This window comes from Thamnophis elegans, chromosome 1 (assembly GCF_009769535.1).
Source record: "Thamnophis elegans isolate rThaEle1 chromosome 1, rThaEle1.pri, whole genome shotgun sequence".
In the NCBI taxonomy this organism is placed as follows: domain Eukaryota; kingdom Metazoa; phylum Chordata; class Lepidosauria; order Squamata; family Colubridae; genus Thamnophis; species Thamnophis elegans.
This window is the reverse complement of record NC_045541.1, coordinates 116,455,322-116,732,288: the sequence shown is the minus strand read 5'-3', so window position 1 is coordinate 116,732,288 and position 276,967 is coordinate 116,455,322. Positions and strand designations below refer to the sequence as shown.

The 276,967-nt window shown below is 39.2% G+C and overlaps 3 protein-coding genes across 3 annotated transcripts; all 3 read right to left on the bottom strand.

The window, feature by feature from the left end:
- Nucleotides 1-137,889: 137,889 nt before the first annotated feature.
- Nucleotides 137,890-160,944, bottom strand: EHD4 (EH domain containing 4). The gene is made up of 6 exons (XM_032235633.1): nucleotides 160,612-160,944; nucleotides 151,484-151,660; nucleotides 148,239-148,336; nucleotides 145,697-146,109; nucleotides 143,243-143,407; nucleotides 137,890-140,715 (listed from the first exon to the last, which is right to left on the bottom strand). Exons 1-6 carry the CDS (start codon nucleotides 160,842-160,844, stop codon nucleotides 140,176-140,178), a joined length of 1,626 nt encoding a protein of 541 aa, XP_032091524.1. The 5' UTR covers nucleotides 160,845-160,944; the 3' UTR covers nucleotides 137,890-140,175.
- A 5,835-nt stretch (nucleotides 160,945-166,779) lies between these two features.
- On the bottom strand, nucleotides 166,780-225,297 carry LOC116505955 (cytosolic phospholipase A2 epsilon-like). Its single transcript, XM_032213468.1, has 22 exons — nucleotides 225,277-225,297; nucleotides 224,946-225,023; nucleotides 220,362-220,434; nucleotides 208,901-209,037; nucleotides 202,946-203,074; nucleotides 199,951-199,991; nucleotides 198,416-198,458; nucleotides 196,639-196,711; nucleotides 194,952-195,121; nucleotides 194,733-194,828; nucleotides 189,366-189,403; nucleotides 188,023-188,158; nucleotides 186,410-186,546; nucleotides 184,959-185,184; nucleotides 179,486-179,600; nucleotides 178,521-178,658; nucleotides 176,506-176,613; nucleotides 174,949-175,134; nucleotides 174,493-174,659; nucleotides 168,087-168,273; nucleotides 167,283-167,513; nucleotides 166,780-166,871 (listed from the first exon to the last, which is right to left on the bottom strand). The coding sequence occupies exons 1-22, from the start codon at nucleotides 225,295-225,297 to the stop codon at nucleotides 166,780-166,782; spliced, it is 2,622 nt and encodes an 873-aa protein (XP_032069359.1).
- An 11,520-nt stretch (nucleotides 225,298-236,817) lies between these two features.
- On the bottom strand, nucleotides 236,818-270,821 carry LOC116512719 (cytosolic phospholipase A2 epsilon-like). The gene is made up of 10 exons (XM_032223346.1): nucleotides 270,693-270,821; nucleotides 264,147-264,283; nucleotides 263,046-263,268; nucleotides 260,240-260,354; nucleotides 258,569-258,706; nucleotides 257,972-258,079; nucleotides 248,558-248,749; nucleotides 242,721-242,890; nucleotides 238,299-238,482; nucleotides 236,818-237,020 (listed from the first exon to the last, which is right to left on the bottom strand). The coding sequence occupies exons 2-10, from the start codon at nucleotides 264,263-264,265 to the stop codon at nucleotides 236,818-236,820; spliced, it is 1,452 nt and encodes a 483-aa protein (XP_032079237.1). The 5' UTR covers nucleotides 264,266-264,283; nucleotides 270,693-270,821.
- Nucleotides 270,822-276,967: the final 6,146 nt, after the last annotated feature.

Below are 276,967 nucleotides of genomic sequence, written 5' to 3'. Positions count from 1 at the left end.
ACAATTATGTTTCTTTATAACATTGTAAGACAACTTATCCTCAATCACTGTATTGGACATGATGAGATGTGGTTGAATATTAACACTTGCAGAAAAATGTGAACTGACTTCACTTTGTTCAGTAAGTTAATTGCAATATATAAAAAAGGGTCAATATTTACTTTGTAAAATGAGAATTATTCTTTGTTATGACTGACACATTTCACATGTAAATGATAGCAGTTCAAAATGAGAAGTATTTTATTATTTAAGTGGAAATTTATCTGGAAATAAGTTCAGTAAATTTCACATGACTTATTTTTGAATTAAAACTCAGAAGTTTAAAACATAAGAGGCAATTTAAGGATTAACAACTGGCATTAATTTGTTTGAAATTCTAAAACCAACAGATAGTGAATCAAATTCTGATTATATGCTTTCAAACATGAGCCTATAGCTTAATTTATTATCATAATTTATTGAAATTATCTGTGCTTTGAGACATTCATTTAATGTATTTCTGTACTGTATTCCATATAATTGCTCCTTGAAGATGTCTATTCTTTTAATTTCTAATGACAGTGCTGAAACTTCAAATATTATCTCACATGTGGAATAATGATAAATGAAGGACAATCTTTTTTATCATGAAGATCTGATTAAAACTCAACTGTGGAAGTTTAACTCTTGGTAGCTGTTGCCGGACAGCTATTGGTTTGCTATTTTTTGTGATTTAATTTATTGAACCCTCTCCCATGACACGTTAACCGTTTTTTTTAAAAAAAAGATTTACTCATTTATCCACCTTAGAATGGAAAACATGGGGAGGAACCGAAGTCGCGTTGACACGACGTGCAATCTCAATGTTCTGAGATCGCAGTCGATACTTTTGTCTCTGGGTGGTCTAAACGGACCTAAACTGTCCCGCAGGGATGGTGAACAGGAAGAATACATCTTGCTGATTACAGGGACATTGCAAACTGATTGATCCAACAGACCCTCTTCAAGCCAATGACAAAAAAATCCAGCTAAATGGCTGATGAAGTTGGGGCGGCTCCAAAATGGAAGGATATGGAAAGAGAAAGTATTTTCAGCTGGTGAGGAATTTTTACTGTTTTAAAAGTGATTGCCTATAAAAAAACTTAAAATTTATTTAAATTGGAGAACAGAAGAGAGTCCATACAAAGTTGATTAAGGAGATGATTAGAGGACTGATGCCACAAATGGCAGAAGATATGACACTGTTTTGTTACTGGAAAGATACATGTTGATAGATGGAAGAGTATAATTTAAAACTAGCTAAACATAGCAAAATTTAGTGATAATAGATATAGTTAAATAAATAATTGATAATGATAATAATGTATACAATGTGTAGTGTTATGATAAGTAATAACTGGATATGAATATTGAATGGTACCCATGAAAGGAAGATTAGAAACCCTTTTGGGTTATACATAAAGGTTAATAATAATAATAAAAAAGAATTAAGTTAGATTCAGTTAAGTCTTGATTCCTAGGGGGGGAAATGATATGATGCAAGATATAGTTAAATAAAGGAGGGATAATGAATATATATATATATATATATATATATATATATATATATATATATATATATATATATATATATATATATATATAATGTTGCATTTGTGCTGATAAATAAAGGGAGACTAGTATAGATCTATTTCAAGCTATTTAGTTCTCATCAGCTAGCCATACCCTTACTGGGATTCGAACCTGTGCTGTATTACATCTTAGGCAGATGTCTTAACCATTGAGCCACAGGTCCTCCTCCTTATCAGCTTAAGTCAGGGAGGTAGGTATATATTTAGTGTCACAACCCCTGGTATGCCCCAATTATGGGAGGAAGCTAACTGCTTCCATATATATATATATATGTGTGTTTGTGTGTGTGTGTGTGTGTGTGTGTACACAACATAAGGAAATGATGTAAATTGTAAACAGTGATTTGGAAAGAAGGATAGAAAACTTTGTTATTAAATATTATGGATGTTTAGCTAGAATGTGAATTTAGTGTCATTGGAGGGTTTTAGACATAGTAAATGAAATGCCAGTATGTGGTTATGTATTAAATCTTGTTATATTTTATGATGAAGGACATTTAAACAACTATAGTCAAATGAAAATGGAGGTATGATGGTAACATGTATCAATATCTGAGTTAAAATACTTGAGTTAATATGAATTATGCTTGATGACTGTGGAAGAGATGCACAAAAGTCTTTTGTAACCAACTGATACACTTTCCACAGTATGTAAAAAAGGAAGATTTTATGTGTTGTGTTTGTTTTGAAAATTAAAAATAAAAAAACTTAAAAAAGAATGAAAAACATAAATCTTTTGAGATTAATCTGAGAAAAAGCTACTATTCTTCAAAAATTCTCCTCACCAGAGACTTCTCTTCCCTATTACTGTAGAAAAAACCCCTAAAAATGTATGTAGCAGTATACAGTGCTACATACACTATTTCATAATAAAACAAATACTTTAAACTTGTGTGTTACTGGATTTATATGAGAAATGTAGAAGCATGTTTATTAATTTAAGAAAAGACCTGAATAAAATCTGGTTTCTATACTATAATTTTTCTTTAGAAAACAATTTTCAAACTTTGAGAATATATACTAATTTATTTCTTGTACTAGTGTAGAGGTGTCAAAACTCATGTTGTCACAGTGACGTCACGTGACTTTTTGGGAGTTTCCCCCCCTTCACTGAACCGGGCGTGGGCATGGCCAGTGCATGATGCGACTGGCCCACAGACTGGGAGTTTGACAGCCCTGTGTTAGTGTGTCACTGACTTCAATTTTCAAAATATTGTTTTTTAAAGTGTAGACAAAATGAGAGGCAGAATTGGTTTTATTACTTGCTATAGATTTAATTAACTTTACCTAATGATGATTGGATATATCCAATGCTAGAAACTGGCCTGGCAAAGTTATGACCCTTCTCTAGTCCTCATATCCACACAGAGAAAGTATTTGCTGAGAGATATCTGCAGTGCAGTTTTTTTTCCTTCATACAACCAAGGTTTTCATTAAATTGAAATCCTACTTCTCACTTTTTCCTCTTCTGTGGACATTAAGGAGGGTGATATGGCTAATATTTGACCCAGAAGTTCTTGTGTTCAGGGAGACCACTTCAGTGGTGGGTTCTTACTGGTTCAGACCTATTCGGCTGAACTGGTAGTAGCTTGGTGGCCTGGGCCACTGAACTGGCAGCCACCCAGGCCTGCCACGACCCCAAACCAGTTCTCCCAATAGCGCGATAGGTGCTGCCATCTTGTTTTTTGCTTCTGTGTATGTGCAGAGCAATTTTTATTGCTCTGTGCATGCAGCATGAATTAAGTGCCCACACAGGTGGCGCGTCTACGAGCGGACCGGCAGTAGTGACTGCCGGAAGCCACCCCTAGACCACTTCATATCTTTAATGGGCAAATAGGGCAACAGGATAAATCTTTCCCTCCTCATGTTCATGCTAAATAATGATGATGATGATAGCATTGATATACTCATGGTTGTCCAATATTAACACCAAACTTTCATGGCTTTCAAATATATGCAATTATAAATTTCTGATGCCAGACAATTTAAGTAATAATTGTTTATAATTTCTGGCAGAAATATTGGAGAGATATAAATTTTATATTTTGTACGATGCCTGTTCAATAGATAGTGTGCAGATTTCTCTTTCAGTTGTACCTCTTAAATTAATCATAAAGGCAATAGGATGAAAAGAACTGAAGAACCTAGCATCTTTAGGAAATTCCAGCAAACTGTATTGCTTCTATTTCTTCCTGAAAAGATATTTAAAGATCCCCTTCTGTTTCTTGAGATCTGTCTCTATTCTAGATCTCTTTGCAGCATCAAGATTGTCTACACACTTTGTGGTGTTCATCATGGGCTCAGTTCTGCTGCCTGAAAAAAAAATGATTAGCATTGAATGAGAAAGACTGTATAGAAACAGAAGACAATAGAAATTGTATAAAAAAATAAAAGAGATATTTTACAACACCTGTATGGCAAACCATTCAATTAAAAACTGCTGCCAATTGAATTCTACCCATTCATGACTTTTCTGCTGAGTGACATGTCTGTAGCTCAGTGATAAATAATATATTTTGCATCAATGGATTGTAACCCTTAATTTATTGTAAGCTACCCAAAGTTATTTTTAAGATGGGCAACTATATAAATGGAAAGAAAGAAAGAAAAGAAAGAGAGATAAAAGGAAAAAAGAAAGCCAGTATATTCACTTTTTCTTAACAACTTTAAAGAAACTGCTTTATATCAAGTGTAAGCACTTTATCTAGCTCAAAATTGTCAATTTATAGGTCTGCTGTTTTCATTTATTTATTACATTTTAATGCACTCACCTCCCCTATAAGGTGACTCTGGGCAGCATAAAAACCCTAGTGAGCAGAAATGTTTCTGAATTTGTACTGTTCTCTTAAAGTTACAAATCAAGAATGAAGTATTTGAATTAAATAATGCTGTTGCCATGAAAGCAAGGTAAGTGAAGCCTAAAGAATTGTTCTACTATCGTATCATCATTTTGTTGTTATTTGAAAATGCAAAATTAAGATGATCATCAAACATTTAGCCAGCCATACAGCTGGTCTGACTTGCATTTACATGATTGAACACTAGTTATGATGGCCTGATCTAGAGTATGTTATAGTTTTAATAACAATAGCAATAGTACTTCGGGATTGGGCGGCCTATAAATGTTATTAATAAATAAATAAATAAATAAATAAACTTATATACTGCTTCACAGTGCTTTGCAGCCTTATCTAAGCAGCTTCCAGAGTCAACATATTGTCCCCAACAATCTAGGTCCTCATTTTACTGACCTCGGAAGGATGGAAGGCTGAGTCAACCTTCAGCCTGGTGAGATTCGTTCTGCCAAATTGCAGGCAGCTGGCAGTCAGCAGAAGTAGCCTGCAGTACTGCACTCTAATCACTGCACCACCATGGCTCATTGATTAATTAATTGATAAAATTTGACTATTTCTTTTACTATCACATATACTGCATAGCTAAATCCCATAATGGATTAACATCTATCACTCCTCATTTTCATTAAATATTTTATAATAGGGCAAATTATGGGAATGAAGATAAGAAGCCAATTTTTTTAACCTTTTAAGCAATCCATAAATGACCTGTTCTGATCTCAAACTCAAAACTATGCATGCACGACAGAGAAAATTATGAGCTTCCATTCTAAACTGATATAAATGCCCTCTATGTTATAATAATCAGTGACAAAAGATAACTGAATTGCCATCAAATGATTGTAGTAATTAAAAAAAAACCCCTAAACATAGCATGATGTTGTTTTGGTTTTATATGAAACTTTGAGCACCTCTATATGACATTCTGTATTATTTTATGAAATATATCTTAAGAAAAGAAGAAAAAAACAGTGATGTGCTATTACCAGGATCTTCTGAATTTGGAGCAGGAGTTTTGTAATTTTGTGTCAATGTTTCTGCAGAACTTGCAGCAAGCCTTTTTTCTCGATTAGCTTTGAAGGAAGGAGTTCTCCTGTTACCAAGCAAGATTAAGATAATTAATTCATTAAATAAAATTGATTGATATGGCCACCCATCTCACAAATGCAAGTCTGGGCAGCATTTAGTTTTTCTTTCCTGAATCTGTAGAGAAGGGTTTACATTTAAAATACATAAATACAGTATTATTTATTTTATCTTTAGTTATAAATATTTTCATGGTAGCTATCATTAAGAAATAAAAATGTGCTCAACCACTTAGCAAAACCATAAAGAAATAAAAATATGCAGCTTTTCGTCTTTTCTTGTTTATTCCTTTCTTAAACTGAAACCTCTACTTTGTCTATTCAACAAAGAAGAACTAGATGGAAAAATTTGTATTCATTTAGGGCTGTAAACATAAATCCTGTTCTCAAAGTTAAAGACTCTCTATGATGCTTAGTATTCTAATATTGTTGAGCACTTTGAAAAAACTAGCAATAATTAACAATGAATATATTGAATCAAATATAATAAGGTGAACAGAAACCCATGCCTACCTCAGAAGGAAACTTTTGCTAGTCTGTTTCTGAGTAGAAGTTCCAGCTGCCGAAATCCAAGGTTTTATCTGAGGTTTCACCACATTTTCATTGATTGAAACTTCCTTCTGATTGCTGTTATAATCTTCAGGAATCCATATAAGAAATCAAAGGAATAAAACACAAAAACATGGTTATGAAGAATCTGAAAATTTAGCATTAATTATCCTCTTTTGCCCAATATTCTGTCTCTGTTCTTCTTTCGTAAGGATTCCCTGGGCAAGCTGAGATACTCCTGACTCCTTAGATCTCATCAATTTACCTAAGTTACTCCATAATGCATACATCCAATCCTCCATTAACTTCTGAGACGATGCTGCAAGGTAGTATTCTTCTCCTCCACTTGTTCTGTAAACCATGTATTGAAGATGGAATTAATTGATTTATTCTATATATTAATTGATATATCTTCACAAGATAATACATACAGAAACAAACCCATCCAAAGTCCCATTCTTTTTCTTACACAAAATAAACACAAGTGGTAATTTTTGTATTTCAGCAAAGCCCAAGAAATCTTCTCATGTACTGATTTCAGATAAATTCTGTCCTGTAATTCCTAAATGAAATTGATAACTTATTTCAGACCCAAGACTCTCTCCATTTTGTTAAATGCAGTAATGGTTCAGTTGAGTTCTAGTCTAGTGAACTGAACTAATAGAGAAATTTATGCTTCAGGATCATTAATGATGGTAGCTCAACCTTTGTAAACCGATGAAAGTCCTTTTGCCCTTGAATGACATTTTTTAAACTCCTCTGATCTTGACATGTGACATTGCTCATATTCTGTGGGTACTTTTATTTGCACTTTAATTCTTATGGTGCAAGAATGGCAGCATCTAATTCTACAAAATCATTCTAAGCTAAGCAGTATTTAGCTTACCCAAATGAGAGAACTGCATTTGATTCTAATTAACAGGGATACATTTTACCTTAAGCTGAAAGCATATTTTTTCCTGGGATAGTTCGTTAGCCTCTCACACCTGGCTCCAGCTATGCTCAGTGATAAATCTGGAGGTATTTTCTAAAAAAGGAGAAAGACAAGACATAAGCAGAGACTTTCTATCCCATGTTTTTGATTCCATATCCTTTAGAGCAGTGATTTTCAAACTGTAAAATGCCATCAATGCTTCTCAAATAAAAATGGGTAGTGGGAAATAGGCATTTTGTAGGCAGGGCCTGTCCATTATAATCTAACAACATTTGTGATGTATATTGGCAAGATAATGTCTATTCATTGTAGGGGATCTTGTTACTAGGTGAATTATTTAAGGAAATAACAGTGCCGTCTGAAATATGTCATGTAAACTTTGTAGCCTAAATATTTTTCTCAAAATGTAAATTTCTAAATCATTGTTCTAAAAAATATGACAATATCATAGTTTGCTGCATTGTTCCATAAAAATTGCCAAGGATCATGGTAACAATCAACCGATCAATCAATCTATAGATGTATTTTAAATTTAATCCAGAAATATATTAAACAAGGATTTTGCTGATGATACGAGTCAGCAGTTTTTATTTTTGCTGGAATTTCAATAGATGGTATTAGAAATGTTAGAAAACATAGTCCTTTATCAAACTGCATGTCTTAACTAGCTAAAAAAGGCTGAAGGAGGATTTTCAGTGAGACTGCAATAGATTTTTAAGATTTAAATGATTATAAAATAAAGTACCTGAATTATTTCCTTCTCATCATTATAGAAGTCAAGTTTATGTCTTTGAAGTTGAACATAAAAAGTGTTCCAAGCTCTTGCCTTTGGCTGAAATAATATAAAATAAAATCAACTATTTCCATACTATGCATGAATCTTATCATTATTTAAAATTATTCATCCATTAGTAGCTTGCAGTGGTGGGTTCTGGATCCTGTCTGGAACGGGGCCGGCGCCCTCCACATGAACGTGCACAGCATGCAGCATGCACATGCGTCTTACCAGCCAGCGACACCTCCGCGATGCTCCAGCTGCTCAGCAGAGCGTCGCACAGGCACTGTACATGCCATGTGCATGCGCAGAAGTGCCGAAGACTTTAAAGACAGGTAAGGAGCGCAAAGAAGAAAATAAAGAACATATAAAAGCGCTTTCACATAAAAGGGAAATAAATATAACAAAAGAGAAAATGATATATTTCACTACAATAAACATTTACACACACACACACACACACACAATGTTATTCAAACATGTATATATTCCTATGGTAAAATATACCATATTTCATTATAAGAATAAACATTTACAATGTTATGTATACTTGCCTAATGTAATATTATCCAAACATATTTCTAGTCCTGTACATATTATATTATAACATTAAACATTTACAATTCTATATATTCATCTAATGCAAATATTATTTAAATATGTGTAGATTTTGAATACATTTATACAACCATTTTTTTAACCTACTATATTTTGTATAAATGAGCCCCATGTTTCATTATACATGTCTATACAAAGTCTGCAAAATCAAAGACTTATAAGCATAAGTAGGTATCTGCTCATAAGTGGCAAGTGCACTTGGGTCTTCTATCGATTGAATAAATGGTTCATAGATTTATTTTTACAACGTATCAATTTGTTAGCCATACTAAGGGCATGGATGCCACATCTTAACTTTTCATCCACATCATTATACTTACATTTACCTCTTTCCTTCTTGAACAGACTTGGTCTCTTTTTTCTAGAAAACCTGCCATAATGTATTGATTTGCAGAAATCTGAAATGCATAAGACTCTTACAGATATTTTAATCTGTTATGGTGAAAGCTTGAATACAATAATTCATTTACTCATTTCTATAATAATATGATAGAAAAATGCCATGCACACAATCTAGGTAGAGGTAGAGTGGGAGAAGAGGGAAATAAGTAAGGATTTTATTTAGAGAATACAAAATCATAGATAATTAAGTCTCCAGTCTTAGAAATATTAATCTTTATGTATTTGAATAATGAAGTCTGAATTACTGACGCAATCTGACACACCAGAGGCCTCGGACTGGGCTACTGCTCTCACTAATGATTTATAAACTTTCATTGGATCATCCAACTAGTCTAACCATTCTTCTGCCAAAGGGAGACTAATGGTGATAGGTTATATTTTGCCTTATTGCTGGCCGGCTGATGTTAGAAGATGCCATAAATCAGAAGAAAAAAACATGGCAGATTTTTTTAGCATGAAGAACTGTGTGTTTAAAGAGGAAGTGTGCTTTCTGTTATGAAAAATAAATGATAGTTGTTGTCTTATTCTATCATACACTGTAGTGACAAGTTGATTTTGGTCTCATTTATCCTGATCTTTTGAGTGTGTATATACTGTATGCATGAGTTTGTCTGTCTGGTGCAGGCGTGCCCATGTTTATAAATATGCTGTTCAGCATTGGAGTTGAATGGAAAAAACCTTCAGAGCCTCAAGCAACATCTATAGTTCTTTAAAGAAGCTACACTTCTTGGCAAGAAAAATATGTCCTTGGTTTGAAAAGTTGCATCTATATGCTATATACATGTCTCTGTGCACAATTTTGTACAGTTATTCTAATAAACAATGTTGCTTAAAAATAAGGATTTTAGAATGCTTCTGGTGGATTTTTGAGGATTATTGTCTTTTATATGCAATTTGGAGTAACTGTTTTCTTTAATATTCAGCAAATATAAAATTACTATGAGTAAATTTCAGACAACTAGCCACATTCTGCAAACAGGATACCCCAGGCTATTCGTTTCCCATGACCACTACAAAGTAAAATACAGTAAATTGAATGCATCTGATTTCCTATCGTAGTTGTCTTTTTGCTGCATGACTTTTTATTCAGACTGGATGTTTTATCATTACACTGGAAAATGGATAGTAGGGCAAATCAGATGTACTGACAATAGGTACACAGACTGCCTTAGGCCAATCATCAGAGCCAATGAAACTACTTATGCAACATTAATTAGTGATCCCAAGAAAGTTTTCCATATGTGGCAAAATCTCATGCAGTCACAGAAAAATGGAAGCGGCACAAAAGGGCAAAGAAACAATCTATGTTGTCTAAGATTTGAATCAAATATAAATAAATATTGGGTTTTAAATATTGAGAGATCAACCATTATCTGTGCAGTCCTAGGTGAAACTAAAACTTGCAGTTCTAAGAATGCCTACAAGGAATTCTAAAATAACCTTGTAGAAAGTTAAGCAGGTTATTTCAGCTTGAGCCTTTTTCTCTTCTCTTAATATAAAGCAACATTTTTATGGCAATGACTAATATTTTCATTATCCCTCAACCCATTTTTGATGGCTGAAGGCTATATACAGTATGATACTTACCAAATTACATTATTGAGGTGTTAAGATCAGAATTTTTGCCTTGGGTGTTTTTCCCTTCAATTTCAGTGTGGGTGGGGATAGGTATCAATCTACCTGTTTTTTTTGAGGGGGTTTCTGCTAAAAATTGGCAGGAATTTCTGCTTAATTACTAGATTGCAGCTGAATTTCAGTGCTATAATTCTGGAGGACATTGACCCATAAAAATGAAAAAAAAATGAGACTGGAAAATTTTGCTCACAATTGGCAATACCTTTGGCTGTTCTGAAGAAAGACATCACCCGATTATGAATTTTGGAATGTTTCTTATGAATCAACATTATTTTATATAAAAATAAGTAATGATGTCATTGTTCAGTCAACAAAAGGGTAACACAAAAGGGAATAACTTACTTGGGGAGTAGTTTCTGATCCTTCTGGTGATAAATCTGAGTGCAGAAAACCTTGGCAGTCATCAGGGGATCCTTTACCATCCAGAGTTTTCATTTCACTAGTTTCTAACTCAGAGGTAGAAGTTTCACAACTGTTTATCACATCTGATGGATTGAAATCACTATGGTGTGACTCCAAAAATCCAACATCAGATTGCTGGTTATTCAAGTCTGAGGTCAATGAAGGACACAAAGAATTTTCAGTTTCTGGCATGGAGTTTTCTAAGCCATTCACTCTTGGTTCAGGAGAATCATTGATCAACCTCAAGTCTTCTTCAGAACTGATTTGATGCAAACTCTCTTTGGAGTTTTGGGTAGGAGAGACATTGAAGGGATCTCTTAAATTGGGAATTGAGGACATAAGTGGTAATTGCTGAGTTTTCTTTGGTTCAAGCATTGTGCTTCTTCTATCTGAATGTCGCCTTCTTAGTGAGGGGACTTTGATCAATGTGGTCATTTGCTCATTTTCTTCTATAGTCATTTGTTTCAGTAGCTTCAATTCTCTCTGGAAAAAAAATCATTTGGAATCAGTGGGAGGACACACAAAAGACTGTTCCTGCTTTCTATTGAAAATATATCATTAGTATATGAAATTTGCAAGTTTCTGACCACTTTATCAAATGATATCTAGGCTTCTGCACGTAGAATTATTCATTCCTTGAATACATATGCATATGAGCAGAAGAAGGAAACTTTTGGAAAATTGGCAAAGAAATTTGATGTTTTTATAGGTGACCTTCCATGATAGCTATTTCACAGAAGGAGTAAAAACCAGTAAGATTTCATCTCTGTATGACAGTTTGTTACAAATGCCTCACATAGTTTCTATACCACTAGGAAACCACAATGGAGTATGAATGTTGAATTTTCATGCCTATCCTCCCTCCAATGGTGTAAGAAAACACACAACTGGGTAACAGCTCCACTGATTCACTATTTAGTCTCACTACTACTACTACTACTACTACTACTACTACTACTACTACTACTACTCTACCATTACTATTTTGTCTGTATTGCTATTTTTTGGCTGTAATGTACACCAATAGTCACTGGCAATTTTCACTGACACTTTCAGAGTGGCTTATGCAAAATGAAACTAAGAGTGAAGAATAGTGGATAAAAGAAACAAAAAGTGTGAAATAAGAGAAAAAGAATTTTAATTAAACAACTGTTTATAGCAAACCCATTTAATATCTTTGGGTCCTTGCAAACCATCCTTATTTCCACTACAACAAAGTAATGAATCATGTATTGTCTTTTATTTTTAAATTACTCATTTGTCTCTAACTGAAAATCTCATCAATTCTTTCCAGACATGACATTTTCATCTTCTCCTTCCTCTTGCTCTTTCCTCAAATATTTACTTTGCAATTTGATCTTCATTCATTCTTTCTGTATTAGCAATGTGATTTCATGCTCATCACTCTCCCTTGTATTTAATCTATGCTCACTTTTTATCCATTGATTCTTGATCTTATGTCTTCTTTCCCTACTCACAGCTCTTAAGTAATACTTTGCCATTGCATTCAATTTACTTAAATATTTTTTTTCTGATTTCAATTATATATAAAAAATGTAGGCAGAAAAACAGTCTTATTTGCTTCTTTTGTTAAAAACTCATTTCTAACAGATTGCACAGTGCTGGCCAAATATTGAGAAGTAGAAGTCATGGAGGTTACAGAGAGAATAAGATTAGCCACACTACTCTACTATTTTGTAAAAATAACACAGTTTAAAAAGAAACCCAAAGAAATTTAAAACATTTTCAGAATGATGTAAAAAAACATTAATCTTTTCCCAGAAGAAGGAAACTTTTGGAAAATTGGCAAAGAAATTTGATGTTTTTATAGGTGACCTTCCATGATAGCTATTTCACAGAAGGAGCAAAAACCAGTAAGAATGTTGAAAGATGGGATTTAAGGGAAGAAAATATCATGGCAGGATGAGGTCAATCCATTCCTTAACTGCCATTGTCTTAAACTGGTTCTCTCCCCGCCCCCGCAAGATCACATCTATGGAACAATAGATATCTTCATATATCCATTAAGTAGCACTTCTGGCTCTGGCTGTCACAGCCACATGACAGCCATAACCTGTAAAGAAAAGTCTGCAGAACCTGACAGTCTACTTACAGAGACACTTCCTTATAGATACCCATTGGAAATGAAAAGTGTGGATGATGTAATGCTCTGTAATTTTCATACTGCTCTATAAAGGAAGAACAGAGGGCACATGTGCAAGACCACTGAGGGGGGAAAACCAACTAAAGATGCTCCCCCATCATTCCTGTATTTTAAATCTCTGTGGTTAAAAGGCTGCCTTTTGTTTCTTAAAACCATTGGGCTATTGTTGCACAAAGTAATCCATACATAGCCATAAGAAGATCAAGCATAATATAAAAACCAAGTTTGAGTGAATTGTCACCTTATTATTACACTTAAGTATAAAACCACATGGATTTTGGAAAGATTATGAAAGGTATTTATATATAGCCTGTCTCCCCACATGTCTTCCTTGGGTTTAACCAAGGTTCTTAACCTGGTATTCAGCAGGTTCTGACCAGTTCTGGAGAATCAGTAGTGGAAATTTTGAGTAGTTCGGAGAACCAGTAAATACCACCTCTAACTGGCCCCGTCCCCATCTATCCTCTGCCTCCCGAGTCCCACCTGAATAACCTTCCCCTGGAGTGGGGACGGAATGGAGATTTTACAGTATACCCTGCCACACCCACCAAGCCATGTCATGCCCACCAAGCCACACCCACAGAACTGGTAGTAAAAAATGTTGAATCCCATTACTAGGTTTAACCCAGTACCTTTGTCTTTCTATTCAACTGTGAAAACTTCTCTTCTTGGGCTTCTAGCATTTTTTCAAAGTCTTGATGCTTCTTCAACAGATGTTTAACATCAGAGACAGAATTCTATGGAAAGAAGTCAAGAAATGCAATTATTCAATATAGAAAGGCCATTTGGGGAGGGGGGGAGAGGAAAGAGCAGAATAGGGAGAGAGAAACATCTAAGTTGGTTGTGAGGAATGGCTATGAAGCTTTCCAGCTAATGAAGCACAGATGGCTCTTTCCATTTCTTCATTAACAAGGTTATATTTGGAATATGAATGTTGGAAGGCAACAAGATTTGTGTCTTTACTTGTCTTTATATGACAATAGCATTCAATTTTGAAGGAATTTTGTTTAGGGGAAGGGCGGGGTGGCAATAGTTATTGGCTCAGCTGCATGTGGTGATTGCAGCAATTTCACTAGAAATTCCCACCCAGCTGGCATTGGTATCAGTGGGAGTTTTCCCTCTGATGGCAACATTCCTCAGGCTTTGCTGTCACTGTGGCTGGGGATGGAATTCTTTCAGTATTATACAATTAAGCCATAACTCTGAGTCTCATGGGTTTGTTTTTAGAAGACTCATTGGCTGAATTTGAGCTGTTCATTCTGCCTCAGCACTAATCTTACAGAGTGGTTGAGGGCAAAATGACGGGGGCTTATGTGAGTTCCTGCAGCAAAAGGCAAGCTATAAATCAGACACAAACTTCTCTACCCATTGGCAAAATGGCAGCTGGGAAAAATAGAGTGATAGAAAAATGTTTAATATCCTTCCTTATTTCGTGCAATAAGAGAAATTCAAAAGAAATTTCCCAGTGTTCTGGGGAAAAGTAAAAAATAAAAGTAGGTAATTAAAAGTTACAGAAGAGATACAGTTGTTTTGGGATAGGTTTGAATTTGGCATTTTTCACTATGCTATGTTTACTTACCCCATAATTTGAATCTGAAAGAAAATTCTCCTTTGCTGTCAACCAGGTTTCAGCAAAGTCCAGCTGCCTTTTTAATAGCTGGATCTCCCAGTTTTCCTCATACAAATCCTTCTTCAGATCCCAGATTTCCCTCACTTTTTGCATTAACTCCAATAATTCAGAGAGCTTCTCTTCAATCTAGAGAAACAAATTCCCATATGGAAATTGAAGGAGGGGAACAAAAATACAAAAAACTCCGATCATTTCATTTCTTATTTATTATGTAAGCTGAGTTTGTAATGTCTTTCCAGGAAACCTCTTGAGCTATTTTGTTTGGGGGGAATTCAGTCCCAAATTAATGTACAGTAGTGAAATGGTCTCTCCCCCCCCCCCAAACAAGAATTTCAAAATAATTTCAAAGTGATATACAATACTCACTAAATTCCAACAACCAATAAGCAACAAAGAGTATTCTTTAGTCTTTAATAACATATTTTAAGTAACTGAGAGAATAACAACAAATGGCTATAGTAACATATCGATAGGGAAACAACATGTTTCAGCTGAACCCTAACAGGACTGAGTGGTGCTGGTTTTGGGGCCTTCTGGATCAGATCTTCATGATCTGGCACAGAAAAACTCTGTGTGTAATCGGAGTGTCCTTCTAAATTGATGATTCCTACTTGAGGAGCAGGTGACAGACATGGATAGGAGGACCTTTGCATAACTTTGAGTTGTACATCAGTTGTGCATTTTCCTGACCTACATGCCCTGTTTACCTCTAGAGTGGGTTATAACATGGCCTTACATGGAGCCGCTTTTGAAGAATTCTGGAAGCTTTAGCTGGTGCTAAATGCAGTTGCATTTAGTTTTTCTGCCATGGCAGAAAGAAAGAAAGAAAGAAGGAAGGAAGGAAAGAAAGAAAGAAAGAAAGAAAGAAAGAAAGAAAGAAAGAAAGAAAGAAAGAAAAAGAAAGAAGATGGACAAAGAGAAGAGTGAACATAAGGTTTGACTTTAAATGCCAAAAATGAGACAGATCAATTGTACAATATAATCCTTGTCTGGAAGTCCTGCAGATCCAAGATATTGTAGCAAGCTGAATATTTTGAGGACTTGACCAATTTGTTTTTGGAGATTACAATAACTTTTAACTTTTTATCCTGAAAAATGCTAATAGAATAGTTTCCCAAAAATGCCCAGCAAAATTCATATTTAGTAATAGGACTTAACAATTTTTACCTCCCCCCTGCATCATTTTCAGATCTTTTTACAAATCATAAGGCAAGCTGAGTAGAATTATAAAAATCAACATGGTTACTAAGATATCATGACCATAAGGAAGTTTTCAAACAAATTCTGTTCTTTTCTTCCCTCTTTCTTCATATAGTCTGAAGGATCATATGTTGTGTCAAGGTTTCTGGAAACCTTGAGCCTGACTTTGGTTGTCTCATATCAAGTTACCATCTTATTCTCTCCCTACGCTGTTTGTACTTTTTTTAGATCACAAGATCAATTTATTTGTTTTGAAACTTTAGCTAGATGTCTTCTGCCATACCTATTTTAATCCTCTCAATCACTCTGAAAAGAGGGTAAGGCAAGTGACCCTTGCAGTTCAAAAGAAAATTAAACTAAAGTCTCCTGAATCATTTCTATATCCATACTACAAATGCAAGTGAATAATTAGGTAATGTTTGTTGAAGTCAATTTAGACACAAGATTTAGAGTAATTTTTAAAGAAGTGAAACAAATTAAATTAACCACTTTAGCATTTTCCAACCTGGCATCCTTTTGATGTGTTGGAATTGCAGTTTCCAGAGTTTCCAGATAATATTGTTGGAATTGCACTCTCAACAGATCTGGACACTGTCAGATTAGGGAAAGCTGGCCTTCCCTAATTTAAAGTAATTTTCCTCATAGAAAAAAAAGATACAAAATTTTCATGCATGTACATCTCCAAGAATCATTGCTTATGATGTGTAGAACTAAGGTTCATTGTAGTGTGACTTAAACCCAATTAAAACAATTGCTTAATATCCTAGTTTGTTGAACTGTTTCCCATACTTTTCCAATTTAAATGATCTGAGAATCTTGGCAGGTAGGCAGGGCTGCATTTGCATCAACACCGCCCCCCCCATTCATATGTCAGTTTATAAAAGATAAAGTAAGCATGGGCATATAGTTTCTAAAAGTTTGGCATAAGGGAAGCTTGGTTTTTGCTCTCTTTTGGTGGTGTGGCATAGTATGAAGTCTTCAGTTTTAAAACTTTTAAAAGCTTTTGGTTTTTTTTTCAGATTGCACTATAAAAATGTCACATAATCAAGTCTCAAATATTCTGCAGCCTATTTGAAATGATAGATAGTCTCTCTCCTGACAAGCCCTATAAGAAAATGATAAAATACCAGCTTCAGCTAGAAAGTGAGGAAACTGCAAACTTTTTAGTAAATGCAGAGGAATTGCAACTTTTTAGCATCTTCTCAAGAAGCAAGCTCAGTGTAAAAGGGATTGAAAACCTACTTTTTCAAGAAGATAGGTAGCCATTAACATACAAATTAATGCTTACTCTAGTCTAGCACATTCTAAGAGGAATGTGATATCTCACTGACTAGTAACCTACTCCATTAGTTTCATTTGGGTTCAGCATGGATCTTGATGTCACACTCCTAATTTTTTCTTGTTCTTACCATTTCCCCCAAAATAAGACAGAATCTTGTTTTCTTTTGACTCCTGAAATAAGCACTTGGTCTAATTTTCAGGGAGGTCTTATAATTTTTGAGGTGCAGGAGGGTCACCTCATTGCTGTTGCTATGTTGCAATATTTTCAGGGAGGGCATATTTGGGAGGAGGGCTTATTTTAGCGCATGTGAGCAAAAGCCTGATTTGGCTTATTATCCAGGTCTTATTTTGGGGAAAACAGGGTACAGCTACTTCCTGTACCCAGCTAGGAAGGTTGGTATGTTTGTAAATTAAGTATAGAAACCAAACAGGCAATCTCTTCTGTTTTGATGAAAGAAGAACCTTAGATTTGATCACAAGCCTGTCTTCATCTTGCTCCTTTTCCTATAGCCCTCCCATAGTGTACAGGTGTATGCAGTAATAATAATTTATGATATCCTATTTACTGATGCAAACACTTGGTTGCAAGAAGGCAGTTCATAGTTCACTCGCTCAAGGGCTTTAATGCCAGTAAGTGTATTCATTATTTCAATTCATTTAAAGCATTTAAAGTACATTATCTTGCAGTTCTAAGCCTCTCACAACAATGGTGAAAATGCAGAAATATAAAATAACAAGAAGCAATCAGATTAACCATATTGTTTGTATACTCTAAAGTTTCACAACATGCTATAATTGCTATTTCAATTTATTGCTTTCTTTAATCAGTAGCTTACTTCCAGGCACATAAAATGTCCTTTCTTCACCAGATTATATCCAATTTGCTCCAGATCTTCATATTCCAACCATTGTCTGTCTATGTCAAGCTTGTATTCCTTGTGGCGTTTAATAAGCAATTCAGTTCCCAGAAGATCATTTGCTACCTTCTCTGAAACAATCAGGGAATGCATCTTCCTTGCCCAGGCTCTGCAAAAACCCCAGTTAAAAAGTAGATTAATTACCTGATGAGATACATTGGGTACATGGCAAATAAATAATCCATGCATAACTCAAAATGTGAAATCCAGTTTCCACTGTATTATATTCAAAAGCATTGAAGGTAGGTATAAGTATAATACACGTGTATCCAAATGTTTTAAAAATTTGCTGTATCAAGATTTCATCTGCACCCCCCACCCCTTTAATATTACAAAAGGAAGATCTATCAGGCTAATTCATACATACACCAACTCTCTGCAGTCATTGAAGTAGATTTGGACTTGTTCAGCCTGCTGCAATTTCAGCTTTCTTTCCACACACTTCTTGTCTAGTTTCTCCCAGCACTCGTCCACTTCAGAAAGTCTGTTCATCATGTTCTCCCTGGGCAGAGGGTAGAGGCGGCCCAGGCGCCAGGCCTCTCCTCTTACCCTTTCCAACTCTTTTGCAATGGCTGCCAATTCCCTCTGAAATGCACAAAGGAAAACTAACTAGCTTGGAATATTCAAGCCACCCTTTTTTGCTTCTTTCCCATAGGGCAGTGATGGCAAACCTTTTTGGCATGGAGTGTCGAAAAGGTTGCGCAGAAACATCACGCTCGCACACACGTTCGTCAGGGCTGCTGAACTTCCAGGTTCCAGCACGCATGCATGCATGCCCAACAATCAGCTGGCCAATGCACATGCACAAGCTGGTTTTCGGCACTGCTGCACGCATGAAGGGATTGTGCTCTGGAAAAGCCAAACGTTTGGATTCTGGCACGCATGCGCACCCAACAATCAGCTGGCCGGGGCACATGCACCCACCGATTTTCAGCACTGCTGCACACACGAAGAACAGTTGATTGTTGTGTGTGTAAGTGCACCAGAAACTCAGAAGACAAACAGGCAAGGGCGCACATGCCGGGTAACATGGCTTTGTGTGCTAATTTGGGCATACATGCCATAGGTTCACCATCATGGCCATAGGGCTTCATATCATTTTATTAGGTAGAGTGAGATGGATCTGAATCACCTGTCGTTAATACAATCTCAAACAATGTGAAGAAGGAAACAATCTGAGAAAAAGAGCAAGTCAGAACAGAGAAAGAACAGTGAAAGAACTGATGTGAGATGGCATCCATGGATTGCCTAATAGAGAGGAAGGAGGTTCTGGGTAATGTAAAAGTCCCATCGCAAGCTTGGTCAATACATATCTACTCCCCTACTTACATTAGAAAAGCAAATGACACATATTTTTCTTGCCAGGAGGAAATCTACCAATTGGTTTCTTTAACTCATCCCAAAGTAAACATTTTAGGATAACTGCACTTTCACTGAAGATGGAAGAGATAATCTGTCAGGGCAAAGCAAACTGCCCACTCGGGGACTTGAAGTCCTAACTCTTTTTGATATTTTCATGTTAATATACATTTACACTCTGTTTTACTTTGTTTTTCTTATGTTGTTTATTATCCTTACTCTTGTTCTATTTTAGAATGATTGTATCATTTTCTTAAAAAAATCAAAAATCAAATATTTTATCATTTTCTTAAAAAAACAAATATCTCTCACAAGCAGCAATATGAAATACAATAATAAATAAATAAATAAATAATAAATAAATAATAAATAAATAAATAAATGGCTAAGCTAAACCTGAGTAGATAAGCAAGAGAGAATAAGAGTAAGTGACTTATAGTAAGAGAGCAGCCAATTTTTTTAAGGCTGTGAACAAATAATCCCATCATTGGAAATTCTGCAGACTGAAATGTCCGATCTTTTGAAACAAACACACACACACACACACACACACACACACACACACACACAGAGTCTGTTTTTTTCAAAGTGACTGTTTCTGCTTACCTCCACTCCTTCATGTTGGCTAAGGAGGGTCTGAACTCCAAGTAGGTCATAACCATAATCACCCCTGGTCACAACAGCCTCTTTCTCCTGCATCCAGCCTTTTAGGTCATCCACATCACGATCATATTGATGAACTTGATGAGCTGCTCTGAGATTCTGATAAAGGAAAAAATGTTTCAGTAAGACTTGTCCTCAACACACCAGTTAAAAAGTGCTCATGAAGTAAAGCAGGTAGACGTGAAGGACACTGACTCACATTGCTGCTGCATCATGCTTTAGTGTATTATAAATTATGTTGTAAATATCTGATAAGTTTCAGTTACATCTGCTCCATTTTTTAAGGAAAATGCTGGGGTTGTTTGACACAGTCACTACCAGTCAACAAATCTTATTCTAATGGTACTTTATCAGTGGCACTTGTAATAGCTTTATATGATCAAGAACAGTAAAACCACACCATACTTTTCATCTTGTTATCCTGTATTCAGGGGTTCAATTCACGTGGATCAGCTTGTCCATAATTTTTGATTATATAAGCAGGGGTGTCAAACTCAATTTCACTGAGGGCCACATCAGGGTTGTGTTTGACCTCAGGGGGCTGGGGTGGGCATGGCCAAGGTGGGCATGGCCATTCGTGTTGGGGTTGCCTGTATGGCCCAAGCACTCTGCCAGTGAAAATGGGTTCCTGAGCTCCATTTTTGGCTGCGACAGCATCCTGCATCCTTCTACCAGTGAAAATGGAGCTTGGGAGGTCTGCATAAAGCCCTTGCAAGGTCCATTTTACTGGCAAAGGCATCACGGGCTGGTTCTTTGCTGTTTCCAGGACGGCCCGCAGGCCGGATCCAGTCTCTGTGCCTTGAGTTTGACACCCCTGATATATAGTAACTCAAAACGTATAATCAACAATTTTCAATCATGACAACACTGCCATAATGCAAAAGTGGGCCATTTTGTGGGCATCCAAAGCTACATTTTAACAAGTTTGTTCTTTGAAAGGGCAGAGCAATAATCTGTTAACTGGAGAGTCAGGGCTAAACTTTTTCATATTCAGAGGTTGAAAGGTAGAAAGATAAAAAAAGATATATACAGCCTATTACAAACTTTATTATTTACTTAATATAACTGAATAATAGGGAAGCTCAGAATCATTGTCAGTCTTGGGTGATCTAATTTTTTAAGAACTACAATAGAGGACTGGGATGGTAGGTGACACATGACCTATACATTGCTCATTCATGTCCTGAGGAGCACATCTGGATACCAGGAAGCTCACCTCTGCTCTTGTTTGGACAGCTTGCTGCAGTTTCTCCCATCTGTCATGGATATCCTCTGTCTTTTTCTGGATGTGGCTTATTTGATTGTGACACACACTTCTAAGATGAGATGCTAGATTGTTTATCAGCAGAACTTTGGTATAGCCTAGAGTTTCTATCTCTTTCGTAAAATCTTCAAATTTTTTCTCTAGAACCTATAGCATTAACAAAGAAGTAGCAGAGAGTTATTCAAAATCTTCCTCCTATTTCTTGATATTAGTTTTGAAATAATATAAAAAAGTGGTGAACAGGGCTTGGAAAGTCACTTAGCATTTTTTTTTATTCTTAACAACTAATAACAAGCATATGTGAACCACATATCAATCTCATGTAACTTTTAATAATCAAGGAACATCAGGAACTATAGAATCTAAAAGTACAGCTGAGGTATTCCAATGACAACATCTGCTTTACCTCCACGGTCTCTAAATCCTGACCATAATTATCTGATTCAGCCATATTCTGTTTGCTCAACAGCCAAGCATCCACCAGTTGGGTTTCCTTCTCAAATTGATGAAGTTGTGATTGTTCCTGCAAAGCTTTTATTTGTTTCTCTGCTCTATCCTGGAGAGACTGGTATTGTTCTAAAACAGACTGGAGTTTAGACAGGATAGTTGAACTATGAAGAGAGATAGAGAGACACAGACAGAGAAGAGAGTTTAGAAAATAGGCATTACTCATTTATATCACTATCCCTGTTCACAGTTCATATACAGCTCATGTCTAACTCAAACTAAAAATATATATATTTATTATATATTTGTCTTTGTACATATTAGTAGTGGTCTGAAAGGTGAATATATATATACACTGTATATAATATACAACAATCAAATGAAACCTTTATTGTCAATGCACAACATGTATTGTCAATGCACAACATGTGTACAATGAAATTGAATGAGCCTCCCTTGGTGCAGCCCCCCCCCCCCAAAATCACAATACATCTCAACAACTCAATAAAAAAATAAAAAAGAAATCCATAAACCCAAATAAGTAATAACTAGCATACATTCCCCTATACATATATGTATATAACATTATATTACACCGGTATAACCATCTTGCATGTTATGTTGGCCGTGCAAGTCTATCATACTAATTCTGATTCTGGTGTTATGCTGCATTTAGAAGTCTGTCAACCCAAGGATAAAAGCTATTTTTCAGTCTATTTGTTCGACTGGAAATGCTTCTATATCTCCTGCCTGATGATAGGAGAGTAAAGAAGTGCTGACCAGGATTTGAATCATCCCTGAGGATTTTCCTCACTCTGCTAAGGCACCGGATCCTGGCGATTTCATCCAGTGGGGTCAGGAGGGCAGCCCATGATATTTTGGTGATGTGCTCATCACCATTTCTGTCCATGGCTGTCAAGCCAGCATACCATACTGTAACACCATATGTGAGAACGGTTTCTATCATACACTGGTAAAAGGAAGTCATCAGTCATTGTTCCATCTGATTTTTCTGCAAGATCCTAAAGAATTGGAGTCTCTGTTGAGTCTTTCTGACCATTGGAATGTGCTATTTTTCCAGATGAGATCTTGGCTAAGGTGCACTCCTGGGAATTTAAAGAGGAAACCCTCTCCACATAGCCCCCCTTGATGTAGAGTGGGGAAGGTTCCTCTCTCTGCTTCTGGAAGTCCAGCACCATCTCCTTTGTCTTGCTGGTGTTTAGATGCAAGTTGTTTTTTGAGCACCATGTAGATAACTTCTGGACTTTTCCCCTGTATGCTTATTTGTCTCCTCCTGTAATAAGACCCAGTACGGTGGTATCATCTGCAAACTTTATTATCCTATTGGATAGTTCAAAAAATTTGCAGTCATGTCTGTACAAGCACAAGGTCCTAAGGAGAGCCAGTGCTGAGCTTCAGGGAGGAGGATGTGAAAGACCAAACCCTCACTGTTTGTGGATGGTCCATCAGGAAATCTTTAATCGAATCACAGGTGAGAGGGGAAATTCAAGTCAGTCAACTTTTCCATGAGGATGCTCGGCAAAATTGTGTTGAAGGCTGAGCTGTAGTTTATGAAAAACATTCTGATGTACTGTAGTTCCCAGGTTTTTCTATGTGTCTCAATATAGAATGTAGGGCAGTAGCAATGGCATTGCCTGTCGACCTATTTCTTCTGTAGGTGAACTGATTTGGTCGAAATTTGTTGGAAGGCATGACCTGAGGTGTTGAAGAACCAATCTCTCGAAGCACTTCATAACTACAGATGTCAGTGCAATTATTCAGGCTTTTTATTGCTGTCTTCTTCAGGACTGGAATGATAATGGCTGCTTTCAGACATGATGATGGAACCCTGGCCGTTTGCAGGGAAACAATGGGAATAGGTTGCTCTGGAATCAAATGGTATTTATGCACATCTCATATGTGCACAAATACAATTTGATTGCAGAGCAACCCATTGTTTGCAATATTAGTATAGTATCTTTATTAATTCCAGATGTAATCCAAGCCATGCTTAAATCTAAGCAGGATAACCACTTTTTAAATATCCTGATGGTATTCTATTCATCGAGAAAAGGACCTTTACCTTGGCTTTTCTCCCAAGCATAGTGAAAGCTTGACTTGGTACTAGGTTTTTGTTTTTAATATGCTTGGTTTTTATAACTTCAATATGGCTTTTATGTTGTTTTGATTTTTGTTTGTGAGCTTCCCAGAGTTTGTTAAAGAAGGGCATATACATACATATTTTAAGTAAATAAATAAATAACATATTCCTGATAAATCAGAAGGGGTATTTGTAATTTCTACCTAACTTCCTATATATAGAATTTCAAATTTTGATTATCAAAGGTAAAATGATAAAACAACATGCAGTTTTCATACAGAAGACAAATAGACTTAAATAATAACATGGATTCTGAACTAGAAATTATCAGTCAAGAAGCCTGAATGCGTAATAAAGCTGTTTCTTTTGTTATGGTTGATTCTGCATTTTGTTGAGTCTGCAAGCATCAGAAATATTGTATGAATAAATACACCACAAAGCTGATGTTTTGCATTCATAAATCTGAACTAGAGTAAAATGTATATAATTTTTTAAATTCTTGAAATGTGTAAGAATTAAAAGTAAAGAAATGAAATTGCTTTCATAGAATTTATGCCGTCCAGGAAAAACAGAATACATTGATATGGAAATCCTAACATGCCTTGTTATTCCCAGCTGTTTATGTATGAATACATATGCTTCATTATACAAAAATTCCAATTACACCCAGTTTACTGAAGATGACTTAATTAAGTATGAAAATATGAAAATAAAATTGTTAAGGGATAAACAGCCCCATAGTTCTAACTTCTACACCTCTCTCCAGCCTCTTGATCTGTTTTCCCATGCCTTGTAACATTTGCCCTATTTATGTTAATTATTGTGTCTACAGCTTCTTAATGCTCGTATCCTCTGGAGCCAACCTGATTTTAATAGCACTTCTGGGATTTTCTATTAAGAAGTGATTGCTAGCCATCAGAAACTGTCTGCAACTAGCTAAGCTATAATTTCCTTTGTCTGTTTTCTTCTTTGCCTTTTGACCATCTCCCCTCTGATACAACCAACAGCTGCCATAGGTAAGAGGATCTGCATTTGTATCTCTACCTACATGCCAGTGTAGGCATGCTGATCTTCTTGAAAATGCAATAAACCTTATTGTGAAAATTAAGAAAACGTGTTAAGATTTCATAGTTGATAAGGTCACATTTGAAATTTATCAACTCAATTTTACAACTCATAAAAAAGCAAAAAAGCAAATAGCACAAATGTTTGCATGCAGAAGGAGCTTTATGAAATAATGCCAGAAGAAGTTTTGAAAATAATAGAAAATGTTTTACTAATTGATTCTTCTCTAGAAGGTTTATTATGGACACCTACCTTTCTGGGTTATTACTGTTCAAGAAATAGTCTCCTGTTTCCTTCAGCTTCTCAATTCGGGATTTAAATCCCTCCAGATCAAGCTTTGTAGCTTCCATTTTACGTAACAGTGCTTGAGTTGATTCTTCATTTCTCCCATAATCTGGAGTTTCTAGCAGAAGTCCTTTTTCTGCCATCCAGGATTCTACTTCCAAAAGCTAAAAGAAAAGCAGGGCTGATGGGATTTGCACATGAAACAGATTGTTGTAATCTGCTGAAACAGAACTATATTCAATAGAGACAAAACAAATTAGGCATGTTCTCAACTAAATATGTGGATCAATGTAAATCCTATCCATGCCAGTATAGCATATATACATATATTAGTCCCTTCTGTCAAGTATTCAACACATTATTTTTATGCAAAAACTTATGCAATGTTGTTGTTAGTTGCAAAGTCATCTCTGACTCATCACGATCCCATGGACAACATTCCTCCAGGCCTTCCTGTCCTCTACCATCCTCTGGAGTCCATTTATGCTCACACTGACTGCTTCAGTGACTCCATCTAGCATCTCATTCTCTGTTGTCCCCTTCTTCTTTTGCCCTCAATCTTTCCCAGCATTAGGCTCTTCTCCAGTGAGTCCTTCCTTCTCATTAGGTGGCCAAAGTATTTGAGTTTCATCTTCAGGATCTGGCCTTCTAAAGAGCAGTCAGGGCTGATCTTCTCTAGGACTGACCAGTTTGATCACCTTGCAGTCCAAGGGACTCACAAGAGTCTTCTTCAGCACCAGAGTTCAAAGGTACAAAGGAACATGTTGACTCAATGCTGACAGGATTCCTCATAAAATTCTAAGGAAGAGGAATGGTAACTGCAGGAAAGAAAGCCCTACAGCATTCTGCTTCAGATGAGGAAAAGGAACAAAATTGAAAAAAAAAACCCAGTATAATACTTTGACTTTTGTGGAGTCAGATTTTTCCAAAAAGAGGAAACATTATATTTCTTTTCATTCATTTAACACTTAATTTAATAAAAACTAGGGAGTGGCTCGGTGGCTAAAATGCTGCCAATAAGAAAGATTGGCAGTTGGTGGTTTGAATCCCTAGCACCACATAACAGAGTGAGCTCCCGTTACTTGCCCCAGCTTCTGCCAATTTAGCAGTTCTAAAGCATGTACAAAATGCTAATAGAAAAATAGGGACCACCTTTGTTAGAAGGTAACAGCATTCCGTGTGCCTTTGGTGTTTAGTCATGCTGACCACATGGACACAGAGAGCTCTGGCTCTTCAGCTTTGAAAAGGAGATGAGCACTGCCCCCTAGAGTCAGAAACAACTAGCACATATATGCAAGGGGAATTTTTACCTTTACATAGGCAGTAATATCCATTCAGACTCTAATAATGTATTTGCTAAATTAATGGAAAATATCTCACTCTCCACATATCTGAAGACAGAGACAAGCAAATAACATGTCTAGTCACACCAAATGGCTTCCCTGATTTTGCTTGTTTATATCTCATCAACCCATGGAAAGATGCTCATGAATTGCAAAAACTCCTTGTAATAACATAGTTGAAACAGAAATGGATTAGAAGAGAAGGATTGCATCAGGGTAAAGAAATTTGGTCAGTTCTGCTGAATTGGTTTGAAAAAGAAGTGATGCCCTCTTGGCAAAACAGTTATAATTTGATGGATCTAAATGGTAGAAATCGAAAATGGCTTTCCATCGCTACTTTACCTCACTGAAAAAATGCTGGGCTTTATGAGATTCTACAAGCCTCCATCTTCTTTCCTGAGCTTCATCTTTCAGATTTTCAAAGGAAATGATCAGTTCCTTTATTTGTTCCAAGATTGTCTGGGAAGCAACATCTTTTTCCTGCATCAGCTTTTGCCCAGAACTGATAACTCTTTTAATCAAGGCATCATGGCTGTTAATCTCATTCTCTAAATTCTGGAAAATACAAGATAAGAGATACATGTATTTTAAAAATGTAAGGATTTTCTCCATATATTCATCAGTGTGTCTGTTTTTAGGTTGTCAAGCTGCGGCACACCTCTTTTAGATTATGTTAACAATTTTAAATATCCATGCAGAGTTTTGCATCTATAGGAAAATTGCCAACATTAGCAAGTGTCTACTCACATGAGTGTAATAAAAGTCTCCACTTTGGTGGATTCTCTTTAACAGCTGAATTGTCCTATACCAATAGTTAAAGAAGGTCAGCACATCCTAATTTGTTTCTCTAGCTATCAACTTAAAAAGGTTAGGAGAAAGTCGTACCTTATTAATAAATAGAAGGACACCTTTTAAAAAATGCAAAACTGCTCTGGAGATTTTAGATGGAGATTTAGATACTTTTCTTGTCACCATCACAGAAACTACCCAATTAATATTATATGCTTCTTTTTTAGAATACAAACAAGCCTATTTTGCTAATTACAAGAAAACAGTAATAATTTAAGTATGAATGAAATATGACCCTGATGTATGTTTTATAGTTACACTATTTTTGCTGTTAATCTGTACACCACAATGTTGACTGAGGTGGCTTAAACTGATTAAACAAAAATAGATAAAATTGTCATTGTTTTAAATTATGGATCCAAGAGGTTAGCATGATTTTTATTTCTGTACTACTGCCTTTAACTTTTTTCAATAAATAATAGCAGATGCGAGACAGAGAATGTAATATTTGTTTGTATTCAGATAAGAGGTGTAGACCTATTTCTTCATAGTTTGAATAATAGCAGAAATAAGGGGCAGTGGTGTTTCATGTTGCAGAGGCTTACTCTTCCTCTAGAAAAGTGTTTCTCAGTCTGAGCAACTTTAAGACATCTGGACTTCAACTCCCAGAATTCCCCAGCAACACGCCTTAAAATGGCTGAACTTGGGAAAAACTGCTCTAGAAAAAGATATTATTCATTTAATTCACTTCCCCATGATGTGGAAGTGTGAAAACATGCAACTTTCTGAAGAACAGAAAGTGAGCTTGTAGGCCTTGTGGTAAGCTAGCTAAAATAAATAAAAATAAAATTTAAAAAGCAATAGAAGATCTGACAAAGAATTTCTCTCTGCTCCAGTATTTCCTGCTTTGTCACTCCAACTGTTTTACCTGGTGCTTTTCCTGTAAGCTTTGAACAGCTGCCAATGACTGACCATAGTCTCTGGAAGATGCCAGAGGGTGTTTCTCGTGAATCCAGGTAAACTCTTCATTGACATCCTGGAGGAACTGGTACAGCAATCTGTTGGCTTCCAAATGCTGCTGTCTTTCCTGGAGTGTCTCCCTAAAACTGTTGTATCTGGAGATTCAAAATGGAACCATGGGTTTGATTGTTTTTTTAAACCTAATCTTGCATAGCTTCTTCTCTGGTAATATTGAACTGCAAACTAGGGCATATAAAACCTTTGCTAGACCTATTCTCTAATACAGCTCATCTGTCTGGAACCCGCACTGCATATCAGACATTAATACAATTAAGCGAGTCCAGAGATATTTCATGAGAAGAGTCCTTCACTCTTCTGCTCACAACAGAATACCTTATACCACAGCTTCAAATTTTGGGCTTAGACTGCTTAGAACTACCCCGCCTTTGGTCTGACCTGAGCGTACTACACAAAACCATCTGCCACAATGTCCTACTTCTCAATGACTACTTCAGCTTCAACCACAACAATACACGAGCACACCATAGATACAAACTTAGGGTAAACCGCTCCAAACTTGATTGCAGAAAATATGAGTGGTCAATGCCTGGAATGCACTACTTGATTCTGTGGTTTCTTCCCCCAAACCCCCATAACGTTAACCTTAAACTGTCTACTGTTGACCTCACCCCATTCCTAAGAGGTCTGTAAAGGGTGTGCATAAGCGCACCAACATGCCTACCATCCCTGGCCTACTGTCCCCACTTATTCATATCTATTTCCTGTTTTCATAACCATGTTTATACTTCTATCTGTTATCTTACACATGCTTGACAAAATAAATAAAATCAAAATAAAAAAGAAAGATTATGAACTAGCATGCATTGACTGTTAAAATTAAAGACTCCAGGCTGATAAACTGAAGAATGATAATAATAAACGTGAAAATTAGAATATTTAGAAGGGAGAGCAGAGCAGGGAGAAACTGCAGAACCGTTCAAGCACCTGTTTACCACCTGGTCCACTCTTATCTCTATCTCATCTGCCAGAAAATGTTTCTCCTCCTGGAATTCTTGCACTCTGTTGATCAGACTTTGGAAATGGTCCCCGTGGGCGTTAAAGTTGGCTTCCAATTCTTCCTGTTTCTTTAGGAGAGCATTCAAAATCAGTAGATTATCACTGCTCTTTGGCACTTTCATCTTGCTGTCTAGATCTTCCAACCATTTATCAGTCTCATCCACAATATGTAGAAATTGCAGAGCCTGAAGCCAGAGGGGGGAAAAATCCATATAAAGAATGGCATTTAAACACTGTAGCTACTACTAGTATCATTTGTGGATTGATCAGTTCTGTCTCTATAACAGCCTCTCAGAAGCGTACACATAAACACAATGCATTTATTTTAGTATTTTAGTTTGTTGCTAACTGAAAGTTAGTTAACTAGTTAGTTAATTGGGGAATTTCCAGAATGACTAAGTTACCACTAAAGCCTTGAGTTCTTTCCTGTTGTGTTTTACCTTGTAAGCATCCAGAATTTTTCTTTTCTTTTCCTCACAGTTTTCCAGCAACTCATCCCAAAGCTCATCTATTTCTTGGAGTCTTGACTGGAGGACATCAAAAGCATAATGCCTTTCATGGAGCATTTTTTCTCCTTCCTGCAAAAAAGATACTCCAAGTCATCTCTTGTGGCTTAGCTATGATGTCTTTAAGCAGCTACATCTCCCACCAATCTTATCATTATAATAAAATTTAAGTTATTTTTTTATTTTTGCCTAAGATAAGACTGTAAATTATTTAACTAAGATATCTCCAGAAACACCATTTCAGTAAGTCTCATTCTTTGAAATGTACTGAAACTGACCAGGCTTTAAAAATTATTCAAAATGTATAGGAACAAGGGCATAGCATCTCTTTAAAAAAGATGTATCTTTTGTCAGATTTCTGCATAAGCCTGAATGAGAAGATAGCTAGTTTTAAAAAGCAGTTAATTAAAGCAACTGTATGTCTAATGAAACTCCTTAAAGGAGCCGTTTTTTTTTTGTATACAGAAGACATAGCTGTTTTAAGAATTAGAATTAAAATAACATATTTGGAAGGAACCTTGGAGGTCTTCTACTCCAATCCCCTGCTCAGGCAGGAAACCCTATAACAGTGATGGCAAACCTTTTTTGCCTTGGATGCCAAAAGCATGCACGCGCTATTGCGTGCACCTGCGTGCCCACCCCCATAATTTAATGCCCTCCACATGCCATGCCCCCTGCACATGCACGTGTGACACACCCTCTGCTACTTTGCACATGGCTTTCTTGGAGCCTGGGGAAGGTGAAAATGGCCTCCCTCGCCCCCGAAGGCTCTCCAGAGGTCAGAAACGGCCCATTTTCTGACTTCCAGTAGGCCCAGAAGGTCCATTTTTCACCCACCCCAGGCTCCAGAGGTTTTCTAGGAAAATGGCTCAACATGCAAACCAGAGGTTTGGGAACGGACTTTCAGGTTGCCCGTTGGGCCATTTTTTAATCCTCCAGAGGCTTCAGGAGGCTTCCCTGAAGCCTCCGGAGGGCAAAAAACAGCCAATAAATGGCTAAAAAATCAAGGCCAAAAACCAGCTGGCCAGCGTGCACATGTACTCTAGAGCTAACAGGGCAATACCTTGCATGCCCTCAGCAATGGCTCCGTGTGCCATCTGTGGCACATGTGCCATAGGTTCTCCACCACGGCCCTATACAATTTCAGACAAATGGTTGTCCAATCTCTTCTTAACACTCCCAGTTTTGGAGCATTCACAACTTCTGGAGGCAAGTTGTTCCACTGGTTAATTGTTCAAACTATCAGGAAATTTCTCCTTAGTTTTCTGTTACTTCTCTCCTTGATTAGTTTTCACCCATTGCTTCTTGTCCTGCCTTCAGGGGCTTTGGAGAATAGCTTGACTCCCTCTTCTTTGTGGAAGTAATATTGGAACACTGCTATCATGTCTATCAGACTAGAAATACCCAATTCCAGCAACTGTTCTTTATATGTTTTAGCATCCAGTCCCCTAATAAGGTGGCAATGTTCTCATAGTCACAGGTGTACTAAACTACCTCTTCTGAATTATTTTTGAATAATTATAATACATAACATAACAAAACATAAAACATAAACTAAAACAGAACATAACGTAACATAACATAATGTGGTATTTACTTACTGCTTTGATTCTGTTGAGATGATTTTTGTTAGCCACAATCTCTGCCTGGAAAGTCTGGTGTTTTTGTAGTTTAGCTTGAAGATTGCTGGGATCTCTCCAGCTCTCATCAAGGGCAATACTGTTTTTTTCACTCATCCAGGAAGCTATCTTTGGAGAGAAAAACACAGTTATTAATACAATACAATAGCAGAGTTGGAAGGGACCTTGGTGGTCTTCTAGTCCAACCCCCTGCTTAGACAGGACACCCTATACCGTTTCAGATAAATGGCTATCCAACATCTTCTGAAAGACTTCCAGTGTTGGGCATTCACAACTTCTGGAGGCAAGCTGTTCTACTGATTAATTGTTCTAACTGTCAGGAAATTTCTCCTCAGTTCTAAGTTACTTCTCTCCTTGATTAGTTTCCACCCATTGCTTCTTGTTCTACTCTCAGGTGCCTTGGAGAATAGTTTGACTCCCTCTTCTTTGTGGCAGTCCCTGAGATATTGGAACACTGCTATCATGTCTCCCCTAGTCCTTCTTTCTATTAAACTAGACATACCAAATTCCTGCAATCGTTCTTCATATGTTTTAGTCTCCAGTCCCCTAATCATCTTTGTTGCTCTTCTCTGCACTCTTTCTAGAGTCCCAACATCTTTTCTACATCGTGGTGACCAAAACTGAATGCAATATTCCAAGCGTGGTCTTACCAAGGCAGATTCCACTGATTAGATTAAATTCCCAACAGTTTCCCAAAACCCTGAAAGTCTACCAAGAATCAGGATCAAGCAATTTGGCCTCTCCCTATATTCTTTGGATTATACTACTGTACCATATTTGGTTCTTATTGGTTATGTTGGCTAGGATTCATGACATTTGTTGTGCATTGGAAGTTTTCAAATATATTTTTTCTGGTACAGAAATACTCATACATGTATGTATGTATGTAATCACAGGAAATTAAATGAACACATTATACCTCAAAAGAATTGTGCAGAAATTTTTGTAATAGCCAGGACTCCTTCAGCAGACGCCTGCGCATTAAAGCAATTTCCAGAAGTTTTTCTTTTCTAGGAAGGATAAATAATACTGATGATGTAAGTTAAGGCAGCTTGTTAAACTGATTTTCATTTCAGAAGTGATTATAAATGCAAGATTAATTTTTGCCAGGGCAATGGAAGGAAAACTAAAAAAGAACAGCATGAGGAAATGAAACAGGAAATGCCACAGCAGAGTTGTTCCTCAAACGGGCACATTATAAAAATCTTATCTGATTTCCAGAAGGATGAGATGGGTGGATAATCACTGAATTTTTCTAGGGTTTTATTTGAAGCACACAATAATGTAGTTAATGAGTGGCAAGTAATAAAAAAACCCATTAAGAGAGAGGATGCCAATTTCATTGTACACATGATTTACAATTACAATAAAGGAGAGGGGTGGGGTGGTTAAACCATATAGGATATAGAGATGAAATGGGAGAAAAAACCTGAATGGTACCTTCTCAACACAGCCTGGCACTTAGTCATTATATTCTCTGAATCATAATGCCGACTGTCCTTCAGCTTTTGGGCAAAGACAGCTATATTATCAACCTCCATCAGATGGGTGTTCAAGTCTTTTTCAAATTGCATATGCTTTTGCTGCAGACTTTCCACACTGGATATTGAATCCTGTATCAATTAGAACAAGTTAATGTAATATGGAATGGCAATTGATAAGAATTCGGGGAGTTGGTTGGAAATTGAAAAACGCCCTGGTTGGGAAGAGGTGATCTAATGCCATATGATTAATCCAACTTATTCTCCATTAGAAAAGTTATGTTTATAAAGAGTTGTGTTTATAAACTGACTAAATGTGTATAAATCATGCATGAACAGAACAAGAGAAGGCTTTGGGGATCCTAAACAGGATTCAAATTATTTCTATGAATCTTCCTTTTTACTATGAAATCTAAGAATATTGGGTTCTTCTCAAAGCAACCTTTGTTTACTTTCAGGTCTATAGAACTCAGATATAATAAGCTGTCCAGAGCCATTTTATCGGTAAGATGAGTAGAATATAAATTTAATAAATAAATTAACTTTAGAGCACTGCAGTTTTTCAAAAATTCTCATTCTGCATGTACTTCTGCTTCTATTGAGTATATGGCAGCAAAACTGGGTTGGAGAATGATGCCACAGACCAGAAAATCTAATAATCTTGCTAAGCATGACAAAAGGTACATGATAGAATGAGAAATTCAGTGGGACTGTGGTAGAAAAAACCCTGATAGTAAGTATTCAAAAATGTTTTGTTTTGCACTTTTATTCTATGCCTACATTTTCCACTTTTGAGTGAGAATAGTGAGAATAGAGAGTATTTCACTTACCCCCAAGTCTTTGTTTGCTAGGAAGGCCTCTTTGCTGCTTAGCCAACTTTCACTCTCTTCCACATAACCAAAGAATATCTGTTTAGGAGAGAAAAAAAGCTCTGTCACTTCCCAATATAATTACCGTACATTTAAAAGTTCAATGGAGCTTAGTTGGAAATAAGAGTGCTTAGAATTGAACACATTGATGAACACTATAGTATATAAAAACTGTCCATTGAGCCATTGCAGTATTAACAAAGGAGAAATTTGTAGGTTCAGAATAGTGGTAGATAAGTAACCCCTTTGGGCAGTTTTGCCTTTTTTGAATTTGCAAGATTGCATAAGTATTGTAAATAGATTTTATCCACCAAGACTGGTAACTATCATTGTTCTATTAATTTGATCTACAGCCATCTACTAGTAATTATCCATATTTGTACAGGGCAGATATGATAGTCACCAAAAGTCGTGATTAAATCAGTTCTCGCTAGTCTAAAAGAATTAGCTCAGGGATATAACCCAGCATTTTAACTTTTAACTGGGAGCATTAGGGACTGAATCACGAATTTCTGCATGTGTTATGTGGTCCTTCAGTATACCGCAGTTGTTCCCTGATTCATACACCATTTCAAAGAAAATGGGATCCTTAAACACCCCCATTCTTTCAAGATTTTCCCATATAGGGAGAGTAGACCAAAAGTTCCAATACCTTTTACATTTAAAATTGAAACCATGCCATGATTCATTTAAGGAGAATTATCCCACTAATTCAAAATTACCAAAAAAAAAAGGTTGAGGCTGAGCTCAAGATCTGTTTCAGGATGAAAAAAAAAGAAAAGAAAAGAAAAAAAAAAAGAAATGGAAACATACTTCTTCTCTTTGGAGAAGTCTATGTTTAAAGAATATTCACCAGCAATCACTGCTTCTTTGCTTCCATTTGCCATGCCGTAACTATCAATCAAAACCTTCCTTACAGCATTTACTCTTCTTCTTATGGGCTACTCCAGAATTATTATTTTTTTTAACTACCTGTAAGTCTCTGGCTTGATGTAATTTTAGACTTTGCTCTTCATAGGCCTGGATCATTTCATTTAATGCTTGTTGTAACTTGATGAGGGAATGATGGATCTCAGGAGCCGCATAATGGCCAGAATTGCCAAGTTTCTGACCGTAGTTGCTAAGAGCACCAAATCTTTCCCCTCGAGCTTCAATCTCTGCCTAAAAGATGTCAGACAGATTGATGGTAAATGCTTAAACAGATCAACATTCAGGTTTTCTGGAAAACAATAGTAAACTTTATTCAGCAATCTTCCACCATTTATATTTATGTGGAAAGTTAAGGGAACATGGTTTGGGAAAGAAGCAAGGTTTCAGAATTTGAAAAAAATATATATAAAGAACCAGTTATCCTCTCTTTCACCTTAGCAAAGACTAATTTTTACCTTAGTTAAATCTGGAAACTTTTAGCTATAAATGAAACATGTTTTTAATTGCACATTATTAAGACAAACAGTGTCACCCACAAAAGAAGTAAACTATATCCCCAAAATTTCAATTATCTTCCAGCAGGTTTCAGCAAGTTTTCAGCAGGTTTCAGTACATGAAGCACTTTGATGATTGTATTCTTGATGTTAATATTAATAACATCAAATGTGTTTATTTAATGGATATCTTCTATCATTTCAAATTTGTGAAAGAAGTGAAATCAGTGATTCTTAAACTATTTGACCCATCATCCCTTTTCCTGGTCTTGAATGTCATTATCCCCACAAAACAAAAAAGACAAAACCAGCCTCTGTTATTTTACAGAAGCATCTTAGTGACAGCTGTACCAAACTGGATGCATAGTTCACAAATAAGCAATTATAAATTGCTCCATCATCTCCAGAATACACTCCATTTACCCCTCGTGTAAGAACCTCTAAGTTAAGCACTGGATACTATGAAGCATTCCAGAAAAGCTTTTTTTAGTCTGCCAGTAAATTATGTGACTCACTAGCCATTTTAAAGGTGTGGATGATCCTCCTGCCCCCACCTTTTCATCAAAAGATAAACATTTCCCCTCATCTTTATTTCTCTGAACAAATGAACTTCTGCACCTTATATCATTTCCGAGCAGAAATAGAAGACCGTCAGGATATATAATTACTCTTTTCTCCCTTCTTTCCTCCTGAGAATTTGCATCTTGTTCGTGGAGCTTTCAGTGTCTCATGTGTTAATACTATCAACCAGGGGTGAAATTCAGCAGTCTCTGACAGGTTCTGGAGAACCGGTAGCGGAAATTTTGAGTAGTTCAGTGAATCGGCAAATATCAACTCTGGCTGGCCCCATGGAGACTTTGCAATATCCTCCCGCCAGGAGTGGGGAGGGAATGGGGAATTTGTAGTATCCTTCCCCTGTCACGCCCACCAAGACACGCCTTCAGAACCGGTAGTTAAAAAAATTTGAATTTCACCACTGCTATCAACCCCTGATGTTTCTTCTTTTTTCTTTTTCTTTTCTGTGGTTCTCTGTAGTATAAATGCAAGCTTAACACGATACCTCCAAATGTGTATATTCCAAGGGAGCCCCTCTATAACTTGTCTTGACCTCAATAGACTTAATAGCATCCACCCTGAGCAGGATATTTATTAGCTTCTTTTTTTTTTCAACAATTACTTGAGCATTTGGACATTTGTAGGTTTCTTCAGTAGCAAAATTATTCAAACCAATAAGTACTTACAATAAGTACTCCAAATTGCCTGTAGCTCAGTTGATATTCCATGTAAGTTCTAGACTTGCAAAAATGGGCTCATGTTTACACTGCTATGAATTTTAGCAGAGTTCAAAGAAAACTCAGGTTTACAGAAAAAAACAGATCTCATTTGAGCTTAGCAAAGAATGATCCAGCTCAAAAAGTAAGCACAGAAATAAGTAATGGAAATGCAATTACCTGGTATTGCTACAATCAACGTTATTTCAGTTGTCAAGTATTGAAATTGCTCGTTAGGAACTTTTTAAAGTAATGGAAACTATTACAAAGTTGGCAATGCTATGCTGATATAATTCATACTTGCCTTTATTTCTTGATGCTGCTCTATCAGGCTTTCTGCTTCAGCTAGACTTTTTGGAAGATCCCCAATTTTGATTTGAATTTTGATTTCCTGAATCCAATCTAGTAATTCCTTCAGTTCAGAGTTAAACTTCTGTAACTGGTAAGAAGATCTCAGCTTCTCACCCCTATTGTACACAAAACAACATGAATGTAATTCTATAATATAATGGCTACTTCAGCTTCAATCTCAATAATACACGGGCAAACAATCAATACAAACTCAAAGTAAACTGCTCCTAACCTGATTGCAGAAAATACAATTTCAGCAACAGAGTGGTCAAGACCTGGAATGCTCTACCTGACTCCGTTGTTACATCCCCTAACCCCCACATCTTCAACCTTAAATTGTTTACTGTGGACTTCACCCCATTCCTAAGAGGACCATAAAGGGGGCGTGCATAAGCGCACCAGCATGCCTACCGTCCCTGTCCTACTATCCCCCTTTATTTGGACTAATTTCCTTTGTTCATGTCCATGTTTATACTTATACCTGTTATCTTGTACATGTTCGACAAACTAACTAAATAAAAATAAATAAATAAATAAAATAATTGAAACTCTTACTAAATATAATCTGCTGTAATAAAATTGAGTTTAATGAAAACAGAAAGCTTCTTAATTGTTGTTTACTTATTTCAAGGGAGATGTAAGAATGCATACTTAGACATGGTGGGCTTTTCACATTTCTAGTTTTCAAATCATATGTTTTCCTTTAACAACATTAAAGTCCCTAGAGAGAAGAACTCTATTATTGTACATGCCAATCGGATTCTGCTGCCAGAGTTTGCCTAGATTCACTTTTTCCCCCTATCCCCCAATCTATTTACTCCCTTTTATCCCCCAAATTGGAACCAAACTAAATGATCCAAAATAAGTAAAACTCTGAAGGCTATCAGATCCCAAAGGAGAAGAAATGTACCTTTGTAGGATGGAATATCAATGCCAGGACTCCTAGCTGTGTACCTTTGCATAAACCTAACATTGAACTCTAACAGAAGATGGAGGAAGTTTCTTCTTCACAAAAATTTCAGTCCTTTTCACAACCAGCAATAGCATTTAGTGATCATCTGATGGATAATGCATACTAAGAGCATTTATTAATCACCTAATGGCTGTATGATTGCCACATGAAGTTCTCTGGCACCAGAGTTCTTAAAATAAAGAATGGATCACCTGTTAAGATGTCATCTGTATCCTGCACTTAGCAGGGACTTGGATTAGTGGACTTATAAGGTTCCTCTCAACTTTCTGATTAAACACACCTATTAATACATATTGTAGAATGTGTTTGTGGATTCTAAATGTTGGAAGTCTATTTTAAATTTCCACTAAATAATGGCACAAAACAGGACAAACTAAAGCACAGTATGTGAAATCTACAGATTGAAGATGTAATCAGACATACACTATATTGCCAAAAGTATCCGCTCACCTGCCTTTACTCGCATATGAATGTATTGTAAGTGACATTCCATTCCTAATCCATAGGGTTCAATATGACGTCGGTCCACCCTTTGCAGCTATAACAGCTTCAACTCTTCTGGGAAGGCTGTCCACAAGGTTCAGGAGTGTGTTTGTGGGAATTTTTGACCATTCTTCCAGAAACGCATTGTGAGGTCACATTCTGATGTTGGACAGGTTTACGTGGCCTACCACTTCGTGGCTGAGTTGCTGTCATTTCCAAACACTTCTACATTCTTATAATGACAGCTGACAGTTGATTGTGGAATATTTAGGAGCGAGGAAATTTCACGACTGGATTTGTTGCACAGGTGGCATCCTATCACAGTTCCACACTGGAATTCACTGAGCTCCTGAGAGCGACCCATTCTTTCACAAATGCTTGTAAAAACAGTTTGCATGCCTAGGTACTTTATTTTATGCAACTGTGGCCATGGAAGTGATTGGAACACCTGATTCTGATTATTTGGATGGGTGAGCAAATACTTTTGGCAATATAGTGTAGGTCTGATAAATAAAATCTGAGTCAATAGGGCAGGGGCTGCAGTGGAAAAGACCCCTTTCCATGGACCCATAAGATGGCAATGTTTAAAGGAAGGGACATGGAGCTTGCCTATCCTATCTGCTCTAATGGGACATACAGATGTCCTCATACAGAGACGGTTCCCCCAGGTCACCTGATCTTATGCCATGTAGCATTTTAAAGGTAATATCCAACACCTTGAATTGCACCTTGAATTTACCTTTGTTTAGTCTGATTCTGCAGTTGTAACCAATGGTTTCTCATTTCCTTTTGTTTTGTAGTCAGTGTGTTACTTATAGTAGATGGATTCCTTTTAATTTGACATAGTTCTGGTTCCAGTGACTAAAAGAAAAATAGGCACTCTGTCTAGTTAACATGCTTTTCCTTCTGAAGCTACTCTTAGTTTAAAAATCTATTCTGTGTCAGGCTTTTATTTTGATGACACTTCAAAAAGCTTATCAGAATGAAAAGAGAGAGAGAGAGAGTCATTTAGTTTGCCACACAATCTTTGTAACCAAATCAGAGCAAGTACATATACCATTCAATTCACCTGGCCAAACATGTAGCTTGATATTTATGTATTTATTAAACATCAGCCACTTATAAAAACAAATATTCAGGACAAAAAGCAGGCAAAGGTAGGGAGAAAGTAGAAGAAAGATATGATAGAAGACCAAAAGGGCAGAGGAACTTTAGCAATAATCAACGTATCTCAACCTATAGATTAAAAAATCACAGACATTTCCAGAATTAATGAAAAGTATATAGAGGATTATTAGCATGGACAATCTCATAGGGCAGGGGTATCAAACTCAAGGCCTGCGGACCATATCTGGCCCATGAGGTGCTTAGATCTGGCCCATGGGGCCACTCTGGAAACAGCAAAACACTCATCCGTGGTGCCTCTGCCAGTGAAAATGGAACTCAGGAGGGCTGAATGCAGCTCTCTTGAGCTCCATTTTCAGCTGCGACTAACTCCTGCAGCCTTGTGCCAGCATAAATGGAGATCAAGCGGGCCCTCCTGAGCTCCATTTTGGCTGGCAGAGCACTCAGGTCACCACAGGTGCCCCCGACATGAGTGATGCTGAACTGGCCATGCCCCCCCTGGCCACCCCCCCCCAAAGGTCAAACACAACCCTGATGCGGCCCTCAATGAAATTGAATTTGACATCCCTATTTTAGGGAATAGCTTTTCATTATTCTTGATTTAACTCTTATCTACATCACAGCAGCAGGACAGAGATGGGATAAAAAGGCTGCAGGTTATCCCTTCCCTATTTTGTACCATTAAAAGATAAAAATCATTTTATGGACTGGGATGTATACAATACAGATAGATTTTGGTTGACTGGTTACAGGTGTGGAGCATCAGATTAGACAACTTGACAGGAAATTAAACTTGCTGTTCAAGACACCTGCCTACACTTGCCTAGCCCTGCCCCAGAACAAGTTAAAAAGAACAATTGGTGGTTTTTTTCCTACTGTTAGGTAGCACTTGATGGAATGGGAAAGGAAGCCATCAATAAGTTTCTTTAATTTATCCTTCATTAAAACTGTATGGGCAATATTGCTCACCAGCCTCATTATTGTGACAAAATAAGGCTTGGCTGACATGCTTTCTCAGCAAATCATTGGTAGATTGCCAGTTTCCCATGGCTGGCTGGCTTTGCCTTGGAGCTTTAAGCTTAGCTGAGGTATGGGTGGGATAACAGGGGTCTTCCTGCTTGAATGTGCTGTTCTTGCTGCTCTTAAGAAATCCATTATTAATTCTGCAACTGGTTTTGGTGCAGTAGGAAAGCATGGGTCACACAGTAACATTTAGAGTTCTCTGATGGGACCCAGTTTTGGAATAAGTATAAACATGAGGATAATTAAACATCTTTGAGACACTCCCCAAAGCGAAATGTAAATGTAAATGACCTGCTTCAGCTATCCCCCCAGGAAAGCATGACTCTTGAAATAAGTAGTTGTCAAAAGGAATTTTTACTGAGAGAAAGTGATTGCAGAGAAGTCAGGCAGAATCCGAAGTTCCCGCACAAAGCATTAAGCTATTCTTCCCCTTTGAAAACTCCTTCTCTTCACTAGTCCATCAGTAGCCAATAGAAGTCTGAAAAGGTGTTTTGAGAACTCTGAAATGTTAGCTTGATAACAGTTCATCCCCAGAACACAGTGACCTTGGTATTAGGTAGAACTGGCTGGGAGGAAGTTCATCATGTCTTCAAGATAGTCTCCTTCCCTAAATCCCACATGGTTACAGAAAAAGAAAAAGCATGCAAGCAATGCAACTCTGATAGTCTCCTCTCCCGCTCCATTGGAATGGCAGTGTCTCAGAGAGGACCTGGTAGTAAAATTTGAATGATGGGGACACCTTGATTTACCAAGTTACCGAAACCTTTATGTTGAAAACACAGGCACAATAAAACTGGCATTCTTTGAACTCAGTGTAAAAATATTCTGGTCATTCAAAAAAGAAACTAATCACACTCGTCCCTGAAAGTGAACAACTGTATTAGGCTGCAATTTAATTTGTTATTTAAAGAAAATTTTCATTCCACTACTCTATTCTTAAGGTTTCAAATGTAGAATTGTCATGCCCCCATTGGAGCTTGAATGTGTGGAGGAAAATGAGTTGAAGCTGGAGTCGATGGAGATCAAGGGGTGGTTTCATTGGCTTTGGAGGAATGTGGAGAGGAGCAGGCCAAGTCAAGCCAGGGCCTTTCAGGATTGAGATGGCTTGTAGGCAGGGAGGAACGGGGGCAGGATGACTAAGAGAGGCTAAGCAGTGAACATGAGGAGCGACAGAGTTCAGGTGATGAGCAAGGACCACCCCCTCCTAATCCCCGAGCACTGAGAGTGGAGAGAAGGTGAGAACAGCACAGGCTGACCTGACGACTTAGGAGAAGAGCACCTCACCCCGCTTCACAAGGCACACCTGGGGACTAAGATTGAAGGAGATGCTTGGGGAGGGGCATTTGTTGGGAAAAAAGGCTGAATTCATGGAACGTTGTGTGCCATTGCTGATGATTGGAGTTGGTTTTTTTCTTGCTTCCTGAAACCATTGCCTGTTCCTTTGCTTCCTGGACTCATTGATTTATTCCCTTGCCACTCTGGATTTCTTGCTTTGCAGCTGTTGTGCTCACAGCATTGTGCTGGACTACATGCAGCCAGAGGATGCTGGAGGTTTGTGTGTGACTTTGCTCTGGGACTTGCCAGAAACGTGGGAATGTTTTGGGGTAAATTGGAGCAATAAACAGGCAGTTTGAACTATCAGCCGACTATGTTGCCTGTGTGCCTTGCCCCGAGTCATCCCAAGAATCTAGATGTGGTATGCTTGTATTCATATTCTTCTGATTCCCTACCAAAAACTTCAGAATAAATGAAATTTCTGAAAAGAACCACGTTTTGGGATTGAGATTACAGAAATGAGATTTCTACACAATTCTAGGTAGTATATATGCAGGGCAAATTTCCAAAATCTATGTTAGTATTAATTGCAATTATATTTCAAATATCAATTATATGTTTTACCTCCATCTTGGATTGAATGATGCCAATTTCTCTCTCCATTTCATCATGCTTTCGAAGTAGATTTTCTACACTTTCAACATCTTTTCCATAATCCAATGCTTGTATCAGTGAACTCTGAGGATACAAAAAATGAAGAAAAGATGATAACTTGATTCTTTGCAAAATTACATCTTTGAATATTTTCAACCTTTTGATATTTCTATCAAACTTTACATCTGTATATAATATGAGGATTTATGAGAGACCTATAGAAAAAACTTTTTAAGCACTGAGTATCACGTTGAAATAAAATATAATAGTACATCCACAGTATAGAGTATATCTCTAGATGGATTGGGGCATCATTGGGATTTGGTGGCATATAACTTTGATGGATGGATGGATGGATGGATGGATGGATGGATGGATGGATGGATAGATAGATAGATAGATAGATAGATAGATAGATAGATAGATAGATAGATAGATAGATAGATAGATAGAGATTTAAGAAGAGACAGGGAGCAAGAACTGTTTGATATGATAATGTTTGGGAATATTCTTCTGAATCTCTCTTTTCTTTGTACCTCTGACTGTCAAAATTCCCTCTTGATATTTTATTACTATTTGGTTTTCTGAAATTGTATCCACTTTGGAGAACTTGTCAAGGTAAAAAAGCACCTTTACAAATAATAAAATAAATCACCTTTTCACCAATTCTCTCCGTGATGTCATTAATTTCTCTAATCAAGGCATGGATTTGCAGGGCTTCTTCCAACTTCCTCTTATACGTTTTAAGATCACCATGGAAACTGTTCCACCTGTCAGCAAAACATTTAATTTTATTTGAGAAATTCGAATATGGATTAGATCAAATATGGGATTAGAGAAATAAAACAGTTATATGTTTGGGTTTATTATTCTCACCAGCCCAACTTTATTTATCTATGTAATTAAGCAAGCACAAACAAAATGACATCAAAAGTGATTAATGTATAAGACTGGATCTGATTGGGTAACAATAAAAGGGCTTGGGGGGATCACTGCCCCAACCCCCCAATAGTACTGACTTCCATTCTGCTGACCCATGTTTTCTGTCACCAGAAGAATTTTAATCAGACAATACCCAGTTAATTGAAATCGTACTTATTTCACAATTATATTTTTTAAATGGTTTGAATGGTTGAGGTTATATTGACACTTATTCCTAACTAGAAGATTGCCATAGCAATTTATATTTCAGTGATGTTTATAATAAAACTTTTTAACTAGTGTTGGGAATGAAATTCAAACAGTCACTCCCTTTTTACTCTTACACACCCATTATGACAATTCATTTTTACTTGAAAATGATATATGAAAGAAGAAGATCAGCCTTCTCCATGTAAACATCAATATGGGAATGTCAGCGTTTCTCTCTGTCTCTAGTCACATTTGATTGAACATTTTCCTCTTTGTTTGGATCAGCAGAATTTATCCACACACCTTTCATTGAGCTGTTCTCGGCGTTGGTATATTATTTTCATCTCTTCCTTATTCTGCCTCTTCAATTGCAGAGCAAGAGCATTGATGCCTTTGATGTAGGCATCATCCACTGTGATCCCCTATAAGATGAAAGTCAAAGAAAAAACAGATAGTAAAGCAAAGTCTTAATTCTCTCCTCCCTCTTCTCCTTCCTTCTAGGAGTCTAAGTCTTACCTCTATGTCTATGTTAAACCTAACTGTGAGTTCCTATTGAGTATCTGCATTTCTCAACATTTACTATCTCTCTGGATTAATAGAAGGAACATCTTTCAAATTGGCAATTTAAACTGCCGTGTCACTGTGTGTGTGTGTGTGCATGCGTGCGTGTGTGCGTATGTGTGTGTGTGTTTATTTGCTATGAAAAAGGGTAGAAATGGAAATAAAAATGTGAAAGAGTTTCCTTCAATGTATAAAATTCAGGTAATCCTCAAAACTCACAAAACTTTGCATCTTGACAGCGTGAGTCCTATAACTCCATTTCATTCAGCTGTTTACTGTTAAGTACCGGTAGTCCTCGACTTACAACAGTTCATTTAGTGACTGTTCAAAGTTACAACAGCATCCAAAAAGTGACTTACGACCATTTTTCAAACTTTCGACTGTTGCTGCATCTGCATGGTGACATGATCAAAATTCAAACACTTGGCAACTGACTCATATTTATGACGGTTGCAGTGTTACCAGGTCATGTGATCACCTTTTGAGACCTCCTGACAAGGAAGGTCAAAGAGGGAGTCAAATTCAGTGAATAACCATGTTACTAACTTAACAACTGTTGTGATTCACATAACAACTGTAGCAAAAATGTTGAAACATGGGGCAAAACTCACTTAACAAATGTCTCACTTAGCCACAGAAATGTTGGACTCCATTGTGATTGTAAATCAAGGACTACCTGTAATGGCGCTACAGCTTCTACAAACAAAATGAAACTTAGCTTTTTCAAATAGATCACGTTTGCTCTAGAAATAAATCAATTCTAACCTTCCTGGAACATAAAGATCCATGTCAGTTTTCTAAAGGTAAAGGTAAAGGTTCCCCTTGCGCATATGTGCTAGTCATTCCCAACTCTAGGGGACGGTGCTCATATCCGTTTCAAAGCCAAAGAGCCAGCGCTGTCCAAAGACTCTGGGGTCATGGGGCCGGCATGACTAAATGCTGAAGGTGCACAGAATGCTGTTATCTTCCCATCAAAGGTGGTCCCTATTTTACTACTTGCATTTTTACATGCTTTTGAACTGCTAGGTTGGCAGAAGCTGGGACAAGTAATGGGAGCTCACTCCATTACGTGGTGCTAGGGATTCGAACTGCCGAACTTCCGACCTTTCTAATCGACAAGCTCAGCACCTTAGCCACTGAGCCGCCATGTCCCATTAGGGTTTTCTAATCAGTCCCAAATCCTCTCAGCCACATAACTCTACACCAACTATAGTCTCCAAACCAAACATATCTCAGAGGATTATTATAAGCCGAGGTGGCACAGTGGTTAAATGTAGCACTGCAGGCTACTTCAGCTGACTGCAGTTCTGCAGTTTGGCTGTTCAAATCTCATCGGCTCAGGGTTGACTCAGCCTTCCATCCTTCCGAGGTGGGTAAAATGAGGACCCGGATTGTTGTTGGGGGCAATATGCTGACTTTGTAAACTGCTTAGAGAGGGCTGAAAGCCCTATGAAGCGGTATATAAGTCTAACTGCTATTGCTATTGCTATTGCTAAGGATAAAATATGAGAAAAAAAGCTGTGCATACCATTTTGAAGTCTATTCTTGGTATAATGTAATTCAGGGAAATAATTAACTCTCGCATTCACATGGTAAATTAGAAGGCCAACAATTTACAGGATTTAAAAACCCAACAATTCTGATGTCACACTAACTTTCATCAATCAAATTATCCTAAAATGCCAATGTCCTGAAATGTTATTTATTTTAGCTAATGGAAACAATATCACTTACCTCTGACATTCCTCGGAATTCATTTAATTTTTTCAAAAGCTGAAGGCAGTGTTCATAGTCATTCCCTACATCACCAATATTAACCATGACGACCTGGTGAGCAACACCAATATGATTAGGAGTCGATTAAAACAAAATGCAATTTTCAATGTTTAGCTACTCTTCTTGCTCACTGGAATTCAAGTTTATTTTTGAAGTGGCAATCTGCCTTCTTGAAAGCAAATCAATAACATATTAAATAAAACCCTCCTGCATTATGAATTGTTTTGATAACAGTACTTGTTACTTGTTTGAAAACAAGTAAAACAGTACTTGTTACTTTAATGCAAATTGATTCATTGGATCTTTTTTTAAAAAAAACTGTACTCCTAGAAGTAAAAAAAATCAGAAATCAGTGCAGAAGCTTGAAGGAATAAATGCAACATTTTAGTGAATAGATTTAGTAGTTCTTTTCTGACACCAATTAATTAGGATTTAATCCTTAACTTTGATTCAAATCACACATCTAATTCTTAAAATCTTAAAATCCTGCAACCAGTGGCAGACAAAATGAGTGCAAAAACTGCTTCATTAAGAAAAATGGTTGTTGATAACATTAAGATTTCTCTTGAATTTTGGGGAATATTAAATATTTTCAGTTGGCCCTACAATGATGTAACATTAGAGTCCAATAAATCCCCACTTGCAGTTCATAAAATTATGTAACAGTTTTCTTTGTGCAAAATAAAACTTTCTAAAATACCCAGAATAAAATGAATAAAAATACTTAAAGTGTCTTAATACATTTTGGAATAAGAAATCCCCCTCCCCTTGATGATCACCAAGTTAATGGTCAGAAGAGGTACATTTTGTACTCTTTCGAATATTGCTCACTTTTTTTAGAATAAATTTCTAGTGCATAACAAGCTCATATCCTAGAAGATTAGTCATGCATATAGAACAAAGTAGCAGCCTCTGTGGGCTTGATTTATATCCACATATTTGAAAACAGGAAAATGCTTCGGGCATTTTTCAAAATGAAACAAAAGTGTACATTTCCTGCTACAATTACCATTTTACATTACAACGTTCCAGCTACAAATGTGTTTTCTAAACAGAAACAGTGGCCTGCAAATTCACTAACCTTGTCTCTGATCCAAGCCTCTGCATGGTCGACTTTTTGTAGAAATTCAAGAAAATCCCTACTCTCCTCAAGCATCTTTCCATGAGCAGCAACAGCCTGATTCAACATTTCCCACCTTTCTTGGAGCAAGTACATCTTTTGGCGGATGTCTTCCAATTGGGGAATATTGTGGTGTAGTAGAGCTTCTCCTCTCTTTAAATAGTTAAGAGGGAATAATTAATAAGAAGATTGCAATATTTCTGTGCTATTTCTAACACAATTCAGTTCTAAAAGATCAGAAGGCCAGTGACAAAGGTTAAACACATAGTGTACATAAGTCTGGTTCCAGGGTATCTGATCCAGATTTGTATCCAGCAGAGGTAGAGGGATTGTCTGTGTCAGGCCTGGAAGCCATCTTTTACATTTGGGCCTTCAGGCCTGCCACATTTTCTACTGTGGGAAAATGGGAGGTGGGAATTATATGGAGTATGGGAGATATATAGTCAAAATAACATTCTTTCTCATAAAGTCAAGGCCACTTTGCTTGGCAGCAGCGATGAGTTGACTGGGAGGAATCTGTAGTTGGAATAGTGCCTGACTGGACCATGTGATGGACATGTGGGTGCTGGGCAGGGACTTGAACTTTTACTTGGGTGGGGAAAACCTGGAAACTTTCAGATTCAGGTTTTCCCAGATGTGCCAGTATGACATCTCTAATAAAGTGGAACTTTGAGGAAACTCAAGTCTCGGAGTCTTCTTTTGTTGGGGGTGTTACTTGGAACCCTGACAGACTGATCTGACATGTAAATTATTCAAGTTATGAGAGAGAAGTAGAATGATTACATCTGTCTAATGTTGTCTACCTGGCAGAGGGCAGCCAAGATGATGTGAGACATCAATATATTTAAGGCTATATACTCCTGGTTCTTACTGAGATTTTCTAACAATTGCAATACAGATTGATCTGACTGTTTAATGAAGCTAAGCTGGAAAACATTTGACCCATCATTTATCTTACTTTTGTATGTATTTTATCTATCCATGGCTTGACCTCATGCTACAACAGAATCTCACAGGAACCAAAGACCACAAAATGTAAGCTACCAATACTTGCCATTTTAACAGTGGCAATTATATCCTTATGAGCCAGAATCTCAGCTTCAAAGGCTTGATGCTTCTGAAGAAGCTTCATTTTGTCACATGACTTGCTGAAGTTTTGAAAAGAAGGAATCTTCATCTTCTGCATGCGTTCATCAATCCAACCCTCTGCCTGTCACCAAAAGAGCAACATGATTATCACTGCATGTAAGGCTAAGAGTAGTATATGCAAATCTAATAAGATCAGATTTGTTTTTCAGTTTAAAAGTGCTATTCAGCCCAATGTGTGACCTGAATTGTAGCTTTGCTAAAGATGTGTGTCTCTTGCAAAAGTATTGAATCTGTAAGTCAGTTTGCCATTTGAAATATGTGATGTAATGTAACTCAAGGGTATCAAACTGGTGGCCTGTGGGCTGGATGTGTCACGCACAGATTACGCCCACCTCAGCTCCATGAAGGGGAAAAACATCGTGAAACATCATGTGACAGTAACATGATACCGCAAATTAGATACCCATGATATAACTGAACTAGCTTTGAAATAAAGCTGCACACAAAAGCTTTGCTCAGCCCCTTAACTCTCTACATGACAAGTGATCAGACTTGAATTAATGCAGTATAACTTAATGTTGTTAAGTTAATGGTTGCAACATTCCTTCAGGTTTTACTATAGTTGGCTCTCCTGAAGAACTGACTCAGGCCAAGAAATACTGATAAAATGAAGGCTATCAGCTAGTTGATAAAGAAATACCTTGGATTTCTTCCAACTGTAGAGGAATGAGATATAATAGAAACTCTCTAGTACTCATATGTCCTTTCCCAGCCCTTTGCTCTCCAGGTGGATTTTATTGCTGTAATTCATAGACCATATACCTAGCCACACTGGCTACAAATGTTGGTTTAGAGACTAATTTAAGTACAACTAGAAGGCACTAGGGAAAGCTGCTGTAGCATTTAAATGTTGCATTATATTGTTTATGTTTAAATATATATAAGAATACATGGAATGTGAAAACCATGTTCCAAAGCACAGAGCCTCAGAATTATAACAATAAAACAATGATAACAACCACGATAGCTCTTTTGAGCTTTCTTTTTTAAAAAGATGTGAGAAAAATAAAATAAAAAACTCAAAAAGTGGGAAAACACAAGAGGGTCAGAAGAGGGCCAGGGGACCACAGATGTCTTGGTGGGGTGGGCAAGGGAGGGGTAAGACTGAAAAAAGCAGTGTGGTAATGCTGCAGGCATGGTCCAAAAGGCTGGAGTTTGTGGCGTGATGTCACAATATCGCTTTTGTCGTTCTGATGCAAGCAGCAAGAGCCTATGGATGTCACTGCAGATGACTGTGTCTGATCTTCTTTAGAATGATCTCTTCTGGAAATGAGGTGATTGCTTCCAGATGATACTTCAATTATTCTGCCTCAATTATTTCCTTAGCAGAAAATTTATTTTGATTACTATGTTGAAGCAGGCCCTTTTTTTATATCCACACACACACTACAACAATTAACCATTAAAGGCAGTCTTAATTTTCTGGCTGCTCATTCAGCGACCATTCAAAGTCAGGACAACACTGAAAAAGAAGATTTATCATGGTTTCTCAAACTTGGGCTATCTCAGCATCCCATGGCCATCTGATTAACCATTTGCAACCTTCTCAGCCAGCTTCTAACAAGCAATGTCAATGGGTAAACAGCAGGAAATCACAGATTTAATCTTAATCACCAAGATCATTTTTTTTTACTACCAGTTCTGCGGGAGTGGCTTGGTGGGCATGGCAGGGGAAGGATACTGCAAAATCTCAATTCCCACCCCAGTGTGGAGCCAGCCAGGAGTGGTATTTGCCGGTTCTCCGAACTACTCAAAATTTCTGCTACCAGTTCTCCAAAACCTGTCAGAACCTGCTGAAATTCACCCCTGGTCTGAATGGAGAGTGAGACAGCAAGCTTCACTGTCCGCATAGAGAATGAACGTTTCTATTTCCCAGACAATGCTTCACTAATACACAACTTATTCTCACCTCAGTTAGACTCTGGTAGAATAGAGCTAGCAGGAGCTCTACTTGCAATTTTTCTTGCCTACTTTGAGAAAGATCTCTGATACGTCTTCTTTTCTTTAACACCACACTCAGCCTCTGTTGAATCTTTGTTACTTCCAACTCACTACCTGGCTGCAATTTTTCCATTTGCTCCTGAAGAGAGTGTTCCTGAAAGACCAACACTTAAAATCACAACTACAATTAACTGATCACAGGCTGTATACATAAAATATTTTTTTCTACTGGAAGTTCAAAATTGCCCATAACCAAACACCAGTAATAAAAAATACATAGATGTGCATTTGTGTGATATGAATGAGTAAAGCTTTCCGAGAACCTCTTCTTACCTTGTTGATATTATCTGAAATATTATTTGGGAAATTTTATTTAAGGGTAAATCGTTAAATTCACTGTATATTTTATTTTCTGTGATATTTAGTGCCAAATGAAGATATTCTTTCTCCCCAGGTAAAATTTCCCAGATACTTTCCCTGAAAAACTCCCATATTTCTTGAAAATCAGCACTTCAAAATGGTCTTATAAAGCAGCTTCTATAAAACAATGTTATAACTATTGTCTGAACTGCTTTTGCACAGTACTTTTTCCAGTCCTCCGACATGAGACATAAACATCAGGTTTTACCTGGCTATTTGCCCATGTCTTTCTTTATACATTATATATAAAGATTTTACCTTTTCTTCCTGAGAGGCTAGAATCTTCTCGAAAGCCTCCTGTTTCTTGATCTGCTGTATCACTTCATCCACACTGCTTCCAAAATCACAGCTTTTCAAATACATCTGTGAAAAATTGGAATCAGTTCTGGCAATATAGTTTTTAAAAAAATACATGGAATTATCATGGGTCCAAATCTTTTGCTTTTTGGAATGAAACTCAAGAAACATCAGATGATCAAATGATTTTAAGAGATTTACAAGATGTGTTTCTTACACAGCTCTGGTTTCTTCTTAGTTCAGATATTTGGATTAATCAAGAGAAGTGGCATATAGTGTAGCCTGTTTGGAGGTTGGTGTTTTTTTTTTGGTAAATATTATTTTCAAGAATTCCAAATAGAAACCCATGTTCTATGGATAATATAAAGACTTTTTAAAATTGATTAACTTTATATGCCACCCATCCCTGAAAGAATATAGCTTGAAAATTAGGCACAGGAATAAATTAGCTATATACATTCCAAACAGTATATACTCCCAACCTGAGTCCTCTAAATTATCATTTATGTCCTAGTCACCTTGGGTGTAGATTTTTGCAATGAACACTTCACTGGGCTGCCCCTGAAATTTATGTAGTTGGCCAAATGTAGAACAGAACAGAATAGAACAGAACAGAATAACAGAGCTGGAAGGAAGGTCTTCTAATCCAACCCCCTGCTTAGGCAGGAAACCCTACATCACTTCAGACAAATGGTTATCCAACATCTTCTTAAAAGCTTCCAGTATTGGAGCATTCACAAATTCTGGAGGCAAGCTGTTCCACTGATTAATTGTTCTAACTGTCGGGAAATTTCTCCTCAGTTCTGAGTTGCTTCTCTACTTGATTAGTTTCCATCCATTGCTTCTTGTCCTGCCCTCAGGTGCTTTGGCGAATAGCTTGACTCCCTCTTCTTATAAAGGGATATTAACGCTTCATGTGATCTTGATTCTATTCCTCTGTTCATGCAGCCTAGAACTCTGTTGGCTTTTTCGGCAGCTGCAGCACACTGCTAGTGATGAGAGCACTAGGATATATCCATATAACATTGCTGCTTAGCAAGCTGCACTGTTGGCAATTAGCTTCTGATAATGTTCAAGATGCTGGTCACCACCTCTAAAGATCCTGGCTATTTGAGGACTGTTTATCTCCCATAGTTTCTGCCTGTCTTAACAGGTCCCTTTGATTAAACAATGTCATCCGATAGGATGCAGGAAGTAAGCCTCCTCTGTCATGCCCTCTGAACAGAATTCCACAAAGCCCCCAGTCTGACTATTTTTAAAAAGTATTTAAAAATCTGGCTTTTTTCCAGGCCTTGGGTTAGGATGAGTAGGAAGCCTCTTCTGGAACTGCGTATGTTACTTGAATGTTTTCTTCTAAGATGGACATTCTGTTTTTTATTATTTTGATTTCTATTTTTTTTTAATATTGTATGCTTGTGGACTCTGGCACCATTCCCAAACACCGATTGCTATACCCATTTTCCTCTTATACCCATAAATAAAATAGGTAAATAAACACATTTTGAAGTGGAACACAGATAAGAACACAATGCCCCCTTGTACAAGTAAGTGTTTCACACTGCTACCTTCTCTTTAAAAATTACCATCTTTAATATATGAAAATTATAGTAACTGTTCCTTTATGTGAATCGTTTTATATTACATAGCAAGTGCTCATGAAGCAAATAGCTACAAAACATTTATAACACAGGAAGTTGAATACTCTTAAGTAAAATGCACAATAAATATGAAGATGTGTGTCACAAGAGATTCCATCCAGAGGGCTATTTACATAACAGACCCTCCCCTGGTTTTCTCTCCACACCCACTCTAAACTGAATCTGCTCAGATTGTCATGGTCTCATCTGAGGATGATATCTGAGAAGACAAGAGGTCAAGCAGTTCCAAAGAGATTTCTTCACATATTGAGTTACACCCTAATGCAGACTGGAGCCAGGACCTCCTGTCTAGAACTTTTTTCTAGATTCAACGGTGTTGCCATTCACCTACCCCTTTGAAGGGTATCAATGCAAGGGTGACTATTGGAAAGGGGAATTTTTTTGGTTCAATCCCATCTTAAAATTTACATCTCAAACTGTAGCTGCCATTAATTATCCATGACAATTTGCAGATTCAGAGAGTACAATTGCACCACTATGTAAATACCGCAGTGCATTTGAGCAGCTCACTAATGAAAGCAATACTCAAGAGTGGCGTTTCATATTTAACATTATGGCTCCTGAGGTCATTGCTTCAAGTGTGCGTCAGCTTATCACAGGCTGAAGAATGGTATGCCCGATGTCCTGTCACAATAATACACAAGGTTTTATCATAATTTTTAAAAAAGGAATAGAATAGAATCTTTATACTGATAGGAAATCAGGATTCTGCATTCTAACTAAACAATATTTATTTTTGAAATATTCTCCACAAAGTGTGACACATGAACCAATATCAGGATTTATCATCTTATTTATATAACAGTGAAATACAGATCATGATTAAGGTTACATTTTACTGTTTATCTTTTTCAATTAAATTGTATCAAGAAACAATAACATTTAAGAGAAATCAAGAGATCTTTTAAACGACAATCTTAAAGTGAGCAAAAATGCATATATAGAATAATAACAACTAGAAATGTATTTTTCAAATCAGACTGAATTCTCTGTTGAAACATTATTTAAGAAATGGCAACTTTTCTTCTTTCATAGAAATTGTTTAATCTTCCACTAACCTGCTGTCAAAATGTTTTTCTTATAAAAGACCTTCATTTTTGTATACCGCATAATATACAAGTGGATTTTTAAAATTTGTTCCTCATTTTCCTTCAGCTAAAACTAATGTTAAAAATTGGAGGGCTCTAATACCTTATCCCAAAACCAGATACATTTTCAAATCTATTGTTTCCTGGTGTAAACTGACAAACTAATAAGGCATTTCTAGAAAAAAAGATTTAATATATTTTTCATTTGAAAATATATATGTATGTGTATCTATGCACACAGTCTTTCTCTCTCAATATATTCATAGTTCTTACTACTAATGACTGTTTATTGAGAGTATATACATACCTACATACAAACACACCCCACTGGGAAATTCAACAAATGTGAACAGCATTTGCTGTGTGTGTGCATTTGCATGCGTGTGTGTGTGTGTGTACTTGCATGCACGCACGCACATGCACATGCGCGCGCGCACACACACACAGAAATCTATTTCACTAAAGCCTAATATTTAGAGCCACTGAAGGCATAACTTGTTTTACTCCAAGTGAAAGCTTGAAACAGCATAAGTTAAGCAACAAATAGTAAACAGACTTCCAAGGTCAACAAGAAACAAACCCACCTCTACAGTCTTACAGTTTCTAATCATCCTACTTTAAGAAAACAAAAGTACTCTTGAAGCTTTACCATTCCTAGAAACATTTGCAACAAATTAACCTAAAAATTGATAATACTGTCAGTTACAACTAATCCCAGAACAAATTACAGTTGAGGGTACATTTCTCTAAAATGGAATGGAAATCTTCACCACCTTTCTCCCAGTTCCAAAGGAAGCAATTTTTACCGAGATAGATGGACACCATGTATTCTCACCATGTCCATAAGATGATGCCCGCGTATTTGTTAAGAAGGCAGTTTGACTTGCATTCGTTGCAGCATTTGGATCCTGAAGATGCTTTTGTGAAGGTTGGTATTCAGGACAATAAACAGGATTTATGGACAATAAGATGCTGGAGCTTTTGCAATCTGACTGTATAGTAGAACCACCCATATCTGAACATGAAGCTTTGATCAAGACTGAAGGAGCTGGCTGTTTTCTGAACTCTCTTACTACTTTAATAGGAAAGGATGTCCAAGGGCTGGCAAGTATTAAAGATATCTTGAAAATCTTGTGATGAGCAGGAATTATTCCAATACTAGAAGTCTTCCGAAATTCTTTGCTAGCTGAGGGATGGTTCTGAAAGATGAGCGTATCAGGATTTAATGTTGAATGTGTAACTTTTCTTTTGCCAAGAAGGGCATCTGCTTTAGCTAATGTAGATGGTGTCAACCATATTTCTTTGAAGACTGTCTGTGGAAGAAGAATGGGACACTTAGTGGGGTTGGTGACATGAAGTTGTTTCACCTGGTGATCTGCAGAGTTTCCAGAAGGGATAACTTGATGACTCTTCTGGGTTCCTCTTGTAAGTCCAGGAGATGTAGCTGAGATCTTTTTCAGATGAGGTAATAGAACACTGGAATAAGCAGTTCTAATTGGTTTGATAGCAACACTGCAAGTTGAAATATAGAGTTTTACTGAAGCATGGAGATTTGAAAACTGAGAATTGCACCGATGATAGTTCTGCTCTGTCGACTTGGAGCTGCGTGGTGCAAGAATTTGATTCAGATTTTTATTCTGAGATGATGAAGCATCTGGAATGGCACACAGAGAAACATCTAGACGTGATGTCCAGCATGGTAGAGCTCTTGAAGCAGCCGAATGGAAAGCTGCTGCAGAAGATTGACAAGCATCCCAGTCATTTCCTTTCCAATCACTTGCACCACTGCAGGAGACAAGCAATGATTGAGCATCAATGCTGTTGTGTCCTTTGCATTGAGTATCTCTCAAAAGTGTGGGACAGGCAGACTTGACGGTGGAGGAATTAATACAGCTGTTATCTTTCTCTAAACCATTCCTCTTTTTCGAATGTGCCAACACTATATCTAGCCTTGAACGGTGAACCTTTGAAGATAGGCAGGGAGAAGGCAAGATGTCACTTATTGATAAGGTCTCTGCAGATGATGAATGAGCTGGAAAATACCAGGCTGATACACTTTCTGCTGGTGGCATCCTTTGGAAAGAAGCATCATAAACAGCAGCTCTGGAGATTGGTGATGGAACCACTATGGCAGAAGACAACATAACTTCCACTGTGGAAATATAGATGGGTGTGCCTGAAGTCTTGTTAGGAAGATATTTGCATGACATCCTGCAGTTTTTAATCCTAAAGTTTGAAAAGCTAAAGCAATCTCTGCTTCTGAGCTGTTGCTTAAAACAAACGTTTCATCCTTTTTAGCTTGGCAGTAGAGATTTCCATTCTTCCTCTGGTGTGAATAAGTGAACTGTAAAGAAGTATTTCTATAATGAAGGCATCTGTATTTGATTAAGAACGAGACGTAGTAGAATTGGCATGACTGCTCAATCAGTCTGCAAAATAATAGGAGCATGCAGCAAACTGAAAAAACGATCAGAATGATGAGGCAAAAGCCAGAAATGTAATCCAAGACCTAATTAACAGTTCTTAGATTTAAAAAAAGTTATTAACTCACCAATGGTTCTATAGCCTTGAAAGACAAGATTAAGTTCCACTGGTGCTAAAAGCTGAAGAACTGCACTCTATCCCTCTCTCAATCTGCACAAGGAATAGCAGCTTCTCTGTTTAACAAGTCTTAGAAAAATTTCCTACAACTCTTCCAAGTAACGGCATACCCAGAGTCAGTAATAAAAAGACAGATATATACTTGCTTAATTTCCTCCATATGTGCTGCTATTTACTTTAGGACAGAGAAATCCCAGACTAAACCTTGCTGAAATCTTCTGAAGCCTTAAGTAATTTGGATGTAACCTAAGCTGCTGGCATAAAATCAAGGCCAGACACACTGGCACAGGGAATGAATGGGAAAGCACTCTACTTCGGAACATGACCCCATGCTTTTTTCTTTCTTCCTACGCCACTGCTGGGATAGCCTTTATATAAATTTAGAGATACAGTTCAGTTAAATCAAGATCCATTGCGTTAAATGACAAATATTCACACACAGTTAACACCACCCATACACTCCCTTTTCCAAATGCAGACGAAAAGTTAATGGCGCATTGTCCTCTCAGTTCTAAATGCTTGCTTTCTGCTAGTATCATGCAACTTAAGAAGGGTTAACCTGGTTGCGATAAAGCCACTTGAAAGCTCCATCTGAAACTTTGGTAATATGGGACAGGAAAATGTAAGAATTTAGATGAAGAACTTTTGCTCTCCTTTCCAAACAAAATAACAAAAAAACAACAACCCCCTATTAAATAAGAATTTGTCCTCTTCATATATAGAATGAGCTTCCATTATAAACCAGGTGGAAATGAGTTCAAGATTTTCTGACCTGTATCATGGATTCAAGAAAAACTTTCTACACCATAATCATACAAGCAGAAACTGCTATTTTAACCAGGGATTAATGGAGCTGACACTGTCAGCAGTTTACAGTTTCTTCACTTCTGGGACACATAGCAGCTACCAGGGCAGTAATTTTTAATTGAACCATGTTATGTAGAAAAGGAATAATCTCTTCCTTCTCGTCTGCTACAATAGCTAACCCCTGATGCTTTCCTTTGCAGCTGCTAACTTAAGCAAATATTTAATGCCATTACATCAACCAAACTCAGTATCAGGTTGTAATGCCTGAGGCTGTGCTATTTTCCAAAGCACCAGAAGGCAAGACAAGAAGCAATGGATGAAAACTAATCAAGGGGAAAAAAACACAACAATCTAGAACTAAAAAGAAATTTCCTGACAGTGAGTACAACAAACCAATGGAAGGGCTTGCTTTGTGGGTGCTCCATCTCCAGTGAAAGAGACTGGACAACCATTTAACTGAAATGGTACAGGGGCTTCTGCTTGAGCAGGAGGTTGGACTAGAAGACCTCTGAGGTTCCTTCCTACTTTGTCATTCTATTGTTTTGTCATTCTGTGATAGTTTTTTTTTCAGAATCAAAGGATTAATTTCACATCATATACTGTATCCTTGCACAGGTGTATTATTGACCACGCTACTAAGAAGTCAGAAACCAAATCTCCTTTTAGGACTAACGATAAGGGTGATCGAAAGCAAATGTTTTCTTACTAATATGATACGTTTTCTATACATGTAAGATATGTGTAAAATAGAAGGAATAGGTGGAGCATAGGACAAAAAGAAGATGTTAAGAATTTAATAGATTAAAATGCACCTTATAATGCATCAAAACACCAATAAAGCATGTGCTAGCACTACCTCTTGGGAGTTTGAGATGTTGTCCAGGTATTCACAGTCTCGGTAAAATATCTGCAAAAGATGGGTCTTCTCCAGCCATTCCTTCTTTTGTGCCCATACCAGGTACACTATGTGTTTTGCTTCTATCAGAGTTTCTAATACACTTTGGATCTGAAAAGAAGAAGCCAACTGCTATAAAACGTCAGTAATAATCCCTGAAGGGGCAGTGGTTGATATATAATTTATATTGCTGTAACAGAAATATGCTACGGCTCAATTTCCAATTATAATTACAGCAATTGTCTGTTTATACATAAGGGAGCAGGTGGGTGTGTTTTAATAAAACTCATTTTTCCTTTGAAAAGTACCATATCTTGCTTGGTTTTTATCTCATGAAATCTCTGGATTAAAAAACTTATTCATAACAGGCTAATTTTGTGGAAATATTGGTGGTCTGAGCTCTGTGCAAAGTTACAAAATTGTATCATGTGTATATATACTTCTCCTATTGCCGTTTTCTGTTCCAGTGCAAGCTCTTGTCCCAGCTGTGATACCCGCTCATAAATCTCATCTCGAGACTCAATCTCTGACAATAGCTGCTGATGCTGATTAATCTTCAGACCACTGGTAGATACATCACGAATGGTCTCCTCAGCTGTCATTTCTCTGCTCATCTCAGATGCCCAGGAAGAATAGTCCCGTACCTTAAAATTGAGGACAGGAAATTTAAGATGTGGGGTAAGATTTATAATCTTAAATGATAATATACAGTAGGTAACAGATGACACTTTCTGTGGGTCAGTTCACACATAGCACTAAAATGTGGTTGGTTACACATTGTGTTTTGCCTCAAACAAACAAAAAACAGACAAGGTTATCTATTTATCAAGTATAGAATATATTGTATGTCCTTGGGCGTCAAGGCTCAGCTATGTGGATTTATTGCAGCAAAACTGTAAAGCAATTACAAAGAAATCCACGTAACTGCTGTGCATACATCAAATGCAAGTTCTATTTATAACAATTCATGTTCAAATTTCAAATTTCCTGTGCCTCTTTCTTCTTCTTGCTTTGCATAAAGCTCTGGAGGTAAATCTCTCTTGGGCAGGAAGTATCATTTCTATTTGACTCTGGTTCTGTGATATTAAATGTAATATCAAGCTGTTTTCTTTTCATAATGACATAATGACTTTTTATGATAAGTGAATCCAGTCAATGTCAGCATTCTCAATAATTGGTATTGGATCTACGTGCTGTGAGAGAGGGATTTTTCTCAGCTCCATTTTAATATGACAGATACATAATAATTAATAATAAAGTATGGATCTAATGCAGACACATAGCCCTTCTCCTAAAATGTAATAATGCAATATTATTCTAATTCATATTGAGCAGAAGAACAATATTGTAGTAGAATAGCAACAGAAGTACAAGAGTTTACAGGATTATAAAACCAATATGAACCAAAATTATAACATAATACTATTACAAAATAATGTTAAACCCTAAATATTAAAAATGTATTATTTTCCATTTTGTAGAATACTATCTTACTGGTTTGGATGCTGATGGCACTTGCACAGTACTTTGAAATGGTTTTGTTTGGCCTCCAATCTTGACTTTTGACCTTACTAGCTTCAAGCTACATACCTGCAGTATCTCAAATACACACCGATAAGCATCTTCCAGTTTTTCACAGAGTAACTAAATTGCTTAAGCCAGTGTACTACAATAGAGTACTTGAATTGTTGAGCTAATGGCTGACTCAAAATTCTGCTGAGCTTTGAAATTCTTGGGGGAAATCCCTCTATTTTACATGATTGTACTGAAGGTAATGCATGACTCTGAACTCCAGAAGGAAAAGGTATGATTCTAATGTCACAAATAGGAAATAAAGGTAGACTTGGGAAAAAACCCAGAAGGAACAGGATTAGGTGGAGCTATTTCCTTATTTAAATGTTCAGAAAAGTCCTTCTATATGCTGGGGATCTGTGTCTACCAAAGGACTAGAAAGATTCAGAGACAATATTTCCCCAGTTTGACCTTCTCTTTGATGGTTAATTGTGTGTCATTCATTATTATGCTTGTCTTACTAGATTGCAATTGTGGGAAGGGATTCAAATGAGAGAAAAAGAAAAAATCATGTGGTGAGTGTTGACAATAGATGTTTGGGGTCTACTGCTGAGCTCCAAGACAACGACAGGATCCATTGCTTTGGAATTCCATGAAATAAAAATCCTGATGGATCCTCACTAACATTTTGAACCTTTCTGTGCATAGCTCAGCTTATTTTTCTCCAGTGAGCCCAGTGGAAAATACAAATGGTGCCAGATTTGCTTGCCTGGGTGTGTTTGTATAACTTCTAATCGAAGTGCCTTCTGGTTGGTTGAGAACCATAGCCAACAAAGGCCACTTTGATTACACTTTCCATCACAATGATCCCTGGTGACGCAGTGCTTAGAATGCAATATTGCAGGCTAACTCTGACCAGATCTTGGAGTTTGATCCTGACAGGCTCAAGGTTGACTCAGACTTCCAGCCTTTCCATGGTAAAATGAGGACCCAGATTGTTGGGGGCAATATATTGATAATGTAAACTGCCCAGAGAGTGCTGTAAAGCACTATTAAGCAGTATATAAGTCTAAATGCTATTGCTATAATAAAAACACTCTTCTTATAGATTTCATGGCCTTTAGCAGAAAGGGTGGTGACGAAAATAGAAGCCCCCCCCCCCAGATTTAAGTTGGTTTAGGAAAATAGGGGAGGAGTGAAAAAACAAGTAATGTTATCAGAAGAAACCATATAGGAAGACTATATGAGTAAACAAAAGTGAGACAAATAAAGGAAAGAATTGAGAAAAGCCAAGTTGAACGCTACAAGTTCAGGAAAATCTCAGACAATACAATAAACAGAACAGCCTGGATTTCAAATATTTTGAATAACTACCCTAGAAATTTATTAGATAAAAGAACTTTACAAAGATTGCTTTTGACACAGATTCTTTTATGTTTTTCAGGATACGTATGCTGGCAATATTATATTAATAGATCCATATGAAAGATGGATGTCAACCTTTAGCTTCATAGAAGATCCTGCCTGCAAAGGCCTTTTGTTTTCCATAAGACCTAATCAGGATCATGCACCTTTAGAATGTATACTATAAATGAACACGTTAATACAGGTACATGATATGACATTCTGCAGTTAAATGTGTGCAATTGTATGGATCAGTTGCAGAACATTGGTTGACCATTCTGGATAATACTGGCCAATACAATTGGAGAGCTGAATAATATAGGATTTTTTTTAAAAATAGAAAAGAACACTGAAATCCTCACGTAGGTTTGGAAGCGGTATAATCTGCAAGCTTGCTCCAGCTGCTCCCTGTTTTGTTCCACTTTGCACCGCAAGACTTCCCAATTCTCTACTAAGGCCTGTTGCTTTGCCTTGATCTCGGCTGCTTGCGTCTCAGAGCACAGGCAGAGCACGCCATCTGCAGTATCAATCAAAACATGCAGCTGCAAAACAGGAAGAAGCCCGAAGTGAATCATTTAACTTTTAAAATAAAAAATTAAGAACCCATCCATCAATGACATCTCTCCGAAACGATGGGTATCTCCACTCCACTCTATACAGAGCTTCATAAGCAGCCAGAGTCTTGAATTCCAGTTCGCAGAGATAAGCAGGCCTCAGAAAATTAAACTATTGAAATGGACTGTCTCTAGTCTATTTACACTAAGTGGGGATTTGAAACTGGCACAATATCTGCAGCTGGCTGTACTAAGTAGCCCAGGAGGACAATCTGTCATGTCTATATGAGAAATAGTCTGATAGCACTGGCAGGAATATAGAGGAGCAGCTGCCGCCGAATCGTTTTTGTTTCTGCCTCTCATTCGTCCATCAGCAAATCTGTCAGGCCAAGTGCTGCTTTTGCTCTTCTTCAACTCAATATGTTCATCGTCTTTCTCTCTCTTCCTCCATAAGGAGGTGGAGGAAGAATTGCTGAAGCTAGCAGCTCACAAGGTAGCAAAAACAATGCCGGAAAAATACTGGGAAGGTGAAAGTAAGGGCAAGGGTGGGTGGACTGGGATTGCAGCTATGGAGCTTCCTCTTCTTTCCCAAAAGTCTCAGCCTGGTAATCCATATAATTTCTCCTCCTGGGTGGTAAAGAGGTAAAAGAGTTATAGGTGGGGTACCCCCATTTCAAGGCAAGGAAGGGCTCTACCACCTCATCCATAGCATTTGAAAGAACCCTCTGAGAAAGTCCTAGTTCAAGGCTTTCTTCTTTGGTTCATTTACTAAACTTATGTATCATATTTCATTCGAGTAGTGGGGTGGCCTAGAGGTGGAGTTCTCGCCTCACAATCAGGAGGCTGTGAGTTCAATCCTAGGTAGAGGCAGATACTTCTCTCTATGGGCACATGAGAATATATCTGTTGAACAAAACTCTGCATTGGCAACAGGAAGGGCATCTGGCCAGTAAACAACTCCATTCAGTTTCCTAGACACCACACCACAAGGAATTATGGGATCATTAAAAGATGACGATGTCTCATATTTCATTCATGAATTCAAGGTGCCACTTGCATCCCTAGTTTTCCCTGGAACAACACCTTATATTGAAGCAGGGTGGCTGGCTTAGTGTTACCCAATGAATTTCCATGTCTGAAGGTAAACTATAACTTGACTTTTTCTGCTCCTAGTCCAATGCATTAACTATTTTTTGATGGCACCTTGCTGATGATTAGTTTAAGTTCAAATTCATATTTAAAGCATATTCATATTTAGAAGACAAGGACCACAGGCAAATTTAAGACTATTATATCTGTAAGAATTTCTGTGAGTTGGGCAGCCATAAAATTTTCTTAATACATTTTTTTAGGAATGCAGTATATCTTACCTGCTGCTTATTCCCAAATAATTCATACTCAAGAGTTGCTTGCTTACGTAGCTGTGACTGCACCCCATTCAGATCTTTAGCAATGGAATCTGGGATGGTCTTCAATTTGTCCTAAAGACCAAACACATTTTCTGTTAATCATTCTGGTTTGATTTTGTTCTAAGTTAGGCATAGGGAAGTATCTAAAACTCTTTTCATTTGCATATGCGGGAGTCTATTGGTAAATGAAAATAATCATACCCATAAAGTGATCTAAATCCCTCCCCTTCCACTGTATAAAATATTTGCTCTACAACCCAACTTTGATACTGGAAAAAAAGAGGCTGAAGAAAATAGTATTTCATGCAGTGGGGTACAATTTAATCCCATTAGCAGTGGTATATTAACCATTAAGCAGACTAAGCATGTGCTTAGACACCAGGACCAAAGGGAGCACCACAAAGTTGAGAAAGAAAAAAAAACCCAATGAAGGTTTGTACAGTATATACAAAGGAGGGGCAGTGGTGGGATTCAAATAATTTAACAACTGGTTCTCTGCCTTAATGATTTCTTCCAACAACCAGTTCATCAAACTGCTCAGAAAGTTAACAATTGGTTCTCCCGAAGTGGTGCAAACCAGCTGAATCCCACCACTGGGAGGGGCACCAAGATTTGTCAATGCTTAGGGCACCAGTGAGCCTTAATCTGCCACTGCCCATTATTCATTTAAGCCACATTTCCACATTTTGAATTGTACATATGAGAGAAATATGGGAATAAAACACTGGACAACTCCTTTTCTTTCTTTTTTTTTATATTTTCCTGATTTAAAAATATTATGGACAAATGTAAACTTTCACAATACTATAATTTTACATTTATTGTTAGCCATCAAGATTGCTTAATGCACTGCAGCAAGAACAGTGTTTGCACAACAATGGAAAAGTGAAGAGATCCCAACAGATGATGATGTAATTAGAAAAATATTAGAATGTGCAGAAATGAATAAGCTAACACTCACAATTAAGGAAAAGAAAAAAACAACCCTGAATACTTTTTGACCTGGTATTCATTTTATCAATGGCTAGATGATAAGAATGGGAGCCAGAAACAGGGAAATATAAGGAAGGACTAGTGATATAAGAAATATATGTTAACATGGTTAAATAAATATTAAGATTGTTGTTATTAGTATTAAGATTACTATAATTGTTATTAATGTAAGGAATATTGTTGTGAACATTATGATTATTACTTCCCAGAATGGATGTACCCAAACAATACACTGTTCAATTGAAATGGGATTTTTTGTATGTAATAAAATAAAATAAAAACTTATTTTTTAAAAAAAAAATGCTTAGTGTGGAAAGGCTAGGTAAACAATAGAAATGAATGGTTGTTGTTTCCTATCTAATATGAACCTCAGAAAGACACATATTCGGGCAGAAAACTGCTTTCTGACACAATTTTTACCTCAATGTGGTTCAGAGCTTCCATCAAGTCCTGCAGGCACTTGTAAATTGCTTCAGCATCTAGCAACTTTTTGCCTTTGTAATTTGTCATCTCCAGCAACTCCTGCCAGTTGTTGCTAAAGCGGGAAAAAAGTCAGACGTATGAAGCAGTATCCAGAAGCAAGTCAGAAGTGGACAGTCATGAAAGAATGTGTCAGTCAGCAATGAGCTACCTATCAATCAACTATGCAAATTTCTGATGGTGTTTTTCTGGAATGGAAGTTAAAAAATACACCGTGGGGTCATACTATAAATCTATCAACCTTCCTCTTACAAGAAATCTATCAGGATTTCTTGAGTTAAGATTTAAAACAAATTAAGAAATGTGTGCATGTGTACAGCTTTATTCTCCTGAATTAATTAACAAAGTATGCATGTATGCATATAAGACTAGAGATGATGATGATGATGATGATGATGATGATGATGATGATGATGATGATGATGATGGAAAAGATTCTGTAAATAGCCAACCATTCTATTATCTATCTATCTATCTATCTATCTATCTATCTATCTATCTATCTATCTATCTATCTATCTATCCATCCATCCATCCATCCATCCATCCATCCATCCATCCATCCATCCATCTATCAATCTATCAATCTATCAATCTACCTATCTACCTGAGAGGTTTTTATACAGATAAAATTATATAAACAAACCAATACCATACTTTAAACTAATAAAAATATACGATCATATAAAAATAATCAAAATGTGTGTGTGTATACATACACATACACACATTTTGATTATTTTTATATGATTATATATTATATGTATTATCTATATCTATCTATCTATCATCTATCTATCTATCATCTATCATCTATCTTATCTATCTTATCTCTATCTATCTATCATCTATCTATCTATCTATCTATCTATCTATCTATCTATCTATCTATCTATCTATCTATCTATCTATCTATCTATCTATCTATCATCTATCATCTCTGAGAAATTTGTATACAGATAAAATTATATGAACAAACCAATACCATACTTTAAACTAATAAAAATATACGACCATATAAAAATAATCAAAATGTATGTGAGTGTATACACACACATACACACACATACATACATTTTGATTATTTTTATATGATTATATATCTATATCTATATCTATATCTATGTCTATATGTCTATGTCTATGTCTATGTCTATGTCTACGTCTACGTCTACGTCTACGTCTACATCTACATCTACATCTACATCTACATCTACATCTACATCTACATCTACATCTACATCTATATCCATCCATCCATCCATCCATCCATCCATCCATCCATCCATCCATCCATCCATCCATCTATCTATCTATCTATCTATCTATCTATCTATCTATAATATTGCTTGATTGAAAGTCTGCTCCCTTTCCTCTTAGTTGAGAACAAGTAATGAATTTAAATATTGATGTAACAATCCATTGTTGCAAATCAAATCTACATTTCTCCTTCCACTTCTGCAAAATTCTGAATAGTTTAAGAAAGATCTTAGATCTTGCAGCAAAGTAGACATGCCACCCAAATGTTCTTCTTCATGGAATATATTTCCCCCCATATGGCTCTTTTACAGCTTCCTGATCCTTGTCTTCTGAAAGAAAAGGTCAGACTGAAAAAATAATGGAAAAATATAAGAATGCTTTCTTACCTCAACTGTTTCTGCTTCTTTCGAATCTCCCTGGATTCAACATGGCCATGATCCAACATTTTCTGCGCTAACTGATGACATGCAGCAATTCTCTGGGCAGCAATTTCCATCTGATGCTGGGATTTTTCATATTTGACATAAAGAAGCTTTTGAAGAAAATGAATAGAAGGAAAATTGAAGTGATGAATAGTTTTGAATAACTTTTCCAACTTAGCCCATCTGATTTTTCCTGTGTGATTCCAGTATGAAACTTTATTTCAAAGTACAGTGTCTAATAAAGTCTGAAATTCCAAACATCTTTGTTCCATATTTTGCTTTAGAAGGATAATTCTAGAGCAATTTGAAAAGCTTTACCATCTTTCCTGCAGTTTTATGTCTGCTCAAACAATTATAAATATTACACAAGGAGTCTATTCACGGCATTGACTTTATTTCACAAGAACTAAAATTTTGCTCAACTTTTATAGAGGACCTCTTATCTCCACATGTCTGTCGAAATGCCAAAGTCTCCAATGGAAACCAAATAAGGTGAGATGATTGGTGATGCATTTATTAGATTGATGTGCTTGATTTTTATGCCATTTTATGACATTAGAAGATCTTCTTTGCATTGGTTTTGAATTTTGTCAACTGACTTTTATAATCTATACATTACTATACAATAGCAGAGTTGGAAGGGACCTTGGAGGTCTTCCAGTCCAACCACCTGTCTAGGCAGGAAACCCTATACCGTTTCAGACAAATGGCTATCCAACAACTTCTTAAAGACTTCCAGTGTTGGGGCATTCACAACTTCTGGAGGCAAGCCACTGATTAATTGTTCTAACTGTCAGGAAATTCTTCCTCAGTTCTAAGTTTCTTCTCTCCTTGATTAGTTTCCACCCATTGCTTCTTGTTCTACCCTCAGGTGCCTTGGAGAATAGTTTGACTACCTCTTCTTTGTGACAACCCCTGAGAAATTGGAACACTGCTATCTTGTCTCCCCTAGCCCTTCTTTTCATTAAACTAGACATACCCAGTTCCTGCAACCATTCATCATATGTTTTAGTCTCCAGTCCCCTAATCATCTTTGTTGCTCTTCTCTGCATTCTTTCTAGAGTCTCCATATCTTTTCTACATCTTGGCGACCAAAACTGTAAGCAGTATTCCAAGTGTGGCTTTACCAAGGCATTATAAAATGGTATTAACACTTCACGTGATCTTGATTCTAACCCTCTGTTTATATAGCTTAGAACTGTGTTGGGTTTTTTGGCAGCTGCTGCACACTGCTGACTCATATTTAAATGGTTGTCCACTAGACTCCAAGATCCCTCTCACAATTACTACTATTGAGCAAGATACCACCTATAATATACCTGCGTATTTTCTTGCCTAAATGTAGAACCTTACTCTTTTCACCACTGAATTTTATTTTATTAGATGGTACCCAATGTTCAAGTTTGTCAAGATCCTTCTGTATCTTGAGCCTATCTTCTGGAGTGTTGGCTATTCCTGCCAGCTTGGTGTCATCTGCAAATTTGATGAGTTCCCCATTTATTCCATCATCCAAATCATTGATGAAGATGTTGAAGAGTACTGGGCCTAAAACAGAGCCTTGGGGTACTCCACTGCATACTTCCCTCCATGTAGATGCAGTTCCATTGAGGACTACGCATTGAGTGTATTTGGTCAGCCAGTGATGAATCCATCTGGTGGTGATGCAGTATAACCCACATTCTTCTACTTTATCTAGTAGTAGGTTATGGTCTACCTTATCAAATGCCTTACTGAAGTCCAAGTAAACTATATCGACAGCATTCCTCTGGTCCACTAATTTTGTCACTTTGTCAAAGAATGCAATAAGATTAGTCTGGTAGTAGTACAATACTTTTACTGGAGTAGTGTCTTGGCCTCAATTACTTGAAAATGTCTTCCAATTCTATGATGCTAATTGTAAATGAAATCTAATCATGCAAAATCTATTTTTTAAAATCATCTCAAGTATAAAAACCAAAAAGGAAAGCAAAAAAAAAAAAAGTAGTAACCTCAGTGAGATCATGCACCATATGAACAGTGCTTTGGAGGAGGAGGATTATTTATTTGGACTTCAAAGTTTAGCCTGTAATCCAGGGGTGTCAAACTCAATTTCATTGAGGTCTGCATCAGGGTTATGCTTGACCTAGGGGGAGGGGGAGGTGGGTATGGCCAGGGCGGGCATGGCCAGCTCAATGTCACTTGTGTCAGGAGCACCTCTGGTGGTTAAATGCTAAGGCAGGATTTCCCTCAGACCCTTCCTCTATCTCATTATAATCTCCTTCCTTCCTTCCTTCCTTCCCCCCTGAGGTCTGTTTTCCCTGGCAGAGGGTTGTTGAAGGTGGTCATGGCTGAAAACAGGGCCTGGGGCAACCATGCGTGGCCCTCCCAAGCTCCGTTTTCACTGGCAGGAGTATTGCAGGCCAGTCTTTTGCTGTTTCCAGAGCGGCCTAGAGTGCCAGATCCAAGCACCCCATGGGCTGGATCTGACCTGCAGGCTTCAAGTTTGACTTCCCTGCTTTAATCGAAGGGTGTTCAGTTATTACTCCAATTGATGATCATATCTATGTTTATTGCAAATAAGATTATTCTTTTGATTATTTTATGTGCAATCTCCTTGATCAGAAAAATAATATTTTCATCATTATCCTGTTGATATCCTACTAATTATTTGGAACAATAAGTAATCATGAATAGAATTACCCTTTATTCAAGCATCTAAATTTCATAAATATTTCTTGCCTGCAAAAGCTTTCTAAAATAATTATTAATCAATGCATTAACGTGGCTAAAAAGATTAGTCAAATTCTGATGACTTCATAGATACATTCACATAGCATCCTTGACAGCAACAGTTTACCTTTGTCTTCTGAGATGCTATTTCAACTCCTCAGTCCAACCTATAGCTCTGATGTTTCCAAGTTTCCTATACAAATATTAGCTAGACTCAAACAGCTTACCTTATGAGCCCAGACAAGGTTGGCCAGAGGCTAGTCTCAGTTGAAAGTAATCAGCTTCACCAACACCTTAACCCGCAGCTCAGTAGATTATTCCATCCCCAAAGAACAGGTTCTTTTGCTCTGTTTATTTTACATGTATGAAGCCACTCTTGCAAAAATCATGTATGAGGCCCCTCTTCCTGAACAGTCATGTTATATATTTTATACTGTTGCAACATATTCTGGAAATATTTTTAACCATTAGCATTATAACTTACAAGAACATGGTCATAATCAGCTCCATAGTCTTCAGAACTGGCCACCTGCTTTTGCTCATTGATCCACTCCTCAATATCTTCATATTCTCTTAGGAAGTCATGTAGTTCAAGTGTCTCCTCCAACTTTTTACCCCTAGTTTGAAAATAAAATAGACAGAACAAAGGCAACAGAAATCTAAGGAGTTTTGATACAACCACTAGGTAAAAATGACACATTCAATATCATTTTGAAGCATAAGGCCAGGGGTCTTCAAACTTGGCAACTTTAAGACTTGTGGACTTCAACTCCCAGAATTCTCCAGCCAGCTCTGCCAGTTGAAGTCCACAAGTCTTAAAGTTTGAAGACCTCTGCATAAGGCCAATGATTACAACTGATATGTATAGAAGACACTTATGAATTCAGTGTTAGGCTAAGGAAATCTAGTGTACTTTGCCTTCTTCAACTTTCCTCCTTAAAAATAGCCAGACTTCTTCCATTAAGGGGAAAAAAGATAGATAGAATTCTATAAAAATATGAGTGGATTCTACAAGGGTTACACTTTTATTTGTTTATTTTATCACTCTATAAGGCTGCCCTTTTTGCAAGTGTGACTCTGAATAGGTAACAACACCAATAAAAACAATATCAGCAAAAATGTGGCTTCATTATATACGAGTGAAGAGATAGCATCAGTTTAACAATAAATACTCCTCTAAAAACAGCCACAAAAGGAAGTTCATCTGGATATGGATGGATGGTGCATATGTGAAGTCAGCTGTGACATAATCCTGCATCTAAGCATACTTTCCTGCTTCCCTGTCTTCTTATGAACTGCGTATTTTTTTTAGCCAAGGTTATTTCCATTAAAAGGACAAATACTTGCACCATGCTGTCTATGAAGCATCACATATGATTATATAGAAACCAACACATGATGGAACTTTTCTTCATGACAGACCTTTTTTTTGCCTCTGCAGACATGATATATGGTTATGTCCTACTGAATTATTAGGATTGAGCTCTCTGGCAAGGCAATATAAAACCATCAAACAAAAAAATCCAAACGATTCCCATAATTTTCACATTGTATGACTGAAATTCACTTCCTGATGAAAAGGGGAGGAAGGGAGGGAAAAGAAAGCTAACAAGAAAACATGTAATTGGACTACACAAGTCTTTTTTCCTCCCCTACCTTGCTTTGGCCAATGTTTGTAGTTCTTGAAGCTTTGTGTGAACTTGTCTTTGAGGCATATCAACTTCATCATAATGGATGGAGCCTGAAAGTGGTAGAGTTTTGGCAGTTTTCTCTAGTTCCATGACTAAATTCTGATAAATGCCAATTTCATGCTCTAGAGCCTGACCCAAAATAAATAACAGTTAAAGAGAAAACATAGAACATTCAATACTGACAAAAAGTAGTCCAGTTTTACTTAATGTGCAAAAGTGATTCAGGGACCTCAAATTAGCAGACAATATCAGCTTTAACTGAAGCCATATTCAACACATATAAAACAAGCTAGAAGACACTTACACGAGTCTTCCAAATGCAACGTTTGTTAGAAGCCATTGTAAAAACAGATTAAGTACATAAATAATGTACTGACAGGGAATTACTAATAAGAAGCATAAACTATATGGAAGTAGAAGCAAGTTGTTTACATAGGATTTCCTAAGAAAAGAGCAAGTTTATGATAACTCGGTACATGGTTAAAGGCAAAGAAGTTGTTTTTCAAAATCAACCAATTACTGTTTGAGAACTGTTATTTGATCCTATTAAGGTACATATGAAGGTGATGCCTCCAACCAACTTGATAAAAGTGCTTGTTTTCTTTCAAAATTTATCATCTGTGAGAAAACACTCTGATCATAGTCTCAATGAAGCAACTTTATTAAGCACTTTAGACGTTGGTTCACACTTGTTTGGGCATTCAGCATTATTTTTTTTCAGTTTTTTTTCATTAATATTTATAGGCCGCCCTTTTCCCTGAGGGGACTCAGGGTGGCTTACATAAAAATAGGGAAGGGAAGGTACAAGACAATAAACGCAAAACAATACATAAGAGTAAAATAGTACACAACATTCATTCATCATTCGGGTGGGGACAGATCATAATCTTTATCCCCAGGCCTGAGGGGCTAGCCAGGTCTTAAGGGCTGTGCGGAAGGTCTGGACGGTGGTGAGGGTACGAATCTCCACGGGGAGATCGTTCCAAAGGGTCGGAGCTACTACTGAAAAGGCTCTCCTCCGTGTGGTTGCCAGTCGACACTGACTGGCAGATGGAACTCGGAGGAGGCCTAATCTATGCGATCTAATTGGCCGCAGGGAGGTAATTGGCAGGAGGCGGTCTCTCAAGTACGCAGATCCACTACCATGAAGGGCTTTATGAGTGACAAGTAGCACCTTGAAGCGCACCCGGAGATCAACAGGTAGCCAGCGCAGCTCGCGGAGGATAGGTGTTATGTGGGCGAACCGAGGTGCACCCACAATCACTCGCGCGGCCGCATTCTGGACTAGCTGAAGTCGCCGGATGCTCTTCAAGGGCAGCCCCATGTAGAGCACATTGCAGTATTCCAGCCTAGAGGTCACAAGGGCCCGAGTGACTGTTGTGAGGGCCTCCCGGTTCAGGTAGGGTCGCAACTGGCGTACCAGGCGAACCTGGGCAAATGCCCCCCTGGTCACAGCCGTCAGATGGTGGTCGAAAGTCAGCTGTGGATCCAGGAGGACTCCCAAGTAGCGAACCCTCTCTGAGGGGTATAAAATTTGACCCCCCAGCCTGAGCGATGGAACACTGATCGAATTATTGGGAGGGAAACACAACAGCCACTCAGTCTTCTCCGGGTTGAGTACAAGTTTGTTAGCCCTCATCCAGTCCCTGACGGCCTCAAGACCCCGGTTCATCACGTCCACCGCTTCATTGAGTTGGCACGGGGCGGACAGATACAACTGAGTATCGTCCGCGTATTGATGGTATCTTATCCTGTGCCTCCGAATGATCTCACCCAGCGGTTTCATGTAGATGTTAAATAGTAGGGGGGATAAGACCGAACCCTGCGGCACCCCATATGTTAGGGGCCTAGGGGTCGATCTCTGCCCCCCCACTAACACCGACTGCGACCTGTCCGAGAGGTAGGAGGAGAACCACTGCAAAACAGTGCCTCCCACCCCCACCTCCCGCAGTCGTCGCAGAAGGATACCATGGTCGATGGTATCGAAAGCCGCTGAGAGGTCAAGGAGAACCAGGATGGAGGCATGGCCTCCATCTCTGGCTCTCCAGAGATCATCGGTCAATGCGACCAAAGCGGTTTCTGTGCTGTAACCGGGTCTGAAGCCCGACTGGAAGGGGTCGAGATAACTGGCTTCCTCCAAGGACCGTTGAAGCTGGAAGGCCACCACCTTCTCGACAACCTTCCCCACAAAGGGGAGGTTGGAGACTGGATGGTAATTGTTGAGGACAGCTGGATCCAAGGATGGCTTCTTCAGGAGGGGTCTCACCACCACCGCTTTAAGTGCGGCGGGGAAGTGCCCCTCCCGAAGAGAGGCGGTAACAACCGCCTGGATCCAGCCTTGTGTCACCTCACTGCTGTTGGCAACCAGCCATGAGGGACACGGGTCCAGTACACAGGTGGAGGCACTCATAGCTCTCATGGCCTTGTCCACATCCCCGGGGGCAACATCCTGAAACTCAACCCAGAGGTGGTCTACTAGTTCGTCCTCTTGTGCCTCGGCTGGAACTGCAGGGATGGAGTCCAAATTCGACCGAAACCGAGCAATTTTGTCCGCTAAGAATTGGGCATAATCATCAGCTCTACCCTGCAAGGGTTCCCCCGTATCCCTCCTATTTAGGAGGGAGCGGGTTATCCTAAACAGGGCGGCTGGGCGGGACTCAGCGGACGCAACCAAGGTGGCAATATGAGATCTTTTTGCTGCCCTAAGTGCCCTGATGTACTCCTTGGTGCTGGTTGTTAGGAGTGCTCGGTTCGATTCGGATTTATCGGACCTCCATAGGTGCTCTAGGCGTCTCCTCTGGCGCTTCTTCTCCCGGAGCTCCTCGGTGAACCAAGGAGGCCTCCGGGATCCGCCGCCTCGGAGGGACCGTAGTGGCGCAATCCGGTCAAGGGTCTCCGATGCTGCCGAGTGCCAGGCAGCAACCAGAGTCTCCACCGGACTGTGGGCGAGAGTATCAGGAATAACCCCAAGCTCCGTCTGGAACCTCAAAGGTTCCATAAGTCGCCTGGGGCGGAACCACTTGGTCGGTTCCTCCTCCCTACAGTGGGGGTTTGGTCTCCGAAAGTTGAGCCTCAGTAGGCAGTGGTCTGACCACGACAGGGGTATGATCTCATTACCCCTCAGACCAAGATAACAAGTCCACTGCTCCAAGAGAAATACAAGGTCGAGCATGTGACCCGCTGAGTGGGTTGGGCCCCGGATTACCTGGGTCAAGCCCATGGCCGTCATGGAAGCCATGAACTCCTGCGCCCCATCAGAGTGTTCACCGAGCGAAGGCAGATTGAAGTCCCCCAAGACCATAAGCCTGGGGAACTCAATTGCTAGCTCGGCTACCAACTCGAGGAGCGAGGGGAGGGCTGCTGCAACGCTGTTGGGAGGCAGGTACGTTAACAGCAAACCCACTTGACCCTTGAGGTCCAACTTTACCAGCAGGGACTCACACCCGACAAGCTCCGGAGCAGGGATCCTACGAGGTGCTAGGGACTCCCGGATAACGATAGCCACACCCCCACCCCTTCCCTGGGTTCTCGGCTGATGCAGCACCTGAAATCCTTCTGGGCACATCTCTACGAGGGGGACTCCTCCCTCCGGGCCCAGCCAGGTTTCAGTAATACATGCCAGGTCTGCCCTCTCGTCTAAAATTAAGTTCCGGACGAGGGGAGCCTTGTGAACTACAGACCTGGCATTTAGCGACAACAGCCTGAGACCAGGGTCCTGATTACTCGCTCCATCTGGCCTCGGAGTGGGACTCATAGGGCCGGAAGGAGGGATCTCTGTAACGTAGCGAACCCTCCTTCCCCGGTAATGGCCAGCCCTAAAGTCCCCGCCATATCTGCCCCTCCCTATTACGACCGTAATGCTCCGGCCCTCTCCCGTGTCCCTGGTCCCCCCAACCACCCCAGTGCCCCCCGCATTCCTCGGCAGGTCCTCCGAATCATACATACTCATTCACTCACCCAGACAATCCCCACGTGAGATTGAAATACCATACTAGGTTTATTTCAGGACTGTACAGAACTATAAATATAGGCTGGGACATACTTAAGTGGGCAGAAACTTGCTTAGAGGCTTTTAGAGTGCATGTGGAAATTATTCATCAATAGATGACTGTAATTATTGCCTACTTCCTCTGTCCTTTGACATGTTGATACTGTTCATAGCAATTAAAAATAGATCACGTGATGATGTTTTTCACATAGATAATGTGAAAAGCTAGATAGACCCATGAAGTTGAATGGAACTTGAATATGATGAAAATAATTATTTATTTGAACTTTGAACAAGGCGCTGGGTAGTCCATGGTAGAAAAATATTTAAGGCTGAATTGTTGAGTTCTTGGTGTTCTCTAAGCTTGCTTCTTTTCTTGCAGAAGTTTCCTTAGCAAGTTAAATAACATCATTAGTGCATGGAGGAATATAATTTTCTCACTGTGTATATACAGTATGGTAACTTCTCCTACCGGCTTTGATTGGGGTATTATTTCTTCTTAAATACATTTGAGAGGAGCATTGTTTCTTCTTTGCTTGTTCTTGTTTATCTGGTGCTGGTTCTTAATTATCTAATATTGGTTAATAGGTATATGAGTGTTTGACCTTCAATTGCTCTTTTTCTTGAATGGTTTATAGACTGAGCTTATCTTAATATACGGTATCTGTTAATGGATGACTCATCAGAGTGCCATGTCCCCATGAATTTTCTTTCACTTTTGGATTTAGATTGTTCTCCTAGATCCTATGTATTCATAATATTTCTTAATTTGGAAATGAAACATCTGCAGGAACAGAAATAGCCTCAGAAACCACCAGGAACCCAATATATATTAATAATGTTGATTGGTTTATCTACAGGAATTTTAAAGGACTCTTACAGCAGGATTTCTCTTAGGCCAGAAGTCAGCAACCTGCGGTCCTGGAGCCGCATGTGCCTCTTTCATCGCTCTGCTGTGGCTCCCTGTTGTTGGTCGGCGCACAATTGATAGGGCTTTCAGTTACAATAGGTAGAGGAAAAAGGATGCCGCGCTAGGAGGAGACTCTATGGTGGGAGAACTGGACTTCCAGTTGACTCTAGAATTGAACGGGAGGCTTCTGTTTAGGACCTTTATGGCTCGTTGAGTGTTTAAGGTTGCCAACCCCTATTTTAGGCCAAGAAAAATAAGGGGTGGTGGTAGACCAGATCTTATAGCTGTCTGAACACAACATAGTTCAAAGTTCAAGAGTCGTGGTGGCACAGTGGTGGCACAGTGGTTAGAACTAGGCTCAGGGTTGACTCAGCCTTCCATCCTTCTGAGGTCAGTAAAATTAGGACCCAGATTGTTGGGGCCACATGCTGACTCTATAAACTGCTTAGAGAGGGCCGCAAAGCACTGTGAAGAGGTATATAAGTCTAAGTGCTATTGCTATAGACAATATGAATTCATCATACCAATTAAGAACCAATATTTTAAATTTAGCCTCTACATTGTATAGTATCCTTAAGGCTGGGAATGCAACTATTCAACATCGCAGTAATCCTACATAGTTTGTAGTCTGGATATATGTTACCTTATGTTTTGCTATATGGTTAAGAGTTCCAGCTTCATCATTACCGCAATCTTTGTTGGTGACCAGTGGAAGCTTCTCTGCCACCCAATTCTCGAGGTCCCAAGTATCCATTAAGAACTTTAAAAAAATGAAAAGTACACATGGTGATAGTAAGTAAACAAAAGAGGCAGTAACTTTCATAGATTAGTTCTATAAAATAGTATTTTTGCATTCTCAATATTAAATGAAAAGACGGCTGAAAGGACCACATATATTAATTACCTACAAGGTCAGAGATAAATCTTTCAGTGCAAAGCAAAGTACTTGGCTGCTGCTTCAGGAGACAATGCCAAGGGACTTATAAATCTGAAACTACAGTGATAAGATATAGTTGAAAGAACAAATGAGCCAGGTCAGAAAGGAGTCTATCCTTTTTTTAAAGGAAAAAAGCAAGATATATATATATATATATATGTGCTGATAAATAAATAAATGCATAATGGCTAAGACGTTTGCCTAAGATGCAATACAGCACAGCTTCGAATCCCAGTAAGGGTATGGCTAGCTGATGAGAGCTAAATAGCTTGAAATAGATCTATACTAGTCTCCCTTTATTTATTTATCAGCACAAATACAACAAAATGTAACAAAAAGGCAACAGTAAAAATATTGGGTTTCTGTCGTGATGGTCTCTTGTGATGAGCCGATAGACAGATAATGGAAGCAGTTAGCTTCCTCCCATAATTGGGGCATACCAGGGGTTGTGACACTATATATATAGCAATATAGCAATAGCAGTAGACTTATATACCACTTCATAGGGCTTTCAGCCCTCTCTAAGCGGTTTACAGAGAGTCAGCATATTGCCCCCAACAATCTGGGTCCTCATTTTACCCACCTCGGAAGGATGGAAGGCTGAGTCAACCCTGAGCCGGTGAGATTTGAACCGCTGAACTGCTGATCTAGCAGTAGCCTGCAGTGCTGCATTTAACCACTGCGCCACCTTGGCTCTATATATAGATATATAGATATATATAGTGTCACACTATATATACACCGTATTTTCACCCATATAACCCGCGGGTTATATGCGTTTTTACCTGCCGCGCATGCCCCCGCGGGGTATAAAAGTGGGCGGGGTATACAGAAAATATTTTACACAGATTAACTAAAGGGAGAGCTTGGGAGTTCGAGGAATTGGGAGGCAGCTTTACCTCGGCTCCCCGTTCTCCATCGGGGGCACGTGCAACCAGACTGGAAAGGGCTGGGGAGACTTGGCTCGGCGGCTCGGGTTCCTTTTCTCCCTTTTCCTGCTTGGGTTTCGGGACGCCTTCGTGAAAACCCCGCCCCTGGCTATGGGCGAAGCGACCAGGAAGAAGCAGGAGGCGAGAGGAAGCACAGGCGGTGCTTGGCAGCCCGGATTCTGCTTCGCCGCCAGTTCAGCAGCTCCTCGCCTTCTCTGGCTTGGAAGTCCAGCAGGAAGGGAAGGCGGCGGCGGCGGCGGCGCGGCTGTGGCTCCATTTTCAGGCCAGCCGCTGCCTCCCCTTCCCTTCCTCCCGGACTTCCAAGCCAGAGAAGGCGAGGAGCTGCTGAACTGGCGGCGAAGCAGAATCCGGGCTGCCGAAACCTTTCAGTGAATATGCTAATGAGGAAGGAAATTAAGATGTTCTCCCAGGCTCTGGATCTCTGCAGTCACTAACTGTAGATCTTTTTCTGCCAATCTCAAAAGCATGGAAGCAAAGCAGCCACATAACTAATCTTATATTTGCGTGGGGCGGGCGAGCGGGGGGAAAGGCAGCCGCGGTGGTCTCCTCACCTTAGTGGCCATGGTGGGCTTTTGGCGGCATGTCTCCCTGCCTTGGGAGGGAGCGACCAGGAAGAAGCAGGAAGCGAATGCCAGCCAGCATCCCTGCCTTCTTCCTCTGAGAGCCACTTCTTTGCCAGCCTCTCAGCTGATCGGTGGCAGGCAGCCCCCGTGACACACGGACCCTTTGCTGCCGCGCGGGGCGAGCGCTGCCGGGGAGAGATCCGGGGGAGAGGAGGGAAAAGGCGTCCCAAGCAGAAGTTTCCCTTCTCCTCCCCCTCCCGCTGACTTCTCCCCAGCAGCGCTCGTCTCCAGCCGTAGCAACCCTGGCGGCTCCCAGGGAGACTGAAAGGGGCGCAGCGGTCTCCCAACCACTGAGGAAGGAAGAGGAGCCGGCCCTGGGCTGTTGGGAGAAGCGCCCTAACCCTCCCTTCCCTTTGGCAGCCGCTCGGCAGCCCGGATTCTGCTTCGCCGCCAGTTCAGCAGCTCCTCGCCTTCTCTGGCTTGGAAGTCCGGCAGGAAGGGAAGGGGAGGCGGCGGGAGAGCTTTTCCTCCCACGGAGTTCAATAAAGTAGATGGAAGGGAGGGAGGAAGGGTCCCTCCCTCTTACTTTCCGCCCATTGAGATGAACCAGAGCCCTTCTTGAACCAGAGCCGCTTGCTTTGATATACTGTCCATCTATCCGTCCATCCATTCACCCTTCCTAAATAACACCGAAACCTTTTACAAGAAAATCCGCTCAAATCCTCTTACAAATATCTGGGGATATGGATTTTTTCTTCTTTGGGGAAAAATATTTCCTTCCTCTCCCCTCCAGAAGAACGGAGCTGATCTCGGAGTTTGGATTCTTAGGACTTGGGAGTCCCAGGGCGGTTTTCTCTCCCAGTAAAATCCCCCTTTTCTACCACGATCCTTGCAGGCAAAGCGTTGAATTCGGATTCTCCCTTCCTGCCGTTTGTTCTTTGCCAGGGAATTCAACGCTTTGCCTGCAAGGATCATGGGAGAAAAGGGGGATTTTACGGGGAGAGAAAACTTCCTCCCATATTTGGGCATACCAGGGGTTGTGACTTTAAATATATCTTTCACCCTGGCCTGGCTGATAAGGAGTCGAGCTCTGTAGCTCAATGGTTAACACATCTGCCTGAGAGGCAATAGAGCACAGGTTCGATTCCCAGCAAGGGTATGGCTAGCTGATGAGAGCTAAATAGCTTGAAATAGATCTATACTAGTCTCCCTTTATTTATTTATCAGCACAAATACAACATATATATATATATATATATATATATATATATATATATATATATAGATAGATAGATAGATAGATAGATAGATAGATAGATAGATAGATAGATAGATATAGATATAGATATAGATATAGATATAGATATAGATATAGATATAGATATAGATATAGATATAGATAGATATAGATATAGATATAGATATAGATATAGATATAGATATAGATAGATAGATAGATAGATAGATAGATATAGATATAGATATAGATATAGATATAGATATAGATATAGATATAGATATAGATATAGATATAGATATAGATATAGATATAGATATAGATATAGATATAGATATAGATATAAAGTCACAACCCCTGGTATGCCCAAATATGGGAGGAAGGTCACACTTCCACTCTCTGTTATTTATATATATATAAATAATTTCAGCTAGCCTTTGTAAGGGATGAAGCAGGGGAAAATATTAACTCAACCAAAATAGAATTGTCATATAAAGACAAGGCAGCTATCCCTTATTTTGAAGGATGGGGAAAGAATGCCCAAAAGTTGATTCAAAATAGGAGGAAAAGGATTTAGGATTTAAATCAGGGGATTGATGTATATACAGGGTCTGATTTCCACATCCTGAAATAGGCAGGCCTTCTCTCTATGCCTTATCATTGATACCATCATCAATATCACAATTCTCAACTTCAGCCATTTAAAGATGTGTGGGCTTCTACTCCCATAATTTCTTGCTGCCTAGAGAATTCTGAAAGTGCACACATCTTTAAGTTGTCAAAGTTGAGAAACACTGGTTTAGATCTCTTCTTTATTGACATATACACTGCATATTCTTGAAAAATAAATGGGAAATTAAAAAAAATGAAATATGAAGTGCTAAACAGGAAATACAGGCCAATTTACTTGCAGAGTAATAGTTGTATTGTAGCAGAGAACTGCAGGGTAAACAAGCAAAAGTCTGGGAATTCTTACCAAAAGGCTCCTTAAGCTTTGTAGAATTCCATATTGCAATCTGCAATATTGCAGATGGAATGTTTTCCATCTGTGTTGGGCGATGACAGAACTGGAGGTAAATTAGTTCAGCTGCCCAACCATAATAAGAAACAGGCGGCTCTAAGACCAACACCAAACTGCATGGAACTCTTGTGTTTGTTGCATGATGTAAAAGGGAGTGTTGCCAAAATGCAGTCATATTTATTTATTTATGAAATTTATTTGCCACCCGTCTCATATCCAAAAGCCCTGGGTAGCTTACAATATTAAAAAGTATATACCTGATAGTAAACAACTGATTGCTGCAGTTGCTTAATTTTTTTATCACACGCTTCTTCCAGCTCTGTCCAGTTTTTGCTCAGTTCCTGGCACTTTTCTTTGATTGTCTGAGAAGACATGCACGTATCGTCTGCCATGGCATTCCCCTTTTCTAAAACCCTGGAGATTTGCTGCTTATGGGCTTTTACTTCGATTTGTAATTCCTAGAAGACAAACAGGCAGAAATGTGATGGAAAGGTGAGAGACAGGACAAATAGCCAAAAGCCAAATCCTTGTTCCTGGCAAGTTTTCCATCTGACTGAAGAATGAGCGGCTAACGCTAACCCAAATGTAAAAAGTGAAATGCTTTTGAAAGTCCCCAGTCTGACTTTTAAAGAACCATTATAAGTTATAAGAGTTACCTTCTGCTTCTGTAGCAAGCTTTGAGCCCCATTTAAAGATTTTCCTTGGATTGTGGAATTGGCAATGGACATTCGCTCATTAATCCATTTCATTTCCATGTCATGGTAATGGTAGAACTGAAACAGTTCCACATTTGCCTCCAACAGATGCCCCCTCTCCGCAAGAGGTTTTTGGAGGGAATCAAATCTGTAGATTAGATTTTTTTTTCAATTTTTTTCAATTAAACAAACAACACACATACAAAAATAATCATCTTACATTACATCTTGTAGAAAGTGTGTCAATTGATTATAATTAGCTTTCCTGCATCTCTTCCACAGTCATTACAGGGCGGGGCATAACCTTTTCCTAGGGGGTCACAGCAACACTTGTAATAACAACACAAATAATTCATACACCATTCGAAAGCCCATCAAAAACTGAGTTTATTGACATGATTTAATAGTCAGTATGACCACCATTAGCCCTTCGAACAGCATTCAAACGAGGTGGATAAGAACACAACAAATCTTCAAACAGTTCCGTTCGATTTTCCAGATTTTTCAACACAGTTTCCAAATTCATTCTCAAAGTTTCAACCGAATATCGATTTTGACATTGCTCCTGAATCATCAGAGCTTCCACTTCATCCTTAATTATGGCCCCAATGTTCTCTGCCGGATTGAGATCTGGCGAATTTCCCGGCCAGACGTCATTGCCCCAAAATTCGACATTGTTTTCCTTTAACAATTGCTGAGTCGCATTTGCACGCATGCAAGGAGCTTTGTCATGAAGAAAGACAGCCTCACCAACCACCAAGACATTGTCTGGATCACTGAGAAATGGAATGACATTCTCCAATAAAATTTTCTCATGGAAATAACTGCCATCCCAGGATTCCCCTTTATCCTTCAAAACCCAATGCAGTTTCTTGGCTGTGAAAATGACGAAAATCCCGATGCAAGTCGGATTGCGAACGATTTGTCGATATCGTTCATGTTTGGCGATGTCGTCGACGTCTTTAGCCCAAATTCGATCGTTCTGGAAATTCGGTTTTCGAATGGCATAAACGAAGAATTCGTCAGATGGCGCCAAATGAAGAAAATCTTCCTCGGTCCATTCAGACAACCAATCGCACAACCAAAGCTGATCTTGAACGTGTGTTTGAGTTTTCAATGGTTTGCAAATGACGTGGAATGGCTTCAAACCTTCTCGTTCTCGATATCGGCCGATTGTCCTTTGATCAACTCGTTTTCCACGAATTTGAAGGATTTCTTGGGCCACTTTTCGGTTTCCTTTTTGTTGTTTGCGACTGCCAGTTGCAATGATGGCTTTGCTTTCTTGGGACAGTTGCAGAGGACGCCCTTCTCCAAATTTTGTGAAACATTCTTGGGCTGTTTTGTTCCAATTATCAGTAACCCAATCCGGATGACGTTTCAATTTGTTTGCAATCCATTTTCGATTGATAAACGTCGCTCCAGCATCGCGAGCCTCTCCAAAGGCAATGCATTTTATTCTGTCAATGATCCTTTGTTCTTCCGAATCGAATTTTCCAGCCATTCTTAAAGCAAATTTAACATTTAATAGCTCATTCAATTCAGTTTTTTATGGGCTTTAAAATGAGGTGTCGCGGAAGTTGTAAACTGCTGTCGATCTTGCTGTGACCCCCTAGGAAAAGGTTATGCCCCGCCCTGTACTTACATTCATATCAAATGTCAAAGTTCTTGATGAGTCTTACTTTCAACATATCATAGTTCTCATTTGACTGAAATTGTTTTAGTGTCCTTTTGCCCAGAGTAATCCATAGTTAAAAACACAACCACCTAATGGCATTTCATTAATTATTACTGAGTCATCTAATAGCCTTAAACTTTTATAATATATTCTAAACAAAAATTAGTTGACAAAATTTCTAGATTAGATTTTTTTTAAGGCTGTTCACATTTGTATATTTAAAAAGAATCATAACTAACTAAACATGTCTAATTGATTGGTCCTATTAGTACAAATGCCATTACTAGTATTAGTAAAGTAATAATGCTAGACAAGAAGTGAAAGCATCATAGGGACATTTTCCACAACTATTTTACATTATAATTATCCAATCTATAGAATGTGTGGCAATTTTAATTTGAGGGCATTGCTTTTGTGTAATTTGCTGTATTTTCTTATGCAGTACTTTCCAGAAAAAAATAAAAGAAATTAAAAAAAAAATCTTTTGGAGTGATTGCAAACAGCATTGTTCTTTTTATTTATTGATCTGCAAGGACAGAAAAATTTCACATAATAAGGTCACCCGATAGTATGTGATTGTGCGATGAGGATGTATATAGAAAGTTTAAAGGTATATACTAAGTATGCTAAACCAAACAAACTCGATGTACCTATTTCATACTTTTTTCTTGCTTTAAATGAGACAAATTTGAAGTTTTTTTTACTGAAATTCAGCCGGGCGAACTGGGAATTGTACACCACCCAGAGTCACTGTGTATAAATTGGATGGCTATATAAATCTGCTTAATAAATAATTAAATGTTCTAGGGACTACAAAAAAGGCTCTGGGGCTGCCTGAAGGGGCCACCAATTGTCTTATTTTTCATTACCAAGTATTTAACTTTAACATTTAAATATTTAATTAATTAATTGAATACATAATATTTAAAATATTTTATTGCTTAAAAAAAACTCCTGTGAGGCAGATTAAGGTGAAAATATGTCTTGTTATTCTTCTATAGAAGAAGAGAGGAATGATTGTCTCATTAACTTTTCCGAACGCCAACCTCGGTATTCAGTCACTGAAAGCATACTAGCAGTTTTTTCTGCTCCCTGCCTTGTACAATAATTTGCTCTAGTTTAGAAGTAGCTTTTGGATTTTGGATCCCTGAAATAATAATATCTCACCTGTCCAGATAATTCTGGGTTTCATCAAGAATCCTCTCTCTATTGAAGTGATGTGTAGCTACACTCTTGGCATGAGACACAATGGAATTCATTTTCTCAGCCAGTCCCTGCATTTCATTTTCTAGTTGTCTATGCTCCTTAAGTAAATTGCGACTGGAACGCAAATCATGACCCAATTCTGCATTTTGAAGCATCCTTTCTATCTTCTCTATCTTCTCGTCAGCATCCTAAGGAAAGAGAAGTAGAAATCAGATACAAATACAGGTGATGCTCAAATTTATTCTGCCCGTTTTACAAAACTTTCCAGGTCTTCCCAATTCAATGCTTCTGTCTTTTTGCATTCAGATAGGATATCTGCTTCTATATTTGATCTTGCTAAATTTTGTGGGCAACATGCAGAATCTGACTGCAGGAAACCTAAGGAGAATTAAAAGGGGGGCTTCAATTTCTGTAATTTCCTATTGCCTTCATATAATGTCTTAGATATTTTAGTATTTATAAGGTATTTTGAATTTGACTGTAATAAATCATTCATTCATGCATTGCTCCTAACCTCAAGAAGCTCCATCAGTTGTTCCTGCTGACCAGCCTGCCTCAATTTATCTCCATGTTCTATCATCTTGCTGTAGAGTTTCTCCCATTTCTTCTTTATTTCCAACATTTTGTCCTGAATGGTATCTGCAGCATAGTGGCTATTTTGTATCAGTTGATTTCCAGCCTAGTGAAATGCAATACATTTAGTCAAAAACTCTTCTCTTGATAACCCCAAAAATTGCTGATCTGTATTCAGAGAAATACAGATATAGTATAGTATAAACCTTCATAACTCACACCAATTGTTGATCATCAGTTATCAATAACAATAATATTACAACTATACATCTTGAGTGAAGACACACTGTCATACTGACATGGATATAATTAATCTTGGTAATCTAGTCAATACATTTTCCAATTTACTAAAATAAACTACTTTATGTGAAAGGCATGAAGAGTAGAAGAAGTCAATTATCTATGGGATAATCTGGTAATGATTGATTTGAATGAAAGAGGTTTGATCCTATGAGTGGATTTGATGAATGTCTGCAGAAAAAGTGAAGGTGTAGATTTAATATCAGAAGCTATAAATTTATGTAATCTAGTTTGTTTTGGGTAGGTATAAAAGTATAAATTCATACATTGTTGATAGCTTTGTATGTTCAGTGATATTAAAGAACTAGACATGAACAATTAAAATACTGTTATTTTTTGCTGCAGAGAATCTGCAATCATTCATTCACTTGCATTGCCAGGATGTGCACTCATATGTTGATACATCCAAAATGAAAGCACCTAAATTATGAAGCTTCTAAACTGACTGTACAGTTTTAAGCTGAATATTAAAAATCTGTATTCTAATTTTAATTTTCTTAAAAAAAAATTAAACACAGGTTTTGTAGGAATTCTAGAGCAAATCATCACTAGTGATTTATAGCATCAACCTGCCATGGCTATAGTCATATGCTATATCATTTATGTGATGGTTACATTATTATACAAATAGCTAGCGTAGAAACTCCCAAGATTTCAACCCTGTGTTTTGGATACATGGACATAAGCTTGTTTTCTTATTAGTTGTATCATAGCAATTTACATAGACTATCTGTATGTAATTTTGCAATTCTCTCATTAGCCAAAGATTATCAAATTACTAGCCCTTCTACTAATTATCTTTCTACCTGCATGAGACCATCTTACCGTCATCACCCCCATAAAATGCTTCTTATTGGCCATCATTTCTTGTTCCGCAGCCTCATGCCTTTTCAGCTTCCGTAAGATATTTGTGGGATCACGATAAGACTCATCTGAGGCTATCTTGTATTTTTCTTCCATCCATACCAAGAGTTCAGCAGTGTCACGAATGAATTCCTACAATTGTATACATTAGATTTTGAGAACTTGAGTAGACAGTGCAGTAAAATGTGTCATACAGGTAGCATATTAAAGACTCCTATGACCAAAAATACTTTCATAAAAGATTGGAAGCCTTTTGCGGACTTTTTGTTGAAAATGGGGGGAAAGTGAAATGGTGATTTCTGGATTTGCTGATTAAAAATGTTGAATATGGGATAGAGAAAACTTACATGATGTAATCTTAGGGAGGGAGAAGGGATAATAAGTTGGTTTCTAACTGTTATAAGAAGATCAGAACTCAGTTCTTTAATTATGTTTCTTGTCTTGTTTGTACTGTTTTTCATGCTTTTTCTATTTTTCCCCCTAATTCATATATATACATACACACAAACACACACACACACACAAAAATAAAATAAATATATAAAATATTATAAATATAAACATAAAATATAAAATATATTTTATAGTATACGTATACGTATACGTATACATATACATATACATATATGTTGTGGCCCAGCAGGAGCCATTGGAGCTGCCACCAGACTCCGACAGTGAGGGGCCCTATGAGTCGGTTCTGGAGGATGTGGAGGACCCTGGACAGGGTGCCGACTCCGAGCAGGGCGCAGAGAGGCTGGTTGGCCACCAGGAGGCACCTGAGCCTTGGACCAGTGGGGAGGAGACAAGGGAGAGTAAGCCTAAGCCCAGCAGTGAGTTGTTCCTGGATGCTCGGCATCGAAGAGTTAATAGGCGTAAGGAACAGTTGTGCAGTTATAGGAGGTAATTGCACTTAGCTGGTGGTCATTAGGCTCCTCTCCAGACTATAAAAAGACTCCTTGTGCACACGCCCCTCTTTGCAGAAGTCAACACAGGATCGAATGTCGGAGAACATTGTTACGAACTTGGCAGGCTGGATTGCTGCCAAGCCTTATCTGTGTTTATTGCTGCCCAAGCTTGTCTGTGCCGGTTTGCTGCCAAGGACCTGTCTGTCTGTTAATTAAATGCCGTAACTTATCTTTGGCTCGGAGTGTGCTTTGGTGTGGAACGAGGGGGGTCAGAACATATATACATATACATACATACATACATACATACATACATACACACACACACACACACACACACACGCACACACACACACACACACAGACACGAGAGTTAAGGATTTTATACCTATATATTGCCCACTTTCAAATGAATGTCCAAGCTGCCTTTTACAATCTCAGTGAATGATCACAAAACTTGGTGTTTTCTCCTGAAAGCTATCAAAATACGAAGTTTTAACCTGGCCTACACAGAGATAATTTTAAATGAGGGAAAAATTTAGAACTGTGATCTTTCAACTGGAACAAGCATACCTCTGGAGATCAGAGTAGACTTAACTCTAGCAGGATTCCAGGAGGCATTTACAATCTGGCTTCTTCTTGTGTGCCCTTGGGGAATATGTGTGTTTAGTTTCCTCGCAACATTGTCTGTGAAACATTGTAGTAATCAGGTGGGTTGCTGCTGGTTTGGCCCGGATTGACTGAACCAGTATCAGCGGTGGCGGGAGGCTCCACCCATCTGCCTGGATGCTTCTGCTCATGCGCAGAAGTGTTATGCATGTGTGCAAGTGCGCGTGGGAGTGCGCCCGAACCAGTAGTAAAAAAATTAGCAACCCACCTCTGCTAGTAATGTGCATTTGGTTTTGTCTCGCACGGTATCCTGTTCAGGCAATTTGATCCTGCTAAGTTGGTGTAATTTGAGTTCCTTTGATTAACTAATGTCATCTGTTGGAACCTGGAGAATATACTTTTTCTGCAGATGCTCCTGCCTTCTGGCATATACTCTGAATAAATTATTATTAGTTTTAATACCATGTTTTAACCCAATTACTGTATTTGAAGTGTGAGCACTTAAAGTCACATGCAGGCAGGGGGACATATAAGTCTCATTAAACAATATTTAATTACATTACTTAAAAGAAGTATAGCACATGCATTTTGTCTATATGTGCAGACTGTGTATTCCCATGTCAAGCTAGGCCAAGACCAAATGATATATTATATAACTTGGCTCACAGGAATGTACAACTTTTCTGGGCTCTCCAGAGGGTCACCTTTGGCTTTTCAGTGGCGTGCTATGAGTCATTTCCCATAAAATAGAGGGTGGGAAAGAGACAAAACTACTTCCACATTTCCTAAGGTGACCAGATTTTCAGATTGGAAAAGAGGGACACCCTTGACCGGGGGGGGGGGGGGGCTTGATTAAAAAAAATTTTTTTGTCAAAAGGTCACCCCAGGACACTGAAACCAGCATAAATACGAATCTGTTGCCAAACAAAATTTTGATCACGTGACCATGAGGATGCTGCAATGGTCGCTAAGTGTGAAAAATGGTCGCAATGGTCGCTAAGTGTGAAAAATGGTCGCAACGGTCGCTAAGTGTGAAAAATGGTCATCAGTCACTTTTTTCAATGCCATTGTAACTTTGGTCACTAAATGTTTTCCCCCTCCTCGAGACTCCTCACTTCTTCCTTCATTCCTCTTGCTGATCTACCTTCACCTTATCTGTCTTCTGCTCTTTCCCTCTCTTCCTTCCTTCCTCCCTCCTTCCATCCTCTTCTTTCCTCACTCACTCCCTTCCTCCTTTTTTCTCTTCCTTCCTCCTTCCATTCTTTATATGATATAAAATTCAATGAGGGTGAAACACACCAAATCTGGCAAAGCTGCCTTGCACCAACCTGGCCTGCCCATAGAATAGCAGCCACTTTGAGACACATAAACCTGGTCTGAACATATTGCATCACAAAGATTTGCAAAGATCACATTTGCAAAAAGGAACATTTCTTGTAGTAAATACATTTTATAAACAATTTAAAAGTAAAAATCCCCCCAAAATAATAAAAAAGGTATTCTATAAATAAAAGAAATCCTTAAAAACCATTGTTAAGTATTACACCAGCAATAATTTATACTGTCACCATTTCAAACTATCATCAGAAATACGAATCTGTTGCCAAACATCAACATTTTGATCGCGTAACCATGAGGATGCCACAACGGTCGCTAAGTGTGAAAATGGTCGCTAAGTGTGAAAAATGGTCATCAGTCACTTTTTTCAATGCCATTGTAATTTTGGTCACTAAACAGCCATGTTCCTGACTTAACAACCACCATGGTTCACTTAACGTGGCAATAAAAGGTCGCAAAATGAGGCAAAAATCATTTAACAAACGTCTCCCTTAGCAACAGAAATTGGGGGATCAATCCTGGTCGTAAGTCGAGGATTACCGGTAGCCAATTGCAAAAGGCAACTTTACTTGGAACAGGTGAGATTGTGCCCGGATCCCTTTCATGCCAACATCCCATCCTGTCCATGGGGAGAACTCCACAGGCGGACAAAAGCCCCAATCCCCTCTCAACCTCCAGCTGACTCTGCCATCCGCCATAACCACACATGCCCCTCAAAGGCAAAACTCAGGGGGCTGAATTCTACAGGGGGAGGAGTAAAGGGGGGATTTGAGGGGCAGCCCAAAGCACCATCTGTCTAAATTTGCATCAGGCAGGCAGTAACATTTTCATAGACCATGATCAGAGGAGCAGCTGATCCTATGGAGAGACTCCTCCTGCATTCAGTCTCAGGCCTACAAGTGGAAGTACCCTTCCTTCCTTCCTCCTTTCACCTTCCTTCCCTCCCTCCCTCCCTCCCTCCCTCTTTCTTCCTTCTAGCCTTCCTTCCTTTCCATTCTTTCTCCTTCCTTCCTTCCTCTTGCCTATCTGCCTTCTGTCTTTCTGCTCTTTAGATCTCTCTTCCTCCTTCCTTCCTCTTTCCATCCTTTCACCAAAAATCAGGATGTTTTATTAGCATCAGCATCATTCTGCTGAAAATGCCAGATTCTGTGGTACTTCTGGATGAGATTTAGAAAATTACAGAGACATGAGGAACCATTATATAATTTCACTTGGCAAAACTCTGATTAAAATAATAGCAACAAAATGTAAGGTTTTTTAATTTTAAAACTCTAGCAAAACATAGATTTATTTCCAGTTTAGTTAATTAATGCCATTATAAACAGGAATGCAATTGATTAAATAAAAATGACTTTTTCTTTTATTAAGAATACTTATTCTACACTAAACTAGAAAATATTTCATAGGCCCTTCAACAAGTTTGTTACAAATTTTCAGGATTGTATGCATTCTTGAAACTGATACCATGTAATGTTAAAAAGCAGATATCTAACTAAGTACACTAAAAACCATGTTTAATTATTTGCTACTTGAAGCCAATAGCAATGATGAAGAAATTTCTGTCATCCTCAGTGACAATATTTTTAGGGCCAAAAAATAAAACTCTGTATATTGGATCTGTTGAATGGAGAAAGGCCTGCCCCCCCTCCCCCAAATGAGACACCTTCCATGATAATAGGAGAGGAGAGCCTGGAGACAGCAATCACAAGGCAGAACGTAGCTAAGAGAACGGAAACTTGCCTCTTGGAAGGAATGACCCGGTTTGGCTCCCACTTTCAACAATCGAACAGAGAAGCGAAGAGGCAGGACAGACGAAGTGGGAGCCAAGCCGGGCTAGAGTGTTGGGCTGAAGGAAGGAGGGATACACACACTCGTGTTCTCCCCCTTCCTCTCTCTCTCTCTCTCTCAAATGGCAAATCCGAGCCCGGCCCCATGCCTTCTCCCAACCCCCGCCCTGTTCTCTTAGCTCTCCTCTCCTATTATCGTGGAAGGCGTCTCATTGGGGAGGGGGAAGCAAGCCTTTTTCCATTTCAAGGAGCTGCCGCTCCTCCCCCCCACCTCTTAGAAGTCCAGCCAGCTGCCCGCCAAGCTCTCCGCGGAGACTCACCCAGAGTTTTCACCGCGATTTGCCTGGTGAGGGGAGGCGGCAGGTTGATGCAGACCAAATCCACAGTATAATAAATACAAGTATAATAAATACTTGTATTTATTATACTTGTATTTACTTCCTCCTCCTTCTCCTCGCTGCGATCTGGTTGCTTCCCTTCACATCTTTGGAACGGCTTGGCTCCTTTTTTTTTTTTTTAGGGCGCCCCTCCGTTGGGAGGAGGTGGAGGATAGGCTCCAACTCTGCCCAGAGAAGGAGTCCGAGCGCTCCGGGGAAACGCGGCAAGCAAGCCAGCACTTCAAAGTCATGTTTCGCTGAATGACGGGCAAGTTCTAAACTGCCGGCATGACTTTGAAAGGGCTGGATTGCCTTCCGCGCGGGCCGAAGTGGAAGGCAAGTGGCAAGCCAGCCCTTCAAACTCATGCTGGCACTTTAGCGTGCCCCTCAGCTGCCATTCAGCGAAACATCTTTCGCTGAATTGCGGGCGAGTTCTAAACTGCCGGCATGACTTTGAAAGGGCTGGATTGCCTTCCGCGCGGGCCGAAGTGGAAGGCAAGCGGCAAGCCAGCCCTTCAAACTCATGCTGGCACTTTAGCGTGCCCCTCAGCTGCCATTCAGCGAAACATCTTTCGCTGAATTGCGGGCGAGTTCTAAACTGCCGGCATGACTTTGAAAGGGCTGGATTGCCTTCCGCGCGGGCCGAAGTGGAAGGCAAGCGGCAAGCCAGCCCTTCAAACTCATGCTGGCACTTTAGCATGCCCCTCAGCCGCCATTCAGCGAAACATCCCTATCACGAACGGACGCCGCCCGCAGATAACTTTCCATAACTTTCCGGGCGGCGGGACCCCCGCATGACGTTCTGTGCGGGCGGCAGCCGCTGCGCCCATGCTCTCGGAGGCGGCGATCCCATTCACGAAGAGGCAGCTCCTCGTGGGCGCAGCGCCTGCCGCCCGCACAGAGTGAATTTAATTGGGATCGCCTGCGGCCGCGAGGACCCCTGCACAAATGGATTCCTCGCGGCCGCAGGCGATCCCAATTCACTCAGCCGGGGCGGGCAATTTCTGCACGAACGGACTACTCCTCGCGGCCGCAGGAGAACAGGGAGGAGGAGGGGGCAGCCGCCCGCCCGCGGTTCAGGGGCTTCTGCCGGGCGGCAGGAGCCCCTGAACCGGCCGCGGGCGGCTGCAGCTGCCCCCACCCTCTCCTCCTGCGGCCGCGAGGAGTAGTCCGTTCGTGCAGAAATTGATTTGAAGTGAGAGAGGAAGTTCCGGAAGCGAGAGGCTGCCCCGGCGATCGATCCCTATCACGAACGGACGCCGCCCGCAGATAACTTTCCATAACTTTCCGGGCGGCGGGACCCCCGCACGACGTTCTGTGCTGGCGGCAGCCGCTGCGCCCATGCTCTCGGAGGCGGCGATCCCATTCACGAAGAGGCAGCTCCTCGTGGGCGCAGCGCCTGCCGCCCGCAGAGTGAATTTAATTGGGATCGCCTGCGGCCGCGAGGACCCCTGCACAAATGGATTCCTCGCGGCCGCAGGCGATCCCAATTCACTCAGCCGGGGCGGGCAATTTCTGCACGAACGGACTACTCCTCGCGGCCGCAGGAGGACAGGGAGGAGGAGGGGGCAGCCGAGCCGCCCGCACAGAGTGAATTCAATTGGGATCGCCTGCGGCCGCGAGGACTCCTGCACGAACAGAGTATTCCTCGCGGCCGCAGGCGATCCCAATTCACTCAGCCAGGGCGGGCAATTTCTGCACGAATTGCCCGCCCCGGCTGAGTGAATTGGGATCGCCTGCGGCCACGAGGAATACTCCGTTCGTGCAGAAATTGCCCGCCCCGGCTGAGTGAATTCAATTGGGATCGCCTGCGGCCGCGAGGACTCCTCACGGCCGCAGGCGATCCCAATTCACTCAGCCGGGGCGGGCAATCAATTTCTGCACGAACGGACTACTCCTCGCGGCCGCAGGAGGACAGGGAGGAGGAGGGGGCAGCCGCCCGCACGCGGTTCAGGGGCTTCTGCCGGGCGGCAGGAGCCCCTGAACCGGCCGCGGGCGGCTGCAGCTGCCCCCACCCTCTCCTCCTGCCGCGGCGAGCGGAAAATTCGATTAGAATTAGATTACTCACCAGTCAGCGCAGCTGCAACCTCTTTCGTCTTTTGTAGAAAGGAAATGGAAACTCGCGCAAGCGTGCTGAAAATTTCCCATCCCAGCCAGCTCACTGATTGGCTGGAGTCCAGGCCAATCCAATCAGTGAGCGGGAGGCTGGGCTGGCTTAAATTTGTAGGTAGTAGGTAAAAGGCTAAAAGCACGCTTTTTTTGGCGCTCGCAGCTCCCGCCCATCAGCTGCTAGCTTGCTGGGCTGGCTCATCTGGTAGGATAGAGAACAGAACGATGAGCCAGCCCAGCAAGCTAGCAGCTGATGGGCGGGAGCTGCGAGCGCCAAAAAAAGCGTGCCTTTTAAAAAGGCGGGCGGGACGCGGGAAAGTGCGTTGGAAAGCGGGTGTGTCCCGCCAAAAGCGGGACGTCTGGTCACCTTAACATTTCCTTTAAATTATATATAGTTCTTGTATTTAATCACTTTCCATTCTGCCAAACATGCATATATTTTGTAATTTACTAAAACATTTCAGAACTTGGAGGGCACATATGGTCCTGGGGTCATTGGTTATATGCTTCTGATTTAATACATGTAACACAACAGTCAGATGAAATATGCTGAGTTGGAAAATGCATAGTTCAGAGTGATAAATTCAAGCTTTCTACAAATAGTCTGCAGCAGATCAACATCCTGACCTGTAGTAGAAGAGAATCCAAGAGCCTCCTTTTTCTCTGCTCATATTTATTTATGAGCAATTTCCATCTTTCACATAAGGTAACCATTGTCTTCTTAATCCTGCAGGAAGTAACAGATGCTTCAGTTTTTCAAACATTTAATACAGCAAATACACTTGATTTTTCTGGTTAGAAGAAAAAAAGTTATTGTTATTTTCAAATTTCTTTTATGAACTTAAAGGTGCAAAGTTTTCTTTGTGTGGCTAAAGGAAACTGAGGCACAGTGAATCTAAGTGGCGTGTTTTAAGTTGTTCAGTGAGCTCATTTCAGGCAACAGGTCTCTTCATGGTTTGCACTAGCCATTAAAATTAACACAATGGCAAAATTTGTGTTCCCATAAGCTATTTTTCCCTTACTGTAAAATTTTCTGTTTTTCTTCTTTCTGCTTAGGCTGCTTAGAAGTTTTCTTAATGTGTTGTTTTTGTGCTGGGTTGATTGGTATCTGGTGGCAGCAATTTTTTTTCCTGGTACCATAGTATCAGTGGTGGATTTAAAAAATTTTTAGAACCTCTTCTGTAGGTGTGGCCAGCTTTGTGGGAGTGGCTTGGCAGTCATGTGACTGGGTGGCTGTGGCCAACTTGTAAAATGTGGTGAAACTCACTTAATAAGCTCTTGCTTAGCAACCAAAATGTTGGGTCAGAAACTCTGGCATTTGAAGCATGCAAGTCTTAAAGCTGTCAAGTTACAAGACCCTTGAACCCCTAACCCTTTAGAAAAAAAACCTCAGGGGTGTTCAAACTTGACAGCTTTAAGACTTGTGGACTTCAACTCCCAGAATTCCTCCTCTCGCTCTTCATCTTGATGATGTGTGGAGGAGCAAGGCGGGAGGGAGCGGGAACCGGTTCTAAATGGCACTGTAGGTTTGTGGAACCTCTTCTATAGAAGAGTTTAGAACTGGCAGGAACCAACCCCTGCCTAGTATCTATCACTTTTTAGGCTCTCCGGTGATCCTTGATACTTCCTGGTCTGAAGAAGCCCCATAGGGTGACTTTCCCTGGGGAGTCTCCCCTCAGAATTTAATTACAACATGGGAAAACCCCATTACTGAGTGAATGACTGCACATTCTCAGGCATGTCCTTGCTGATTTGATAAGTAAGAAACATTTAAAAAGCCTACAAATCCCCAATGAGAATGACACTGATCTTTAATTTCTGCAAGTCAATTTTTTTCCTCACCAAATTGAAAGAAAATGAGAAAAGGGGCAGGACACAACAAGCACAAGAGTAATTCTAACATCTTTTCCTGTGAACGTTCCAATTGAAAAATGAGAAATGAGCCAATGTGGCACAGTGGTTAAAGGGCAGTACTGCAGGCTACTTCAGCGGAGTGCTAGCTGCAGTTCAGCAGTTCAAATTTCACTTGCTCAAGGCTGAATTCCATTATTTCGAGGTGGGTAAAATGAAGACCCAGATTGTTGGGGACAATATGCTGACTTTGTAAACCACTTAGAGAAGTCTGTAAAGTACTATGAAGCAGTACAGAAGTCTAAGTTCTATTGCTATTGCTAAAAAAAAAACAAAAAACACACCCAACAAATTATTTTTGAGAACTGCTCTCCTGATTTTTCAACTTTTCAAGCATTGATAATTTGGAAGGTTTTAGTTATATAATGAGAGAAATGGTCTTCAGACATGAGCTATCCAGACTACTGCTCTCAATGCACTGTAAAGCCATCCTGAAAGCTTAAGAGAATATTGGTGGTCCATTTTATTCAGCAGAAGAGTGAGTAAAATGCAGAAATTGCTTTATTCTATACAGAAATAAATTAATTAAATTTTTATTAAGTTTTTAAAGTATATTTAAAAAATATGAAATTTTGATTTGATTTGATTTGATTTTATTGTATTTCTATGCCACCCTATTCCCAGAGGGATTCAGGGCGGCTCACAAACCAAGTCAAGGGGGGGGGGGTACAAACAGGGAAAAAATTGGTTGCAAAGATACAAATCGACTTGTCAACATTAATACTAAGCCAGTTTCTGAAAAGATAAATTATTTATTTTCCTGGGTTCACTTTACAGTATGCACACAAACACACATCAAGTCAAAGGAAGGAATTTATGAGCTTCTTGGTAATACTACTCTTTTATAGTTCTCAGATGACATACCTGTCAAAAGCAAAATGACCCATTTCTATCAGCTGCTCTCCTTGGCCATTGGTTGCATTTATTCGACGTTTCAATACCAACAGCACTTGTTCAAAATCCTCATGTTGCTTCAGGAGACTCTGAGCTGAATCCATGTGATCCTGAAAGAAAGACCATAAGAGTTACGACATCCCCATAATATTATTTCATGCTTATCTCCAGAACATGTTTTCCCAAACCACAAAGCAGACTCCTTGTCCTGACAAATGACCCTTTTTATTAAGTTACTGTGAATTCCTCTCATTCATATCCAGCAAAGTCTTTCAAAGGTGAATATACAGTCACAGACCCTATCTGGCTTGGAGAGCTGCTGTTGAAGTTCGAAGGAACAGATGAGGTGTGAGGTGGCTGAGGTAAGCGAAAAGCTATTTATTGTGTAACAGCAACAGTTAACTATGTACAGCAGTGGTAGTCAACCTGGTCCCTATCGCCCACTTGTGGGCGTTCCAGCTTTCATGGTGGGCGGTAGGGGTTTTGTCCAATAGTGAAGCACGTTCCTTTTTTTAATTTAATTGACTTCCTTACTTTATAAATCACCATTACTGTGGAACCGGTGGGCAGTTAGAATTTTTTACTACTAACAGAGATACAAAAGTGGGCGGTAGGTATAAAAAGGTTGACTACCCCTGATGTACAGATAGAATTCAGCACCTCGCCCTGCTTGACAGTTATTTATACGGGAGCTGTCAAGCAGGGTGACCAATAGGAATACCTTTGGCAGCTCATGCTCAGCCAGCTGCATCTTAGCCAATCAGGCACGGCTGGGCTGTTGCCAACTGTCAATCATAGGTCAAGGACTTGCGGCTGGTCATAAGTCAAGGACTTTAGGACTGGTCGCAAGTCGAGGACTTAGCAGCTGCCAGGCCGATATCTTCAAAACTTGGCAAGGAGCCTCTGACAGCCACAAGTCAATTAAGCAAACTAATTGTCTTCTGCAAACTCTATTCCTCTTTCACTCCTCTTTTATTCCCTATGGGGGGAGCCATTTATCACCCACCTGTGGCCTTCTCCCATGTTGGCCCTTGCTCCTTAGCTGTTCCCTTCATCTGGCAACTTTGCGCATGCAAACACTGGGAACAGGCTCCAGCTGTTCATCTGCCTCACTGATGTCTGACCGTGAAGGCAGCTGACAACTGTCAGATGGCCCCATCTCTGCCTTCGATGCAGAGCCCTCATCAGAGCCTTCTCCAGACTACAGGACTGGCCCATGTTCCTCCCCAACCTCCTCACTGTCCAAATCTCTGCCAGCTCTGCTGGCCACTAGTGGGCAACAACAGTAATGTAACAATAATTTAAGAATATTCGTTCCCCCTGAATTTAATTAATTTAATTAGAATTTTTAACAATGATGCTAGATGGTGTGGACTGCTACTATTCTCCATTTGGTTCATTGGTTATGAAGTTCTGAGACCATCTGAGTGGAATTTGCCTTTCCTGGGTGTACAAATATGGAGGCAAAGCTTAGCAATAGCAGTTAGCAGTTAGACTTATATACCGCTTCATAGGGCTTTCAGCCCTCTCTAAGCTGTTTACAGAGTCAGCATATCGCCCCCACAGTCTGGGTCCTCATTTCACCCACCTCGGAAGGATGGAAGGCTGAGTCAACCTTGAGCCGGTGAGATTAGAACCGCTGAACTGCAGATAACAGTCAGCTGAAGTGGCCTGCAGTACTGCACCCTAACCACTGCGCCATCTTGGCCATCTTAGGTTCCTAACCTTCCATCAAAACAGGAGATATCAGTCTGAAAACACTTCTCCCTCCACCTTCCTACCTCGCTGAGGGTGTTTTTTAAAGCAAGAATGTATTTTCTAAAACAGGGTGTTTTGTGGCTCATTGTGTGCTTTTTCTTGACTTAAAATGAATGGAATACTTGTTATTATTTGTATTTATTTGAGTGATGGTTTGAAGTGATTAGTTCAGCATTTTTAATCTTGTAATTGTAAGCAGTCTGGAGTTGTGTGAAGTATATAAGCTTTGTAAATATAGGTAGTCCTGGACTTAAAACAGTTCATTTAGTGACTGTTCATCAGTGAAAAAAGTGGCATGACCATTTTTTCACACTGATGACCACTGCAGCATCCCCATGGTAATGTGGTCAAAATTTGGATACTTGGCAACCGGTTCATATTTATAATGATTGCAGTATCCCGGGAGTATGGGATTACCTTTTGGGACCTTCAGGCAAGTAAAGTCAATGGAGAAGCAATTATCACCATGTTACTAACAAGCATCACAGTGACAAATATGGCAAGAAATGGGGCAAAATTAATTTAACAGCTATTCACATAGCAAAAGAAATTTTGGGGTCAATTGTGGTTCAGGACTACCTATAAATAAATTCCAGTCTAAATTTGAAGTAAAATCATTAATAGTTACCCCAAGATTGTCCGTCTGAAAAAAGGCCTCATGGCTGGAGATAGCAGCAAGGATTGAACCAACTTCTTTGATGAATTTGTGCAATGCTATATTTTCCTGTAGCTTCTTCTGTCGCTCCGTCCATAACTCATCCAGCTCATTTCTTCCTTGAGCAATTCTGTCTATATATTCACCAACATCAAGAGCTCCAATGTTGGATGAACTATCTGCAACCTTCTCGCCTAATTCTTGCAGCTGCTTAAATCTGCCAAAGGTTCCAAAACAATTGCATATATCACATCTTTCTCTTGTTTGAATAGTATCTACACTTATTCATGTTTTAAGGTTTTCAGAGTTACACATGCTTCCTTAGAGAGGCATAATTGATTAAATATATCTATTCGATATTTTATTCTCAAATGGATGATGATAGCATTAAATTGTTTTTGTGGAATATACAGTATTGTCCTGGTTCTTACATTGCATTGTTATATTGGTTTAGAGAGTTCTGTTAATTCATCTATTATAGATTGTAACCATCATATTTGACTTACTAGGACTTAATCTTTTACATAAAGTCAACAATGGTAGCCAATAACTATGATTTAGCACAGTATTTCCAACCTCCCTCCCCTGCTTTTGGTGAGTGAAGTAATATATGACTAGAATGAGTAGTCACCTCTGATTGTCCTTTTTATTACAGTAATTATGATTTTAAAATGTCCAAATCGGTATTGCAGATTGTATCATGATTACTAATTCAGCAATTCTTATATTTACTACATGGTCTTACAAGTACCTGTGATTCTGACTGTGTATCTCTTTCAGCAAATCCTGGTGCTCTTTCAGGAGCTGTTCTGCAGAGATCACATCTGTACACATCTCTTCACTTGTCAGTTTCTCCTTCATATCATCAATCCATAAGAGAAGTCTGTGGCTCTCTTGCAGAAAAGCTTGTTGATCCCTTGCTTTCTGCAAAACCACCTTCTTCTCCTCTGTTTTTAACTTTAACATTAATAATAGATTCTCCAAGTATTCTCCATGTTCTTTTATGGCATGACTCTCTGCAGGATTAGAATCTTGGATTCTGTGCAATGAAGCCGGAGACACATTATTGAATTAGAATGAATTACAATTATTAACCGAAGTCGAATTTCCCTGAAAAAAGGTATGCCTGATATATTGAATATTGTTAATTCATTGATTTTGTTCCACATCTAAATATTATTACATGATGAATGCAATGCGATAAATTCCCATGATTTGGAAATTTGTGTAAACATATTTCCAGGAAATTAATCAGAATCTATGTTAGCATGTATAGGGAAAATAGAATAAAAATGCATACCATGTTGAGCTAAGAGATATTAGCCGAAAGTTAATTCTAGTTATGAACACATCAGCTTGCTGAATGGAGGTCTGCCTTCCTAGATCACTTTATTAATTGAAAATATTAAATTGGTGTGAGATGTCTTGTATATTCAGGGAAATGATAGGACCATGAATAGTAGTAGTCAATTTAAAGAGAGCCAAGGTTTGTGCAGCGGTTAAAGAACCATGGTAGAAACTAGGAAACCATGACTTCTAGTTCTGCCTTAGACACAAATCCAACTGGATGACTTTGGGCCAGAGACTCTCTCTCAGCCCTAGGAAAAAAGGAATGGCAAAACCACTTCCCCAAAAATGGTGTCAAGAAAACTGCACGAATTAATCGGGGCAATTTCCAGACTTGGAGGCACACACACAAAGTTAATTTGAAATTACTTAACCATGAATATCACTAAGCAATTTTGAGACAGTCATAGAAACTATGAAGCTACTTATGCTAGCTGGAATGACTTCTTCTAGTCTTCTAGTCTTCTTCTAGGTTCTGTCTGATGGTACAAGTGTGTTGGTAGAAGTGTTATTCAAGGTCTCAGGGAGGATTGTATACAACACTTTATATCTGATGCTTTTAAGGTGTCAGGGTTGAAACTACCTAGTAAGACAAATTATCTACTATTGGGGCTCATAGCCAGGAGCCTTCTTCTAGGTATAGGCTCCTTTTCAACTAAGCTAATTTTATGACTGATAAAATTTTATGATTGATATAATAAATTGAGCCAAAGAGGGGTAAGATAACTTTGCAGGTTATTATGTGTCTCTTGAAGCAAAGCAGGAGTTACCATAATGAAGAAAAAGGACCTTGGAAAATATTGTTCTGAGTATAAAGACCATTCCTAATAATATTGATTCTTAAAGGAAATAAATCCCGGCTGTTCTTTAAAATGACAGATACTGAAGCTGAAGCTCAAATATTTTGGCCACATAATCATTGGAAAAGACCCTGATGTTGGGAAAAAAATAAAGGCAAAGGGAGAAGGGGATGACAGAGGATGATATGGTTAGATATTGTCATTGATGCAATGAACATGAATTTGGGGAAACTCTGTGTGGGCTAATAAGGGGGTCCTATCATGCTATAGTCCATGGGGTCATAAAGACGGACATGACTTAGTGACTGAACCACCACAACAAATAATATTGATAGTATTTATGATACTACTATATTTGGGATGCAAATTGAACAGCCCTGAGAAGGTGTGAACTGGCTAAATCCCACCACTGCATCCATCCATCCATCCATCCATCCATCCATTTATTTCTCTCTTTCAAAGTCATTCCAAACTCTGATCTATTCAATCAGGCTAACAACCTTTCTAAAAAGAAAAATGCATCTCCTTATTATTACTGCTAATCAACTAAAGAAAGAGGTATGCATCATTGCTGTACCTAAGTCAAGTTAGATATGCAGGTGTCACTCTTTGCTTAAACTGGTATCCAGATTATAAGTGTAACAACTATAATACTATTACTATAACAAAATAAAGAATTGATTTCTTACAAATTGGCTATCCTCTTTTGGTATTCAATTTTTCTCTCTAGAACTAAGATGTCTCTTTCACAGGCTGAAAGCTTGCGTGACTGCACTTCCAGGACAGCAGGCTTGTTCCCTTGCCCCAAATCCTCAAGGCTGGTCATTTTGTCTTGTAACAGTTCCTGAGTGTCACGGCAATCCTGAAGGAGCATCTTCACATCAGTAACCCCAACCAGTTCTGAGCCTTTTTCTTCTTTTAATGCTTCCAGACATTCCCACCTTTAAAAAATTCACAATAATAAAGCAGAGCTCATTAGGGTTAGTCAGGAATATGTCTGTACATAGAGAGATTTTGAATTTTAAGTTTTAAGAATAGTTTAAATATAGAAAGCAGAGAATAGCAATACTCAATTCATTATGTAGTGGCAAGTATATTGGAATATAAATATACACTTCTAATGAATTTAGGCTCTTGGCAGCTGCCTAGAGAAGTCCTTGCAGTTTTCTTGGGACTTTGTAATTTGTCATTGCCACCTTCTTAGGAATGAATGACTGGCTCAAAGTCACCTAGCTGGCTTTGTGCCTAAAGCAGGACTAGAACTCCTGGTCTTCAGGTTTCCGGCCTGGTGCCTTAACCAGTATACCAAACTGCTTCTCATAATCATTATTATTAGGGTAAAATAAGAATAAACGTACATGTTTTAGAAAAGCTAATTATCACATATATATTTAAAGCTGTGGGTCTTTTCAAACATTTGCACATTAGATTCTTATATGTCACTGCACCCAAGTCTTTTAAAGACCATATATGAAAGCTGATATCTTCAGTTGCTATCAGTTGTATCTTATTTTTACCTCTTGTTTATCTCTTGCTTACGAGTTTGGATCTCCTTCTGTTTTCCGGGACACCTCTTAGAAAACATATCTGCTGAGGAACTGATCTCATCCAGCTGTTTTTTCCCAGCAGCCAATTCTATTAGGAAATTCTAAGAAAAGAGACAGTAACCTAAATCATATACTTTCATCTCTGCCATAGTTATTTATGGAAATTATCTTGGCTGGCCTGGGAGGAGTAAAATGACAAACATATGCTTTTTTATGCTAATTTGTTGCAGAAGCTGTTAATTGTTTGCAATTGTTTACAATCACTGTCATATGAAAAGTTTCTTTATTATAATTAATGTTTTTGCATATCAAACTTGTTTCCAGATGGGGCAGACTCAGGCACTATCAGCTAAACCTAATGGGTAAGCTATTCTAATGTCATACCTTAACAGATTTCTGAAAGACTGAACGGAAGTCTGAAGAAATGGTGGGGAACATGGGAGTATTAAAAATGGAAAATGACAACATCAAAAATATCACTTTAATTGGGTACCCAGGCTTTCTCTAATTTAAAATGCTTAGGATAAACTCAGTCCTTGAATGGGCAGAAAACTATACCAGCATTTATTTATACAATGTTTTAATCCAGATGGAATTTATAGATACTGATAGTATAATAAAAGCAATTAGTACATGTTGTTAAAAGGCAATTTGATACATTAAAATTAATCTGCATTGGTGCCAGTGGGTCTATAATCACACTCTTTTGCACTGGAGGGGCTTAGAGGGGAGGGGAATTTTGACAACACCAGTGGGTTTGCCTGTCAGTCAAAACTCATTCCTGGTTTGTTTGTTTCAAACAGGTGCTACTAGAAGGAGGAGTTCTGTGATAGAGTGTATAAGAAAGCTGACTTTATCTTTCCCTCCAGCATTCCAACTAGGGCTACTCTTGAACAAGCACACAACCATTTCTTAACCTGGTTTAAGAGATAATGAACACGCTTTGCTGCTGACTGACATGTTTTGAAAGTTGATTGAACAGGCTCTCTCTATCTTTCAGAATAGCAGCCAGTCCCCAACAGCTGTATATCCTTCATTCAAAGCCAGGACTCTTAGCTTGGGATCAAGATAGACAGTCCTGTTGGTAAGAACCAGGTGATCCCACTGCCCCACCAGAATGGCTTTGATGGATCATGCCAGAGCAATACCTGCAACAGCCTGAAATGCTTAAGAGATATCAGGCTCATGCCATTCCATAGGTTTTATTGAAATAACACGTGCAGGAAATATTTGCCCTGAGGTCAGATACAAAGGGGGGGAAGGATTTAAGCTTTATAAAGGCATAACTTGTCTGGAATGAATCTGTCTGCCTTTTTTTATGCTTTCATTTGTTGAAGTGAAGCTCAGAATTAATAGCAATAGCACCTAGATTTATATAGCGCTTCATAGTGCTTTTACAGCCCTCTCTAAGCTTTTTACAGAGACAGCATATTGCCCTCAACAATCTCATTTTACCCACCTCAGAAGGATGGAAGGCTGAGTCAATCTTGAGTTGGTGAGATTTGAACTGCCGAACTGCAGCTAGCAGTCAGCTGAAGTAGCCTGCAGTACTGCACTCTAACCACTGTGCCACCTCGGCTCTGAGGTGTTAAAAAGAAGGCTAGTCCTACTTTTGAATATGGACTAGAGGTGGTATTCAGCAGGTTCTGAGCAGTTCTGGAAAACTGGTAGTGGAAATTTTGAGTAATTCGGAGAACAGGTAAATAGCACCTCTGACTGGCCCCGCCCCCATCTATTCTCTGTCTCCTGAGTCACAGCTGATCGGGAGGAAATGGGGATTTTGCAGTAACCTTCCCCTACCATGTCCACCAAACCACGCCCACCAATCCATGCCATGCCCACAGAACTGGTGGTAAAAAAAAAATGAATCCCACCACTGATATGGACATACAATAATCTGCCCGCAAATACAGGTAATACAGGTAATACAGGTAGTAATTAGGACTGGACTTGTTAAATCAGAAATAATTTATCACCAATTGTTGATCTTTTGAATAATCCATTTGCTTAATCTTTGCATTGGGTTTCAAATTGCAATATTATTTTCTATAACTTGTAGATCGTCTGCTTGTCCAATAGTTAGCCTGCAAAGGTATTTCAATTTCAATTAAGCCTCTGTTGTTTTGGATGCTATAAACAATGAATATTTCATAATCTGAACAAGCACAAGTGGTTTTCTTTGCAGATTTACCAGTCAACTAAGATCTCTAATAATTGGCTAAAACTCTTGCCATATTTTTACTGAGATGTAATATTTTATGTCAGTGTTAATCTTTTGTAAATGAAGACAAATCAGGAACTCAAAGTACAGTCTGATAATAAAGACCTGGAATTTTTGCTGCATAGCTTCCACATTGTTGGCTTTCGGTTGAATGGTCTGGAAAATTTTCTCCTTGTCATCTATCCAAGACTGAAACTCTTCACAGGAGTTGTAATATTGATAGAGTTGGATTCTTTCTTGTAACTCTTTTTTCCTATGCTGTTTGGAAGAAATTAGAAATGCTAGAATAAGCACTAAAGCATTGCTGATAATGTAGGTATTCTATCAATAAAAATAGTCAGAAATTTTCACTGAACTTAAGAAAATCCATGTATCTAACCCCTTCATTCTACACATCCAACTAAAGATTATTAGGAAAAAATAATACCTCAGCCATGGCTTGCAGTTTTTCATACAGCAAAACAATGTTCTTCTGCATTTTCCATATGCTTTCTACAATAATGTGTGAATCAGAGCCAAGGTGTCCAGTGAATGTAGGTTTGACAAGTATCTGTGAAAGATAATGATTTGATGGCATTTTAGCTACTCTCTGGTTGTTGATTTCTGAATTTGATGCTGGCACAGATGCCATCTGCTCAGAGAACTAGGCACAAAATTCTATGCTCAATATTGAGTTATATCATTCACAAATGCTAAATATGCATAGTGGCATCTTAATTTATATATACGTATCTATGAAGATTCTCAGTCACCCAGGTCATGGTTGTCCCAAAGGTGCTTTTTCAAGAGGCAACTGGACTTACTTGTTTTTCTTTGGAAACATTTCACATCTCACCCAAGAAGGTCTGACTGGATGGTGGGGAATGGAAAGATTTATACTTCCTGCAGACAGCTGGTCATTTGCATTCTTTTAGAGCAGGGGTGCAAATTCGCATCGTCACGTAGGTATCAAGTGATGTATTGGGACTCCCCCCTTCATTAAACCAGCCATGGGTGTGACACATTCAGCCCACAGGCCACGAGTTTGACAGCCCTATCTTAGAGAGTCATTGAGATCACTTGGAGGTTTATCTTTGTTTTCAACTGTGCTTTCAGCAGTTCCAAGAAAGCTCCACACCATTTGCACTATTCAGGTGACCCTGAGGACACAGATAAACCTCCAAGTGGCCTCAATACCTTTCTAAAAGAATGCAAATGACCAGCTGTCTGAAAGGAGCATACATCCTTCCATTCCCCACTATCCAGTCGGAGCTGTCTTCTAAGAAAAACAAGAAAATCAAGTTGCCTCTTGAAAAATCACCTTTGGGACTTCATTTATATCCTTAAAGATTGATTAGTATTATAAAATACTATATAGTATTTAATATAGTATTTAATATAATTGGAGGGAAAAGGCCTGGTTTTCTCAAACACTCAATAAAGCATACTAACAATCAATTTCAGCTAAATGATGGAAATAACTTGAGGTTGTATGTTGATGTTATATGTTTATAATGCTTCACCATACTTTAGATACAGCAAGTAAAAAGTGATGGTATGATATTGCATACAAAACAAACTTTGTACATTTTTGGTATCTATTTTAAGCTATCTATTTTGGGGAAATATATTAACCAATTTCATTGTATTTATTTTGTACAATGACAATAAAGGCGCTGTGCATACAAAATAAGGTGCATCTAAAAGATAAGGGTTTATTAACCAGAGATATTAATTATACTAAAAAAGATAAAATGAGACTGTCTTAAAACATTAAGGTTTGAATAAGCAAGCAATACGGGGGGGGGGGGGGATTGATTTGATCATTAGAGAGGAATGAATGAGAATTTAATCACAAAACAAAAGCACAAGTGGATGTGTTTACATCATCATATATTCCAAATAAGTTTGCCTTCATAGTTTCAGAATGGCAATTTCTCATTTTACAAATTAAGCATTAAATATTGTGGAGTAAGAAGAAATCTCAAATATGACACCATGATGGCTAAAATCTCAGGCCTTACATAGATCCATGGAAAAAGGAAAACGTGCCATTTGTAGATAAATATTTAATCAAAGATCACAGGAACGGAATTTATTTTAAATAAGTATGAATTAGAAGGGCAATCTGAGATGTGTCGGTTTCATTTAGTGTTTTTTCAGCTTGTCAACTTTAAGTATGTCAGTGGGGAATTTTGAGAGCTGAAGCCCACACATCTTAAAATGTCCAGGTTTAAAAAAACATTGGTTTAAGTGCATCAGTAAATTTGTGTATATTTTGGGCAGACAGTTATGTAACTTAAAATATTGCCTGGGTGTTACATACCACTTGCTGTGTCACAGAATGGGCCTGTTCTTCCAAGTGGCTTATTTCTGTAAAATAAGCAGCAAGCTCCTTTTCCAAACGAAGATGACGATGTAATAAAGCTTCTGCACTAGATTCATCTTTCCCAAAATCTTTGCTGGCTAGAAGAGTGTGTTTTTCCTGGAGCCAGGAGTCAGCCTCATTAATATCTGCAAAATACTGAAGGGAGAAACAAGATCGAGGTATTGTGGTTATACCTACAGATAACATTCCACTGCAGAATAATTTATGCAAAGGAAAAGAATCATTTGCTTAAATCCCAATGTAGGCCCAGACTCCATTTTGCTCGCATTGAAAAAAAAAATGATCAGACTTGGTCAAAACTGATAGTATATTAGAAGTGGGGGGAAAATTCATTCAGTATTTTTTTAAATGATATTAAAACACAGAAACACCCACTCATGTCTATACAAGTAAAAAGCCCAGAAAATTTAGAATTGAATTGAATTTATTATATTTCCACCCTTTTCTCTGAAGGGGATTCAGGGCGGCTCACAACTCAAGTCAAAGGGGGGGGGGGGTACAAATACAGAAAAAAAAGAACATGAACAAAACAATGCCACAATTTAAAAACACACAACAACCATACCATTCTAGAGGGGACAAAAGCTCATTAGCCCCAGGCCTGTCGGAATAGCCAGGTTTTAAGGGCTTTGCGGAAGGTCAAAACAGTGGCCTCACTTACTACAGCCCCATAAATGAAAAACCATTCACTTATGATATGGTGATAGAGTATCTTACAGAATTTAAGGTAGAAGTTAATAATATTTTTTCAACTTTTTTGCCTTGTTTGGACAAAGGAGGAGATTGACTTACCTGTTGAATGAGAGCAGCTGTATCCAAGCGGACCTTACAATTAGTCATCTCATCTTGGAGCTGTTGCCACAATTGCTGGATATCTTTCAGCTTCTTTTGAATCGCTTGGTTTGAAGGATTATTCTGCTTTAACTCTCGGCCTTTGCAAATTATTTTAGAAGAAATTGCTTGATGGGAGTCACACTCAACTTGGAGAGACTGCCAGACAGAAATTGGGAGGTTATCGTTGGATGCTGCTATAGAAAGTCAATAAGGTACAGTGGTTAAGGAATGGGAGTGGGGAGTTTTTAATCCACCTTAAGGGTGATTTAGGACTAGCTTAAATTAGGACTTTTCTCTCAGATCAACCTATGTATAGGGGGGGGGGGCTTTTGAAGAAGGAATGATGAAATGAAACAAAGACCAAGGAATTTATGAGTAGATTGATTCCTTGGAATCTCTCTAGACAAGGAGAAGATGGGAGATTACCCACATGTGCTTTGGACAGCTGTTCCTCACAAGGACATAGGATAGGATTATTCCAAGGATTAATGGTATGTGAAATGACCTTGGAACATAGGAGTAAGAGACATTGCCTAGGAAATGAACAAATAAAAAGTGGAGGAGCATGCAGTTGAGCAATGGAAAGAGAAAAGTTTAGAAAGGATCCACCCTAATTTATCAGACAGTAAAAAAAGATGGCAGGAAATTGGTACTTTCAGATCTGCAAAATTCTTACAATGTATGAAGCCTTACAATAAAGTAGAATTAGTTTATCTTATGTTTCCTGTCTGGTCTACTTGTGATGCTGGCAGCAGCCACAATATTAATGTCAGTAATGATTTTTTGCTTCTTGGGCGTAGATAGATTATACCCCAAAATATTGATGAAATGATATAGAGATGGTTTCAAAAGTGGTTCTGAAATTGACAAGAGAATGGTTTAGAAAAGGATGTGCATTTATTTTCCTTTATTATCATCTTACTTTCCTCTTGCTTCTCTTCTTTTTTCTTGGCTTTTTACTCTTCCTTTCTAATCTCCTTTCTTTAAGTTTCAAAGAAACAAAATAGATTTTACTATGGCAACCAAAATTCTTAATAAAATTATATAGAAAAAGCAGGAAGGAGGGCAATATGTGCTTCTTACAGTTTTTAGAGAAATCTAAGTACTTAGGAATGCTAGTGAGAGTTTTGTTTTCTTCCTCTCTGTAACACCACCTTATGGCTTCATCAGAGATAACAATGAGAAATATAGTTTCACCATTCCATTCATAGTTTTCTGTGGATTTCTATTAAAGTTGCACAAATGATAAAGAAAATATATTTTACTAACCTTATGGCTTTGGAGAGAGGCTGAAATATGAGTGAGATCATCCTCTAAGGTTCCCATCTTCACTAATTTCCATTTGTCAGACAACCATTTCTCTTCTTCTTTGCACTCATGAAAAAATTCAAAAAACTTCAATGCCCCTTCCAACTGATGTTGCCTGAATTAAAGAAATAAATGATGTACTTTAAAAGGGTCACAACTAGAGACTATTTCAGGTTTTTTAGTAGTCCCAGCTTATTAAAATATAAAATATAGTATAGTCCCAACCTTACTTTTACTTCAGAATCATACAACAGAAGAAACCATGGAACAATCTTTTAAATATTTGCTGCTATAAATTGATTTGGAAAAATTATAGTTCTATACTTCTGCTTTTTCCTTCTCATGGAAAAACCTCCTGTGTATCACTTAATTTACTATTACACTTCTCAGAAAAATTAAAATGCATTAATTAAAGGGTGGCTGTGTAAAAAAAATATCTTAATTTCCCCCCCATAATAACTTTTATTCAGGGACAGAAAAATGGTAAATAAAGTTCTTTCCAAACTTTAAGAAAACATGGCGAAGCCAAATTAAAATACATGTTCCAAAAAATCCCCCAATCATACAAAAACAACAACAACAACAACCCAAAACCCCCAATCCAATCCCCTACCTTTACTCCATACAACCTTTGATGCTACGGTTTCCTACAGATTGCTTTCATGCTCACTCTAAAGATGTCCCTAGTATTTAATAGTATATAGTATATAGTGTATAGTGTATAGTGTATAGTGTATAGTGTATAGTGTATACAGTATACAGTATACAGTATACAGTATACAGTATATAGTATATAGTATATAGTATATAACTCTAATAGATATATATTATATAGTATATAGCATATAGTATATAACTCTAATAGTATAGTATATAACTCTAATAGTATATAGTATATAGTATATAGTATATAGTATATAGTATATAGTATATAGTATATAGTATATAGTATATAGTATATAGTATATAGTATATAGTATATAGTATATAGTATATAGTATATAGTATATAGTATATAGTATATAGTATATAGTATATAGTATATAGTATATAGTATATAGTATATAGTATATAGTATATAGTATATAGTATATAGTATATAGTATATAGTATATAGTATATAGTATATAGTATATAGTATACAGTATACAGTATATAGTATATAGTACATATTTAAAAATCCTTTCTTATCCCAATAGGTCTTCTTCAGTCTTGAGCCCTATACCAGAGGCCTGGGAGTTTGAGGTTCCTGAACATATATTAGCTATTCCTAGCATTGCATTCGTCTGCCTAGAGAGCTCTAATGTTGTTGCTGGCATTTGTTGGAGCCAGTTCCCAGCTTAGGCGTCATAGCCCTATGTGCTCCTACTACCACTTTGATTTTTTTTTTACTTTCCACATTCCCTCTAATTCCTCAGATCCTGGAGAAGAGGCGTCTGATGTCGCTACAACACGACATGCAATCTTGGGGCTCCAGGATTGCTGTCGAATCTCTGTTGCTGAATGGTTCTTTTTGGACCTAAACCATCCTGAAGAGGTATGGTGATAGAGAAGGGCATGTCCTGCTGATCTCAGGGACATTGCAAAGTCCCTGATTGATCTAGGAAGAAGCTCTTTTTGCCAGTTACAAGAGAAGCAACCATTTTAAGCTGCATAAGGTTGGAACCGATCCCTGAACGGAAGATGTGCAGGGGAGAGTGTGTTGGAATTGGTGAGATAAACTTTATTATTTACTATGAGAGAAGAAAATACCCAAAAGATTTAAAGTAAATTAAAATTGAAGGCAGAAGAGAGCAAGCGGCAGATTAAGCCTGTATTAAAAATAGAGTGTTATCTTTCTTTTTTTAACTGGTTTTTTTTTGGGGGGGGGGATGGAATTCTTACAAATGCTTCTTACTTTTTAAATTGGACTGATTTCTTTTTTCCTTCTTCCTCTATTATTCCTCACTTTTTGTATCTGTGGAGCAAGACTCTCTTCCTTTTTGTAACGTTCAGGTGAATTATACATTTTAAGCATTTTTTTCTTAAACCTCGTAACAAAGAAAAGGATAAAAGCAGAAACAAATGAAGTAACACTGCGATCTAGAGGCTGGAGGCTTGGAAACACTAATTCCTTTGATCATTTGACTTATATGTTAAAATCCTTGATTTTGTTTATTGAAAGGAACAGTTGGAAGTGCACGATTTGTATACAGGTGTTCTTCTGGAGTATTACCAGTAGCTGGACTGGAGTAAAGAGAAAACTTGGATTTGAAAGACTATAGTGAATTCATTTGACATCTAGCAATAAGCCTTGGATGTTTTAGTGGCAGTGTTTACAACTTGGAAAAATGGTGCAACAGGAAGAAGAAAAAGAATTAATTTTGCAAAAAATTATGCTAGGAATCCAAAAAATGCTAATAAGTACAGAGAACATTGAAAAGAATCTTGGGATTATAGAGCAAAGAGTATAAAGAATGGGAGGAAGAACTGAGAATATCCACAAAATGATGATGAAATCTGAGGATAATTTCAAAAAATTGCAGAAAAACATGAACAAAGTGATAAGAAAACTGTTGATATTGCAGAGGTTGATGAACTGGAACTCTATCTTAAACCTCAAAAAATGGAAGAAGAAAGGGGAGAAAATTTGGCAGAAATAAGGAGAATACCTTTGGCAGAAGCACCAGTGATAACCAAAGACAAGTTGATGGAAAGAACAGATGAAGGGTTTCGAGTCTTTAAAAGATATGCAAGGAACAACAAGTTGTTAAGAGAAGTCCACATTTTAGAAGTCCACATTTTAGAAGTCCACTTTTATTACCCTATGACTCTTGTATTTTATGTGTTTTAATTATCACGTGGGGACTGCTTGAGTGTATAAATGAGTGTGCTTGATTCGGAGGACCTGCCGGGAATTGCGGGGGCTATGGGGGTGGCTGAGGGGGCTAAAGACACGGGAGAGGGTCGGGGTATTGCGGTCGTGACAGGGAGGGGCAGATACGGCGGGGACTCTAGGGCAGGCCATTACCGGGGAAGGAGGGTTCGCTACATCACAGAGATCCCTCCTTCCGGCCCTAGGAGTCCCACTCCAAGACCAGATGGTGTAAGTAATCAGGACCCTGGTCTCAGGCTGTTGTCGCTAAATGCCAGGTCTGTTGTACATAAAGCACCTCTCGTCCGGGACTTAATTTTAGACGAGAGGGCAGACCTGGCATGTATTACTGAGACCTGGCTGGGCCCAGAGGGAGGAGTCCCCCTCGTAGAACTGTGCCCAGAAGGTTTTCAGGTGCTGCATCAGCCGAGAGCCCAGGGAAGGGGTGGGGGTGTGGCCGCTGTCATCCGGGAGTCGTTAGTTCCTCGTAGGGTCCCTGCTCCGGAGATTGTCGGGTGTGAGTCTTTGCTGTTAAAGTTGGACCTCAAGGGTCAAGTGGGTTTGCTGCTAACGTACCTGCCTCCCAACAGCGTTGCAGCAGCCCTCCCCTCGCTCCTCGAGTCAGTAGCCGAGCTGGCAGTTGAGTTCCCTAGGCTGATGGTCCTGGGGGACTTTAATCTGCCGACGCTCGGTGAAAACTCTGACGGGGCGCTGGAGTTCATGGCTTCCATGACAGCCATGGGCTTGACTCAAGTAATCCGAGGCCCAACCCATTCGGCGGGACACATGCTTGACCTTGTATTTCTCTCGGAGCAGTGGATGTGTGATCTTGGTCTGAGGGGGAGTGACATCATACCCCTGTCGTGGTCAGACCATTGCCTACTGAGGCTCGACTTCCGGAAGCCCAACCCCCACTGTAGGGAGGAGGAACCGACCAGGTGGTTCCGCCCCAGGCGTCTTATGGAGCCAGTAAGGTTCCAGACAGAGCTTGGGGTTATTCCTGATACTCTCACCCACAGTCCGGTGGAGACTCTGGCTGCTGCGTGGCACTCGGCAGCGTCAGAGGCCCTCGACCGGATTGCGCCACTGCGGCCCCTCCGAGGCGGCGGATCCCGGAGACCACCTTGGTTCACCGAGGAGCTCCGGGAGATGAAGCGCCGGAGGAGATGCCTAGAGCACCGTTGGAGGTCCGATAAGTCCGCATCGAACCGAGCAATGGTAACCACCTGCACCAGGGAATATACTAGGGCACTTAGGGCAGCTAAAAGATCACATATAGCCTCCCTGGTTGCGTCCGCAGAGTCCCGGCCAGCCGCCCTGTTTAGGATAACCCGCTCCCTGTTGAACAAAAGGGAGGCGGGGGAACCCTTGCAGGGCAGAGCTGAAGAATATGCCCAATTCTTAGCGGACAAAATTGCTCGGTTTCGGACGGACTTGGACTCCACATCTGCAGTTCCAGCCGAGACTCAGGGGGACCAAGTACAACAGCTCTGGGTTGAGTTTCAAGAGGTTACCCCCGGGGATGTGGACAAGGCCATGAGAGCTGTGAGTTCCTCCACCTGTGCTTTGGATCCGTGTCCCTCATGGCTGGTTTCTAACAGCAGTGAGGTGACACGAGGCTGGATCCAGGCGGTTGTAACCGCCTCCCTTCGGGAGGGGAACTTCCCCGCCGCACTGAAGGCGGCGGTGGTGAGACCCCTCCTGAAGAAGCCATCCCTAGATCCAGCTGTCCTTAATAACTACCGCCCGGTCTCCAACCTCCCCTTTTTGGGGAAGGTTGTTGAGAAGGTGGTGGCCTTCCAGCTCCAACGGTCCTTGGAGGAAGCAGACTATCTAGACCCCTTCCAGTCAGGCTTCAGACCCGGTTACAGCACTGAAACCGCCTTGGTCGCATTGATGGATGATCTCTGGAGAGCCAGAGATGAAGGACATCCCTCCATCCTGGTCCTCCTTGACCTCTCAGCGGCTTTCGATACCATCGACCATGGTATCCTTCTGCGAAGACTGCGGGAGGTGGGAGTGGGAGGCACCGTGTTACGGTGGTTCTCCTCCTACCTCTCGGACAGGTCGCAGTCGGTGTTAGTGGGAGGGCAGAGATCGTCCCCAAGGCCCCTAAAATATGGGGTGCCGCAGGGTTCGGTCTTATCCCCCCTACTATTTAACATTTACATGAAACCGCTGGGAGAGATCATCCGTAGGCACGGGATTAGATACCATCAATATGCGGACGATACTCAATTGTATCTGTCCGCCCCGTGCCAAATCAATGAAGCGGTTGACGTAATGGACCGGGGGCTCGAAGCCGTCATGGACTGGATGAGGATTAACAAGCTTGTGCTCAACCCAGAAAAGACCGAGTGGCTGTTGTGTTTTCCTCCCAAAAATTCGGCCATTAATCCAACACTCAGGCTGGGGGGTCAAATTCTACACCCCTCAGAGAGGGTTCGCAACCTGGGAGTCCTCCTGGATCCACAGCTGTCATTCGACCATCATATAGCGGCTGTGACCAGGGGGGCATTCGCCCAGGTACGCCTGGTGCGCCAGTTGCGACCCTACCTGAACCGGGAGGCGCTCACAACTGTCACTCGGGCCCTCGTGATTTCTAGGCTGGAATACTGCAATGTGCTCTACATGGGGCTGCCCTTGAAGAGCATCCGGCGACTTCAGCTAGTACAAAACGCAGCCGCGCGAGTGATCGCGGGTGCACCTCGATTCACCCGCATTACACCTATCCTCCGCGAGCTGCGTTGGCTACCTGTCGATCTCCGGATGCGCTTCAAGGTGCTATTGACCACCCATAAAGCCCTACATGGCAGTGGATCTGGATACTTGAGAGACCGCCTTCTGCCAATTACCTCCCTACGGCCTATAAGATCTCATAGGTTAGGCCTCCTCCGCATCCCATCGGCCAGCCAATGCCGGCTGGCAACCACAAGGAGGAGGGCCTTCTCAGTAGCGGCCCCGACCCTTTGGAACGAGCTCCCCGTAGAGATCCGCACCCTCTCCACCGTCCAGGCCTTCCGCATAGCCTTGAAGAACTGGCTCGCCCGTCAGGCCTGGGGATAAGGACCATTGCCCCGCCCGAATGTTGTATGCATGTTGTGTATTATCTTATTATGTGTTGTTGTTTTAGTATTGTATTGTTTTGTATTCCCCTCTCCCTGGTTTCTGTGAGCCGCCCTGAGTCCCCTCAGGGAAAAGGGCGGCCTACAAATAAAATCAATTCAATTCAATTCAATTCAATTCACATAAGATTTACTAAGAAAACAACTAGAATACAGATTTTACAAATGGCAAGAAATATTGGATGGCACTATTACTGGAAGAATACAGGATGATGAAATGAAATGTTACAACGAAAATTAAGTTAATCTTAGTTAAATTTTGAGTATTATGGATAAGACAAAGTAATAATAGTTATAGTTGAATAAATGATTAACAATGATAATAATGTATCTATATATACTAGAGGGATAATATGGAATTTTATATAAACTGTGAGAATATAAAGATGTAATACCATTGGAGGATTCCAGGATGATGTAATGAAATGCCATAATATATAATTTACTTTAAATTTAGTATGCTTCACATAAAAAGAGGTAATAATAGTTATACTCAATGAATGTTTTATAATCATAATAATTGTACATCAATATATTTGATTGATGATATGAACAATGGAATGTGCTGAAATGAGTAAGTTGACATATGAAATTAGAAAACAAGAAGATAAATAATTTTATAGGATGTGGGATTTATCTTATCTGTGGTTAGATTAAAAAAAATACACATGGAATTGAAAATTATTAGAGAATGTTACCAAAAATGAATCAGAATAGAGTATAAAAATATTTTATTATTGTATATATTGAAGATGATGTAATGAACTATGACAATATAAATGAACCCATATTTAGAATATTTTGTTTAAAATGAGGAAATAATAGTGAAAGTCAAATAAATGAAGTACTATAATAACAATGTATATAAACATATTTAATTGACAATATGTGACTTTATATAAAGTTTAAGTGATGATTATGGAAAGGATGCACAAAAACCTTGTATCCAACCGATACATAATGGAAGATGTTTTTATGTTATATGTTTTTGTCTGGCTATGTTTGTTTAAAAATAAAAAAAAACTTTTTTATAAAAAAAATTCCTCAGGTCCTGGTAGTTTTTCTAGCTTCTTCTTGATGTAGCTGTCATTTGGCATTACTACATCTGTCACCACTCTGTATTCTGATCCTTGTCTACCACCATGATATCTGGTTGTACCACCCTGACTGTCTGGATATGGAAGTCCCACAGCCCTCTTATTCTCCACAACCTTCTGTGAAATCTCCCAAATTGATTTAGGAGTGCCTACCTTATATTCTGGGCAGATGTTCCTGCATACAATGATGGGTGTGTGTATGAGAGAGTACAAATCTCTCTCTCCTCCCCCCCTCCCCCCCTCTCTCTCTGTGTGTGTGTGATGTAGAAAAAAATAATGATTCTTCCCAGATTCATTTTAAGAGCTTGGTATATTTGCAAATGTCATTCTTAAAGAATCAGAATTATTCTGCTCTTTTCCTGAATATCAAAAATTTAAAAAGCTTTGGGACTATTTATAGCATGCCTGCATACAAACATGCCTTTTTAAATCATCGACAAAAGGGTTTATCTGAGGGGACTGAGACCCCATGGCCTCTCATTTCTCTCTGATGAATGCGTGGAACAGAGAAACACAATATATGCATAGAGAATCCCAATCTAAGATCAGGAGCTTTCTCTTTTTGTAGATTAAATCAAAGTATTCATCAACATTTACAAGAATTTTACCTTGTTTGACAGGAATCCTGAAGTTTCTGATATAGCTGATGAAGCATCTGATATTTGGCTTGAAGCATTTCTGATTTGAGTGGTTTTCTTTTTATTATATCTTCTGTTTTTGCAGCAATGTGCATGATGCTTTCCTCAAGAGAAGAAATTTGGGTGACAACTAATCTGTGCTTTTGTAATAACTCCACTGCTTCTAATAGCTCCTTGCCACAATCCTTAGAGCTTACTAATATCTAGAAATAGGATGAAAGAAAAATATTTTGTATGTTTTTCAGCTACTCAATTTCAGGCGGTCCCCAAATTCATACATAGCTTGTAATATAATGTATTAAATAATTTACTGCAATTGGTTGGGTTCATACATTATACAAAACCACAAATCTTGATTTACAAAAGACAGTAATTTTATCCTTATTACACATCAAACTCAAAACAAGCAAATATTGTTGGTATAATCCAAGTCAATGAAGTAATGTCACCGTAGATGCTTAGTATGATAATGTCAATTTGCTAAATCATGACATCTAGTTATAGTTATAGTTTATTATACTTGTATGCCGCCCTATTCCTGAGGGATTCAGGGCGGCTAACAAACAAGATGGGGGAGGGGGAAATACAACAACTGACAAAGACAAGAACAGATACGAAAAAACAACATTAAAAACAATGCAACAGTCGCAACAATTCAAGTGGGGCTGGGAACTCATCAGCGCCAGGCCTGCCGGAACAGCCAGGTCTTGGTAGCCTTGCGGAAAGCCTGAAGGGTGGTGAGGGTCCGAATCTCCACGGGGAGATCGTTCCAGAGGGCCAGAGCAGCCACAGAGAAGGCCCTCCCCCGAGGGGTCAACAGTTGACATTGGCTAGCAGATGGTATTCGGAGGAGGCCCAATCTGTGGGATCTAATTGGTCATAGGGAGGTAATTGGCAGGAGGCGGTCTCTCAAGTAAATTGCATATTCACATATGAAAAGAAATATAAGAAATCATGGAATGGTGACATGCTCTACAACACCCTTTCTTAATTTGGTGCCCTCTAATAATTGGGGGAGCAGAAGAAGAATTGTGAAACAACCAGAGTGGGAAAGTTTGACTTATGCTACTTGACATATATTCTGTGATGATTTCTTTAATAATAGTAAACAAGGTCTTTGGGAAGGACTTAATAAATGAACAAAAATGCCAAATCCAATTTAAACATCTGGCTGACCATAATAATGATAGATAATATGTTGCCATCTGCTGAGATAGAGAGAAATGTTCTAATAAATGGTTGTATAAGATCTTGTGTTGTGATGGAACAGGGAAAGTGGAGGAAGAAACAAAATTGTTGCAAAACAATTTCCTGAAGCTAACAAGGTGGTACTCAGCTGCTTTGAAACTCAAGTTGGTACTCAACACATTTTGATGTGAACATTTTGTTCTGGTACTCATCATTTGTTTGGTACCCAATTCACACGCTAGAATTTCCCTATGTCAGCAGTACCTTGTGATTAACTCCGTTATTCCTTATGGGAAAAAATGTTTTGTACTCATTGTTTTGGGTACTCATTGCATCTCCCACAACCAATTAGTGTTGGTTCGAGATGAATACTGAGGTACCACTGTATGTGAAAGAGACTTGGAGTAACTGTCTTGATTTTGCTAGGTATAAATGCTAAGCTGGAGATGTCTTTTAACAGGCTTTCAAGTTTTTGTTATCAATATAGATCTTTTCATAAATCCAAATGGTTCCTATTTGTTTGTCTGCCTCAAAAGGCTTTATATATATATACCAGGCTTTGTAATAGAAAAAAACAAACTACTTAATAATGTTTTCTGGACTTGCACAATCTTCCTTCCTACATATCATTGGTTTTCAACATATAATCTAATGTAATGGAGACAATCCCTCCAAAGACACATGAATAGATTTTTAAGAGTAATTACAATCTATGATTTAAGTTCAAATTCTCATTCCAGATATCCCCTCTGCATAAACATCCTTCTTGCTCTCTTTCCATAGGCTATGAATTGGAAGCATTCATTAAAGACCATAGCCACCAATTTCTGTCTTTAGAATGAATATACCTGCACGCCTTTAAGTTCTTCCATAATGGTATCAATGTCCCTCAAAAGGACTAGCAGTTCCTGCATCTTTCCCATAGCATGTTTTTTTCTTTTGAGATGGTCCCAGAGATCTTGCCATTGATGAATGATGTCCATTTGCCTGTAAAGAGAGAAAAAAAGAAGAAAAAATATGATATCACAAGACTTCACTAATGGTCAATTCAAATTACCCCATATTTGGATGTCATTACGTGATATATTTCTATATATCTTATTTATAACACTAGCTGCTGTGGAGAAACACGAGGTTTAATCCAATGGGGAAATGCAACTTCAAAGTGTAATATTCATTAGCAATTCAGAATTATTTTCAACTTCTAGCTTGATCATCTGATGATATATGAAAAAAGTGAATTGTAGAACAATGTGGAAGGAGAGCCTCATAACAGTCCGTGTGGAATTTCATTTTCCTTTTTTTCATGCCCTCCGGGACTTAGTGCAGCTAAATTAGTTGAACTGTGCCCATGGCCCAGCTCAAAAAAGTCATGATTTCTGGGCAGGTGGCATCAGTGTATCAGGAGGAAATGTTATGTGCTGGAGTGGAGTGGAAAATCCAAGGTTTTTGCAGGCGAGAGCTGCAGAACTGGCTAAGCAAACAAAAGATGCCCAGGACAAAATTGGCTTAGGGCGTGCATAGGAATTTTAAATTGGCAGCAGCTCAGGTGAGAAGCAATCAAAGCTAAGAGTGTAGAAAACAGCCAGCAATCAAAGCATCCAAACCTAGTTTGACTAAAGGGTTTTTAGGATTCAGGCGGAGAAGAAAAGAAAACAAGGAGAAGAAATGTGTGCAACAAAAGAAAGGGGAAAAAAGAAAGGGCAGGGGGAGCAAAAGAAATGTACAAAAATGTACACAAATACATATAGTGTAGAAACAGGGAAATCCACAACAAAGCATAGGCTACATTAAGGCAAGAGAAAGAAATCTACATAATTCAAAACCCATCGAATAAGTTATGCAGCATGTGCAAATAAGATTAGAAAGAGTTGTGTAAATAGACACACACTCAAAGAACCTCATTCATTTGTAGACATATTAGACTTTACTTGTGTAATTTTGAAATTGTAAATGCTTGCATTATATTAGCATATTTTGTTCTTTCTTATTTTACTTACCAAGATGTTTTACTATTGTGATTGCCCTTTATTTCTTTATCATCTGCCCTAACATTTTTGCTATTGGAAGAATACAACATATAATACGATCGGTTGAATTTACTCTTTCCAAAGATGGAGATTGCATTAATTCATGCTAAACAAACATCTGTGATGCATTTTTCATTCTCTCCAACACCATCTCTGAAGTAGAAGGCATCCTACTCACTTTTTGGCAATCAAGGCCTTGTCCTGATAGTTCTCCCGCATGATTTCAGCAGCCATTGTAGACAAAGCTGTGAAGCGTTGGTCTTGGGGAAGCATGTCTGCTTCAATCGCCTCTAGTTTCCTAGTGCCTGCCTGAAGCTGTTCTACATTGTCAGGTTGCCAATCATCCTGCTTTTTGATTATCTCTCTCATGTTTCTCAAATAGGCCTCACGAATGGCTGCTTTCTTCAGAAACATCTGGACCTGTTGCTCAACTTTCTCAAGTCTTAACAGCTCCTGTAGTATTGCTTTTCCTCGACTGGCCTCTGCTTTCTCCAAAGCAATCCATTCTTTTTCCAGATCTCTTAAAGTTCTTCCTTCAGGGGGCAGATAAGGGCGCTGATTGTTGACTTGCAGTTTGGTCCTTATGTGGAAAAAATTGGCTTCAATTATTCCCTTCTCACGGTATTTGGGTGGTTTCTCCATAGTGCGGAAGACCTTTAAGTTATTCATGAGGAAGTGCATTTCCTCCAGAGAATTGGGGAAGGAATGGTCATCCAGTTCTGTTACTTTGAGCTTTATCCATTTCAAGAGTTCAAAGATCATGTGTTCATACTGGAATTTCAATTCATCTGTCTCCTTCAAGCAAAACACGAACTGCAGAAAGATTAAACATAACACGTATTTTTCTCCCTTGATCTTAGTCAATAGAATTCTACTCTCATTTTCAGCAAAGATAAGTTTCATTCAAGAAAGTTACATGTTCCATGAGCAATTCATCATGGGCTTAGTCTTCCGCTAAAATCAGCAATTGTTAATTGGACCAGGACTGTCTCTACATTAATATACATTCAACATACTCCTGATCGAAATTTTCTTCCAAAATTTCTCTTGTATATAAAGGAAAAAAAACACCAAAGTGCAATATGCATGATTATATATATTTGTAAGTGAAGTTTAATCACACAGTGCTAGAAACAAATGGATTGTGTTCAGACAAAATTATTGCTGTAATGCTGCTGAGTTACCCAGAAGAAAATGCAAATAGCAATAGCAATAGTAACTGTTTATACCACTTCTAGATGAATGAAAAGCTTGACTGCAACTGGCTACTTTAGGCCAGTGCAATAGCAATAGCAATATAGCAATAGCAGTAGACTTATATACCGCTTCATAGGCCTTTCAGGCCTCTCTAAGCGGTTTACAGAGAGTCAGCATATTGCCCCCAACAATCTGGGTCCTCATTTTACCCACCTCGGAAGGATGGAAGGCTGAGTCAACCCTGAGCCGGTGAGATTTGAACCGCTGAACTGCTGATCTAGCAGTAGCCTGCAGTGCTGCATTTAACCACTGCGCCACCTTGGCTCTTAGTGCATTGGACATGTGTTCCATCCTCAAGGTGCTGAGAAGCCATAATCTATCAGTTCCAAGTTGCAGATGTTACCATGTTATAGGAGTTCAGCTAAGTTTCATCTTAACAGCATCTGTACTTCCTTAGACATTTTTGACTATGGAAATTTATGTGTTCCATAGATAAAGATGGAGTCTACATTCTATTTGGGCCGCAGAAAGTATTTACTTAAGACATACCAGGCAATAGGAATGCTAATTACCAAAAGAGCAATACACTGACTTTAGCTAGCCTTTTCTGGACTGTCTGACCCTGCTTCTGCCTGGAAAAGTAATGGTAGTAGAATGACACATAGGTCATGATGGATCTCTCATCTGGAAATGGCACTGCCACATCTTCAGCATCCAACAACTTTAAGATCCCCAAGTGCTTCTCCGCCACATTGAAGGCATTATTTAGATTAATTATGGGCTGGTCATGCCGCAGGGAGCTGTATTGTATCAGATCAGGCCTGAAAAGATGAAAAATAAAAACAAGTAAATGAAGGAAATTATGTTTAGAAAATGCAAGGAAGTGGACATAGTGGACATTTTCCCCTTAGGATTTTTAGAAATTTGCTAGAGTTTTAATAGGCTATTGATAGGGGTGTCAGAGGCAATGTAATACAATATTTATAGAGGAGAAGCTTAATGTATCTTTCTTCTCTGATTGGGCTAGGTACTTTAAAATAAGAATCCATAGCATCAGCATACAATTACAATTTATAGAATCAAAAGAATATGAATTTGGGGATGGCCTGTCGATTAAATGTTATAATAGATTTATGACCTAAAATAACTTTTACAATAACTGATAAAGAGTTTCTGACCTTACTGGAGTGCCATCCCCTCCAGGTTAATCTTATTAAATTCTGCTCAGAAGTATATATATATGCTTTACAAAACACAGAAATGCATGTTATTTTCTACATCTGATTTTAAGGAGATAGGATGCAAGAATCTGAAATAATGTGAACAAACCGTATATTTGTATTCATCTTTAAATAAATTACAGTTCAACATTTATGCAAGCCTCTATATGGGCAGGAGTAAAATATGTTCCAGCATTTTGGGAGAGGTCCACAAGGGTGAACAAACAATAGAACAATAAGATTTAACTTGTCTTCTAGAAGACATGGAAATGCTGTGATTTGTATCTTCTAAAGCAACATTTTTAAATTTCCATTCTAGTATTTTTCTTCTGAGCATAGTAAGAAAACATATCTCGTGTTTAAAATGGACATTCAGCATGTATTCATGATTCTTTCTCCCCATAATGGCCAGCCAGGTGCAATTGCAAAAACCATAAGTAGGACTTTGACCCTTACTCTTGTGGCTCTCCAATGACTCATCTCAAAGGCATGCTTCCTTGGATCTTAAAGGCAGCAACTGATAACTTATTCTCTGTGACATTATTCAATTTCTTATCTTGTTATAACTTGCTCTAACAGGTATCATAATTCAGCAATAAATAAGAAATGCTTTCTACATCTGTCCTGAACTTTGGGCTGTTCATGTTTGTAGGGTGATTATGGATTCTAATATTACAGAATATATATAGTATAGTGCTGTGATGGCAAACCTATGGCATGTGTGCCCAAAGTGGCACACGGAGACATGTCGCCTGGCACAGGCAGCATTGCCCATTCCTCTTCCGGGTTTCTGGTGCGGCATTGCTCATTCGTCTTCCAGATTACTGGTGTGCATATGCATGTGACAATCAGCTGGGCTTTTGCATGCAGCAGTGCCAGGAACTGGAAGAAGTGGTATTCTGTTTTCTGGCATGAGCATGTGTGCCAGCCAGCTGATCATTATGCACACAATTAACTGGAAGATTAGCTGGCCGGTGCGCATACACATGCCAGAAACCAGAATTTCATTTTCTGGTGTGTGCATGCCTATTGGGCAGCTCCTCTTCCAGGTCATGTCCCAGACTAGTGCGCACTTGATGCCAAAAAGGTTTGCCATCACTGGTAGAGTAGAGTATATAATAGAATACAATTCATTAGAATAATGGATTCTAATAGTATACCAGAGAGATAGAGACAACAAAAAATAAAGTTCCACATTCACCCTACCATTCATAATTTGCTAAAGTTTCATTATATTCCTTCCAGATGAAAATCTTTTTCTGTTATCCTTCAGTACCTTTCTCAATTACACAGAAATAATATATCAGAAAACACTTAGGAAAGAACGAATGGATACTTTTCCTTACCTGTGAGCATGAATGAGGGCATTGAAAGCTAGCCCATCATTCCAGCTTTTGGAAAAGTCTTTCATGTTGACATTAGAATAGCTGGCTGTCTTACGTTGACACCAAACCAGTAGAGCTTCATTGGAAGGAACATCAACTCTGTATCCAAATTCATCCTAGAATGTCAACAAGGCAAGAGCATTCATAGGATAATCTAAATCTAAATCAGCAAAACTAAGACTCCACAAAAACCAAAACAAAGCAAAAAGTTTAGTAGCCAGCAACAGAAGTACATGCAGATTTAAATTATAGTTAATTATATGGTTAATAAAGGAAAGGTTCTCCTGTCCAGTCATTTCTGACTCTAGCAGGTGGTGTTCATCTCCCTTTCTTAGTTGAGGGAGCCAGAGTTTAGAGTTTAGAGTTTTAGAGTTTTATTAGAATTTGTAGGCCGCCCTTTTCCCTGAGGGGACTCAGGGCGGCTCACATAAAACCGGGAAAGGGGAATACAGACATCAAGATAGAAACATATAATAAAATGGTAGGCAACATACATTCATCATTCGGGAGGGGCAACTATCCTTATCCCCAGGCCTGACGGGCGAGCCAGTTCTTCAAGGCTATGCGGAAGGCCTGGACGGTGGAGAGGGTACGAATCTCCACGGGGAGCTCGTTCCAAAGGGTCGGGGCTACTGCTGAGAAGGCCCTCCTCCTTGTGGTTGCCAGCCGACACTGGCTGGCCGATGGAATACGGAGGAGGCCTAGTCTATGGGATCTTATTGGTCGCAGGGATGTAATTGGCAGAAGGCGGTCTCTCAAGTATCCAGATCCACTGCCATGTAGGGCTTTATGGGTGATTAATAGCACCTTGAAGCGCATCCGGAGATCGACAGGCAGCCAGCGCAGCTCGCGGAGGATAGGTGTTATGCGGGTGAATCGAGGTGCACCCGCAATCACTCGCGCGGCTGCGTTCTGCACTAGCTGAAGTCGCCGGATGCTCTTCAAGGGCAGCCCCATGTAGAGCACATTGCAGTATTCCAGCCTAGAGATCACAAGGGCCCGAGTGACTGTTGTGAGAGCCTCCTGATTCAGGTAGGGTCGCAACTGGCGCACCAGGCGAACCTGGGCGAATGCCCCCCTGGTCACAGCCGTTAGGTGGTGGTCAAATGACAGCTGTGGATCCAGGAGGACTCCCAAGTTGCGAACCCTCTCTGAGGGGTGTAAAATTTGACCCCCCAGCCTGAGTGGTGGAATATTAGTCAAATCTTTGGGAGGAAAACACAACAGCCACTCGGTCTTTTCTGGGTTGAGCACAAGCTTGTTAACCCTCATCCAGTCCATAACGGCCTCAAGGCCCCGGCCCATCACATCTACCGCTTCATTGAGTTGGCACGGGGCGGACAGATACAATTGAGTATCGTCCGCATATTGATGGTATCTAATCCCGTGCCTGCGGATGATCTCTCCCAGCGGTTTCATGTAGATGTTGAATAGTAGGGGGGATAAGACCGAACCCTGAGGCACCCCATAATTTAGGGGCCTAGGGGACGATCTCTGCCCCCCCACTAACACCGACTGCGACCTGTCCGAGAGGTAGGAGGAGAACCACCGTAACACGGTGCCTCCCACTCCCACCTCCCGCAGTCGTCGCAGAAGGATACCATGGTCGATGGTATCGAAAGCCGCTGAGAGGTCAAGGAGGACCAGGATGGAGGGATGTCCTTCATCTCTGGCTCTCCAGAGATCATCAATCAATGCGACCAAAGCGGTTTCTGTGCTGTAACCGGGTCTGAAGCCTGACTGGAAGGGGTCTAGGTAGTTTGCTTCCTCCAAGGACCGTTGGAGCTGGAAGGCCACCACCTTCTCAACAACCTTCCCCAAGAAGGGAAGGTTGGAGACTGGGCGATAGCTATTAAGAACAGCTGGATCCAAGGATGATTTCTTCAGGAGGGGTCTCACCACCGCCGCTTTCAGTGCGGCGGGGAAGTTCCCCTCCCGAAGGGAGGCGGTTACAACCGCCTGGATCCAGCCTCGTGTCACCTCACTGCAGTTCGTGACCAGCCATGAGGGACACGGATCCAGAACACAGGTGGAGGAACTTACAGCTCTCATGGCCTTGTCCACATCCCCGGGGGTAACGTCCTGAAACTCAACCCAGAGCTGTTCTACTTGGTCCCCCTGTGCCTCGGCTGGAACTGCGGGGGTGGAGTCCAAGTCCGACCGAAACCGAGCAATTTTGTCCGCTAAGAATTGGGCATACTCTTCAGCTCTGCCCTGCAAGGGTTCCCCCGCCTCCCTTTTGTTCAGTAGGGAGCAGGTTATCCTAAACAGGGCGGCTGGACGGGACTCAGCGGATGCAACCAGGGTGGCTATGTGGGATCTTTTTGCTGCCCTGAGTGCCCTGGTGTATTCCCTGGTGCAGGTGGTTACCATTGCTCGGTTCGATTCGGACTTATCGGACCTCCAACGGTGCTCTAGGCATCTCCTCCGGCGCTTCATCTCCCGGAGTTCCTCGGTGAACCAAGGGGGTCTCCGGGATCCGCTGCCTCGGAGGAGCCGCAGTGGCGCAATCCGGTCGAGGGCCTCCGACGCTGCCGAGTGCCACGCAGCAGCCAGAGTCTCCACCGGACTGTGGGCGAGAGTGTCAGGAATAACCCCAAGCTCTGTCTGGAACCTTGACGGCTCCATAAGGCGCCTGGGGCGGAACCACCTGGTCGGTTCCTCCTCCCTACAGTGGGGGTTTGGCCTCCGGAAGTCGAGCCTCAGTAGGCAGTGGTCTGACCACGACAGGGGTATGATGTCACTCCCCCTCAGACCAAGTTCACAAATCCACTGCTCCGAGAGAAATACAAGGTCAAGCATGTGTCCCGCTGAATGGGTTGGGCCTCGAATTACTTGGGTCAAGCCCATGGCTGTCATGGAAGCCATGAACTCCTGCGCCCCATCAGAGTTTTCACCGAGCGACGGCAAATTAAAGTCCCCCAGGACCATCAACCTAGGGAACTCAATTGCCAGCTCGGCTACCGACTCGAGGAGCGAGGGGAGGGCTGCTGCAACGCTGTTGGGAGGCAGGTACGTTAGCAGCAGACCCACTTGACCCTTGAGGTCCAACTTTAACAGCAAAGACTCACACCCGACAATCTCCGGGGCAGGGACCCTACGAGGAACTAACGACTCCCGGATGACAGCGGCCACACCCCCACCCCTTCCCTGGGCTCTCGGCTGATGCAGCACCTGAAATCCTTCTGGGCACAGCTCTACAAGGGGGACTCCTCCCTCTGGGCCCAGCCAGGTTTCAGTAATACATGCCAGGTCTGCCCTCTCGTCTAAAATTAAGTCCCGGACGAGAGGAGCTTTATGAACAACAGACCTGGCATTTAGCGACAACAGCCTGAGACCAGGGTCCTGACTACTTACGCCATCTGGTCTTGGAGTGGGACTCCTAGGGCCGGAAGGAGGGATCTCTGCAATGTAGCGAACCCTCCTTCCCCGGTAATGGCCTGCCCTAAAGTCCCCGCCGTATCTGCCCCTCCCTGTTACGACCGCAATACCCCGACCCTCTCCCGTGTCTCTGGTCCCCTCAACCACCCCCATGGCCCCCGCAACTCCCGGCAGGTCCTCCGAATCACACATACTCAAACACTCCCCCAAACAGTCCCCGCGTAAAAGTTAAAAAACACAAAAATTTTACAACAATATGATCATAAAAGTGGGACATTCATTCATCTCATGCGTACCTCATACATAGCCCATGCAAAGAGAGAAGAAAAAGATGAAAGAAAAGAAAGAAATTATAATTGCGCAAAATTAATTAATTTAAGGTGCGAGTTCAGGCAGTAAAAGATTGCTGGGCAATGCTGCCCAGACAACATTGTCCATGATAATGTGGCCAGCATGACTATACACCAAGGCACACGGAATGCTGTTATCTTCCCACTGAAGTGGTACCTATTTATCTACTTGCATTTGCATGTTTTCAAATTGCTAGGTAGGCAGGAGCCAGAGCAAGAATGGGAACACATTCTGTCATGTGGTGATTGGGTTTTGAACCTGGGCTGTTGACTTTCCAGCCCAGCATCTTTAATCATTGAACCATCACACTGTCAGGACACATCTACTGTCAATTCCTATCCCCTTGCCTCCTGAGTTCCCTGCAACTCAGAAGCAGGTCAGGAAAAGTTCGCGAGTTGACACAGACTTCTCTCCTAATATTAATAGTTAGCTGTAAATACAAAATTTAGTTGGGTTTTTTAATGCATTTGCTCCATCTCTCCGAGGGTTCAAAAGTCTCAAGAGTGACAGATTTTATCTCATTCTTAGATCACTGGATACTGATTTCAGTTATTATATTATATAGATATGTAGAATATTAACTTAAACATTTCACAAATTTTGTATGAAGGCTCTGATCTTGTACATATGGGAGAACAATATCATACAATTTCATGAATACAGTACAATCACCTCTATGCTTCTTTTCAGTCCTAAATGTTATATTAAATTTTAGATTGTTGAAGAATTATTAAGGCAACAGATCAAATCTGAAAGAAAAAAGTTAGGAATTTTTAAATCACAACTTTACCTTGTCAAGACTGATCAATGAAATTTGAAATCTGAGTATAATTATCCACATTAATCCAAGAATGAGGGTCTGGTCTCCATCTACTATGTTTTCTGGTCCAATTAGCTTCACATGTACCTGCTGAATGCAGAAGAGGCTCTTACCATTAGTGTGTTTACAAAAGTCTCTGAAAATCAGAAGAAGGGGAAGGGGAAGGGGAAGAGGAGGAGGAGGAGGAGGAAGAAGAAGAAGTTGAAGGAGAAGGAGAAGGAGAAGGAGAAGGAGAAGGAGAAGGAGGAGAAGGAGAAGGAGAAGGAGAAGGAGAAGAAGAAGAAGAAGAAGAAGAAGAAGAATCAACCAGTACATTTAGGATAGGTCCTGGAAAACGTGCGAAACATAGAGATAAACTTTTCTCCATCTTTGCTATCTTTCTTACATTCTGACTAATTTGCAAGGTTTTCACCAATTGGACAAAGGTGATGCATGCAATCAACTTATTTGCAGGAGTGACTATGTTTTTCATAGTCCTAGTAGGTATTTTCCCTCCCCATCATGAAAGCTGAGGTAGGAAATATTGAAAATCATCAGTAGATAGAACCATATCAGTTGGCAATATGACTTTCCACCTTCCCATCCAAACCAAACTTGATTAATGCCTACTACAACCCCAAACCATATATCTCACCTTAGATTTGAGGAACTGAATGGCTTTGCTATTGTTCTCCAAAAAGTGTACTCTCATCTTGCCTTTGTTTGGCCTGGGTAGTTGTTCAGAAGACAGTAGTTCCAAAAGATGCAGGAGATAAATGCCATCTTTCAGTTCAGTGTAGATATCTAGAATCTTAATGTTTGCCTACAAAATTAAAGGATCACAAATAAATCCAACAACAATAGCATGATGTTATGTTCTTACTTGCTTATGGAAATTGTGACATGAAACTGATACTGGACTAGTAGTTATTCAACCGCTCAGTAATGAGAGAGGCAATGCTCTTTTATCTTGACCTAACGGGTGAAAGCTGTAGTGAAAACGGCAGGCTCAAATACCTTATTATGAAGTTCTATTTAAAAGACTTTTCTGCAGAGTACTGTTCTTGCTGTTATAATTTTAAAAATAATGAACAAATCAGAGATTAAGTTAATTGGTGAAATTAGGCAGAAGAATTTGTTAGCATCAGCAAAAAGTGTTTTAAGGGATGTGAAGAACATTACAAGAAAGCTACCTACACTGTGTTCGTAGAAAACATTATTCAGCCAGGTGGTAAATGTTTTTTTCTGCATGATCATATGTTGCGCTTGCAACTTCTTGAATTGTCCTTGTACATATTCTTCCTCCATGGAGACCTAAAAGCAAGAATACTCCAACATGACTCCCACAGAATCAGAATGTCCCAATTTACTGCCAATTCCCCTGAATTTTTAGTCTGATTCCTCTTCTTTACATCAAATTTATTGGACATAGCATTTTTTGGATAAAAAGTATTGTTTGTTGGATAAATATTGAATAGGAAAGATAGACCTATCAACTAATACATGTCTACCAAAAGATCCTTTGCAGACACCTAGATTGGATAAAGATCTTTAGATTTTGTCACTTACTAAAAGTGATTTTTTTAGTATAGATGTATTGTTTTGGGGGGGGAGGGGAGTTATTATCATAAACACCCAATGCTCTTGGGATTACATTAGGTAGTAAATTAAATACATACATGTCATCATGATAAACATGTACGTTGGAAACAATTTAAATGGTACTATATAAGACAAGATCTAACCTGTGACAAACATTAAACTTAACATTTTAAACTTCTAATTTGAAAACAAAATAAATTGTAATAGAGAACATGTCTTCTTTTGATTCTCTTTATTTGTTTTACTTCATTACAATGAACTCTGTGATCCATAGGCAGACACCATCTCTGAACTGTTGTATTAACAATAAAAAATTCAGGAATAGATATGGTCTTGTAGAGAAGTCCATATGGGCTGGGAATTATAGCATCTGGAATGCATGTCAATTCTAAGCAATTTTGTGAGTAAGTAAAATACTGATATAGTTAACGTTTAATTTATTACTTTTTTAAAAAAAATAACTGGTTGTTAGCAAAAGTTGATTGATTGATTGTGTGGTATCAAGAGTTTGTCAACGCTTTGTGACTACACTGATACATGAATGAAGGCAAATATACATATCCCAGGATAATATTGTAGGATCCAATCTCTGTTGGTCACATGGACCAGTCTTCTAAGCTTTGAGACTCATGCTGGAGCCCATCCTCAGGGAACTTCTCTCTCACCAGAATCCCGCTACATTGATATATTTTCTCCATGATGACCTGTCCCTAACCTGGTCTTTCGGAACTTCCAATGGTGCACTCATCGCCACTGCAACTGAGTTCATCTGTTTTGCTGCTGGTTGTCCTCTTCTGATCTTGGTAAATACAGAACAGACATAAATAAGCTATTTTGCAGTTTACGGACATCAAAACCAATGGAACAATCTCTGATTTAATTCCTGTTTTTAATTCTAACTAATTGCTGATAGTATGCCATTTAGCTTTGTACATCCTTTATGATTGCAAGATGTTTTCTCCCAGATTTCATTCAATTTGTATTCCCTGGAAATTTTATATTTTATATTATTTATTTATTAAATCTCTATGTCACCCATCTCCTCTACAAGGTAACTCTGGGCAGCTATAAGGTTTATAAGGTTCTCATATCTGTGCTTCTGAAAATAATCCAGTTTCCAATTCTTTTCCTCTAACACTACTCCCAACTTCAGCAAATGACTGGTTTATTTTAATAAGATTGAAACACTCCAAATTAAACAGACTCTTCATTCATCTCTCATATAATTTTTTGCTTCTATTGAAGAAAAGCCCCATTTTCTACTATAAAAGTTTTCTTCTCTTATAAAAAGCAAGAAATGACCTTTGATTTAAAATATAAGCATACCTTTAACATTGTCAGGAAGAGCTACAACACATATTTGTTTCTTATTTATGTAGAAATAGAAAAATTCTGTAAAATCCTCACTTACTTAGATCTTGCCAAGATGTTTTTGTTAAATTCAGAAAGCAGTCATTCAAAGGAGAGCTTCTTCATTCCAAACCAGTGGCCTATTTGTGCACACACAATGAACTTTGAATGCTATGATAATAAGAAAGTATTTATAATCTCCATGAACATCTGACTAGGAAAGAAAAGTTTATCAGAACATTGGGGGTAAAGGTTCTTGGCAAAAGGATTGTGCTAATGGCATATTCAGAATCACTACTTCACATTCCTCAAAATCTGATATAAAACAAGATGCAAGGTTGCCACAGGGAAAAAAAGGGTACTTACATTGCACATTGGTGCATGAGTCTGTACAAGTCTACATGTCTATGAATATTCTCAGTTGTCCAGGTCATGGTTGTCCCAAATATGCTTTTTCAAGAGGTAGCTAGACGTTCCCGTTTTTCTTTGAAGATGTTTTGCTTCTTATCCAAAAAGCTTCTTCAGCTCTGTTTGTTCCCTCACCATTCATCCCAAAGTGCATCGCTAAATGTCTATGGAGATTTTCAGTTGTCCAGGTCATGGGTTGCCCCAAAGGTGCTTTTTCAAGAGGCAAATGGACTTTCTGATTTTTCTTTGAAAATATTTTGCTTCTCATTTTGGATAAGAAGCGAAACATCTTCAAAGAAAAACAAGAAAGTCCATTTACCTCTTGAACAAGCACCTTTGGTACAAGGCTAACGTTGGCAATAATCATTTAACTTATGTAGGAACAGAATAACAGAGTTGGAAGGGACTTTGGAGGCCTTCTAGTCCTACTCTCTGCTCAGACAGGTAATCCTATATCATTTCAGACAAATGAAAGAGGTTTGTCCAATCTCTTCTTAAAAACTTCCAGTGTTGGAGCATTCACAACTTCTGGAAGCTATATATAAATAAATATCAATTCGAAAGATATAGTTTATTAAGCTTTTTAAAGTAACAAAGTGTTTCTGTGTATATACATTTTATATATGTCTATAAATATGAAAAAAATGTATGTATATAGGTAGGTAAAATTTTCATTAATGCATGACATTTCATTATAACTGTTCATGTGCAATTTATACCTATTAAGCAACATGTTTTTCCACTTTTTATTTTTTCCCCTGTTTAATGAAACCCAAACAAAACAACAACAGTATCTGATTTCCTAAGAGTATTGTAGGAATTGCGTTAGGCTGTATGCTGAATGCTCTTCCTCCTCAGACCAACAAGAATACAATGTAACACCAGTAGGTTGTATAGTCTAGATCAGTGTTTTTCAACCTTTTTTGTGCAAAGGCACACTTTTTTCATGAAAAAAAATCACGAGGCACACCACCATTAGAAAATGTTAAAAAAATTTAACTCTGTGCCTATATTGACTATATATAAAGTAATTTTCCCACGGCACACCTTACACTATGTCACGGCACACTAGTGTGCCGCGGCACAGTGGTTGAAAAACACTGGTCTAGATGGGTCTAGATGTGTCCTTAAAAAGCTATAATGATGTCAAAATGATGACATGAGTCATGATATCACTGAGCAAATGAAATATTTTTGTAATCACATCATTCTATCTAGTACATGAGTTTCATCCTTTTCATGATGATATCATGATGCATGGGACATCATTTGCACTTCCTTACCCCAGTGTGGGTGCCCCATGGAGTGACATCTACTGTACCTGGAGGTAGATATCCTCCCATTTTGAAGTTGATAGCAATTAAATATGCTTCACTATATTGTATGTATACTGTTTGTTCTTGTAATGGCCCAGAGGAATTCATGAACGAGGTCCAGCCCCACCTAGGTTGAGTATATGGTGTGTTATTTTTAAATCTGTTTTCCTCTTTCCCTATATTTTAACTTTTTATTTTTACTCTTGTATTTTGTAAGCCGCCCGGAGTCCTATGGGATTGGGTGGCGTATAAATTTATTAAATTACAATTACAATTACAAGATGAAGAGGGAGAGGAGGAATTCTGGGAGTTGAAGTCCACAAGTCTTAAAGCTGTCAAGTTTGAACACCTCTGGGTTTTTTTTTCTAAAGGGTTAGTGGTGCAAGGGTCTTGTAACTCAACAGCTTTAAGACTTGCGTGCTTCAAATGCCAGAGTTTCTGAGCCAACATCTTGGTTGCTAAGCAAGAGTGTTGTTAAGTGAGTTTCACCACATTTTACAAGTTGGCCACACCCACCCAGTCACATGGCTGGCAAGCCATTCCCACCCAGTCACATGGCCAGCAAGCCGCTCCCACAAAGCAGGCCACACCTACAGAAGAGGTTCTAAAAAAATTTGAAACCCACCACTGGCCTAGTTTGACTTTCATAGACATTGGGACATATAGGCAATATATATGCATATGTATACAACTTGGTCAAATACCTAGAAAAAAGTGCAATACACAAAGAAATAACATGTTATTTCATTACACAGAAGAAAATACCCATATTTCCCCCAAAATAAGACTGGGCAAGGGAGGTGGAGCTGCCCATGCCCCACACTGGCTTAACTCAGAGTCCCCACAGCCAAGTCATCTATGCCCTGGCACCTGCCTCACCACTTGGCCACGGCACCAGTGCGCTGCTCGGCTTCCTGGTCCGCTGTGGCCACAAGCAAGCAGAAGAAGTAGGCCCACAGCCACACTGGCTCTTGCTGCACATGGCTGTTGGTGCTGCTGCCGTGAGGCAGGTGTCATGATGGGGATGGCCCGGGTGTGGGGCCCTGAGTTAAGCTGGTGCAAGGTGCATGGGATACCACATCTAGCCTTGTGGCTGAGACACCATGAGCAACCTGATAAAATGGGTGGGCAGCCACCTGTGCAGGCTCTTAAATAGGGCTTATTTTTTGGGGGGTAAGGGCTTATATTATTTGTGCATATAAAACATACTAGGTCTTATTTGTGGGATAGGTCTTGTTTTCAGGGAAACAGGTTATAGACATGGCCTTTGGGCAATATGAAATAATTCCCAAAATTACGCTCTCTGTGCTTTTCCCATGTTGTTTCTTCCTTTAATCCCAACAGACTGTTGGAAATACTATTTTTTAAACTTAGGTCTGGGGAATGGCATGACCAAAAAAAAAACCAAAATCAAATTTGAAAATGATATGTGAAGAAAAGTATTACTAGTAAAATCTAACAATATATTCTTATCAGAGGGATAATTAGACAGTGTCTCAGAATGTCATCTATCTGCCTTCATTCGGGTTTATCTGATGTTCTGTTTCTATGCACCTATTTATCTTTGTTTTGTGATCTTCAGAAAGCTTTTTGTAAAGCTACATTGGCTTCTTCTGCTATCTGCCATCATTTTTTCTTATTGGATTCCCCCCCCCCCCAGGAACTCTTTGCAGCTGTACTTTTAATACCCAACCCTCTTTTTAAAAGAACTTCATTATCTTAAACTTTTTTCCTCTTAACATGTTCTACTGGCTCCCTATTGGTCTCCGGATGCGCTACAAGGTGCTGGTGATTACCTTTAAAGCCCTACATGGCCTTGGACCTGGATATCTGAGAGATCTCCTCCTGCTACATACCTCCCAACGGCCGATAAGAACTCACAGGCTAGGCCTCCTCCGAGTGCCGTCGCCCGGACAATGCCGGCTGGTGACCCCTCGGGGAAGAGCCTTTTCTGTACCTGCTCTGGCTCTGTGGAACGATCTTCCCGCAGAGATCCGGACCTTTCCCACTCTCGCGGCCTTCCAAAAAGCCACCAAAACCTGGGGCTGTTGATCTATGAATTAGGTCCAGCCCCTAGCTAAGCCCAATGTATGTTGTGTTTTTTAAACTGTTTTCATTTCTCCCCATTTGTTATTTTATTTTATCTCGTATTTGTAAGCCGCCCGGAGTCCTATGGGATTGGGCGGCATATAAGCTTATTAAATTACGAATTACGAATTATTACTATGTTATGCTATTTGTTTTTGCTCTGGGGTAGCTAAAATCTACTTTTTAAGAAAAGGGCTCAAGATATAAAATATTTCTTCCACTGCCTAATGTAGTTGCCTTTCAAGAACCAACGAAGAAGAAAAAAGAACTATCACCTGTTCAGAGCAATAACTATGAGGACAAGGTGTGACTTCAAATAATAATGAGTTAAAGTGGAATGGGAAAATCATGACATTCAAGATGTGTTTTGCTGGATTAAGAACTTCAAGTAACTCCAACCATTTTGGCCAGTGGTGATGTGATGATGATGTTCGCCCATCGTGTTCGAAGAGGACCTTGACATCTATCAGGTTGTGGGCTGTCCACGATGTGTCCACAGGTGGCTGGTAAGGCCTATACGGGCATGAAATATTCTGCCACATGTCAGGCAGACATGCGTGGGCACCATTGCTGCAGCATTTGCAGCTCTGAATTTGTGGAGTGCTCGCTTCTCTGGTGCTATGGTTGTTCTTCTGTCCTCAGATATATGGCAGACTTGGTGGATCGGTGTGCACCATGTTGATTGACCTTGTGCCAGGATTTCCCAGGAGATGGTGTCAATTTCCAGGGACATGAATAGCAATAGCAATAGCAGTAGACTTATATACCGCTTCATAGGCCTTTCAGGCCTCTCTAAGCGGTTTACAGAGAGTCAGCATATTGCCCCCAACAATCTGGGTCCTCATTTTACCCACCTCGGAAGGATGGAAGGCTGAGTCAACCCTGAGCCGGTGAGATTTGAACCGCTGACCTGCTGATCTAGCAGTAGCCTGCAGTGCTGCATTTAACCACTGCGCCACCTTGGCTCTTGAAGGAGGCTTTCAACTATCCAACTCCAACCATTTTGGCCAGTGGTGATGTAATATGGCAAGGTATATCCCATCCTAGCTATGAAGCAAAATGTGTTATTTTTACAGGATCTTACCAATAAAACATTAAAACTCAAGGTTCTCTAGAAAATGGCACAACTTCAGAGTGACACCCAAGGAAACCAGATGACTGTATTCCTGAACTAATAAATGCCTTTTTTTTCAAGTAAATGAGTCATGTTGTTGCATTAGTGAATTTTTGAACCCTGGGTGCCAGTACGAAATACAATTTGGTAATAAAACTATTATAGTGACTAACCACTATAAATACCAGCGACGCCTAGCACATTTATTGCCAGTTGTGAAGTATCAGTTGATTTATATTGTCTATCTATTCTTATGCTTCTTAAGTAACCTATTTTTACGACCAACAGATACAATTGCAAAAGAAAGTATCTGTATTGGTTGTGAATGAATATGATAACAATGAAAAAAACAATGAGAAAAATTTTTGTGGTGCTTCTTTGATTATGAAATAGTTTAGTTAACAATTAAAACTCCAAAGCCAACTAAACCATTGCATATGGATTCTCCCAATTTTCTTGGAAAAAACAAGTTTTTGTCTTTTTTGTTTACCAAATACAATATTTTCTTCCGCCTTTGAGTCTCTGTTTATTCCAATGTTGACAAGTCCCTGCAGTTTTGGCAATGTTTTTGGAGGTGGTTTCCTAGAGTTGAGAGAGTATGACTGGCCCAAGGATACTTAGCTGGATTTTTGCTTCATGGTTTCTGATTTCTAGCCAAATGCCTTAACCACTACACCAAACTGTTTTTTTAGGCACATATTTAAAACCTTTTAAAAAGTTTTAGGGTACAATATGCTTTCATTTCAAAGCTGAATTGAAGTAAATGTCCTGAATTTTGAAATTTCCAGTTATTCATCTAAAATCATTGAAATATTTCAAGCACTGAAAAACATCAGAACAATCATGTCACTTTTTCAAATCTATGACCGAATTTATATCAATTCTAGGACATATAAATATTGCAGTAGTCTAATATCAATGCTATTTGTAACCACCAGATGGCAGACCATTGCAGAAAAAAATAACTTTTTGCATTGTTTTTAATAAATAGCAATTATTTTAAGTCCATTAACAATGGGGGGGGGGCCTTAAAAAACCCTGCAGTATTTGAAAACTATGCAAAAGAGAGAAATAGAATTGTTGAAACAATGCAGCATGTGCCCCTAAACAATAACAAAATTAAATGTCGAAGAATAGATTACATCCAAGATTTTTAGCAATAGTACAAAAACGAAATACTGTAATCATAATTGAAAAAAGGAATTTCATATGGCCTCAACCCTAAAGCTATACAGTAGAGAAACAGATATTGTGCTCAAACTCTGTAATTGTACTATTGATGACCTGGGGATTTCTAATTCAGCATCAAATCCTATGTGAACAAAATGCTATTGCATGCCTTCTGTCTTCCAAATAAGTGCATACAACCAGAAATACTGAATTACTATTTAACCAAAGGGGTTTTCATGCATATTTTAGAATCCTAAGGATTGGGAAATCTTCTGTGGAGCTATAGTTGGATGGGACGTCTTAGGAATTGGCCAAAAATAACCCATGTATGAACTATTTATACTTTATTTAGCAATCCTTTGGGGTTTCAACATGATTCAGGGGGGAAATATGTTTGGTAACTTTGTTGGGCTGTTAGCAATGTTGTAATGGAAGTGGTGTATCATCCTGGAAAATCCTTTATGTTGTAGATAGCACTTGGGAGCCTCTTGTGGAGAGATGCACAGAGAAACAATTATTAAAGAGTCAGAAGTACAGAGATAATCCTTCTTTCTAATAAATCTTTTCCTTCCTTATACCAGAGGTGGTATTCAACAGGTTCTGACCAGTTTTGGAGAACTGGTAGGGGAAATTTTGAGTAATTCAGAGAGCTGGTAAATATCATCTCTTACTTGCCCTGCCCCCATCTCTTCTCTGCCTCCCAAGTCCCAGCTGATTGAGAGGAAAGGTTTTTTTTGCAGTAACCTTCCCCTGGAGTGGGGACGGAATGGAGATTTTACAGAATCCTTCCCCTGCCATGCCCACCAAGCCACGCCCATCAAACTGATAATAATTTTTTTTGAATTCCATCACTGCCTTATACTATGCCATGCCCCCGAGAAGCCAGTTGATTACTAAAGGCTATGATAGAAAATGAGGCTGGATTAATTCTTTGTCTCACTTTGATTGATGCCATGGTCTTGCTGTTTTAAAGATAGTCCTCAGTTTACATCCATCAACAATTTTTCTTTCAGCAAAAAGGAAGAAACCAGAGCAAATTTCACTCACCAAACTAAAAAATGACAGAATAATTAAGAAAATGAGGACCTTTCAGAAATATAAGGCATTTTTTCTTTTTAAGAAAAAGGGATAAGCAACAATTTTCACGGGATATCTACATTTGCTGTTTCTGCTACAACTCAGTAAGACATCCATGGCGCCATCAAAGTCACACAAAAGAACTGAGCAGGTTGGACCTGGCTAGTGTTTAGATAAGAGATCACCAGGAAATACCAGAGCTGTGGACATAACTGGGAACTTGAAAACACATCCTGGAAGGAGGCAGTAGAAAACTATGCCTGTAAAGAAAACTATATGGACACGGCCCTAAAGTTGCTGGTTGCTATGCTTGACTTGAAGGCACTTCTCAATAGGCCACACGGACTTTAAAGTGGGAAAACATGCAAACATTTGTACATGCACACACGTATGACTCTAAAAAGAAAGACAAACTAAAATGACTTAAGCTGTATTTTTTTTTATTTTCTTTTTGACAATAAATAAAATTATATATTCTGTCTATTTGTGATTTACAGATAGAATTTTATCTCTTGATTTCCACCCCCCCAGTGTTACAATATACAATAATTTCAGTTTCCCTTTAACGATTTCCCCCCCTTGAAATCTGTATCTGTTATGACTCAATAATACAAGAGCGAAAGATGATAAATTCCTTCCAGGCACCAGGCTCTTTAGTCTAATGTGGTCCTCCTGGCCATTTGTCTCTTACTACCCTTTCTAAATAAATTAGCTCCTTCAAAAACCTTGAAATCCCCACCATTCCAAAACCAGCACTGACCTATACTATGGGTTTGACCTTGAATATTAATCTTGGTAACAGAACAGATTGACAGTTTGGTGGAGTTTTCAGTAAGCAATCTACTAAAAAAAAAAGTTGAGATGATTACAGCACCTTAATGACAATGCTCACAAAGCGGTTATAATGAAGATCTAAAAGTGATACCCGGTTCTAATCATACTTAGCCGTAAAGTTAAACCCAGAAAAATTGGTTTTCCTCCCTAAGCCATAGTTAAGTATACTATGGCTTAAGGTAATGCCTAAATATAACATGGTTTCCTGACAAAGTATATGTTTTAGAAACAGATGTCATGCTAGCACCCCCACTTAAAGGGATTTCGGGCAACAAGTGTGGAAAGGCCACTCATCAGTACAGAAGAGACTGAAGAGGCTGGAACAATCTGACTTCATATTTGTCACATTCATATCCTGCCTTTCATTCAGAAGCTCAAGGCATCAACTCAACTCAACTTGATCAATGTGTACAACACGTTGACACCTGACAATACAAAGGAAGAAGCAAGAGAATAACAAGCAAGATCCCTATGATCATTACCCACCCAAAACTGGGAATACTAAGGAATGATCAATTTTGCCTTTCACATTTACAATGAATAATATCACTGAGAAGAATTATCAAACCAGTTTACCTGCCCTGTGTGTAATTCACTTTCAGTAAGTATACCTTTAATTTGGTAGCATTGCAAAGAATATTGTTAGTTGGTGAGCAAGTTTTGTGTTTATGGAATTGAATCATCAGAATGGGTATTTTTTAAAACTATATTTGTACAAAACGTACTCTACAGATTTATAGCTAATAAAAATGTATCAATTACCTCTAACCTATTAGGATCTGACCACAATATTTTGGTGATAGCTTCCTCTTCAATGACTTTATAAAGTAAAAATAAAATATACAGACACTAATTTTATCATAACTTTTCAGCTATGATGTTAAATGGAACCTCCAGGTTCCAAGACAGCATATCTCCAATCACCAAATGCTGAGAACAACAGGGAAAGGTACTGTAATGCATTCATGTCCTGTTTATAGAATTTCTGGAGAATCTGGCTTTGAACCTAATCCTGCAAAACTGATATTTTATATCTTACTTGCGAAAAGGTCATATGGACAAGTTCAACAATTACTCTGATCACAATTAAAATATCAACCGAAATAATTATTTCTTAATTATATTTCCCCAATTTTCTCAAATGAAGTTAATATTAAAACACTTATTTTTCCATACCATATTTTTCTTTTTCCCATTGAACTATTTGTTCATAAATTTTAAAACTAAATATGCTTTTAAATATTTGATTAAAACGACAAAGGTGCACTGAAATGCATTCTTTTAGCCTAAAAATGTAATCTAATCTAAGAAACATAGTGTTTGGTATATCATAATAATATTTCAAACATATCTCAAATAGAAAAAAATAAATGGCCCTTGGAAGAGAACTGTTTTAAAGTTTTGCATTTTATTATTTAAATGTATTAATTTATTTTACACCTACCTAATCCTATTTTATCAATGTGACTGTAAATTTAATGGAAACATTTCTCTTATCCACTGAATATTTGCAAAAAGAGATTTAAAAGGCACTTCTGACAAAATATTTTTGTGCAAGAGGGTTTCTATATCTACTCATAAAAATAATTGGTACCTCTACATTGCTGGTTCCTGTAGCTTACAAAGTGTATCACATCTAATTCATGTATATTTTAAAAATCAGAAATAATTTCTATAAGGACACAAATGTGCATACATAGATATTCTGACTAATTATAGTTTCTTGTTGCCAATTATGCTCTGTGTGCTTTTTTTAAAAAAATGCAAAAACGATTTTGCTATAGCACAAATTTAACATTTGATATGGTTCTGAAAATATTGGCAGATTAATATACTTTCAAGTAAGTTTTTCTATGCAACAGTTTCCACCATTTTGTGTGTTTAATTTTGTAACAATTCATTTACCGCTCTATTCCACGCACATTTTTTCTATGGGATGGGGGTACCAAATGGATGGGCAAGTTACTAGGCAGTTCATATCCCTCCAATTTTATCTTGATGAGATGTTTCGCTAATGCAAATTCCTCTTCGTCCAACATGCCGTCGTTATCACAGTCAGCAAGTTTCCAGATTTTCCCCAAGACGCTGTTTGGCAGTTTGGAGGTCATCATATCTTTCTTTGCATTGGCCCCAGAGATTCTACCATTGACTGGCGAGAGAGTGTAAAAGATTTCATCATATGTGGGTTTATCTTTGGCAACAACCCATTCTTCCTCATCAGCTCCTTCCTTGGCACCTTCCCCATAGCCATGGTCAAATGGTCCTGCTGTGGTACCATCAAATGCCCCGCCTTGAACCTTCTGTGTTGGCTTGTTACGTTCTTCCTGTGTAACCAGAGTCATTAAATAAGCCACTTTAGTGGATAGCATGTTATCGACGGATTCTATCAGTTTTGGTTTCAGTGAATGGAATTTAGTGAAGTCATAGTTCTCCAATTTTTCCTATGAAATGACAAAAACACATAACAATGACAAGTCAGAAAATTTTCAATACCTCCTTGAAGAAATTATCGATGCTTACCAAGATTGAAAAGGAGGAATACAGAATGTTGCGAACAACATTACAAAGTAAACAATATGTTTGAGGAAACAATATTTATCCAGTCTGCACAAACAGGATGCAGGATGAAAATTTAAGTTTATTTCAGAAAAGCACCTTATCTCTAGGTACAGAATTTCCATCAGCAGCTGTCAACCTAATCAATTGAGCTTCAACTCAACAATTCCTATAGAATTATTAGGAAGCCAATTATACTTTCAACGTTAGTAACTTCTCATCCCACTGATGCTATTCACAAGTAAGAATCTGCACTTCAAAAGTATAAAATGCATGTAGTGTATATCTTCTGGATTTTTCCCCCTAACCCTTTAACAGCAGTGGAAATAAGCAGCATCTGAATTTTCTTTGGGGTAAAAAAGCAACTTATTGCATCCAATCTGTATGCACTGTCAGGTACATGTCAACAGGAGGCGAAAAGAGATGTTTTCTTGTTTGGTTCATGTGAATGGTTGGGGGGGGGGGGAGGAAAGGGGCTTACAGTTAAAAGTCAGGAGCATTCCAAGCCACTACCCCACTGCCTCTCCCGCAGGAATGCATTGTCATCAAAAAAATTTCTTTGAAAAGTTTTTCTTTGCAGCCCTCAGCAAGATCTGGGCCCTTTTGAACTCAATTTTATTTATGGTCTTTTTCTCCCTGATATAAATTTCTTCAATATTCAATTAGACCAGTGTTTTTCAAGTTTGGTAACTTTAAGAGATACCGACTTTCGCTCTCAGAATTTCCAGTTAGGGTATACATATGTACTAGAATAAGAAGATTGGGGGGAAAATTCAGGGCATTGGCATCTAGATTTCTCTTTTATCAGCAGGGCCATAAGAAACATCTGCTATTTTCTTCTGGGAAAAAGGTAATGTGTTGCATTTCAGTGTGTTTCTGCTCTGTATATGCTTAAGTAGGAGTGCATAGGGAAGACCGGTAGTAGCTTCATACATTCCACTCAAGGACACAAGACTAGGAATATTCCAAGCAACTACCTAACTGCTATTCCCAAGGGGATGCAATGGGAAAAAAAAAACCTTGAATCTTTTTCTCTTGCTCTTCAAAACTTGAGTTTTTCCACTTCCCCAATGAAATAAAAATAATTCAAATGTTCTTCCCCTAAAGTGAATGCAGGAAACTGTTGTTTAGAGTTGCTACTTTATTTAGCTTAGTGTTGTTTGATGATTTGTAAGACTTTTCCGAAGTTTCAGACTTCTCCTCAGTCTTTTCTGGAAATGCCAGGACAGAATCTAAAAAGCCCCTCTGTTTTACAGTCCATCTTTTCCTCCTTCCCAAGAGGGGCACAACACTTCCAACTAAGTTTCCAAATCTGCTTTTTGACTGACTAAAAAGACATTATCACTTATTTATCATAGTTCTCAGCAAGGCCTATAAACCTTGAAACTGATGCTATTTGTCGGCCCATCCAACAAATCTAAGACTTTAACTCTCTCTTAAATTAGAGCTGGAAATTTTAAACAAACAATCAGATACATTAAGAAAATAATATTAATTTTAAATTCGGCATGTTAGCCATTCTGAGTTGAAAGACAGGACACAAACATCATGATCATCCTCTTCCTGTTTGCTTAAGAATCATAACAGGTATGTATCATTACATTTTTAATGTGACTTATGTTTTTCTCTCTCATAAGAGCTCATTTGCTTTAGCGCTTCTATTTCCCCTTGTCTGCAAAACAATATAAAGGTCAATTTTTTTCCTAAAAGAAATATGGGTAGTTGAGGCAGTAAGGGGCAGCTGACAAGACCATGAAGGTTTTTCAGTGTAAATATCCCAACCAGAAACACAACCTAACTAGATAAGATTGTTGAAAGCAAATTGTAAAGCTAGGTGGGAATAGTTTTGTGAGAGGACAGAACTTTTTTTTTTAATAAAGTGCATCATCATTATCATCATCACCATCATCTTCCCAAGTCCATAGGAAAAAGCGATAGATGGATAAAAATGCCAAATCCAGTATAAACATCTGGCTGACTGTGTGACTAACCTTACTTATTTATTTATGGGCTTGCAGGGGGAGGTCAAAGGATCTGGAAGCCATGGAGCAGGGTTGGTGCGCCAAGAACCCTTCCTTTGCCTTTTTAATTATTTTTGCCAGCCTCTAAAAATATTTGAGTTTTGAAATTTTAATTCTAAGGTTTTAATTTTTACATATTGTTATATATTGTGACATTTTACTGTACACTACCCAGAACCCCTCTTTGGGGGAGATGGGCAGTTCATAAATGTGAAAAATAAATAAATATTCTTTTTAATCATAATATATATCCCCAAACAGTTGTGGGAATTAAAACTGAGGTTAGGTAGAGATATGGAATTATTATCATGCATTGCAATTTTGAACATATAAATTGCTGTTTGGTAGCCTATTTACCTATAATACAGTTTGGTCTACTGAGATACAATACCTGCATTTTCTTGACTTCAGGAAAATCTCCTGGTGAAATCTGATACTCCTGCTGTAGCTGACGATAAATTTCAGGTAATTTGTTGATCAATTCCTTCTTTTTATTTTCTTTTCCAAATACTGAAGGCATTTCCTTTTTCAAGTAGCTGATTATGTAAGCATGCACCTAAAAAGAGTAATTTGTTTTAAAAATTATGTTTGCATTAAAAATTATTTATCAATCAGTAAATGAAAATACATTTATCTACATGCATCTATGTATATTTCATGTAAATAAATTAAGCATACACAAATCCAGAAAAGCACTTGTAAAGCTGAATCATGGGCGTTTCATAAAAATCTGATAATCCAAAATAGCACCAACATAGCTCCAAAAAGAATTAGCAACTTCAAAATATACAACATTGGAACCAGAAACTTACATCAAACTGAGGAATTTACTAAGTTAGAATTATTCATAAAATACAATGGATATGAAACTGCAGCAAAATTCAATAAAAATAATATTTATATTTCTGGAAAAGTTTTACCAGAAACTCTTAACTATGTCTAGCAAACATTTACTGTATGTCTGACTATGTATGGAAGAATGGGTTACAAAAAAAAAAGTAAACTTAAGAACTGTCCAATTTTTGAGAGGAAATAGGGAAAAAAAGGCTTCAACTAACTCAAAGTCAGAACTGGGAGCAACTTCTAAGAAAAGGAAAAATGCATGCTTTAGATCAGACTGTTGCATTGAAAAACATACAAACCGTATATAAAAATAGTTTATGGATTAATAAGAAGTAACATGAATTAGGACAAAAGAATTCCTGGCCTTGTCTGCTCTTCTGTATAGTGAAAGTTGGGTTAGCTTCCATCAAAAGGGGTGGTGGTGGGAATCAACCAAGGACAAAGTATGGGGAACCCCTAGATGGTAGAAATCCTTTTCCCTTCAAATCCTGGAACTCAACTTTTTGGACAAAAAGTTGCATTGTTCTATTGTAGCCAAAAATCAGGAGGAATCTGGTGCTGTTCTTTTTTTTTTCCCCCAGATTAACCCATTCTATTAAAAGGCAGAGGCTTCCAGGAATGGTAGCTCACTTCTTTGGGTCACTTCATTACTCTGTGCATCTGAACTACAATTCCAGAAACTAAATGCTTTTTAATAAAATGAGTGAACCACCTGAGTCTTCCTGAGTTTTGAAATTAGAATAGGCCTTTAACCCCTTCAACAGGAAAGTATGTATACATTAACAGGAAAGAATTGTTAAGGTAACAGAAATAAGTATTTTTCCTTCTCTCTCTCTAGCATCATAATCTTTTTTGATTATTGACAGATAGGATCTCTACCATTATCATAAACACTGCTTACTGAGATAGCCACATCTGGAAACCTCAGCAGGATGTTGAGAATTATAGATTAATGATGTTTGCAATTTATAGGTTATGAATATGCTTGTATATGCATCAGAGGTGGTATTCAGCCAGTTCTGCCAGGTTCAAGGGAACCGGTAGCGGAAATTTTGAGAACCGACAAATAGGCTGGCCGCGCCCCCACTGCCTCCCAGCTGATCTTCTTTTGTTGCCATGAACAGGAGAACAGAGCTGGAAAGCAGGTTAATGGGGTAAGGAGGGAATGGGGATTTTGCAGTAACCTTCCCCCAAGAGTGGGGAGGAAATGAGGATTTTGCAGTCTCTTTCTCCTGCCACACCGACAAAGCCACACCATGCCACAGAACCAGTATTAAAACATTTTGAATCCCACCACTTACATGCATATAACCTATTATCTCTTTTAGCTAATAATTATATATTACTTGACAACTACTTGTATGCTTCCATGTTTAGACAATGTTTTCAACTTTACAAACATTACCAGGCAAGGGTAGAACTAGTAGTACTATTAAAAGAAGGCAATAAAGCTGAGGAATATCAATTTGAAAAGTATATTGCCAAGTTTCAGTAAAACGTATCTTGTGCCTTTGCCAAACTGGAATGGACTTTCCACTACATGCTATTTTAAAAGTTTCTTACCCCATTGTGGATGCCCATGGATTGATACCTGTTGTACTTGGATGTAGATAAACTCGCATATTGCTATTGACAGCAATTGCTTTCTATTAGATGGAACATGTATGCATATATACATACGACAATGCTATCAAAGAAAGTTAATAAAATCATGTTCTAATTTTGAAACAAACAAGATGAAAGAGCTTCCCCCTATTCTTATTTTAAAGAAAGAAAATAATAACGCCTCCCAAAATTTCTACCATGGGAGACAATGGATTCCCTTTCCACTGACAATCAACACTCTGGTCTACTAGGTGTCAATCACTCCCACATGGAACAATAATCATAATGACATTTCTGTGACTTTATATAGATAGCCAATTATTGCACTGCCGATGAAAATGACAAGTGAGCAAATCAGCCACATCAGTCAGTGGCAATATATTACATCCTACTTTACCTTTGCAAGCCGTGACCTCTTGATCAGATCATTCAGTTTTCTCACTGTTGCTTTTTGTGGAAGATTCTGAATGTCCTGGAATAGATCTTGTGCCTCTACTTCAAATAATTTTCTGTTCTCTGTGTTTTGCAGGGGCTGGGCCCAAAAAGAACCAATATAAACCCGCAATACCTCAGGAGTATTAATTACTTTGCCCAAGGACCACATGAGTGCACCATATACTCTCATTAACTGCTGGGTGTCCACTTGGTCAGCCTTATTCAACACCACCCTTATCTTGTCATCCTGACCCCGGAATGCCTTGATTGCTTCTGAGAATTCATCGGAAATATCAAGTTTATGGGCATCAAATAAAAGGATGATACGATCAACCCGCTCAGCAAACCACTGCAGGACTTGACAGAAGTCGTAACCTGAACAAAAAAAGACAATAAGTAGGAAATATTTATTGATATTGATGAAATATGATTTTGTTCACAGTTTTTTAACATAACTCTTGTGGGATGAAGACATAATTTTGTAATGCTTGATACTACATTGGCGGCCAGTTCAGCTTCCTCTACACTGCAAATAACTTTCATGAATGACTGTTCACAGCTTTATGTTTCTGAACATGAACCTAAAGCAAATGTTACTAGAATTATAAATGTAGAATTACACAGGTTGTCAAGAATATGGAGAATGTTCACATATTCAGTAGCTCCCACAAGCAAATATCTTACTCCAAAGAATTAACTCCATAGTTACAGATAGGATTTTCCTAGCTAAGTTAGATGATTTTCCTCTATGTGACAGAAATCAGAGCAAGCTCCGAACCTTATTAAACTTGGCAACACATCACAGCCCAGCATGGCAAAAATCTATTGCAATGGAGATTATTATTCAACCACATTCTTCCATGCCAATATTTTGGGGTTTAAACATAGCTAAATTTGCTGAGGTTGGTTCTATCCTTGAATAGGGAAAAGGGAAACAAAAAAGGAACAGATTGTAAAACTGAGAAAGGAAAGAGAAAGAAAGGTGAAGAGATACATAGATTGAGAGAGGTAACAAATTAAAATGCCTTGGATGGGAGAAAAGATGGATCCTTTTGAGGCATGGTATTTTTGGCATACATATTACAAGCAGTCCCCAAGTGAAGAACATCCGACAAATATTTTAACACTGAGTAAGAACCATATGTACCTGTTCTGACTTACCTACAAAATCGATTTAAAAAAGACTTAGGAACTGATCTCATTCATAACCTGGGGGACTTTATACATGCTAATTTCTGAAATTCTTAGGTACTGATCCTAAATCTTCAGCACACAAGACATATGATTTCAATGTTCTGTTAGCAGAATATAACATCAAACAATAACAATTTGTAAGTTTTGCAATTTAGTTTTTATATGACCGTATAATATTCACCTACTTAGGACACATTGCACTGATTCAATACTGTGGTCAATACTTAACTGAGTAAAGTTGACTACTTTATTTGATTACTTTTTAGATTTCTGACAATACTGTAGTATTCTCTAAATTTCTGATAAAATGGTGTTTAAGGTGTCTTAATTATATCTGAATTCATTATATTTGAATTATTAAACTATAGTAATAACAGTGAGCACCCATGAAACCATATCTGATTTCTCTACTACTCTACAGCGATTTCAGATTTTTAAAGTGGTTTTGCATGATTGGTTTTGAAGTGTAACCTCCTGCAAAATAAATGAATAATATTTAACTTATATCTCCCCGAGCATATGCTTCTAGCATGTGCTGTTTTTTGGTGTTTTCTTTTTTGTAATGCTGCTAATTGAAAAGAAACAAAACATTCTCAAAGTTGTATACAACAACTACAAATTCCTTCAATTCTGCCCTATCTATAGTCTTATTAATAAGTCAATGCCATTAATAATCAGTAATCTGTGTCTTCCATGTGTTGGAATTATAATTTCCTAAATCTTTGGTCAGCGTGCTGAGAACTGTAGATCTGATATATGTGGAAGGCTTCAGTTTTGAGTTAGATATAATAGCTTAATATATTATTAATAAAATAATTTGACAATTATTTTTAATGACTTGGATTAATAAAAGTAATAGTAGAGAGTCAATATGATAAAATTATGTATATTTCATTTTACATAGTAGTCTTAAGCATTATGAATGCTACACACACACACACACGGACACATATTATTTGGTTCTAACCTTTATAGTAACTTTGTGCAATCAGTTGAAGTTTTTTCCTTAGATATTTCAAAGTCAATTACTTTTTAATATAATGAACATTATAATCAAAGGAAAATGTTATCTTTCAATTCAGAGATAGTAATACAAGAGAGCATAAAAGGCGGAGTTAATTATATGTTTAGCAGATTGTGGCTGAACATCTGCTAGGAACATAACTGGACAAATTGGGCTTGGTATATTCAATGTCTCTTCTATTATTTGAATTATTATTATTATTATTTTTAAAATCCTGAATCTTTTTTTATTCCATCTTTGGCAAAGCTTTCTGCCAAAGTTTTCATATAAAAAAGAGAAAACTCACCTCTACTGATGCGTTGTTTCTCTCCTGAAAGAATGCCAGGGCTATCTATGATGCTGATGCTCTTCAGAACCTGATTGGGTAATTGAGCACACATGAACCTACATGGAAAAGGGAAAACTTTGGTTACAGAAGACCCGGGAAAAGCCTTTCCCTGTGTTTAAACTATCAGTGATAGAACCCTCAACCAAAGCATGAAAGGTGGTGGTTCATTTTGTCCAGTTTCTGTATATAAAATGATCCCAACTTTAAGACTCCTGCCCATTTGGAGAGCATGAATATTTCTCCCCATAAGAGAGGAAATTCTACTTAGACCAGGATCCTGCTTTTCATGGAGAAACTGTATGTTAATATGGTGATTCACGTCTAGGGCTCTTATCACATCCATGTATCCACACATACATGTATGTATATATGTGTATATGTATGTTTGTATGTATGTACATACACAAACACACAAACACACATACATACATTTTAAAACACAATAAACAATAACAAGTTTATTGTGTACCTTTTGCCTGTCAATTACAATATTTTTTCAGGAATTCTCTCCAATAGAAGAGCCAGATATCTATTGGATACAATTCCCCAAAGGAGATCAAAGTTTTTTCAAACTCTCATCAAATCCATTTGCAGATGCACCTACCATCTTACCACTGGGTAGTTTATTGCTATTAACCTGAGATGGATAAATACTGACAGACGGATAAAAAATCTCTGAAATTTTATTTTTCATATCCAAAATTAGACTTCTCTAATGATTTGTACTGGATTATAACTCCAATATTATAGAGTTATTAGCTAGCTTATCTGGGAATGATAGATAGGTTGCTTAATACAACTGGGAAACATTACATTGTAGAATAATGTATGATAAGGAAAAGAGAAGAAACTAAGGGACTTTTCCCATTCTTTAAAGAAAAGAAATGTAATTGAAAAATTTCAGGATATACATGACTATGGACAGATATTAAACCAAATATTATGCAAGATGTTTTGATATACAGATGTAAACTTAAGTGACCCAATTAATAAAAACATTAAAATGAATAGTGATTGACATATTATGTCTTCCTTCCTAATTATTTTATTTATTTAACAATACTGTTCAGCTATGCCAATTCGTAACAATATTGTAAACTATGCCATGTAATCTAGGTGATGTACAATATGTTAAAATACAGTAAAAAGCAAAACAGAATATACTGAATTTTGCATATGACAGCTTTTTTCCATTTGGAATTACTTAATATTTTAAAAATATTTTCTGCAGTCTTTTTTACAAGGCTACAAAAGAGCTTTAGAAAATCAAGTAAGGAACAATGCAATGAAATTTTATTTTAAAAATAATTCATATTGTCCTCCTTGTGCGTTTATTGGGTGGCTAAAAAAAGACAAGTTTGTAGGAAGACTGTGTCCTTTATACCAACCAAACAATCACACTGTGTTTTACATTTTCTGGATGCCAAGAATGTAGTAGTAACTGGTTTTACATGAAAAACAAGAACTGCAGTTATGTATAGAGACAGCACTGTAATACACTTAAGCTGTTGTGAGCATTTATGGGCAATAAGAAAAGAGGTAATAGATTTTTCAGTAGTGTATTAAATAAGCTCTTTGGATTGTAAACTAGAATTATTTGTAGCAGTTTGCCTTTTTAAGAAAGCTGCACAAAGATAGTTCATTGCACTATCCCACAATTGTTGTTGGGCTACCAATGAAATTAGAATTAGCTTCTTAAAAAAAAAGCTGTGCTGATAAATACACCACCAGGGAACAATATTTTGATTGTGTTACATTAGGACAAAAGCCAATTAAAGTTCTTTTCAGAGAAAAAAAGTTTCAAGAATGAAAAAACTCACAAACTGACCTGGCTTCGCTATCTGGCCTGGTGTGTGTGTGTTTGTGTGTGTGTGTTTGTGTGTGTGTGTCAGAGAATTGTGTACAGCCCATAAAATGGTTGTACTGTTCTTGAATGGATAAGCTCTCCCAGTGATTGCTCTGCACGGCTTTTAATTGATTTTAACATTTGCATTATAATAATATAATATACATACCAAAAAATAGAAACATGAAAACAACCACACAAATATTATTATTCAAATGTTAAAATCAATTAAAAGCCATGCAAAGTTTGGTGTGTGTGTGTATATGCTAGTGTGCCAGACACACACATACACACAACCCAAAAACTCATGAATTTTAAAAAATTAAATTAAAACAACTGGAAAGGGAATTTTTACATATATTTACAGAACCAAATATATTTCTGTCCCTTCTTCCTTTCCATTTTATTCAAGCCACAGAGGCAGAACAGGGGTTTAGGCTCTTTAGTTCAAGGCAAGAAAAACCGGAAGAAGCAAACCTGAAATACTGATGAAGTAAGGCAAGGAAGAATTTACCAGTTTTTTATTCTTTTTATGAGAGCAGAATTAGAGCTTGTGGACTCTGGAAACAGTGAGGGTGAAGAGTGGCTCTAATTTTAGTAATGAGAATTATATGAAAAACAACCTCATAAATCTGTAGCTCACACAGTGCCTTATTCCTTCAGTAGCTGTTTTTGTTTTTACACAAAAAATTTGTTAAAGTTATCAAACTATTTCCACGAGTGAAAATATGGACTTGAACTTGGATTTCTCCAATCCTAGTCCAACAGCTTTTTGTCCCTTTAAAAAGCTTAAAAACTCTTTCAAAATGTGCAGATTATGTCCTACAACCCAGAGGTGGGTTGCTGCCAGTTCAGCCCGGTTCAGCGGAACCGGTAGTAGCGGTGGCAGGAGGCTCTGCCCACCTGCCCAGACCCTTCTGTGCATGCACAGACATTTCTGCGCATGCGCAGAAGCGTTGCGTGAGTGCCCAAACAAAATTGGCAACTCACCACTGCTACAACCTGAAAAACACCACTACATCTAAGTCTCCCTTGCTTTTTTTATACTTCAGTTTCCCTTACATGAATTTTGAAGATGGTAAAAAAAGGCATAAAATTCCATGATTCTAAGTTATCACTAATTTTATTAGCTTTTGCTTAAAATGTTACTGATCTACATTTGTTACACAATTATATAGACTTATTTATATGAGCCTATAAAACAAAGGAATTTATGACTCTTTTGGAAATGTCTGTATCTGTATATATCATGCTGGTTGATAGACAGAGACTAGAAATGGCCCACAGAAGTTTGGTTGCTCAGCAGCACAAAATGTTATTAGATATCTGCATAAATTAGCACACAGCCTTTCCTTACCGATTCAAGAACGCATTTCCAAAACGGCTGAGTTTGCGGAATGGCTTTTTGGGATCCACCACAAGAGCGTTTCCTGGAGTACTCCCTTCAGTATCTCCATACATGACAGCAATGAAAGAATCTGTAGTTGGTTCAGGGCCAATTCGCATTCCTGGAAAATCTTGCTCCAAGAGGTACCTAATGGTGATGCAAAATATAATAAAACAATATAAAAAATTGAGAACAAAGCATTCAGGTCTATTCTTCTAAGGAAAAGCTAGGATATAAATAAATGAAGCCACCCCAAATATAGATTTCCACAATTATGATGCCACCAAGACACCTTTTATTTTTATATTCTGTAGTTCGTAGACTTATCAATGACTGCAAAATGTATGAATAATTTAAATCTGCATTCAGTGGGACATAGAAATAAACATGGATACTGCAACCATGCCATAGAGATTTGGCCAATTGGCTTAATATAAAATTCAATGGAATAAAAACACAGCATTAGTATTTATGATAATTAAAATGCTGGTTGTTTTAAATTAAAATAAATACTGCAGAATTTTTAAATATAAGTTTAAAGGCTTTTAGGCTAAATTACTAATCAGATTCATGACTTTGTTTCTGACTTTTTTCATTTTTATCTGCATCACCAAATTCATCATCAGTGTCTTCCCTTTCCTGTTCACCTAAATAATAAGCCAACTCTTGATGTCTTACATCCTTTTCCACTTTTTATTTGAAATAAATAGACAGGGGAGGAAATGTTTTCAACCATACCATTCAATTTGTTTCTGAATGCTGCAGACCAGGGAACAAATGAGTTTTATCCTTACTAATGAATGAAATATGTTCAGGTTTATGAATTATGTTTGCTACCTGTAGAGCTGCTTTCTTGGCTTCCTAAAATAAGACCAAGTGACCACGTTTGGCAAATTGTGTCAGTGCAACAAAATAAAGAATATAAAATAATTGCTTGTCAGATCTTTCCTCAAATGCTTATTACCTTAAGAAATTACACAAATACCAGTCTTTTAACATCTGTAATAAAAACTAAAATAATCTAATTCTGATAAGTCAAGCAGCATTATTTCCATTTCCCCTTAATCTTGTGTAATTCACATGACAGCAATTTCCTCCCTATCCAAATCCCAGACACAATTACATAGAAGTATGCTATTATCTTTTTTTCCTGCTGTAGCCACAGAGCAGACGAAGCCAGAGTAAGAGATACTGAACAGATAATTCTGCATGACATTCTATTGCAGTACTGAGGTCATGCATTCCTATAGTTCTCAAATAGCATTTGAAGAAGTCCAGGCTGGGGGAAATCTATTCTTTTTTAAAGCATTAAATATATTTAATTTCTTATTTTTTCTATAAATTAAAATAAATTACACATGTTTAGTAAGTATTCAATAAGCATATGACATACAAGTTTTTGTAATTTTTTTTTTTGCAATCTCCTATAAAAAAGAATAAAGATCAATGAACGTTTGCCACAATAATGAAGTTTGAGAATTCTCCCAATCAGAGTTACATTGGAAATAGATTTGGGCATTATGTTCATTTGTACGATTCACCATTATAACGGAAGAAAAAAAATCCAGTGGCAAAACAAAATGTTGCTTTATCACAGCAACTTGGAATGGTAGAAAAAGGAAACAGAATTCATGACCCCACACACAGGTAGTTCTCAACTTAGAATGGTAACTGGGACTGGAAATCTGGTTGTAAGCTGTTACAGTTGTAAATCAAGGCATCCACATATCTGTAAGTAATTTTCTGGCTTCTTTTAGGATTCAGCGAACCCATTCATTTGAAAATCTATTCTATTACATATTTCCAAGAAAATGAATAGTTACAGACCCTATACATAGGTACATTATACAGATAATTCAGGGTTTTTTTAAAAAATTTTTTTTCATGCCAAACCCATTCTATGCAGACACCTTGGGACTTAAATCTTCATCTACTTCAACACATGGAAACTATAGCTGGGATGCCTTTATGCATCTCTGACTGGTATACTAATTCCATTCTAAGCAGAAGGATGTGACTCATGTCCTCATTATCTCTATACTACATTATTGCAATATGCCATAGCTGGGATTGTTCTTGAAAACTACTGCAGATGTAGACTGCAAGCTGATGGGTGCTAGATGATTTGGCAATCTAACACCTATTTTGCAGTGTTGCATTGGTTTCCAATAGACTTCTAAGTTTTATTTATTTATTTACTTTATTTGTATGCTGGTTCATTCCTAAGAACTTTAGATATTTAACCATCAAGATCAATGTAGAATAAAAAGCAACTCCCTGAAAAACAAATAAATCCACTCATAAAGCAAAAGAAATTGACATGAAAACAAACAGAAAATATACAAAATCATTGAATCATTTTGCTCACAAAATCAAAGCCACTCTCTCTTGGATTGATTATTGTAAAGAATAATTTAAGATCTTGTACTTTCTTTTCAAGAAGTATAAGCAGGTTTTCTTACTTCAGGAATTGGTTCTTGTTCATCTTGTGATTTATTAAGATACTGAGAGCCCTATTTCACATATTATATCTAGTATGGTCCAGCACATCCTATACTTTTGCCCTTGATTTTATTACTCAAATGCAGAGAACCGGGGGGGGGGGGGGGCATCCATTCCTGTATCCAAATCTCTCTTAAATGAAATTGTAACTACAGTAATGCAAAGTACATAAATCGATGCACATGAAATAAGAATATAGTAATGCAACTACACTAATGATATAAGCCGACATAAATGACATAAATATTTAAATTGTCTGGGACATTTGCAAACAACAGAGTTTCGTTCTTGTGCATTACATTCAAATCTGTTGAAGGACCAGAGAATCAAGATTTTATTGTAATCCCAAACATCATCACAAATAAATTGACTAAGCTATAATGTTTTCATAGCCATGAAACAAAATAAATAATGAATGAAAAACCAAGTTGATGACATGAATATGATGAAGAAAACTGAGAAGAGACTAAAGGAAAAGGGAAGAGGAGAAAGAAGGCTAGCACAACAGGCATTAGAAGCAATGAAAATGTGAACATAATTTTACACAAAGAACTTCTTTAGCACCAGCTGTGTTTGTGGTTCAGACTGACTTAATTTGTATTTGTTATTGCTTGTTTTGCTAGTTACTTAGCAGACTCAATCCTTTTAAAGTATAACCAACATAAATCATGTTTTTATTTGACTGTTGTGAAACCACAGACTTGTCTACAACACACCCATATTAGAGAGCAATATAGCACAGAAGCTTCATAATAAAAATAAAATAAATATTGTTTCAGTACGGAGATGTTTCGCTGGCTTAAACAGATTGTCTTATAGGATTACCATTCCACTCCAACAATTTTCCAGACCTGCAGATCCAAAGCAAACAGAAAGGATAAGGGACAAACAAACTGCTCCATGCAGAAAGTGTTTCAGGCATGGAACCATTGATTTAGTAGCCTTTAAATATACTTGTTCCAAATATTTTGGTCTGTATATCGAACAACACTGGGAGCTTCTGAGTCTAGACTGAACTGCTGTTCTTGCAGAACAAATGATGAAAGAGCTTAACAGTGGAATAAAGTCAACCCTGAGGAGTTTTGAAATGCCATTCTTGCAGACAGTAGTGGTTATGAAGGAGATTAACAGTGGAAGAAAGTGAACCCTGGGGGGTTTTGTCGATGGTATGCGTACATACTGGTGGTACCAACTTTGCTCTACTCAACCCCTAAAATCATTCCCAGATCTCTCTGGATTTTTTCCCTGCCCAAACACAGAACAACAAAAGTATCCCTAGTTTTGTTTCTGTTGAACTTCAGCTAATCTCGAATAGTCAGCCAGAAGTTCTGGATTTTGAATATGAAATAAAGTATACTGTCTCTTCCATGCGCCACCTTTCATTAGAACTCTGCTTGGTTACATGCCTGACTGTTTTTGTTGCAAAAGCATAAAAGGAGAGCGGATGTTTGCTGAAGAGTAAGAATCCTGTTTGAAGTAAAATTTGTGACATGAGGCTTAGAAGGAAGTCTCATCTTAATAAAAACAGGAAGATAAGCAATATAGCAGAAATACAATAAATGGGAGTCATTATGGGTGCGGGCGCGCGCGCGCACGCGCGCACACACACACACACACACACACACACACACACACACACATATATATATATATATATATATATATATATATATATATATATATATATATATATAAAATACAGCCCAGGTTCGATTCCCAGTAAGGGTATGGCTAGCTGATGAGAGCTAAATAGCTTGAAATAGATCTATACTAGTCTCCCTTTATTTATTTATCAGCACAAATGCAACACAAATGTAACAAAGGCAACAGTAAAAATAATGGCTGTCATGATGGTCTCTTGTGATGAGCCGATAGACAGAGAAAGGAAGCAGTATGCCTCCTCCCATATTTGGGCATACCAGGGGTTGTGACACAATACATACCTATTTCCCTGGCCTAGCTGATAAAGGAAGAGAGCCTGTGGCTTAGTGGCTAATATAACTGCCTGATATGTAATAAAGCCCAGGTTCAGTTCCCAGTAAGGGTGAGAGCTAAATAGCTTGAAATAGATCTATACTAGTCTCCCTTTATTTATCAGCACAAATGCTATATATATATATATATATGTTTTTTATTTGTGCTGATAAATAAAGGGAGACTAGTATAGATCTATTTCAAGCTATTTAGCTCTCATCAGCTAGCCATACCCTTTCGAATCCCAGTAAGGGTATGGCTAGCTGATGAGAGCTAAATAGCTTGAAATAGATCTATACTAGTCTCCCTTTATTTATTTATCAGCACAAATAAAAAACATATATATATATAACAAAGGCAACAGTAAAAATATTGGGTTTCTGTCGTGATGGACTCTTGTGACGAGCCGATTGACAGATGATGGAAGCAGTTAGCTTCCTCCCATAATTGGGGCTTACCAGGGGTTGTGACATATATATATATATATATATGTATGTATGTATGTATGTATGTATGTATGTATGTATGTATGTATATATATATATATATATATATATATATATATATATATGTGTGTGTGTGTGTGGTGTGTGTGTGTGTGTGTGTGTGTGTGTGTGTGTGTGTGTTGTGTGTTGCAGCCTTATCGACATCTCAAATAAAATTCCTTCTCTCTCAGTTCCAGCAGTGCCAAATTATATAATTCTCTTTCCAATTTATAATTTCTATTTTACTCTCCATAATATCTACTTAATATGTTTTACATCTCTAGATACTTGATTTATAGATTTCCATCTTCTCAACTTTTTCATCTCCTCTTTTATCTCCTCTTATAAAAAAAGTTTTTCATCCATTCTTTTTCAAAAAGCTGTCAATTTAGTATCAAATGATTTAGTCAAAGTAATATCAATTGATTCACAACTTATTGCTGAATTTCTGCAGGTTACTCTATTGATCTTCTCCTCCCTTTTTTGCCATTTTTATCACTTTTTTGGTGGTCACCATAGTAATATTGCAATCCACAAGTGAAAGTGTCTCAATTGCAAACAAAAGAATCAAGGTAAGATACACCCCTTTTTCATGTTTTGTCTTCTTGTGCCCTTAATACATGTCTCAAATGACATTTGGTATTCTAATATTCATATTAAAAAGTAATCATTAGATTTTAGAGCACTTCTTAAATAAAATTTATACTTCATTTTGAAAATGACTAGGTGCAAGAATAAAATATATTTAGCAAAAAATCCCAAACACACACACACTGACAATCAATTTTGCAATCTGAAATTAGGAAAATTAGTACGTATCACAATTTGAATACATTTAAAATTAATTCTGATTTAGCCTGTTGAGCTTTTTTTTTCTTTTTAAAGCAGACAATTCTGTGAAAAACTATAATATGAAACTTAAACCATGGGCTCTTTAAAACTGCATGAGATGATTTCTATGACACCCATTGCAAAAGAAACCAGAGCCTTCAGTTCAGTCAATATCAGTCTCACTGCTCTTAAGCCACTTCACCTTCCAACAGTATCTGTAAATCCAAATATAAATAAGTGGCAGTATATATTTCCAAGGAAAAAACAATAACTCTTTAGGCAATTTAAATTCTACCAGACTAGCTGTGCTAAATATTTACTTCACTAACTGCTGATGAAATGAATGAGTCAGCTTGGAGTTAGCAAACTCTTCTTATCTTGAAGTTAAGTATAGAACTTGCTAGGCTTTCTACTGGGTATAAAACCAAACTTGTAAAAGAAAAAGGAAGGAAAGGATTTAAAAGCGGAAGCATTCTAACAGGTCTTCTATTCCCATAAAACCCATACTATCTGGGACATGAAGTTCAAAGGTCATGGGAGACCACTGTTGGAAGTTAAAACCCACCCCTCTCCTAGAAAAATGAAATATTTTAGGACATACTAAAAAGGCAGAATATTTCCCCTAAAAGAGAAGTAGAAACCAGAGAAACATGTTTTTAGGCAGAAAATAGAACTCACTCTTAATAGCCCTCCACCTTTGTCAATGAGCCATTAAGGCCTGAGCCAATCTACTCTACATAACAAAGGTAGGACTAACCCTCTACCGATTTCACCACATGGCACCTGGGAAGAAGCAATGCTCAAGCAAACCTGGACTCAAAACACAGCATACAGAGTTGCCCTTGCATGGCCCCATGGGAGTCTGACAACCAATCAGAATACAAGCTCGAGTTCAAAGACCAGAGAGGGCATAAAACCAGGGACTTTCAGCATCTCTGCTCTTTTTCTGTTCAGGAGCTCAAGCCATGTAATCCTGTCCACCATTAAACCATCTTTCCAAGCATGTTTCCAGTGTCTTTTCCCCCACTTGGGACTGAACCTAGAAGGATTTATTCTAACTCACCATGCTGAAAATTACTATATTTAGTATCGGTCCTTTAAATCAGGAAACACAATGAGAGGAGGACTGTAATGAGTATTAATCACAGGAAAAGGAAGCACTAGAGTCATACAGATAACGTAGAAAAGGTAAAAACTGCTCCCCTGAGGTGTTGGTATTACAGTTACTAGAAATCCCAAAGGTGCTTTTCCAAAAGGCAACTGGACTTTCTCCTCCAGCTCTCTTTTGGAAAAGTTCCTTTGGGACAACCATGACTTGGATGACTGAGAATCTTCATAGACAATTACTAGACATCTGGAATGAAAGCCCAAGTGTCTGAAGAGGCCATTCATGAAATATTTGATTGTATATATAAAGACATAATGACACAAAGAATTGTGATGCTAAATTATTTTCCTAAACTTAATTTAATTTGTAATTTAATATTGAGCTTTTTGTTCTATAAAGCCTGGAATTTAGCAAAGAGATTTTATATAAAAAAATTCTTGATACTAAGAAATTGATTCAGAATATGAGTCTTAGTTGTTTTTGAAGTTTGTATATTTAAAAAAATGAAATGAAAAGATGAAGCAATGTTCCCACAGTCTAAATTTAATGACACCTAAAGGACTGTACTAATTCCATATTGATACAAATAGATATTTTGTGGATATTTCGTCTTTATACTGTCATATTTATAGCTAAATTTTAATCATTATTATATATGTAATGTATTTTCAATTGCATACCTACAGTTGTTTTTGCATAGTTATGAATTTTTAAAAGGCTGTGGATTGTGAAACATGGCCTTCTTTATAATTATTTATATTTCATTATGTGGATGAGATAATTGAACCATTTTCTGTGGAAGTTAATAATAGCAAATTAAATACCAAAAGGGCAAATTAAAGGTGGCCTGTACTAAATACTATCTGTAATAGATACATTGGAAGGTTTATATATATGTACATGCAATATTGCCCGAATGAGAGATAATAAAACTCTAGATTCCTTTAAGGCCTAGCTTTAAGTCTTTAAAAGGGGAACATTAAAAGATTTTAACTTAAGGCTATTTGAAAAGATAATTAAGAGTAAAAAGCAATTAAAATATTACTCAGCTACCTTGAGACACTAATCCAGATGGAAATGTACACTAGAAATAAATTCATGTTGATGTTTAGATAATACTAAAAAACGTTATATCTAACTAGCTATTTTCTTCAATATGTTCTCAATAAGGCTATAAATGGACAATCATACCCCTCTCTATATGTACCATGTTACTGATATCTGTGCCACTAAACATTCTTACCCTGAAACTTGTCTTAAATTTATATAGCCAAATATTTACCAGATTCAGTCTACATAGCAGGCTGCAAAGCCTGATCTTCGGACAGCATATAATATTCAATGTTATAGAGTTTTGGGGGTTTTGGTTTCCTTATTTTCAACTTTTATTATGCATGAAGTAATATAGTAACCATGTCTTTAAAATGTATACTTTTCTGTGTACAAAGTCATAAGCCACATATCTTTCTCTTCATTCAGTTGTGGGAAAGATGCACATTCAATTTATAAAAAATTACAAATACTAGTAGATCATCTAGATAGAAGGCCCTAGACAGAAACACTACCATACAATCTAATCCTATTAAAGTTAAATGCCTCCAAAGGGCATTTCCATTCACTAAGGGTGGTCTCGGGTTTCACAAAGCCATAATAGGATTTGCAAATCACATTTTACAGTTCAGAATGTCATATAAAGGCATCCAAAGCTAGCTAGTTAAGGAAGGGAGTCAAACAAGCCCTGGCTTACTGCAATGCATGATGTCATAGGGGAAACACTTTATTGTTTATTCCCTTGATAATGTTCATACCCGACCACGCATAAGCTATTACTGATGAATTTTGATATTTGAATCCATCATCTTCTTGGCCTAGTCATCGTGTTTAATATCCCGGTTGGGATCGGACAAGTGGAAGTCAAATAGAAAACTGGGTAGGTGTTGGACCATACGTCACATACATGGTTTTCAGTTTAGCAAGGAAAGATAAACGTGCCGGTAGACCCCACCACCTCCTCCCGAGCCAAACCCCACCAGGTGAGCAAGGAACAGAGACGCGGCAGAGAGCTTACTCTGGGGCTGTTTTCGAGAGTTACGAATGGCTATTTACGCCTGAAACAGCAGGAAGGCAAGCAACTCCCTGGCTGGGGCTAACGCGCCATAATCGCTCAGGTAGGAAGCCCCGAGCGCGGTTTTTTTTACCTAATAAAAGTGGTCTTCCCGGTGCTGTACTGACCCACAAGGAGCACCATGGGTTTGTTGTCGAAGTCTGCATCCTCCAGGGCGGGCGAGTGGAACTCATGAAAGCGGTAATGCTCCTCCAGCGGAAACAGCTTCTTCGCGTAAAGCTCTTTCAAACCGCCGGTCACCGTCTCCACTACGTTCTCATTTTCGCCGGGCTTTTGATGCCCGCTGTGCTTCAGCCAACTGAACATGCCGATGGTCGCTGCTGGCGGCCGGTCCTCAGCCGCTCGTTAGCTCGCTCGTTCTCCCGCCTTGGCTGGCAACTAGACTGAAAGGCCGACCCGGCAAGCAATGAACCCCGCCCTTCCTGGTTCGCTCTGCGGTGGCCTAGCTGAAGGGGAGTGGCGTCCCGGGCGGAGGCTGGAAGCGCCGTGGCGCTTTGCTCCATGTTTCTCTCTCTCTCTCTCCTCCTTTTCTTCCTCCCTCCTCGAAAGCAGATCCGACGGCGACTTAATAAACTACGAATTTTTATAGCATATCAAGTGATAGGAGCCATCCCGGGCATTTAGGTTATGCTTCGGTGGGATTTGAAACCAGGAAATTAGGTCAATTGAATTAAACCGTAAGTTTAATTTATTAGGCATCCAAGTGGAAGGAGGGCGCAGTCTCCTTCCCCAAAACAGGATCGGCTACACCAGCTTTCCCCAGACTGTCCGGAAATACCGGGAGGGGCAAGGTCAATGGGTAGCTTTGCTGCTTCTGGTCAATGACTAGAGTGCCAGCCCATTCTGTCACCTTTAGTACAATCGGAGGAAATGAATCTCGGGTACTTTTTTGGGGACACAGCTGTCTGAAAGTGCTCCGGAGACTTGGGTCTGAGAAAGGGCGGAGCAAACCAACCTCTTGAAGGGTATCAAGATTGCCATCAATCCAACTGAGAATTAGTTGGTGTCACCTTTCAAAGTCTCCCCTGAGTCTTGCGAAGTTATCAAGGTTTAAAAAAAAATAATTATGAGGCTCAGTAAAGGAATTTCCTGCCAAACTCCATTATGGTGTAAGGATGGATAATTTAGAAGAGTCCACTTTGGTTAATAACTAATCCTCAGCTACTGGCAATTATGGCATGTAAAGAGGACCTGATTTTGAATTTTGCTGTAGCTTCAATAATTATTAAACTGTTATTCATGTCTCTTGTCAATTCTGTGTGCATGCCTATGTTTCTGTAATTCACAAGACTTATTTGTAATTTTTGTTAATTTTAATGTATATTTTTCTGTAACGTTTGTTTGACACTGGTAGTTAGTTTATGGGTGAATATATCACATGGTTAATCTATACCAGTGGTCCCCAACCCCCGGTCCGCGGACCGGTGCCGGGCCGTGGAGTACCTGGCACCGGGCCGCGCAGCGGCCGGGGGCCATGATCGCTGCAGCGGCCGGGGGCCATATTTGCAACTTTGTAGTCCTCATGAACGTGCCCTTTCTCTGCCCCCCCCCGCTGCCCCAGATGTGCGGGGCTGGGGGGGCGAGGGGAGGCCCGATCTCCCTCCCGCCCTCTTGCTCTGCTCGCCCCGGGAGGGAGGGGGCGGCGGCAGCGGCCTCGGCCCGAACTTGGGATGCTGCTGGCGGAGGCTGCCTGGGAGGCAAAACTTTGTCCGCGGACTCGCCCGGCCCGCCTGCCCCGTGGAATGACGAGGGGGGGGGCAGGAGGGGGCGGCGGCGCTGCATTTTCCTCCCAAGGAGAAACTAAGGTTGCGGGGGGGAGGGGCGCAGCGCGGCCGTTTCGGGGGAACTTGGGGAGCTTCGCCGTTCCGAGAGGCGCTTCGCGCGCAGCCCCACCCAGGTGGGAGATGTTTTCCTCCGCCGAGGCGGGGAGGGGGGGCTTTACGTAAGACTCGTGGCGCAGCTCTGCCCCCCCTCCTGGAGTGTCACCTGCCTCCCGCCCCTCCCCCCCGCCGCTCCGCCGAAGCGCTTTTTGCGTCAGGCCGGCGGGGCTCTCGGGGGCCCTTCGGCCGCAGCCCGCCTTCTCCCCCTCTTTCCTTCATGGAGCGCGGCGCGGAGGCCCACCCCCTCGGAAGCAGCCGGCCTCCGCCGCGCCAGCCGCCTGCCCGCCCGAAGTAGGACACGGCGCCATCTTTTCCCCCCGCCGAACTGCAGCGAGGAAAAAGGGCTGCCCGAGCGAGCGGATCGCGGGGTCGGTTCCCCCTCCCTTCCCCCGGCAGCCGAGGAGGAGGAGGCGGGGCGGCCTTGCGGGCTGTCGGCCTTGGCGTGAAGGAAGGCCCCCCCCCGCCCTGCGGAACGCGCGCCCAGGATGGCCGCCTTCCCACCCGCCGGTCCGGAAGGCCGAGGGAGGCTCGTCTGACTGGTCCGCGGTGATAAAAAGGTTGGGGACCACTGATCTATACCATGGATGTCAAACTCATGACATCATGTTGTTATGTGATGTATTGCGAATTTCTCCCACATTTGCTAAACTGGCATGGTCAATGCTTGATGCATGTGGCCCACAGGCTGTGAGTTTGACACCCCTGATCTGTACTCATGGGTAAAATAGATACTGTAAGCACAGCTTAATTGGATCCATGTAGCTTGGCAGTGTAGGTCCTAATATTAGGTAATTTGCTACATATATTTAACATCACTTTTGAAGAGTTTAAAATAATTACATTAAGAGCATTTGGAACATTATAATTGTATAGTATGCATACAATATGGAGTTTTTATGCCCCTTTTGTCTTAGATATGAACCTATTAGTTTAGAACATCTAGAGACTGTTTCACAAGGAAATATAATAGCAAATACTATCCGTGAGCTGCGCTGGCTACCTGTTGATCGTCGGGTGCACTTCAAGGTCTTACTTACCACCTATAAAGCGCTCCATGGTAGTGGATCTGGCTATCTGAGAGACCGCCTCCTGCCAATTACCTCCCTGCGTCCCATCAGATCGCACAGGGTAGGCCTCCTCCGAATTCCATCCGCCAGTCAGTGCCGACTGGCGACTACGCGGAGGAGAGCCTTCTCAGTTGCAGCTCCGACGCTATGGAACAACCTCCCCATGGAGATCCGTACCCTCACCACAGTCCAGGCCTTCCGCACAGCCCTCAAGATCTGGCTATCCCGTCAGGCCTGGGGATAGGATTTATTCTCACCCCGCCCGAATGTTGAGTGAATGTTGTGTTTTTATGGTTAATTTTTTTTATTCACATTTTTTTTTCTTTTAAGTCTTGTCTTGCACTCCCTTCCCCCCATTGTTGTAAGCCGCCCTGAGTCCCCTCAGGGAAAAGGGCGGCATATAAATGCTCATTAAAATCTAAAATCTAAATCTTATAAGGAAATGAAATGCTTCTTTATTTCCCTGCATTTTTATAAAGGAAATGTGAGCTAGGAATGAGTGTTAGCACTCATTATATTACTACTATATTACTACTAAATTATACTATTATATTACTACTAAAAGCAACACACCTTTTGAAAATCACAGAAAATAAAACCTTTCCAATTTAAAGCCTGTGGGCTGTGCAGTGGTGTTTTCTACCTATTCCTTTCATTAGGAATGTGTAACCTTTAGGTTCTAATACTTCAGGTTGGGCCTCCACCTATTATTCTACATACTTCCATTCATTATTCTCCTCTCCTTGTTAACATACAATCATCTTTGCTGAGATGAAAGGGAAGAGAGACAACCACCTACTTTTTTTAAAAAACCAGTGAAATTATATTTCCTAAAGCATTTAATAAATGGATCTATGCTGAGAGGCCTAAAGAGGAAGAATTTATATATTTTCTTCCTTAGAATTTCTCCCATATATCATTTTGTATACAATGCAGGGGTGGGTTTCTCGCCCCGTTCCAACCGGTTCGGGAACAGAATCAGCATGGGTAGGCAAAAATGCTATAGGAGCAGGAGCAACTTCCGTTTTCCTGCCAGGCTCCAAATTGAATTTACTTTTGCAAAGCTGTCAGGAAGCAACAAAAAACCTTCCCTTTCTCCCTGGAAGGCCGTTCCGAAGAAGCTTTTGCTCAATGTACTTTGTTTCCAGTATCTCAGAACAATCCACTCACAATTACTTTTTGCCTCAACCCTTTTCTTTTTAGAAGTTTGGCTTACCGGTAATTGTTTTTAAAAGGAAAATTATCATTACAACCTTCCCCATGTGTGCTGCATTAGGTGAGTCGAAAGCTCGGCTAAAGAGAACAACCTTCGGTTGAAAGACTAAACTAAACAGAAATTAGGGACTATTAATGGGTTCAGCCTGAATGGTAACAACCTATCATAACTATCTTCACCATGGAAATTTTGGAAAGAGAAGAGCTGCTTGTAAGATTTACACAACCATCCTTCCAAAGTCATAAAAGGAAGTGAGATGACTTCTATTTTCCTCCAGTGAAGGAAGGACAAATCACTGTGCAATCATCAGAAGCAAAGCACTTTTCAGTTCCTTCTCTGATCAGAACAAGGAAGTTCCAGTGAAGAGAAGGGAAAGGTTTTACATTCCACCAGCCTTTGGCAGAAGAAACACACCAAAATTGCTTTTAGTTTCATAAAGTGTTTCCCTCTTATGTGGCTACAATTCATTTCCATTAGCTAAGCAACAGAGAAAAAGAAGACAGCATTACTGAAACCAGAATAGAAAAAAGAAAGACATATGTTACAGGGTAAATTAATCTTATAATGAAAGATATTACAAGCTAGTGGAAATTAGATATAATACAAGCCAATGGAAGTGAAAATCTGTCTTGTGTATAGCTTTTTAAAATTTGTCAACAGAGATTAGAACAGATATTTCTTGTAGAACTTTGTTTTTCTTGCTTTGATTTTTTTCGCCTACCTGCAAGGTCTACTCTTAGATTTGTTAATGCAATGAGGAAATGTTTTTGTATGTTTTGATAGAACCTTCTGAAAATGTTAACATTCTGGCTATGAATTTGGCATAAATGTAACTACTTTACACTTATTTTTTTAATTTTATTTTTTATTAATATTGGGAAAATTGACTTCTATGTGGATATTTGGCTTATCTCTCTTTAGTGAAGAAATATACATTCCTAGGCCCTGAATATATATGTATATATATGTTTGTGTGTATGTATGTATGTATGTATGTGTGTGTCTGTGTCTGTGTCTGTGTGTATATATATATATATATATATATATATATATATATATATATATATGTGTGTGTGTGTGTGTGTGTGTGTGTGTGTGTGTGTGTGTGTTATGTATCTGTGTATATGTCTCTGTGTGTGTATGTATGTATGTATATGTGTATACATATGTATGTATTTTAGTGGACGAGCCGATAGAGAGAGAATGGAAGCAGTTAGCTTCCTCCCACATTTGGGCATACCAGGGGTTATGACACTAAAATACATACCTACTTCCCTGGCTCAGCTGATAAGGAGGAGGACCTTGTGGCTTAGTGGTTAATACATCTGCCTAAGATGTAATACAGCACAGGTTCGAATCCCAATAAGGGTATGGCTAGCTGATGAGAGCTAAATAGCTTGAAATAGATCTATTCTAGTCTCCCTTTATTTATTTATCAGCACAAATGCAACATATATATATATGGTGACGAGCCGAAGGACAGAGAATGGAAGTGTGACCTTCCTCCCATATTTGGGCATACCAGGGGTTGTGACTTTAAATATATATATATATATATATATATATATATATGTATATGTATATGTATATGTATATGTATATGTATATGTATATGTATATGTATATGTATATGTATATGTATATGTATATGTATATGTATATGTATATGTATATGTATATGTATATGTATATGTATATGTATATGTATATGTATATGTATATACACATACATACATACATACACACACACACATATACACACACACACACACACACATATATATATATATACATACACAACACATATAGGTGTGTGTGTGTGTGTGTAGTATGCATGTAGTATGACTAGTCATCGATGATATGCAAATATCTCTCCCTCTTTATGATTGGTTGCTGGCAGGGAGGGACAGAACCCAAGTTATAACATTGCAACATGAAAATAATTCCAACCAATAAAATCAACCCAATTTAAGTAACATGTTTGCAGTTGCTTCCTGCATATACATGTTTTTAAACTGACATCATTATCTGTCTGTCTGTCTGTCTGTCTGTCTCTCATCTTCTATCAGAAATTGGTTTTAGATTCTTAAAAATTGTTTCTCACCATTCATATGGCACCAGACCAAAATAACTTTTAGGAAAGACATTCTCATATATTCTTCATTCCATTCTTTGTTACAGAAACAAAGAAAAAATACATATCACATTAGAAATGGAAGTGTTTAAAGAGAAAATCGCATTTTGAATAAAACCTATAAACCTCAACATTACAAGGCAAAAACAACATTTTTCACAGGGCATTTTTGGTGCTTGTTCAAAGGATCTTCCAAATTTATCAGTGTAGAAAGTTCTGAACCCATGTTTTACTCTGTCACTGTGCCTCTGTTGCCAAAAGACAACTAGAATTCATTAAAAGAGCATTTCAGATTTTACAATTTATTTATTTTCATAAAAGCAGCATTTTTTTTCTTTTATGTCCAGGATGTTAAATAGTCTTGATTATTTTATTTTCCTTTCCTTCTGGAATGAAATGTTTTGTTTTGTGGTGCAGGAAAAACTGATGTGCCCTCCCCCTCAAAACTTTTAGATCTCAGTATATGAAGTCTCTTCTTATACTGTTTTTTCCGTTCCACAGCTAACCGTAAAGCATCAATCAAAATATTTTTGTTATTTTGGATGTTGTACTGGCTCAGTTTTACCAGTTTCTCAAAATCCTCTCCTGAATATTGCAGAGAATTAATATTATAAGGACCACAGGTACTGGTAACATCAATATCACCATCATTCATCTCTTCAGGACTACGCTTCACACCTATGATTTTTCAAAAGAAAAAGAAAAAAAAACAGATTGGTCGGATGCAGAAAATATATGGTGATTAGTCAATTTATTTTAGCATATGTTTCTCTCTGAGTTAAACTGCATTAGATGCACGAATTGCTGCACTTTGACTGTACATATATTAGGATCATGTCAAACTAACCAAGCAGGAAAAAGATTTTCTTAGCGAGGGAAAAAGAAAGATTTATGGCAGAAAATAGCAGAAAAAATATATTGCATCCAATTTAATTATTTAAAACAGTGGTAATAATGAGTTGCCCTGTTTTTTTATTCTATCACATTAAATCTTAAAGTTAAAAAAGAAAACTTTTGAGGGTCTCCCTTAGCTGCAAAACATTTTATTGGAGAGAAAGGGAAAGCACAATTTTTATATCCCCACTTTTCACAATTTGCAAATCAACTGTTCCCTTTAATCCTGATACCAATTTTTTTCCTCTTCTGTATTCCATGAGTCTCTGGATCTCGCATTTGTTTAAAACACAACACCAGACATAATTAAAGGGAGTGGGGGGGAAGTAAAACATACATTCACACACACACACTTACCGGGTTCTTTATAATTTTGGAAGGTATTACAAACCAGGGGATAAAGGAGAACTAATGGAATATTTGGACCTTCTTGATCTCCTAGCAAATAGCATTCCTTTACATCTTTTTCATCTTGTTCCTGTGGGATAATTCTGGGGAAAGGAATTCCTTGTTCTGAGAAATAATCTGAGGCCATTTGCAGAGGCTGTATATATTGGGGAAGGGGGGAGGGACCGTAAAAAAAATATTATAAGTATTTTTAAATAAAAAGTATTAAAACCTTATCATAGCTATCTCACAAGGGTTCTTATGAGCTACAGTTGGTTTAGTAGCTCAGTTCTGCAATCTCTAAAGGCTTATAAACAAACAAACAAGGTATGAAATAACACAAAAGATGCTGATTGTTATTTTTTTGAAGAAGAAGAAAAATGGGTGCCTAAACCTCCACAAAACCCATTTCGCTCCTTAATCCTGTTCCCCCATGTTGAATACTAGCGCGGGAAATACAAGCGCGGGGATAAAGGACCCCCCTTCTGATTGGTTCCCGGGCGGAGCCGGTTCAATCCTCGCCCCGATTGGTCGAGCTAATCGACGGCCCATTGGCTCCTCGTTCAAACCCGCGGGTATAAATGTTTGGCGCGAACCACGCCACGTTGAATCGTAGTCACTCTGTTCTCAATAAAGGTTGCTGTTGCAGACCCGCTTGTCGCGTCCCTTTCCCTTCGCTCCAAGATGCAAAACTGGCGACGAGGGTGGGATACCGATTCCCGCGACCACGGATTAGAACAAGCCAGCTGCCACCGCGTCTGAATCAGCACGAACGTTATCTCAGGCTGAGAACTCCGGCAGCGAACGCAAAATTTTCTCCGCCCTCTTCCTCCCCCCTCTCTGGCTCCACACCACGATGGCATCAGCGCTTCCTCCTTTCGCGCCATTCGGATCCGCCGGAGAATCATGGGACGGCTTCATGGAGCGTTTCGAGTGCTACTTAATCGCATCGAGGAACCAGGCACAGACCGACGAGGAGAAATGCAGTTTCTTCTTGTCTTGCTGTGAGCCTTCCATGTTCGCCTCTGCGAGAGCCCTGGCCGCCCCGAGGCCAGCCTACAAACTCGGGTGGGACGAGCTGATGTCCAGGCTGAGGAACCACTACGCTCCCTCACCCTCTCTGATCGCACGCCGCTTCACCTTCCGCCGCCGAGTGCAGAAGCCCAACGAATCCATCAGCCAGTTTCTAGAGGCTTTGCGCACCGTGGCCGCCCAGTGCGATTTTGCAGACCTGGAGGAGAACCTCGTAGAGCAGTTTGTATGCGGGGTCCGCGACGCGCATTTGCGCAGCCGAATGCTCCGGAACCACAAAATCACCTTGGTGCAAGCCGTGGAGACCGCGCGAGCAGCGGAGCTCTCCGAACAATCCACGGCCGACATCGAACGCCTCCAGCTGAAAACCCCCGCGCAAACCGCCGCGGGGCCTTCCACCCAGACGAACCTCGTCGACGACCTCTCTCCTGCTGAAGACGAGGAGGAGGAAACCGTCGGACAAATGAGGACGCAGCCGAAGCGGAGGCCACACCAGCAACCACCGACGCCAGCTCAGCCAGCCTCAAACGCACCTTGCCGCGGATGCGGCGGCCGCCACAGCCGCACATCCTGCCCGTTCCGTTCTGCCGTCTGCCGCCGCTGCCGAGGAGAAGGACACCTCGCCAGGGTCTGCCGGGCTCTCGTGCCAGCCCCATCGTTCATGCAGCCCAGCGACCAGCGCCAGGCACCGCAACGCCGCCAACAGCCACGTCCTGCGAGGCGAGCTGAGGACTGCCACTCAACCTACCAGCCCTCCAGCACCGACTGCGTGGTCTACCAGGCTTCCCACGTTCCCGCCGGCGATCGCAAAATCAGCACCGCCGTCCGTCTCGAAGGTCAGCTTTGTCGAATGGAGGTGGACTCCGGGTCCTCCCGTTCCCTCCTATCTTGGGCCCTGTTTTCCCGCCTTTGCCCCGGGGTTCCCCAGAGCAAATTGCGCCCCGTCGGGGTCTCCCTCCTAGACTACCAGGGAAAGGGGATTCCCACGGCAGGAATATTCCACATCCGAGTGGAATACGGAGACTTTAAGGGGAAACTCCCAGTTCTAATCGTCAGGAACGATCTGCCCGCTCTCCTTGGGTTGGATTGGTTTCCCGCCTTGGGCCTCACCATAGAGGGGGTGCACAGGGTAGTTCCCCTCACCGTAGATAGCGTTCTAGACGAGTTCGCAGATGTGTTCGATGGGAAATTGGGCTGTTATAAGGGCACCCCCATTTCCCTCTGCCTCGATCCCCAGGTCGCTCCCATCAGGCTGAAGGCACGCAGGGTCCCCTTCGCATTGAGAGCAAAGGTAGACGCTGAACTTGATAAGCTTATAGAGCAGGGGGTAATCGAGCCCGTAGATCACGCCCGTTGGGAAACCCCCATAGTCCTCCCGGTCAAACCCGACGGATCGGTGAGAATATGTGCCGACTATAAGTCGACCATCAATTTGGCCCTGCAGGCAAATCCATATCCGGTCCCCGTAGTGCAACACCTACTCCACTCCTTAGGGCAAGGCCGCATTTTCGCCAAGCTAGATATGGCACAGGCCTACCAGCAGCTTCCCGTAGACGACGATGCGGCTACAGCCCAGACCATCGTCACCCACCGCGGGGCCTTCCGTTGCCGCCGCCTCCAATTCGGCGTTTCGGTTGCCCCGGGGATTTTTCAGAGCCTCATGGAGCGGTTGCTCCACGGGCTCCCAGGCGTCGTTCCCTACTTCGACGACGTCCTGGTCGCAGCCCCCAGCCACTCGGAACTCCTGAAAATACTGCGGGAGGTCCTCACACGTTTTAGGGAGGCAGGACTGAAACTAAAGCGCAGCAAATGCGAAATTGCTGTTCCCAAAGTAGAATTCTTGGGTTTCCTCATTGATGCCCAAGGCATCCACCCCACTCCTTCCAAAGTTGCCGCCATCAAAAACGCACCTGCACCCACCTCTAGGGCGGAATTGCAGGCGTTCCTGGGGCTTTTAAATTTCTACGCCCCGTTTATTCCCCACAAGGCGTCGCTAGCTGAGCCGCTACACCGACTGCTTGACCGGTCAGCGGCCTGGAAATGGGGTAGCCGTGAAGCGCACGCGTTCGCGGCTATAAAAGACATTCTGACCTCGTCGGCAGTCCTAATTCAATATAGCGACAGGATGCCCCTAGTTCTGACTTGCGACGCCTCTCCCTATGGCATAGGGGCAGTCCTGAGCCATGCCCTCCCGAACGGCTCAGAGGCCCCCATAGCCTTCTATTCCCGGACACTCTCCTCCACGGAGCGGAACTACAGCCAAATCGATAAAGAAGCCCTGGCTGCAGTGTCCGGCATTAAGCGGTTCCATGACTACCTCTATGGTAGGAATTTCACCCTTGTCACGGATCACAAGCCACTCCTGGGGCTACTGGCAGGCGACAAGCCAACCCCCCCCCCATTTTGTCTCCCCGCATGACACGCTGGACGGAGTTCCTAACGGCGTATTCGTATACGCTGTTATACCGTCTGGGTAAGCAGCTAGGGCACGCAGACGCCCTGAGCCGTTGCCCCTTGCCAGAGACGGACACAGCCCACGTGCCCACTCTCTCTATTTTGTCCATCGCCGAATCCGACCTCCCCGTCTCTGCCGCGGACGTCGCAGCTTGCACAAAGGCCGACCCCGTCCTATCCCAAGTAGCTTCATGGGTCTTGAGGGGTTGGCCCACGGAAAAGGTAGCAGAAGGATTCCGACCATTTAAAGCACGACAAGCAGAACTCGCCCTACACGGGGGTTGTCTTGTCTGGGGGGACAGGGTAGTGATCCCCACAGCCCTGCGGGCACGAATCCTGCCCGCACTCCACAAAAACCACCCAGGCATAGCGCGAATGAAAGCCTTAGCCCGTAGCTATGTGTGGTGGCCCTTGCTAGATTCAGAAATTGCAGACTACGTAGGCCGCTGCAGGATCTGCCAAAACTCTAGGCCGAATTCCCCCACTGCCGCCCCCCGGGAGTGGGAAATCCCTAGAGGCCCATGGTCCCGTTTACACATTGACTTCGCCGGCCCCTTCCACGGCCGAAACTTCATGATAGTAGTCGATGCTTACTCCAAGTGGGTGGAGCTGGTAATCATGACCTCCACCACAGCAGAGAGTACAGTGAGGGCCCTTCGTAAGATGTTCGCCACCCATGGGTTACCGGATGTGATAGTCTCAGATAATGGGCCCCAGTTTACCTCCACCACGTTCCAAGAATTCCTGGCTGAACAAGGAATCAGACACGCAGCCACAGCCCCTTATCACCCAGCTAGTAACGGCCGGGCGGAGCGCGCAGTTCGCTCAGCCAAAGAAGCCTTGGGCCGCATGGACCAGGGCGACTGGCAAGAAAGAGTGGCAGCTTACCTCTTGAGCCAGCACTCCATACCCTGCCCAACGACTAATAAAAGTCCCGCGGAGCTCTTGATGGGTAGGAGATTGCGAACCTCCCTAGACAGGCTCCATCCACTTTACGCAGGGGATCTGCCGAGCAACCTGGGGGCCCTCCCTTCCCACGCGTTTAAGTTAGGGGATCCTGTATGGGCCCGCTCCTTTTCTGGGGATCCACGGTGGGTTCCCGCAACCATCACAGCTCTGACCGGCCCCTGTTCCTTCAGGGTCGGTCTGGCCGACGGAACACAATGGAGGCGCCACGTGGACCAATTAAGGCGACGCCTCCCCACGGTAACAGACGGCCCGAGCCTCTCAGACACCCACTCTCAGCACGAGCCACCCTCGATGACCTCCCCCCCAACGGACCGCCTCCACCCGGGGAACGGGGGACCAGCCGATACGAACCTTTCGGACAGACGCGCCTCACCCGGCTACTCCCTTCCTCGAAGCCCTTATCGAGACTCTGAACCTACACCCCAACCAGACTGCGCGGGGCCGCTGTCGGACACTCCTGTTGCCACGGAGACGCCACCCCGGACAAATGGACATTGGGCACGGGGCCGGGGGCCAGCGCCATCTCACGAGGCCGCGTCGCAGATTCACCGCCCCGCCACAGACACACCTCCGCCGGCGGCCCCCCCCCGACGACAACCGCCGGGGAGCTACGAAGGTCGGGACGAGAACGTCGCCGTCCCACCTATTTACAAGACTATGTTTGCCCTTCCTAGGGAACTCTTTAACTAGGGGGGGAGGGGTGTTGAATACTAGCGCGGGAAATACAAGCGCGGGGATAAAGGACCCCCCTTCTGATTGGTTCCCGGGCGGAGCCGGTTCAATCCTCGCCCCGATTGGTCGAGCTAATCGACGGCCCATTGGCTCCTCGTTCAAACCCGCGGGTATAAATGTTTGGCGCGAACCACGCCACGTTGAATCGTAGTCACTCTGTTCTCAATAAAGGTTGCTGTTGCAGACCCGCTTGTCGCGTCCTTTTCCCTTCGCTCCAAGATGCAAAACCCCAAATGTGAAAAAGACACACCAGATTGAATATTTTGCTTTGGGCACTCCAATAATGTCTCTCTGAATTAGGGGTTTTCCATTCAAATGAAGACAAGACAAGACCCTACTGATTTTAGGTCCTGAGCCTGGTCATTTAGAAGGCAGCTGTCAGTGTGTACAATGTGATGTGGCCTTAGAACTGAGGTGTATTGTGTACCTCTGCATACTGGGTAGGTTGAAATGTGATTGAATTCTATACCCATTACAGTCTTTATTCAAAACTTTCTAAAATACCAGGGGATTGGGAGCAATCAAACCAGATCTCAGGGAGAAGCTCATTTCAGAGGGCAGGCCTTGCAATAGAGGTGTGCTCTTGGAATCCTGATAGATGGCACTGTTTAGTCAAAGGAATGCATAGCACATCATCCCCGTCAAATCAAATGAGCTGGGCAGATAATATGGGAAGTAGCAGGTGGTTCCTCATGTAACACGGAGAACACAATATTTGGAAGAAAAGATGCTCTGATTTAACATTCAATCATTTTCTGAGCCAGTTATCATCCTTTAAATTGCAACTTTGTTGGGCCTTTCTTCAATCCCAGAATCTTATTTGTGTGTTGTATAAACCAGAGGACAAAAGAGGGCACTAGAAGTCAAGAAACTAACATAGCTTAAATTGTGATTCCATAAGATTAGCAACAAAGGCAAAATTTCTTATTTATTGGCAGCAAATAAAGGTGGGAAATAAAGGTTTCAGTAAGTTAATTGGCCCAATTGATAGTGCATCTGTCAAAAGTTTGTTTTAATTAGTTTCTCACTTTCATGTGAGAAATGTCATGTGGCAGAACAGGAAGCAGCTGCAAGAATAAGATTCCTGCTGAAGAGAAAACTGAGTTTTGACAGTCAACTTCCTCTTCGCATCAGAAAACAACAGGACTTATTAGCACAATTGTTGAGAATGGAGTGTCATGTTTCTCACCCGCAATTGTGAACCTGAGCTATAATTTAAATGTATGAAGACATCCACTTTTCTCTCCGGCCTCATAAGTGGGGGATAGCTGGTATCGAGGGCAAATGCATTATCCACTAGATACAGATGCTCTTCAGCTCCAGTTAGCTGGTTAGGAAAAGTGTCAAGATCACAATCTAAAGGGAATATATTAAAGGTTAAAAGCAGGCCTAAGAAAAGTTTAAAAAAATAGACACAATCATGTAACTGCAGCTCAGGAGGGACGATACTGTTATTTTTCTTCTATGCAGCGGACAATTAGGTATCTCTGTTCCAAATATCTGCCTTTCAGTAATTTGATAAAAGAATCGGTTTCATCTATCAATCTAGCTTTTGTAAACAAACAGCAAAATCTCCAGTACATACTAAGAGTATCATTGGAGTACAAGCTCTTCAAAAAGATCTTTAATTAAAATAAAACTATACCTTTCCAGTTTGCAAATCCACTCTCTAAATAGTCGTTGTGCATTAGGCAACCTCTCAGAAAATTGGGGACCAAAGACACAGCAGGTCGCCACATTATAACATCTTGCAAAGCGCTGGCAAGGCTTCCTGGAGGATACTGAATCCGAACAGGGAATTTATTTGCTTTTGGACAGCACATAAGCTCTTCTGCAGACAAAACAATATACATTAAGTGCATGCAGGGTTTTTTTAAAGGCCATACCTATAATAACCTATTGGTATGGGACACTTGAAATGTGAATGGAATGGAATGGAATAGAATAGAATCTTTATTGTCACTTTAAATGTACACTAATCAGCTTACGTTAAAATGAAATGTTATTGCATTCAGCACTCAAAAGATAACCATTATGTGCATATGGACGGACACACACACACACACACACACACACACACACACACACCACAGAGAAACATCACAGTCTAGTGATGATTGACTGACTTTTTCTCATTTTGTCTGGACTTTGTGCTAGTTCACTTTTCTCTCTTGTCTGGGCAAATTTTAAATAATCAAAAATAATCTACACAAGAGTTTCATTGCCCCAAAGGAGCTGCGACACTCCTGTTTTACTTTTTTAAGAAGCAGAATACTGCACAGTATAATTTAGTGTTTTGCTTTCAGCAATGCGATCTTGATGAACTATGATATTTGTGTGCATGGAAAAAAGTTTTTTCCTATACCACCTGCATCACCAAAGTTTTTTGTTTCTTTGGAACAAAAAAACCGCTGTCTGATCTGTAGATGTGAAATTCGTTTATCCAATGTATTGGCCACCCATCTTAGCACAGGGTAACTCTGAGGGGCTTACAATATTAGCAATAAAACTATATAAATAAAATGCTACAAAAGTATATAAAATACAATAGCTAAAAGATGGGGAGATAGGGAGTAGGATGAACAGTGGGGAGGCGGGTTCTGATATTAAACTAACAGCCACCCCCAACATGAAACCCAAAGAAAACAGCTGCATTTATTTATTAAATTTGTACATTGCCCATTTTATGTAAATGATACTAAGTGACACATACTGAAAGTGCTGGCCCACCTAATGTTATTTTTGGCAGCTACTGATAACTATTCTCTTACATTTTTTCAATTGCACTGAAGGCCTCAGGGACTGAAGTGGGGACCTTCTGCAAATAAATATAGACCTTGTAATGTATTTCATACAAAGGGAGTGTAGAGAACACTATTACTACTTGAGAATAGGAACACAGCATGACAGGAAAGGGACTTCCCAGTACCATTTCAAACAGATAACCTGGTTTTGAAAGCCAATCAAAAGGCCAGCAGGACTGGGTCAAATCTTGCCTTTTCTGTTTCCCCACCAGAAGTCAAGGCAGTTTCAATCCTGATACCAGAATGATAATGGATTTCTTACAATTATTATTAATTCTGGGTATTTGTACCAGCATCTTAAACTATAAAATATTTACCAGATAAAAATACAGGAGGGATATAAATAGCCTCAGTCCATATTATCGAACAAAATAGGAGAAGATCTAAAAGCATCTTACCAATTTCAGTTATTCTCTCTCGTGTCCAGATCTGCCAAAAATCTTCTGAATTGGTAGCCAGGAACCAGCCATCCATAATGTTCACAGAAAACACACTACTCCAGATTCCTGCAAGAGCAAAGACAGGATTGCTTTTGTAAGATCTTAAAAACAATTATGATTAAATGATTACTTTCCTTTTTTACTTAATTATTTCATAATATAATTGTTATATTTTATAGTAGTGAATAATTTGGCCATAGTTATGTACACTGCCATGTTATTTTAAGGATTAACCCAGAATGTTTTGGTTTGTTTGTTTGTTTATTAGTTTGTCAAAAATGTACAGGATAGTATAGTATAAGTATGAATATGGACATGAACAATGGAAATGAATACAAGTAAATGGGGACAGTAGGGCAGGGAGTCACACTTCAGCTGTGAACTGATCTGTGCAGTGGTGGGTTTCAAAAAAAAATCGAATCTACTCTGTGGGTGTGGCCTCCTTTGTGGGAGTGGCTTGCTAGCCATGTGACCTGGTGGGAGTGGCTTGCCGGCCATGTGTTCTCTCTCTCTCTCTCTCTCTCTCTCTCCTTCCTTTTCTCTCTCTGTCTCTTTTTTCTTTTTTTCTTCAATCTCTCTCTCACTTTTTATTTCTTTTTTATTTCCTTCTTTCTTCCTTTCTTTCTCTTTCTCTCTCTGTGTGAGTCTGTCTTTCTCTCTGTGTGTGTGTGTGTGTGTGTGTGTGTGTGTGGCTCTTTGCCTCTCCCTCCCTCCCTCCCTCCCTCCCTCCCTCTGTGTCTCTCTATGTCAGTGGTGGGTTTCAAAAAATTTTGGAACCTCTTCTGTAGGGGTGGCTTGCTTTCTGGGTCCACTGGTGGAACCTCTTCTAACTGGTTTGGTAGATTTGACGAACCGGTTTTACCGAATAGGTGCGAACTGGTAGGAACCCACCTCTGGATCTGTGCCTCAGACAGGGTTTTACTCCCTAGAATACTGCATTATACTGCATAAATGACTCCTTGAATTTGTTAGGCAGTTCTTTTATTCATTAATTACAAAAATAAATATATGTTTTTATACACATACAACTCCATTCTCGTAAATCAGAACAGATCAAGTAATACGGTATGTAATCATCGTTTACAAGTAGCACCTCGTTTTGTGAGATTTAATTGCTTTTTCATGAGAAATGAAAACTTTTATTTTCAATTATAGTGTATTTTTGCTGCAACCAAGAATACAGGATGCTGCTTATTCCAAACAACCAAACACTGAAGATTCTATATAATGAAATGGTTGTATATCATAATTAATTGAAATGTGCTAAACAATGGATGGATTCTGTTTAAAGCCTGTCATCATTGTGTATCTTAAAGTATAACAAAATTAAGAAAATATAAGTTGATATTTGAGATGTGTGCAAAATGTATTATTTACAAATTTAAAAAATCATAGACATAACCTGTTACAATCATACCTTGGTACTCGACTGCTCTGAAACTTGTCAAATTTGTTACTCAATACATTTTGATGAGAAAATTTGTTTGTTTGGTACTCAATGTGCAAGCTAAAAGTGTCGGCTACCTCATGACTTGCTAACCATTCCAGTCATGTGGTAACTCTTGCCTTGTGGCCTGTTAGCCATGTGGTAACTCTTGCCCTGTGCATATCTCCTTGCAGCCTAATCTTAGCTTCTGTATTCATTTGTGTAATTTTTTTACTCATCGGTACAGGTAAAGTAACACTTTTATTTTATTTAATCTAAGTATTTATTAATGTTTAGATTTATTTCTCATGTAAAGTAATGATATGCAACCCTATTGTTTTACACATTGCCTTAAAAATGTGTATTGTCGTTGGTTTGGGAACACATTCAATTTATTTATCTTATTTCTTAAGGGAAAATTTTGTTTGGTACTCATCATTTTTGGTACTCGTTGTGCCTTTCAGAATCAAAAGTACCCCTACATTTGGTAAATTTCAGTGTGAGCCGAGGTGGTAATTCAGCAGGTTCAATTCAGCAATTCACTTACCTTCTAAAAAGCAGATGCGTGATTCTGGGATCTTTTTCATCAAACGACCCATGAAGAATTCGCTACCAAAGTCTTCAGCACGAATGTAGGCACCATATTTTTGGAATCCAACTTCATATGGTGTGAATTCCAACCATTCTAAAAACAGAGACATAAAAGCATACTATCCCAAAAATGTTACTCATAATAACAATTTATATTATGTTTTAATTATTTATTTAATAGGTTTAAGTATCTGCCCATCATGATATAAGCCTATGACTGTATTCAATGTATACATTTAATAGGAGTTATCTTTAACACATGCCATACATCAGAACTGGAGAGAAGCAACCCTAAGTATTGGTAAGGAGTAAACAATTGGTGGACAATTCTACATGTTCAAACTTTGTTAGAACATGCTGATCAGGGCCGGAGAAGTTTGCATGAGCTGGGAGATGGGGATCCTGGGGGGAAAAAAGAGCTTTGTGGTTTAATTCTATGCCTTTCTGTTGAAATAAACTGAAGAGAGTCAAGTATTCTAGATCCTTAGTATCCAAATACGTGATAGCCTTTCCTGGAATATTTGATTTAGAGAAGCAATACAATCACTGGGTTGACCAATGCCTAATGAACTTTTTAAAGCACCTTATATAGGGGATGTCTTCCTTTATAAGTGGAACTTTTTTCCCCACCTTGCAGTGGGGGACTTTGGCATCATCCAAACTTCTTCAACCATCTAGGCTTCTATTTAAAATCTGTAAACCTGCTTTTAAATTTATTGACTCTTATATAGCTATTTACTCATTTATTCATCTTTGGTGCCTTTGAGTCAGTCTTGACAAGGCTCTGAAGTTTTCCTGGTAATGTTTCTTCAGAAGTCGTTTGCCGTTGCTTCTTCCTAGGGCTAATTATTTCTGAATCAGATATTTGCAGCTCTTGGTTATGTATGTATATTTCCAAATGTAAGTGCAAGTTACACTTACCTCTGAACCCTCGATTACTTAGTTTCTCTTTCACATTGAGGCAAAGATATATAGGTAGAGGATTCTGTCCATCAGCTAGGGCATGCTGCTGATCTGAAAGTTTGTGAGGGGTTTCCTTGTTTGTGAGAGAAACAAGAACATAGTTATTGTAGCTGCTAAATACATAAAAAGCTCACTTAGCATTTACAACATCATTGAGGTGCTTCTTTGAACTGAAGCCCACCAAATATTTCATAATATGCTAGAATATTTAAAGCAATTTTCTATTAAATTGTTCATGGAAAAATTGGATTAAATATACTGAAATGCAGACACATAATTCAAAGTGAATAAGATTTAAGGATATAGTAAGTTTTCTGAACTGGAACTGTGCTTATATTATTAACATTCAATTTTTTAGAAGCTTGAAATGTATAGTTTGGCTAAGGTGACCAGATTTTCAGATTGGAAAAGAGGGACACCCTTGACCGGGGGGGGGGGGGGGGGCTTGATTAAAAAAAATTTTTTTTGTCAAAAGGTCACCCCAGGACACTGAAACCAGCATAAATACGAATCTGTTGCCAAACAAAATTTTGATCACGTGACCATGAGGATGCTGCAACGGTCGCTAAGTGTGAAAAATGGTCGCAACGGTCGCTAAGTGTGAAAAATGGTCGCAACGGTCGCTAAGTGTGAAAAATGGTCATCAGTCACTTTTTTCAATGCCATTGTAACTTTGGTCACTAAATGTTTTCCCCCTCCTCGAGACTCCTCACTTCTTCCTTCATTCCTCTTGCTTATCTACCTTCACCTTATCTGTCTTCTGCTCTTTCCCTCTCTTCCTTCCTTCCTCCCTCCTTCCATCCTCTTCTTTCCTCACTCACTCCCTTCCTCCTTTTTTCTCTTCCTTCCTCCTTCCATTCTTTATACGATATAAAATTCAATGAGGGTGAAACACACCAAATCTGGCAAAGCTGCCTTGCACCAACCTGGCCTGCCCATAGAATAGCAGCCACTTTGAGACACATAAACCTGGTCTGAACATATTGCATCACAAAGATTTGCAAAGATCACATTTGCAAAAAGGAACATTTCTTGTAGTAAATACATTTTATAAACAATTTAAAAGTAAAAATCCCCCCAAAATAATAAAAAAGGTATTCTATAAATAAAAGAAATCCTTAAAAACCATTGTTAAGTATTACACCAGCAATAATTTATACTGTCACCATTTCAAACTATCATCAGAAATACGAATCTGTTGCCAAACATCAACATTTTGATCGCGTAACCATGAGGATGCCACAACGGTCGCTAAGTGTGAAAATGGTCGCTAAGTGTGAAAAATGATCATTAGTCACTTTTTTCAATGCCATTGTAATTTTGGTCACTAAACAGCCATGTTCCTGACTTAACAACCACCATGATTCACTTAACGTGGCAATAAAAGGTCGCAAAATGAGGCAAAAATCATTTAACAAACGTCTCCTTTAGCAACAGAAATTGGGGGATCAATCCTGGTCGTAAGTCGAGGATTACCGGTAGCCAATTGCAAAAGGCAACTTTACTTGGAACAGGTGAGATTGTGCCCAGATCCCTTTCATGCCAACATCCCATCCTGTCCATGGGGAGAACTCCACAGGCGGACAAAAGCCCCAATCCCCTCTCAACCTCCAGCTGACTCTGCCATCCGCCATAACCACACATGCCCCTCAAAGGCAAAACTCAGGGGGCTGAATTCTACAGGGGGAGGAGTAAAGGGGGGATTTGAGGGGCAGCCCAAAGCACCATCTGTCTAAATTTGCATCAGGCAGGCAGTAACATTTTCATAGACCATGATCAGAGGAGCAGCTGATCCTATGGAGAGACTCCTCCTGCATTCAGTCCCAGGCCTACAAGTGGAAGTACCCTTCCTTCCTTCCTCCTTTCACTTTCCTTCCCTCCCTCCCTCCCTCCCTCTTTCTTCCTTCTAGCCTTCCTTCCTTTCCATTCTTTCTCCTTCCTTCCTTCCTCTTGCCTATCTGCCTTCTGTCTTTCTGTTCTTTAGATCTCTCTTCCTCCTTCCTTCCTCTTTCCATCCTTTCACCAAAAATCAGGATGTTTTATTAGCATCAGCATCATTCTGCTGAAAATGCCAGATTCTGTGGTACTTCTGGATGAGATTTAGAAAATTACAGAGACATGAGGAACCATTATATAATTTCACTTGGCAAAACTCTGATTAAAATAATAGCAACAAAATGTAAGGTTTTTTAATTTTAAAACTCTAGCAAAACATAGATTTATTTCCAGTTTAGTTAATTAATGTCATTATAAAAAGGAATGCAATTGATTAAATAAAAATGACTTTTTCTTTTATTAAGAATACTTATTCTACATTAAACTAGAAAATATTTCATAGGCCCTTCAACAAGTTTGTTACAAATTTTCAGGAATGCATGCATTCTTGAAACTGATACTATGTAATGTTAAAAAGCAGATGGCTAACTAAGTACACTAAAAACCATGTTTAATTATTTGCTACTTGAGGCCAATAGCAATGATGAAGAAATTTCTGTCATCCTCAGTGACAATATTTTTAGGGCCAAAAAATAAAACTCTGTATATTGGATCTGTTGAATGGAGAAAGGCCTGCCCCCCCTCCCCCAAATGAGACACCTTCCACGATAATAGGAGAGGAGAGCCTGGAGACAGCAATCACAAGGCAGAAAGTAGCTAAGAGAACGGGGCGGGGGTTGGGAGAAGGCATGGGACGGGCTCCCAGCAGCGGCTGCTCGGATTTGCCATTTGAGAGAGAGAGAGGGAGAGAGAGAGGGAGGGGGAGAACATGAGTGTGTGTATCCCTCCTTCCTTCAGCCCAACACTCTTGCTGGCATTCTGGCCAGACGAGAGGGACTGCAGAGGGTCTAGGGCAGCGAGTCATTCAATGGGAAACTTGCCTCTTGGAAGGAATGACCCGGTTTGGCTCCCACTTTCAACAATCGAACAGAGAAGCGAAGAGGCAGGAGAGACGAAGCGGGAGCCAAGCCGGGCTAGAGTGTTGGGCTGAAGGAAGGAGGGATACACACACTCGCGTTCTCCCCCTCCCTCCCTCCCTCTCTCTCTCTCTCTCAAATGGCAAATCCGAGCAGCCACTGCTGGGAGCCCGGTCCCATGCCTTCTCCCAACCCCCACCCTGTTCTCTTAGCTACTTTCTGCCTTGTGATTGCTGTCTCCAGGCTCTCCTCTCCTATTATCGTGGAAGGCGTCTCATTGGGGAGGGGGAAGCAAGCCTTTTTCCATTTCAAGGAGCTGCCGCTCCTCCCCCCACCTCTTAGAAGTCCAGCCAGCTGCCCGCCAAGCTCTCCACGGAGACTCACCCAGAGTTTTCACCGTGATTTGCCTGGTGAGGGGAGGCGGCAGGTTGATGCAGACCAAATCCACAGTATAATAAATACAAGTATAATAAATACCTTCCTCCTCCTTCTCCTCACTGCGATCTGGATGCCCGACGCGCCTTCCTTTCCTCCGCGTTCGGCCCTTTCGCGTGGAGCCTCAAGATTACGAGCAATGCAGGGTTGCTAAGTTAAGGGCGTCCGGTCCCAACTGGGAGCAGTGGCTGGCTCTGCTCATGGCCGCAGGCCCCTGCCCTGCTGCGTCCAGCACGTCTTCAACAGCATGACCCGGCATCCCAAGCGGAGTCCCCCCCCGCCAAGCTGCGTTGCCCACATGCACGGGGATTCAAAGTATCCAGCCGGATTTCTTGAATCCCCGCGCATGTGGGCAACGCAGCTAGGCGGGCTCTGCTTGGGAGGACCAGGCTATGGAGGGCATAGCATGGTCATCTCAAGCGAAGCTCCCCCCCTGCCTAGCTGCGTTGCCCACACGCGCGGGGATTCAAAGTATCCAGCCGGATTTCTTGAATCCCCGCGCGTGTGGGCAACGCAGCTAGGCGGGCTCTGCTTGGGAGGACCAGGCTATGGAGGGCATAGCATGGTCATCTCAAGCGAAGCTCCCCCCCCCGCCTAGCTGCGTTGCCCACACGCTCGGGGATTCAAAGTATCCAGCCGGATTTCTTGAATCCCCGCGCGTGTGGGCAATGCAGCTAGGCGGGCTCTGCTTGGGAGGACCAGGCTATGGAGGGCATAGCATGGTCATCTCAAGCGAAGCTCCCCCCCGCCTAGCTGCGTTGCCCACACGCGCGGGGATTCAAAGTATCCAGCCGGATTTCTTGAATCCCCGCGCGTGTGGGCAACACAGCTAGGCGGGCTCTGCTTGGGAGGACCAGGCTATGGAGGGCATAGCATGGTCATCTCAAGCGAAGCTCCCCCCCCCGCCTAGCTGCGTTGCCCACACGCGCGGGGATTCAAAGTATCCAGCCGGATTTCTTGAATCCCCGCGCGTGTGGGCAACGCAGCTAGGCGGGCTCTGCTTGGGAGGACCAGGCTATGGAGGGCATAGCATGGTCATCTCAAGCGAAGCTCTCCCCCCCCGCCTAGCTGCGTTGCCCACACGCTCGGGGATTCAAAGTATCCAGCCAGATTTCTTGAATCCCCGCGCGTGTGGGCAATGCAGCTAGGCGGGCGGGCAACCCGCTTGCTGTTGAAGACACGCTGGACGCGGCAGGGCAGGGGCCCGCGGCCGGGAGCGGCTTCTGGCGGCTACCAGGCGGCGATCTCACACCATCCGCTCGCGGCTCTTAGTACTCACCAGTCAGCGCAGCTGCAACCTCTTTCGTCTTTTGGCGAAAGGAAATGGAGACTCGCGCAGGCGTGCTGAAAATTTCCCATCCCAGCCAGCTCACTGATTGGCTGGAGTCCAGGCCAATCCAATCAGTGAGCGGCAGGCTGGGCTGGCTTAAATTTGTAGGTAGGTAAAAGCACGCTTTTTTTGGCGCTCGCAGCTCCCGCCCATCAGCTGCTAGCTTGCTGGGCTGGCTCATCGGTAGGATAGAGAACAGAACGATGAGCCAGCCCAGCAAGCTAGCAGCTGATGGGCGGGAGCTGCGAGCGCCAAAAAAAGCGTGCCTTTTAAAAAGGCGGGCGGGAAGCGGGAAAATGCATTGAAAAGCGGGGGTGTCCCGCCAAAAGCGGGACGTCTGGTCACCTTAAGTTTGGCAGAAGTAATCGCAGCAGATTTGTAGCCCTGTTAATGATTATTCCACATAAAGAGGTGCTACATAATAGAGCCCTGGTGGCCCAGTGGTTACAATGCAGTATTTCAGGCTAACTCTGCCCACAGTCTGGAGTTTGATCCTGACCCATTCAAGGTTGACTCATCCTTCCATCCTTCTGAGGTCAGTAAAATGAGGACCCAGATTGTTGGGGGCAATATGCTGACACTGTAAACTGCTTAGAGAGGGCTGTAAAGCACTATGAAGCGGTATATAAGTCTAAGTGCTATTGCTATAATCAACAGTATAAATATAACAAATCTGTTGGTCAAACTACTGGTTAATCAAATTTAACATGAACCTAGCATTCATTTAAAAAAAAAGTTTAAAAAAGTATAATACCTCACTGCGTAGCAGCGCTTCAATGATCAATCCCCATAGATCTGTGAAAGATACATAGTACCCTTCTTGATAACGTTGCCACAGTTCCTTTGCATAGTACTTCAGCTTTTCTGGGGCAAAACTGGCCACAAACTTGTTTTTTGTCACGTGATTTTTCACATCCCTGAGTGGCTTTTCTAAATCATTTTGGGACCAGTTGGGATCCTGATACAAGCGTGACATGGTCCTGGAAAGGAACACAGGCACATTTAGGAACTGAACAGAAGCGAAACATAAACCTACGAATCACATTCAGAGGACTGGAAGGGATCTCAGAGATCATCTGATCCACCCTCCTGCTCAGTTTTGGTCAGACATTTTGGTCTCAGGAACCCTTTGCACTCTTAAAAGGAGCTTTGATTTGCAGTATATGTGTGATATCTACTGAAATTTATGGTATTAGAAATTAAAGCTGAGAAATGTGTAAATATTTATTTGACTTTGCACACACCGTGAAAGCGTCTGCAGATCGCACTTTGAGAACCACTGTTCTACAGCCGCTTTGACAACAGGCACTTTGCTCAATTTAACCTACTTTGAATATTTGTCAGTTTAAAGTCCTCCAATGAAGGAGAAACAATCATTTCACATGCCTACTTGTTTCCGCATGTGCACCTGGCATTTTACTGGTATGTGTTCTGTCCCAAGCTTCTACAATATATACGGATGCAGACTTGGCTGTCTGCCACAACTAAGGAGGGAGATAAGCAACCCCTTGGCTGGGAGACCAGAAAACTATCTCTATGAAACAAGGCTTGAACTCACAAAATTCGCCCAATCCTTCTCTACGGCTGGATCAATAAATTGTTGTTTCTTGCAAAAAAAATTCCAAAGCTGCTCCCTCCTCCTCGCAACCCTACGGATACGTACGTCAGGGACAGCCTCCCTCTGTTCTTCCTCACTGCTCCCTGACTCGGATGCCACCTGGTGGCCAACAGGCCTCTCTCTGCTCTGACTCCAAACACCTTCCAGAGTCTTCCTCAGCCTCCAGGGCAGTCCCATAGTGTTCATCGCTGTCAGATTCCACCAACAGCTCAGCCAGCTGCTGTAGCCTGACCTTACCTCCTTGTGACCTTCCTTGCAAATGATACCGATTCTGCAGTAATATGCAGTGGATTTGTGCCTCCTGATTTTAATTACGCTGTAGACTGTTTTGTATCCATTGCATCAATGAATGCTACCGCAATGTCTCTTATACAAAATCTGCCTTAAAAACATCTCATTATAACTTGCAGAATTATAGAATAACAGAGTTGGAAGGGACCTTGGAGGTTTCAACCTTCTCCTCACGCAGGAGACCCATTCTGAACAAATGGCTGTCCAATCTCTTCTTAAAAACCTCCAGTGAAGAACATTAATAAAATTTCATCTTATTATTTCAGGAACATCTTACTGGATTACATGAGGCTTACCATGTTGTGCCAGACAATCCGGTGAGATAGGAAACACAGTCCAAAGCACCTAATTCCTGAAATGTCAGTAGGTGAGCATACATCGCCGTAAGTGCTCTGATCCCACCACCTGTCGTCATGATTGCCACCACTGGCACCTGAACACAGGGAAAACACAATTGTTCATCAAAATAATAAATATATAATCACTGTGAGATACCTAAACTTTTCAATCACAACATTTTAAATAGATATCCCTATGAAACATGCTCAGGGACCTGACATACTTAGAGAACCTGGCAGAATCCTTATTCAAAAGAAGGCTGTCTAGGGGCTCAGAGATGAAAAAAATCTATTACAGGTAGTTCTCGAGCCACGACCACAATTGAAAATTTATGTTTTTAAATGAAACATTTGTTAAGTGAGTTTTGCCCCATTTTACGACCTTTCTTGCCACACTTGTTAAGTGAATCATTGCAGTTGTTAAGTTAGTAACACGCTTGTTATGTGAATCTGACTTTCCTATTGACTTTATTAATCAAAAGGTCACAAAAGGGGATCACTTGACCCCAGAACACTGCAACCGTCATGAATATAAGTCAATTACTAAGCCTCTGAATTTTGATCATGTGACCACAGGATGCTGCAATGGTTGTAAGTGTGAAAAACAGTCATAAGTCACTTTTTTCAGTGCTGTTGTAAGTCGAGAACTACTGTGTTTCCCCAAAAATAAGATGGGGTCTTATTTTCTTTTGACTCCCGAAATAAGCGATTAGGCTTATTTTGGGGAGGTTTTATTATTTTTGAGGTGCAGGAGGTGGTGAGCGTGGTCACCACATGGCTGCTGCTGTGCTGCAATATTTTCAGAGGAGGGCTTATTTTAGTGCATGCGCTCAAAATTGGGGTTATTATCCAGGGAGGTCTTATTTTCAGGGAAACAGGGAACCTGTAATGAGCGAAGCTGACAGATCATCTGATATATGCTAATAACTCTATGAAGTCAAGATGTAGAGCAGGAATGCCGAATGTATGATGCTTATGGGCATCATACAGCTTGTCAGGATTCCTGCTGTGACCTCGGCTTCACCAAATGGGCTCAAACATTTTGCTTTAAAAAAAATGAGGAAGGGATGTAGGCTGAACTAATATAGGCTGTACATTCTTGTTAAAGAATGTCTCATGCTATGGAATGATGTAGTTCATCCAAGAACCTGAAGAAAAGTAAAGGGGCTGTGTGTCTCCTACTGTTACAAGACTAATAAAGTTAGCCTGATTGTGAAGTTATGTAGAACGAAAGTAAGAATACAGAAGTATTCTCTGGACCTTTAACTCATCTAATCCTATTTTCTGACCTTATGGTTTGAACATGGAGTTGCAAATCAGGCCTGAGTCTGACATCACCTCTCTGCGTTGGCAATAATAAGGGAGGGGTCTGTTATAAATAGCCCAGCCATGAAGGAAAAAAAACTCAGAATGAGTTAAGCAAGGACATGAAACTGCAGGTGACAGCTTCGGTGCATTTAAAGAAAAGACGCTTGAAAGTTACAAGCATTAAACACTGTAACCTGTTTGTTTCCCAATGAGTAAACTGCTCACAGAAGAATTTCCATCGATATAAAAACTGAATTCTTAACCTCATCTTCCTCCAGATCATCCTCAAGCTGGAGAATATTTTTGAAAGCAGCAGCAGTCACTTTCTTCCGTTTTTTCAGGAAAGCCTCTTCTTCTGGACAAAGATCAAACCCTAAGCGTACATCCAGGTCTGATGTGCTGGAACACAAATATTTGTCAATAAAGAATAATATTTGTAGCTCAGGACTAAAATGAGCGGTCCATGGGACGCTGTGAGCTTGCTTGTTTTCTTGCAGACATTTCATTACCCAAACTAGGTAACACCATTAGTGCATTTGGACAATGAAACATCTGCAAGAAAACAAGCAAGCTCAGAGAGCTTCAAGGACCCCACAAATATTTATCCTGGATCATAACTTGTGTTAGAAGGATGTATACTCCATAAATAGATCCCAGTTACACAGGAATATATTCCACACTGCTCTGCAAAAAGCTACAGCCCTGCCCAGATCCCTTCTTGTGCAAACTTTTCTACTGCAGCATTGTGACCATGAATCATGCTGGGATTTCATATGGAAATAGGCAGATATACTCTTAATGCAATAGCATTCCTCCTAAAAAATGTACACTCCCTCGCCTGATGTAATGGCATGATATTGGATTTTGGTCACAACAATTGAAACCAAGATATTTATCTCGCTACATCATACCCACATCCACAGAGGATGAAAACTCCAAAGCCATTCTATCCTAAGTTTAGAAAGTTAAGTTCATTAGCAAGAAGATGTCCTTCCCCTACACCCAGAAAGTAGAGTGCAATTTTGACAGAGATTTATAATTCTCAACCTTAAAAACAAATTCAATAAAACTAAACCCTTTTTATTAGCAAACTGCAGTGAAAAGGTGTTAATTGGGGATCACACGCTCGATAGCAAACATATTTTTGGAAATACATTTTTAAACTGTCCAGCAGATGAGAACACCTTGCCATCTCGGGCAGATCTCAGAAAACTAAGCAAGGCTAGACCTGATTATTACTTGGATAGGAAACCACCCAGAAGGTATCAGCACTGGAAAGTCAAATAAATAGAGTAAGACAGAAACAGATCAGAGGTGGGTTGCTCCCGGTTCGGCCTGGATCAGGCGAACCAGTAGTTGCATAGGTGGAAGGCTCTGCCCACCCACCTGTACACTTCTGTGCATTCGGACAGGAGCGCACCCAAACTGATAGTAAAAAATTGGCAACCCACCACTGAAACAGATGGCAAATTAATTCTGTAATGATGATAAGAAAACAACATGGATATGTTCATGTAGTCACCAGGTTGACTCCCGGGAGAGTTTATTTTAAAAGCATCCAGAGTATCAGTAGATAAATTTATAGAAGGCAGGAAAAGCATCTTACCAGTTCTGTGCTGTGAAGTGTAAATTAAATTCTTTATCCTGAAAATAAAGAATGCACAGAACTAATTACTATTAATTCTATCTTTACTGAAATCTCCCTACATTTTTTACAAAGATGAGAAAAAGGAATATGTATTGTAGACGAGGCTTGTAACATTTTACCAATGTTAAAATTAAAGACAGGGTATTAAAACTATGCAGATGTTTGGGTATCTGTCTGCCCTTCCTAATAATTGAATTCACAACATCATGGAGATACTAGTTGCATCTAGGATCTTTAAAATCTCACAAATTTTTGTGAAATGCCATGGAGGATTGTCAGTGATGATAAATGAGGGCAGCTCTTTCTCCCTATTTTAGACATTTTTCTATAGAAGTTTCAGAACTCTTCACTAACTCACTGTTGCTGAGTTCACATATAATTCTGGCAAAGCCACTTTTTTTCATCCATGGTTTCTTGAATAAATCATACTGTAGTAGCCTGATTCATAGGTAACCTGAGGTCTTAATGGTTTTAATAGCTGGCAAAGCCAAAACCCAACCAACTAAATTTGTGGTTACTATTAAGTTAATATTAACTTATCCCTGTAGTGTTGCCCTTAGGATTGACATACCACAGCTGTTTTGTGATATTATCATATACATTTTTCCCCAAAAGAGAAAATAATATACTCAGAGGATGGGTGTGATATTTCAACCCCTAGGAAACATGCCTAAATGTTGCCTACACAAGAGAGGATGTCAGGTGCACTTCCTACTTTTACTGAAAAGCTATTACAAATAATTAATGTACTCAGTTTTTAGAACCACATGCCATTAAAAAGTGACTCATGTAATGACAGTATTAGTTTTATGGAACTGAACTTTCAACTGGAATACAATGGCTTTTCTTAAATGTGAAAAATTAAAGCACTGAAGACTGCATACAGAGAAGTCTTCTAGACTGAGCTCCTGTTCAAGCAGGAGATACATATCCCATATTTGTGGCACAAATTTTGTTTTTGGGGGTATAGTTGCTGTTGGTATCAATTAATAACATACAGCATTCAATCTGTTTTTTCCATTATAGTGGCTAGAACTAGGGAGTGATTAATGTCAATAAAGCCCCAAGCATAGCCCAACAATTGTGCCCCTCTTCTATTGCTTAACTAAAAAGATACCAGTATTATGACTCAGTATGCGCTGAACACTAAAATCGAGCAATATACAGTATTATGTAAGATCCACTGTTTCATTTTCCAAGCAGCCTGTATATATATAGGCTACAGAGAGAGTAACTGGTATGTAGATGGGAGGGTTATCCTTGTACTGCACAGTAGTCAAAAGATTTCATGTTTGAAATGAAACAGAGCAAGTGAACCAGACAGCACCATTTATGCTGGCACGTCAGAAAATACTACTTCGAACATGTTGTAGGGAGAGATAGGTGGAGATTGCCTTCCTTACATGATAGGGTGACTAAAAGATGACATCAAACATTTCTTCCAATGGGAGATGACCAACTTTGGATAAACGTGTCTTTCAGTTCAGTCATAAGCCATGGGTTATGTATAACAATTTAAAATATAGTTGGTTGATATCATACAACTCAATGCTATAGTCAAACAATATATTAGGCCTTGAATTCTCAGCATGGCATCTAGGAAGATAATGTCTCTGCTGATATGTTATTTGGCATTTGTCAAGTTTTCTGTCCTATTTACTTTTAATTTTGAAGTTTTTTTGCATACATAGTAATTATGTTATTCCCTTTCAGGGAAAGCAAGAAGTAAGGAGTAGGAAATACAAAGCCAAAAGAATTAAAGTCATGAAATATGAAAATGTTAAGGAAATGTAGTTAATTGTAACCCTTAAAATGTTGGTTTTTCAAATGTGTTGAATGCAATGCATCAGCACGTTTTATGAAGTAGGAAAAATGCTTGGTGAAATGATGAAGTAAAAGACTGGGGATAAGTAAAATTCATCTAAGAGGATGATTATTTGGGATGAAAATAAGGTTTTGTATGGTGTGTATAAAGAGAGAACAAGTACTGTAGTTGCAGGGAATATAGTTGAAGAGATCAAGGAATGCTTAAGATAAAAGGAGGGAGAGAAAATGCAGAGTGAGTTTGATGGAAATAAAATAATTGTTTTGGAAGTGAGTGAAAAAGGCTAAATGAGGAGCCTCTGGCAGAGGGAGCAGAATTAAAAATATCATCCATGGAATCTTTAAATGGCACACAAATACTATTGTAAATCTACTTGATTATTGTAGGCTATAATAACAGAATCATGTAACACTGATAGTTTCCCGCTGCCCTCTCTGATTCCAAACAGAATCAAGGGAGGTTAACTTGCATTTCTATCTCAAACTCTTTTTTATTTACATAACACTGAAAAGGATTTCAAAGCACTGTGCTGGGGAGATAGCTGGATAAGAATGGAAGGTTTATAGATGGTGCTATTGACTCTTTTGAGATTGATTTACTCTAATTTGCAAGCTGCCTGACTCCATGGGAGGAGGCATCCAAATTAAAGTGACAATACATATAAAAGAGAATGCAGGTAACCAAAGGAACAACACTAAGTATGAAGGGCTCCACAAACAGCCTATCCGCAGGCCTTAGGGAATAACCAGATTTTAAATAGGTTTTGGAATGTTTTAAGAGTGGAATCCATATGAATCTCTGCAGGGAGATCTCTTTCCATTAGGAGAGGGCAAGAAATCATCCCCTGCTCTTAAGGGGCATCTGGACCATGAGTTTGCAGACATTTAATGTCCGGCTGTAGGGATGCTGTGGCTCAGTGGCTAAGACGCTGAACTTGTTGATCAGAAAAGTCGACAGTTCGGTGGTTTGAATTCCTAGCATCATGTAAGGGAGTGAGCTCCTGTGAACTTGTCCCAGTTTTTGCCAATCTAGCAGTTCGAAAGCATGTAAAAAATGCAAGTAGAAAAATAGGGACCACCTTTGGTGGGAAGGTAACAGTGTTCCATGTGCCTTCGGTGTTTAGTCATGCCGGCCACATGACCATGGAGACTTCTTCAGACAGCGCTGGCTCTTTGGCTTTGAAATGGAGATGAGTACCGCCCCCTAGAGTCAGGAATGGCTAGCACATATGTGTGAGGGGAACCCTTACACAATGTGGACACACAAGAAAGCTCTGACACAAAGTGGCAATAATGCTGCATGATCATTTATTGTCAATTGCAATGTTGTATACAACTTCTCCACTTTGAAACACTTCCTTGTCAACTGCCTCCACCAGCATAGTTTTTTCTAATGGCTGTATGCGCCCATTGAAACTGTTGCACCAAAGTCTCACCTATGAGATCAATACTTCCTTCAACTTCTATCACCCATCAATTAACACAACATTGGAACAGTTTTTTTTGCCTCATCAATTCATCTGTTAGCTCATCAGGAAGTACTGAAAAGTCCTCCTCAATTAGAGCCAGATTGTTTTACTCCACATCTCTGGCATAGTATTGAAAATCCAATGTGTACTTACATGTTCATTAGTTGCTCCATTTCATCTTCTGAGTTTCTTGATTTGGGGGTTTCTCCTAGCTAAATTGTCAAATTTAGAGCTAAATTGTCAGCTCTAAATTTTTGCTAGTAATTATCTTGTAATAGTGATTGTGAAAAGTATGGATCACTTGGTTACTCTTTCTCTTAGCAGTTTCAGAACAAAAATCACTCTGGAACAATCTGTAGGAAATTCTACCTGTTGACTCAACATAAAGAACAACCTGGGCTCCTTCAAATTTCTCCATCAAACTCCATCACCGCAAATAAATATTAGTTGGCCAATAAGTTGTTGAATCACTTCTGGCCTAGACAAACTTTGTCCCAAATATGTTAGTTATATCATGGCATTGGGCAAGTTTGTTATTTGTATATCCGCTCACTGTTGATGTTGCAACAATACTTCAGCAAGGTGTTTCTTTGCTGAGTTATGGACCTGATACCATCTTCACAATCAAAAGGTTGGATGCCTCTCTTATTAGAGATAATGGTGAAGCATTCAAGAATGTGTCAGCCCTTTGAACTACCGTATATACTCGAGTATAGGCCGACCCGAATATAAGCCGAGGCACCTAATTTTACCACAAAAAACTGGAAAAGTTATTGACTCGAGTATAAGCCTAGGGTGGGAAATGCAGCAGCTACCGGTAAATTTCAAAAATAAAAATAGATACCAATAATGTTTTTGAATATTTATTTCAAAGAAAAACAGTAAACTAGCGGTGTATTCAATGAAATACTTCACTCACCTCATGATGCTGATGTCCCGCTGTGATGATGATGTCCCGTGCAGCCGCGGGAGCGATGTCCCGCCTCCTATGACACACGGCACAGTGATTCCTATCATTGGATCACTGTACCAGAGGAGGTGGGACATCGCTATGTGGCTGCTTGCCATAACAAGGAGGAGGTGGGACATCGTTGCAGAGCGGCAGGAGGGGGAGGAAGGGGAATCGTAAGACAGCCCTGCATTACATTAGAACGTGAGGAGGGGGGATGGTGCGGTGCGCGCTGCGCGGCAAACTGACACAGAGGGAGGGGAAACTCACAGGGGCACTGGGCCATTCACGAGTGTCACCCAGCGGCATGGCCCCACCCCTTTTTCTCCTCCATTTCGGGCAAATTTTTCACTGACTCGAGTATAAGCCGAGGCGGCTTTTTTCAGCCGAAAAAGTGGGCTGAAAAACTAGGCTTATACTCGAGTATATACAGTAGGTCAGGTAAGGAAACATACCACAACTAGTCTCTAGAAGACTATTTTAAAAATAAGTTTCGACAGAGTTTTCCATTTGTCTGTTTTATTAACATATGCATATTTTGTGATTGGCCACATCCACTCTAGCATTATGTGAATGTTCTATAATTTGCTCTCAAAATTCCAAATATGTCCCCCTCAAAGTTGACGACTCCTGTATTAATTCCCTTTTACTCCTTACTGTGCTACATCAGCCAGACTAGTAACTTATTTCTGCATTTTAGTTATTCCTTACTGGTTTTTATTGGGGAGGAGAGGCGTTAGGGTAGGAATGTTTGACTTATTTTTTTTTTTCCTATGGAAGAGTATCTTGAATCTCTGAGGAAACCTGATTTACATTCATTATGATATACAGAAAGAGCTGTGTCATGCTATTTTCATTCAAGGGGAAAATAACTGCAGGGGTAAACATAAGTTGGGTATAATGGTACCAAATTAGGAAGGGCATGGAAATTACCGGAGGTTAATTTAAAGTAACTTGAGGTTTGCTAACTTTAATATGCCAGGAAGTGATTCAGTTGCATACTATTTTATTTGCTCCCTGGGAAATTTATTGAAGGACCCTTAAAAAAAGGGAAAAAAATCTGAAACTTAGGCATGTACTCACCTCTTTGATTATTTCCTGATTTAAGGGAAATGAATGTACAGGCAAGGTCAACTTTCTGGTTTTGGCAGCACCACTTCCATATGACAAACAAGAGCACTGGAAATAAAGATGTTTTTTTAAAAAAAACAAATCAAAAGTTGCTTACTTTTTAAATACCCCTCCCGACAAAATGACTACACAAAATTATCCAGATTACTACCATGCTCAGCTATGACATACAAAAGAGAGAAACGATCTCTTTCCTGGAAGAAGAATATCTAGTTCTGCTGGATTGTACTTGGCATAGTGGAAAAAGGAAGGTTCGGTGCATTGCAGCTGGTTGGCAGAAGTTAATGAAATGTTTTGAGTTTCTTCAAAGGATCCTTTCAATGTACATTTGACATCTTGTTCTAAAAAGAGAGTGTAAAGTAAAAAAAAATAGTAGTATGCAAATTAATATCAATGCCACCTATAGACATGAATTGTAGCAGCAATAGCACTTATATACCGCTTCATAGGGCTTTCAGCCCTCTCTAAGCGGTTTACAGAGTCAGCATATCGCCTCCAGAGTCTGAGTCCTCATTTCACCCACCTCGGAAGGATGGAAGGCTGAGTCAACCTTGAGCCGGTGAGATTTGAACCGCCGAACTGCAGCTAACAGTCAGCTGAAGTGGCTGCAGTACTGCACTCTAACCACTGCACCACCTCGGCTCTTGTAATTAACTGCACTCTTCCTTTTTTAAAAAAAAAAACCCTATTGATTGCTTTCAACATTGCTGAAAAACATGGTCTGGATATGTATAAATAAAGGATATAAATATTGTGATATAAATATATATGTGCAGCAGCTTGCGATCAGTGTGGCTTACTCCCAGAGAGAGGTCCATAGAAATCAACCTTATTTCTCAACCAAATAAAGCTAGAATGCTTTGAAATTCCCTCATGGCCATGCTTCTTTCCAAAATATGATTGGCTTTATGCTGATCTTGAGCAATGTACATTTTAGTCATGCAAATTTCTATTCCTGGCTATTTTATTATTTTGACTCAGTTCCATTTTAGAAATATTAACAGAGTGGGAAACCCTATACCATTTCAGACAAATGGATGTCCGATCTCTTCTTAAAAACCTCCAGTGTTGGAGCACCCACAACTTCTGGAGGCAAGTCATCCCACTGATTAATTGTTCTAATTGTCAGGAAATTTCTCCTTAGTTCTAGGTTGGTTCTCTCCTTGATTAGTTTCCACTCATTGCGTCTTGTCCTGACTTCAGGTGCTTTGGAGAATAGGTTGAGAGCAGCGGTGGGTTGCTGCCGGCATTATTGCTGGTTCGCACTCTGTGTGCAACATGTGTGTGCACGTGTGCGCTCTTCAATGTAAATTGTTCTGAATGCATGCACAGAACAATTTACAGTGAACTGCGCACATGCAGTTACTAAAATTCAAAATGACGGTGCCCAAGCAGCAGAGAGGGAAACGGTTCGGGGTGCGTCAGGCCTGGATCGCTGCCGGTTCTGCAACCCACCTCTGGTTGAGCGCCTCTCCTTTGTGGCAGCCTTTTAGATATTGGAACATTGTTATCATGTGACCCCTAGTTCTTTTTTTCATTAAACTAGACACACTCAATTTTGAGATACTACAATAAACATAAAATTATCAATATTTCAAAAAATGAACTTGAAAAGAAAATAATTTTCTTGCTTGGGTACAAATTCTCGAGATCGAACTTGACCTGATCTGGCCCACCTTTTCAATCTGGGCATTTCAGATATTCAGAGTCCAGTGCTCCGAATAGAGCAATAGTGTAATCGGGGTCAACAAATGCCTGAATAGAAATTCCAGCAATTTTACACAAAGTCTTTGGAATGAAATACCTGAACCAGGTGTAGTAATTTGTTTATAAACACTGTAATGCAATATAGCCTCACGTTTTGTATGCTTTTTCTTTTTCTTCCGTTTCTTCCTGTCTACTTGAAACTCCAAGCAGCAGAATTCACGACACTGAAACAAAAGGAATTTCCTCACATTTTCCATTTCTGAGAAAGTTGTATAAGCAGTGAACTTTATTTCCTAGACCAAATGCTGTAAATTTTGTTCTGATGTAATGCTTTAACCAACTAAATGATACTATGTAGTCATATGAAGTTTATAAATTAATTAGCAGGCAATTATGACATATATAAACTGAAGAAGAAATGGGCTGAAATTAGATGTTGCTGGTAGAGGGCCTGCTTTGTAAAGGCCTGCTTTTACCTATTAAGTGCCCAACATTATCTTCAAAACCTCCTTTTTAAAATATTATCTGCTCTCATAAGCAGAGCTGTAGTTTCCTATTTTCATATTTACATAGATGAGCAGTCTGATTAATTGGAACCATTAATTTGTTAGTAAAGGTTCCCCTTGCACATATGTGCTAGTCATTCCTGACTCTAGGGGTGGTGGTGCTCATTTCCATTTCAAAGCCAAAGAGCCAGCACTGTCGGAAAACGTATCCATGGTCATGTGGCCAGCATGACTAAATGTCGAAGGCGCACAGAATGCTGTTACCTTCCCACGAAGGTAGTTCCTATTTTTCTACTTGCATTTTTATATGCTTTTGAACTGCTAGGTTGGCAGAAGCTGGGACAAGTAACGGGAGCTCACTCTGTTAGGCGGCACTAGGGATTCAAACTGTGGAATCACTGACCTTTTTGATTGACAAATTCAGTTTCTTAGCTACTGAGCCACCACATCCCATTGAATTTGTTAGTAGACTATACTAAATAACACAGATGACACATACAAGTACCCATGAACAAGTTCTGAAATTAGCATCCCTAGGAATAAATTGGTTAGCCATAGGAATTCTTGTTGAATATCATGCTTGGACAACCATTAACTATAATAGGTAAAACTCTGGAGTGACTTATGCCAGCAGAGGCTGGGTTAAACCACAGGTGGCTACCAGAAAGCTATGGTTCTACTTCCACTTAATGTTTATTCAGCAAATACAACTACAGGCCTAGTCTTGATGAAATGACAATTATCTATGTAAAAGTGATAGCTAACCAACATCTCATGGCTGTAGAAGAGGAGGCAGAAGGTCCAAAGGATGAATAAAAACAGTTAGTGTAAGGAAGCAGCTTTGAAGAAGTGTTTTGCTCCATCCTTCATTAAAACTAAGCATTGCTTCAGATATCTCCATAAGCCCAATATTTAACAGAGTGTGACTCTTCTGTTTTAATCTGTATCCATGTGCACAGGAAATTTCAACCATTTGTTTATTAATGTATAAGGAGATGTGGGCATTTTAACAAAGGATTGAATCAATTCATGTGGCAAACCAATTCAAATTCTCATGTAGACATTATGAATTTAACTAAGTCACTGAAGTGTCCTCCACAATTTATAATTTTAATGCATCAGAAAAAGTAAATTGCAAAGTATATGGATCAAGCAATGCCTGATTAGAAATTCCATAATCATGTCAATTGCTGTAATTTGTTTTCTTGTAATTAAATTTAATCAAGTTTCATTTTTATCTTGATGTCACTCATTTCCTTTCTGGACTCTGCCTACTTTTAGGAAAGTGGAGAAGGCGTGTTTTTCAATAACAAAGGAGACTCTTGGCCAACCAAAGTTTGCACAATCCTTGGTGGAGCAGGTTCATATTTTTCTAATTGGAAAATAAAGGATTAAAGAAACAAATATATAAATAAAAATTACCACCACTGCTCCATTTGTAGTTATTGTTTCAAGTGGCCCCTCTCTATAAAACAGAAATATGGATATAACATTACAATTTAAGAAGACACAATGATTCGACATGAGATATAGCTTAGGAGTTACAGCTACATAGGCCTATATATTTCAAGGAAAATTGTATTTCTTAATGTCAATGCTTTCACGATTCACAGTAATACACATTCCAGTATGCCAAGCAGCTATAAGCCAGGCACCAGTTAAATTAGTTCCCATGAATTTCCAAGGAAATTCTGACTCCTACTAATTAAAATCTTCCAGAAGAATCAACTCAAAGGGAAAAGGAAGCATCATTCAAAGCCATTCCTGTAAAGACCTGGTACTGAAATCCTAACTTGGTGTTTGAAGGTTGTTAGAGTCTGGGTAGGGAAAATCATCAAAGCTTACTCCCAGAAAGATGAATGAATGAATGAATGTGGGTTTTGAAGCAAACTGACTCTTGACTCCGTCTTTAATTTTAAATAGGTTGCACACCTCTGGATGGATATCATTCATGGTTTGAGAATCCTCTTTGACAAGAACAACAGGTGGAGGTGTAGTCAAGAGGTTTAATATAATTATACTAGGTGCACCAGCTGCCATAGAACAAAATGCTGACAGTTATTGCTTTTATCATTTTCCATCTGAATTATTGTAATCCTCCATATCCGAGGCTGTCACTGAAAGCTATTCTGAGACTGCAGCTGGTCTAGGGTGTGACAGCCTGAGTAGTGATGGGTGTGCTGAAGTTTGTCCATGTGCATATTTTTAGCAGGAACTTCAATGGCTGCCAGTTAACTTCCAGATGCTATTCAAGGTGCTGGTTGTCTCCTTTAAAATTCTGCATAGAGTTAGATCTTGGATGACTCTGACATCACTTGCTCTGTGTGGAATATATGTACCTATCCAATGAGTTCAGGGCAAGAAGGCTTGCTAAGTATTCTTCTGTCAAGAAAATATCTTCAGGGATCCTGTACTCAAGGCTTCCTGGTGATGGCCCTTTTATTGACCCAAGATACAAGGATTTCTCCCCCCTTACTAAATTTTAGAATACTCTTGAATCTTCCAGAGGCATAAGTGAGATGAGACATTAAATATTGTAGGAATTGGGACAACTTGTGATCCAACGAGAGTTCATGCTGTTGCATGGTTGCTGCTCTTTAAGGTCTGTACAAGAGCTGAAAGCAAGCAAGCAAGCAAGCAAACTTTAACAAGGTTGTTTTCTGATTTCCTCCTCAATTTGCAGGAACCATAATAGAGAAAGCTAATGTCTAAAACTTGGATTTGAATTGAGATTCATACAGTGGTTATGCAAGAAACAATCACTTCACTCCATGACAATTGTTTTCATTTCTTCACTTACTGGGCCAAAGAAGAGTTATTATTTGAATGATATGATTTTGATTTTTTTATGGACAGCAAGTGAAAAGAATGAGTGGTTCTGCTATTTATACAATATTGCATTTGTATTACTATGGACTTTTCCAACAACTTATTTCAATGTTATTTGGATTACTCACATATTCTCCAAAGTAAATTCAACTTCCATTTCTTCATTTTCCTGAAAATTAAAATGTAACACATATGACAGACCTTTGGCAAGTAACCAGTAACCTCCCTTCACCTATCACATGAAAATGTTTCTCAAGTCCCATTTTCTTTCAGCAAAAAGATATGCTTGCTTAAAAAGACACATGAATTTACACAAGTACATTCTGTACTCTTCTGTAGAACAGCATTGTTGTTTCCCTTTATCTGGATAGTTAATGGTTTAGTAATAATTAGATTAACTGTTTTGCAAAATTCAATATTCAAACTAAACATTTGCTGTCATCTAATAGCCTGAAGTAATTAAACCCAGTTCTTAAAACAACAGATTCTGGTCTTGATTAAATTTCAGTCAAAAACTTTAATTGATGTTGTGGTTTTCATAGAAAAAAAAACTCCTTTAAAACTTAAGGTCAAAGTAGACATTGTGCTTTTGGCAGACTGAGTCAGAGTGGAAGAATCATTCCAAACCAGTCCAAAAACCTATATAATATAGCATTCAATTACATAGGTGCTTTTTTCAAGAAGCAGCTGGACTTTCTGTTTTTCTTTGAAGATGTTCCACTTCTCATCCAAGAAGCTTCTTCAGTTTCAAAGAAAAAACAGGAAGTCCAGTTGCCTCTTCAAAAAGCACCTTTGGGACAACCATGATCTGGATGACTGAGAATCTCCATAGATATATTTAGACATTTGGAATTATGACAGACCAGGGGTCGGCAACCTTAAACACCCAAAGAGCCACAAAGGTCCTAACTGGAAGCCTCCCATTCAATTCTGGAAGTCCAATTCCCCCATCATAGAGTCCCCTCTTAGCATAGTGTTCTTTTTCCTGTGCTGACTAGAAGTCTGGTTCCCCCACCATAGAGTCCCCTCTTAGCATAGTGTTCTTTTTCCTCTGCTGACTAGAAGTCCGCTTAGCCCACCATAGAGTCTCCTCCTAGCATAATGTTCTTTTTCCTCTGCTGAGTAGCAGCCCAGTTCCGCCACCATAGAGTCTCCTCTTAGCATAGTGTTCTTTTTCCTCTGCTGACTAGAAGTCTGCTTAGCCCACCATAGAGTCTCCTCCTAGCATAATGTTCTTTTTCCTCTGCTGACTAGCAGCCCAGTTCCGCCACCATAGAGTCTCCTCTTAGCACAGTGTTCTTTTTCCTCTGCTGACTAGAAGTCTGGTTCCCCCACCATAGAGTCTCCTCCTAGCACAATATCCTTTTTCAACAGAGAGTTGAAAGAGCCACATGCTGCTCCAGAGCTGCAGATTACTGACCCCTGTGCCAGACAATCCAGATGTTTTAAATTGTCTCATGTCTCCTCATAAGATCCAGTTTTTGAGGGACTTTTTTGTCCACTCTACTGGCCTACAAAGCCCGAAAAATCACTAGAGAGGAATTGAGAGAGACAGTCTCTCCACATCTTTTTGTTGAGATGGTTGTCCAGATATTTTCCATTCAAATACAATAAATTTTTATGTATTTAGCACATGGCATCTACAGAGGTCATGCACTCACTGACATATACATTTAGTTTAAATAAAGCATCAGAAATCTTTCTCTCTCTTGCTCTCTCTCCAATGATATGTGGACCATGCTATACAGAAGCAAAGTATATTAATATAAAGCTATAATAAAATCACCATAATGTGGAGCCATAGAATTGCAATGGAATAGGTGTGATAATTTGATATATGAGGAAGCTAACCATCTAATTGCTTCGGGTGAGGATGTGGACAGGTGCCTTGAAATTTCCTGAGGAGATATTCTTGAACTTATTATATGTCTTATAGTTTGTTATAGTTTGTTCCAATCCATCACAGTGGCATTAAAGGCTCTTAGCCATCCCCCACATGGCCTGTCCTGATTCTATTGAGATGGCTCCATATTTTCAGGGTAATTACATTCCTGGAAGTGGTTTTGTTGCATCCATGTAGTCTGTTGGGTTGTGGTTATTAAAAGTTGCCCATGTTATGATGGGCTATGACAGTGATAGCAAACCTTTTTTGGCTCGCATGCCAAAAGCGGGGGACAGCAGAGGGGTTGTGCGTGGGTGTGCTGCACCCATAATGCTCTGCGTATGACCTCAGTGCCCATGCACACACACCAGTGCTTCTCCCAATTTTTGGCGTGCTTTTTTCACCCTCCCCAGGCTTGAGAGGCTTTATAGGAGCCTGGGAAGGATGAAAACAGCTCCTCCCTCCCACCTGGAGGCCCTCCAGAGGCTTCAGGAACTTCTCTGAAGCCTCTGGAGTGCAGAAAACCGGCCCCAATGGCAAACTGGAAGTGACTTCCGGTTTGTTTGTAGAGTTGTTTTTTGCCCTCCGGAACTTTCAGTGTTCAGGGAAGCCTGAACACTCCGGAGGGTTAAAACCGACCCTATGAGCAACCCGGAAGTGACTTTGGGATTGCTCATAGGGTTGTTTTTTGCCCTACGGAGCCTTCAGGAAAGCCTCCTGAAGGCTCCGGAGGGCTAAAACTGGGCCTACAAGCAAACTGGAAGTACATTCCCAAACTTCCGGTTTGCCCATAGGGCCGTTTTTTTGCACTCTGGAGGCTTTAAGGAAGCCTCTGGAGGGTGAAAAATGGCCTCAAAAGGCCAAAGTCAGCTGGCCAGCGTGCGCATGCATGCTGGCCAGCTGACAGGGCAACACCTCACGTGCCCTGACAAATGGCTCCGTATGCCACCTGTGTCACGTGTGCCATAGGTTCGCCATCACGGGGCTATGAAGTATATACCTCCACAATGGCATACCCTGGGCGACATTCTGCCTTAACAGAGTGACTAAAAGTCTACAGACACATCAACCAAACTGGATATTACATCTCCTACAGTCAAACACTATAGAAACAGCAATTAAACTTGAAGGTAATATCAGGGCATGCAGGTGCCACTTCTACCAGTTCGGCCGAACCGAGTCGAACCGGCAGCAATCCACCTCTGATCCAACAGAAATGGTTTGAATTTATTCACACTCACCAGGCGATCCAATTCAAATGTGACCATTATTGATTCTCCAAGTGGGATTTTAGCTACATCAAAGTAAATTGTACGGTTGTCATCATTTTGATATAAATCTTCATCGCATATTGTCAGTTCCAAAACATTCTGAAGACAGAAATAAATTCCGTTATGACTGAAATACAATATCACAGAACGGGTGAAAGGCAAATGTTTATTTTGTTCTGCCTTAGGTACAGTGGTGGGATTCAAATAATTTAACAACCGGTTCTCTGCCCTAATAACCAGCTGGGTAGGCATGGCTCAGTCATGTGACTGGGTGGGCATGGCCAACTCAATGTCACTCACGTTGATGGGCGCTTTGCCTTAGCTGTTACAATGTAATAAGGGTTAACCAAAGAGGCAGTTTCTGTAAGCAGGGCAATAAAGATGAGGCTAGAAACAACACCAGAATGTTTCTTCCTGCCTTCCATACAGGATTAGCCCTGTAAAGTGGAAAAAAACACAGAAAGAGATTTCTTCCAACAACTGGTTCTCCAAACTGCTTAGAAAGTTAACAACTGGTTCTCCCAAATAGGTGCGAACTGGCTGAATCCCACCACTGCTTAGGTGGCAAAATACTGGGAGCTGTATTTTGCTATATTTTACTGTGAAAATATATTTTCATGTGTTCCTTTTCTTCTTCTTCAGGGCCCTGTATCCTAATCCAAGCCGTTGTGGTCGGTTTGTTTTCACAAAAAAAACTGACACTTTGGGAAAAGGGGATATCAAATTTTAGGCCTTGGAACCATCTTGAGTTATTAGTTATTTACCTACAAATCTGAAATATAGGAGCTTTGTGAAAAAATATTTACACAATCAATTTCTCCAAGTTTTTTGGCTGCCGGTCCTTTAATTCATTAACCAGCATAATAACAGCTGACTAATGGAAATGAGGGTGGATGTCCAATATTGAAAATGGCAAAAATAAGATACAAGAAGGGGAAATGGTAAGAAAATGCCATCCTCTAGCAATGCCCTTCCAAAAGGAAACTAGTGTGGGGTAAATACTGTTTTAGGCCCAAATTGTCAACTTACTCAGAGTAGTGAAAGTAACAAAATTATATATATAAGATTATATATATATATATATATATATATATATATATATATATATATATATATATATATATATATATATATATATAATTTTTCTATGCAGCGGAAGCAACATTCTTTGTAAAATCTCATTGGATTGGAAGGAATTTGAATTTGAATTTACTTTATTTGTATGCTGCCCTTTTCCCTGAGGGGACTCAGGGCGGCTCACAATTCAAAGGGGGGGGGGAAACAAACGAGTTACAGGACATAGAGACCATACACAGCTAAAAACACAACAATCATACCATTCGGAATGGGGCTGTAAGTCTTTAGCCCCAGGCCTGTCGGAACAGCCAGGTTTTAAGGGCTATGCGGAAGGCCTGGAGGGTGGTGAGGGTACGAATCTCCACGGGGAGTTCGTTCCACAGGGTCGGAGCAGCCACAGAGAAGGCCCTCCTCCGGGTAGTCGCCAGTTGACACTGGGCGGCTGATGGAATTCGGAGGAGGCCTAGTCTGTGGGATCTTATTGGTCTAGTGGAGGTAATTGGCAGCAGGCGGTCTCAAGTAACCAGATCCAATACCATGAAGGGCTTTGTAGGTGACAACTAGCACCTTGAAGCGAATCCGGAGACCAACAGGCAGCCAGTGCAGCTCGCGGAGGATAGGTGTTACGTGGGTGAAACGAGGCGCACCCACGATCGCTCGCGCGGCTGCATTCTGGACAAGCTGAAGTCGCCGAATACTCTTCAAGGGCAGCCCCATGTAGAGCACGTTGCAGTACTCCAGCCTAGAGGTCACAAGGGCACGAGTGACTGTTGTGAGAGCCTCCCGGTTCAGGTAGGGACGCAACTGGTGCACCAGGCAAACCTGGGCAAATGCCCCCCTGGTCACAGCTGATAAATGGTGTTCAAAAGTCAGCTGTGGATCCAGGAGGACTCCCAAGTTGCGGACCCTATCTGAGGGGCGTATGATTTGATCCCCCAGCCTGAGAGATGGAACACTTGGCCAATTAGTAGGAGGGAAGCACAGCAGCCACTCAGTCTTATCTGGATTTAGAACAAGCTTGTTAACCCCCATCCAGTCCCTAACAGCCTCCAGGCCCTGGCTCATCACGTCCATCGCTTCATTGAGTTGGCACGGGGCGGACAGATACAGCTGTGTATAGTCCGCACACTGGTGGTATTTTATCCCGTGCCGTCGAATGATCTCACCCAGCAGTTTCATGTAGATATTAAAGAGGAGGGGGGACAGGACCAAACCCTGCAGCACCCCATACGTTAGGGGCCTAGGGGTCGATCTCTGCCCTCCGACTAACACCGACTGCGACCTGTCCGAGAGGTAAGAGGAGAACCACCGTAAGACAGTGCCTCCCTTTAAGGATTACCTAAACATTTACTAATTATATAATATAAGTATAATCTTGGGTTCAAAAGTTTTATTTCTTTTAAAACAAACATTTCATCATTCCTCAAACATTGGAGTACAATTTTTTGTGTGTCAAAATAGTTCTATTTTACCACCAAATTCTTGTCTAGCCTAATGTATACCCCACCCTCCCTCCCCCCTCCCCCCAACCCCCTCCTCCTTCCCCCCCCCCCCCCGACTTCCCAGAACCCGTACCCGGTATGGATTTTTAACAAACACAGTCTAAAATCTATTGAGAAAAAAAGAAATAAAGAAATTAATGACATCTCTACATTGATCTTAGCTTCTTCTTGCTGAGCTAACTTTAAACAATTTAAATCATTTCTGATCATAGGCTAACTGGAATTTCTTGGTCCCGTATTTATTTTGTATATAGTCAATCCATTTTTTCCAGTCTCGTTTATATCTCTCATTTGAGTGATCTTTAAGATATGCCGATATATAAGTATAATCCTTATTGTCATAGTACTTAAATACAACGAAATTGGTTTTAACCTCACTGGTGCAAAATTATAACAGAAACAAAAAAAGAAAGAAAAAACTAGCATGTGCATGAAGTAATTGTGATTGTATTTAAAAGTCTCACAGGATAGAAACTATCTTTAAACCTGTTTGTTCAGCTGGCTATACTTTTATGCCTTCTGCCTGATGGTAGAAGTGCAAAGAGACACTGACCAGGGACTTCCTTACTCTGCTAAAGCAGCGCGATCTGGCGATGTCATCCAGTGGTGTCAGAGGGCAACCAATAGTTTCTTGTGCCGAATTGATCACTCTCTGTAGTGCCTTCCTGTCCGCAGCTATTACACCGGCATACCATACTGTAATACAATATGTGAGGACACTTTCTATGGTGGACTGATAGAAAGAGGTCATCAGCCGTTGTTCCACCTGATTTTTTCGCAGGACTCTAAGGAAATGAAGTCTCTACTGGGCCTTTCCACTCACCAGAGACATGTTGTTTTTCCAGGTGAGATCTTGACTAATAAGCACTCCCAAAAATTTAAAAGGGGAAACCCTCTCCACATAGCCTCCCTCGATATACAGTGGGGCAGGTTCCTCTCTGCGCTTCCAGAAATCTAGCACCATCTCCTTTGTCTTACTAGTATTTAGATGTAAGTTGTTTCTTTAGCACCATGTGGATACCTTCTGGACTTCTTCCCTGTATGCTGATTCGTCCCCTCCAGTTATGAAACCCAGCACTGTTGTGTCACCTGCAAACTTTATTATGATGTTGGATGGATCAGAGGATATGCAGTCATATGTATACAGCAAGTACAGGTATGGGCTGAGCACACAGCTCTGGGGGAAGCCTGTGCTGAGCTTTAGAGTGGAATATGTAAAGGACCCAACCCTTACTGTTTGTGGACGATCTGTCAAGAAGTCTTTGATCCATTCACAAGTGAGAGGAGGGAAATTCAGGTCAGTCAACTTTTCAACGAGAATTCCTGGTAAGATGGTGTTAAAGGCGAAGCTATAGTTTATAAAAAGCATTCTGACATAATTCCCAGATTTCTCAAGGTGGCTCAGTGCAATATGTAGAGCAGTGGTGATGGTGTCCCCTGTCGACCTGTTGTTCAATAAGCAAACTGGTATTGATCAAAATTTGGTGGAAGACAGGACTTGAGGTGTTGTAGGACCAGTCTCTCAAAGCTTCATCACTATAGACGTCAGTGCAATGGGTCTATAGTCATTCAAGCTTTTTATGGCTGCTTTCTTCAGAACTGGGATAATTGTGGCTGCTTTCAAGCATGATGGGACTCTAGCCTGTTGCAGGGAGAGGTTAAAAATCCTTGTCAGGACCCCTGTTAATTGGTCAGCACAGGTTTTTACCACTTTCCCCAACAACCCGTCTGGACCTGCAGCTCTATTGGGATTCACAGCCTTCAGCTCAGCTCTCACTTGATGTACATCCAGGGTGAGTGGTTGGAGGTCAGAGAGCCTTTGGGCTAGAGCCACAGAGACTGATCTTTTGACCTCAAAGCGAGTGAAGAAGCTATTTAGCTCCTCTACTAGCAGGGCATTAGCATTGGTGATTTTTTTCGTATTGCCCTTATAGTTGGTTAGGTGTTGTAGCCCCTGCCACACCTGTCTTGAGTTATTATCTTCCAGATACTTCTCTACCTCTGTTTAGCCGCCTTAATGCCTCTTCTCAAGTTTGCCCTGGTTTCATTTTATTTGTCTTCGTTTCCTGCCTTGAAGGTGGAGTTTTGGGCTCTCAGAAGTGATTGTATCTCTGCTGACATCCAGGCTTTAGATTACTGTAAACTCTGATGTGCTTATTCACTGTTACATTGTCTGTGCATGTTTTAATGTATGAGAATACAGTGTCAGTGAATTCTTGCAGCTCCAAATGTTCAAATATATTCCACTCAGTAGTCTCAAAGCAGTCCTGCAACTGGCAGAGTGCTCCCTCCGCCAGATTTTGACAGTTTTCAAGACTGATCGTATCCTTTTCCTAAGGGGGATATACTTTGGGCACAGTAGCAGAGAGATGTGGTCAGAGAAGGGGATTGCTCTATATGCCTGTCTTAAGTTTGTGTACATATGGTCTAGTGGGTTCTTACCTCTGGTGGTACACTGAACATACTGCAAAACTTAGGGAGAACAGACTTTAGATTGGCTTAATTAAAATCCCCAGCCACGATAAAAGCGCCCTCAGGGTAAGTTTGCTGCTGCCTCTCGATGGTGTCATGTAACTTAGAGAGCGCTGCGCTAACATTTGCATCAGGTGGAATATAGACATCAGTGATAACTATAAGAGAAATCTCTCTAGTTAAATAAAATGGCCAACAAATGACAGTTAAGAATTCCACATCTGCAGAACCGTGAGTATAAGCAACTCTACTTTTAGTGCACCAGTTATTATGTGTGTAAATACAAAGTCCTCCACCTTTGCTTTTACTAGAGTTGCTGTTTCTGTCAAAGCGGTGTGTGGTGCAGTTAGTTAGCTCCACTGACGCATCCGGTACAAGTGGATGAAGCCAGGTCTCTGTGATGATCATCACACAGTAGTCACGAATGACCTTATTCGCTGCCATCCATAGCTCTAGTTCATCTAGGATCTAGAGTTGGTTAGAAAAATGCTTGGTAATGCTGGTCTGTGAGGCTGCTTCCATAACCGAAACCAGCTCTGCATCCCCGCTTCTGCTTTCGGTCTCTTCACCCGCCTCCTAGGCCCAACAACGATCCATGAAGAGCCTGGCAGTCTTACTATGTCACTCGGTATATTAGGAGACTGCTGGAAGTTGCTGGTAATATCTAGTCGACTAGAAGATCCAATCTTTAATAACTCCCTGTGTGTATAGACTAGTTTTTACTTAACTCTACTGTGGCACCAGGAGCTCAATAAATCAGACTGAGAGAAAGAATTGGATGAGAAATAATGATGATAAAATAGTACAACAATAAACAAATACTATTATCCTGGCTCATTTAGAAGGGCAGAAATATTGACATCTTTCATCTTACCTTGACTTGACTCTGGATCCTGAAATAGAATGATTCATTCCATATTGGATCTTTGCAATTTGTAACTGTTTTGGTTCGAAATTTTTCCACTGAGGAAGTAGGAAGCCACAAGGTCACATAGCAATCAGATTCAGTAACTGTATGTAAGAATAAAAAATGAGTTACGGTCAGAAATGATGATCATTCCAGCATAGACAGACCATTTATCTTAACCTTGAAGTGAGATAAATCTCAAATAGCACATTTAAAATCTTCAGGTATTTTAGTAGGACTGTATTTCATATTTCACTATAATTTGGATCCTGAAATGATTATAAACTGCTTTTTCAATTTCCAGAGTGGAAAGGGTGGGTTCAGTTCCCAGGATGAAGATGACTCTGATTCAGTCAAATTATGGTTGAAATTTAATTTTTGGGAGTTTCAGAGTGCTTCATATTATTTCATTTCTATATAAAATGTTATAACGAGGAAGAATATATTTTATATCAATTAAGTCTTCTGTCATGCTATTTTTTATAATAATTTTATTAAACATGACAATTAAAAAGATAAAAAGTAATACAAACTAAAAATCAAAAAAAAAATAAGAAAAAAATAAGTGAAGAGTGTTAGAATATTCATGACTGGGAGAAACATGGTAACAAGGTCAGCCAATGAATAGGCATAGCAACTAAGTCAGCCAATGAGAGCTTAAACATATCTTAGTCTGTGCTGAGAATCGAAACTGAAAATGCTCTGTCTGCTCTGAACTCTGAAACTGTTCTCTCCTCCTTGTGTTCTGCTTGTAACTTCTACCACGTTGAAAGAATTTACTATTGGTATTGTACACTTATTCATCTGTTATTATGTATGTATGTAAAGAAGTTGATATGTATGTATGTATGTATGTATGTATGTATGTATGTATGTATGTATGATTTCTCTCTTCATCACAAGAATAAACAATTTTGGTAATTTATCACTTTCTTTTAAAATACAACAAATGATTTCTTTTTCCCCATCTCTTATCTATAAACAAAACAATAAAGTTGTATCATTTAGTCTTGGTAAACAAAAACTCATTAAAGGTCATCAGAGCTAATAGCATATTTGAAGTTTGATCAGATAAACAAACCTTATATTCCCTTTTAATAACCTTGATCTTTAATCCCTTGAAAAATATGTCCTAAAACTTGATTGTTTTTTCTTTTTTCCTTTGTCCCATCTCACAAAACCCTTCAAACTTTTGACAAGTTTCTTTATTAAACCCAATATAAAAAAGTTATCCAGTCACTTTTTTGATTTGTTATTTATACCTTCCCTTTAATTATTAAGACATCAGTCAATTTCATTTGTGTATTCTGTATAGAATCTTTTCCTATATGATTCTTGTAGCCTTTCATCTTTAATTTCATTTTCAAATCAATCTCAATCTTGTCCACTAAAACTAGTTCCTTTTCCATAGTATCTTTTAAATACAGTCGCTGTATAATGGCAGACACTCTTAAACTTCCTGGCTCCATTGTTCACAAATATCCCTCAATATATCCAATATTCAAAATGTCTGCTACCAGTTCTCCAGAACCTGTCAGAACCTGCTGGATTTCACTCCTGGTTTAGTTCCTGAGTTAGCCGAGGGATTGTTTCAAGGTAGCTAGCTCAATCTGCTGTTAGATCAAAACACATTTTTTAAAATCTAAAACATTGATGCTGCATTAGCCTTTTCAGAGATGTAAACTTATAAAATATTGTATATATCTTGAAATAACACCCAATTCCTTACAACTGTTGTGTATTTCCGATCTCCTCAAAGCTATAGGATGTGTTGGCTATGGTTGAAAGGAGATGTTTGGAAGTGGCTGAGAGGGAAGGGAGGAGAGAAGTCATGCTGGGAAGATTGGGTAAAATTGGGCTGATGAAAATACACACTAGCAACTATTAAGGGGTGAAAGAAAGAGAGGATCAGCAAGAAGTAGCCTTGCCCTTCTTGCTTTGTAAATGTGGTTCAGTGGTGAGTTGCCAATTTTTTTTACTACCGGTTCCGGCACGCTCTCTCTTTCTCGCATGCACAGAAGCGTTTGGGGGGTGGGCAGAGCCTCCCGTCGCTGCAACTACTGGTTCACCTAATCCCAACTGAACTGTGAGCAACCCATATCTGATGTAGTTCCATCCAAATCCAAAACAACCAAATTTAACTGGTTTCACTTTTACTAAATCCAAAATTGTTTCAGAAAGTTTCCCGATCGCTACAATTTATTCTAGGTTGAAACAGAAGCATTTTTCATTTTGAGATATTCCTAGGTTAACAGTTTTGCTGCATTTTCTCTGATGCTGACTTATACAAAACAGGGAGAGAAAAAACACACACCATGGCTGAGTCATAGAAAACTGCTTCTGTTTTCAGTAGAAAAAATGCTGGCATGGGCACACAGTAAATGCTCGGAGAAATGATTCACCGAGATGAAATGTAACTAGGAAGTATTTTTTTAGAAGTGGAAATATTGAAAATAAAGCTGGATGTGTGCATGTGAAAGTTAGCACAAAAGAATCACTTCTCTTGTCATCAACCGGACTATTGCTAATTCTATTTCTCTTCATCACAACTTTTTTTTTGTGTGTGTGTGTATATTTTTTCTTTTTTTTTTTTTATAAAACAGAACTTTTTTGTTTTTCTTTAAAAAAAAACACAAATATGTCATCATTTGTCAATCATTAAGACATTGAAGTTCTTCATCACAACTTTGAGTATTTATACAGACACTCACAGAAAAATATCACTCTGTTACATATCATATAACACCTCAGTGTTACACTTGAGTGGTGCATTTTCTTGGGAAAATCAAGAATTTCAATTGGAAAATAATCCAACCCAAAAACTGTGGATTAATATAATCAGATGAGGAATGAGTATATTGCAGGGGCAAATTACCATTCAGTAGTACAAGGAAGAGCCAATTCCCCACTCCAACCCCCTTTTTTTAGTTTTTAGGAATGATTCTGAGGAAAGAAGGAAGATAGAGAACAACTTCTCTTCAGGGTTTACATTCAGAGGATTTGAATGTAAACCCTGATTTGACACTAAAGTGAAACCTTACTTAAATGGATTATTTGGGGAGGTGTGCTATTATTGACAAATATCATTACATATGGTTATTATAACAATTTCTGTCATTTGCATGATTACATCGTTATGAAGAATCGATAATGATATCCTTATGCAAATGAAGTAACAATTTTACATATGATGTAGCTTGTGTAACAATATTAGCATATATAACTCTTGTGAAGCAGAAACTCATTGCATTAATTGCAGAGTCCAATGAAGTGAGATCTATAAATCAAGATTTCAATGTGCTATGCTTTATTTAGTTTCTTGCCCCTTCCCACAGAACTATAATGTAATGCTTGTGGAAGATAAGTCAACACTACATCAATAATATATCAATTTCTTCAAAAGATGAAAAGTCTTTTTTTAGATACAATGAGATCAGCAATGTCATGGATGGCTGATACTACTAATTCAGTTTTATACCTTGCTTAAAATAGTTCTTTTCTTTAAAAAAATGTTTCTTGAGAAGATTCCTCAACTTGGTTCCATCTAGATATAGATATAGATATGGGAGCCCTGGTGGTACAGTGGTTAAAATGCAGTATTTCAGGCAAACTCTGCATACAGCTTGGAGTTCAATCCTGATGGGGCTCAAGATTAACTCAGCCTTCCATCCTTCTGAAGTTGATAAACTGAGGACCCAGATTGTTGGAGGTAATATGCTGACATTGTAAAACCATATAGACAGTGCTGTAAAGCACTATGTGATGTTATATAAGTATTAATGCTATTGCTATTAATTATGTCTGGGATTATGACTCCCAGAATTATGATTGGGGATTTATCTAATCCAGCACAATTAGAAGATACATGTAACAGGAAAGCAAAACATATACTAGCATATATGTCATCATTTGTATTAATAGGTGCAGAATATTAGATCATTCCCATCATGATTAACAATGTCGGAAGGAACCATAATCCATATCCATGTATGTTAAATGTGCCTTTTAAGCCAAAATGTTCACTTTAATTGCAATTTCTTATTAATGCTATCCATTTTTCTAGATTACAATGTTAACAGATTTTAGGGGGTGGGTGGGAAGAAAATTGCCTTTGTAAATGGAATACTTGGTTCTTTTCTTGGAGGAACAGAATATACTTCAAAGAGAAGAAAAGGAAAAAGACATTGTATTCTGCACAACCTAGACAATCTAGAACTACACCGCCTACGGTCGGACGTAAGTGTAGTACACAAAATTATCCACTACAACGTCTTACCGGTCAATGACTACTTCAGCTTCATCCACAATAATACAAGAGCATACAACAGATACAAACTCAATGCAAACCTCTCAAAATTTTATGGCAGAAAATACGACTTCAGCAACAGAGTGGTCAATGCCTGGAATGCATTACCTGACTCTGTTATCTTAAACTGTCTACTATTGACCTCACCCCATTCCTAAGAGATCTGCAAAGGGGGTGTGCATAAGTGCACCATCGTGCCTACCGTCCCTGTCCTACTGTCCCTATTTATTTGTACCCATTTCATTCATATTCATGTTTATTTTTATACCTATTGTCTTTATCAAATAAATAAATACAATAACAAATAATATCCATGCCACTAGCATTTATTCATATTTACAGTGCTGGCTGTGCCAGCATACCACTAGTTTGGTCTAGTCGGTTTGTCATCCTGGAACACTAATGAGAAATTGCCATACCTGCTGCCTCTTTATACTGTCTCCCCTGCACCTCTAAGTCGTGATTTCCTGGTTTTCTTTTTCTTAATAATCTAGTAGCAGCCCTCTGGTTTAAACAATCCCACATAGGACTCTTTATAAATCACTGCCTTCTACCATTTGTCTGCCAGGATAGTTTTTCAATCCATATTGTCATTCAAGAAAGAAAGAAAGAAAAATCCTTTAAAAATCTTTTTGAAAATACATTGGCATGTCAGTTAGGGCACCTTTAAGGCTGCAATCACTTTCTACATTTACCGCAGAGTTAAACTGCCAAGTTACTGTTGTTTGCTTGTCACTTTAATTAAATGACACCATTATCAGTTTATCTATAACCTGATGCTGAACATATCTAGCTTTGCAGAAGGCACAAATCATGGATTAGAAATAGTCGGTATGGTAGTATGCAGGGGGAAAAAACAACACAACCAGTATTCAAAGCCACAATATTTATTGCACTATGGCAATCAGGCAGTGGCATTTTCTCCTTTTGTAGAAAGGGAGAGGGGATGCACAGGATTTTCCTAGGTAGTAATCAGAGCACAACAAAAGGACAAGCCATAATCACATGAAAATTTTTACCCCAAGTGCAATTCATCTTGTAAAGTGACAAAAAAAACATCTGAGACCAGACACAGAGTTTGAACATGCATCCATCCGAGATGCTCCACAAGCAGCAATGCCAACTTTCAGAAACTATCAGATGAGTTGGGCCTATTTTCCTCCTCTTTGCCTGGATTCCAAAATAAACCTCCTAAGTTACTACATCTGATTGACTAGTCCTTCTAAGGTTTTGTCTACTCATGAATTTATTTAATGCATGCATTTGTATCCTATATACTTTATAGATTATAAGAAGCTTACAGCACACAATTAAAACACGATAAACATATAAAAAATGATCAAACACCATACCCGTCTCTCCCACTGCACTTGATATTCACCATCCATCCCAAAGTCTCAGTGAAAGAGAACAATTTTCTCTATCTTCCAAAAATTAGCATAGAAGGAGCCAATCCTAAATGGGGATGAGGGAGGAGCAAACTGTTCCTGAGAAAGGGCTGCCATCAAGAAGGTTTAATTTTGAACTTCTTCTCCCTATGTCAGGGGTATCAAACTCACATCGTCACGGAGGCATCATGTGATGTACCAGGACTCCCCCCCCCTTTCACTAAACCAGGGGTGGGCATGGCCAGTTTGCAGGATGGGTTTTTGACAGCCTTGCCCTACGTTAAGAAATGGGTTGCAGCCACTTCCTGTACTTGGGGTTTCTGGGCTGCAGTCAGGATGCAGTTGTTGGTTTGCTGCTCTATTAATAATATCAATAGTTGTTTATCTGCCCGTTATCCTGATTTGAAGGCCTGTAGGCCTACATCCCACTGTGATATGACTGCAGCATGTTTCAAGAAAATGTGATGTGTGTGAAATGGGCAAATGGTTTCTTCCAATCATTTTTTAACTTAAAAAAAAAGGCCTACATGCTTGCATAGTCACATGGTCAGTCCAGAGGGGAAAAATTTCCTTGAAAAGATGTTGAAGGTAAACTATCCTTTTTAAAAGAAAGAAGTCAGTTGGAGGAGCTACTTCAGCCACCTCACACGATTTTTTTAAAAAAAAATAGGCACAATTCTTCAGCCAGTCCATAGATATTTCTTCTCCCCAAGCCAGTTAAGTTTCCCTTGTGGCTATCATTCATCCCGTTCATCACTGACTCCTGACTCTCTTGGGGCAGAAACTACCAAATCTGTATTTAAAAGTATTCCCTACTGTAAATATTCTGCTACTTGTATTATACTCTAGCCTCTCATTTTTATTTTGTTCTTTCTAGTGATACCTTGATTAGCCAAAAATTACATTATATCTATATTTACATTAAAACAGTCATATGGTAATCAGAGGTGATATTCAGCAGGTTCTGACCAGTTCTCGAGAACCGGTAGCGGAAATTGTGAGTAGTTCAGAGAACCGGTAAATACCACCGCAGACTGGTTCCGCCTGCATCTATTCTTTGCCTCCCAAGTCCCAGCTGAACGGGAGGGAATGGAGATTTTACAGTATCCTTCTCCTGCCATACCCACCAAGCCCCGCCCACCAAGCCATGCCACGCCCACCACACCACGCCCACAGAACTGGTAGTAAAATTTTTTGAATCTCACCACTGATGGTAATAGAGATGGTCCTCAACAGTACATTTAGCAACCATTAGACGTTACAATGGCACTGAAAAAAGTGAATTATGAACGTTTTGAGACTTAGGACCACATGGTCATGTGATTTACATTCAGATGCTTGACAACTGGTTCCTAGTTATGATGGTTGCAGTTTATTGGGGGTTGTGTAATTCCCCTTTTGCAACTTTCTTTTTTTTAATTATTTTTTTTATTTTCCATTTTCATAACATACAATCACATGTATACTATTACATAGCCAGTATCCTATTGTATTAAGTAGTAATTACATCAGTTCCTCTTGTCATCAACGCCCAAAAAGATACATTATTAGCTCTTTTGCTCTCCCTACTGCTCTTCCTTTTGCAACTTTCTGACAAACAAAGTCAAAGGGAAATTTAGATTCATTTAACAACCACGTTACTAACTTAACACATGCAGTGATTCACTTAACAACTGTGGCAAGAAAAGTTGTAAAATGGAGCAAAACTCTCTTAACAAATGTCTCACTTAGCAACAGGAATTTTGATCTCAATTGCAGTCATAGATCGACGGCTACCTGTACTTGTAGGAGAGATCAATCTGGGCTTAATAAGAAATAAACAAAAAAAGCATAATTTTCTGTATCAGTTGAAGTAACTATATAGGTCACCACAACTGAAAAATGCAAGAAGGAAGAAAAAAAAAACAAGTAGAGGCAGTTATATCTCAATGAATAATTTCCAAAGCAATACACCTATATTAATTAGGGGAAATGATTCAACAGTAAAACTTATGAACATAATATAAGCCCTGAAAGGAAATTAAGCTATTTTGCTTATGTATTTATTCTAACATTCTACCTTGACTTTCCTTTTCAAATATAGCACTCATAACAAATAAACAAAATTCAGCCAACTGTAGCAAAGTTAAAACTACATTATTAGGTCATGAAATAAATAATAAAACACTTTTGTAAAATCCATTCAAGGCATCTTACAAGGTAACGTAAGTGGCTAATAGGACCAGCAAAATAATCAGAATTAATATAACAGATCTATTCACATCATTTAAGTTCTATGAGACACAATACGTACCATAGTCAACAAAAGAAAAGAAAAAAACAGAAACATAAGCAATCACTAAGACTTGATTCAAAAGAGCAAGAAAACAAAAGAAAGGTTTTAATGTGCTAGAAGGCCAGCAAGGGCAAAAATCATGATTACATTGGGAACAAAGGATATATACACAAAAAAGGGCCCATTACCCTGCCACAAACATATAGTATCTGTTAACAAGGCTGTTAACAGATCTTATGGAAGTTACTTGAGGAAAAAAATGAGTTCATCCTTCCTATTCTATTCTATTCTATTCTATTCTATTCTATTCTATTCTATTCTATTCTATTCTATTCTATTCTATTCTATTCTATTCTATTCTATTCTATTGTTTTAAAAGTAATAACCAGAACCTTGAATTTGTTTGCAGAAATTAATGGTTATCAAATACCATTGATATATAGTGAATATTCCAAATAATTCACCCAAAATTTTTGCTAATTTTAGACACAATTTCCTTTACCAGCTTATCAAAGTATTGTGATGAGAAAGGTAGCCATTTACAGAGGTTATTTCCAGTAATTGAAATACAGGTAATGTATCTTCCATTACTTCCACAACTGATTATGTGACATATGGACACAATTGGGGCAAAATACTAATTGAACAATCCATCTGGAAAAGTTGTGTCTAGCCAGATCTAGGAAGATTCAGACCTGCTCAAATCAGACTGATAGCCTGTCCCTGGATTATGTGTTTTCTAACCAATCATGCTTCTGACCATCCAGATTTATTTTCAGTTTTTTAAACTTTTTATCCAACTCATCACTAATTTTTAAGAGCCAAATTTTCTGTATTTCCCCAAGTAATATGAAACAAAAATAAATAGCTGAATTTTATAAATGAATTTATGAAGCTGTTTGTATTCTTATTCATAGACTATGAAGTGTCAGAATAGGGTTACCATGTTTGGATTGACAAAATCTGGATGACCTTGAGATTGTAGCTAGGAGTTATAAAAATGAACATGTTTGCAATGATTATATTTATAAGGATTAGTGTCTTGGTGTAAATCCAATTAATGGTTGTATTTATACAGATTTTTATAACTTCTATTCATTGGTGAAATGAATTATAGGTAATATTGTGTTAGACAAGGCAAAATGTTAGTACATACATATCCATTTGCAAGAGGGACAAGTGCAAAATTGTCCATGTGATGTCACAAAGCGAAGTATCCTTTTGACCTTGTGTATTACTATTAGATACAAGCTAAGTCACATGACTTGTACTATAATATCATAATGCATATTTTGTTATTTGATATGCTCCCCCTTATATTCTCATGAGTTTATTTATTTACATAATTTAGAGGTCAACCAACTCCAAAGGATTCTGAGCTGCTTGAATGTTTTTGAATGAGAAATGATATCAAATTAAGAAGAGATCATGCAGGTGCAGAAAAAAACCATACATTACACAAAAGAATAACTACAGAAACTCAACAGCCTCCCTTCCCAAGATGTGAGAGAACAGCCAGATTTTCTAGGCATACATAATCATTGCTTCACAAAGCCTTTATTAAGCCACTTCACTAATTAAAGCTTGATTGACAACCCTATTTAAGTATACTATCAGTTGACATGATGAGGAAATGCAAATAGTTGGTACATTTTAGAATACTGAGAACTCCTTTATATTCTTGCTGCCATTATTTGGAGCTTAGTTTAAGAAATTCCAAATGTGTAACAATTAACTTGTTTAATGTATGAATCAAGCTTGAAATAACTGTTGGGAAATATTGGCCGAGTTAAAAAAAGCTTCCCCCATCACTATTGCAATGACAGGTGACTAAAACTCTTTGGGACAATGGTGATAATATTTGGAAATTCATAGTGTGGTTAAGCTTATTACATGCATGCTCAAACCACAGGTTGAATTTCAGGTAAGTGCCATAGCTACAGTGTGTACTCACTGGTGAGTTTGATTTAAGTTGTTTATCCTTCTGGCTTCCATAGAAGAGGAAGTAGGAGTGAGCTGAAAATAATCCAGTATCTCTTCTGCTTTATCTCTTCTCAATAGGCATGCGGGGGTTGATATGGGTCAGTGAAAGGGTAGAAACACAGTTTTCCCCATGTCAGATTGTTCTGATTCTGTTCAAAATCCTACATGATTTATCTAAACTCTGTGTGAGTGTGTATGAATATGTACATATCAGTAATGGTATTCCATTCTCTTCACTACTGGTTAGATAGTGGGAGCACACATCTGGGCACGTGCAGAAGTTCTGTGATAATGTCAGGGTGGGTGGGCGGAGCCTCGAACTGGTGCGAACTGGCTGCATACCACCTGTGGTACGTATGTATGTGTAGTGTTTATTGGCCATGAACTGCCAAGTTGGTTGAGATACTATCTGGTAGGAATGCTGACTAGCAAATAGGCTGGCACACAGGGAAATTCCTTATTCTTGGTTTAAGCTAAGTCAATCTCAAAGTTTCTTCTCAGGGCTAAATTAGATGCTATTCATCTTAGTCCTTGAGCCAGCAGAAAACTATACTGACATAAAAATTGCTGTTCTCACTGGCGATCTCTTTTCAGGTGTCGGCAAAATTATTCTGTCATTCCTGTTCCAGCATACAGTCAAAGGTGTTATTATTATCCAGCATTATGTATTTTAGTTTATTTTAATAACAATCTCTCCAAGGTTCTTTTCATATGAGAAGAAGCTAAGCTTCTATACTTGTAGCATTCTTTCAATGAGCCTCAGTTATAGTCTTCTATGTTTTAAATCAGTCAATCAGAATAGAGCTGGAAGGAACCCTGCAGGTCTTCTAGTCCAGTGGTCTCCAACCTTGGCAACTTTAAGACCTGTGGACTTCAACTCCCAGAGTTCCTTAGCCAGCAAAGCTCTCAAGCAGGAGACCCTACAGTATTTCAAACAAATGACTGTCCAGTCTCTTCTTATTGTGATGAAGCACTCACAACGTGTGGAGGCAAGTTGTCCCACTTGTTAACTTGATCTTGCTGATCCAAGACACTTGGAGATCTGGTGGGTACAATATGCCAATTTGGGGGTCCAATTTGAAAGAATCAAAATTTTCTACTCCACTAAACAAAATGCCCCTAGAAGAGAGTGCTCAGGGACTGGAGGGGAAGGGGGTGTACCTACAACAGCCAAAAATAGCCAACTAGAGTTGGGCTGATCCCATGGCTTGATTATAGAATAATCACTGAAACATGTCTAATTGTATCTGTGAGAGGAGCATTCTTGAGCTGAAGCGCAAATTTGCAGGCAAGAGTTTTCCCTGGCATCTTTGGATATGGCAGCAAGGATTCTTATCAAAAACCCTGGCAAACTGCTTTTAAAAGGCTTCTTGTATATTTAACAAGATAGACATTTTGGGGAGTAATATTAATGTTCACACATATACAATACTTTCAGTATATCATGAAAACATGATCAAGAACGAAAATACTCACACCAATCTTCTCGATGGAGATTTCTCATTCGAATAATTCTTACAGTTAAGATATAACATGGCGACTCCATACTCTGCAAAACAGGAAGGAAGGAAGGAAGGAAGGAAGGAAGGAAGGAAGGAAGGAAGGAAGGAAGGAAGGAAGGAAGGAAGGAAGGAAGGAAAAAAAAATACAAGGATGGACTCTTCAACTGATAAATGTAATTCTTCTGAGTTATAATTAGAAATGCTGGTGAAGTTATCTGGACTTTGGGCTGGGAAAAGCACCTATTTTCATTTGGAAACCCTCCTATCCCAAAGTATTTATGCTTTTGAAGACTCCAGATAAATACATTTTAGGACTTTCCCTGCTTGTACAAACAGGTCATGGCAACATCTTTATCTGCTGTGTCCCCATGATGATACTGTCAAGCTTGGAAGCTTCTTTCATTGGGGGTGTTACTTGGAGCCCTGACAGTTACCTTGCTTTCAGCCCATGCGTGACACAGCCTTAAGCCATTTTTAGGTGTGCAGAACTGGGTTGTTTCCCATCTTGTTCTAAAATGGTCAAAGTATATGAAAGCTGCTTAAAATCTGTTAAAAATAGCTACCTCAAAGGGAGGTGATTGGCAATGACTTGAAACATGACAAGGATAGGGATCGGCATCAAGGACAGCAAGTTTCAGACCAATATACTTTTCTGCCGACTCAAGGATGGGTGAATAACCTTCAACTCAGCAGAGATTTAAAACGTTTAGGATCAATGGCATATTATTGTGATTAGGCATAACAAATTGGTGGTGGTGGTGGTAAGGAAATTGAATGGAAGAGGAATGAAGGAAATGAAGAATGAAAAAGAATGCCTTGTGTTTATGCAAGTTAATTAGCACTTAGTTGCTTCCAAAATGCAGCATCTCTCTTATTTAATGCAAGCATTATTGTTGCTGAATGTTAGATGGGTTATAATCATTGGCACAAACTCTAACTGGATAACCAAGATTTTTTTAAAAAGGATCATAGAACAAATCAACCCAGAGTTTTTATTGGGAACAAATGATCAGACTCAAATGACACATTATACAAAGACCTAACCCTTGGGAAAGAGGTTCCTTCCAAAATTCAAGTGGCCCCCAGCCTAGTAGCATTTCAAAGGGCCCTGAGATTGTGACTCTTCACCCAGGCCTTTGGTGAGGATAACTGATGTCTCTTTCTTACTGCCTCCCAGCAGCTTTGTTTTCTTTGTCCTCTTTATTTTTGTTATCTTTTATTGGCTTTGTAGTTTTTATATTACTCTTTTGTATTTAAATTTTTGTAACAATTATAAACCAGTTTTCTGGGAGTAAGCTGGCATAAACATTAAATATATTGTTGCTGTTTGCATGGTCAGCCAGAGGTTTAAACTAGATTTGGCATTTTTATTCACCAGTTGAATCCTTTCAATTGTTGTGGCCTGCCTGTGCCCAGCAGAGCAGGCAGGAGATTTGGAAAGTGAGGAGGTTGAGGAGGAACATGGGCCAGCCTGGAGTCTGGAGAAGGCTCGGATGAGGGCTCTGAATCAGAGGCAGAGAGAGGACCAAGGCCATCTGGTAGTTATTTGCGGCGTCCGGAGCTTCCAGAGTCTGACATCAGTGAGGCAGAAGAACAATGGGAGCCTGTTCCCAGTGCGTGCATGCACAGAGCAGCCAGAAGGCAAGAACAATTAAGAAAACAGGGTCAACTTGGGAGTAAGGCTTGGGGATGATTGGCCCCTCCCATAAGACATAAAAGTGGAGCAAACTGGATGTGAGCTTTTGCAGGAAACAATTAGTTCATCTGGTCAGTTCAAGCTTTGAAAAGTTCTGTTTGACTCTGTGCTAAGTTTGGCCTTGGTCTGCATTTAGCAATTAGGTCTCTGGCAGCATTCCCAGGCAGATAAGGTGGGTGTTTATCAACATTTCCCTGAAATACTGTGGCAACCCGAGCAGACATCTGTCAGAAACCTTCACAGAATGTTTGTGAAGCCTTGCGGATTATTAATGACCATAATTTGCAGCCGTAGAAATAAAAGAGGGGCTTTGGGACTAAGATTGTGATTTATGCTTTCTCTGGAAGCCTAGGTCAGAACACCAATGGGTATTGTTGCTTTTTGATGTGTTAAGGGTGTAAGCTGTTCCAAATAAAGCTTTTGCAATTGACTGATGGTGATTTTGTCAGTATCAGTGGTGTCCAACAGGTGCTTCAGTTGTTTTGGGATTACACCTAAAACACCTATTACTATTGTCACTATCTTCACTTTCTTTGTCCACGGTTGTTCTATTTTAATTTGTAGTTCTTTGTCCTTTGTGACTTTCTCCAGTTCTTTTTCTTCTACTTCACTGTATCAAAGTAATGCAATGTCCCACTATCCAGACTTTCTTTTGTTTTTCTTATCAACAATCGTTAAGTCTGCGGTGTTGCGTGACAAGCCCTTGTCTCTCTGAATACTAAAGTCCCAAAACATTTTAGCTTTATTTTATATTACTTTCTCTATTTTGAGATCCCACCAGTTCTTGCCTATAAGCAAATGATATTTCTTGCAGATATTCCAATGCACCATGGTTGCTACTTTGCCATGCCTTCCTTTGTAGTCAGTTTGTGCAATCTTCCTGCAGCAGCTAGCTAGGTGGTTCTTTCTTTGCCGAGGCAACATTTGCTTCTGTTATTGTCTTCTCAATTCTGGCTTTATATACATTTTTTCCTTAGGCTGGTCTTGTACATCCATAATTATCCATCTGTCTTCAACTTTACTGCTCTTAGCCATTGGCAAGTCTTGTTATCTAGCTCAATACTTCAAATTTATGTTGAAAATGTAGGCAACATGAAGAGTCATTTTAGAAGAACCAGAAATTTCTGTGTACATGTAATGATACAAAGAATTTTAAAGATCAACATCCAACTGAAACCAGAATTTCCTTGCTGGTGAGCAATCAATTAGAAAAGGTACATGGATTGCGCACACACAAAAGAAAGACTCTGATGTTTCCATAATGGAGGAATGGTTGTCAAAGATATAGAACCAATTCCTGACACTGTTGCACTTGAAAAGTACAGTAAGTGAACATAGAAGGAAGGAAAAAGTGTTGAATTACAATTCTTAACCATTACAGAACTGTTCAACTTTGGACAAAGGTTGTTGGTTGCAGTTAAGTAAAATATCCACCAATCATTTCAGACAAGTGGCTGTCCAGTCTCTTAAAAACCTCCAGTTATGAAGTGCTCACAACTTCTGAAAGCAAGTTGTTCCACTGATTAATTGTTCTCACGGTTGGGAAGTTCCTCCTTAGTTCCAGGTTGCTTCTTTCCTTGATTAGTTTCCATTCATTTTTTTCTTGTCTCGCCTTCTGGTGCTTTGGAAAATAAGTTGACGCCTCTTGTTTGTGGCAGCCCCTCAAATGTTGGAATATTGCTATCATGTCAGTATTCCAGTATTTGAGTGGTTGCCAAAAACAAGAGGGGGTCAACCTATAAAAACATATCTTCCTAAATAGACTATTAGAATTCTTCAATCTGACCAACTGATTTTTTATTGCATTCAGGAAATTTTAATATTTATGTATGCCAACGTCCATAGAAATGGCAATCTCTCACAACCTTAAGTCATATTGAAATTAATAAAAGTGGGAAATGCTTGGGGGGAAAGTTGTTTTATATGTTAGTTTAAATTTAAGTCAACTTCAACTTCTCCTTTGATGCCTAGAACAATCCAGTATTAGCATCCCAAGATCTAAGGAAAGAGAAGTGGGAAAAATCTCCCCCAGTCACTGATGTTGCAGCAGGAGTTGGTGCATGTAAAACATGGAGAGCACAAACCAGTGGTTCTTAGGCTAAAAAGGACTATTAAGTCAGCATAGTTCAAATGGCTTCCAATAGCATCAAGAGAATAGACAAGTAACTGTTGCTTTGGAAAGGCAAGAGGACAATGTCTAGAATTCAATCCTGAATCATTAATATTTCTATATATTTTGAATTTTGTCTCTTGCCATAGGCAGCTTGCTATATTTGTGGCTTCGTTCCTGTCTGCAGGAAAGAAAGTAATTGGAGTTGTGATTGAAAGTCTTCCATGGAACCATTTCCTGATTAAGAGGCTAAGTGCTTGGATAGCTGAAATTTACTGTCAAGAATTAAGTTTGGTATTAGTACATGAGGAAGAACTCAAAATTCATTTCCTAAAATACTCTAACTAGTCCTTATGCTAGAAGTGAGAAGCACAACTCACCTAATTTCATACTGTCAGCAACAAAATTATAATTTTTGCTGACATTGTCAATTGGCAATTTTCTACAATTTAGTGGGCATGATTTCCAAGTAAAACCGCAGCTAGCTGTGATGTGAGGCACGGAGAAACATGAATTCTAGCAGTAATACCCCCTCGCAAACGAATATTTAGTTGACTGGAAAGGTAGTAATAAAAAAAAAGCAAATACAGTGAATTCTTAGGCAATTTCTCTTAAAAATTGTTCTTGCTGCTCAAGAAGGACATTAACTCTTTTTTATTTAATAACTAAATGTTTATTTATCTTATCCTCACAATAAAAACTATTGCCCAGTTAAATCATTCATTTTTAATTTTCTGTCTTAGATTCATTACCTTACATCCTACATGTGCTTGAACAGCATGTTGTTGACTCTCTGGATTTCCCCAACATTTTGTTTTTCTGTTTGGAACCTGCCAAATAAAATAAGTTTATAAAATACAAGGTTGCCAGAGGGACAAGATATACTTTTGTTGTAGTACATTTTAATAGTTACAGGCATTTCTTCTAATTCACATTCTATATGCTTTTACAAATATTCCTTTAAACAGCACAAACAGCTAACCAACCAGCTTAACCAACACAAATATCATCAGCCTACACTATAGGTGGATTTTTCTTTCTAAAACAAAAAGCTCACTAGAAAACAAGAACATTCAGACATACTTTCTCATCAGCTTCTTCCATCTCCGACATATACATATTTCTCAGCAGAAATTTTCCTATCTGGATTCAAGCAAAAATTACTCTGTAGGATTATGAGATCAAAGCCATGCATGACAGCTTTTTACAAGTCTTGTTTTCAACTAACTGGTTTCTCTTTTTTTTCTAGATAAAAAGAAGTGCATGAACACCAATATGAACAACCTGTCCAGTGACTCTCTTTCCAGTTGTATATTTCTTACCTTCAGGAAAGTAGTAAGTGATTCCATTCTAGAAACCATTACATCCAAGCAATGCGCTATGAAGAACACTTCTAAAATTCTAATGGCTCTTAAAAGATATTTACAAGCTTTGAAATAGTAAAAGTAGGTGTTACAAACACTGAGTCAGAGCCCCACCTCTTGCCATTGCAGAAAGAATCTGTAGGCATGTAGCAAGAATGGAATTGCCTCTCTAAAAACTCCTTGCTAAAAACCCCCAATATCTAGCAACTATTTTTTTAAAATCAGCTTTGATCTAATTAAAATCAAATTAAAACTATTCAGGTGTTAAGAACCTGCCAAGCATCGTAAAAATCTCCAAAACAGAGTATTTCTTACTGAGTGGCATCTCTTTCCTTGATTACTATCCGCCCGAACGTTGGTAATGAAGCCACCAAGTCGGTATGGCTTCAGCATAGAAAGTGGTGCTGCCTCTCAGAGCAGTCATTCAAGGTACCTGCTGCTCTTCGATTATAATTCTTTCTGTAACACCCCCAGGTTGGTAATCCTACTATCAGTCCTACCAACAATCTCGTTTAGTCAGATTGACTCCTTCTGATTTCACTGAGAATTACATATTGGAATGCAGTCTTGGTCTCCCGAAGCAACCTGTGTGTATTCTGTGTACATTGCAATGGTGCTTCCACGTCTTAATATTTAATTCAATTAATTACTATAATGTAAATAATGTAACCTGAAATTTAAAAATGGTTAGCATAGCTCCACCCATCAACACTTAGATCTGAAAGAGAATAAATATTGAGTTCTATGTAACTCTTTTATTCTGTCATATTTTAAAAGCAACTGATTGCATGATAAAGAGCCGAAGAGAAAAAAGTTGATTTTCATAGGACTGAAACCATAGTAATGCATATTCTGCAGTAAAAGGTATGATTTCAGGGCCACATCACTTCAGAATTAGGATTAATAAAGCATTTCATTAGCTTCCCAATATCCTAAAGAGCTTAATGGAGCTTAACAACTAATGGTTACAATTTCAGCTTTCTCTGTTATATCAGGGCCATGATATGGTGATATTTGTATGTGGTGTATAGTTCTGAGTGGCTTGGCACAAGGCAGTCATTGGAATAAGGAAAGGGAGAAAAGAAGATCACTTCTGTCTTTGAACGGAGGCTGTCCTTTTGGGAGTCTGATAAGTTGAATTAGATACTGAGACAGCAGTCCCATTAGCCTGGCACACATGCCAGAGGTGGCACACAGTGCCCTCTCTGATGGCACACGAGCTGTCGCCCCAGTTCAGCTTCACCGTGCATGCACGTGCGCCTCCCACAGGCAAGCTGGTCTTCAGGTCCAGGGAGCGGGGGGAGGGAGTGTGTGCATGCACAGGCGTGTAGGAGGCTTGCGCATGCCCGGGATGCATGGGCAGGGGCATGCACGCATTGCATTTTGGGTGTTCAGGCGTGCCCGCACTCAATCCAAAAAAGGTTAGCCATCATTGATCTAGGTGTTGGAGCCCTGGATGGAGACCCACCTCCTCAATTGCTAAAGGACAAGCTGCCAATGTAACCTAAAAATTGGAGGGAGAGAGGGAAGGAGAGAGAGAGAGAGAGAGAGAGAGAGAGAGAGAGAGAGAGAGAGAGAGAGAGAGAGATTAAAAATGCAGGTCGTCCTCGATTTACAGCAGTTCATTTAGTGATTGTTCAAAGTTGCAGTGGCATTGAAAAATATGAGTTAGGACCATTTTTCACAGTTATGACCTTTGAAGCATCCCCATGATCATGTGATCAAAATTCAGAGGGCAACTGGTTCATATTTATGCCTGTTGTGGTGTCCCAGGGTCATGTGATAACCTTTTGTGACCTTCGGACATGCAAAGTCAATAGAGAAGCCAGATTCGCTTATCAACCATGTTACTAACTTAACAACTACAGTGTGTTACTTAACAACTGTGGCAGGAAAAGTCATAAAATTGGGGCAAAGCTCATTTAATAAATGTTTCACTTAACAATAGAAAGCTTGGGCTCAACTGTGGTAGTAAGATGGTGACTACTTGTATGAGTACAGAGTGAAGAGATTGAGTGGAGAGAAAGGGTGGAGAGAAAAGTTAAGTGTGTGGAACATCTGTCAGTTCCTGGTTGGGAAGGGAGAAGAAAGGTCCAGAAGTGAAGATCCAGAAGGGCAGGAGCTCCACCCAAGACTCAAGAATGTGAAGGAGGGACCTGACTGGCTGCATGAGGTAAGCAGGTGGTATTCAGCAGGTTCTGACCAGTTCTGGAGAATCAGTAGCGGAAATTTTGAGTAGTGGTAAATACCACCTCTGACTGGCGCCTCCTCCATCTATTCTCTGCGTCCCGAGTCCCACCTGATCAGGAGGAAATGGGGATTTTGCAGTAACCTTCCCCTGGAGTGGGGTGGGAATGGAGATTTTAAAGAATTCTTCCCCTGCCATGCCCACCAAGCCACGGCATGCCCACCAAGCCATGCTCACAGAACTGGTAGTAAAATTTTTTGAATCCCATCACTGATGTGGTGGCTTCATCCAAGATCCCAGAGGAGAAGTAGGGATATACATTGCTGGTGGAGAAGATCTGGTCTTGGAGGAAGGATTGGGCAGAAGACATAAAACATAAAATGTCTTCTCTGCCTTGTTTTCTGTGTTAATTGCCATCACTGCAAAAGCAATGTACCTCTAGTTCAAAAAAAATAACTCTGTACCAGAGTAACATCAATTTTCCCATCCCCCAAATTTTGATGAGGAATACTTTAATCTAAGATTGTTTGTCATCTTATTAATGGCATCATAGATTACATATGTTTACATGTTGAACTACATTTCTCTGGATAATAGTACTCTATAAACAATGACTTATAAACCACAATAGCTAAGTCCATACCATCTGGTGAGTCAAAATGTTACGGCTTCGCTTCATTTGTAAATCTCCTAATTCATTCTAGATAAACTGGAATGATAGGAGTGCAGGTTGGATTTAAACCAGAGAGAATTGAATTATCTGTAGAATCACCTCTATGTATCCATATCTAAATATAGTATTATAGGTATTTCTACTTATAATATGCACACTCACATTTTCGGTGCTATTATTATTAGGTGATATTTTGATATTATTATTATCGTTATTATTATACAATTGTATCACAGCGGCCAGTTGTTTCGCTGGATTTGGCATTGGTTACTAGTCAGGCCCCAGCCAGGGGCTTAGGACGTCATAACGTATTTTCGTAATATGTATGCAGATCCAAGCAGTGTGGCTTTTTGCATTTGACTGATGGTGATTTTGTCAATTTTTAACTGTTTTAAATGTAATTCCAGTGCTTTGGGAATAGCACCCAGTGTGCCAATTACCACTGGAATTACCACTGCTGGTTTGTGCCATAGTCGTTGAATTTCAATTTTTAAGTCCTGGTATTTTGCGATTTTTTCATGTTCCTTCTCGGTGACCCTACTATCACCTGGTATTGCGATGTCTATGATTGTGACCTTATTTTTCTCAACCAGTGTGATGTCTGGTGTATTATGCGCCAGTATTTTGTCGGTTTGTATATAGAAATCCCACAAGATCTTGACCATCTGATTTTCGGTGGCTTTTTCAGGCTGATGTTCCCACCTGTTTGTTGCTGTTTTAATATTATAATTTTTGCACAACTTCCAATGGATCATTTGTGCTACTGAATTGTGCCACAATTTATAATCAGTCTGGGCGATTTTTTTACAGCAGCTGAGTATGTGAGCAACAGTTTCATCAGCTTCTTTGCAAAGTCTGCATTTGGCATCATCAGAGGATTTTTCGATTTTGGCCTTAATGGCATTTGACTGTCAAATGCAAAAAGCTGCACTGCTTGGATTTGCATGCATATTACAAAAATACGTTACGACGTCCTAGGCCCCTGGGTGGGGCCCAACTAGTAACCAATGCCAAATCCGGCGAAACAACTGGCTGCTGTGATACAATTGTATAATAGTAATAATAATGTCTTAGCTGTTTTGGATACAATGAAGCATATTATTTAAAATAATTTGAACTATGAAAGTATGGGTCACACTTTGGGGGGAAAAAGCAGTTCCCAATATATTTATTTGATTTTGTTATTTAAAACCAGCTATCATTCCATGATCAATTCATTGAAATTTAATAAAGGCCCTGTTAATTTGTAGGAAATCCAGCGGATGCAACTTTTCTTGAATGCATTATTAATTAGGATTGTTTTCATCCTGCAATTTACTTTTAACCACCATGAGTTCTGGAAAAATATTCTATCGAGGAAGTTTTTTTAGGAAACTAAGTGCTTTAATTACCCAGTTTCTTTTATTTTTTTTCTCTTTGCTTGCAGTAAAGAGAAAGAAGGCAATTCTGAATATTAATGTTTATTTTGACATCATAATTATGATTGTTAAAGGAGAGGCTTCAGTTACAGAGATTATCCAATTATTCTTTTATTTCTAAGCTTGTACACCTGGAGATTCCTTTTTAAAATCTTATTTCAAACCTATCTGACCCTTAGTCTCTTTGAATTTCCCAAAACCAGCATTTTAATCACACCTTTTCCATTAACAAAAACTAACAATATAAACAATACAAACATTAAAAACTATTAAAAACACACAATAGAATCACCAGTGACCACAGTCATTCAAGAACAGTGCAGCTCCATACCAATCTCTGATCTCCAAACCAGATGGGGAATGAGGTCTTCATGCCATTCCAGAAGACCAGAAAAATCAGGGCCAGCCTGATCTCTGGGAGGGGGAGCAGAATGATGTTCCATAGTAGATGAAAAGTCCTCCTCTTGGGTCCATCAGATGATATTCTCTACTGGATGAAACAAGTTTCTTCTGCTGGATCTGATGGGATAGGATGAGTCACTGGGTGAGGTGGTCGCTCAAATAACTTGGCTCCATGCCATACAGGTTTTTCTAAGTCCTCACCAGCATCTTGAATTCAACCTGGAAGCAAACTGATAATTAATGCAGCTTGTGGAGCATAACCATAACTGCTCACATTGCTGCATTTTGCAGCCCAGATATGATTACCTGAGTTATTATAAGATAAACCATGATGACTCTTCCTTTGTACTTACTAGTTATGTCTTTAGAATAGAACAGAACAGAATAGAATAGAATAGAATTTTTACTGGCCAAGTGTGATTGGACACACAAGGAATTTGTCTTTGGTGCATATGCTCTCAGTGTACACAAAAAGACAAGATATATTCATCAAATATCAAAGGTACACTTAATGATACACTTAATTGTAGTCATAGGGTACAAATAAGCAATCAGGAAACAATCAATATCAATAATAATCATAATCGTAAGGATACAAGCAACAAGTTACAGTCATAATTTATTGCACTCTAGTGAGTGTCCAAATATTGGCAGCTAGATTTACAGCTTTGGATCACCGTTTTGTGGTCGATCCCACATGTTCTAAATCTTAAATCTACTGTGTTATTGTTTGAGACACCGTCCGAATGACTTTGGTTTATTTAGGTTGATCGCTTTCCCAGAACTACAAAATGTCATATTTAATCTCTCACACACATCATACTCACCTATATTGTTATGTTTAATTATTTTAACAGCCTGTGGTATTGTGAAATATGTAATTATAAGCATAATGAAAGAGCAGTAGCGTGCATGGTTGGCATGCAAAATATTTCCTGATAGCTTTCCACAGGGATGAAATAGAAGTTTGTGTAAGGCTGGAAAATTGCTTTCAATTCATGTAGTTCAGTCTTTCTTAACTCAGTCCACTGCAGTTGCATAACTTTCATCAGCCTTTGTGAAGATTCTGCAGCATTGGGTAATATGTTAAATAGACAGAAGCTGTGATGTACCAAAAGGTGCTTTTTAAGACATATATGCTATATTTAACATATTTAAATATAGCAATATCATTCCTACCTTTTATACTGAGATTTAGCATTCACGAAGACATCTTACATCCTTATGCAACAGAAAGGTAGGGTATTCATTTAAGAATACATAAACAAATAAACAGAAGGACCCAGAGTTCTCATTCTCTCCCTCCATCCTCCCTCCCTTCCACTTATCCCCCTCTCTCTGTACCCCTGTTGGATTTTTTATTATGATGATGGTTGTCTTAGTCTGATCTGTCCATGTAGTTGTATATTTTATAACTTTTTGTAGGCAATACTGGTTTTTACCAGAGCAGATGGATGATAAATTTAAATAAATTATTAGCATAGCATAGCATAGCATAGCATGGCATGGCATGGCATGGCATGGCATGGCATGGCATGGCATGGCATGGCATAGCATAGCATAGCATGGCATAGCATAGCATTTACATAGCTCAGGGAATCTCCTGTCCCTGGATAATATACTCTGCAGCTACTTCGCAGATCAAGGACTCCCATTTCCCAAAGCTGTCCTGAAGGATGATGACAAACATCTGAAGGTTTAAGGTTAAGGTTTAAGGTTTATTCAGTTTGTATGCCGCCCTATTCCCGAAAGACTCAGGGCGGCTAACAATCTGAAGGGGAAGGGGGGTACAAAATAAAAATAAAAAGACAAACAATTTAAAAATACAGCAACAGTTGTAACCTTGGATGGGGCTGGAAAATTCAACAACCCCAGGCCTGCCGGAACAGCCAGGTCTTAATTGCTTTGTGGAAAGCTGGAAGGGTGGTAAGGGTCCGGATCTCGACGGGGAGATCATTCCAGAAGGAATGCTATTTATTTGAAGATGCTGAGAATGCAGAAGCACCAATATTATTGTTCTTCCTGAAAGTGAATGATACTTTTTGCTACTATAAAGCCCCAGGTATTTCAATGTTATAATTATTTTGTATTATTAATGTAGCCAGCAAGGTTATTAATGTACACACTACATTGTTAATATAGCAGAGTCTTATTTTCTTTTGACCCCCGAAATAAGCACTTGGCCTTATTTTCGGGGAGGTCTTATTATTTTTGAGGTGCAGGAGGCAGCGAGCGTGGTCATCTCATGGATGCTGCTGTGTTGCAATATTTTCGGGGAGGGCTTATTTTCAGGGGAGGGCTTATTTTAGCACATGCACTCAAAAGTCTGATTGGACTTATTATCTGGGCAGGTCTAATTTTCATGGAAACAGGATAGGTACCACTTTGGTGGGAAGGTAACAGCATTCTGTGCCCCTTTGGCATATAGCAATGCTGGCCACATGACCACGGAAATTGTTTTTGGACAAAGCTAGCTCCCTTAGCCAAGAAATGGATATGAGCACCGTGCCCTAGAGTTGGACATGACTGATAGGGAAACCTTTATCTTTACCTTTTTACAATTAGATATAGCTTTCATATTATAATTCATGACAGAAATGAGTCACTTCAGATTTGGTCAACATGCGTATTAGCTTTGGTTAAGCCACAACATTTTTACTACAGTGCCGTACAAGTTGGAGGAGGAAGTAAGATAAAAGTACATGTGCATTTGTATTAAAGCACCAGAGAGGTGTATGTAGTTTATGATTGGTGTGTTGTGTTGTTTTCTCAGCTCTGCCAATGTTTCATACCATATTAGTGTTTGTATTACCCAAACACTATGGTTTAACATTTTCTATGATCACGACCTAAACATGGGACATTATATTATCTTAGTGATACTGCATACTGATTGTGTGATTTGTAGAACTCAGAAAATAATTTCTAAAAGGCTATGTCTTGAGTAACTGAAAAATCCCCCCTTTATGACTTCTCCAAAAGGAGAGCTTCAGCTTCCATCTATATTTTTCCAACTTTAATAGTTGCTTAAATATACATATTTTGACATCTAGAGTTGCTACAGAGCAACAGGGAAATCTTTTCATCATTTTGGCAGTGGTTTGAAAAACTGTCTTCATTTGCATTTATGTTACGCTAATCATTTCATGTTCACTTTTGTCATAGGGAGCATATTGCCAAACAGAAATGTAGAAGACTCAATTATCAATTTCCTGTCTAACACTATTTCAACTTTCCCTCCTCCCAGCCATAAAGGAAGTTTAAATGCTCCACAATAGAGTCAGTGCAAATGGAAGAACCTGTTCTTCTTTCTTGAGGCCAAGTATTGCTTCTACTCAGATAAATAAGTCATCAAGTGGTTTGTTGCTTTCCTCAAGAAGTGAGTGTCAGATTTCCGAAAGATGCCCTAATTAATTCATGAACCTCGAGCCAAGTTTCAAAAGAAATCCAGTCATTTATTAGGAATGCCATTTCAGCAATACCCCATTGCAGTCAGATCTGACCTCATTTAAATTATGGCTGAACTTTGCCCCTGTTTCTTCCCTCTCCTCAGTCTGTGTCATAAATCACATTTTCATATGAGGTGCTTGACTCCCAAGCCTGCTGTAGTAATCTGAGATCCAATCCTAGCCAAAGGTATGTGTGGAATGCGCTCCCCCCTTTCTTCACCATGGCAACTTGATAACAGACATGCAAATGCTTTATGAGTTGACAGTGAGACACATTGTGTGGTACCATATTTTTCGGAGTAAAAGGCACACCTTTCTCCCTCAAAAAAGAGGCTGAAAATCTGGATGATCTTATACAATAAATACAGCATTTTTTGCCTCCTGAAACCCCACAACCTTCACCAAAAAGGCCATACAGAGCATGTAGGAGCCTTTCAGAGAACTCCTGGGGGCTGGGGAGGGCAGAAATGAGGAATAAAAGGGGTGATATTTGCTCAATTTCCCCCCCCCCCAGCCCCCAAGAACACACTATAAGTCTTCTACAGGCTCTGCATGCATTTTTTTGACAAAAAATGGAGCCACTTTTGCAAAACAATAGGCCATTTTTTGCTCATTTGGGGGGGCCCTACCCCCCAGGAGCATTCTACAAGCCTCCTAAAGGCTATTCATGCCTTTTTTTAAAAAAAATAAAATGGGCCTGTTTTTGTGAAAAAAAACACAATTTTTAAGGAGGTCTGCAGAGTGCAAAAACTTTTTTAAAAAATTTGCCTCTTCAAAACCTTGGTGCGTCTTATACTCCAAAAAATACAATATATGAAAGGCTCCAGTTATTTTAACCTGTCTTCCCTATTAAATAGCTCAAACAAGCTACACAGCAGTGGGATTCACTTCACCCGACTCCCCCGTTGATGCCACCACCGCTGTGCCACCTCAGCAGCACCTCTCGCCTGCAGAACTGAGGCGGAGAAGAAGATTGAGAGATGTGGAGCCACTGACTCCCCCATTTCCCCCACCCCACAGCTCACCTCCTTGGGTGGGACCAGGGCACGTGCAGGGTAACTGCAACCAACTTTAAAGTGAATGGGGCTGTTTATGACAAAATGGGACAGAGATCATAGCGGAATGCAAGGGAAGATGGAGGTAATCTAGTCCAACCCCTTCCGAAGGCAGGAGTCCTTCTTTCTCTTTGAGAGCTGTCAGTGGCAGACATGAGGGAAATGATGTGTGTGTGTGAATGAGAGAGAGAGAGAAAGAAAGAATGAGAAAGAGAAAGAAAGAAAGTTAGAGAGAGAGAGACAAGAAAGAAGAAAGGAAGGAAGGGAAAGAAAGAAAGAAAATAAGTGGGGGAGAGAGACAAAAGAAAGAGGAAGGAAGGGAGAGAGGGAGAGATGGAGGGAGAGAGAGGGGAGGAGAGTGGGAGAGAACTTATAATCACAATTGAGCCCAAAATTTTGGTTGCTAAGCAAGAGCGTTGTTAAGTGAGTTTCACCACATTTTCCAACTTGACCACACCTACCTGGTCACATGACTGGCAAGCCACTCCCACCCAGTTACATGACTGGCAAGCCACTCCCACCCAGCCACATGACCATCAAGCCACTCCCACAAAACAGGCCACACCTACAGAATAGGATCTAAAAAATTTTTGAAACCCACCACTGGTGCATGTGCACTGCCTTCTGCAGAGCCTCCCGCAGCTGCCGCTACCAGTTGGCTTGAACAGGAGAGAACCAACTGAATACCACCTCTGAAACTATAGGAGCTCCTTTGCTTCTGAAGTAATCATGGGGAAATATCTTTGTTACATGTTCATGTATCCTCAGGTAATGGAACTGAGCCTTAAACATAAATAGCAGCTCAGGTTTTTTTTAAGAACTCAGCACTTCAAGAGAGGTGTAGGGTCCTTACTGCTCTCTGAAATTGGCTGTTTTCTTGCAAATGTTTCATCACCTAACTAGGTAACATCATCATCAGTTCTGGAAATGAGTCAATATGTTGCTTTTCTATAAACAGAAAACTAACCCAACAACAAGAAGCTGACTTCTTTCTTTAGTTCTATGTGAATTCCTCCCACCTGCCTATCTTTCTCCTCCCCCACACCCCATCTCTGCCTTTGGCTGCCCTGCACAACATGGCCAAGATAAATCTGCTGCTATATTCTGCCATTACTGCCTATGAAGGTCATTGGTGCTCTCTGAGCTTGGTTGTTTTCTTGCATATGTTTCATTACCCAAAGTAAGTAATATCATCAGTTCTGTTGCGTAATAAAATGAATGCAAGAAAAGATCCAAGCTCAGAGAGCACCAAGGACCCCTCCCTTCAACTTTGAACTGCAAATATTCTCCTTTATTGGTATTACTGCTTATCCACTGCCTCAAAACAACTTACACCTTGTGGAAGTTTTGTAAACTCCAGCATTTAAAGAGAAAATAAATTGATTTCAGCCAAGGAAATATCCATTTCTCTCTCCCCCTTTTGTGAATGACAGCATCTTTAAAATGAAATTCAGATTTCAGGGATGATGCAAAAGTATGCAAGTTCATCCATCCCATTAAAATGTGTCTTATTTTTTTTTTGCTTATTTCTAATATTGTTAAACGTTGACACACTGTTTTATAAATACAGTTGTACATTTCTATTATTTATTTGATAGAGAAAATAAATATTAATGATTAAAAGTGGTATTGTTAATACATTGTAATAATAAAAAATAGTAATTTTGTTGAGTTTCATTTTCTAATTGTAGGGACTCACAGTATTATGAAGTTTGGGAACTCCTGCTTTAAGACTACAAGGGTTGCATGCCAAATCTTTAAGGACATAGAGGATTGTTTCATGAAATAACACTGGCACTCAGAACAATTTTTTTTATTTATATAAACATTTAATATCTACATTATAAAGAACATAGTAATATACTAGTGATACCTCAAATTAAGGAAATACATTGATACTGATACATTGACTTGCACCACTAGCTATTCCTGAAAAAAACTAGGAAAGGAGGACCTTAGGCAGTTTCTTGGAATCAAAATGGAGTTGGCTTAGGTTCCTGAATTCTCAACATATGCACAACCACATTCCACCTCACATTCTGTATACACAGAAACACAGAAAAATTAGTTATTTCTTAAGGATTTTTTTTCCGTTCCACTGCCCTATTCAGTGCCTGCAGGATCAGATGCTGGTTATTTAGAACATTGTATTCACTCAGTTCTATCAGCTGATCGTATTCTTCCTCAGTGAATGTCATTGAGTACGTTGAGTATGGATTGTTGTTACTGGAGATGTCAACCTCACCATATTTCATTTCTGATTCAGAACGTTTGACACCTAAAAGGGGAGGAAGGGGAGAGAATTGAAATATAAGTTGCCCAAATTAAAATTTACTATAAAGACAGTTTAGATTTTCCTTAGAGGTTCGTTTGATACATATCAAGAATTATTTGTACTAAGATTTGAACTGTGGAGTCCTTGGTGATCTCTGAGCTTGGTTGCTTTCTTGCAGACAAGTACAAAACTAGGTAATATCATCAGTGTTAGTAAGGAATGGGGTAGTTATTCATACTGATGTTACCTAGTTTGATAATGATTTTTTTACAAAAACAAAGAAACAAAGCTAGTAAGCTCAGAAAGAACCAAGGCCCTAAAGTTCATTTCAGTGTGCAAGCACTCTTGAAACAGAGAAGAGGCAGGTCTGTACACAGTGACAATACAGCCTGTGTTTTCTAATAAAAAAGTTTTTTTAAGATGGATTTTATTTAAATCAGATTATCATCAGTATCTACTAGGGGTGTAGACAAAAGTATTGCATCTACTTGTAATAGCAATTTGAGGCTATTCTGTTTTAAACTTTTATTGATTATTATTCATATACTTGAGAATTGTCTTTTTTAAAAGTGTTTTGAAAACAGGATTTATGCATGTATTTTGTTAGATAGATGAGAGAGAGAGAGGGGCAGAAAGAGAGTGGGAGGGAAGGAGATGTCTTCCAGTGTACAGATACATCTGGATATTGGCTTTGGGATTTTTGGTTTTTAGAAGATCTTTTGCAAAAGAAAAGCACATGATCTAAAATAGAGGCTCTATGCATCTTTCTCCACTCCATTTCTCTTTGTGTCTCCTTTGATTCCATTCATATTCAAACTAATCTCAAGGTGCTTCAGTTATAATGCTGGATTATGGGTCAAAGTCAACATGGCTAATAAATCTGGGGACACTACCCTGTTTCCCTGAAAATAAGACCTCCCCAGATAATAAGCCCATCAGGCTTTTGAGCACATGCACTAAAATAAGCTCTCCCCTGAAAATAAGCCTTCCCCGAAAATATGCAACACAGTAGCATCCATGAGATGACCACGCTCGCTGCCTCCTGCACCTCAAAAATAATAAGACCTCCCCGAAAATAAGGCCAAGTGCTTATTTCAGGGTCAAAAGAAAATAAGACTCTGTCTTATTTTCGGGGAAACATGGTATGTTTCAGAATATATTTTATATAGCTTTTTTTTGTTTCATCACTCTTAATCATTGCTATATTAACAATGTAGTGTGTACATTAATAACCTTGCTGGGCTACATTAATAATAAAAAATAATTATAACATTGAAATACCTGGGGCTTTATAGTAGCGAAAAGTATCATTCACTTGCGGGAAAAACAATAATATTGGTGCTGCTGGATTCTCAGCATCTTCAAATAAATAGCATTCCTTCAGATGCTTGTCATCATCCTTCAGGACAGCTTTGGGAAATGGGATTCCTTGATCTGCGAAGTAGTTGCATGATTGTTCTAGGGGCTAGATTTAAAAACAAGTAAATATAATAATTAGTGCATGGATGAGATGTTAAATATGGCTTTAGAAAAGCAATAGGACATACACTTTTGCACCTGCTTCATAGTACTTTACCGCATTCTCTAACTGGTTTACAGAGTCAGCATGTTGCTCCCAACAGCCTGGGTCCTCATTTTACTGACCTTGGAAGGATGGAAGGCTGAGTCAATCTTGAGCCTGGTGAGGATCAAACTCCTGGTAGTGAACTGAAATAGCCTACCACACTGCATTCTAACTACTGTGCCACCATAGCTCAGGACTGAGGAACATGAGACATTATTGCTGATGTATGCTGGATAATTGAGAAAATCAAAGAATACCTAAATAAATCAATATACTTCATTGATTATAGAAATGACTTTGATTGTATCAATCATGTCAAGTTGTGGAAAGTGCTCAGAAGAATAGAAATCCCCAAAAGTATCTCATTGTCCTCATGAGAAACTTATATAAGGAGGCTACAGTATTGATAGGGCATGGTGAAGAAGATTGGTTCCAGGTTTGGTAAGAAGTATGCCAAGACTATATACTCTCCCCCTTTTTATTCAACCTATGTGCTGAATATATATTAAGGGGAAAATGGATTAGAAGAAGATAAGTGTGGTAGAAAATTGGAAGAAGAAACCTCAATAACCTGTGTTATGGTGAGGATGCTACCATTATCACTGAAAATCTGCAAGCTCCAGTAATAAATGTCAATACACCCAGTGAAAAAAGGAAACTAAAATTATTCATAACGAAGATCAACTAATGACAATACAGTAGGTAGAACAACATGCCTTGAAACTGATAATAAAGATTTCAAAGTGGTAGGTAGCTTCTGCCTTTTAGGATCAACCATCAACAGTAAAGGAACAAGGAGGCAACAAATATGCCGTAGACTAGTATTGATAGAGCAATCATGAACATTTGGAAAATATATTCAAATGCCATGCTTTGTCTACATCTACAAAGATTAGAATCGTGCAAGCAACCCTTCTATGGAAGCAAATTTGGACTGTAGATGAGCATGGTGCTCATCTATGTTTCTTGGCTGAGGGAGCCAGCATTGTCTGATGACAATTTCCATGGTCATGTGGCCAGCATGACTATATACCAAAGGCTCACTGAATGCTGTTTCCTTCCCACTGAAATCTTACCTATTAATCTACCTGCTTTTGCATGGTTTTGAACTGCTAGGTAGGCATTATGCCTAATATAGCACAACAGATAGAAGTTGAAGACTTAACTTCACCAAAATAATTATCACCCAATATCATTACTGCATAATCATTATAAATTGCTCACAATGATTTTAGCTGAGAGAATGAAGATGGCTTTATAGAACTTTATCATTAAGATCAGTGTGGAAGAGAGATCTACCTAAAATACAGCTGAACGACAAATTCAGGAATGTATTGGATGTATTAAATCAGCATCAAACATTGATTTTTCTTAATGCAGGAAAGCTCATTCTCTGTTTGAACTGCACTTTTTGGTTTAAAATTTTACAAGATATGGACATTGACAGGAATTTTAACAAATGGCTAAAATTGATTTGTATTTCACAAAAGATACAGATAACTGTTAATGGAAAATTAACAAACTCCTGTGAGATATAGAAAAGGAACTTGACAGAGATGTCCCTTGTCACCATTGATTTTTATTTTATCTTTGGAAATGTTGAACAGAAATATAAGATGAGATGAGAGAATTACTGGAATTCAGGTATGGAGAAATATATGAATTATGTTTGCTGATGACCTGGTGATAATTTTGGAAGATCCACTGGAAGGAATCAAAATATTAAAGGAAAAAACTAAAGAACTTGAGGGGGAGAAATCAGCTGGTTTTAAAATTAATAAACAAAAGATGAAGATGTTAACAAAGAATGTTTAAATGGAAAACGCAAACAGAATTGATGGAAAAATGGTTTTCAAATCAAGAAAAAAGTGAAATACTTGTGTGTCACTATGACTAACAGGTGGCTTGGTGGCTCAACAGTGAAGACATTGGGCTTGTTGGCTGGAAAGCCGGCAGCCCAGGTTTGAGTCCCGAGCATCATATGATAGGATGAGCTCTTGTCCTCGCCCAACTCCTGCTAACCTAGCAGTTTGAGATCATGTGATTGGATACCCCTTTGATGGGAAGGTAATGGCGCTTTATGATATCATATGTCCACATGACCACAGAAATGTCTTTAGACAGTGCTGGCTCAATGGCCTTGAAACAGAGATGAGCCCTACTCCCTACAGTCAGCAACACTAGAATAATTGAATAATTGTTGTACCAGAATAATTATGTTCAGTCATGGAATGAAATCAAGAAGGACATGTTAAATTGGGAGAAATTACCATTATTGTCATTGTTGGGGAGAGTTTCTATTGCCAAGAATAATGTTTCTGTTTTGAACAATACCATTTATAACAACTGATGTATCTATTAAGCAATGGCAGGAAGATATATCTAAGCTTGTATGTCAAGGGAAAAAGCCCAGAGTTAAATATAAAATATTTTAAGATGCAAAGAAATGGGGAGATTTGGATTGCCTGATTGGAAATTGAATCTTTGCAGCCTGCTGTTTAGTCTTAAAAGTTGTATTCTAAATGAGAATGGTTATGAAACCTACCATTGGTATATGATGACTCAATAAAAATTGTCTAGAATACATAAAGATTCTTCAAATTTATGTTAAAAATATGGACAACGTAGAGAGAATTTTTGTCATATTTGGTGGACTTGTAAAAAAAAATCCAGAAAAGTTTATATTCATACAATGGTACAATTTTTTTTAACAATCAATTTTCAACTGAAACCTGAACTTTTCTTGCTGGGGTCAATGGTCAGTCAATTAGAAAAGGAGCATTTTTATATACGATTAATTTCTGATTTATGGGTTTGAAGATTTGAAAGGGTAATTTATGGAAAGAAGAAAAGTATGATGTAACTTTAGACAGAGAGTGAAATACAAAAGCAAGAGATCAGAAACTGCTTCTTTATCATCTTTTTGTCAGGGTTCCAAGTAACACCCCCCAACGAAAAAGACTCTGAGGCTTGAAGTTCCTCAAACTTCCATTTTATTAGTAATGTCATATTGGCACATCTGGGAAAACCCAAATCTGAAAGCTTCCAGGTTTTCCCCACCCAAATGAAAGTTCAAGCCCCTGCCCAGCACCCACTGTAACGCGCTCTACATGGAGCTGCCCCTGAAAAGTGTTCAGAGACTACAATTGGTCCAGAATGCAGCCATGTGAGTGATACTGGGTGTACCGAGATACACCCATGTTACACCCATCGTCCGCAAGCTGCACTGGCTTCCTATCGGTCTCCGAACGTGCTTCAAGGTTCTGGTTATCACCTTTAAAGTCCTACATGGCTTAGGACCTGGATATCTATGAGACCGTCTTCTGCCATGTACCTCCCAGCGTCCGATAAGATCACACAGGAGGGGCCTTCTCCGGATGCCGTCGACTAGACAATGTCATCTGGCGGCTCCTCGGGGGAGGGTCTTCTCTGTAGCTGCACCGGCCCTATGGAACAATCTACCCCCAGAGATCCGGACCCTCCCCACTCTCTCGGCCTTCCGAAAGTCTACTAAGACCTGGCTATTCCGGCAGGCCTGGGGCTGTTGACCTCTTGAATGAGGTCCAGCCCCACTAAGGTTGAGTGCATGATGTGTCTTTTAACTTGCTTTTCTTTCTATTTTAAATTTTTTAGTATTCTTTTTAGAGTTGTTTTATGTAAGTCGCCCGGAGTCCTTCAAGATTGGAAGCATATAAATTCAATAAACTTTGAACTTTGAACATGTCTCTCACATGGCCAAATCAGGAACTATCCCAACTCCTCCCATACCCATCCAGGTGCAGGACAAGATGTCCTTGACTCTCTGGGAAAGGAATGTTATTATGACTATATAGCTCTCATGCTCCATATAATCCTCCCTCCCATTTTCCCACAGCATTGATTTTCAGGCTGGAAGACCCAATGCAAAAGATGGCTTCCAGACCTGACACTTTTCTTTTTTTCCTTTTCCTTTTCTATTTTATTTCTTACATTCATCATTTTTGCTTATTTTCTGTTGCTTTTCTAGCATTTGTATAGTTTTCAGTTTATTAAAAAAAATCTTCAATAAATGTTATATTGAAAAAAATAAGCGAATGAAAACAGAGAATCCATATTGAAAAATAGGATGAAAAAAACAAGAGTTCAAAAGAAATTCTCACCCGTGATTGTGATCCTGCACTGTAATTTAAATGTAAGATAACATCCACCTTTCTTTCTGGTCTCAGCAGTGGAGCAGAGCTAGTGTTGATGAAGAATCCAGTATCTTCCAGAGACAAATATTCTTCAGTTTGTGTTAACTGATTGGGTGAAGAAGAGTCCAGTACAGTGTCTAAAAAAATAAGAGGGATCCACATTCTTGTAATGTATGATGGTTTGAAATTGTCCAAACAAATCCACCCCCTTGCTCCAACATCCAAAAATTGAAAAGTTGGATAAAAATCCATGCAACCTACTTGCCACAAATGAAAAGTTGGTTCTGATTAGATTTTCAAGCAGCCCTTATGTGTACTGAATTGCTGGAATCTGCTGCTTGAAAAGACATGTGTTTATTTAAATAACTAGCCAATAACTTGGCGTTGCCGGGAATTTATTTATAGAGGGAAAATGTCCAGATCAAATGTAATTTCTAATGTTGGATTTTCCCCCTTACCAGAGGCAGCCCCCTTGTGGAGTACTGTAAAGCCATTACCATGGCAACTCCAGTGAGCTGCACAGTAGAAGCCATTTTACGGTAAGGTGACCAGACGTCCCGCTTTTGGCGGGACACCCCCGCTTTTCAATGCATTTTCCCGCATCGCGCCTGCCTTTTTAAAAGGCACGCTTTTTTTGGCGCTCGCAGCTCCCGCCCATCAGCTGCTAGCTTGCTGGGCTGGCTCATCGTTCTGTTCTCTATCCTACTGATGAGCCAGCCCAGCAAGCTAGCAGCTGATGGGCGGGAGCTGCAAGCGCCAAAAAAAGCGTGCTTTTACCTACCTACAAATTTAAGCCAGCCCAGCCTGCCGCTCACTGATTGGATTGGCCTGGACTCCAGCCAATCAGTGAACTGGCTGGGATGGGAAATTTTCAGCACGCCTGCGCGAGTCTCCATTTCCTTTCGCCAAAAGACGAAAGAGGTTGCAGCTGCGCTGACTGGTGAGTACTAAGAGCCATGAGCGGATGGTGTGAGATCGCCGCCCGGTAGCCACCAGAAGCCGCTCCCGGCCGCGGGCCCCTGCCCTGCCGCGTCCAGCGTGTCTTCAACAGCAAGCGGGTTGCCCGCCCGCCTAGCTGCGTTGCCCACACGCGCGGGGATTCAAGAAATCCGGCTGGATACTTTGAATCCCCGCGCGTGTGGGCAACGCAGCTAGGAGGGGGGGAGCTTCGCTTGAGATGACCATGCTATGCCCTCCATAGCCTGGTCCTCCCAAGCAGAGCCCGCCTAGCTGCATTGCCCACACGCGCGGGGATTCAAGAAATCCGGCTGGATACTTTGAATCCCCGCGCGTGTGGGCAACGCAGCTAGGCGGGGGGGGGAGTTTCACTTGAGATGACCATGCTATGCCCTCCATAGCCTGGTCCTCCCAAGCAGAGCCCGCCTAGCTGCGTTGCCCACACGCACGGGGATTCAAGAAATCTGGCTGGATACTTTGAATCCCCGCACGTGTGGGCAACGCAGCTAGGCGGGGGGGGACTCCGCTTGGGATGCCGGGTCATGCTGTTGAAGACGCGCTGGACGCAGCAGGGCAGGGGCCCGCGGCCGTGAGCAGAGCCAGCCACTGCTCCCAGTTGGGACCGGACGCCCTTAACTTAGCAACCCTGCATTGCTCGTAATCTTGAGGCTCCACGTGAAAGGGCTGAATGCGGAGGAAAGGAAGGCGCGTCGGGCATCCAGATCGCAGCGAGGAGAAGGAGGAGGAAGGTATTTATTATACTTGTATTTATTATACTGTGGATTTGGTCTGCATCAACCTGCCGCCTCCCCTCACCAGGCAAATCGCGGTGAAAACTCTGGGTGAGTCTCGGCAGAGAGCTTGGCAGGCAGCTGGCTGGACCTCTAAGAGGTGGGGGGGAGGAGGCAGTGGAAGAAGCAGCAGCTCCTTGAAATGGGGGAGCAAGCCTTTCTCCGTTCAACAGATCCAATATACAGAGTTTTATTTTTTGGCCCTAAAAATATTGTCACTGAGGATGACAGAAATTTCTTCATCATTGCTATTGGCCTCAAGTAGCAAATAATTAAACATGGTTTTTAGTGTACTTAGTTAGCTATCTGCTTTTTAACATTACATGGTATCAGTTTCAAGAATGCATGCAATCCTGAAAATTTGTAACAAACTTGTTGAAGGGCCTATGAAATATTTTCTAGTTTAGTGTAGAATAAGTATTCTTAATAAAAGAAAAAGTCATTTTTATTTAATCAATTGCATTCCTGTTTATAATGGCATTAATTAACTAAACTGGAAATAAATCTATGTTTTGCTAGAGTTTTAAAATTAAAAAACCTTACATTTTGTTGCTATTATTTTAATCAGAGTTTTGCCAAGTGAAATTATATAATGGTTCCTCATGTCTCTGTAATTTTCTAAATCTCATCCAGAAGTACCACAGAATCTGGCATTTTCAGCAGAATGATGCTGATGCTAATAAAACATCCTGATTTTTGGTGAAAGGATGGAAAGACGAAGGAAGGAGGAAGAGAGATCTAAAGAACAGAAAGACAGAAGGCAGATAGGCAAGAGGAAGGAAGGAAGGAGAAAGAATGGAAAGGAAGGAAGGCTAGAAGGAAGAAAGAGGGAGGGAGGGAGGGAGGGAGGGAAGGAAAGTGAAAGGAGGAAGGAAGGAAGGGTACTTCCACTTGTAGGCCTGGGACTGAATGCAGGAGGAGTCTCTCCATAGGATCAGCTGCTCCTCTGATCATGGTCTATGAAAATGTTACTGCCTGCCTGATGCAAATTTAGACAGATGGTGCTTTGGGCTGCCCCTCAAATCCCCCCTTTACTCCTCCCCCTGTAGAATTCAGCCCCCTGAGTTTTGCCTTTGAGGGGCATGTGTGGTTATGGCGGATGGCAGAGTCAGCTGGAGGTTGAGAGGGGATTGGGGCTTTTGTCCGCCTGTGGAGTTCTCCCCATAGACAGGATGGGATGTTGGCATGAAAGGGATCCGGGCACAATCTCACCTGTTCCAAGTAAAGTTGCCTTTTGCAATTGGCTACCGGTAATCCTCGACTTACGACCAATTTCTGTTGCTAAGGGAGACGTTTGTTAAATGATTTTTGCCTCATTTTGCGACCTTTTATTGCCACATTAAGTGAATCATGGTGGTTGTTAAGTCAGGAACATGGCTGTTTAGTGACCAAAATTACAATGGCATTGAAAAAAGTGACTGATGACCATTTTTCACACTTAGCGACCATTTTCACACTTAGCGACCGTTGTGGCATCCTCATGGTTACGCGATCAAAATGTTGATGTTTGGCAACAGATTCGTATTTCTGATGATAGTTTGAAATGGTGACAGTATAAATTATTGCTGGTGTAATACTTAACAATGGTTTTTAAGGATTTCTTTTATTTATAGAATACCTTTTTTATTATTTTGGGGGGATTTTTACTTTTAAATTGTTTATAAAATGTATTTACTACAAGAAATGTTCCTTTTTGCAAATGTGATCTTTGCAAATCTTTGTGATGCAATATGGTCAGACCCGGTTTATGTGTCTCTAAGTGGCTGCTATTCTATGGGCAGGCCAGGTTGGTGCAAGGCAGCTTTGCCAGATTTGGTGTGTTTCACCCTCATTGAATTTTATATCGTATAAAGAATGGAAGGAGGAAGGAAGAGAAAAAAGGAGGAAGGGAGTGAGTGAGGAAAGAAGAGGATGGAAGGAGGGAGGAAGGAAGGAAGAGAGGGAAAGAGCAGAAGACAGATAAGGTGAAGGTAGATAAGCAAGAGGAATGAAGGAAGAAGTGAGGAGTCTCGAGGAGGGGGAAAACATTTAGTGACCAAAGTTACAATGGCATTGAAAAAAGTGACTGATGACCATTTTTCACACTTAGCGACCGTTGCGACCATTTTTCACACTTAGCGACCATTGCGACCATTTTTCACACTTAGCGACCGTTGCAGCATCCTCATGGTCACGTGATCAAAATTTTGTTTGGCAACAGATTCGTATTTATGCTGGTTTCAGTGTCCTGGGGTGACCTTTTGACAAAAAAATTTTTTTTTAATCAAGCCCCCCCCCCCCCCCCCCCCCCCCGGTCAAGGGTGTCCCTCTTTTCCAATCTGAAAATCTGGTCAGTACAGTAGAATCCATTTTAAGGCCCAACTAGCTATATCTTAACAGAACACACACACACTGAGGGGTTTTAGGGATGTCTTACTCCCACAATATTTGTTTCCAGAAAGTAAGTCATCTGTGTACCAAGCTTGGTTGAAATTGCTCAAGGCATTCCAGAGTTGTTATGTAATTTGGATTTTATACTGTGTGGTTCATGTGTCTCACCATGGATGTGTGTTTGGGGCATAACTAAACCAGAAATACTTTACTTGGTTTTTTTTTTTCAACTTTAAACTTCATATATATTTTCAGTTCACACTACTTGTTTTTTCAACTTTAGAGTGAACTGAAAATATATATGTTGATCCTGATTAAAGGCACAGTCATGCTACAGCCCATTTAATCTATATAGGTAGTCCTTGATTTATAACCACAATTGATCCCAAAATTTCTGTTGCTGAGTGAGATTGTTATTAAATGAGTTTTGCCCCATTTTACGACCTTTCTTGTCACAGTTAAGGGAATCACAATAGTTGCTAAATTAGTACTGTATATACTCGAGTATAAGCCTAGTTTTTCAGCCCACTTTTTGGGCTGAAAAAAGCCGCCTCGGCTTATACTCGAGTCAGTGAAAAATTTGCCCGAAATGGAGGAGGAAAGGGGGCGGGGCCATGCCGCTGGGTGACACTCGTGAATGGCCCAGTGCCCCTGTGAGTTTCCCCTCCCTCTGTGTCAGTTTGCCGCGCAGCGCGCACCGCACCATCCCCCCTCCTCACGTTCTAACGTAATGCAGGGCTGTCTTACGATTCCCCTTCCTCCCCCTCCTGCCGCTCTGCAACGATGTCCCACCTCCTCCTTGTTATGGCAAGCAGCCACATAGCGATGTCCCACCTCCTCTGGTACAGTGATCCAATGATAGGAATCACTGTGCCGTGTGTCATAGGAGGCGGGACATCGCTCCCGCGGCTACACGGGACATCATCATCACAGCGGGACATCAGCATCATGAGGTGAGTGAAGTATTTCATTGAATACACTGCTAGTTTACTGTTTTTCTTTGAAATAAATATTCAAAAACATTATTGGTATCTATTTTTATTTTTGAAATTTACCGGTAGCTGCTGCATTTCCCACCCTAGGCTTATACTCGAGTCAATAACTTTTCCAGTTTTTTGTGGTAAAATTAGGTGCCTCGGCTTATATTCGGGTCGGCCTATACTCGAGTATATACGGTAACATGTTTGCTAAGTGAATCTGGCTTCCCCATTGACTTTGCTAGTCAAAAGGTTACAAAAGGTGATAACATGATCCAGGGACATCGCAATCATCATAAACACGAGTCAGTTGCCAATCATCTGAATTTTGATCATATGACCATGGGGATGCTGAAACAGTCATAAATGTGAAAAATATGGTCATAAATCACTGTTTTCAATGCCATTGTAAATTTTGGACAGTCACTAAATGAACTCTTGTAAGTTACGGCCTATCTGCAGCTACTAAGGCTTAAGACATGAAAGCTTCACCAACAAACAAATTGTGATTTCATGTCAACAATGCAGAAGTGCTATTCTATTGCCATCTTTCTGAACATTTATTTTCATCTCCCTGATTAGCCATTTGTTGTTTTTAGGAGTTTCTAATTTAAAGTACTAACTGGGCCCAGATCTGCTTAATTTTTGGACATCATGGACGTTCAGCTAATTTTACTGAATCTATCATTGAAGAAACCAATGAAATTACCTTTCCATCTACAGAAGTTTTCATTCTCAAGATAACTATTGTCAAGCTGGAGACCTTTGATGAAATTGTGGTATTGGGCAACTGATAAGCGATCTGTTAGGACATCTCTAAAAGCACAGGATAGCGATCCACTTGAGGTGTAGAGATGTGTCTTCAGCTCCTGTGGTTCAATAGTTAAATGAGGCTCTTCATCTATAAAAAATAAATTATGATGAAAGAAACATGTTATTTGTCTAAGTTTGTCTATATTAGATTTTTAATCCTTTGCAAAAGAAAAAATAGTCCTTGACTTACAAACATTCATTTAGTGACTGTCCAAATTACAGTGGCACATTAAAAAAAAAGTGACTTCTGATCTCTTTTCATACTTACAACATTTGCAGGTTCCCTGTGGGGTGATCAGAATTTGGATGCTTGGCAACTGACATGTATTTATGATGGTTGCAATGTGCTGGGATCACGTGATCACCTTTTGTGACCTTCTGACAAGGATAATCAAGGGAAAGCCAGATTCACTTAACAGCCATGTAACTAAGTTAACAACTGCAGTGATTCACTTAACAACTGTGGCAAGAAAATGGTGCAAAACTGAATAACTGTCTTTCTTAGCAACATAAATTTTGGGCTCCATTGTGGTTATATGTCGAGGACTACTGTAATTTGTGTAAATATATAACGATCAAGAAGAAAATGTGATGGTAACGCCAATTTTAAAAAGAAGACTATGGACTATTTCATTTATCTAAATATGCAGTAAATTATTTATCATAGGAACTGAAAATTCCTTTATCAGTGCAATATTTTATGATTCCAGAGAGGTTTTTTTTCTTCATTGTATACATATGGTTTAAGAATATCAGTAACATACTTATTGTACGCAATCAATCAGCAATGGATAAGAGATGGTATTAAGAAACAAATGGGGATATTTGATCTGGAACCAAGTAGGGTTAATATTTGGGATGATTTGGGAAGCCATGGTAAATTTTCTATGAGTGGATTACAGTAACAGTTTGTTAACAGATGATTTTGGAATTTCAATTTTGTATTATTATTATTATACAATTGTATCACAGCGGCCAGTTGTTTCGCCGGATTTGGCATTGGTTACTAGTCGGGCCTCACCCAGGGGCCTAGGACGTTGTAACGTATTTTCGTAATATGCGTGCAAATCCAAGCAGTGCGGCTTTTTGCATTTGACTGATGGTGATTTTGTCAATTTTTAACTGTTTTAAATGTAATTCCAGTGCTTTTGGAATAGCACCCAGTGTGCCAATTACCACTGGAATTACCACTGCTGGTTTGTGCCATAGTCGTTGAATTTCAATTTTTAAGTCCTGATATTTTGCGATTTTTTTCATGTTCCTTCTCAGCGACCCTGCTATCACCTGGTATTGCGATGTCTATGATTGTGACCTTATTTTTCTCAACCAATGTGATGTCTGGTGTATTATGCGCCAGTATTTTGTCGGTTTGTATGCGAAAATCCCACAAGATCTTGACCATCTGATTTTCGGTGACTTTTTCAGGCTGATGTTCCCACCAGTTTGTTGCTGTTTTAATATTATAATTTTTGCACAAATTCCAATGGATCATTTGTGCTACTGAATTGTGCCACAATTTATAATCAGTCTGCGTGATTTTTTTACAGCAGCTGAGTATGTGATCAACAGTTTCATCAGCTTCTTTGCAAAGTCTGCATTTGGCATCATCAGAGGATTTTTCGATTTTGGCCTTAATGGCATTTGTGCGGATAGCTTGTTCTTGCGCAGCCAGGATTAGTGACTCTGTTTTTTCTTTAATGTACCTGTTGTTAACCATAACCAAGTTTGTTCACTGTCCACTTTATCTTTTATTTTTTCCAGAAATTGGTCATGCAGTGCTTTGTTCTGCCAACTCTCCATTCTTGATTTTATCAGGGAAAAGGGCGGCCTATAAATGTTCAATAAATACCTCAAAAAAAAAAAAATCACATCTTTTCTGTATTCTTGTTTCGTCTGTTGGGCCTTCAGTAGATTTTTGTTCTTTACTTCGATTAATAGATGTTCTTGACTTTCTTTTAAATAATCAGCCAGTGCATGTTTTTCTTCTTCAACTGTTTGCTTCACTTGTAATAATCCTTTGCCACCTGATTTTCGGGGCAGATATAGTCTATCAGTATCACCACGTGGATGTAAACTGTAGTGCATTGTCATTAGTTTCCTGGTTTTTCGGTCCAAAAGGTCCAAATCAGCTTGTGTCCACTTAACTATACCAGCTGTGTATTATTATTATTATTATTATTATTATTATTATTATTATTATTGTACAATTGTATCACAGCGGCCAGTTGTTTCGCTGGATTTGGCATTGGTTACTAGTCGGGCCCCACCCAGGGGCCTAGGACGTCGTAACGTATTTTCGTAATATGCGTGCAGATCCAAGCAGTGCGGCTTTTTGCATTTGACTGATGGTGATTTTGTCAATTTTTAACTGTTTTAAATGTAATTCCAGTGCTTTTGGAATAGCACCCAGTGTGCCAATTACCACTGGAATTACCACTGCTGGTTTGTGCCATAGTTGTTGAATTTCGATTTTTAAGTCCTGGTATCTTGCGATTTTTTCATGTTCCTTCTCGGCGACCCTGCTATCACCTGGTATTGCGATGTCTATGATTGTGACCTTATTTTTCTCAACCAGTGTGATGTCTGGTGTATTATGCGCCAGTATTTTGTCGGTTTGTATACGGAAATCCCACAAGATCTTGACCATCTGATTTTCGGTGACTTTTTCAGGCTGATGTTCCCACCAGTTTGTTGCTGTTTTAATATTATAATTTTTGCACAAATTCCAATGGATCATTTGTGCTACTGAATTGTGCCGCAATTTATAATCAGTCTGTGCAATTTTTTTACAGCAGCTGAGTATGTGATCAACTGTTTCATCAGCTTCTTTGCAAAGTCTGCATTTGGCATCATCAGAGGATTTTTCGATTTTGGCCTTAATGGCATTTGTGCGGATAGCTTGTTCTTGCGCAGCCAGGATTAGTGACTCTGTTTCTTTCTTTAATGTACCTGTTGTTAGCCATAACCAAGTTTGTTCACTGTCCACTTTATCTTTTATTTTTTCCAGAAATTGGCCATGCAGTGCTTTGTTCTGCCAACTCTCCATTCTTGATTTTATCACATCTTTTCTGTATTCTTGTTTCGTCTGTTGGGCCTTCAGTAGATTTTTGTTCTTTACTTCGATTAATAGATGTTCTTGACTTTCTTTTAAATAATCTTTATTATTAATTTATTAATTTATTAATAATAATTAATTATTATTATTATTATTATTATTATTATTATTATTATTATTATTATTATTATTATTATTATTATTATTATTATTATACAATTGTATCACAGCGGCCAGTTGTTTCGCCGGATTTGGCATTGGTTACTAGTCGGGCCCCACCCAGGGGCCTAGGACGTCGTAACGTATTTTCTTAATATGCGTGCAGATCCAAGCAGTGCGGCTTTTTGCATTTGACTGATGGTGATTTTGTCAATTTTTAACTGTTTTAAATGTAATTCCAGTGCTTTTGGAATAGCACCCAGTGTGCCAATTACCACTGGAATTACCACTGCTGGTTTGTGCCATAGTCGTTGAATTTCGATTTTAAGTCCTGGTATCTTGCGATTTTTTCATGTTCCTTCTCGGCGACCCTGCTATCACCTGGTATTGCGATGTCTATGATTGTGACCTTATTTTTCTCAACCAGTGTGATGTCTGGTGTATTATGCGCCAGTATTTTGTCGGTTTGTATACGGAAATCCCACAAGATCTTGACCATCTGATTTTCGGTGACTTTTTCAGGCTGATGTTCCCACCAGTTTGTTGCTGTTTTAATATTATAATTTTTGCACAAATTCCAATGGATCATTTGTGCTACTGAATTGTGCCGCAATTTATAATCAGTCTGCGCGATTTTTTTACAGCAGCTGAGTATGTGATCAACAGTTTCATCAGCTTCTTTGCAAAGTCTGCATTTGGCATCATCAGAGGATTTTTCAATTTTGGCCTTAATGGCATTTGTGCGGATAGCTTGTTCTTGCGCAGCCAGGATTAGTGACTCTGTTTCTTTCTTTAATGTACCTGTTTTTAACCATAACCAAGTTTGTTCACTGTCCACTTTATCTTTTATTTTTTCCAGAAATTGACCATGCAGTGCTTTGTTCTGCCAACTCTCCATTCTTGATTTTATCACATCTTTTCTGTATTCTTGTTTTGTCTGTTGGGCCTTCAGTAGATTTTTGTTCTTTACTTCGATTAATAGATGTTCTTGACTTTCTTTTAAATAATCAGCCAGTGCATGTTTTTCTTCTTCAACTGTTTGCTTCACTTGTAATAATCCTCTGCCACCTGATTTTCGGGGCAGATATAGTCTATCAGTATCACCACGTGGATGTAAACTGTAGTGCATTGTCATTAGTTTCCTGGTTTTTCGGTCCAAAAGGTCCAAATCAGCTTGTGTCCAGTTAACTATGCCAGCTGTGTATCTTATAACTGGTATTGCCCAGGTATTTATGGCCTTGATTGTATTTCCACCATTCAATTTAGATTTCAAATTTTTCCTAACTCTGTTGGTGTACTCTCGCCTGACAATAGTTTTTACTTCTCCATGCTTGATGTTATCCAACTGCAGAATGCCTAAGTATTTGTAGGCTTCATTTTCTTTGCATTTAATTAGTTGGCCATTGGGCATTTCAATTCCCTCACATGCAGTGATTTTGCCCCTTTTTATGGATACAGTGGCGCATTTTTCCATGCCAAACTGCATTGAAATATCGGTGCTGAATACTCGGACTGTATTTGTCAATGATTGGATTTCTATTTCTGACTTTCCATAGAGTTTCAAATCATCCATATATAGTAAATGCGAAATTTTTTCAGCTTTTTTGGCTGTTTGGTAGCCTAATTTCATTTTTTTTAAGATTACTGATAGTGGGATCATTGCGATGATGAAGAGAAGAGGTGAAAGTGAATCACCCTGGAAAATTCCTCGCTTGATATTAACCATTCCGTAGCTCTCATTCCCTATTGCCAACTCAGTTCTCCATTGTTTCATTGCCTTTTCAGTAAAGGATGTAATATTTTTGCTAATGCCAGTTGTTTCTAAGCATTTTATGATCCAACTATGTGGCAGTGAGTCAAATGCCTTTTTGTAATCAATCCAGACCATATTCAAGTTCGTTTTTCTGTTCTTACAATTTTCTAATATCATTTTATCAATTAGAAGCTGATCTTTTGTGCCCCTGCTCCTTCTTTTGTTGCCTTTTTGCTTTACTGGCAAGATGTTGTTTGTTTCCAAATAATCCATCATGTTATCTGCAATAATGCCTGTGAGTAATTTGAAGGTTGTTGGTAAGCATGTTATTGGTCTATAGTTTTCAGGTGTTGTTCCTTTAGTTGCATCTTTCTGAATCAAGTATGTTTTTCCAGTTGTCAACCATTCATCAATTTGGCCCTTTTGTAAAATTTCATTCAGTTGCCTGGCCAATATTGCATGTAAACTGGTCAGATATTTGAGCCAGAAACCATGTAATTGGTCCTTTCCAGGTGATGTCCAATTCTTTACCTTTTTAACTCGATTTTTGATCATCTCAGTTGTTATTTCTAATACTTGCATTTGTTTGTTGCCAATGCTTTTCTCAAAGTCATGTATCCACTTTGCTTCCTTGTTGTAGTCCTTTGCATTTTCCCACAATTCTTTCCAGAATTCAACTGTGGCCTGCTTTTCTGGTTTTTCACTTTTGGTGTCACCATTCACATTAAGACTTTGATAAAAACGCCGTTGGTCTGATCGAAATTGCTGATTTTGTTTATATTGGATGATTCGTGCCTCATATCTTTCAATTTTTCTAGCTGTTGCTGTTATCTGCTGTTTTACAATCTCTACAGCTTCATTGATGTTTCTTGTATCCAATCTATATCTTCTGATTAGCCGATCTATGATTTTGTTGTTTTTAAGCCGTTGCTCATGCATGTTCTTTAAGATACTAGCATCTGCCCTTAATTTTTTGATTTTTTGTTCTAGACGGATTTTCCACTTTGGCTTTGATGCTTTTTCTGTTGTGTGACTAGGTACTTTAATTTTAATGCCTAGTTCATTAGTGACTATTACAGCTGCGCTGTACATTAACTGGTTTGTTTCCAAGATGGATCCCGGTTCAATTGTTGAAAACACTGCATTAACCATTTTCATGATAGGGGCCAAAATTTTCTTAGGCACAGTTTTTAGTGATGGTAAACGTTGCCTTTCCTCATTAAGCAGAAAATGCTCCATGATCTTATCCTTCAATTCTTTTTGTTTTTGAGTTAGTTCATCAGTTGGTTCAGTGATAACTGGTTCTAGTGGTGGTGATGTTATTTCCTCCCTGAGAGCTTCTTCTGGGAGTTCTACTATAGTGTCTTTAGTTGTGTCTTGAATATCAGTTATTTCCGCTTGTGATATTGTTTTTTGGGTTTTGCAATTTGCCTGAATTTCCTCATGTTCAACTTTACTAAACACTTTATTCCGTATAATAAATCGCCTTTGATCTGCTAGTCGTTGTTCACTAACATTTGAATCTGGATATTGTTGTTTCCATAATTCATACATTCGCTTTAAATATCCTCTTTTTTCTGGCTCTGAGTTGTAGTAACAGGCCATTATGGCACGGTTTTCATCTGCACTATATTTTTGTCGTTTTGTTGGCTGGTCCACTTGTAGCCCACTTGTCGACGGATGTCCAGGGACCCCAACATCCGCCGCGGCCCTTGTTAACCCGCGCGACGACCGATGCGGTATGGAATTCTTATTCGTTTTTTTCACCATATTGTATGGGTTGGCGGGGGTTTTTTTTACGGGAGCAGATGCCAACCTGATCCCAACCTTCCTCCTTTCTCATCCGGGCTTGGGACCGGCAACAGCGGAGTTTTATTATTATTATTATTATTATTATTATTATTATTATTGTTGTTGTTGTTGTTGTTGTTGTTGTTGTACAATTGTATCACAGCGGCCAGTTGTTTTGCCGGATTTGGCATTGGTTACTAGTCGGGCCCCACCCAGGGGCCTAGGACGTCGTAACGTATTTTCGTAATATGCGTGCAGATCCAAGCAGTGCGGCTTTTTGCATTTGACTGATGGTGATTTTGTCAATTTTTAACTGTTTTAAATGTAATTCCAGTGCTTTTGGAATAGCACCCAGTGTGCCAATTACCACTGGAATTACCACTGCTGGTTTGTGCCATAGTCGTTGAATTTCGATTTTTAAGTCCTGGTATCTTGCGATTTTTTCATGTTCCTTCTCGGCGACCCTGCTATCACCTGGTATTGCAATGTCTATGATTGTGACCTTATTTTTCTCAACCAGTGTGATGTCTGGTGTATTATGCGCCAGTATTTTGTCGGTTTGTATACGGAAATCCCACAAGATCTTGACCATCTGATTTTCGGTGACTTTTTCAGGCTGATGTTCCCACCAGTTTGTTGCTGTTTTAATATTATAATTTTTGCACAAATTCCAATGGATCATTTGTGCTACTGAATTGTGCCGCAATTTATAATCAGTCTGCGTGATTTTTTTACAGCAGCTGAGTATGTGATCAACAGTTTCGTCAGCTTCTTTGCAAAGTCTGTATTTGGCATCATCAGAGGATTTTTCGATTTTGGCCTTAATGGCATTTGTGCGGATAGCTTGTTCTTGCGCAGCCAGGATTAGTGACTCTGTTTCTTTCTTTAATGTACCTGTTTTTAACCATAACCAAGTTTGTTCACTGTCCACTTTATCTTTTATTTTTTCCAGAAATTGACCATGCAGTGCTTTGTTCTGCCAACTCTCCATTCTTGATTTTATCACATCTTTTCTGTATTCTTGTTTTGTCTGTTGGGCCTTCAGTAGATTTTTGTTCTTTACTTCGATTAATAGATGTTCTTGAGTGTCTTTTAAATAATCAGCCAGTGCATGTTTTTCTTCTTCAACTGTTTGCTTCACTTGTAATAATCCTCTGCCACCTGATTTTCGGGGCAGATATAGTCTATCAGTATCACCACGTGGATGTAAACTGTAGTGCATTGTCATTAGTTTCCTGGTTTTTCGGTCCAAAAGGTCCAAATCAGCTTGTGTCCAGTTAACTATGCCAGCTGTGTATCTTATAACTGGTATTGCCCAGGTATTTATGGCCTTGATTGTATTTCCACCATTCAATTTAGATTTCAAAATTTTCCTAACTCTGTTGGTGTACTCTCGCCTGACAATAGTTTTTACTTCTCCATGCTTGATGTTATCCAACTGCAGAATGCCTAAGTATTTGTAGGCTTCATTTTCTTTGCATTTAATTAGTTGGCCATTGGGCATTTCAATTCCCTCAGATGCAGTGATTTTGCCCCTTTTTATGGATACAGTGGCGCATTTTTCCATGCCAAACTGCATTGAAATATCGGTGCTGAATACTCGGACTGTATTTGTCAATGAATTATTATTATTATTATTATTATTATTATTATTATTATTATTATTATTATTATTATTATTATTATTATTATTATACAATTGTATCACAGCGGCCAGTTGTTTCACCGGATTTGGCATTGGTTACTAGTCGGGCCCCACCCAGGGGCCTAGGACGACGTAACGTATTTTCTTAATATGCGTGCAGATCCAAGCAGTGCGGCTTTTTGCATTTGATTGATGGTGATTTTGTCAATTTTTAACTGTTTTAAATGTAATTCCAGTGCTTTTGGAATAGCACCCAGTGTGCCAATTACCACTGGAATTACCACTGCTGGTTTGTGCCATAGTCATTGAATTTTGATTTTTAAGTCCTGGTATTTTGCAATTTTTTCATGTTCCTTCTCGGCGACCCTGCTATCACGTGGTATTGTGATGTCTATGATTGTCACCTTATTTTTCTCAACCAGTGTGATGTCTGGTGTATTATGCGCCAGTATTTTGTCGGTTTGTATACGGATTATTATTAGTAGTAGTATTAGTATTAGTAGTATTAGTAATAGTAATAGTTATTTGTATTATTTTTATACTTTTATATACTTTGTTGATTATTGTTTTTCTTGTTAACTATTTTGTTATTAAATGTTATTAATATAGTATATAGATGACAGGCTAACAATCTGTAAACAGATTTAATAGTTTAAAGTTTTTTGGCCTGTTTTCCAAGGGGTGGGAAATTAATACTGTTGTATTATATTAACCAGCATTCAACTAGAGAGGATATTCTGTGTATGTGTGTTACATTTTTCTTTTTAATGTCTTGTTTGTTGTGTTTTTATTTTTTTTGTCTTTTTAAAAAACATTTTGGAATTTTGTATTTTAATTTTCTTATACACACCCCCAAACAAAACCCCCATTAATAACAAGAAATAAGAGTGGTATGAGAACAACCTACCAATATTCACAATTTGGTCTTGAGTCCATTTGTGCCAAAAATCCTCGGAACTGTGACTTAAATTCCAGATATACAGCAGATTAAAGGAAAATATGCTGCTCCACATGCCTGCCCAGAAGAATGTACAGAAATGTATTTTTTGTCTTTTTTCCCCATCTCAATAATCATTAAGCAATTCTTGGAGGCAGTAGAAAACTATCACAGTAGAATCAAATTATTTTCTCTCTTTAATTCTGTGTGCAGTTTACTAACATTTCCTTAATATACCACTACATATTTCTTCCAGCTATCACAGCGATCATTGTAGTTGTTCATGGTGGTGCTTTACCTTGGTTGAGAAAGAGTTCTGTAGAACTCACCTCTATTTTGTGACTTTGAACCACACATTAATATATCTTCTTAATATGAATGTGGAAAAAAAAATCATGTGAGCATCTGCTTTATTTTAAGATTCACTTGAACAGTTGTATAATGTTTATTATTGAATAGAGTGCATTTGGATGGAAGTATAGTACATTCCAATTTTCAGCTATCTTTTATTTTTTTTTAAATTAAAATTATTACTTTACTATAAAGTACAAACCTGCCATTTATTACCTTGCAAATAAGAGATCCGAGTCTCTGGTAGCTTTTTCATTAGATGCCCCATAAAGAATTCACTACCAAAATCTTCAGTCCGAACAAAAGCTCCATATTTTAGTATTCCCACTTCGTAAGGTGTGAATTCCATCCATTCTATAGAAAGAATTACAGCCACAGAGATAAAAGGAAGATCCCCCTCGGTGCATTAATTCCAGTATTAGGTAAGACCAGGCACCTGCATATAACAACAGGTTTTTTTTTTCTGTACTTTTCTATCTTCTTCCTTCCCTTCCTTGTTAATATTGTTTATTCTGTTTATAATTATAGGCTTTTTTCTTTAATAAAGACTTAAATGATGTGGTATGTATCAGCTTTGTTCTTAATTGCTGTTATTTATATTGGCTCAAAAATTCAATCTAAAAAAGTAAGAAAACTCAGGGCCGTAGGTTGGTCATGGATTTTGAAAAAAAAACAACACCTGACAAACCTGTTTTATTGTTTGCCATCTGTATGGGTGTGTACATACAGTCATCAGGTTAGAGACATGACAAATTTAAATATAATAACAGAAGTAATTGTGTGGTCTTAAATATTTATTTGGGAGCATGGAAGGGACATGGCCCAGCTATAAATAACTAACATGATGGCGGATTTTATGTGCCTCTAAAACTGGGATGCCCCAAATGTAAAAAGTAGCCTCATCACTGATAATTTACGGAGCAATTGTGCACCGGCCTCTGTTTCTTGGCTTGGAGTTTTTTCTGGAATTTGGAACTGAATGGATTAAACAAGTACATTAAACACCAGCTGAAGATTTCGGACTATTAGACTACTCTTGTGTATTATAAGTCTTAGGTTGCTTCTCTCTTTGTTTAGCTTCCATCCATTGCTTCTTGTTGTGCCTTTTGGTGCTTTGGAAAATAGATTGACTCCCTCATTTTTGTAGGAGCCCCTCAAATTTCCTGACAGAACAATTAATCAGTATGACAACTTGCTTCCAGAAGTGGTAAACACTCGAACACTGGAAGTTTTTAAGAAGAGATTGGATAATCATTTGTCTGAAGTGGTGTAGGGTTTCCTGTTTGGACTAGAAGATCTCCAAGGTCCTTTCCAATTCTGTTATTCTATTCTATTCTATTCTATTCTAAATATTGGAACAGAGCTATTTTATTGTGCTATTTTATTGTGAGTTTGACTAAGGAGAAATTTCCTAAGGCCATGTCCACCCAGTCACGTGACCCATTTCCCACAGAAAATGCAGGGAGCCACAAACCTGGGTAGGGTCATGTGACTGGATGGGAGTGACATTGAGTTGGCCACACCCACCCACTCACATGACCACCAAGCCATGCCCACAGAACCGGTAGTAAAATTTGAATCTCACCACTGTTTACACGTCACCAGAGTCATGGTGGCTTGTAAATAAAAATTAAAAGATCCACAATGTAACAGTAAAACTATAAACAAGCAATAAAACATTAAAATGAATCATTAAAATGCCCATGACCACACTGTCTTGGATTGAATATACTATGTTACATTTACATCCAAGGGCAAGGAGGTGACTTTAATCTGAGATTATTAATGTGCAATTTATTTTCTCTGCTTGTTTCATAAAAGTATCAAGACACCTATATCTAGATAATCAAAGATTTCTTGGTATCACCACTTTGAATTTGGTATTACCCTTGAAATCCATAGTGCTGTACTTCTCCTTTACATTGATGGCAGTGTAAATAGGGAAAGGATTCTGCCCCTCATTCACTGCTTGCTGTTGATCAGAAAGTTTGTGGTTGTCTTTCTGTATTTTAAAAGGAAATGTAAAACCAATTAAAGATAGAAAATAAGTTATTCTTTTGTAATACAAGTATATATAACCTGTTCTGAAATTGTGCATGCTGCACATATTGACATCCACATATCAATTAGGTTTCCAAGAGAAATGCCATTGGAATACCCTGCAATCTTAATCTTCAAAGCATAGAATGGGAATTCCAACTGTGAGAAAATTGAACCCTATGTTGTTGAAGGAGGGGAGATGACAATATGGACTTGTGCTTCAGACAGCAGCTACTTGCAAGGAGACATCAGGACAGCAGTTAACCCATGGGCTAGAATGCTGGGAGAAGAGAGATGCTTTCAAGCTCTCAACCCTGGTGGAGCATTGAAGCATTGAAGATACCAGGTTCATTCCTCTTTCCATCTATTATTGGCTTTCTAACCATTTTAAAGTTACAAGAGTTCTTTCGAGCAATAAGTTTAGAAAACTACCTGCTAGGTAAATCTTCACTGCAATACCAAGAAAACTAATAATTACCCACTTGGAGAACATAAAATAAATGGCAAAAAAATAAAAAAGAATTTAATTCAAGAAAGATATAAATGCATTAAGAGACCAGACTATTTTAGAATATTAGGATTTTTGCTCAGTTTTGAAATTATTATCTTCATGAGAACATAATTTGTTTAATCTATCAAGAAAGGGATGATTGGTTTAACATTTAAAAATAAAGGAACCTGAGGGCAAAAAAGGGATTAATGAACTAAAATCTTCATTGCAATAGAGAGAAAACTAATAATTACCCACTTAAAAAATATAAAATAAATGGCAAAAATCTAAATATGAATTTAATTCAAGAAAGATATAAATGCATTAAGAGACTAGATTATTTTAGAATATTAGGATTTTTCTAAATTTTAAAATAAACAGATTATTATCTTCATGGGAACATAACTTGTTTAATCTATCAGGAAAGAGATGATAGGTTTAAAATTTAAAAATAAAGAAACCTGAGAGGGGTGGGGAAGGGGGATTAATGAACTAAAAGAAGAGCAATGAAATTTATAAAATGACAGATAACAGTATGATACATAAGACATTTCAAAGGATATTTGAGGAATTGGGACAGGAACTTATAGCTAAAGTGCAACAATAAACTTTGTAAAATTTGTATTTGCAAATACAGTTTTAAAGAAGACTGTAAAGGAAAAAAGATGTGAAAGAGAACAATGTGGATAAACAAACAAACAAATAGACCAACAGGATGAAGAGGAAAAACAAAGTCAAACTGATGCATAAACAATGGAAAATAAAGAAATTGTGGATTATAAAACAGAGATGACAGTGGAATACAAATACAAATGATAAGCCTAGAGTTGACCTGGGCAAAGGCCTATTACTGGACTTACAAAAGACAGTTTCTAAAGCCAGGACGAATTGTTTGAGATGGAGATTCAATCCTACAATAGCTACACAATGGTTTAAAGACCATGATTGTTAGAAGTAAATTAATATAAAGGTCACTTGTTTGACCTTTAGAAATAAGAAATATTTCTACAAATATTGCCAGGGGTGGCATTTGGGGGTTCGCCAAACTGGCAGAATCCGAGCTAGAGGATTGCCTGAACCCATGTGAACCCCCAGCAGCCCACACCTGGCTTTACTCTGTGGTGCAAAACTTTCTAAAAAGTGCTAACTGCAAGTTAACAGGCTCTGCTCTGTGACCTTGATTAACTGATTAAATCCTCCCCAACAGGGGCTGAGTGAAAATGACCTGATCTTAATCAGTTTTGCACTGAAGGCTTTTGATGATGTCAATGTGTGCAGAAATGTGGTCAGAAAATGAGTTATTGTTATTTATTACTACTATGTTTGTGAACGGTCACAATCCAAGGCAGTTGCAACACTTATTGAACATTTCTCTGGAACTATTTGTAGACACTAAACAAAGACTACATATACATCCAAAAGGATCTATATATATTGATAGATTGCAATTATACAATTAAACATAAGCTAGTGGAATGAAGCAAATGCTTCCTGGGCAGCTTCAACAGAAATACAGTGTCAGTATCAAAATATGTCATCATTCTTCTATATTCTGCATTGGTCAGACTGCACTTAGAATATTACATCCAGTTCTGGATGTAATGTAAGAATAATATTAATACACTGGAGTAAAAGAAATAAGATGATAAGGAGCTTGAAAAGAAAAAAATTCTGAGGAATGGCTGGAGGCACTGGATATAGTAAGTTTGAAAAAGAGAAGACTATGGAAATATGTGATAGTTGTTTTCAAACATCTGAAGGATTGACATGTAGAGCAGAATTGTTCCAGAAGACAGGACCGGAAATAAATGGTTAAAATTATAATGAAGATTTCACTTGGACATCAGAAAATATTTCCTGGTAGGAACTGTTTAGCAATGGACCAGACTGCCTGGTGTACCATCTGTTCTTGGAAGTGTTGAAAAAGAAACTGGATATCCACTTTCTGCACTGGGCAAGATTTGGATTAGATGATCTCCAAGGTACCCTGCAATCCTTACAGGCCATGATTCTAGAAACAGCAAATGTTATCTATACCATCCAGCCAAACATTGATCTGCTTGCAGGAGAAAAACAATGGGCAAGGCTTCTTAGGATTCAAAGTCATACAGAATAAGCCTAAGAATCAGTAGTTTCAAATCATACTATAAAAAAGTACTCTACCCCGTCATTCAACATATATTCAATAAGGAGACCCCACAGATCTATGGAGGATGTTTTATGTCCTTCTTGTTTCCGATGTCGCAATTGCCTGTTGTAATATTTCAAACGCTCCATGGAAAAACCATTCAGTTTGCTCTTAGTTACATGTCTTTTAGCCTCATTGATTTGCTCATCTAGATTCTTTCTTGACCAGTGCGCATCTTTGTACAACTTTGCCATGGTCCTAGGAAAAATAATTCAAGAATATCTGGTTGGATTAAATATCAAATATCCTACAAGATTCCTTTAAGATACCCCATTAAAGCAACATTCCTTTATTATACTATAATTATATTCCAAATAAAGGAATCCATGTTGGAGTCAGTCAATGGAGGCAATGTAGTCAGGAATTATGGGAATTCAACAGGGGTGGTATCTTCCCTACCGATTCAGAAATGTGAGCACGCACGGATGCACAAAGCCTTCCATGCATAAGCTTTTGGTGAAAAAAGGACCTAAATGGGATGCCCTAGAGCTGGGGCAAATGGGCAGGGCCACCCATGATTTCTGCTACCGGTTCAAGTGAACTGGTCCAAACCGGTAAAATACCATATCTGGAATTGAAGTCCAATATACAGGTAGTTCTTGCATATTGTATATTATGACCATTTGTTTAAAGATTATTCAAAGTTATGATAGTACTGATAAAAGTTACTTATGATCACACATGACCATGACAGCATCCTGCAGGTCATATGATTAGAATTTGAATGCTTGGCATTAAAAAGTCATTAAAAAGGACCACCTGTTATAATTATAAATACAGAACTTCTTTTGAATTCTTACAATCAATTGTAGGCAGGTAATTAGATCAAAAAGGATTTTCTCAATATACATTTATATCCTTGGCACATTTATATCCCCAGACCTCAAATGGATCTCTTTCCTTAATTCAAATAAAGTTAAAATGAAAGCAGGTTCTTTTTTTTTAAACAAAGCAGCCAGTCACAGACTTATTTCTCAAGTAGGTCAGTGATATTATGTCTTACCCAAATAATTAAAAAGCACAGAAACTGAGCAAAGTGTATTTTTCTAGCATCAAATATGCCTTAATGCCCTTACCACGTTGTGCCCGACAATCCACTCATGTATGTAGCACAATCTAGGAGGTTGAGCTTCTGAAGACCTCGGAGACTTCCAAAGCATGCAGTCAGTGATCGCATACTGCCCCCTGTTGTCATGATTGCAACTACTGGAACCTCAAAAAATAAACAAGCAAGTAACTCTCAATTTTGAAAGGAGACAATGAAATTCAGGATTTGGACTTAACCTTCTTCTGCATTTTCCCATCAGTGGTTCCAGATCTTGTTGCAACTGGTACGCTGCAATGGGGTCTGGCATCCACCACGTGAGCACGTGCAGCATGCACGCAGCGCGCACATGCATACTTACCACCCGCGATGCTCCAGCTGCTCAGCGGAGCGTCGCACAGGTGCTATATGCTCCATGCGTGTGCGTGAAAGCCCCAATCGGCTCAAATAGCGGTAAGGAGAGTGGGCAGGCGGGCCCTCCAGAGCACCGTACCAAAATAGTACCTGGTGCTCCCAGCAGGTACCGGTACGCCCGTACTGGGGCATACTGGTTGTATCCCACCACTGTTTCTCATGTTTCCTTTTAATTATACCCCTTGCTGCTGCTGCTGCCTGGAGGTAGGGAGAAAGGACATTGTGTCCATTAAATAAGATGCTCCAGAGGACTCTATATGGGCATCATTTTGGCATTTATGAAATGATGTGTGTATATATATATATACATATCTATATTGTGAGAATGAAAATCTGGTCTGGATTTCAGGAAAGAAAAATGCTGGTGCTATTTGAAGAGGAGGAAGTATTAATTTCAAGAGTCAAAGCCCATGGAAGGTAGTCTATAAAATATGAAACATTCTAGCAACAATATTTATAGGATTCTAAATCAGTTTCTTAATTGGTTTTTGTTGTTTATTTTTGGCATTCCTATTAATGCTGAAAAAGAACTGATTAAATCAAACGATGATTGAATCTTTTCCTTTAAACAATAAGGGTTATAATTAAGTTTACATAGTGAACATTAAGTTTTGTGTGATTGCTTGTTTGTTTTTATAATTTAAAACAAGTATTTAATTAATTGTTATGTTTGCTTCTGAGTTTAATGGATTTCCTTTGTATTATTGCTTGTCAGCTTTTCCCCTCTCCTCAATACCTGTCAGCTATTACCGAAGCAACTTTCTCTCACTGATTGGTAAATTTATTAACACTAAGATTAGTCAATATGTGATTTCTTATACAACATTTCTAATACAATTTATATAAATTATAGATACTTCTATTTATATTTATATACACAATATGTATATAAAGAGATATGTATATATTGACAGACATATGTGTACATACAGACATATATATTTATGGAATCAGCTGTCTTAAATTCAGAGTCTTCCTGGTATGATAACAGACAGCAATTTCATAATACATGCTTTTTTTAAACATGCTTTTGAACTGCTAGGTTGGCAGAAGCTGGGACAAGTAACGGGAACTCACCCCATTACGCGGCACTAGGGATTCGAACTGCCAAACTGCTGACCTTTCTGATCAACAAGCTCAGTGTCTTAGCGTCTTAGCCACTGAGCCACCGCGTTTGTTATTATACTATATACCGTATTTTTCAGAGTATAAGACACACCTTTTTTCCTCTAAAAAGAGGCTGAAATTCTGGGTGTGTCTTATACACTGAATACAGCATTTTTTGCCTCCTGAAGCCTCGCCCCTTCACCAAAATGGCCGTGCATAGCCTTATGGAGGCTGTTAGACAGCTCCTGGGAGCTGGGAGGGCAGAAATGAGCAAAAAACGGGCCGGTTTTGCCCCGTTTTTGCACTCTATAAGCCTCCATAAGGCTATGCATGCAATTTTTTTTGTGAAAAAAATGGCCCGTTTTCATGATAAACAAGCTGGGGTTTTTTGCTCATTTTTGCCTCCCAGCAGCATTCTACAAGCCTCCTCCCCCCAAGGCTATTCATGCCTTTAAAAAAAAACAGGCCCATTTTTGTGAAAAACGGGCCATTTTGGGGAGGTTTGCAGAGTGCAAAAACTTTTTTCCCCCTTTCGGAAAGCTGTTCAGTTAGAGTGGTTGATGAGAATTACATTGATCAAGTGCTGTCCCAGCAGAAACAAAGTTTTACGTGCTACAATTTGTCAGCTATTTCCTTCTCCAGCACATGGATAAATACACCTGGAAACATCTACCTACCTACCTACCTACCTACCTACCTACCTACCTACTCTCTCTCTCTCTCTCTCTCTACCTACCTACTGTATTTCTCTCTCTCTCTCTCTCTCTCTCTCTCTCTCTCTCCCCCTATATACCTACTTACCTACCTACTCTCTCTCCCTTTCTACCTATCTACTCTCTCTCTCCCCCTACCTATCTACTGTATTTCTCTCTATTTTTCTCTCTCTATCTCTCTACCTACCAACCTATCTAACTATTCTCTCTTTCTCTCTCTCTCTCTATTCCTCTATCTACCTACCTACTTTAAAAAAATGCCTCTTCAAAACCTGGGTGCGTCTTATACTCTGGTACATCTTATACTCTGAAAAAATATGGTAATACTATAGTACAGTGTTGGTAAACCTTGTTTGCCTTGGGTGCCAAAAGAACCTGCATGCACGCTAGCACACACACTTGCATACCCACCCCCATTATTTAATGCCCCCCTGCACCATGCCCCCTCCTGCTGCCACGTGCATGGCTTTCTTCTTTGGGGAGGGCAAAAACACCCCACACCCCCTGGAGGCCCTGTGGAGGCCAGAAACGCCCCATTTTCCAACTTCCAGTGGGTCTGGTAGGTTCATTTTTTTTGCCCCCCGCAGGCTCCAGAGGCTTTCTAGGAGCCTGGGGAGGGCAAAAAAGGCCGAACACTCAAACACGGAAGTTCGGGAACTGATTTCTGGATTGCCCGTTGGGCCATTTTTCTCCCTCCAGAGGCTTCAGGAGGCTTCCCTAAACCTCCAGAGAGTGAAAAACGGCTGAAAATCAAGGCCAAAAATCAGCTGACAGGGCAATGCCTCACGTACCCTCAGAAATGGCTCCGTATGCCACCTGTGGCACATGTGCCATAGATTTGCCACTACGGATATAGTATAATGTAATTTATAGTTTGTGGAGTAAACATATATCATTATATGTTTATTATATCTTTATAAAGAATAAAATTATTTACATTATATATAATTTATATTACATTATATTATGTACACTATACTATAGTAATATAATGCCCAAAATTTATTTATTCATTTATATATTGCATTTATATCCTGCCATTTTGGGATGTCTCTTGGCAGCTGTAGTAAAATGTAATTTTATTCTTTTAACTCCTGGATATGAAGATGTGTGAAAGGGGAACGTGTTATTAACTCATGACATATATTATGGTAAGGTGTCCTACTGAATTTTATTTGCACAACAGAAATGTTTGCATTATTAATATATCAAAAGCAGAGGAGCTACTGTATAATAGTGGGACAAATCAAAACTATTATATAGGAATGTGTTTGACCACAGTACAACCAAAATGAAGCTATTAAAATTCCAGCTATTGACCATCTAAAAAGTTTGTAGAATATCCTGGCAGATTAATCTATTTAGTATAAATATTTGTTTATCCTAAATATGTTAGGAATGTGAACTATTCAGAGGTGCTAAAGAGTGTCAGTAATTTACAATTTAATATGTAAAAGTTGTATCCCATCTTAAGAAACAAGCAGCAGGTTCAGCATATTGATGTAGCATAAGTAACATAACAACACAATTCAGCATAACCAACATATCCAAACAAAAATACCCTTGAAACCAAATACATATGCCCTTAAGTATGAATTTAACTAGCATTAAATTCAATCCTCGTTATTAAAAATGGATCTTTCGACATAGACTAAAACTGGTCTCTATAAAATATCAATGAAAAATTTATGTTAAGTATGGAGTTAAACTTTTGGCACTCATCACTTTTAGTAAGTCTTTTTGTGTTCTACACGGGAGTTTCTTTAAACAATTAGTTTATCAACTATTTATCAAATTACTTTCATAAGTCATAGTAGAGACCGTAATACAGCATCTAGAAACCATCATAAGTCATAGCAGAGGCTGTAATACAGCATCTAGAAACCAAAGCATACCGACCCTCCCACAAATAAAACTATGGATTCAGTAAATGGGTGACATCTCATATTAACAAAGAAACAACTACCAAAGACACACGAAGCAATCGACATCTTCAAAAGAATAAAATTCACTAGAGTAGGAGAAAACAACACCATTCTGCCCTTCCTGAACATCTTCATCATCAGAGGTAATGATGGCAAGTTAGAAACAAGTCTATTGGAAAAATCACCCACACTTACAAAATGGTCCACTATCAAAATAACTACCAACTCAATCTGCCACAAGAGGAGCTGTGTAAGGACACTATTCAGATGAGCACAAATGCATTGCAACACCAGAAAAAGGAGACAGACTGCCTCTTTAACATCTTCCAATAAATTGGATGCTATACTACTTCATCAAAATGTTATCTGACACTCAATTGACTACAGTACAGCCAATCCAAGCTATGAAAAGGATAACACTGCAGCATATTTAAAAAAAAATCTTAGAAACAACCAATAGACTATTGCAACCACAATGCATCACGAGTAGCACACAAATTAATTAAAGCCCTCCAAAAAATCTTAGGTAAAACAAGAAACCGAGCACCATCTAGTAGTGAGAAGACATGATGGAAATTCTGTAATTTCCCAGCACATGGACAGACAACCATAGATTCAACAAGAAATTGTGAGTATCCTAGACCAATCTAAATTCAGGAAAAGCTAGCGAATTCCAGGCAGCTTGACACTCATCAACAGGCATAGAGAAATAAACAACATTTACACATCACTAAAAAAGAAACTATAAAAACCTATAAAGGAAAGAAAAAGACTGGAACACCCCTCACTAACATAAGAAGGGATTAGTACAATTAACTCTAGATTAAACAATCAAGCAGTAAACTACAGCCTAATCAAGGAACTACCAAAATGGAAATAACACCCCACCAATCTACAAATGCTTCTTATCTGGGTAGTGAAACATCTTCAAGAAAAGTAGCAAGTGTAGAGAGTTCTAAGGATGCCATAGTTCAACCCTTAATACACATATTCTCTTCTATTGGTATCTAATTACAGTGTAACTCCAATAGTACTGACTTTTCAGCACTTGATTATTTCCAGGCTACAAGATGGCAGTAAGATGTGCACAGAGTTAATCACTCTGTGCCTGCTGCTTGTGTATAAGAATGTTACTTGTGGTCACTTCCTTCTGTCTTCCTTCTCAGATGCATATAGAACAGATGTTCCTTTGACTCACTCCCTAGTAGGAGTAGCAGGCTAGATGTAATCTTCGCCTATCCATATTATATATTTGCTGTAAATAAATCTTCTTTTTCTATTAGTTATAAAGCCTGCTTTGTTAGTCCTTGTACAGATTGGATTCCCACTCACAGGAACTGCAGCCCTTTAACCCTTAATCACAGGTCATAGTGACCACACCGTTTTCCAAAATGTTCGGAACACCCCTATTTTTTAGAAATGGACCGTTCTGTTTGCGAATAGAATTTATAAAATTTGTTAATTTGATCAATACATGAACATTGCAATTATACAAAGTAAATTTAACAACATATCCCATCTATGATTTTCATAGATTAAGAAAATTGTATGAGTGGTCATTAGGATCTCATGTCTGTAATAGCGTAGCTGAAATATTACGTCTGTGGTTAAGGGTTAACCTCAACTAGGATATTTGGTTTAAATACCTGATATGGCATTATTACAATTATAATTATAATATAATTGTTAGAGATATCAGATTTAAAGTTAGAGTTAAGACACACTGAAAGAGGCAGAAGAAGAAATTGGGAGCTTTTACTTCCCATTCAGTTAAGCTAATTTTAAAATTACTTTTCAAACCTTAAACTATTGTTAATCTTAACTTTAGTTTGTTTACAATGTTTTCTTTATAAGGCACAATGTTAATTTATTTAAATTAATGACGGGCAAGATTCATTGTGCTTTGCTTAACAAATTAATCACAACAAGTTTTGAAAATGAACCTCAGTTTTGATTAATCCAACACGATGACAAAAGCTAGAATTGGCTACCTTCATTTCTAACATCATAGAATTCAAGGCAGCCACTTCTGCCATCAGGTTTGATCTCTTATACAATGCAGAAACCCAGATTAATGTTTTCCCCACAAATGTCTGTGTAGTCTCCAGCTAAGCATCTAATGAGAGGGAATCCACCATTTCCACCAACTGGCACTTTCATTGAATTCATTTGGTTGACCATTTCCTAATAGTTAACGAAATGTTTCACATTCTGAAATTAAGGAATATTGTTTCTTAATTTCCTTTCAGGTATTTGGTGAGTGCTTGCCCACAAGTGGTAATTCTTATTATGGCATGAGAAGCTGAAGAAATGGAAATTCACAAGATGACAACTGACTAGATTAATCCTCATCTTAATGTCTATATGTTGTCAATTGGAATCCTTCAGTTAATAACTGACATTTTAAATTATACACACCTCATGGTTTTGCAGGTCATTTTCTAGTTTGAGAACCTTCTTCAAGGCACCATTGACAATGCTCTTTCTTTTGTGTAAAAAATCTTGCTCTTGTGAGCAAAGGTCATATCCCAAGCGGAGGTCAAGATTGGTCTTACTGAATTAAACACACAAGGAAATACATGTCAGCATACCTGTTCCATTTTCATGTTTGGACTCTTCTTCATTACTTGAAAATGCTAATGATCAAGGAAATCTTGAGTGAGAGCTTGTTTTTTTCCCTACATAATAAATGTTTTCCTACATAATAAATGTAACGAGAAGAGAAAAACAATTTATAAAGTGATTTGTTTTTAAATGGCAAATGACAATATTTATACCATGTTTTCCATAGTATTTATTTTGATTATCATGTGTACAAAACAGAATGCTATTATCTATTCTGCTATTAAAAGTGACATTAGAATTCATGCCACATTACTACATATATATTATATATACATGTAATTACAACAGAAATGAAAAATATTTGGCCTGAAATAATATAAAACACTATTTCCTTTAGGAACATGTCCCCAAACAAAGGTTGGGAAAATAAAACAGATTAAAACAGAAATAATCAGAATAGTTAAAATTGTAGCCATTACCATCCAAAATAGGATGGGTGTCTTACCAGTCTTCTGTCTTCACATGCAAAGCAAATTTCTTATTCTGAAAATTCAGAATACAAATATAGATTTCTTTACATTACTAACATCTTTCATTCCATGAATCATCTATAATTTCTGGCACACACATAAAAAAAAGTGAATATGTACATTTCACCTGCTGGGCCAGAAGTTCAGAACCCCTAAATTGGTTACTGGGTAGTCCATATTATTTTGATGGGACATATGATAACAAGTAGCTATGATTATGCTTTAAGAGCTCATTTTTTAAAACATGTGAATATTTCATGGATATTTTAAGTAGTCAGTCAACACAGTCTGCAACAGGATATAAACAGTCAACCAAATAAAATTTGTAGTCAACTGAGAAGAAGTTTGATGTAATGATTAAGGCATTAGTACAAGCTAGAAAGCAGGAGATTGTGACTTCTAATCCAGTGTTAGGCATAAAGCCAGCTGGGTGACCTTGGGATAATCACTCTGCATTATCCTTGGAAGGACACAATGGCAAACAACCTCTAAGAAACTATGCCAAGAAAATTATACAGATTTGCTCAGGCAGTCACTAGGAGTTCAGATGGACATGAAGATATATAGACACAAACACAGACACAGACACAAACACACAGTCAAACAGCTATGCAGTTTTTAATGAAAGAATGAATTGTATTTACATCCATCTGCATATTACAACATTCTAGTACAATTTCTTTTCTCAAAATCTTGAAGAAGAATTTTCAGTTTAAGAGTGTTTAAGTTTAATTTTACATTTGAAACATTGGATGGTGATAGCAATTCCTGTCTACTATTTTTATCATACTTAATCATTACTACAATGATGTTTCTAACTTGAGTGTTGTTTTCTGAGCTAAATCAGTAAAATTTGTTTTATGCAAAGAACCTTGAATTCAAGTTCAAAATGCAATTGATTATATTGAGTGGTATGTTGATCTTTCCACTGCTAGGACTGAGGTCCATAGGATTCAACAGAAGAAACAGAAAAGTACAGAGGACTGCAGCCAAAAAAGCAAAATATTATCCCTTTCTTCTGCATGAATAGAAACACAGTCTATTCGCCTAAGTAACAAAATCTTCTAATTAAATTCTTTGATTCCACATTCTGTTGCTTTACTTAACTAATATATTATTACATGATTCTGAGCATGCAATTTATTGAGCATATCAAAAATCTTTGGTTACAAATGTGTATCTACATTGTTCTTTTTGGAACTTTCATATTGCAAAAACAGATTTAAAAAATGATAAGAATCGGTGCAGATCTCCTATTCCATATTATTTTCACACACATTTGAGATTTTTTTTTATGCAGATAATACCATCATAACCATAGTTCAGTTAGAACATGTGCTATGGCAGAGATAAATTACCTCCCCCTTCCCACCCAGCCCAGCTTGTGGGAGAAGTCAATTTAAAACATGGAAGCAGTTTAAAGCAATATTCAGCAAAATTCTACTCTTACCTCAGCTAATACTATTTTCTTGTTCTGAGGAATTGAATTTACTTCCACTTTTACAGATTTTTCTTCTTTATTATAAGAACATGGCCCCTGGAAAGATAATTACACTTCTGTACCCAAAAGAGTAGAAATTTGCATAATATGTATATGCAATCAATACCCAGATAAGCAGAGATCAACACCAAGATTAATATTAGACCAACAATCAAATACTGTAGCCCAGTCAAAGAATTACCAACTCAAATAAACAAACAAACAGTAAACAACAATCTAATAATAAGACCACGGACATACCACTTACAGGACAAGCCACAAGAATATAAACTGAGAATAAATCCCCACTGCCTTCTAGCACTGATGATGTTGCCTAGCTGAATAATGAAATGTCTGCAAGAAAACAACCAATCTCAGAGTGTCTAAAGGACCCCCACAGTTAAACCCTGGGCAATAACTATTCTTTTCTATCAATATGCAAGTTGTGCCATTCTTCAGTATAAATGTATACAAAACTGATATAATAAGAACAACAAACAGAGCCGTTAATGAGAAAATGATGTTTGATAATAAACTCACAAATAAATAATCTAGATCCTCCTTTGGTAATCTAATATCCAATGTTGGATGTTTATATTTAATGTAGTGAAATGTAGTTTCCATACAGAAGTCAAAACCCAAACTAAATTCCTTATGTTCTTCATGAGATCCTTTTGCAATAAGATATAGTCTTTTTTCTATAAAAGAAAAGGAAAAGAGTGTTCACAAAAGCAATTGAATATGTTTTTAATACCACTTAAAAAAAAACAACAAAGTCAGTCTACAATGGAAGAATCCATCTGGAATGCATTACAGCAATCCAGTCAAAAGATGCCACTGAATGGATCAGTAGTTGCTGATAAAATGACCAATTTAAGACAATCATGTGCTAGGTAAGATTAGGCCACATTAAAGGAATGCCATCCTTAATTTAAACTGGAAGGAAGGGAGGGAGGGAGGGAGGGAGGGAGGGAGGGAGGAAGGAAGGAAGGAAGGAAGGAAGGATGGATCTCTAAAATGCAAATTTCCTCATCTGTCTAATATAAACTGCCAACTCGAGCTGAAGCTGGAAATTTACCATCCACCCAAAGTGTATAACGAGGCCCACTTGTACAGATACTTGATTTGATTTGATTTGATTTGATTGACATTTGTAGGCCGCCCTTTTCCCTGAGGGGACTCAGGGCGGCTCACATAAAATCAGGGAAGGGGAAATGCAGACAATAACAAAGACACATATAATAAAAACAGTAACCAACATGCATTCATCATTCGGGAGGGGCAACTATCTTCATCCCCAGGCCTGACGGGCTAGCCAGTTCTTCAAGGCTGTGCGGAAGGCCTGGACGGTATGGCCTGGACTGTATGTGCATATGGATATCTTACCTCTCAGAAACCACAACCAATTAATTGAATGAACAGTAATGAATCTCAGCCACTTACAAATCATCCCATTTATAAAATCAGTTTATCTCCATCTTTGTATACCAATCATTCTCTCACATGGAAAAACTGAAATAGACATATGTGAACGCCTACCCTTCCCTACTCCCTGCAGAAACAGGAAACAAAAGGGTCAGCAGTCCCAGACAGGAAAGAGCAAAGACAGGAGAGAAGAAAGTTGGCTCAACATATGTCAATGAAAGCTGCCTACTGACCAAGAGTACAGGAAATAAAGAAGTTCTGTTTAGACTTCACCCAAAAGCTTAGGATTTACCAAGGAAGTGATCAAGCAACCCTTCAAGATTAAGGTATCCATACTTTTCTGTAGAGAGCTCTACAGTTCATTTATTCTCAGTCCGGTCTTTTATTCTTCTCAGCAGATCTAAGACCACCCACCAGTCCCAATTCACAAGTAGTGATGTACTGGAGAAAGAAAAATCCAGCTCCATGCTCTCATACAGCAAATACAATATATAATGTTACCTGGTACTTCACTTATTTCAAATGATGATATTTCTTTATTAGAAATATATTTTTCATACAACTTGAGTAGGACTGCAATAGGTTAAAGAGATCATTCTTGATGAATCATATTTGTTAGATTTACTGGCCACCCAACTCCAGAACAATTCAGTTTACATTTTAAAAGGGTAGATTGGTGTTTCTTAAACCTTTTTTCCTCTTAAGAATCCTTCCCACTTAAAAAAAAAAACAATAGAGGAACCCCCCCCCCCCGAGACCTTTTGTTTGTATGAGTTATATTTATTGATAAGTTGGATATGGATCCAACATTAAAACTGACTCATTTGCTGCAGCTGCAGCTGTTTCTTGCCATGGGCTAGGGATTTTAATATTGTTTAGGCTGGCAAAATTTTGAGGAGCCTTGGAGCACACTTTTACGAGAGATAGGAGCAGATAAATAACGACAAATGGAAGACATCATAAAGTTGCTTAATGTCACCTCAGTGAGATGGGCGACATAGAAGTTTAATAAAATAAATAAATAAATAAATGTCTGTACAGGTGAAACTCCATGTAGTACCAGAAATGTCAGGGATTTGACAGCCACCCTACCTCAAGGCCTGGAAGAACAGCCAGGGTTTTTTTTTTTTTTTAATACCACCAGGGTGGGAGCCACACCCTGCCTGATTACAGATGCTACACCTCTGAGTTTACAGAAAAAGTAATATTACTTGAGTTTTGCGCCTTTTTCTTCTCCACCTCGACCTCCAAACAGCGGACTTGTCGAGACTATAGAAATACAAAGAAATACAAGAGGACACTCAATTCAAATTGAAAGGGTAAAATTCCTGCTATTGGCTTTCCCTCTGAATGATAAGATGGTTTGCCAACCAGCATTGGGGGAGGGGAATAATACCCATTTCCTATAACATGATATGGCTGAGAACAGCTATTGAAATGTAACTCACCTGTTAATATTTTTAAAGGCAAGTGACAAATGTTTTGCATGTATGTATATATGTATTTAACTATACATAAAACACACACATACATTCAAAATCTAGTAATAGTAATAAATAAAACATAAATTTATATTTATTAAACTATCCCACTGATCTATTACACATTTAAAATCACTTTTTTTACATGGTGTATATATCCTATGCGGCATGCAGGATATACTCTGTGCATAACTGTATACAATCGTGCATTTGCATGTTACTGATATAATTATATTTTCAGGAAATGAAATACTACCATAATCCTAAAGTAATATTCACTTGGACAAACAGGATAGAAGATCAACTATAAAAGTCCCAAGGTTTAATTATGAGATACTTGAAAAAATCAAGTAGCAATAGCAATAGCACTTAAACTTATATACTGCTTTATAGTGCTTTTACAGCTCTAAGTGGTTTACAGAGTCAGCATATTGCCCCCAACAATCTGGGTCCTCATTTTACGGACTTCGGAAGGATGGAAGGCTGAGTCAACCTTGAGCCAATGAGATTTGAACTGCCAAACTGCAGCTAGCAGTCAGCTGAACTAGCCTGCAGTGCTGCACTCTAACCACCTCGATTCTTAATTGAAAGTTTAAAGTGTCTGATTCCTTAATCCAAAGTTTCAGATATCAGTTAGGAAAAGGAAAAGGTATCAGATGGTTTAGTTGGAAATTGCATTCATTTCATTTCATTCCCTTTTCAGAAAAGGTATTAGAGAAAGTAGATAAAATACTTACCAGAAGAACTCCATTTGTAATGATTATTTCAGAAAATCTTGATCTAAAAAAATCGTATTATAATTACTTTATTTATTCAGCAAGGCAGGATTTTTAAAGTTACTGCTAAAAAAGCAACTCCTAGAAATGTTGAAAACAACAAGGGAAACCAGTAGTAGCTTAGGATGTTTAAAATGCAAAGTTTCTTATGAGGTTTTGTAAATGCAGAGGAGACTTGCTAAATAATAGAATATCGTTAGATCTTAGTATTAGTGAAGAAAAATATTGTGCAATATTTCATATAGATGACAAGCACAGGGACATAGTAAATTTTGTAGAGATTATTTAGATTCTGATTTTACCCACCTATGCAATAACTCAAATTCTAATTCCAGCTCCTCGTTTTCCTGAAATTAGAGGAAAATAAGTGTAAAATTTCCTACCGAAATCATTCTAAAAGGGTTTTTTTTAAATGAATTCTGAGAGTTATAATCTC

Excerpts from the sequence above, each read along its gene's own strand:
- EHD4 (XM_032235633.1), bottom strand. The coding sequence starts at position 160,844 with ATGTTCAGTTGGCTGAAGCACAGCGGGCATCAAAAGCCCGGCGAAAAT. Across the intron at positions 148,337-151,483 it reads GGAAATGCGTTCTTGAATCG|GTTCATGTGTGCTCAATTAC; the intron begins GTAAGGAAAGGC and ends TTTTCCATGTAG. Across the intron at positions 140,716-143,242 it reads CTGAAGTCAAGAAAATGCAG|GAAAAATTGGAGAACTATGA; the intron begins GTATTGTATCTC and ends GTCATTTCATAG.
- LOC116512719 (XM_032223346.1), bottom strand. The coding sequence starts at position 264,265 with ATGACAACAGGGGGCAGTATGCGATCACTGACTGCATGCTTTGGAAGT. Across the intron at positions 242,891-248,557 it reads AAACTTCTGTAGATGGAAAG|ACACTGTACTGGACTCTTCT; the intron begins GTAATTTCATTG and ends TTATTTTTTTAG. Across the intron at positions 238,483-242,720 it reads GTGCAGGATCACAATCACGG|CCCCTAGAACAATCATGCAA; the intron begins GTGAGAATTTCT and ends TTTTAAATCTAG.
- LOC116505955 (XM_032213468.1), bottom strand. The coding sequence starts at position 225,297 with ATGGAAGAAGCTGATGAGAAA. Across the intron at positions 188,159-189,365 it reads CACTTCACAGCACAGAACTG|CACATCAGACCTGGATGTAC; the intron begins GTAAGATGCTTT and ends TTTGTGTTCCAG. Across the intron at positions 166,872-167,282 it reads TCATATACTGAGATCTAAAA|AATGGAATGAAGAATATATG; the intron begins GTTTTGAGGGGG and ends TCTGTAACAAAG.